General features: G+C 47.4%; 7 protein-coding genes, 1 non-coding gene and 2 pseudogenes across 9 annotated transcripts in view; 4 read left to right on the forward strand and 6 right to left on the reverse strand.

The window, feature by feature from the left end:
* Positions 1–3,225: 3,225 nt before the first annotated feature.
* On the reverse strand, positions 3,226–22,511 carry Insrr (insulin receptor related receptor). The gene is made up of 22 exons (XM_032898133.1): positions 22,031–22,511; positions 18,459–19,010; positions 16,650–16,953; positions 16,426–16,568; positions 16,095–16,239; positions 15,034–15,248; positions 14,699–14,825; positions 10,445–10,683; positions 9,818–9,985; positions 9,534–9,729; positions 9,333–9,374; positions 9,034–9,254; positions 8,691–8,827; positions 8,448–8,610; positions 8,221–8,326; positions 7,636–7,688; positions 6,664–6,893; positions 6,181–6,291; positions 5,916–6,075; positions 5,531–5,660; positions 5,257–5,391; positions 3,226–4,162 (listed from the first exon to the last, which is right to left on the reverse strand). Exons 1-22 carry the CDS (start codon positions 22,113–22,115, stop codon positions 3,922–3,924), a joined length of 3,903 nt encoding a protein of 1,300 aa, XP_032754024.1. The 5' UTR covers positions 22,116–22,511; the 3' UTR covers positions 3,226–3,921.
* Positions 22,512–24,225: 1,714 nt separating this feature from the next.
* On the forward strand, positions 24,226–40,987 carry Ntrk1 (neurotrophic receptor tyrosine kinase 1). Its single transcript, XM_032898134.1, has 17 exons — positions 24,226–24,437; positions 27,367–27,441; positions 27,665–27,736; positions 29,430–29,498; positions 30,262–30,413; positions 30,555–30,697; positions 33,001–33,133; positions 35,214–35,543; positions 35,913–35,930; positions 36,088–36,143; positions 36,395–36,497; positions 36,904–37,050; positions 37,374–37,504; positions 37,646–37,818; positions 38,916–39,156; positions 39,436–39,594; positions 40,635–40,987. The coding sequence occupies exons 1-17, from the start codon at positions 24,226–24,228 to the stop codon at positions 40,818–40,820; spliced, it is 2,400 nt and encodes a 799-aa protein (XP_032754025.1). The 3' UTR covers positions 40,821–40,987.
* A 16,152-nt stretch (positions 40,988–57,139) lies between these two features.
* Pear1 (platelet endothelial aggregation receptor 1) lies at positions 57,140–69,464 on the forward strand. The gene is made up of 23 exons (XM_032898135.1): positions 57,140–57,211; positions 59,348–59,509; positions 60,055–60,159; positions 60,447–60,547; positions 61,139–61,231; positions 61,398–61,641; positions 62,461–62,581; positions 62,768–62,904; positions 62,989–63,201; positions 63,486–63,660; positions 63,742–63,862; positions 64,944–65,107; positions 65,198–65,300; positions 65,383–65,529; positions 65,700–65,825; positions 66,793–66,921; positions 67,027–67,155; positions 67,300–67,512; positions 67,670–67,758; positions 67,841–67,964; positions 68,109–68,183; positions 68,270–68,515; positions 69,040–69,464. Exons 2-23 carry the CDS (start codon positions 59,415–59,417, stop codon positions 69,189–69,191), a joined length of 3,102 nt encoding a protein of 1,033 aa, XP_032754026.1. The 5' UTR covers positions 57,140–57,211; positions 59,348–59,414; the 3' UTR covers positions 69,192–69,464.
* Positions 69,465–70,212: 748 nt separating this feature from the next.
* On the forward strand, positions 70,213–80,936 carry Lrrc71 (leucine rich repeat containing 71). Of its 2 annotated transcripts, none has more exons than XM_032898136.1 (15): positions 70,213–71,126; positions 73,306–73,455; positions 73,538–73,666; positions 73,784–73,859; positions 74,011–74,088; positions 76,472–76,540; positions 76,767–76,926; positions 77,000–77,083; positions 77,156–77,245; positions 78,005–78,154; positions 78,344–78,437; positions 78,818–78,906; positions 79,956–80,070; positions 80,423–80,544; positions 80,732–80,936. In XM_032898136.1, the coding sequence occupies exons 1-15, from the start codon at positions 70,967–70,969 to the stop codon at positions 80,840–80,842; spliced, it is 1,677 nt and encodes a 558-aa protein (XP_032754027.1). In that variant the 5' UTR covers positions 70,213–70,966; the 3' UTR covers positions 80,843–80,936. The 2 variants fall into 2 exon arrangements, with proteins under 2 accessions (XP_032754027.1, XP_032754028.1); XM_032898137.1 differs by having other exon boundaries at positions 79,959–80,070.
* A 955-nt stretch (positions 80,937–81,891) lies between these two features.
* Arhgef11 (Rho guanine nucleotide exchange factor 11) lies at positions 81,892–203,339 on the reverse strand. Its single transcript, XM_032898138.1, has 43 exons — positions 202,103–203,339; positions 139,574–139,606; positions 138,362–138,376; positions 137,950–138,041; positions 137,005–137,103; positions 135,253–135,302; positions 134,538–134,595; positions 133,513–133,691; positions 132,534–132,605; positions 122,612–122,731; positions 120,791–120,836; positions 120,178–120,254; positions 119,380–119,517; positions 113,682–113,756; positions 113,363–113,464; positions 112,198–112,296; positions 110,356–110,398; positions 106,763–106,859; positions 106,528–106,650; positions 103,953–103,976; positions 102,795–102,939; positions 102,434–102,533; positions 101,726–101,755; positions 97,613–97,739; positions 94,434–94,613; positions 94,306–94,353; positions 93,957–94,144; positions 93,591–93,737; positions 92,881–92,960; positions 92,606–92,731; positions 92,022–92,139; positions 91,343–91,521; positions 90,710–90,785; positions 90,290–90,457; positions 89,521–89,611; positions 88,716–88,841; positions 88,195–88,256; positions 87,121–87,333; positions 86,499–86,855; positions 85,480–85,599; positions 84,497–84,723; positions 83,972–84,161; positions 81,892–82,902 (listed from the first exon to the last, which is right to left on the reverse strand). Exons 1-43 carry the CDS (start codon positions 202,132–202,134, stop codon positions 82,844–82,846), a joined length of 4,731 nt encoding a protein of 1,576 aa, XP_032754029.1. The 5' UTR covers positions 202,135–203,339; the 3' UTR covers positions 81,892–82,843.
* Positions 203,340–226,808: 23,469 nt separating this feature from the next.
* LOC116897542 lies at positions 226,809–226,935 on the forward strand. Its single transcript, XR_004387556.1, has one exon. It is a non-coding gene; the product is annotated as a small nucleolar RNA SNORA17 (small nucleolar RNA).
* An 8,150-nt stretch (positions 226,936–235,085) lies between these two features.
* On the reverse strand, positions 235,086–236,393 carry LOC116895804 (annotated as a pseudogene).
* Positions 236,394–245,967: 9,574 nt separating this feature from the next.
* On the reverse strand, positions 245,968–247,158 carry LOC116895429 (annotated as a pseudogene).
* A 12,176-nt stretch (positions 247,159–259,334) lies between these two features.
* On the reverse strand, positions 259,335–270,905 carry LOC116895430 (ETS translocation variant 3-like protein). The gene is made up of 6 exons (XM_032896707.1): positions 270,851–270,905; positions 265,048–265,146; positions 264,731–264,968; positions 264,333–264,522; positions 263,841–263,922; positions 259,335–259,387 (listed from the first exon to the last, which is right to left on the reverse strand). The coding sequence occupies exons 1-6, from the start codon at positions 270,903–270,905 to the stop codon at positions 259,335–259,337; spliced, it is 717 nt and encodes a 238-aa protein (XP_032752598.1).
* Positions 270,906–283,274: 12,369 nt separating this feature from the next.
* The window catches only part of LOC116896721 (ETS translocation variant 3), a 14,312-nt gene continuing 12,770 nt past the window's right edge, over positions 283,275–284,816 (reverse strand). The window contains exon 5 of the mRNA XM_032898140.1: positions 283,275–284,816. This exon is cut by the window's right edge and continues 3,162 nt beyond it. The gene's annotated coding sequence lies outside the window, so the exon portion shown is untranslated.

The raw sequence follows: 284,816 nt of genomic DNA on the forward strand, positions 1-284,816 counted from the left end.
TGTGGTTCTGAGTGGATCACAGTGAGAAGAATTTGGATGGAAGCTTCAAGGAGTATAATGTCTATTCATACATGTGAGGAGAGGTTTGTGAGGAGAGGCCCGTTCATACATGTGAGGAGAGACCCATCATACATGTGAGGAGAGACTGAGCAGAGGCCATGGAAGGGATGGGAAAGGAGACTAGATCCTACCCGCCACTATAGACAGAAGATGATTCCCACAGCCTTGGGGACCCTCTTCCCCACTTACATGTGACCCCCAAAGATGCTCTAAACAGAGAGGCTATCAGCCCCCTGCCGGGAATCCCTAGCAAGTGTCTGCTTTGCTCTGTTCCCGCCTTGTCTTTTCCTCCCCAGCTGGAAGATGTCACATCACTACTCCTGAATCCAAGAAATCTACCTCTCCCACATCGCAGGAAGAAAAATGTCCTTGGAGAAAGGGTCTGAGAGACCTCACAGTCCACAGTACGAAAGTGAGTAGAGAGAGCAGAACGGGTCCAGCAGCCCTACTGCCGTCCATGTTAGTCTCTGGCGACTGTTTATTTAAAAACAAACTCTCTGCTTTTCACTTGGTAGATGACGGCTAGTCTTTTAAGAATAAAGAAAATGCAGGGGGACAGGAGGAGGATTAATTAATTGAAGGTCCTATCATGCAGCCAATATTCGCACTCACAGGTGCTCCCTGAGTGTGCACCTAGAAACGCAGAAAACTGATTTTGCAGCTCACTGTGGCCGCCTTTCATGCCTCTCTGTGCGCTTCTGCAGTGTCTCTTCAAATGATGCCACAGTTAACGAATGGTGACAGTGGTGCCTCAGAGCTTACAGAGCATGTGTCATCACGGTCTCATTGCAGGCGTGGGCTTCCCACCCTGTAAAATCTCCACAGCGCTGCCTCAGCCCGGCTGCTTCCACAGCAGTTGATGCCCTCTCGGACTGATGTTTGGAGGTTGAAACCTACACCAGCCTCCCTTCCTGTCTGACCCCATGAGTGGTCAGCTCAGCAGTTTCATTTCCCAAGTGACCCCTGTGTGTCCTCAGCTCTGCCTTTTCCTCATTCCTTTCTGGACCTTTATTCATAGCTTCTGGATTTGAAAAAAAAAACATTGTATTTAAATTGCACACACATGTATGTGTACGTGTGTGTGTGTGTGTGTGTGTGTGTGTGTGTGTGTGTGTGTGTGTGTGTGTGTGTGCGCGTAGGTACCTACAGAAGCCAGAAGAAGTTGGATCCCCTGGCACTAGAATTATAGATGGTTATGAGCTGCCTGATGTGAGTGCTGGGAATTGAACTTGGGTCCTCTGGAAGAACCACCTCTCCAGTGCAGCCCCAAGCTCCTTGATTTCTTCTCACGCTAGTCTCTCAACCACCCCTCTTCTCTTTCTGCCTTCAAGTCTAACTGACCTTCCTCTGCTCTAGTTTGAGGACACGGATCTAACACACCCTGAGAGGGCAGGCCTGGATGGGCCCTGGCTTTCTTAGGAAGGAATCTGTTGTTTCTGGAAACAGTAAACAGAAAATCTCATGTTCTTGCTAATGGGCAGCACAGAAGGACAGACCCACACTGAGACATATCCTAATGACCTTCTAGCTTGCTTCCTTAAACACTCTGGGTTCCTCAGGAACCTTATCCTGCCTGTATCGGGCAGGCTTACTTCTCCTTCCACGAGGTTCACTACTCTGAGGACAACTCAAGCAGCTCTTCTGCTTCCTTGGGTCCCTGGGTTTAGTCCCTGGAGGACTCTAGTCACGGCCAGCACACTTGCAGCCAGATTGGGGACCCATGACAAGGCCACAGGGATGATGTAGAGGGGTGATTAAGCATGTCATCATGCCAGATGCTCTGTCATCCCCACCAGGTCTGCTACCTTTTGGTTGGCCAGTGGCTGGCCACTTATTTGTGAGTTGTCTGAATTTGGAAACTAGTAGAGAGGGCCAAGAAGTTGCATTTTTATTCTCTTTAGAGTCCTTTACTCCTCTTTCTCTGGTAGATGTCTATCCTTTACTCCAAAGCCAACCTATCAGATCTGTTGTCTCTGGAAAAAAAGAAAAGACTTTTCCCTCCTGAATAACTGGAAAATCCCCTCTGCAATCCAATCATCAGCTTTCTTCCTATCTTATTAAATCCGATACTTTTCAGGACACGGATGGCAACATAACTCTGAGGTGGAACCCAAAATCGCAGAGAAGCATCCGTTTTTCAACTCTCAAACCCTTCCTGTAGCTCCCCCCACTTCCAATTTGCCATGGCATCCTGAGCATGTGATGTCCAGCACAAGAGGTTGGGAGCTGGGTGGGAGGGGCTAATCCTAATACTGTGACGACGACGTATCTATGTGTTGTGTGAGTGAGCAGGTTCCAGGTCCAGGCTATTTACTTGGACTGGAGCTCACCAAACCCTCTCTCCCATAGCTGCAGTTCTGGTAGCAACCATTAGGGGTCAGTGTTGTATTAGTCACAATGACAGGCAAGGCTTGGGAGACAGCGCCCTGCAGCCGACCTAGAGTCCGGGAAACAGGATCGCTGATGGCTTCACACAGCTCAGCGCCTGCCCCAAATCAGGTTCTGTTCTGATGGTTCTGTGGCTCCCCCAGCTGCCGCAGGACTGTGCAATGTGCAAGCCTGCTCAGTGGATGGTGGTGCGTCTGCGTCGTCAGCGTCAGCCTGGGTGCAGGGTGCTAAGCAGCTTTGAGGCCCTGGTTTTGACATAAAAGCCTGGACTACGCAATGGCAGAGCCCTTCAAAGGCATGTGAGACAGAAGTGGAGATCCTGGCCTACCAGAATAACCACACTGATCCTGACACAGACCCTGCTCTGGCACGTGTCTCTGCCTTGGCTAGGGCACTAGTAGGAATAGGGCCCCTCCTCCACTCCATGTTCTGGCCACTCGAAGTCTGTCCTGTGGTTTGCTGGAAGGTAATGCCTGTCCATTGGTCAGCTTCAGCAACGGACAAGATACAGATGAGGGATGGAGGACGGGTGGTTCTGTTGAAAGGACAGATATAGAGGACCCCTGTGGGCTTCAGCCACTTCCGGCCATGGGTGCCATTATGACAAGACTACTCTGTGTCACTGTTTGGCAATCCTGGCTGCTGGGGTCCTTATGAAGGCAAAGTTTCATAGTAGGTTTTTTTTTTCTTCTTCTTGTATTGTTGCCTTAGGAAAGAGAGAGAGAGTCTATCCAGTGTCAACACTGTGTAGATAGAGAGATAATGGGTGGCCTGGGACCAGATACAAACAGACCTCGGTATTTATTGAGTCTTCTCCAGTCTTCCCGGGAGAGGCTGTGTGGGAGAAGGGAGAGGGGGAGAGGGGGAGACAAGGCTCTTGCAACCCTAGCGTTCAGGGCTAGCAATCCAGGGGACAACTGGAGAAGGGGAAACTGCACATCAAGGGATGCCCTTGAGGCAAAGGAGGAGCACCAAGCTTGAGGTCCCTGGGTAGAGCAGGGGGAGAGAAGTGAGGGCCATGTGTGGGACCCACTTGCTCAGGGTCCTGGTATGTGGGGCAGAGGGGAGGAGCCTACCACAGGGAAAGAAGGAATTTTCTGTGGACATTTGTGTCCAGGCCCCAATGGGAGTAGAAAGATCTCCAGGCCTGCCTCTCATTCGCTTTCAAGCTGTTGACACCTGAAGTTGAAGGGGACGTGTCTCTGGACCCTGACCCGGTGGCAGTGCTTCTCTCTGAGGGCAGGACACTCCTGCCCTGTGAGTCCCTCCCACAGGCTGTCTCTGTGAGTTTGTGAGGCTATCGTCTGTGAGTTCAGATGCCTCCCTTTCTGGCACCTGCTCTCTGCTAGCGCTGAGCTAATTCTTGACCCGTCTTAGGGGGATTCGGGGTGAGAGGGGAACAGCTGGCCATGAAGGTTGGGTTCTGCCTTCCCTGCCCATGGGAGGCCAGTCAGGTTGGGAAAGGTTGACCCTTCAGTGTCCTGGGTCCCCATTTGGGGGACCATAGTCTGAAGCTCCATTTAAGGTTGGTGGGGAGTCAGGCTCTGCCTCAGTAGGCAGCAAGGAGGCCTGGCCCCGCTGACACTCGGGGCTGTAGTAGAAGGAACAGAGTCGGAAAGAGGGACGAAGTTCATCCTGTATGCGATCCAGGATGTGGACGAAAGTCGGGCGCAGGCGTGGAGTATGCTGCCAGCAGCGTCTCATCAGCTCCTGTCTGGTGGGGTGAGGCAGGGTTAAAGGGATGCCAGGCAGACCCTGCCTCCCACAGTACTGTATCAGTCGGTGGAAGGAAGGAGGGGTCAGAGGGGAAAAATGAGGAAAGTAGGTAAGGTAAGAACTGGGAGTAGCTCAGCTGTGGGGGCAGTGCATGCATTTAATCTAAGAATTCAGGAGGCAGACGCAGGTAGATCTCTGTGAGTTCGAGACCAGCCTGGTCTACAGAGTCAGTTATAGAACAGCCAGGGCTACACAGAGAAACCTTGTCTCAAACCATCCCCCACCAACCAAAACCAAAGAGACAAACAATTGGGAGTCAGTGATGTAGATGCTTTGGAGAAGTAAGGTCAGAACCAAGGGTAGTGAGCACAGTGCAGGGATGGAGGAGGGTGGTGAGCACAGGCAGGGTGGTGAGCACAGTGCAGGGATGGAGGAGGGTAGTGAGCACAGTGCAGGGATGGAGGAGGGTGGTGAGCACAGTGCAGGGATGGAGGAGCGTGGTGAGCACAGTGCAGGGATGGAGGAGGGTGGTGAGCACAGTGCAGGGATGGAGGAGGGTAGTGAGCACAGTGCAGGGATGGAGGAGGGTAGTGAGCACAGTGCAGGGATGGAGGAGGGTGGTGAGCACAGTGCAGGGATGGAGGAGGGTAGTGAGCACAGTGCAGGGATGGAGGAGGGTGGTGAGCACAGTGCAGGGATGGAGGAGGGTGGTGAGCAGTGCAGGGGATGGAGGAGGCGTGGTGAACAGTGCAGGGATGGAGGAGGGTGGTGAGCACAGTGCAGGGATGGAGGAGGGTGGTGAGCACAGTGCAGGGATGGAGGAGGGTGGTGAGCACAGTGCAGGGATGGAGGAGGGTGGTGAGCACAGTGCAGGGATGGAGGAGGGTGGTGAGCACAGTGCAGGGATGGAGGAGGGTGGTGAGCACAGTGCAGGGATGGAGGAGGGTGGTGAGCACAGTGCAGGGATGGAGGAGGGTAGTGAGCACAGTGCAGGGATGGAGGAGGGTGGTGAGCACAGTGCAGGGATGGAGGAGGGTGGTGAGCACAGTGCAGGGATGGAGGAGGGAAGGGCAGACAGTTAAGATGACTCACAGCTGAATTGGACAATCCTCTTGCTCCTCTAGAACTCCACCGTCCATGACAAACTTCAGCACCTGCTCATTTGATAGGCCCTGGTACGGTTGTTCAGCTAGGGTCACAATCTCCCAGAGCACCACACCGAAGGACCTGGAGCACAGGGAGAATGGCTTGAATCCAACACCCTTTAGGCTGCTGGACACCCCTCGTGAGGACACGTTCCAGGCCCTCCCAGATGCTGCTGCACATCCCTGCAGCCCTGCAGCCCTCTGCTCCCGCCAGGCCCTACCAGACGTCTGAGTGAGTGGTGAAGATTCCGTCTTTGAGGGACTCAGGGGCCATCCAGCGCACAGGCAGTAGCCCCTTTCCACCCTTGCGGTAATAGTCTGTCTCGTACACATCCCGAGTCATTCCGAAGTCTGGAAAGTAAGAGTTTCAGGGCACGCGAGTCACAAGTTAGTTCCCCTGGGAGACAGTCCTCAAGCCTTTCTACCTCCAGTCTCTAAGCACTCTGGAATGTGTGAGCTCGAAGGATCTCAGAGGTCATCCCTTCTCTTAGACACGGAGACAGAGCTATGGGGGCTTGAGGACCTGCCTGCCAAGCCTGTGAGACAGCTGGCTTAGGGAGACTCTCTGCCTTCTGACTTCCCTCATCCACCCAGTACCCACTGTACCACCAATTTTGACGGTAAAATCCTGAGACACCATGCAGTTGCGGGCTGCCAGGTCCCGGTGCACAAACTTCTTGGCAGCAAGGTAGGCCATGCCATCTGCAATCTCACCAGCCATCTGAATCATGTCACTGAGTGCTGGCTGTGGGAGGCCAGGGTTGTTCTACAGGCAAGAGAGGGGCTGGTGAAGGATTGCCCCACACCCACACTGTGCCCAACTCTTCTCAACTCCCCAGCCCCAGATGGCTCAGTTCTTTCTCGGTCCAACCTCTGCCTCAGGTCTCAGAGATCGGAGATGGCTCTTGAGGTCTCCACGGGTCATTAACTCCATGATGACCAGAGTTGGCTGGCCCTGAGACACCACACCCAGGAGACGAACCTGGAGTGACAAAGATCTCTGTTGTAGTCCTTCCCATCTCTTTGATGGTGACAAAACCTCAGCCTGCCGTGATTATAACCTGACTCAGATGCCCACTCTGACCCTCACTTGAGTGTAATCCTGACCTATCAGCTCCTCTGAGCTTAACTCTTAACCCTGATCATATCTGATTATCACCATAATCATGACTTGGTCCATCTCTGACCTTGATTCCAATCAAGACCCTAATAACTCTCTGGACACCCAGTGCTGCACCCTGATTATGACTGTCTCAGCTCTCGACACGACTCCGTTCCTATCAGGATTTTAACAACAGTCCCAGTCCTGACCTGCATGATGCCCTGACCTCATTTCAGACCCTTTCCCGCTTACCACATGGTGACACTTGAAGGCCTTCATGACAGATGCTTCCTTGAGGAACTCAACGCGTTCCCGAGCGCTGGCCAGCTCATTAACTGTCTTCAGGGCTACAGGCGTAGACTCCTCTCCAGCCTCAAGTCCTCGTGCCAGTCCCTCATATACCATCCCAAAAGAGCCTTGGCCCAGCTCGCGGATGATGGCTATCTGCTCCCGAGGGACCTCCCACTCGTCGGGGACATACACTGGGAAGGGGTGCATGTTGGGAGGCAGGGGTGCATCTCTCCGTCCTGCCTTCATCTACCTCTTGACTTTCTTTTTTCTTTCTTAAAGCCATTATCCAACTTTAATGTGAAAAACAGACTACTTTTCTAAAGATCCCACATCCCTTAAGATTTTGGTAACTATAGGTTCACATAAAGGCAGGACAAAGGCGTCTATGTCAGTTTTATGCTGGCTTTCTTGGTACAGAAAACAGTGAACTGTTAGTTTCAACTTAGGGCAGTACTTCTTTGTTTGTGTGTGTGTGTGTGTGTGTGTGTGTGTGTGTGTGTGTGTGTGTGGTGTACGTAGGTGTGCAGGTGCACCTGTTGAGTTATTCCACAGATACAGAATCCCCCGTGGAACTGGAAGGGCCATGTTTTGACTTGGCTGGGGCGTGTGGGCAGCAAGCTCTGAGGGACCCTTGCCCGTGCTGGGGTTGCAGGAATACACGAGATGTCAAGTGTTTATGTAGATGCTGGGTATCCAGACGCAGGCACTCATGCCAGCTCCCTAGCTGTCACCCCCAGACTGTCAGATTAGGGTGCTGTTTCTTCACCAAAGGCTACAGTGTCATTTCAGGTGTGCTTTATACAGACAAGGACTCCCTTTGACTTCTCGTCCGAAGGGCTCTGTTCCCAAGGCCACCTTCTCCAAGAAGGTTCTCTGGAGCTTTGCTCTGTGCTCCCACTTCCCTTCCCACACCACCTGTGCCCCTGGACTTACTGTGGGATGCACTAAAATACTCCGGGTTCACGGATGTGTACAGCGTGCTGTTTCTGCAACAGGAGGTAATGGGTCAAGGGGGAAAATGAACCCTCAGGATGACATTGACCACAATTGTCCTGGTCAGTGTGCCCTCTGGGGAGACCCAAGCTGCTCGTGATACTAGTCTTGGGATCAAATGGGCTGGCCACAGGTAAAGCCAGGGGTGGAAAGAGGGGTCCTCTCTCTGTGGGCCTTCTTGTGGGCCAGGTCTATGTGTTGACATCTGTCCAAGCATATACTAGGGCTCCCATCTTCCTCTTGTCACAGCAGAACCCACTTGCTTGAGCTAAGGGTGTGGGAACCAATAGTCCCCCCCATGTCCACACCAAGGAGTTTCTCAGGATACAAGACATTTCCAGGTTGAGAAAGATGAGTGGTCACCCTAGCTAAGAGGTATGTTCCTCCATGCCTTTCAGGGAAAGAGTTACTGTCTTTAAGGAAGTCCTTTCTGTCGTCTATTACCCTATTACCCTCTGACTGTGCTGTTTCTATGAGGAGGCTAAGGGAGAGAATGGGGCAGAAATAGGTGGGACTTGTCACTACCTCTTTTTGCTGTAGAAGAAACCAAGGGCAGCAAGCATCACGAGCAGCATGAAGCCGACAGGGGTGACAGTGAGGAGGATGCGCAGTCCCCCAGTATCTTCTTCCTCTGGTGGTGGAGGGTGGGGAGAATTAACCGGTCAGGATGGAAGCTGCTTCTTGGGCAACACAGGAGAATGGGCGGGGCTGATGCTGAACGGAGACCGGATTGGGAAGCAAGTCTGCCTCACCTGGACCGGTGATGTAGAAGGCAACACCGTCAGTCCAGGAGCCATTGCCAGCCAATGAGGTGGCCCGAACTTTAGCAGAGTAGTTTCCAGGAGGCAGCAGAGCCAGGTGGACCCCACCAACTTTGGCATATCGAAGACGGGACACACAAAGCACTGTGGCCTCCTGCGGGCAGCACAGACCGCAGGCTGGGAAGCGGGTGGGGGTGCAGGCCCAGGGTGGGATAGGGGTAGCTGGCTACCTACCTCTCCAAGGCGGCGGTACTTGATTTCATACTTGAGGATGAGCCCATTGGGGTCAGGTGGCTCAAGCCAATGCAAGATGACACTGCTCTTGCCAACCGCCTTCCAGGCCACTTTCCCTGGGATGCCATCGGCCTCTCCTGTAGGAGGGGGCATCTGGCAAATGGGCCACAAGCAATTCCTCTTGTTCATGTTCAAACCCAGACTAAACTGGGCCCAACTGGGAACTTTGGAGTGGTTCCACAATCGCGGGAACCGGGAAGGGTGAACAGAGCAAGGCTCTGAGACTAGTGGGAGGACAAGCCTGCTGGTTACAGAGCGCTGACTGGCGCGAGGGGGCACCTACTATGTGGCATGGTGCGTGCAAAGACGAAGGTGGCAGCGCTGCAGCCCACAGTGTGTGCGGCGTGGTTGCAGGCATGGATGTCAATCCTGTATTCTGTGAAGTGTCGCAAGCCGCTCAATACTGCTCGCTCCCGGGGAACCTTGTCCTCTTGAATCTCAAAATCCGAGTTGTTTTTCCCTTGTCTGAGAAGCCCAGCTTCCCGGCGGTGCCTCTCGGAATCCCTGGAAATGGGATGAGTCGGAGACGTAAAGTCTGTTCTCAGAGCCCCTCCCGCCATCCCCACACCTGTCCCAGCTCACCTTTGGGGGTTCTTGTTGATGGATGTCACTTTCCATGGGGCCCTGGGGAGGCCGGGGGAACCGTCTCAGCTTCCGCCATCGCTTCTCCCCGCCTCCGAACCCACCCACACCAAGGCCAGGCCCACACCATAATAGGCCCCTCCCACTAAGTCCCACCCTCTACAAGGTACCGCCCCCAATCCCTCCCAAAACTGGTCGCACTTGGGGATGGTGATGGCATGGTGTAGGAAGTTTTCAAACTTTTTCTGGAAGGTGACTTCTTGTGCCTCCAGTGCAGGCAGGGCCTGACCAGGAGGCGAGTGTTGGCAAGGACAGCAGCCTTGCTCCGGCTCAGCCTCCAGCGCCGGGTCTTCACGGTCGAAGCGTGTGTCGTGGCTGCTGGTGGGCAGCCGCAGACCTGTGGCCACGGTGCAGAGGAGAGAAGTCAGAGCAGTGGTCCACCCGCCACTCCCCAGTGCCTCCGGCCTGAGGCGCCCCCTGCGCACCGCGGTGGCAGTAGTCATTGATGTAGAGGTCACCGTCCTCTGCTAGCCGCTGCCACAACACCAGGTAATATGTGATGTTTCCATTGCGCTGGACCGGCGGCTTCCAGCGCACCAGGAGGTGTGAAGAGGAATTGGAGGTGGAGATGACGTCCTGGGGTACTGTGGGTGCTATGATTGTGAAAGGGGTGCCACTCAGGGATGGGGGATGGGACCTTTCAACAATGAGGTCTCTCTTCTTACCTTCCTCCCTCTCTCTCTTTCTCTCTCCCTCCCTCCCTCCCCATCCCTCTCTTTCCCCCTCCCATCCCGCTCCCTCCTTCCCTTCCTCCTTCCCTCTCTCTCTGAACCCACTCTCTTTTTCCAAAGTCCAGAACCCAACCCTGGGGAGACTGTTTATTATAAAGAAGCTCAACATTCCGTAATCTAAATCCTTCACAGGACTCTGAGTTCACTCAGCTATCACAAGTCCAACCCTAGCCTCCCCCGAGGCTCAGCAAACGTCCCAATTCTCTGTAGTGTGAAAGGAGCCCTGTCCTCAGGGTGCTCCAGCCTCTCTGTGTCTGGTACCTGCGAGCTTCTGTCTTCTTCACTAGGATTTAGGCATCCCATTCTAGAGCCTGAGCTCACCTGCAGGTAATGTTCGTAGGTAGACAATGGGGCTCTGGGCTCCCTGATGGGGGCTGTCCTCAGCGGTGGTCAGTGTGATGGCTCGCACAAACACAGCATACTGTGTCCAGGGCTTTAGGGGGGCTAGGGTCACCCCGGGCTCCTGGGTGCGGCTGAGGGGTAGTTCCACATCCAACAGATTCCAGCTCTGAGTTCCACAGGCGTCTGGACCCACGTGTTCTGTGGCATTCTGGAATGGGCTGAATACCCCATTCCCAGTGCTGAGGGATCTCCAAGCTCTAGTACACCCACCAGACAGGCACACGCACACATGTGCAAGCACACACACACACACACACACACACACACACACACACACACACACACACACCAGCCCGACGACTCAGGACTCTCATAGCCATTTCCCAACTATGTATGTGAGCACAGCTGTAATTCCAGCCATTTCACCCACACTATATGGCTTATGATCTTGGCCACACATCACAAATTGTAGTGAAACATCCCTTGTCCTTAGTAGGAATTATTGAGCTTTTGTTCTCATGAAAGGAGCCACGAAAAGTTTGAATTATTTTTAAAATAACCTAGAACACGGTTATGAAGGCAAACTAGCAGATCATTCTCGTCTGTACTGAGGTGACCTGGCGCCAGGACTAGGAGAGCACTCTCTTGCCAAGGACAGCATGATCTAGTTTGGTTTTGCTTTATTCTGTTTTAGAGAGTATTTCTAAGTAGCCCAGTCTAGTCTGGAACCTGTCCTCTTTCTGCTTTGACCTCCTGAGGGTTTGCTGGGATCATGGCCTACACTACCACACCCAGTGAGCAGAGTGTTTTACACGAGGTCCCTGCGTGGGCTTTGTAAATCTATGAACCTCCCAGATTATAGGTGTAGTTCTGCATGTGCTTGCGTTTCTAGAAACACCTTTCTAGAAGTCGGCTCCTAGCTTTCATGTCATCCTGGAACTCTCTATGTGGACCAGGATGGCCTCAAACTCAGAGATCCCGCTGCCTCTGCCTCTAAGTACTTGGATTAAAGGTGCGTGCAACTGGCTAGCTCTCAAGTCTTAAAAGTAGATCTCCAGAGGCCAAGATCCACCAAATCAAGGGAATAATAAAGCAGACTTTTGGGGTTAGGCCAGAGGCAGGTCTTGAAGAGATACCATGGCTTTAAGGATATAAGGAGGGCTGGCTCCTGAGCAAAGAAAGGACCAAATGGAAGATGTCAACCAGCAGGTTTAGGGCATTACATCTGTATTCATGATATCTGTTTCTTTGATGGGAGGGAGAGAGGTGGAATTATGCTGAGCCACAGACTGAAAAGTGTGTGTGTACGTGTGCATGTGTGTGCATGTGTGTGTGCATATGTGTACTTGCCTGTGTGTGTGTACATGTGCTTGCCCATGTATGTGTATGTGTGCGTGTGTGTCTATGTGTGCTTGCCCATGTGTGTATGTGCATGTATGGGTGTGTGTATATATGTGTGTGTGCTTTTGTGTATGCATTTGTGTGTATATATGTGTGTATGTGTGCATGTGTGTGCATGTATATGTGTGTGTGCATATATGTACTTGCCTGTGTGTGTATGTGTGCTTGCACATGTATGTGTATGTGATGTATGGGTGTGTGTATATATGTGTGTGTGCTTTTGTGTATGCATTTGTGTGTATATATGTGCATGTGTGTGTGCATGCATGTGTATGTATGCATGTGTGTACATATGTGTGCATGTGTGATGGTGCATATGTAGGGATGTTCTCACGGGTGCTGGTGTGTGTGGAGACCAGAGGTTGGTGTTGACATTCTTTCTTCAATCATTCACTACTTTATATTTTGAGATAGGGTCCCTCACTGAACCTGGTGCTTTCTCTTTCTGTGAACCCCCAGGATCTTTCTGTCTGTCCTCCAGTGCTGGTGTGACAAACAGATGCACACTGCCACACCTGGCTTTTATGTAAGTGCTGGGGATCTGAGTTCAAGGTCCTCACGCTTGTGCAGTGAGCCCCACTTTACCCACTGAGCCATCTCCCCAGCCCCATGGACAGAACGGAGCCAGGTGGAGTGAGATGAGGAGAGGACTGAGGACCTGTTCTTGCTGGAACTCAGAAGTGGGATGGTCCAGGAGCTGGAATGAGGGTTGCAGAGTAGGTGCTGTGAGGGAAGATGCCTTGTGAGGTATGACACACGAGTAGGTCTGGGTCAGAGCCAGACGTGGGCCAGGATTCTCAGTGTCCGCCCCTGAGGGAACACACAACAGCCATTCTATAAAGCAGATGCTGGGGAGGGGCCTCCTGGAGAACCCTAGGATTCTTTCCCTTAGCACCTAGACACAGCTGCGTATAGTCGTGTGCATTGTGAACTGCATGCATGAACATAGGTGGGTGGGTAGCCACTCACACTGCTGCCCATGTCTGTAACTCCTTGAAGTGTGGCCCATGAGCCGTCAGCTTCAACATCAGTTAGGGGCTTGGTAGAAATTCAGGTTCATAGACCTTGCCTGACCTTAACCAACTCAGACTATCAGGGTAAGGCCCAGGAATCTGTATTTAACACACTCCCCATCTCTCTATACTGGGCATTCTCCTGCCATTGAGACCTATAAGATCCCAGGCCAGTTGAGCACCCTGTTTTTGTGGGTTCCATACTTGTTTCCAGCCAGACCCTGAGACAGTGCTGCAGTAATTCCTCTCAGTTCCACTTGGCAGGAAGTGCCTCCAACATGAGTGGCTCATACCCTGTTTACCAAGGACAGCTCGTCTTACCCCCACAGCTGTCCAAAGTCCATTTCTCACCAGGCAGTGGTACTTCCTGCCTTTAATCCCAGCACTTGGGAGGCGAAGGCTGGTGGATCCATGGGTTCAAGGCCATCCTGGCCTACAGAGTGGGTTCTAGGACAGCCAGGACTACACAGAGAAACCTGTCTCAAAAAACTAAAATGACCAAACAAACAAAAAATCCCTATCTCTCTTATCAGGAAGTCTCTTGGTCTTGTTCTCACTCTTTCTGTGGTTCTGGGGACGGAACTTGGGGCTCTCACATGCTAGGCAAGCATCCCACCACTGAGCTACACACAGACAGCCCTTCTACTTCTGCTTTGAGATAGGGTCTTATTGGGCTAACCACAAGGTCTTGGATTTAGGAGTCTCTTGTCTTAGCTTCCTTTATGCTTTTCATAGGATTGTGCTAAAAGGCTTGACTGGAAGATCTGTGGTTGAATCTTAACTTGTTTTGGGAGAAGTCCTTCTTGTGGCATCCCTCCTGATAAGGTCAATCAACTCTCTCCAAAGAATTAGCCCTTCTGGCCTGGAGTGTAGCTCAGTTGGTAAAGTATTTGGCTGACAGGCATAACGCCCCAGTTTGATCCTCGACACCACATAAACAGGGTGTGGTGTGCACCTCTGTAATCCCAACACTCAGGAGTTAGAAGCAGGAGGATGAGTTCAGAGTTTGAGGCCAACCGGACCCAATTAAAAAGAAAGGGCTGTGTGGTGATGGTCCATGTCTTTAATCCCAGCACTGGGACGCAGAGGCAGGAGAATCTCTGTAAGTTTGAGGCCAGTTTGACCTATAAAGAATTCCAGGACAGCTAGAACTACATAATGAGATACTTTCTGAGAGAGAGAGAGAGAGAGAGAGAGAGAGAGAGAGAGAGAGAGAGAGAGAGAGAATCCCCCACTCCTTTCCTCAGGCTTTAATGAAATGCTGGTAAAGATACTCATAAAAGTGGCCAAATTAGTGGGTACTTCCCAAACCACCGCTGGGGCTAGAGCATGTGGTCAGCAGAGAACGCTAGCACAGTGAATTGAAGCTTAATTAGCCTAGCTCTCCTAGCAGAATGATCTCCTGGGCTCTCAGAAACTCTTGTCGCCCTCCTCATTTCATTTGATGATGGGAAACTGAGGCCCAGACCACCAAACAAGGTGAGACAGATCCAGGCTGCATGTGACTCGGGGTCCTAGCTTACTGGCTCTCCCTAGGCCAGCTGGACCACGCTCTCACCTCCCTTGGTCTTGAAAATAGTTGGAGGCTGCTTAGCACAAAGCCTGGAATGCCAGCATTCTTGGAGGATGGGGTTGAGGCAGGAGAATCTTTGAGAGCCAGAGGCTAGTTTACATGGTAAGAATCCCCCAACACACACACACACACACACACACACACACACGGTGGGGGGGGGAAGGAGGAGGGGGGGGTGAGGGAGAGGAGGAAAGGAAGGGAAGGAAGGAAACTAGGGTCCTCTATCTGGGACCACTTTCTACTCACGACTCCTTGTAATAGACGATGAAGCTGAGCAGGTCACGGGCCTCCAGTGGCTCATAGCGCTCCCAGCGCAGGAGGATGCGGTCCTCCTCGGTCAGGTTGAACACAAAGCGCAGAGTGCGAGTCTGGCCTGAGTGGCGCAAAAGAAAAGCATCTGCCTCAGGCTCATGCTGACGCTGACGCTGACGCTGACGCTGACCCCCGCCCCACGACTGCTCTCCCCTTTGGTTGATCCCCTCCGTATTTTAGTGTTCCTGTGTGTGTGTGTGTGTGTGTGTGTGTGTGTGTGTGTGTGTGTGTGCGTGTGTGTGCACACTTAGGGTCCGGTGGGGCCTTACAGGCAGCACGATCTCCATTGGTCCGGGGGTTGATTTCAGCCTTGCTTTGCCGGCCTCTGGTTCCGGTCACCTCTTCCAGTTGGTATATGTGCTCCAGGCAGAGGCGTGGGTTGAAGGCGAAGTATATTTTGCCCACGGGAATGGTGAGCCCTGCGGCCACCCAAGACCCCAACTGTTGCAGGTTCTGGTTGTCTAACACGTAGAGAGTGTAGTTCCTGGAGAAAGCCGGGTGCCTTGCTGTGCAAAGTGACAGGGGTTCCAGCAGCCAGGGGCTGGCTCATAGGTTCCCCTGCAGAGGGTGCACTGGGCATAGGCACAATCTGCAGCTCACTCACATTCATGAGGGGGCTCAGAGATACCCCTCTGTGTCACTGACCAGAGGGGGCTCAGGGACCCCCTTTGTGCCACTGACTAGCAGTGTGACATCTTGATATTCACCCACCCTCTCTCTGCCGTCCTTGCCTGTGTGTAGTGGGGCCAGAAGTTTGTCTGCCTCTTCTCTCTTTCATCTCACTTTAACTGCGAGGGACTGTGAGGGCTGCGAGGGACTGTGAGGGCTGTGGGGGACATATATGCTATGCCTGACCAGCTTGTGAGTACCCCTAGGGGGTCATGATAATATGCCAGGAGACAGAAGAAGAAGCCACAGGGAACCACTTGACTGATGACAATTTCACCTCTTTTTATTTTGGAAAACACTGGCTACTTTGTGAGCAGACCTCTTTTGCTAGTTGGTAGGAGCAGTTTTACATGTAAGCAGGTTCGCTCTGCCCTGAGCTGTCAGGCGATACAATCTTGACCTATCCCTTATGGAACTCTTATTGCCTGCACTGAGTTCTAGTCACCATTTATCACACTTTGCATACAACGGCCTAGGTAACAACCACAGTCCTAGAACACACGCTTCATTTTACAGATGGAAAACCTCAGGACCAGAGAACTCAAGCAACCTCTTCGAATTCACACAGCTAGCAAACTAATTTCCAAGTTTTCTCGTTACCATTATTTCAAGAATGTTGGGGGAAAGAAGTGGCTGGTCAGCCTGATTTCTAACCCCTTACCCATCCACCATGGAATCTCCCCGGATTAGTTTGAGGTTCTTGAAAAATCCCAGGGTCACGAGTGCAAAAGAGTGCTTGATTTTGAGGAAGCCGGTGATGGTCTCCACCAGCCCCAGGTTGCGTTGAAGCTCTGGCTCCAGATTGTCTGGGGATGAGAAAGATAGGACTGGAGCAGGCCAGGGAAGGTGATGGGTCCACAGGGAAGGGAGCTGAAGGGACAAACGAGGTAGGAACGGAGGGATGAGGGGGAACCATGCAAGGGATTTGGCTGGGGAGGGAGGGTGTGGCCACGGAGGGCGTGGCCAAGGGCGTGGCCAGGAAGAGTACTGACAGCCTTGGCGAAGGTTGAGGATGAGGCTCCCCTCCACATGGGTGCAGCCCACCAGGTCCTGTGTGGCTTGGACAGAGTCGATGGTCTTTGTCCCAACCTTGCACTCTTTGGGGCACAGGCCCTCACACTTATGGCAGAAAATGCTGGCAGGACAAGTGGACAGTTTAAGCCTTGGACCCATGAGACTGCTCGCATCTTCGGACCACCCCAAGGGTATCCCTCACCTGCTGCCATTACGGGTGAAGCCTGGAGGGCACTGAGCTAGGCAGCTGCCCTCGTAGATGCCAAAGGCGGTGGCATGTCCAGGAACCTCTCGCAGATGGCCACAGAGCTCCGCAGTGACACAGCGCCAAGACTCATACTGGTAGGTGCCGGGAGGGCAGGCTGGGAGGCAGACTCCTTGGAAGTAGAGGTGACGGCAAGCTACGCAGGCTCGAGGGTCTTCAGGCTGACTGCAGCCCCCGAGACATTCACTGTGGCAGCACTCACCACCTACTGTGCAGGCCAGCCCACGGGGGCAGGGACACACTGTGGGCAGAGGACATTAGAACTTACCTGCCCCTCAGCAACCCCTCAGCGATGTCCCTTTCCAATCCTGGTACACCCCCCATCTTGAGGTCACACTTTCAGCACCAGACATCTCTCACTCAGATTACTCTACTGACTGTTTCTTTGCACCTCTCTCTGTGCTCTGCACTCCACAGTGCCTCTGTGAGAGTTCAGAACTCAAGCTGTGCTGGGCTGCATGCTTTTAACCCCAGCATTTGGGAAGCAGAAGCTGGTGGATCTCTATGAGTTTGGTTGGGGCTAGCCTGGTCTACATAGGGGGTTCTAGTCTAGTCTAGACTATACAAAGAGAGACTCTGAGAGAGAGAGAGAGAGAGAGAGAGAGAGAGAGAGAGAGAGAGAGAGAGAGAGAGAGAGAGAGAGAGAGAGAGAGAGAGGGGGAGACACGTCTCAGAACTCAGGATGGAGCAGCGACCTTATCCATCAGGGTTACTGCTCTGCAGCCTGCTGTCCTGTCTAGGCTGCCCAGTGGTGGCTTGGTATGGTGCCAGGGGGAGCCAGCTGTCCACTCCTGATCAGCTAGGCCAGGGCAAGGTAGGTCCAGCCAGGGCCTGTTGACATGGTACACAAATTAGGAGGACATGCAGCAGCTGTGTTTACAGCCAACAGGGAGGCAGCTCACTGCTGACACAGCAGGGATCTGGTTACTCTCCTGCCTGGAGTTGAGGCTAGAGGTGAGGGGTGCAGACCTGGAGCTATTTGAGGACGACTCGACTCTCGGACTAGGAAACCCCAAATCTGCTGCTGGCTTTTGGAAGGTCTCACTCCCCTCCCCACTTTCTACACTGCTTTCCTTCTGCCTCCATGGATGTGAGCAGACTTCCTAGGTCAGTTTGCCCTTGCCTGTTCTTCCTCTTCTTTTCTGTCCTTATCGTCCACCCCAGCTCCCTATTGCACTGCTACCAACCCAACCACCCTGGGGGCGAGACCACTTTTACTGATACCATGGCCCCAGCTCTGTTCTAACGCTGTGTGGGCTCCTACCCTCCCTACGCAGGCACAGAGATGTCAGTGAGCAGAGGTGAGCCCAGGCCACCTGGCTGCATCCTTGGCTGCTGCTCCGAAGACAGTTTCTCAGGCTGACATCTGTCCACTGCGTCTACCCTCTTCCCAAGCCCCCTCGGTACCTACTCTATGCCGCCTGATACCACATCAATTATTTAGTTTCTCTGAGCTTCAGTTTCCTTTCCTGGAAAATGGAACGATGAGGGTGTCTTTTTCCTTGGAAGGGTAAAGACTTAAAAACAAAGGCAGCAAGCCAGGCAAACTCAGCACTTAGGAGACAGAGACAGAGGAATTAGGTGTTCAAAGCCAACGTCGGCCACATGTCAAGTTTTAGGCCAGCCTAGACTACATTATTGTCTCAAATAAACAAATAACAAAATGTGGGACAGTGAAGTCCAGACCCGCCCTTCCCCCAGCCCTGCCTCCCTGTGGTGACAGCCATGTCCTATGTAAGTACCCACCTCTCTGACAGTGGCTGGAGGTCCAACACCTGTAGTCGGTGTGCCCACCGAAGGTGGTTCTTGCACAGGGCTCACCAGCAGCCCCCAGCACACCAGGGCACACGTCAGCACACTCCTCGCCCAGCTTGTTCCCAACAATGTGGTTGGCACCAGGTGCAGGCTGCAGCAGGCCCCAGTCAATGGTGGAGAGATGGCAAAGTTCCTGGTTCTTCTCCACACGAACGGCCCCACGCAGCACGGCCCCGAGCGACGGCAGCCCAATGTCCCTCAGGTGGGGCATCTCGAAGATTATGAGTGCATAGCCCAGGAATAGGCGCGCACCTCGGATCACAGCAAGGTTGGGGAAGAGGTCTCGAAGGCTCTCTAGGCCATAGACACGGAACAGCAGCAGGTAGTCAGTCACCTGGGTGAGGCGAGGAAAGCTGAGGCCTCGGAAGTCCTCTCCGGTGGCGGCAAACATGAGGAGGATCTGGAGGTGACCCTCCACCACACTGCAGTTCTCCAGCCGACGGAGCTCTGTCACCTCCGAGCGGATGTCAAGGCTGGGGCACACTGTAGGCACATGTGGACAGACAAATGAGTAGACCAAGAACCCTGTCCTAGCGGCTCTGGGGGGTGGGACACCATGCTGGCAAGAGGACACAGAATGGACAGTACCAAGCTGTGCTCTAATGAAGAGCTGTCTCCTCCCAACACGCCAGTCAGACTCCTGGTTCAGAGTCTTTGTGCATTCTATTCCTGTAAATAGAACACGTTCCCTTACATGGCTTCCTCGCCTCCTTCACCTCAGTGAAGACTTCTCCTGCTATTCTGCTTAAAACCATCTCCCCCTGCTCTTTTGTTGGGGGTCAGTGCTGGCTATACAAACACCATACCATTGAGCTACATCCCCAGCCCATGGTGTTTTGTGACAGGATCTTACCGTGTACCTGGGATTTTGTCTCCTGAGTCTGTGTGTACCACATCCTGTTTCCCTGTAACTCTCCACTATCTTGTATATAATTCGTTTATTTCCTTTGTTGATTGCAAGCCTCAGAAGGGCAGGGATTTTGGTTTAACTCACTGCTGTACCCTTGTTCTCACACAGTGCCTGACGCAAAGTCTGGTGCTTGGTAAGTGTTTGGTGAGAAAATGAGGGCAAACTGTGCCTGGGAGGCAGTGAGTACTGAGTACTGAGTACTTCTGCCTCTGCCCTCAGGGGCCCAGCCCAATGGTACCTAAATCATTTTTGCTTTTGCAGGGACATTCCATGGTTCCCCTCAGTTCACTCCTTCAGCCTGACTTTCTGGGGTGTAGACAAGCTGGTCTCCATCTCTCCAGTCTCAAACCTAGAAAGGCTCCTCTCCTTAGGTCTTTGGCCTGCAATCCTGTCTGTGTCCTGGCTCTAGCTGTCTGGCCATGCATCCCTTCCTCCTCAGGCATGAGTTCTCTTAAGTTAGCAGCAGGTCACAGGAATAGCTGTAGTGCGGCCCAGCGTGACGTCTCCACCCTCTCTCCAAGGTTCTGGCTGCTCTAAGTCAATTTAGCATCCCCCACACTATCCGGTTCAGGATTGGAACCTCTGTGTACTCGGGGAACTACAGGCATGCACATCTGGATCCTGAATCTCTCCTCTTTGGTTTGGGACCCAGTCCATTTGTCTTTCTTTGCCTTCAGGCTCTTTTCCCTACAGGGGCTGGATGCTTGGCCTCACTTCCTCCTAAGGACAGCTTGCAGGGTCTTCCTATAAGATGCAAGTCTAAAGGCTTCGGTGTAATGTTCTGGTCTACTCTCCTCATTTGGCCCCTCAGCCCCCTCTCTCTCTCTCTCTCTCTCTCTCTCTCTCTCTCTCTCTCTCTCTCTCACACACACACACACACACACACACACACACACACACACACACACACACACACACACACACACACACAAACACACACACACACACACACACACACACACACACACACACACACACACACACTGGTACCACACCCCATGTTCTTCCATACTGTCCCAGCCCAGTCCCTGCCCCAGCGCTTGTCAAAGCTGATTGGGATGGGGTGGGGGACAGGAAGACCTGGCTTCCTAGACCTCCTCTCTGTGGTCTATGCTTAACTGTCAGCTGTTGCCAGTGTGCACATTCACACGCCCACATGCTTGTGCACACACTAGGCAAGGCAGGTACACACACAAAAACAAGAAGAGAAGGAAAAACACTTCTGTTCCCTCCATGAAAGCCAATTAGGCTCTTTGAGGCAGGTGGGGGGGGTGTCCCTCAGGCGCCCACTTCCCATCATGCCTTAGCCTCTCCAGAGCTCCCCTAATGTGAGACATTGGAAAAACAAATCTAAGACCTTTGCAGATTAACCCCTGCTTTTCCTCAGGCCAAATTCCGTGGAGAGCTTCACTGGGAAACAACAGCTGGGCTCGTTGACCAAACAGTAACTCCCAGGGTGCCCATGCTTTATTCTGACAACTGTGCTCTGCCTAGCATCTGTTGTGCAGTGTCCTGGCACAGAAGGAACTGGGATAGGGCACTCAGGCAGATCACACGCATGCATTTCAACTCTTCTGTGACTGGCCCCTCTCAGGAGACACCTTACCCCGTCCATTTGTTGTTATATCCTTACAGGAAGGGGAGCCCTGCCTTGGTCCTGGAAGCCCCCACTTAGAAGAGCGTCCTAAGGCCCTTCATGTTCCCAGAGTGCTGGGTTCCCTCTGTATGGAGGACAAAAGCAGATTGAATGATGGAGTGATATGCTTAATATTTCCTCTTTGCTTCTTTGTCCCACGTAGCCCCTGGCAACCCTCTGAGGGCCACTTGGTCTGCATGGTCCCACTCCCACTCCCTAGATGCCTTTGGTGAGAAGTGCATGATCTGAGGAATAGTACTGAGGCACAGAGGAGAGGCAGTCCTCTCTCAGACAGTCCTCCTGCCCACAGTGGGTGGACCCCCCAGGGTGGGTGGGGGGACACAGATGAAAGCCTGGGGTGCTAGAGCTCAGAACTTGCCCTGGGTCTGCTTCTCCAGTCTGAGCCTTCTACACACAATAAGTCAAATTGCTTAACGGTGCCTGGTTTTCAGCTGTTGGTCCCGCCTGCCTCTTAATCATTCAGTGGCCCTAGAAACAACCTCTCGTTCTCAGTCTCATTTTGGTTTAAACTCAGATTTTACTGGGATCACGGTTTCACAAACAGCAATGAGTTAGAGAACATCTGTTCGTTCCATTTCTAACTCCTTAACCTCTCAGGGGCCTGAGGGGGGGGGAATAACAACCTCTGTTTAAAATAAAATAACAGTTCTATCTGGAGAAAAGTCCTGAGATCTAATCTTAGTCTTCACGTTCCAATAAAGACTAACCAGAAATCAGTCCTGGTGCTGCCCACCTTTAATCCCAGCTCTTGGGAGGCAGAGGCAGGTGGATCTCTATGTTCAGGGCTGTCGTCCTCTACAGATCGATTTTTAGGACAACCCAGGGCTACACAGAGAAATCCTGTCTTGAGACACCAAAACCAACCAACCAACCAACCAACCAAAGGCTAAGTTCTGGAGGGAGATGGGGGTTGGAAGGACGTTGCTGGGGACTCACCCTCCAGTGTGTCCAGGCAAGATCCCAAGGACAGCAGGCTCATAAGCAAGTATACTCCCCAGGGCCACAGTGCAGGCACTGCCATGACCTCAGCCCTGATTGTCTTCTAGGTATCCTCCAGGAAGAAAGGAGGATGCAGTCAGACCCAGGTTCCAGTGTGGAGGGGGTACACAAGAGCAAAGGGATTAGAAATCTCAAATAGAGACAGTGGGAGATAGAAAAGAATTTCAGATCAGAGGAAACAAAGCCTGTGACGGCAGCTGGAGACAGCTTCAGTGTGATCCAGAGAACAGAGATGCAGACAGGAGAGGGAGAGCCTCAGAGAGGCATCCAAAGGGAGAAATTGACCTAGGATTTTGAACGCAAAGATCCAGATTCGGGACAGTCAGGAGGGAAGGCAGAGTGGAAGCCCCGGGAGCGCCCCCGGGAGTGCCCCAGGGGGGCGGCAGCAGGGTCCGGAGACACGCAGGACTCCACCCTGAGACTCTCCGCGGACCTCCTGGGCTTTCAGACTTCTAGCCTCCGTCCGCCTCAGCTCGTGGGGCAGGAAGGCAGGGACATCGCCCAGCTCCCGCCCTTTCCAGAAACAGATTGGTTTACGCCACCCACCGACTTCTCTGTTCTCTCCGCCCCTCCCACCAAGTCAAGGGAAAATATTTAGCCTGTCAACTGAGGGAGGTGGGGGACAGATGTGTTGGGGAAATAAGGTTGGGGGCCAAGAACTGAGCTCCCGAACCCCTGCTCCTTGGTGCCCCCCTCTCTACAACACCCCCCCCGCCCCCGCTCGGAGGGAGCAGCTGGGCTCCCTGGCTTGATGTGTGTGTGTGTGTGTGTGTGTGTGTGTGTGTGTGTGTGTGTGTGTGTGTGTGTGTGTGTGGTTCTGGGGTCCAACAGGTGCTTTGACATCTGCAGGGTAACTTCCTGCAGCCTGGACAGGTCAGACTCCGCTGGTGAAACCTGAAGATCTCAGTGCTTCACCGCTCACAGCCCTTCCCAGCCTCCTGAGGCTACTTTGGACATAATTTCTTGGGCCGGGGATATGTCTCCGTCAAGTCTCTTGGTTTTGGCTCAAATCTCTAGGAGGTGAGTCGTCTCTGTGAGATTCCTCCTTCGTTTGGTTATTTTTAAGAACTCAGGATGCTTGGTGGGTCTCTGTATGTGTATTTGTTCAGAGGCACTTGGGGGACAGTTCATGCTCGGATGGTATCTCTTAAACGTGACACTTATACTTGCCGTCAAGAAGGCCATTGCGCAAGACTCGCCTTTTGGTGGCCTGGATGCTGGGTCTGAGACTTCCCAGGTTCACAAATACCAAGAACGGTTCCCAGCTCACACGTCCGAAGAACTAAGAGATCTATTAATTTCTCCGCACAGAAATCGATGCTCTTGTCAGGACGGCGATCGATGCCAGGCTTGGTCTGCCTGGCCAAACCCCGGCTCTGGGGCCGCAGCTGGCTGGCTAGGATTGGGAACTGACCCCAAGACCAGAGAGGCACAGTCAAGCAAGGCTCCGAACTGCTTTCCCCGGCCCTCGCCCTCGGAGCCCCAGGCCAATCGCAACGCCGCGGCGCGAGGGCTTCTAGCGCCACCCTGTGGGCTCTTGAGGACCGAGAGGTCTCCACTTTCCAATCTCCCTCCAGCTGTGTTCAAAGGACTCTTCTTTACCCCTGTTTTTCTCCCCAGATTCTGCGTCCAGCCTCAGCGAGGCCTCTCCCTTTCCTTACTAGGGTCTGGAGAGCGTACATCTAACTTATTCCAAGTGACGTGCACACTCTCTTAGGTAAAGTACACGGTGAGGCTGGCTGGGCTGACCCGGACTTCAACCTTTTTCTTGCTCAATCTCTCCTGGTCCCCGCAAATCTGAAAATGCAGCTGTTTTACGGTGAGAAATAAGGTATCGGCTTCCTAGCTCCCCCAGCCTCAGAAGACACATGTGAAGCAATCTGTGGCAGTCCCCCGCCCCAGGTCTCCTGCAGCCTCGAGGGACATTAGGAAGGCGAGCTGGCAATAGGGCCCCGAAAGGGGAGGGGGCACTGGGGGCATCGGCAGGCGGGGCGGGGCGGGGCTGTGGGTGCCGCCCTCTCCTGGTGGCTGGTCTTTAACACCGCCCCGCGCACGTGTCGCGCGAGGCCGGGCGGCGGCAGCCAGGAGCGCACGGACGGCCGCGCGGCCCGAGCTAGGCGGGCGCCGCCGCGATGCTGCGAGGCCAGCGGCATGGGCAGCTGGGTTGGCATCGCCCGGCCGCGGGGCTAGGCGGTCTGGTGACTTCGTTGATGCTGGCTTGTGCTTGCGCCGCATCCTGTCGTGAGACCTGCTGTCCCGTGGGCCCCTCGGGGTTGCGCTGCACCAGGGCAGGGACCCTGAATACCCTCCGCGGCCTGCGGGGCGCCGGGAACCTGACGGAGCTGTGAGTATGTGTGTCGGGGGGAGGGGCGCGGGGTCAGGAGGGCAGAACCCTTCCCCGAGGGCGCGCACTCACCTCTGGCTTGAGGGGCCAGGCTTGGCTGCTGTAGGAGACGGGCACGTGTAGCCTTTGGCTGTGCTGGGGCGGCTTCTGCCGCTGCCACCACCCTGGCAAAGCCGCGCAGTCACTGTCTGGATGTCGCCCAGGATTAAGGGTAGCTAACTGTGGTGCTGGTTTGGGGCAGAGCAAGACTGAAACTCGGTGGATCAGGTTTTGGTCTAGCGATCTAGGATAAGAACCTTTTTGTGGGGTTCAATCAAGAGCCCAAGTCCCTAAGTCCATGAAGGAGTGGTCAGCTGTGCAGAATTTGGCAGTGTGGCGGCACCTTTGCTATCTACTCTTTCTTAGGGGGGAACCAGCCCCCAACCTCTTCCTTGCCATGCCAGGGGGAATCCAGCTCTTCTCTGGATTTGCGATTGAGCTGGAGTTGGTGGGAGATGGTGAGGAACCAGCTTGGTGTCTGAACTCTTCTTTCCTCTCCACTGACCATAAGACTTCTTGATTTGGATGCGAGGAAAAGAAACCCCTTTGCCTCTCTCTCTGCTCGCCCATCTCTCCTTTCACCTTGTCTCCCTACTTGTGTCAGGGCCGTTTTTTCCAGGTCCAGAGCTGGGAGGAGGAACCTTCAGCTCTGCAGTACTTTGACAATGTGCAATAATCAGTTACAACATACTCAAGTATTTTGTAGCAGCTAGTGAAACCTTTGAGAGTATAATTGACCTGAAGGGACCCCCACATCACACAGTGATGGCTGGAAAATACTTGAGTATTCTGCTTGCTGGGCAGCTAGCAGCCTGCAGCTGATTGGCACCGAGTTACTCCGGCATCTTGTGGTAATTAACGGAGGTACTCAATCTCTCTCTAATGGCCCTAGGGAGACCAAGAACAGAGGAGATGGCCTTGTCTTGGCCTGGGTCTAGGCTCCTGCAGGTTGGGATGGGGCATGAAGTCTAGATGGTTGCTCCCAGGCCTGTCCATTCAAACCAGCGTCCAGCCTCCTGACTGTTTCCATCAAGGCTCTCATTCCCCCAGAGCCTTTCAATACTCCAAGGGAGTCCAGCCCAGGGACAGGAGTAGTGAGCAAGCCTGGGCTATAGAGGAAGAGGTTGGCAGGGTGGTGAATTGAGCTGTCCCCCCTGGGTGGGGCCTGATGCTCCCAACTCCTCCTGCACAGACTTCTCCCTCCTCCCTCACCCGCATAGCTAACAAGGAGCTAATGGACTCGAATAGACAGACAGATTATGAATCTGAACAAATGAGGCGGCATGAAGCACACTGCCTGACAGCTCGCACATACCCAGCTCTACAGATCCTCTCAGCAACTCCCTGGGTCTCTGTAGCTCGAAACCCTTGGGGGCAGAACAGGGATCTGGACTCCCTCAGTAGTTGGCTAGCAACAACTCCTTAGGCCTCCAGGGGGAGGGCACACACAGACCCATCCTATGGGGGACAAGGCCGGGATCGGAGAAGGACAGGGTCCCTTGGACTGACCTGCTCCTTGCTGCTCTTTTTAACTAAGGGGAAGCTCCTAAACAAGGGGGAGAGTTCTGAGAACGGTTAGTGAGTCAGGGGCCCCTAGCACACATGGGGATGGAGAGGAGAGAGGACATGTCATTACAGGGGCGTGAGTTCACAGGAACTCTTAGATGCCAGATCTACAAGATAGGACTGCGCCCTCAGCACCCCACCCCCGAGTGCCGCGTGCTCTCGCTCTGTCTCTCTGTCTGTTTTGCTTTCTTGCCTCCCTGGTTCTCATTCTCCCTACTCCTAAGTCCTTATCTCTGTCTCAGGGTCTCCCTCTCCTTATCTGTCTCTTTCCTGCCCGCCCCAGCCCACTGTCTTCTTGCCGTCAATCTCTTCTGAGTTTTTCCACTCTTTGTTTATCTGCCCTCCCTCTGCCACCCACCTCCTCCAGCCTTGCGTGTCTCGCACTGTGAGATCTCCATCTCTCTTCACCCACTCAGACTCCATCCACTTCACAATCCTCGCTCCCTTCCTGGGCCCCTCACAATTAAGGAGGGGCTGGGGTCGGGGGCAACAGCTCTATGCTCCTTGCTTGCTTTGGGAAAATGCTGGAGAGGAGAGAGTAGGGGTTACTGTGGGGAAGAACCAAAGGTTTTAAGGGGACAGAGAGTGGTGTGTGTGTGTGTGTGTGTGTGTGTGTGTGTGTGTGTGTGTGTGTGTGTTCATGTGATGGGTGTCGATGAACCCAGATGATGTCCACAGAGCAGGTATGTTTGGGAGCACACAGTAGTATGACAATTGGGGCATCCTTAGCACTGGATGGAGCAAGCGCCTCCGAGAGCCTTGTCCCTTGTGGAAGTGAGTCTTAGCACAGCCCCCTGTCATTGAGCATATATATGCTGGAGAAGTCTGCTAGAAAAATGGAGCCCAAGCTGAGAATGGCAGTGGGCACTGGCTAACATGTCTTCACACTGTATCTGTGTATGCATGGGAGACGTCTATGTGAGCTTCATTCATGTGTGTCCTCCAGTGAGGGTATTGAGGACACCCCTGAGTGTTTCTGTACACTTGCCTCTGTGTTGCAGGAGGCATGTGAGAGTCTGCATGTATGTAAAGGTGAGGGTGCATGTGTGCATGCATACACACGCATGACTCGTGAGTCATGTCAGCATGTGGGGGCATGTGCACGAATGGGTGTGCGAAGTGGGTCTGGGTGTGATTGGTGCATGTGCTCGAGCGAGGGAGGTGGGTTGGTTGTAGGCACAGGGCAACTCCATTGAGGTCCTGACCTCTGTTGACCCACCCCTCTCCCCTGTTGGCCCACCCCTCTCTCCTGTTGGTCCACCCCTCTCCCCTGGTGACCCATCCTTCTCCCCTGTTGGCCCACCCCTCTCCCCTCTCCCTGCAGCTATGTGGAAAACCAGCAGGATCTGCAACGCCTGGAGTTTGAGGACCTGCAGGGCCTGGGGGAGTTGAGAAGCCTGTGAGGACTAAGGGTAGACAGGGTGGGACTGGGCACGGGGTGGTGGGTGCCCATCCATATCGGGATCTGGAAAGACCTGAGAGTGGGAGAGGTCTGGGAGGCTAAGGGGTTTGAGGGGTCCAGGCAACTTTGGAAGGGACGGAGAGGGGTGCGCAGCTCCACAGGGATATCTGGCCTGGGTGGGCAGAATGTGGAGCTTAAATTCCTCTCATCCGTTCCCTAGAACCATCGTGAAGAGTGGCCTCCGCTTTGTGGCCCCTGATGCCTTCCATTTCACCCCTCGGCTCAGTCACCTGTGAGTGGCCAGGCTGGATCGGTGGGGGCGGGGCTGAGGAGGACCTCCAGACTTGGGCTCCAGAATGGGCTTTGTGCTCCCCAGGGAACTGTCCTAAGGAAGGTCCAGCCTAGTCTCCCTTCCTTATGGCATTTCTTTCTGCTTCCGGGTTCTGATTCTCATCCAATCAGGCTAGAATCTTTGTTGATTTGCTTCTATGTTCCATGCCTCAGAGATGCTTCTCACAGGCATCTGTCCAGGCTCTCTGCCTGGGGTCGATAGGGTGTGAGGGGTGGGAGCAAGACCTCTGTTTCTGGTCAGAATTTCTGTCTCCTCTCCTGGGAGGTGCGCTGTGGGGGGTGGTCCATAAACTTCGGAGGTGGTGTGTTCCGGTCACTACCCCTCCCCCTCCTCACTCCTGAGAGTTCTGGCTACCTGTTCTGTAGAGGACAGAGGACGTGGAGTGGGCAGAAGAGGGGCTTAGAGTCAGTCCCTGGTAGTCTGCCCCTGGGTTGCCTTTCCCAGCGTAGGGCTGGGTCCTTTAAACTCTCACTTGGGTCCAGGGAGTGAACAAGAATGATGTTCTGTTACCTACTGTGGTCCTGGCTTTAAAATGTCCACTTAGGGGTAGAGATGTGGCTCAGTTGGTAGAATACTTGCCTACTATCACGAAGCTCTGGGCTTGATCCCCGCGGCCACATCAACCAGGTGCGGTGCTACATACCTCTAATACTAGCACGGGAAGGTGGAGGCAGGAGGATCAGAAGTTCCATGGCATACTTAGCCATGTGTTTGGGTCTCAACAAAACACGACAACAACTTAAAAAGAATTTTAAAATGTGTACTGCGTGGCCGTTCATGTCTCTCAGGGCAGTGACTACTTGAAAGCAACCTGGTGACAGAGAAAATATGGTCCCCGTTTTATAGATGAAAATTCTGGGAATTACAACGTTTCTTGACTGAGGTCACATGACTGTACATGGCCGGACAGGTGCAACACTCAGCTCTGAGCTAACCAAGGTGGCGGTGTTGCAGGTGTTCGCAGGACTCCGCAGACCCCAGTCTTTATAAAGTCAAGGCTGGCTAGGCAGGGAGTGATTAGGGCATGGCCCTCAAGGGTCTAGCCACGGCAGTGTATGGTCCACACGAGGCACTGAGCTCTTGAAGCAGGTTCCTGGGGACCCAGGAACAGAGCCCTGGATGAGCTCCCTCTTCATTTTCACCTGGGGAACTATGTTCCTGGGTTTCAGCCTACGGAAATGCTCTCAGAGGAGCAGAAAGGAAGGGATGCCGACCTGAGGAAGTACTTTGACATCCCTGTCTGGCGGTTGGGTGGGGGAGGAGGTTGTGAGAGCCTTGGTCCTCCCCTCCTCCTTGGTGGGGAGCACAGATGGAGCCCCTTACCCCAGCTGTGGCCTCAGCACTTCGCCAGCTGGGGCCGAGGTGTGGGGGCAGGGCCACCGGCTGTTCCCTCGGAGCCCTCTCCCTGGGGTCAGGGAGGGGTTAACTGGGATTAACCCTTGTTGTCCCAAGGAGAAGTCTGTACACAGAAACACTTACCTGCCCACCCCATTCCCACAGTCCCACATGTCCTCAGGCATAGTGCGATGTTCAAGTTGACTTCATTGGGGATGGGGTAGCAGTCTCCTTTGGACTTCTGCCTCAGACTGGGTCAGAGTAAGGTCGCTGGCTCAGGGCATGTGTTCTCCCACAGGAATCTCTCCTCCAATGCGTTGGAGTCCCTCTCCTGGAAAACTGTGCAGGGCCTCTCCCTACAGGACTTGTGAGTGTGTGGGCAGGGGCAGGGGCAGGGGCAGGGGCAGGGCAAGGGACCAGTGTGTGCGATATGTGGCTGTGCATGTGTTTGTGGCCCCAGGACTATACGTCACTGCGTCTATGTGGAGCAGGGGAGGGGTGGGAGGTGGGGCATCTCTGGAAACTGTGTTGTGTCTGTGAGCTTGTCCTGGGGATTATGTGCCTGTCAGCCACTCCCCCCAACCCCTATCAAAGCAGAGCCTGCAGGACTATCCTGGGCTGGGCTGGGCAGGGCTGGGCTGAGCAGCCTATATGGATGAGTAACGTGTGTGTGTGTGTGTGTGTGTGTGTGTGTGTGTGTGTGTGTGTGTGTGTCCAGAGGTTCAGGGCAGGGTTGAATACACCGTGGCCATCTTGGTGCTTGAGGACAGTAGCGCCATTCCCAGTGCACACGCACTGGGAGGGAGATACACAGAATAGTCCACATGTGTGGGATGGGTACCTAAGGCCTGAGGGCCATGGTGACCTACCCTTCCTACCACCATGCTTGGCTTCTCCCTCTAGAGCTGGGGTAGAGGAATCCCATGCAACCCTCAGCTGGCATCTACAGCAGTCTGCCCTTACGTCTTTTAGTAACTAAAGTCTCATTACTGTGTTAGTTATGGTCCTGGTCCAAACCCCACCCCTTCTGCCTAGACCCCTTGGTAGCCAGCCATCTCCAGAGCAGCCTCCTGGCTACTTGGACCTGTCGCACCCTCTTTCCCTGACTCTTAGCACCCCTTACCCAACAGGACCCTGTCAGGGAACCCACTGCACTGTTCCTGTGCCCTATTGTGGCTCCAGCGCTGGGAGCAGGAGGATCTGTGTGGTGTGTATACACAAAAGCTTCAGGGCTCTGGGTCTGGAGACCAGTTCCTCCCACTGGGACACAACAACAGTTGTGGTAGGTACTGTTGTGTGTGTGGTGGGGGGAGCCTGGGGCTGCCTGGAGAGACCTGGGCAGCATTGGTAAGGGCTCATGAGTAGGGTGGGGCTCACCAGCCCACACTTAGATTCTAATGCCCCTCCATACCCTGGGTGGCAGGTGTACCCTCAGTGAAGATCCAGATGCCCAATGACTCCGCGGAAGTGGGGAATGACATTTTTCTGCAGTGCCAGGTGGAGGGGCAGGCCCTACAGCAGGCTGACTGGATCCTCACAGAGCTGGAAGGGACAGTCACCATGAAGGTGAGAAGCATTGTAGCCCCTCAAAGGGGACAAAGAACCAGACGGTAAGAGACAGCAAAAGTAATAAGGAGGACACAAGGAGAGGGGGAGGACAGAGATGGCTTAGATGTCAGGCTAGGAATAACAGCCAAGAGATTGCAGGTCTTCAGGCAGGTATATTGGACCCCCCAGACCCCCCAGACCTGAGACTCCATCTTTGAATTCATGGTTTCACGTGTGAGACCCAGAAGGGACCCAACAGACCCTTCTTTCCATATATTCTAACTTAGGAAACTGAGGCCTGGACACAGGACAGGATCTGTGTTCCACTCCCAGAGCCAATTGCAAGGGCTTTCAATGTCCCTGAATACTCAGGAAGCAGCATTCTCCTGGATATGAACACATTAGTAATGGGCAGCTGGCCCCGACCTCACTACTTATTTTAAAGACGTGTGCACTGGCACACACGTGCACTGGCACACACGTGCACTGGCACACACGTGCACTGGCACACACATGCACTGGCACACACGTGCACTGGCACGTGGAGGTCAGAGGGTAAGCTCAGATGTCCGCCCTCACCTTCCATTTTATTTCACTTTTTTGGTTCATGAGTTCCAGAGAGTTTCCCGCCTCTGTCTCCTGTCTCACTTATAAGATCACTGGTGTTATACGACCATGATGCCGAGCCCAGCTTTATGGGGGTTCTGGGGATCCAAACTCAGGCCTTCATTCTTTCATGGCAAATTACCAGTTGAGCCTTCACTTTCAGCCCTCACTAATTACTTCTTGGAATAACTTTCAGGGAAAACAAATCCCTATTTCTGCCTGCTTTTTTGTTTTCTTATTTGTAAACAGAGGTAGCCATGGTGGCTCTCTGACATCCTCCCTACCTCTAGGTGTTGTTTAGTCCCTATCTCTCTTACCTGAGCATCTTCCCAGGCCTTGCATCTGTCCTCAAGCTGGCCACAAGCAACTGACATTAGCTATAGTTGACTTTGGAGCTCCCCCACGCCCCCAAGACAGTGTTTCTCTGTGTAGCCTCCTGGCTCTCATGGAACTGGCTGCTGTCCCCTGCTACACCTCAGTTAGGGCGTGACTTTTCTATGGAAGTTTTCAGGAAATAGGTGTTAGTAATATGTCAATTCTCCAAAGAGATACCAGAAACTGGGACTTCCCAACGTTGGCTGAAGATGTTTCCACACGCAGACATTGGCTCTGTTCTGCTTATCCCTTCTCTATTACTCACAGGCAGCAAACTTGCACTCCGAGTGGGACTCTTGGCAGCCATGATGCCAGGGTCTTCCTCCCTTCCTTGCTCCAGAGGTCTCCAGCAATTGGAGTTGACTCTCCTTTTTTTTTTTTTTTTTTTTTTTTTTTTTTTTTTCGAGCTGGGGACCGAACCCAGGGCCTTGCGCCTCCTAGGTAAGCGCCTACCGCTGAGCTAAATCCCCAGCCGACTCTCCTTTTAAAGTGAGGCTCCCTAGACTGAACACCCTCATCTCGTAGGTCTATTTCCTAATTCCTGGATGGGCACAGCCCACTGTCAGAGTCAGGTAAAATTGTGAACGAGACCTCTGAAGTTGCTGGGTGGTGGTGGTGCAGGCCTCTGATCCCAGTGCTTGGGAGACAGAGGCGGGAGGACCTCTGAAGTCAAGGTCAGTTTGGTCCACAGAGCTAGGATGACATGGTGAGACTTAGTTTCTGGGAAATTCTGCCGCCTTCTTCAACTTAGAAACAGTTGCTGAACTCATCAAGATGAAGAATTCTTAAAAGGTCATATTTACACGTGGTGCAGCCATGGTTTCTTAGAGAGATATCTGAGCCGGTTTTAATCTACTGATGGTGATTCAGAATCAGCCATTTCATCTCTGAAGTCACTCACTGGCAACTTCTTCCTTTGCCAAAGAGAGTGATGCTATGGCTGAAGCTGCTTCTAGCTGCAGCCTGTTAACGTCCTTTGTTTCTGATCTTCCTGGGACTGAAACTGAGTTTGCCAGAACTACGTGAGCCAGGAATGAGTTGCCAAGGCCCTACTTGGTTGGCTGTGGATGAGCTGCGTGTGAATGTGGAGGTTGGCTCTCCGGCCCCTTGATGGCCACCTCTGCTTTAGACTGTTGAGACTGTTGGCTGGGCTTTAGATTTTCTCTGACCCAGAAGCTACTTTACAAACTGTGAAGGAGGCCATTCTCTGCCCGCCTTCCCTTCGCCTCCCCAGCCTTTCCATATAGAACCAAAGGGCTCCCAAACACATCCGCTGTATCCCCTGTCTCTTGCCTATGCCTGCTGAAGCCCTCCTGATGACTCTCTCTTCTCTGGTCCAGAAATCTGGAGATCTGCCATCCCTGGGGCTAACTCTGGTCAATGTCACCAGTGATCTCAACAAGAAGAATGTGACATGCTGGGCAGAGAATGATGTGGGCCGGGCTGAGGTCTCTGTCCAAGTCAGCGTCTCCTGTAAGCCCCCGTGACAGCCCCTGCACCCACCCCGACCCATCTCCTCTTCCCTGAAAAGAGAGGGGGTAGCTGGGATCATGAGTGGGCGTCTCTACAGCTGCTCCCTCCCAGCTGTTTCCAGATTCCCATGAAAACCTGATCCTGCTCTCGAAGTCCTGGAGGCTCCTCAAGGCCAGAGGGTTATAGATGGATTTCTTTCTGGCCCGTTGCCCAAGCTTGCTACCTGAGGCCCTCAGCACCAGCTGCAGCCTGGCCTCATTGCCTGTTTCTCTTTAAGGCTTTTGTCCTACCACGTTTTATTTATTTATTTCACTTAGGATGCTAGTCTAGGTGCGGGATAACCACTTTATAGTTGGTGAACTTCTCCCAGCTTGGGCTGACATTTGTGCAAACTGAACTTTGTGGGTAGAATGAACTCAGGGCTGGACTTTTAGCGAAGGGGGTTTACGTCAGTTCTGCATCCTGTTCTTAGACCAGCTTAGGTTTAATCAAGGGGGTATGACCATAGATAAGCATCCTAGTTGGGAAGGAGGGGAATTCCTCTCTTGAGTTCCTCTTTATGACTGTTGCCTAATTTCTCTGACTTTGCCAATGCGTTATCTTCAATCTGTGTTCCAGCACCCTTTCTTTCTTTCCTTCTTTCTTCCTTCCTTCCTTTCTTTCTTCCTTCCTTCCTTCCTTCCCTTCCTTCCTTCCTCCCTTCCTTTTGTTGTGAAATACACTAGTTATGCACATCAAGCACACACTGTTTGTTTATGTATTTATTTAGAGATGGGGTCTTGCAATGAAACCCATGCTGTTGATCCTCTATGCCTCAGCCTACACAATGCTAGGATTACAAAACTGTCACAGCTGGATAACTACATACTTTAAGGAAGAACGACCCTTGCCAGAGCCAGGCGTGGTGGTGCACGTCTCTAATCCCAACACTCTGGAGGCAGAGGCAGGTGGAGTTCAAGACCAGCCTGGTCTACATAGTGAGTTCCAAAACAGCCAGTGCTGCTACACAGAAAAACCCTATCTTAGAAAAAACGAAAGCAATCGAGCAAGCAAACAAACAGAAAAAGACTACGCTTGCCAGGGCTTTAGAAGACACCCTCCCTCAGTGCCAACTCCATCTCTTCCACCCTAATTTTTATGTTAAACACTTCCTTGCTAACATCCCTTTCCACAGGGGCGGGAAACTAACAGTTTTAAGCATTGATTGCTTTTGCAGGGGGCCCAGTTGGTTTCCCAGCACCCACACGGTGGCTCACAACCATCTGTAATTCAGTTCCAAGGACTCTGAGGCCCTCTTCTGGCCTCCAGGGTCACCAGGCACACATGAGTGCACATACATGCATGTAGGCAAAGCACTCATATACATGAAATAAACCTTAGAAATAGCACTTCTCTATATGTCTGTTTCCCTATTAATAAAATTTTGTTTGTTTTATGCATTGTAGAAATTAAAACTTTATGTATTATTTTTCTTTTATTTTTTTTTGTCAAAACTTTATGAAACACATCTGTGGCAACAAAGTAACTATAATTCCTTAATATACTACATAGACTTCATGGTATGAATGTTAGTGAGAATTCCCATGTAAATTGTATGTATTTATACACATAATTACACATACATACTGCTTTTTTTTTTTTTTCTTTTTTCTTTTTTTCGGGGCTGGGGACCGAACCCAGGACCTTGCGCTTCCTAGGCAAGTACTCTACCACTGAGCCAAATCCCCAACCCCCATACTGCTTTCTTTTATTGAGAGGCTTTTGATTTTTTGGGACTTTGACTGCCTCAAAACCATATTTCTTGCTTGTCTGTTTGTATGTTTGTTTCTATGCTGTGCTGGTACCCAGGACTGCCCAAGTAGTGTGGGTGTCATGCCAGGCACTAGGCCTGTACTGGGCTCCATGTGTAACCCTTAAGCATCAGATTTTGTCCATTTCTGCCATTTCTTCCAAATATGTCTCCTAGAGGACTTCCTAGGGTGTGTTGATTTGTTTTTCCTGACCTGTCCCCTGATTTGTTCCTCCCCTGGGTTCCTTCCCCCCCAGTTGCCCACTTCCCGTCACCTGCTTTCTCCCATAGTCCCAGCCAGTGTGCATCTGGGCAAAGCCGTGGAACAGCATCACTGGTGCATTCCCTTCTCCGTGGATGGGCAGCCAGCACCGTCCCTGCGCTGGTTCTTCAACGGCTCCGTGCTCAATGAGACCAGCTTCATCTTCACTCAGTTCTTGGAGTCAGCGCTGACCAATGAGACCATGCGGCATGGCTGCCTTCGCCTCAACCAGCCCACGCATGTCAACAATGGGAACTACACCCTGCTGGCTGCCAACCCCTATGGCCAGGCTGCTGCCTCCATCATGGCTGCCTTTATGGACAACCCTTTTGAGTTCAACCCTGAGGACCCCATCCCTGGTGTGAGAGCTACCCTGAACCCTGCCCTGCTCCTGGGAGGGCCTGGGTGGAGATCCAGCAATCCAGGGAGGTCTGGCCTCTGCCTGCCATGACTCTGGTTCCCAGAGCTGGAGAGCTTTGTCCTGGACAGGAGGGCTGGTGGCCAGCTCTGTGCTGTCCTTCTTTCCCCTCTCCCAAGCTGGGCCTGTTGAGGCCCTGGGCTGTTCCATCTGTCCAAGCTAAAGAGAGGGCTGTGCCCTCCAGGCAGCTACAGCTTCCTCTCTCTTGAGGCCCAGAAACCTATCTAATCCCATAAAGGAGCATCCTGGCGGGGAGGGCCTCCCTGCTCTCTCCCTCTCTGACTGCTTTCTCTCCTCCTTCCTGCCGCAGTCTCCTTCTCGCCAGTGGGTGAGTTACCTGGGCTAGAGGGCAGCTGTATTGTCTCAGAGCTGAAGGAAAGGGGACAGCTAGATGGGACCCTGAAGTGTGGCCAGGGTGGGGAGCTGCTGGAAGAGACATGGCAGTATGTGCCAAGGCCCACCCTCTGTGCCCCGTGTCCCCACAGACACTAACAGCACATCAAGAGACCCAGTGGAGAAGAAAGACGAAACACCTTTTGGGGTGAGTGTGGGGTATGGAAGCTGATGGGGGGGGTGAGTTGGGGTGGCCAGGCACAGCTCCTTTGCCTGTCGTTTGGAGGTAGAGCAGGACTATCAGTCTGTTGTGTCCTGAGCTCTGTCAGCTGATTTCCCAGCTAGCTGAGGTTGTTAGGGAAGCTGGGCAGGGCTGGGGACCTGGCTCTGGATTCCCCTGTAGGATGAGGTATGCAAAGCTCACAGTACAGAATCCTGTAGACCTGACCCTCCTTCTAGGTCTCTGTGGCTGTGGGCCTAGCCGTCTCCGCCGCCCTCTTCCTTTCTGCCCTCCTCCTAGTGCTCAACAAATGTGGACAGAGGAGCAAATTTGGGATCAACCGTGAGTTGGCAGAGGCGGTCTGTCTGTCGTCTGTCCGTCTATCCACCCATCCTGCTGGCCAGTTTTCTGCTGGCTCCTCCCATCTGTGCCCTGTGTTTGGGGAGGGTGTTTATGGGGCTCGGGCTGTGCATGCACTGGGCTGGACTGCTTTAGAGCCAGCAGCTATCCATGGGTGGGTGAGCTGTTGTCAACGCTCAGGTGGGTCTGGGGGCTCCATTCTGTCAGGAGCAGGGGAGTTACTTTGGTACCAGGAGCCAGATCAAGAGAGGCCCTGGTACTTCCCTCCCCTTGACTACCGTCTTACCGGGGCACTACTCTGCCTGAGTACTATTCAAGCTCGTCTGAGGAAGGATGGAGATGGCGCCTGGGCTCTATGATGCTCCATGTGGGTATGTCTCTTCCCCAGGCCCTGCTGTGCTGGCGCCAGAGGATGGGCTGGCCATGTCCCTACACTTCATGACACTGGGTGGCAGTTCTCTTTCCCCTACTGAGGGCAAAGGCTCCGGACTCCAGGGCCACATCATGGAGAACCCACAGTACTTCAGTGATACCTGTGAGGAACTGTTATAGTAGGCGAGCGGGTGTGAGTGCGTGTGTGTGTGTGTGTGTGTGTGTGTGTGTGCGTATGTGTGTGTGTATGTGTGTGTGTGTGTGTGTGTGTGTGTGTGTGTGTGTAGCCTGTGTGAAGCCCCTGACCCAGGCCTCTCCCCATCCTATCTCCAACTCTGTCCAGGGCCATATCTCCCACACTGTGGACTCTCTCTGGGCAGATGCTCCCACCCACCCACACCTCATTTCCTGTGTCTGCACTGCCCCTACCACTGCCCCATCCTGCCCACACCAGGGCTGCCTTCTGACTTTACAAGCCCCTCCCAGGTGTCCATCATATCAAGCGCCAGGACATCATTCTCAAGTGGGAGCTAGGGGAGGGAGCCTTTGGAAAGGTCTTTCTTGCTGAGTGCTACAACCTTCTGAATGATCAGGACAAGATGCTGGTGGCTGTCAAGGTGAGACTATGGTCCTGGTGGGGACTGCTGGCCTGTGTCCCTCACAGCACCATTGTGTCAGGATGGGGGGGGATATTTGAATGAATCAAGGTGAGGTGGGGTTGGGCTCCCCTCCAGTTCCACCTCCATCCCTACCCCCAGGCACTGAAGGAGACATCTGAGAATGCTCGTCAGGACTTCCAGCGTGAGGCAGAGCTGCTCACCATGCTACAGCACCAACACATCGTACGCTTCTTTGGAGTCTGCACGGAGGGTGGCCCATTGCTCATGGTCTTCGAGTACATGCGCCATGGGGACCTCAACCGTTTCCTCCGGTACAAGAACCCAGCCCCTGGCCCAGTACCTGAACCCCTCCCTGCATGAGCATCCTTGTTTGTCCGCCAGATGATCTGATTTCCCAGAAGCTCTAGGGAGTGAAGGTTCATGTACATTGTCTGTAGGACTCACCTACAAGAGGACCTGAGTAGGTCAGGCGAGCTAGCCTAAGGTGTGTGGAGATGGGTTGGCAGAGGAACCAGTCAAGGGGAGGCCATGGAGAGCTCTTCCCTTGTTTGTGAGGTCTTGCAGGCCTAGCCAGAGAGAGGTTGTTAGGTGGGTCCCAGGCTGGTGAAGAGCAGCTGGTGATGCCCCGTGGGGTACTGGGAGGAAAGGAGAGACTCTGAAAGGCTTTGGGCAGGGGGCTGGGCCTTCATGTTTTCAGCTTGCTCTGGTGACACATGGGACCTCCCTCCCGGCCATGTTCCCTGGTTTAGTCTCTGCTCTGGACTGGAGTCTTGGTTTAAATGTCCCTTCTTCCAGGAAGCCTTCTCTGTCTCCATCCCTTGCTGGTGTTCAACAGACACTTAGCAGATTGGAGAAGGCACTGCCAGCAAAGCAACCATCAGGACAAAGGCTGGGCAGGGGTGGCATGTGGGGAGTGGCACCAAATGATCAGGATGGCCTAGACTCGGGGGCTATGGGACTGGAAACCGTCAGAAAGGAACACTGTCCACGGACTAGCTGGACACTAAGGACAGAGTGAGGGGAGGGGACAGGAGATTCAACAAGGACTCAAGTTACAGGCCTGGAGCTGGAGAGGCTCCCTTCATGGGGCAGAGTGGGGACAGGGACTTAGCAAAGGCTGTGCTTAAGTGATATGGTGGCAATGGGGACTGGGGTAGCTGGACGCTGGAGCTGAGTTCCTCCAAGGACTATGGACTTAGTATCCTTGGGGATGAGGTTGGCTGTGGAGAAAGGCAAGCCTGTTTTCTCCCTTACCCTTCTCTCCACACAACTGCCTCCTCCTTTCCTCCATTTTTGCCCCTAGTCTCTTCCTTCCTCACACCCATTTCTAAGCATCCCTCTGCAGCTCCCAAGGCTCCACCCACCCAGCTTCTCCCTCTCAGCTTCTCTCTATCTCCGTCTTTCTCAGGTCCCACGGACCTGACGCAAAACTGCTGGCTGGCGGAGAGGATGTGGCTCCTGGTCCTTTGGGCCTTGGGCAGCTTCTGGCTGTGGCTAGCCAGGTGGCTGCTGGTATGGTGTACCTAGCCAGTCTGCACTTTGTGCACCGGGACCTGGCCACACGCAACTGTCTGGTGGGTCAGGGACTAGTGGTCAAGATCGGAGACTTCGGCATGAGCAGGGACATCTACAGCACAGACTACTACCGCGTAAGGGTCCCTAGACCCTCCCCCAGCATCCGTACCCAGCCTCGCTCAGAGTTTGTCAGACCCTGCACTGGCGAGCTTGCCCTCCTCTGCCTCTAGCCGTGTGAGCTCTGGGTTCTGGTCTCTGGTCACCCATCCCTTCCAGCACCTCAGCCCTGGGTGGGAAACTATTTTCTCTACTGGTCCCTCAGTCCAGGCCCTGCCATACCTTCTGTCAATTTAAGCGGGTGGGAATGGCTTTGTGATTGCCCCCAGAGGAGGTGATATGGTGTATCTCTGCAGGTGGGAGGTCGGACCATGCTGCCCATCCGCTGGATGCCTCCGGAGAGCATCCTCTACCGCAAGTTCAGCACGGAGAGTGATGTGTGGAGCTTCGGGGTGGTGCTCTGGGAGATCTTCACCTATGGAAAGCAACCCTGGTACCAGCTCTCCAACACTGAGGTCAGCCCTGCCTTCAGCCCCCTTTCTCTTCTCCTCTCCTGGTCCTTCTCTTGCTCAGTGTCCCAAACCCAAGCTCAGCTGGCTCCTGGGGGGTCCTTAGAGGTCATTGTGGATAGAGTCCAGGCCATGCCTTGTGTGTCTTAGAGGTCATGGCGGGCATTTACAGGGCAGAGGAGAGAGGGTGGGAAAGAGAGACAGCAGGAAGACTGGAGGTTAGCTGGAGAAGGACAGCCCTGCCTTCCCCTGGTCTCTGGCTAGCCACAGTTAGAGCAGACCCCAGGTGTTTTGTCTCCTCAGCAGCTCCCCCAAGCCTCCTCCTTGGCGCACAGCTGTCAGTTTCCATTTCTCCTTCTAATGCAGTCTGTTCCCCCGAGGCTGATGGGGTGGGGGAGAGGGTTATAGATTTTAATTTTCTCAAGCACTGAGAGAAGGAATGGAATTAGTGCTGCCCATAATCTAAGTCCTCTAATGGGGACGGGGAGAAGGGGAAGAGAGGCACCAGGCGCCTTCTCCAAGCATCTCCCTGTCACCGGCTCTTTGTCAGATCTCCCCTGTAGCCGCCCCAGCAGCACTTCCTGGAGTCTATTGCTGCAGTTTCTTTTCAGCTATCTCCCCCACAGAGTGGTGCCCACAAAAGGGAGAGGCAAGGGTTGCCCCTGCTTTAAACCAAAACAGCCCCCCCCCCGCCCACACACACCGAAGGCTATGGCTGTTGTCCCACACTGTTCTCTTCTGAAGCTGGGAGGTGGAGGCTGAGGCCAAGGGTGAAGGCCTAGGCAACGTCATGCCCTCACCCTTCTCCTACCCGGCAAGTCCTCACTGGCTGTAACACTAGCCTTCTGGAGGCAATCCGAGAGTCAGGCAGCAATTATTCCTACATTTCAGAGTGGAGCAGGAAAGAGCCTCAGAGTTTGAAGGGCACCATACAGTTCCGTCAGTCAGTCCGTCAGTCAGTCCGGGAAGGGGGTGCCCTGTGGGAGAGCCGGTAACCTTCCTGTTCTGAAACCCTCAGTTCACTCTGTCTCCTGCGCGCGGCACAGGCGATCGAGTGCATCACGCAGGGCCGGGAGCTGGAGCGGCCGCGCGCCTGCCCTCCTGATGTCTACGCCATCATGCGCGGCTGCTGGCAGCGTGAACCGCAACAACGCCTCAGCATGAAGGATGTGCACGCGCGGCTGCAGGCCTTGGCACAGGCGCCACCGAGTTACCTGGACGTTCTGGGCTAGGAGCCGACTCTGGATGTCAGGCTACCCTGGGCTCCCTCAGCGCCCAGCAGCTATCACACTCAAGTCTCACCCTCAGCATGTGGAGGGGACCAGCAGGCGGGGAGCAGAGGGTGGCCTTGCTTCATGGCCAGCATCCATCATAATAGCAATTATATTTATTATCCCTGGCTGTGACTCTTGCCCATTCTTGGCGAGAAGGGGCTCGACAGAGAGTGTGCTCTCTGGGTCTCTGGACTCGGTTCCCATTCGGGTCCCTCTGGGTTGCCTCTCTGCTCAATGCAGCTGTCCCCACTTCATCTTCACCCCTCACCTGGTGGTGACAGCCTGTCCACACCCTCACTGTCTGTATTTGGTCTTCACAAAGGCCGATGCTGGGGAAAGGGAATAGGGCCCCGGGGACGGCAGCCGCTGGGGTTGGGGGTAGACAGAGCAATCACACATTAGAACAAACGATCAAGACAGAGACACTGGTGTGTGTGTGTGTGTGTGTGTGTGTGTGTGTGTGTGTGTGTGTGTGTGTGTGTGTGTACACAGCAAGGATCGAAGGAACAGACCTGGTAGTACACACCTTTAACCCCAGCTACAGGAGTCTGAGTGCAGCAGGAGAATCTCACATTCAAGGGTCTACCTGGGCTGTGGAATCAGTTCAAAGCCAGCCCGGGAAACTTAAGGAAACCTTGTCTCAAAACAAGTTCGAAGAAGACTCAGACCTAGCCCGGCAGTAGAGCCCTTGCTTGGTGTGTGTAGGGGCCTGGGTTCAATCCTCAATACTGTGGGGTGGGGATGAGCGTGGAACTGAAGATGAAGGATCAGCACCCTGTTCCTACCCCTCTGTTTCCCTTCTTTACCTGAAGCTTTGAGATTATCACTTGGAGGTGGGGCTTGGGCACTGTGACTTTCTGAGGCTAGAATTCTGGTGCTGTCCTGTGCTACTCACAGGACAGATGGGTTCTACTTACCTTTCTTTGTGACCCTAACTAAAAGGCCTGAGGCATCTGTTACATTAATATCCCTCAACTCCACCACATCAGGGGAGTAGAGCCAGGCCTCCTGGCCCCAGTGGAGGCTTCCACCCTGGGGCGGGAGCAGTAGCATTTCAGCCTTCACTTCCCATCACCTGCTGGGCTCCTGCAATTTCACATGCTCACTCACACAGCTCCTGGGGAAATGATGGCTGTCTCCTGTCCTTGGGTGCCCAGTTCCCTGCCCTGTCCCTGTGATTCAATCTGTTCTTATCACCCTGGACCGAGCCCTGCAGTATGTCTGCCTCTTGTCCAGGCTGGTTCCAGCTAATGGAGGGCTAGCCCAAGGCGGCAGGCTGATTGATGGGGGGTCTGGTCCCCAGGGGCCTCGTTGGCAGGCTCTCTGTTCCTTTCCTTGGGATGATGGGCAGTGCTCTTCACTGAAGAAGGGGGACAGAGTGGAGGCATCAGATTTGGCAGGTGAGGCCATGGACAAGAGCTACAGATACTGAAGCTAAGAGACTTCAGAGGGAGGTGAGGTGCAAAGACAGGGAGATGAGACACAGGGAGATGAATCGTGGTTAGTAGCACACAGGCAGGGGAGGGCGGCAGTTGCCAGAGTCCTAAGAGCCCAGGACCCCTGCAGGCTCTGCCTGCCCCTTCCTCTCAGTGTCTCTGTCTTTTGATCCTCTTACATGCGAGGGCTGGGTATAGCAGATTTGAAGGCCTTGCTGGGGGTACACGGCTCTGCTCTGAGGTTTGCTGCACTGAGCATGACTGGGCAGGGCTTGGAGGCCAGATAGCAGAAGAGACCCGGAAAGTCTATGAGGGCATTTCTAGTGTTGATTACGGAACATGGGAGACTCCTGAACCAACCTGGAGGGTTACCACAGACGCCCAAGAGGCACAGAGCTCTGGGAATGAGGCCTGGGAGCCTTCCCGAAGTGGACAGCAGAGAAGAGGAGCACCAGGCCTTCAGGCAACATGACTTGAAGCTTTGCACAGGGGCAAGAAGGGACTGAACCTTCTGTCAGCGAGTGGCCGCCCCTCATGGATGGAGATTCAGACACTGGTCCACATCGCCCTGGCCTACCCCATGTAGCCAGCCTAGATGAAGGCATGTGCATGTGATCACACACAAGCAGCACTCTTTGCCATTGTTGCTGGGTCCCATTGCCATTAACTATGTCCTTGTCCCACTGTGGCCCCTGCCCCCTCTCTGTTAATTACCTCCTGGCTGTGCCAAGTCCATTAGCTGCCCTCAGTCCCAGGGGCTGAACACCAGTTGAGATGGATAGCTATAAGGAGATGGGTGGAATGGGACCTTGGGGACTTTGAGGGGCTTGAGACAGACAGCAACCTGGGGCCATAGGGTAGTATTATCTCTCCTAGTACTCTCCCTTCTCAGACAAGGGCTGTGTTGACTGGAAGAGAGGCTCTGAGAGGCTGGGGTGCTGTGGAACACTGAGCAGAACTATCCCCGCCCCACCCCCACCCCCAGTCAGGAGAAGAGGAGGAAGTGGTGTGGTCAACACAGTGGACTCCTTAGGGCTCCAGCCCTGGGCCAGGTCTCTAAAGAACTTGACATTCTCCTGCTCCCTCAGAGCTGGATTCTCAGGAGGCTAGAATAGCTGGAAGATGCCAGGACTCTGCTGTCCTGCAGACAGTCTCTAGGGCTCTCTGGGAGGATGTCCCCTCTTGCCTGTGCCCCTCAGGCTGAGGACAGGCACTGGGGGTATAAGTAACAAACAGCTAGAGGGAGCTTGCTGTGTTCCTTCCTATATGGGCCTTGGACTGGCTACCCGGTGTTGGTAGAAGCAGGGCAGTCACTGGGAACCTGGGTTCTAGCCTCCTGTCCTGCTGATGTGCCGGGCTTCCCAGGCACCTCCAGCAGGGTATGAACTGGCTGCTTGCTCTGTATTTTCCCAGATAGCCCATTTCCTCCCAGCTGCGAAAAATGGACAGTTTTGCCAGTAGTTGGGGCAGAAGGCTCCAGCTGGGAGAGACAGATAAGTCAGGGTCATAGCTGCAGGAACAAACCAGTTGAGGCTAGGAGGGAAAGAGCCAGCAGCCAGGACTCAGCAGGGTAGAGCCCCAGAGACAGTCTGCTTTTCTTTGCCTGGAATCCGGTCCCTGGAACCGGGGCTTTGGTAGCCACCTCCCACAAGGCTGAGGCTCTCTTCATCTCTGCCGCCTTCTGTGCCCTGGTAGGTAAACTAGACACTGACATGTAGTTCTGCCAATTACCAGTGCTGTCGCTCAGCATCTCCGTACCTTAGTGCCTTCTGCAAAATGGGAAAGGGTAACAATAATAGCAGAACCCTACAGGGATGCTGGGAACTGAGACTCACATGTAAAGCTCTCCTGGTGGTGTCTGCCCTTCAGCCAGTGCCCTGTAGCAACATACTGTTCTTTGTTCTTTTCTCTCCTTCCTTCCTTCCTTCCTTCCTTCCTTCCTTCCTTCCTTCCTTCCTTCCTCCCTTTCTTTCTTTTGTTGATTTTTGTTTTGTTTTTTCAAGACAGTGTTTACTCTGTGTAACCCTGGCTATCCTGTCCTGAAACTCGCTCTGTAGACCAGGTCAGCCTCGAACTCAGAGATCCGCCTACCTCTGCCTCCCGGGTGCTGAGATTAACACTGTGCACCGCTATGCACAGCTGAGACATACTGTTCTTATATTTTTGGTTGTGAGCCTCGCCTTTTACGGCTGAGCCATCTCTCCAGCCCGAGACAGGCTGTTCTTATGTTAGTGTTCTTTCCTCCCTATTTTTCTTCTCTCTTCCTTCCTCTCGCTAGCCTGTCTCAGGCCTTGGGTACCCAGTGGGGACCCTGCTAGTCTTCAGGATGGTAATCTAACCCGTCCTGAGTATGAGTAGGTATCCTGGGGACTGCAATGTTTGAGAAGAGATTCTTTGATCCCAGACCCCTCTTCCTGAGGTTGCTTCAGAGTGGAATGTGTGAGGTACAGAGAGGCTCTGGGACTGGGGCTCTAAAGTCCCCCATTGGTAGAAGGAGGGCAGGGTTGAGCCCCAGCCCCAGGTGTCTCCTTAGCCCCACCCTTTGAACTCTTAGGCTCTCCCAGCAGGACTTCCTCTCCTGACTTATCTTTTTGGGTAGCCTAGGAAAGAGGGTAGGAACCTTGGCCCTCTGTTGCTGTGTTATGGACCCTGACTGACTGCTCTGACAGTTAATAGTGATGTGGACATAGAAACTGTACGTCTAAGACTTCCATGTCTTCCCCTGTAGCCTGCTGTTCCAAATGTCAGGAAGCTCTTCTTGCACTCCTCCTTCGTGCCTCTCACTTGGATTTGAAGGGGTTACTCAGCTCCAGGCCTGCCCACTGCAGGTCTCAGCTGCCTGGGGCCTGTGGTCAGGGCTAATGCAAGCGAGAAGGGGAAGACAAGAGGGATAAAGTTATTAGTGTCTTCATCTTTGAGGGATATTGATTGCTGGGTCTCCAGGCCCATTTGGTCTTATAATGGGGTACATGGAGGTGTTGGGAGGGGCACAGAAAGATCCCACAAAGCCCCTACCCCTTCTTCTGGAATGGCAGCCACACAAGGTCTGGTCATCGGCTGACACAAGAGACACGATTTGTGAGTGAGAGTCCCAGGGAGATGAGGGATGGAAACGCTGAGGGAGCCCAGGTCTTGGTGCCCCGACACTGGACTATTTTTGTGAGCACGTCTATAGCTGCTGGACAGATATAAGGGGAGGAGGAGGGGAGCCCAGCCTGTCCGAAGCCCTCACCTGCCCCCAGAGCTATTAAGCAGGCTGTTCCCACGTCACAGGAATTTTGACCTTGTGTGTCCAGTTTCCTGTTTGCATGGGACGTCCTATGAGCTGGCTGGTGCAGTCCTGTTTCTCCACCTGGAGCTTTGCACATTCCTGTCTTCATCTTGAGATGGATGTGGGCCACGGGGGCTTAAGTATCAGGTCCACCTTCTCCAGGCAGGCCCCTCTGTGAATGTCTTCTCCAGGCTGAGAGAGGAGGTATGGAGGGCCAGGGTGGGATGGTGGACACAGAAGCTAACTTTCCCCCCCACTCCTTAAGGGGGGCCTGATGCCCCCCTGCTTGGGGACTCGGAAGCTCATGACTCAGCCCCAGAGGAGCTGGCTTCCCCTCTTCTGGGGTGGGAGAGGAGGTAATTAATGAGGAAAGGCTGGACAGTGAGTGTTCAGGGCTAATGTTGGTATTAATCAGGAGCTGGTTCCCAGTCCCCAGCGAGAGATCAGGTTCAGCTGGGCCAATATGTATGTGTGTGTGTGTGTGTGTGTGTGTGTGTGTGTGTGTGTGTACACGTGTGTGTGCATGTGTGTGTGTGTGTGTGTGTGTGTGAGCGTGTGTGTGTGTGTGTGAGTTGTAGGGCAGCAGGAACTCCTGACTCTTTCTTCAGCTTCCTGTTCTCTCCACAGTTCTCTCCAGTTAGGTCTCCTACTCCCATGCCTTGTCACGATTTTCCTGAAATTCCCTCCCGGTGTATCCTGGAGCCTCCTGTTGAGGAAGTGGCGGATCTCTCCTCAAGTCCAACTCTGTCTCTAGATGTAGGTGGAGGTGAAGCAGGCCACTCCTCCTTCCATGGCCCCTCACCAGCCCCTCCTTCAGACAGGCACATTAGGTGACTCCCAGGCTGCCTGTCCAGCTAATTGCCTTTCAGCCTTCCCCTCCTCATGAGGGTGCCCCCCACAAGCTCCATTAGCCCCCCTTCCCCTGATAGCCCCTAAATCAGCCCCAATTATTCATGCAGGGGGTGTGCCAGGCTGAGCTGTGATTACAGCTAGAGTGGAGGGCTGAAGACGAAGGTCTGAGTGCTAGACAAGCTGGCAGGAGGCAGAAGCAGAGGGGGGACAGGAGGGGCTGGAGCCCATGAGCACAGCAGAACAGTGACCATCTTGGGCACAGGAACCTGGAGATCTAAAGTGTGCACAGGGTGGACATTTGGGGGTCCTGGTGTGTGGACATCAGGAGGATGAGGGGAATCCATTGGCATTCTTCTGCAAGGGCCAAGTGTAGTCTGCTCATTCTCAGTTGTAGCCATTATGAGGAGTTGACTGGAAGAGAGAGTGAGCAAGCAGCGTACAAGCTCGCACATCCCTCCTGAGCCCCAGCCCCTGCTCCTTGTAAGGCCAGGCTGGTCAGTGCCTACTGGGCAAGCTGGATATCCCAGGTCCTCTCCTCCATTCTTGTGTTTGCTGTCACCTCTCTGGGGCTCTGGGAACACAGAGCTGTGTGCTGGGAAGGTTGACATCCATCCCTGGGAGCTGAGAAGAATGAGAGGACCTGGTCTCCACACACAGCTTCATCTCTGAGCTTGGTCAGGGAGCCTCCTCTGGGAGCTGTGATGTTCTGAGCAACCTTCCTGAAAGGCAGAAGCCTCTAGGACTTCTTGTAAGACCATTCCCACTGAGGGTGGGGATGGGGCTTCCAGCCCTGGCTTCTCAGAGCTTTCCTGAGCCCCTGTGGATCAGCACAGCAGCTTCTTTCCCAGGCTCCCAGGTTTCTCTTCTCCCTACAGCCTATCAACGCAGTAATATTCCTTCTATGGATCATGTCCTGCCTCTGGGCAAGCGATCCCAATGGCTTCTTATCCCATACAGAGTAAAATCCAGCAGCGTTAGTGTGACCTAAGAGGTTCCTGTAAGACTTGGCTCTGACACCCCGTCTTTAATATCTACCACCACCACCACCATTACATACCATAAGCTACTCTGTGTAAGGGGTTATCATTGTTGTGTGTGTGTATAGGTGGTATGTGTGTGTGTGTGTGTGCATGTGTAGTGTAAAATGACTTATATAGAATGAATTTTATATAACAAAGTATATAGAACATAATGAATTTTTTTTCTATTTTTCGGAGCTGGGGACCGAACCCAGGGCCTTGTACTTGCTAGGCAAGCACTCTACCACTGAGCTAAATCCCCAGCCCCGAACATAATAAATTTTATATAATATTTTATTCTGCATATATTAATATATTCACTTATATGATTAATTTTAATCATCTTCACCCTACTCCCCTCCCTCATCTCCCTTTCTCTCCTACTGTCACTCTTTTTCCTGAAGGAAGCCGTTCCTCTTGACTGTCATATTTTCCTGTGCATGGCCCACTGCATTTAGTTAATTATTTGCCTGAGTGTGGATGGGAAGTTACTCAGTGAGGCAGGGGTAGCTTATCAACGTCTACACCACAGGCAATAATGATACTTCTCCTTCAGTGAGTGTTCATTGTCTGCTATCCCCTTAGGAGGACTGGGACCCTAGGATACATTGAGTTCATGTGTGTAGTAGTAGCATGTCATGTCTAGCAGACATCTTTTTGCTGTGGATTCTTTTTGCCCTCCTTCTGCAGTGGTTCCCCAGCCTTGCAGGGGATGTTGTAGCTGTCCCAGTTGGACCGATGCTTCACCATCACTAATTCTCTGCAGTTTGGCTGGTTATGTGTTTCTACTTCACCCCTGCCTGCTGCTATACGAAGCTTCCCTGGACCACTCTCTGGGAATCCTGGGTATGGAGCTGGCCAGTGTTTATTCTCCTGGATGATATTAAATAAAGCTTGCTTTAATTGGTGGGGAGGAGGAGGAGGGGGGCCAGTAGCTTCTCTGATGAAGGCTGGAGGAATTACTAATATTGTAAGTGGGTATTTAGCGGGCAGTCTGTGTGACTGTTTAGCAAAACAGTAGAAGAAACTTCATTTCTAGGGCCCAAGTTTAAACTTTCTTAGCAGGAATGGGATGGGGACCTTAGGGCAGAATGCAGTCCCAGAAAACGAGCATGGAGCACGAGTGGGGCCATGTGCATGTCTCACTTTCTCTCTGCACCTTGGTCTCCCTCTTTGGTCATTTAAATGAGAAGATTAAGGTAATTTTCAAGGCTTCAAACATGATGGAGCACAGGTCTTACGCCATCTGACCTTGAGCTGTGCGTTTACTGCCCCCTGCTGGATATTTAGTGGTACCAAAATCCAACTTGATGTTTCTTTCCCTGAAACATTGTTGCCATCCGCTGCACTTGAGCTCAACACAGCTTTCCATCAGAATAACTGTTAAATAGAATTGCCTGTCTCTCAGCTGGATCATAATATTATATAATTATATATTAGCAAATATTATACACAATATTAGTAAATATTATACACAAACGACTTGGAACCACAATACCCAAGAATCAGTAACTGTCAGGATACAGCAATCCTGTTCTTGAATAGCCCACTGCTGTCACCTGCTGTAGTAGAGAACACCCAGTGGCCCAGAAACTTTATGGCAAGGGAAGGAAGATGGGCATATGTGAGTACATACTCTATGGTGACATTTATACAGAAATTCTAGGGAAAAAAGCTACAGAAAGCAAATAAAAACTTTCATGGGATTTGGGTTAGGGGTGAGAATGGAATCTGGGTCATCATTGTAATGTAAAGCAGGTAAACGAGGGGGGTAGATGAATGTTTAAAATACTATATTTATGTTGCGAAGGGCGGGATATGTACTGCTGTGGATGATACTGCTGTGGGTGTAGACGACAAGTGTGGGGAGTTGATTCTCACCCTCTATCATGTGGGTCCCTGGGATCAAACTTAGGTTTGGTGACAAGTGCGTTTACTTACCACTCTCCAAAACCCTCCCTCAGCCATCACTCCATCCCGAGAGAGGGACATTTTTATTGGGGTGAACACCTTTGTCTAAACCAATGACACACCATGCTAAGTGGAGTAAGCTAGATGTGGAAGGTCAAACCCCTAACGGAGGTATAGCCTGACTTCAGAATGGTTAGCAAAGCCAGGGGGTGCGCCAGAGTTTCAGTTTGGGGTGAGGAGAAAGCTCTGGAAACTGATAGTAGCAACAGTATTGTATATGTGAAGTACTTAATGCCACTGAACTGAATTCCTAACATTTGTTGAAAGGATGAATTTTATATTGCGTATATTTTGTCACGATGAAGTTTTGGAACAATATTCATCAAACCAAGTAGGCTTACTTTTATCATATGTCAACCACTCTTAAATAAAGGTGTCCCTGCTGTTTAGAATTCAATCTAGGGCGTACAGCCTAAGCCACATGCCCCCCAGGCACGTCTTTTTTGTTCTGAGCCCTGACTGTGGTAGGTCGCTGAGTGCTTCGGAGCAAGCTGACAGACAACTTCTCGGTTTTGGCTCTGGCTTCTTTACAACAGCATCATGCTTCAACCCATGCAAAGCTCCCAATGATCTGATCGCGCAGGCAGGGTGCCCCTCCCCTGAAGGCCGCCAGGGGGCGCCGCCGGGCAGGAAAGAGGGGCGTCGGGTGGACCGCGACGCCGGGAGCCGGGGCTGGTCCAGAGCCTGTCAGGTTGGGCGGCTCTCCCGGTCCACTTCACAGACAGGCGTGCGGAGTGCTGACCCCACCCGGCCGGGCTCCAGCCTCCCCGCGCGGACTTCCTGCCTGGGCGCGGGCGGAGGCCCACCCCCTTCCTGCCGGCGCAGCGGACTCCGTCGGGCAGTGGGACCCGTCGGTGCACACGCCGCTCCCCTCCGAACTGCGAGCTCCGAGGCAGGTGAGTGACCCGCCCTGGGCTCTGGAGCCCGAGACCGCCGAGGGGGTGGGGTGGGTGAAACCTGCGGAGCAGAAAAGGGGAGATGGGGGCCCGGAGGTGTGTGTGTGTGTGTGTGTGTGTGTGTGTGTGTGTGTGTGTGTGTGTGTGTGTGTGTGTCGCGGTCCGTCTAAGTGTAGAGAAGAGAAGAGAAGGAAGAAAGGAGGCAGAGAGTTAGGAGGTTAGGGGAGAGGGGGGGAAGAGAAATCTAAGTAGAGAGAGCCGCCTAAGTGAAAAGAGAGGAGAGAAAGGAGAGAGCGAGAGGGAGAGAGAGGGAGATCGATCTAAGTAGAAAAGAAAGCTGCTGCGTAGCTCTGAGGATTAGGAGCTAGAACTGGGACTGGGACGGCCTGGGAAAGTGTTCTCTTCCCCAGGGGAAGGCAGTCTGCAAGTCTCCAGGATTCCAGAGTGCTGTTGAGTTGTAGAACCTTGGTGGTACTGAAGCCCTGAAAACTAACCCTAAACCTTGTCTTCCCTCCGCCGCCTCCCCGCCCCCTGTTTCTTCTTTCTGGAGGGACTAACAAAACGCAGTTGCCTGTCTGTCTCCTCCTGAGGGACAGACTGAGGGAAAGCATGTCTCCCGGATAAAGACCCCGTTCAGTGTTCGTTGGGTTGCTCCTCTATCCCTGCCCAGGGAAGGGACTGGATTTGCCTGTCCTTTCCCATCTTGTAGGAGAGAGGTCAGCTGCAGGCACCTATAGTCTCTGAGGTTTTTTGTTTTTGTTTTTCCTGGATGATGCCGGCCCATGGCCAGGCAGATGGTGTGGGCCCTCGACCCCAGGAACCCAAACTCAGTCCAGCAAGGCCTCCCTCACCTGGCATTCCTATTTCCAGCCGCTAGCCATGGACTCGTGACAACGTGTTTTGGATTTTTAGTGGAGCCTGCTGCCCCAGCTGGGGACAGTGACCCCTGCTCCCCGGAGATTGGAACAGCATGTGCTGATTGAGGTTCCCAGGCTCAGCCAGGCTCAGCTTTAGGCAGGGCCGGATAAGGGGTCAGTTCTCAACCCCTGCCTATGCTAGGCGTAGGGGGTTGGAGGCTGTTCCCCAAACCCAACTCCACCCCATAGTACAGTTCCTTACCTGTGTCTATGTGTGCACGGGTGAGATGGGTGTGGACTGGCCTCCCACCCACCAGCCCACCCTTTGCTGCTCTTCCAAAGCCTGCCATCTTATCCCCGCCACCTCTGTTGTTTGCCTTTTTCTTCTCAGTGAAGGGTGAAGTGAGAGGGTTGACTTCTGCTTCTCCACTTCACTCCAACATGCCCTATCAGAGGTTCCCAGAAGAGGAAACCCTCCCCAGGCAGCCTGCTCCACCAGCGAGAAACCTAGAGAAAGATAGTTGTCGCAGCCACTGTCTAGGGCTCTACAACCTCTTAGCTTCTCTGAGGAAACGCCAGCTTGGTACAGGACGGTGACTCCTGGTGCCTGCCCTGTAGAGGGGCAGGAGCTAGCAGAAGGGCAGGAGGAGAGAGGATGGACAGACATAAACACAGACTCAGGCCAATGCAATACACACAGACTTGGCAAAACAAGGCCTGGGGATATAGAGATTGAGAACAAAGATTCTAGGTGGGGGAGAAGCCATGGGGGTGGCAGGAAAGGCACACAGAGTCTGCACTGAGGCCTGGTCTGCACCCCTGCTATGCTCTAGTAGCTTGTGTGAAGAAAGGCAAATTACCCATCTAGGACATTTCTTCATCTCTGAAATAGCGTAAGTGCTAAGAGGACGAAAAGGCTAGCCCTCATGTATTTCCCTAATGTACGCACCTTTAGTCTGAGAGAAGCAGCCTGCAAGCAGAACCCTGAGTGTGGGCACCTCTCCCTTCCTGTGGTTGCCTCCAACCACAGAGGGGCATCTGGGACTCAGTCTCTGTGTTTGGAAGGATTTGTGGGCTGTGGTGGGCACTGTCCCAGGCTCCAAGGTGCAGGATGAGGACTCACATCTGGTCTACACCTGCTAAGTGACTTGGAGCCTTGCACGGCTCTGCTTTCATCCCACTCACCAGTGGGAACATGGAGGTCAGTCCTGAGGGACTCCCGACCCAGGCCAGCTTGGCAGAGCCATCTTTCAGTTTGTGCTACTAGTCTTTCTGCATTCCACCTTTTTCTTCCTTCCTTTCCTCCTCCTCCTCTTCTTCCTCTTCCTCCTCCCTATTATTAGATTTATTTCATGTATATAAATACACTGTAGCTGTCCTCAGACACACCAGAAGAGGGCACTGGATCCCATTACAGCTGGTTGTGAGCCACCATGTGGTTGCTGGGAATTGAACTCAGGACCTCTGGAAGAGCAGTCAGTGCTCTTAACCGCTGAGCCAACTCTCCGGCCCAGTCTTTTTACCAGTCTCACTGTGCTGCGTCCAGGGCTCTGAGAGGTCTCATGGGGAGAGGAAGAAAGGTTGCAGCACTCTATACTCCGTTAAGGGTGTCCACCTATCCCTGCCACACAACTGCTGTGGGTGCTGGCTGGCGCTGGGCACCGGGTGTGTGGCGAAGGGTCTTGCCCATGGTGGCAGACAGTTGTTGATAAGCATTATGGCCAGGCAGGGTACAGCTCAGTGGTGTAGCACTTTCCAGGCATGCTGAAGTCCAGGGCTTCACTTCCAGCACCACCAAGCAAGCCAACACCAGTGAAAGAGCCCAGTGTGGCCCAGGGCTGGTCTGGGAGGAGACCTTGGTCTACGCCAGTGTTGGCGAGTGTTGCACAGGATGAGACTGAGAGTCCAGGCTGGTGAGTGTAGCTGCCACAGAAGGCTGCCCCTCAGCACTCCCCTAGGCAGCAGTGTTCTGCTGTCGGACCTGGAGTTGCCTAGGTTAGCTCTGCTTGTTTCCAGAGGAGGCAGACTTTGACTGGGTCATTTCCCTGTGTCAGAGGTGAGCGTCCCACTTGGAGCCAGCTTCTGTGTGGAGCAGGGAAAATCGCCATAGCTCCTTTGGGCCATTGGGGCCCATGACTGTTTAAGCCTAGAGGGCAGGGAGAGAAGGTGAGGCTTAAGCAGAGGCAGCTACACAGTGAGAGGCGTGTGGGGCCCTTGGCTTCAGCGGGTGTCACAGGACTGATATAGTGGCCTTTTCTGTAGTGGGCGTCCACAGAAGGTAATAGAAGCCGGCAGTAGCCAGAGCGAGATTGGACTATGTGAATTTTTTTTTTTCCCTTGAGACAGCAGCTCACTCTGTAAGTAGCCCAGGCTGTTCTGGAATAATTTATCCTCCTATTTCAGTCCCCTGAGTGTTGAGATTAAAGGTAAAAGTCACCTTGCCCTGCCAGGATTGTACTCTCTGAAGGTAATCTCTGGGTGGGGGTAAGGAAGGCAGGCCAGTGAGGTAGCTACTCTCCAGGCTTGTCCCAGTCTGGTGGCCAGACAAAGCCCTTGGCCAACACATTTAACAAAGACCCGCCTGCCCGCTTAGGGAAAAGGGCCACCTCTCCCCAGGTGGCAGTTAGGGCTGGAGCTGGGGCGGAGACTGGCTTAGATTGTGAGTCAGAACCCCTGCTAGTTCTTTATTTCCTGATGAGTAAACAAGGCCTTTGGTAGACCCTCTGGCCTCCGTTTCCTGAGCCAGCAGCGGGCCAGCCTCTCACCCCTGCTCTGCTCCTGCTGCCCCAGCCTCTAGTCTGCCTCTCTCAGGCTTCCGGCCCCTCCATCCGGCAGACATGCCTGGCGTGCCAGAGCCTGACTTGGCTGGGCATAGGAGGGGCCGTGTTTGAGTGTGCTCATGGAGATTGTGTAGTGTGAGGTGCTACTGGGCGGTCAAGGCTGGCAGGGGGGCGCTTCTGTGGGGAGAATGTGGCGGTCTGGGCTGGGGTCTCACTCCTGGCTGGGAAGGACTGTGTGAGCCAGTCTCAGCGGTAAAGGCAGCCCAGGAAAGGACAAAGAGAGACAGAAACTAAAAAGCCCACCTCAGAACCGAGCTAAGCTGCACATCTCTGTGTGTGTTCATACGTCCACCCCTCGTTGGGAGGCAGAAGACATTGTGTGGGGAACGTGCAGCTCAAGTGTATGTGACAGCCTTCACGGGAATAGGAGACTTACTGACCAGAAAGATCAGCGATGAAGGGGGAAAGTCGGAGGTGCCGCATGTATAAACAGTCCAGTCAGGGGAGACTGAGAGGGGATGGAGGCCCAGAGGGCTCAAGGGACATGACCAAAGCCACACAGCTAGCTTTGACAGGGTCAGGACTAGACACTCTGGACACAGGCTGGGGGAGTGTCAGGGAGTTGGAGTTGGTACCGCAGGTGAGGGAGGACAGAGAACTCACAGATCCTGCTCAGTGACCGGCCCCAGTGTGAAGATGCACCTGGCATGCAGCCCACCATTCTGGGGATCAGGTTCTGGCTTCTCCCAGTTCCACTTCCTTTCTCCCCCGTCAGCATTTTCAACTCTGTTTATTCCCGGATCATCATCGTGGGGGTTCTTCAGGGGGAGAGAGAGACAGAGGAGAGAGAGAGAGAGAGAGAGAGAGAGGAGAGAGAGAGGAGAGGGAGAGAGAGAGAGAGAGAGAGAGAGAGGAGGGGAGGGGAGGGGAGGGAGGGAGGAGGGGAGAGAGAGAGAGAGAGAGAGAGAGAGAGAGAGAGAGAGAGAGAGAGAGAGAAAACAACTCCAGTTTTTCCTGGAATGAATGCAGGGGAATGCAGGAGGTCCTGTGGACGTTGGGTACAGCTAATGTGGATGTGTTACAGATTGGCCCCAAGCGCCTCACAACATTTAATCTGCCAGTAGTCTCGTGGTGGCCTCTGTAGAGTGCAAGGGCTATCCCGTGCTACACCACTTCTGGGTGGGGTGGGGGTGAGGGTGGGGGCTGGAATAAGCAGTCTGAGGTCCCGAGTCTTCCTTCCATCCCTCCCTCCCATTGCTGTTTGCTGGATAAGGACCATCTATCATCCACCAGCTCCCAGAGGCCTAGACTCACATCCTTCTCCCAGAGGCTGGGGTGCAGTCAGGCAGAGGGGGGCTCCTGGAAAGGGAACAGATCTGGGCCCTGTGGGACTTGGAGGCTGAGAGGCAGGAATGTAGCTTGCAGCCTTGCAGGCAGGAAATGGAGCCCGGTCTGGCCAAGAGCCCAGCAATTTGCATGTGGAGGTGGGAGAGAAGAGTTGTTCGTTTTGACTGCCTTCCGTGCCGTTCCCACGCCTCTGATCGTGTTCTGAGGCAGCCTCAGTCCAGTCTCTGGCCAGCTCCCTGCTCCTATAACTAAGGCTGTAAAGAAAGATACAAGCCCCTGGGTTCCTGTTCCCCCTCCAGAGCAGAACTATCTGGAGGCCTCTGCGGCTGCTGGCTTTGGGTTCCTCTTTTAACACCATGGCTATGGGCCTTGGGCAGGTTCCTGTGCTTACTGAGTCTGCTTCCTCATCTGTGGACTGGATGGTTGAGCACCTTCTGAGATGGGTGGGTGGGGGGTGCTGAGGGCCGATGGAAGCTTTCGATGAAGTGGCCTGTGGGAGTCACTCACTCCCTTCTCAGAATAATACAGGGTCACATTTTGACTGGTTGTGAAGGAAAGCCCTTTGGGGTTTACATCAAACCAGAAGCTTGGGAGATGGGAGTCAGGCAGAAGGGGCTCAAGAGGGGTCTCCTAGGGCAGCGAGCTGGGACTAAGGACTAAGCCCCGTGACGGGTGTATAATCATAGAGGCTGGTTGCTACTGGGACTGGAGTGGAGCTGCAGGGCAAGGGACAGGTGTCAGGGCCCCAGCCCCACAGAGGGAAGCCGGCTTGGGGGGCTTTGGGGTCCTCGCCAGGCCTGTGTTTATTTTTCAGGCTGGGAATGGCCAGGTAAAATCCTCTGCTCCTTGCTAGGACTCCCCTCCTAGCTCCCCTTCCTATTGTCCACCCACAGGTCTCCACTGACCCCATCTTGGCTTCTAGCCCTGGACAGAGCAACAGAAGACTCCTCCACAATGCAGCCCCACCCTGAAGGCGGTTGGAAGGAGGGAAGGTAACCTTTCTCCAGCCAGCTACCCTCTTAGCAGAGTTGCAGTTAGCAATTTCCCATAATACTGCACCACCCCTGTTCTGTGCGGGGCCATCCTGAGCCCCCAGCTGAGCTGTTTTCTCTAGTGGCCATAGGGGGAGATGGGCAACACTTGCTGATGCTTCTGGCCGGGGCGGTAAGGGCAGTTGAAACAGTGAAGGACTTCACACAGCCACAGCTCAAGCCACCTCTGCCCTAATTCGGTCTTCTCTTCCGGCGATGGGCTCCACCCACCACAGCGTGCTATGGCTTAGGAGCAGACAGGGCAGGGGCCGCTCATTGCCCACCATGGGTGACTCCGTAGATGAGCTGTATCCCAACTGGAGCCCAGGAATTTGGAAGAACGGACTGCAGGAAAGACCCAGAGTAGGGCAGAAGAAATGTGGAGAGCCCTGGGTGCCTTCCATGGCCCTGGCTGTGGAACACCCTTGGGAGAGCTAAGACCAGTTAGAGCCAACCCTGTTGGTGGCCAGTGAGTAGCATAAGGTTGGAGGAGACAGTTTGGGAACCTTGAGAAAGGAACTGACTTTGTAGGGGTAGGGACAGTGTCTGGTTATACACTCGATGGGTCAGGTTGTGGGTACCTCTGACTATGGTGTGGCTCCCTGGACCCCCAACCTCCCAAGGCCACAGTGCCTGCTCAGTAGCCAGATGAGACCCCTTCACACTGGGGCAGAGTGGTGACAGTGCGGGGAGCTCCCCACAACCATTCCCTATGTAGGCCTGGCTGGCCTCAGCCTCAGATATCTGCCTGCCTCTGCTGAATGCTGGGTCTACAGGCTTGTGCTGCCACCTTGACCCAGCTGAGTTCCTCCTTTTTAGGATCTAGGTCCTGAGCACTGGAATCCCCAGAACAGCATCTGGCTTCCCAGACCCATGCTGGCCACCACTGGTGAGTCACTTGGTTGACAGAAGAGCGAAGTCTGAGAAGTCCAGAGCCAGCCGGGGGTCCTAGGGGAGGGGCCGGGTGCTGTGGCTCTGGTCAGTGAGGGAGTTGGGGAGAGGTTCACTCTGGGAGGCAGTGACATGGAGTGGAGAGGACCAAGGGGGAAATTCAAGTGTTGGGGTTAAAGGTAGGGGGCTGTACCACAGCAGGGAGTTGGGGTTCAGTTAGGATGTCTGTGTTAATCTGAGAAGGCGCCCTGTCAGAGCTGAGAGAATCACGATCTGCCAGAGTATGTGGGTGGGTGGGGGGGCGGGGTGGGGCTGCAACAAGCATTCCAGAGATACTCAGGAGTGTAAGGGGCTAGCAAGTGCGACCTCTCGGAAAAATTACAAGCAGATGTGAGCATCTCTGGAGAGTCGAGCGAGAAGCCTGGGCAAGTCTAAGAAACTCCAAGCAGAAAACAGGAACACAGAGGCGAAGGGGTGGCCTCTAGCCCTTAGCTTTTTCTGAGCCTTGGAGTTCAGAAAAAAACTCATTTCATCCAGGGGCCTGACCCTCGCCCCACCCGATGAATGAGGCCTGGGTGTGGAGCTGGTGAGGGGCCAGTTTCCTAGAGTTGTGAGAGAAACATGGAAATGGCCCCCTTGGAGCACAGCAGTGGCTGTGTGGGTCATTCAGCTGCGGCCCCACATATGTAGTGCCCCATAGCAGGAACCTTCTGCACTTCATCAGAGTCGCTTTGGCTCATGTCTACCTGCATACAGCAATGAACGCTTGCTCTCAGTGGCTTCTGATCCGGAACTGTCCATTGGAGAGTTCTTTTGAACTGAGCCCATGCTGGCTTCTCTTAGAACCTCCTTCATTGGTCCCACATTCACACTGTGGTGTCCTGAATATTTGCTAGGCTACTGGGTGCTCAGGGGACAAGAGAAGTTGATACGTAGTGTTAGGAGACTCTGAAGAGAGATGAACGTGGTGCCTGTGGTGTGTGTGTGTGTGTGTGTGTGTGTGTGTGTGTGTGTGTGTGTGTGTGAGAGAGAGAGAGAGAGATGGAGAGAGAGACAGAACTCTGGAAGGTGTCAGGGAGGGCCAGACAGAAAGGAAGGTGGCACTCAAGCTGGGACTGAGGGCCTCTTCTGGGGAAGAACTCTAGGGGAATAATGTTCTGGGGAAAGCTGTTCTGGGTCAGTGTGTTAGGGGAAACTAAGCTGAAACCTGGTGACACTGTTCTGGGGGAGCTGGGCACTCTTCTGGGGGGAGCTGGAGCACTCTTCTGGGGAAGCTGGGCACTGTTCTGGGGGAGCTGGAACTGTTCTGGAGCACTGTTCTGGGGGAGAGCTGGGGGGCTGGAGCACTGTTCTGGGGGGAGCAAGCTGGAGAACTGTGTTCTGGGGGAGCAGCTGGGCACTGTTCTGGGGAGCTGGAGCACTGTTGTTCTGGGGGAGCTGGAGCACTGTTCTGGGGGAGCTGGAGCACTGTTCTGGGGAAGCTGGAGCACTGTTCTGGGGAAGCTGGAGCACTGTTCTGGGGGAGCTGGAGCACTGTTCTGGGGGAGCTGGAGCACTGTTCTGGGGAAGCACTGTTCTGGGGAAGCTGGAGCACTGTTCTGGGGGAGCTGGAGGGAAGCTGGAGCACTGTTCTGGGGAAGCTGGAGCACTGTTCTGGGGAAGCTGGAGCACTGTTCTGGGGGAGCTGGAGCACTGTTCTGGGGGAGCTGGAGCACTGTTCTGGGGGAGCTGGAGCACTGTTCTGGGGAAGCTGGAGCACTGTTCTGGGGGAGCTGGAGCACTGTTCTGGGGAAGCTGGAGCACTGTTCTGGGGAAGCTGGAGCACTGTTCTGGGGAAGCTGGAGCACTGTTCTGGGGGAGCTGGAGCTGTTCTGGGGAGCTGGAGCACTGTTCTGGGGAAGCTGGAGCACTGTTCTGGGGTAGCTGGAGCACTGTTCTGGGGGAGCTGGAGCACTGTTCTGGGGAAGCTGGAGCACTGTTCTGGGGTAACTGGAGCACTGTTCTGGGGGAGCTGGAGGACTCCCATGCTGAGGCCCTGGCTGCCCTGTACACCCCTCACATCTTGGTGTGACCAGAGGACTATGGAGGCAATGGGCTGGTTTCTCCAGCAAGCTTCCTGCTTGGATCTTTGCAGATGTGTCCTTCCGGCTGCTGGCTGCAGTGCTGTTCTGTTGTTGGGTGCCCTGTGGCAGGCTTGTGCAATGCCACTCTGTCCCCTCCTCCTCCTGGCCCTAGGCCTGCGTCTGGCTGGAACACTCAACTCCAATGATCCCAATGTCTGTACCTTCTGGGAAAGGTGAGAAGGGCCCAAGCTTGATGCTCATCCCACAGGAGTGGCTCCTCCTGGGAATCTGTTTCTGGTCTCTGTGCACCCTCGGTGGTGTTTGATCTTCCCCACCTCTGCCCTTGTCTCATCTCTGTCCTGTCTGTGATACCCATCGCTCCCTGTCTTTGTCCCCGGGTTCCTGTGAGTGAGAGGGAGCCATTCATTGTAGGTGAAGCAGAGGGGCTGGCTGCGGGAAGGTAGGGACAGGACAGGAAAACAGAGCCCTGGGCAGAAGCTAGCCAAAAGTGCTTCAATCACTACCAGCAGGGTCCAGACAAGTTCAAAGTTTCCACACTGGGAGGGATACATGTGTGTGTAAGGCTTTGGCTCTTAGGAAAAGAAATAGCTCTGGTAGGAGGAGTCCTAGAACATTCCAGTTCTAGAAGCCTCTACACAAGATGTATCCAGTAGGAGGAAGACCAAGTACTGGGGTACTGATCTCCACGTGGTAAAGCCTGGCCATGGCTTTCTGCTGCACATCTCAGGCTGTCCTTGCCCCTGACCTGTTCCCACAGCTTCACCACGACCACTAAGGAGTCCCACCTTCGCCCCTTCAGCCTGCCCCCAGCCGAGTCCTGCGACAGGCCCTGGGAAGACCCCCACACCTGTGCTCAGCCTACGTGAGTGCTTTATCCTTCTGTGGGTCAGGAGCTGGTGAGGTCCCAGTCTCTCTTAGAACCTTTGGCGCTCAGAGGACATTCTGTGGTGTTCACCTGTTCACAGTGGGCGCCCATGTGGCCTGCTAAGGTGTGTCTGGTTCACTGTACATGTGTGTGGCTGGTGTGGGGCAGGGAGGGGATACTGAACCTCTGACCTCCTCTTGTGCCTCACTGAGGTGTGAGGGGGTGTCCAGGGCAGCCAGGGCCTCAGCTCAGAGCACTGACGACCACCTCCTGGGTTGTCACAGGGTTGTCTACAGGACTGTGTACCGTCAGGTGGTGAAGATGGACTCCCGCCCACGCCTGCAGTGCTGTGGGGGTTACTACGAGAGCAGTGGAGCCTGTGTCCGTGAGTCCTGAGTTGGGCTGGGGTAGGAATGGCATGGGAGGAGCCCACCCATCTGAGTTTTCCCCTGCCCTAGTAAGGGGTGCTGTGGTGGGGTGCTTCTGTCTACTCCTTCGGTTCCTCTTTGGCCAGTAGCTGCTGCTGGGGTTGGGGTGAAAGGGCTGAGGAGGGGCTGGAAATGGAGGCTGGGCTTTCTGTTGTGCAGTCTCTTGTCCCCTAGCATATTGTGAGCCTATCTTCAGATGCGACCCTGCCTGTCCTCACCTTTCATCAGCTATGACTGGGCTCCAGTCCCCGCAGGCTCAGCTTCCTGGCCCGACTCCACCCTCACCTCAGCCCCGAACCTTTCTGACCGTATTACCGTCCAGCTACCATTTGAGAATCCCTGCCCCCATTTTCCAAGATGTTTAGAAATGTTCACAGAAATGGGTCAGGTAGTCTAGACCCTGACTTGCTCCCCAAGTCTTCATCTCAGACAGAGCTGGTGTTTGGGGAGCTGCAGGCCTGGGTACAGGAGGAAATGGATCTGACTTCACAGATTAAAGGTGGGAAGGTAGGTGGAGCTATTTTCTCATTCATTTTGTCTCTGGCCAGCACTCTGTGCCCAGGAGTGTGTCCACGGTCGCTGTGTGGCTCCTAATCGGTGCCAGTGTGCACCAGGCTGGCGGGGTGACGACTGTTCCAGTGGTAAGTTGCTAGTGACTCCGGGATGGTTTCTATGGGAGTTCATTGCTGCTAGCTGCCTTTTCTGGGGACGTGGTAGAGGAGGTGGGTGTGTGGGTTGTGAGACTGGGCCTACCTGGGGGCTAGAGAGGGTCTAAGTCCCTAGTGACTCCCATTTTCTGTTCTGCAGAGTGTGCTCCTGGAATGTGGGGACCACAGTGTGACAGGCTCTGCCACTGTGGCAACAGCAGTTCCTGTGATCCCAGGAGTGGGGTGTGTTTTTGCCCCTCTGGCCTGCAGCCCCCCGACTGCCTTCAGCCCTGCCCCGACGGCCACTATGGTCCTGCCTGCCAGTTTGATTGCCATTGCTATGGGGCATCCTGTGACCCCCGGGATGGAGCCTGCTTCTGCCCCCCAGGGAGAACAGGACCCAGGTGTGTGGGGAGGTGTGGACATAGGACTATACGTGAGGAAATGATGACGCTGAGGAACTGGGATCGTAGTTCAGCTCTGATGGGTACCAGCCAAGCAGCCTTGAGCAGCCATCAATTCCTTGTGAACGATTCCCCGAACAACTGCCACTATCATAGCATTAGAAAGCATGTGTGTGTGTGTGTGTGTGTGTGTGTGAATGAGAGAGACAGACAGACAGACAGACACAGACACAGAGAGACTGACACAGACATAGATTCAGAGACAGACCGACACAGACAGACACACAGAGAGACAGAGACACAGAGAGACACCGAAAAACAGACACAGAGAGATAGAGATACAGAAACAGAGACAGAGGCAGAGACACATGGACACAGAATTAGACAGACACAGAGACAGAGAGAGACAGGCAGAGACACAGACAGACAGACAGACACACACACACACAGAGAGAGAGAGAGAGAGAGAGAGAGAGAGAGAGAGAGAGAGAGAGAGAGGCTGAGATGCAGACCTAGGCAGGATCCAGGGCCACATGCAGAGAGGCCTGGTTTGGTTGAGGTCTCCAGGTGGAGCAGCTGTCGCAGGAGCAGATATCAAGAGGGGACCATGTGAGCAGGGAGATGTGTAGGCTCCTGTGTGCTGGAGGAGGAGCAGACCTGTCACACACAATTGCTCTCCCTACCAGCTGATGCTGGGGTGTCCTTGCCAGTTACCTGCCCCAGAGACCTCTCCTGTGCAGGGGGTCACTCTTGGGGAACAAAGGGGGTCCCCTGAAGTTTCTTCCTCATGACACTCTTGCCTCACCCCCTATTCCACAGCTGTAATGTGCCCTGTTCACAGGGCACTGATGGCTTCCTCTGCCCCAGAACTTACCCTTGCCAAAATGGAGGTGTTCCTCAGGGCTCTCAAGGCTCCTGCAGCTGCCCACCGGGCTGGATGGTATGAAGGGTGGGGCCTGTGTGCATGGGGTTGGGATTCCCAAGAGAACTCTGAGGGTGGCTCTCCATAGGGCTATAGGCCAGTGCTTTCTTGGGACAGGCACTCAGGACCCTGGAGAGGTCTGAGCGCCCGCGAGCCTGTGGTCATGAGAAGGGGGTTAAGTGACTTTTCACCTTCTCCCCCCAGGGTGTCATCTGTTCCCTGCCATGCCCAGAGGGTTTCCACGGACCCAACTGTACTCAGGAATGTCGTTGCCACAATGGTGGCCTTTGTGACAGGTTTACTGGGCAGTGCCACTGTGCTCCTGGCTATATCGGGGATCGGTGAGTGTGTGGCCCTAGGGAGTTGGAGTGGACCCGGAGGTGGTGGCACTGAGTTTATACAGCTGTACATAACCCGGGACCCAGGTGCCGTGAAGAGTGCCCTGTGGGCCGCTTCGGTCAAGACTGTGCTGAGACCTGTGACTGTGCTCCTGGCGCTCGTTGCTTTCCTGCCAATGGTGCGTGTCTGTGCGAACATGGCTTCACAGGCGACCGCTGCACTGAGCGACTCTGTCCAGATGGCCGCTATGGTCTGAGCTGCCAAGATCCCTGCACCTGCGACCCAGAACACAGTCTCAGGTGGGCTGTGGAGAACACGGATACAGGAGACCGGTTTTTGGTCTGGAGCCCCCAGAAAAAACAGTAGGGTGTAGCTAAGAGGGGCACCTGACGTCACAGAAAAATTGAGAAGGGGTCTAGAGAAGGGGCACGAGTGGCCTGAGCATTCCTCCTTGCCCAGCCTGGCTCTCTAGAGGATCTCCCTAAACTCCTGGCTCACTACTCAGCTCTGGGGAGAGAGGTTTGTTTTTTTGTTTTTGTTTGCAGTCTGGCTTAGACTCCCTTGTCCCCTTCTGCGCCCACAGCTGCCACCCAATGCACGGCGAGTGCTCCTGCCAGCCAGGTTGGGCGGGCCTCCACTGCAACGAGAGCTGCCCTCAGGACACGCACGGACCCGGCTGCCAGGAGCACTGCCTCTGTCTGCACGGCGGTGTTTGCCTAGCCGACAGCGGCCTCTGCCGGTGCGCACCCGGCTACACGGTGAGGCTCTGCCCCACAGCAGGAAAGGAGTTGAGTAGGTGGGCTCCGAGCAGCCCCTCATTCTGCGCTTCCTGCTTTCAGGGACCTCACTGCGCTAACCTTTGTCCACCTAACACTTATGGGATCAACTGTTCCTCCCGCTGCTCCTGTGAAAATGCCATTGCCTGCTCTCCCGTCGACGGCACGTGCATCTGCAAGGAAGGTAATGGACTAGGGAGGGGCAGACTCGGTGCGGTGCTGAGAGCAGAGGTTGGGGTGGGAATGAGGAGAGCACACACAGGGCTGAGCTTATTAGAACGGATTCTGGGAACAGATCCCGGCTAGTTTCTGCTAGAAAACTTCCTTGTCCTCTCTCATTGGTCCCTGATCTGGCTTCCCCCACCCTGTTTTTGTTTTGTTTTGTTTGTATTGAGACAGAGTCCCGCTGTATAGCCCAGGATAGACTCAAAATCTGAGCACCCGTTGTATTTCAGCCCTCTGGAGTGCTGGTATCACACAGAACACCTTTCCTTCCCTTCCTTCCTTCCTTTCTTCTTTCTTTCTTTCTTTTTTTTTTTTAAAGAATTATTTGTTTTATGTATACAAGAACACTGTAGCCATCTTTAGACACACCAGAAGAGGGCATCAGATCCCATTACAGATGGTTGGTTGTGAGCCACCATGTGGTTGCTGGGATTTGAACTCAGGACCTCTGGAAGAGCAGTCAGTGCTCTTAACCGCTGAGCCATCTCTCCAGCCCCGAGAACACCTTTCACTACAAATGTCATACTTGTCCCTAAGAGGTGCAGACCAGAAGTCTCCGTGGTGAGCATCTCTCACCCTCAGTTCTATGGAATCATACCATGCCCGTGACAGGGAGGGCTCCCAAGGCCCACCCTACGGCATGATGGCAGCCCTTAAGCTGGGTTCAGATCCAGTGGTATCAGATTTAACCAAGCCTCAAGTCTTCAGCCCCCGTTTCTTCCTGTTATCCCACACATGACCTGGTGGGGCCACCATTATGAGCTTGGGTGGTAGGAGAGACAGAGGAGGCCCAGGCAGGATGGGGGAAACAGAGGCAGCTCAGGTGGGGTAGAAGACACTGGAGACTCAGGTGGGCTGGCGGAGGCGGCCAGGTTGGGTAGAAGCCATAGGAGGCCAAAGCAATTGAACAGTCAGGGGGAATCTGAATTCAGCCACTGAGCGTGTTCAGCATCTAGAGTCCGTGTGCTCTTCTCATGCCCCGCTCACAGCGTAAAGCTGGCACACCCAGTACCCAGCGGATACCTGCTCGCCCTCTCTAGGTTGGCAGCGTGGTAACTGCTCTGTGCCCTGTCCCCCTGGCACCTGGGGCTTCAGTTGCAATGCCAGTTGCCAGTGTGCCCACGAGGGAGTCTGCAGCCCCCAAACTGGAGCCTGTACTTGCACCCCTGGGTGGCGTGGGGTTCACTGCCAACTTCCGTGCCCGGTAAGTGATCACTGCCCGCTTGCCTGGGGGAGGGGAGGGCAAGCATCCCTCAGCTGACTAGCCTCCCCCCCCCTCCTTTCGCTTTCCAAGAAGGGACAGTTTGGTGAAGGTTGTGCCAGTGTCTGTGACTGTGACCACTCCGATGGCTGTGACCCTGTTCATGGACACTGCCGATGTCAGGCTGGCTGGATGGGTGAGCATTCTGGGTTGTCTAGGTCCCAGGTCTGCTGTGGAGTTGTACTCCACAGGAGATGACCCTTGGTTGTCTCCTACAGGCACACGTTGCCACCTGCCTTGCCCAGAGGGCTTTTGGGGAGCCAACTGCAGCAATGCCTGTACCTGCAAGAATGGTGGCACTTGTGTCCCTGAGAACGGCAACTGTGTGTGCGCACCAGGGTTCCGAGGCCCCTCCTGCCAGAGGCGTGAGGCTCACTAGACCCCAGCCCCTCCTGTTAGCAGTTCAGACTTGGGAGCCCCCTTCCACCCTGCGGGTTTGGCCCAACTCTCATCTCCAGGATAGTTATTCCAGTGGGAAGTGGGTAGGGAGGGCCTGGTCAAGGGTCCCCCAGTCACCATGTGTCCCTTTCCACAGCCTGCCCGCCCGGTCGCTATGGCAAACGCTGCGTGCCCTGCAAGTGCAACAACCATTCTTCCTGCCACCCATCGGATGGGACCTGCTCCTGCCTGGCAGGCTGGACAGGCCCTGACTGCTCTGAATGTGAGTAGCATTTGTGTGGGGCAGTGTGCCTGCTGCTTGGGTTCCTGCACTCTGGCACCTCTCCTGGCCCTGGGCAGAAAGCCTCTCTCTCTCTGTCACCTGTACCATAGGGAAGAGCCTGCTGTCCCCTTTAGGCTGGGTACCAGTGTTAGTGGGCAGATGTGGCAGTGAGCAAGTCAGAGGGAAAGATCGCCTTTAGCATGGGGAGCCTGGAAAGAGCTGGGCGTTTTTGGAACAGCAAACCCCCAAAGTTCCCTCTTGGAGATATTTTCTCTTCCTTTTTAAAGCATTCTAAGCTATTAGTCTTTGGAAATTTCATACACATATACCACGGGTCTTGATTAAATCCCACTTTCCCTCATGCCCCCCAAAATGTCTTCCTCCCACCCACATGTCCACTCCTTTTCATAACCTACTGAGTCCAGCCTGTTTGCTGGGCTGTGGCCTGGAACGTGGGTCCTCCTACTCAGCGCGGCAGCCTCCTAACTTTCTCACGCTATCTTTATTACGTGTCATCTCCTGCTGACTCTAGGATAAGAAAGAAGTGGCTGGCCTTAGGCAGCAGGTTAAGCTTGCTTCAAAGGGAGTGGGAAGCTACGGCCCAGAGAGAGCTAACTGTGCCTCCAGGAGGCAGGGCATAAAGGAAGTGATCTTGTCCAAGGGTTTTGTTTTGTTTTGCATAGGAAAAAAAAAAAAAAAAAAAAAAAAAAGACAAGGCCAGCGCTAAGCCCTCCAGGGGCAGTAGGGAAGCCTCCAATTCCCCTGCACTGGGTACATTATTTTGTTAAAGTCAAGTGCAGATGTCAAGTGGGTCGTGTGGGTTAGCTGGCTGGAGATGAACATTAGAGTCATCAGTGTGGAAATGCCCCTCGGAGCCTTCGTATCCCCAAGAGGCGGCCAGGCTGAAGACTCAGAGATACTGAGGGGGATGGCCAGGCCTTGCCTGACAGCCCCTTGTCTCCTGTAGCATGTCCCCGAGGCCACTGGGGACTCAAATGCTCCCAACCCTGCCAGTGTCATCATGGTGGAACCTGCCATCCCCAGGATGGGAGCTGTGTCTGCACCCCAGGCTGGACTGGACCCAACTGCTCGGAAGGTACCAGTAGAACACTAACTCCGATGTCTACCACAGCCCTTATCTAAGAGGAGACTGCAGTTTGCTGGCTCCATGACCCCTGCTTGCCTTCTTGACTGTCTTTAGGCTGCCCATCAAGAATGTTTGGTGTCAACTGCTCCCAGCTATGTCAGTGTGATCCTGGAGAGATGTGCCACTCAGAGACTGGGGCTTGCGTCTGTCCCCCAGGACACAGTGGTGTGCACTGCAAAGTGGGTGAGTTCTTAGACCCTTTGGCCCTCGTTTTCTCCTAGGCTCTGGGACCCAGGGCCCTTGTACCATCTCTGTCTTCCTTAAAATGCACTCAACTTCACTAGAAGAACAAAGGTGCCCGTCTCAGTGCCTACTCCCATCTCACAGGCAGCCAGGAGTCCTTCACCATAATGCCCACCTATCCTGTGATCCATAACTCACTGGGTGCCGTGATTGGCATTGCAGTGCTGGGGACCCTTGTGGTGGCCCTGGTAGCACTGTTCATTGGCTACCGACACTGGCAAAAGGGCAAGGAACATGAGCACTTGGCAGTGGCTTACAGCACTGGGCGACTGGATGGCTCCGATTACGTCATGCCAGGTGAGCTGGCGTGAGGCTTAAGTGACTGCTGAGTACTGCTGAGTATGCCCCCCGTGGGATGTGGGGTGGAAGAATGGAGGGAACAGGGAGGGTAAACTGCTGTTGCCCCAGCCTCGTCCTGTCTCTGAGCTACCTGGCACCTGTGTTTGTCCTGCAGATGTCTCTCCGAGCTACAGTCACTACTATTCCAACCCTAGCTACCACACACTGTCTCAGTGTTCTCCTAACCCTCCACCCCCTAACAAGGTCAGTGCATTGGGAGGGGGGTGCTCTGTGGGTGACATGTACCTCTCAGGAGAGCCTCACCGTGGCTTGTGCTCCCCAATAGACTCCAGGCAGTCAGCTGTTTGTCAGCTCCCAGGCATCTGAGCGGCCAAACAGAGCCCATGGGCGAGATAACCACGCCACACTGCCCGCTGACTGGAAGCACCGACGGGAGTCCCATGACAGAGGTAGGTGCTTGGAGGCCGAGGCTGAGGTAAATGTGAGCAGCCTCATCTGCTGGATCATCTCGGTGGGGTTGGGGTTGGGGGAGAGCCTGATTCCAGAGGAGGCTTGGGCAGGTCTGACTTCTACTTCTACTTCGCTTTCCTCAGGCACCAGCCACCTGGACCGAAGGTATAGCTGTAGCTATGGCCACAGGAATGGCCCGGGGCCATTCTGTCATAAAGGTATGAATACAGAGACAGGGAGGGAAAGGAAGTTAGGTCAAGGAGCCAGGACCTCCAAGGAGCCTGATTTTCTTCCTGATCCTTAGGTCCCATCTCTGAAGAAGGACTAGGGGCAAGCGTTATGTCCCTGAGCAGTGAGAACCCCTATGCGACCATCCGAGACCTGCCCGGCCTGCCTGGGGAACCCCGAGAAAGCAGCTATGTGGAGATGAAAGGCCCTCCATCAGTGTCTCCCCCCAGGCAGCCTCTTCATCTCCGGGACAGGCAGCAGCAGCAACTGCAGTCTCAGAGAGACAGCGGCACCTATGAGCAGCCCACTCCCTTGAGCCATAGTGAGCACCCCATTCCCCCAGCAGGGGCTACAGGGCCCTGGAACACGGGGAGAAGGAAGGGAGAAGGGGAGGGGAGAGAAGCAAAGAGTGGTGTGATACGGCAAGACCGAGGCCTTTGGATGGTTTGGTCTCAAAACAGGCATGACATTGGGAGAATTGCCCTCCTTCTTTGAGTCTGTTCCGCCTTTGAAGGTTGAGTATTTGAGATGGTGCTTGAATAGGAGGGGAGGGAGAGGGAGAGAGACAGAGGGGGGAGAGAGAGAGAGAGAGAGAGAGAGAGAGAGAGAGAGAGAGAGAGAGACCCAGAAAAGTAGAGACCGAGTTGGGAGACAGTGTCTTCATATCGTTTGAGGTGGACAGGTAGGGTAGTTGAGCAGAGGGCCTGGCTCAGTCATACATCATCCTGGTGCCTGGCCCAGCCAACCCACACGCACTGTCATTCACTTCTCTGTGAGTAGGAAGCAGCGAGAGTGGGAGGAGCCACGGGAGGTTGAGTCACCTCATCCTGTCCTCTCTGTCCTCAGATGAAGAGTCTGTGGGTTCCATGCCCCCTCTTCCTCCGGGCCTGCCACCCGGCCACTATGACTCGCCCAAAAACAGCCACATCCCTGGACACTATGACTTGCCTCCAGTACGGCATCCTCCATCACCTCCATCCCGGCGCCAGGACCGCTGAGGAGCCAGCATGGTGTGGGAGAGTGCCTGTGAACCCTGCCAGGAGCAGGGCCTGGACCAGCAGGCCATGAACACACATACTTGGTGAAATGAACGGAGACTGAGGATGGCTCTGCTTCCACCGAGGGAGACACTAGTTGGCAAAGTGTCTAACCTCCCTTTTCCAGCCCATTGCTCAAGTCCCCCAGGCTGTGGACATGAGCTGGTGGGCAGAATGTTGTTGTTGAAGTCTGATTTTAGATCGATTTTTTAAAAATATGTGTTGGGTACCTTTTCTGTGTGTATGCCCAGGCAGGCTGTGTGTGTCTCTAGTTAGACAGGGTGCCAGCTACAGGTTCTGCCTTCTGCACTTTGCAGTTTAACTAGTAGCTTCCAGGCTTAACTAGTTAAAAACTCCAACAGCAGGCCCTAACTACCTGCCTACCCTTCCCTCAGTAATCCTCCATGTCACTGCTCAGAGGATTGCTCCCCACCTCTGGTGTTTGTCTTCCTGGTACGCCTTGGACTATGTACAGTCACACTTTCTATGCCTCGAAGGCCCTGAAGCCTAACTTTCCCGTCTGGCTTGACTCTTTCCCAGAAGGAGGCCATCTACCTCCCTTCTTCCTGCTCCAGGAGTTAGCACATCTAAGTTCAGCCTTCCTTAGTTATCTGTTGAGTCGGGCTCGTCCTTCACATATCCCACAGAGCACCCACCCCACATAGTCTCCTTCATAGCTACTCTCTTCTCCAGGCTCCTGCAGAAGGCAGGAGTGGAGCCAGGCAAACAATGGGTTTGTCTCATTTTGTTTTGTTTTTGAGACACTGTCTCACGATGTAGTTCTGGCTGGCCTGGAACTCAGAGGTCGGCCTACCTCTGCCTCTTGAGTGCTGGGTTAAAGGCGTGGGTCACAGCTCAAGCTGCACTCCATTGTGGTGTCCACGTTACTAGATCAGCCTACCTCTGCCTCCCCCTAGTGGAGAGGCTGATCACCAGCTCTCTGAACGCAGGACTCCCGTGTTTATGCTCGCTCACTGATCACCAGCTCTCTGAACGCAGGACTCCCGTGTTTATGCTCGCTCACTCTTGGTTTCCCATGGCACACGGTAGTCACTCAATAAATGTTCCTCTAAAAGCTGAGTGGCTGAATGAAAACACCAGCAACACCGTGTCCCCAGTGTCCCTTAGTTTGGAGGTCTCTTCAGAGGTAGCATCTCTGTAGGGAGCGGCATCAGTGCTGGAAATACCGGGATCCATGTGGCGCTGCTGAATGAGGTGCCAGGCTAGAGGAAGCCAAGCAACTCCAAGAGGCCCAGGATGGCGAAATGATAAATAAAGATGGGACCTCCTAGATCAAATCAGCAAAGCCTCCAGTCCTCCAGGTAGCTGAGTAGAGGAGAACTCAGCATAGCCCGAACCCTGACCACTTGGGCTCTTCACAAGGCGCTCTCCTCCGTCCTCTCCCCCCAACCCCCTGCGAGCACAGACCGCACAGACCGTTAGGGGCCTACCCCACACTGCCCTAGAATCCACACATCTATGCCCTACCCGGAACCCTTCTCTGTTTACACAGACCCCTAACCGTGCCTAGCCACGCCCACTGGCCCTGGCAGGGGCTGAGTCTGGGGCCTTCACGTGCACTCTCTGCCGGTTGCTCCGGCCACAGCCCCACCCAATCAGGCTCGGTTGCCCTGGAGAGGGCAGTCGCAAGAGTCGCTTGGCTGACTGGAGATCCTCAGAGGGAGCCCACAGAGTTTCATTTTGCCTCTCACTCGGAGGGGTCCAAAACCACCGCTATGTCAAGTGAGCCAAGCGCTACAGGGGCCTCACCCAGGACACCGCGTCCTGGGACCCAAAAGTCATCTGGTGCAGTAACCAAGAAGGGGGATCGGGCTGCGAAAGATAAGGCAGCAAGTGTCCTGCCCCCGGTGGGTGAGGAAGAGTCAAAAAATCCTGGTATGCTGGCCTGGCAGGGTTGGGTTAATTGGACTTGGCTTTTACTTTTCTTTTCCTTTTTAAATTAAAACTGGTCTGCAACTTGCTCTGTAGACTAGGCTGACCCAGAGCTCAGAGGTCTCCCTATCTCCTCCGAGATCAAATGTTGTTGATCACCACATCCCATCTCCTCAGGGGTTGGTCTTAAAGAGTACACATTGCCCCGGGACGCTGACGTGCACTGTAAGATGTGATAAGATAGGCCGAAGAAGGCTGGGGCAGTGGTGAGAAGATAGGGCTGTGCTGCGGGAAGGTTTATGAACATAGTTCTATGGATATTCATTTAGACAACAGTTACCTTTGAGTATTTGCCCCGTGGCCATAGTTACAGTTCCGCGCTGGCACGTTTAAAGAAAGTTATTAAAGTCGGATACACAGGACCATGGCTTTTCATGTTGCAATGATGGAACCCAATTTGAACCAATTAAACACACAAGGGAATATATCGAAAGGCATCTTGATAAAAAATTCGATGCTCTTGTTATTAAAGAGGTAAGGACCCTGTTTTCCCTGGAATGGAAATAAAACACACTGGGAAAAGATGCTGCTGGCCTACCTTTGTGAGGTGCCATTTCTCTGTCAGTGTTAGTGTGCAGCGACAGGCAGGGTATGAGGAACTGGAGCATCTTTCATAAGGAGGACAAGCTGGGTTCGGTCCCCAGCTCCGGAGGAAAAAATAAAAGAGAGAGAGAAGGAAGCACTGACTGTGCGCAGAGCAGACGGGAAACAGAAGAGCAGCAGAAATGGGAGCGTGACTCTGAGTAGCCCAGTCCAGGGGCTGTGGTAGTTGGCACAGGATGGTGAAGGTGCCACAAGGTGTGTTAGGCTCCTGGGAGGTAGAAATTGGTGAAGGGTGAGGGGGATGGAGAGGAACCCGGCATGACTGAGTCCCAGGTTTGTAGTCTGGGATGCTAACTGGGTAGGGATACACTCATGGGAAGAAAGCTGGGAGGAACATGCAGGGGCGAGCCTTCAGGAGAAGCCTCAGGACCGAAGAGTGGCAGGGTGAACGCTTTGGGAACCAGGAACTGCCAGGGTGCTAGAAAGTTAGGCCTGAGACCAAAATGGGTCACAACTCTGCCTGAAGAGACTCAAAGTAGAAGGCTCCAGCAAGGATAGTTCGAGCGGCTTTGGCAGATGTAGGGAGGAGAACTCAAGCGACTACTGTACAGGGACCCTAGATAAGGGCAACACGGGGGTCATAGAAACCCTTACAGTTATCATTGTATGTCCTGCCAGGGGCAGACGTGGCTGACAGGTATGCAGATTAGAGTAGTTTCTCAAACTGTGCTTGGGGCCATTATGCATTGGTCTGAGGACAGGACCAAATTCCTTTGAGACTGTCTGGTAGGGAATAAAGCTAGGAGAGCTTTGGCATGGGCCCAGGAGGGTGTTTGTTTAACAGACTCCTCATGAATGTTAAAGTTTGAGGGGCTCTGCGTTTGAGAGGTGGGCGGTGCTAAGAAGGGTGGAGGGTGCATCCAGTTGAGAAGAGGCAGCCTGAACATGCGTAGGGCTGTGCAGGGACCACCCACCGCCCACGGGTTTCCTTCTAAGTTAAATGAGGAGATCGGGCTAACTGGCTGACTGTTTCCCATGTGTCTGAAATCCCACTGATAGCTGGCCACAGGGGCCAAGTGCCTCTTACCTTTTCCCCAAGGAGTTCTCCCTTTCTGTGTCATACGGCCTCTTGGTGACCTGGGGCTAGGCTCCCTTATTGCACAGATTTATTGTAGAAGGCCAAGCACAAGTGACACTGGGGTGCTGTTGTGGGGCTTTGGCAGGAACTCCCCATTTCCCAGAGCCCTTCCTGGGCTACCATAGTAAGAACTGAAAAGCAGGGGTCCCTTGGGAGGGGGGTGTCAGACACCAGCTTTGCATCTTATTACAGAGTCTCAGGGTGGTAGGTGGTGGGCATGGTTGATTTAATAGAATTTATCAAGACAACGAGAATCTCCGAAACCTTTACAAACGTGTCAGCAACCCAGCTAGGTAGATGTAGGACCCTTTCTGTGAGCTCTTGCTTTCCTTTAGTGTTTTCGGCTTTGGTCTTAGCAAAGCAGCTTCCACTTGGGGCTGCTGTGAGCATGGAGGTTACCGCTGCGCTGCAGGCGGGGCCCACTTTACTGCTGCCCCGCAGAGGAGTACCAGTGCACTGGGGTCCTGGAGACGGACTTCGCCGAGCTCTGCGCACGGTCAGGATACACGGACTTTCCCAAAGTTGTCACCCGGCCACGGCCCCAACAGAGCTTTGTCCCTTCCGCCTCCATGTCAGAAAAGCCCGTCCAAGGTGAGTCACAGCCCACCCAACCTACTCACGGGGCGGGGCACGCTGGAGCTGCAGGCCCTCTCCCGTTTCTCACGTCTTCTAGATGACCAGAGGCTGTCGGCATCCTGCAGCCAGAACAGCCTAGAGAGCAAGTATGTGTTTTTTCGGCCCACCATCCAAGTGGAGCTGGAGCAGGAGGACAGCAAGGCAGTGAAAGAGATCTACATTCGAGGTGATGATCTCCGCCCCCGCCCCCCGCAGCTCATTACCCCAGAGCATCACCGCCCCCTACTGGCTCACAGCAGTTCATACCAGGCTCCTTCAGGGTCTGAGATGACTCTCTCCTCAGGTTGGAAAATTGAAGAACGGATTCTGGGTATTTTCTCCAAATGTCTGCCCCCCCTCAGCCAGCTGCAGGCCATCAAGTGAGAGGCATTGTGGGAGGTCAGCCTCTGGCTGGCTTGAAAAGAGACAGCAGCGGGCTCTGCTGGGGAGGGTGGAGGGTGCGTTGGGGGAACTGTGGGAAGGGGCTCCCTGGGGGGCATGGCGTCCAGCTGTTTCTGTTTCTAATACCAGCTTGTGGAAGGTGGGACTGACTGAAAAGACCCTGACCGCTTTCATCGCCCTTTTGCCTCTTTGTTCACCCACACTCAGGTCAGTTGTGGTCAGGCCCCAGTGTCTAAGTGGCCTGGCTAGGGTGTGTGACGGGAAGCAGTTGCCTACAGAGTTAGACCGAGGCTGGGAATGGGGCTCAGCCCAAGTCTGTTGGGTGGCAGGATTCCCACCGGAGAAGCACGTGGCATCCATAGAGCTCTTTGAGGTCTCATCCTTTCTTCTCATCAGCCCCTCCCTCTCCTCAGAGATTATGGCCCTTGCTCCATGTCCTGATGGAGCCAGCAGCGAGAGGAGGGCCCAGGAACAGACACTGCTTTGCGGCAGTGTGGGAATGTGGACTTGGAGGAGTGCTGCCCATCACATGGGTCTGTGGTGCAGGAAGACCTGGAAGGCCGTCTGTAGGGGGTGGTGCTAAGCTCGCTGCGTAGGAATCACAGGGATGGGTGGGGACAGAGGTAGGTTTAGGGTAGCTGACTACAGCACTGCAGCCGGGCAGTGGTGCCCTACACCTTTAATCCTAGCACTTAAGAGGCAAAGCAGGAGGATCCCTGAGTTTGAGCCCAGCCTGGTCTACAAAATGAGTTCTAGGACAGTCACCACTAGGGTTACAAAGAGAAAACCTATCCTGTAAAACACACACACACACACACACACACACACACACACACACACACACACACACACACAAAACAAACAATACCAACCAACCAACCAAACAAACAAACAGAAAGCAGGCAGTAACCAGTTACAGTTTGCTGTACAAAGGACAAAGCCAACTTAGCTGTCTGCCCCCTTTCAGGTTCCCACAGGACCCTAGAGTCAATTCCTGTTTCACACTAAGTACCTCTCAGTGCTCTACGTGAGGGTTTTCTTCCTGTGAACCCGATGCATGTTCCCTGAGGGCAGCGGCTTGTGTCTTTGGGGGTGGGGGAGTAGAAGCAAAGGGTCGAGCAGAAAAAGAACCTTGAGAATTCATTATGTAAGAATAAGCCAAGCAGTGTACGATGACTTACATGAATTGTTTATATGAAACAAGGCAGCCCAAACAGCCACAGTTACATACCATGGGAAATATTTGAATAGAGAAATTTCTACCCATTGGTTCCATTTTCTTAGGACTGGGAGAGAAGTTATTACCATGTAGAGGTCATGACTTTTTTTTTTTTTTTTTGGCTGCTGTGTAACAAAGTAACCAAAGACTGTAGTAGCTTAAAACAATCAAGAGAATGGAGTAAGACAACATATGTGAGCCTAAAAGTGTAGTGCAGAAAAGGCCAAGGCCGAGGCATTTGAGGCTAGAGTAAGATCCTGTCTCAAAACCAAACAAATCAACTAACCATCCCCTTGGGAGTTTCTCTGAAGTACTCTGAAACAGAGTAGCTGGGCTCCTTTGACTCAGGCTTGAGGCTGCAGGAAAGCTCGGCTTGGGACTGTGGCCCTCTCAGGGGAAGCTGAGGAAGGGACTCTGCTTCTCATCTGGCTTATGTGACTGACTGTGGGCCTTCTCATTACCTGGCTGAGTGTCTGAGAGCACCCAGGGAGGAAACCAGTCCTTGTAACTTAAACTCAGAAATGACATCCGATCATTTTGCCATATTCTGTTCATTGAGAGTGTTACTGGTACACACACTTTAAGGAAGGCCGAGGCAGGCAGATCTGTGAGCTTAATGCCTGGTCTAGGACAGAGAAAACCAAACCGAAACACCACCACACAAACAAATGTCACCAGTTCTAGCTACCCCATTGGACAGAACTACCTGGCATGGCCTGGGTACCTAGAAGTAGGACTCAGTCAAGGCTGTCTTAGAGACTACCAAATCACTGGTCATGCTTCTGGAATTTCAACCTGGGGAATTGTCATAGATTTCTTTCTTTTCTTTCTTTTTTTTTTGTTAAAGATTTATTTATTTATTATATACAAGTACACTGTAGCTGTCTTCAGACACACCAGAAGAGGGCATCAGATTTCATTACAGATGGTTGTAAGCCACCATGTAGTTGCTGGGATTTGAACTCAGGACCTCTGGAAGAGCTGTCAGTGCTCTTAACCACTGAGCCATATCTCCAGCCCTTTTTTTTTTTTAAATATTATGTCTTTTTAAAAGAGATTTATTTGTTTTGTGTATGTGAGTACACTGTCACTCTCTTCAGACACCAGAAGAGGGCATTGGATCCCATTACAGATGGTTGTGAGCCACCATGTGGTTGCTGGGAGTTGAACTCAGGACCTCTGGAAGAGCAGTCAGTGCTCTTAACTAACAAGCCATCTCTCCAGCCCCCATAGATTTATTTCTTATATTGGCGGATATCCTTAGGTTCCATTTCCCAGATGTTCCCCAAATGTCCACCCTTCACTCTATTTCCCTCCCACTTGTGTGGCCTCAGTGGTGTTTCCAAGGCCTCAGATCCCTCTCCTTCTCAGGAAGGTATCTCTGGAGGGGAACCCCATACCAGAGCAGTCCTTTAACAAGCTAATGGGACTGGACAGCACGTGAGTCTCCTTGACTTCACTTTTCCTTCTTGGCTTGTCCCCCCTTCTAAGTTACTTTTAGCCCTGACCTTTCTTTATCCTAGGCACCTCTAATTCTTGCCCCTCCACCTATTAGTTAGAACCCCTCACTTCCCCAAGAGGCCCTGAGCCCCAGGAACACCGGTTCTCCCTCTCCTTCTCCCCTTCCACCCTCCCCCTCCCCCCTCCTTTTCCCTCTCTCCTCCAGGATCGTTCACTTGTCTCTGAGGAACAACAACATCAACGACCACGGGGCACATCTCCTGGGCCAGGCACTGTCCACACTGCACAGCAGCAACCGGACCCTTGTTTCACTGAACCTGGCATTCAACCACATCGGGGATGAGGGAGCCGGCTACATTGCGGATGTGCGTGTGGTGGGATGCTTCCTGTGTGGGGGTGCCAGCTTGTCCTTGGCTTACAAATTACTCTGTTCTCCAGGGCCTGAGGCTGAACCGCTCTCTCCTCTGGCTGTCCCTAGCGCACAACCACATTCAAGACAAGGGAGCCCTGAAGCTGGCCGAGGTGGGTTGTCAGGCTGGGCGGGGTAGGGGATCTGACGCAGGTGTCTGACGCAGGAAGCTGGCCTTGCCTCAGGTCCTGCGCCCCTTTGAGCTGACCCACAGGGAGGTAGTGGAGCGGCGCCGCCTGCTGCTGGTGAAAGGAACGCAGGAGCGGTCTCGATCGGTGAGAAGCTGCCTGGTTCCAGGACAGCTGTGTTTGTTTTCCAGGTCGACTGCTTTTCTGCCCAGCACTCTTAAATTCCCTGAATCCTCTTGCCCCTCTGGATTCTCCAGGCCTATGGTCTGCCAAACCCAACTTGGGATTCTAACTATACAGCTACTCCGACAATTAGAGTGTAGTTAAAAGCAATGATGCTGTTCAGACCACCTGGTTTGAAATCCTCCCGGCCATATTAACAGTTTCTTTCTGATCTTGAACTCATTGCTTAAACCCAGAGCTGCACTTTCCGTAACTAAGCAGGGTAGCTGTTACTTTCTTCACAGAATTGAGATGATTAAATGAGTTACTATATATAAAACACATTTGGAATACTGCCTGGCACTTACCTCAACAAAATCTGCTGGCTGGGCATGTTATGAATCTTGTCAGTTAGGAGGCAGATGAAACAGTTGTTCAAGGACAGCCTGAGCTAAAGTGAGACCCTGGCTCGATAAAACCAAGGTCTGAAGATATACAATAGTACAGTGCTCACAAAACACAATCGAGGTCCTGGATCTGATCCCCAGTATTGCAATAAATAAATGAATAAATAAATTTAAAGTCAAATTCAAAGTGGGCTATTTCCCTGTCCTGTGAGAGCCTGGGCCTTCAGCTCATTCTCTGCCATTTCTGGGCTCTGTCTGGAACTGATGGATAGGCAAGGGGGTGGGGAGGGGCGAGGCTCTGGTTACTTCCTCCACACCCTCCTGTTTGTGAGTGCAGCCTTCCTCCTCCCGACACGGGGACTCCAAAACAGACCGAGATAAGTCTCAGAATCTGGGGATCAGCAACGTTACTTTGGTGGACAAGGCAGAAAAGATGCAGTCAATGAAAGCCCCTCGGACCATAGGCAAGAAAAAGGAGAAGTCAGGGGTAGGCATGCGGTGATGGGGAGCCTTGAGGCTTGAATGGGCAGGGCAGGAGTTTCCAAGGTGTATACAGGGAGGGGGGGGGAGGGCAAGTGGACTTGGCCTTTGAAGGAGTCTCTCAGGCCAAACCTTCATCTATTCTCCCTCTGGGAGGCAGCTTACTCACGATTATGTCTTCTTGCATGGGGCACAGGAAGTTGTAAAGAAGGAAGAGAAGTTGGGACCTGGGCAGTCACCCACACAAGGAACCCCTAAGAAAGAAGATGCCCCAAAGGCAGGCAAGGGGAGTAAGTGTGGGCACCCCTCTACGGGAACCTTCCCCGCACTTGGAGGAAGAGCTATGGGCAGGGTGCGGGACCTGGTTTGGGCCTGACTTCATCTGCCAGGAGCTGTTCTTTCAAGACTCTCCCCCGGCCTTGTTTACAATGAGTGATGCTCCCCTTGGCCTACACACTGTGGCTCACTACTTTATCTTGTAGGACTAGACCTCCATGGCTGTCCTGAGAAAAGGAAGCTCTCAGCTGGATGGGAGCTCATTGTAGATGTCCCTATGGTTCCCCCCGAATCTCAGAGTTTGGGGAATCTGCCTTGCCAAGCCCCTTTCTCTGGAGAGTTTGGGTGGTGTCGGGGTCTGCTCTGTGCATTCTGGCTCCTCTTCTGGTCCCAGAGGTGACCATTCCTGAGCAGAAGATAAGCAAGGGCAAAGCGATGAAGACGGGGGCCAAAGAGAAGCGCAGCATCCTCCTGGAGTCAGAAGTAAGTGGCCCTCAGGTGTGCCCCAGCTCTCACACTGCTGAGGACACACACACACACACACACACACACACACCCACACACACCCACAGTGTGCTAGCTAACCTGCACTTCCTGTGGAGGTGACACTCAGAATGCCCTACTTCTCTTCCCATGTGGCAGGACCTTTTACTCCCTTGTCTAGGGGGACCTGCTGCCCAAGTGAGGCTGTACTCTAAGGCCCTCAGCTCACCACCAGCCCTCCAATACCTGGCATCTGCACAGGGACAGGTTGCTTTTGCCCTTTAGACATTCCCCAAGACACTTTTAGTCACTGCACTGCTCCACATAGACCCTCCTTCAGACCCTTTCCTGCTGCTGGATCTCCCCTTTCAGAGTCTGTCTTTAGGAAGTCTGGGCCACCTACATCCTGTCTTCCAATCCCTTCTCCTACATCTGAGTGGTTCTCCATGAGGAGACTCCACGACCCTGTCACATGCTCCTGGAATTCAAAGTCCTGCCCTTTCTTTCCTGGCACCCAAGCCAAGTTCTGGCAGAAGAGCAAGTTAGATGGGAGGAGGATGGCTTTTTAATTCCCACGCCAGTCTGCCTTTGTCTTGAGCAGACTGTCCCTCATCAGGACATTAGTTTTCAGACTACTCTCTTTATGGAAGAGTTACAGATCTTTATTAAAAACCTCAGTCCCGTGTGGACCCAAGGCTCCAGAGCCCTTGGACCTGCCACATTCCTTGCTTGGGGAACCCACCCTCTCTGTCTAAGTGAACAACTTCACTCTTCACTCCCAGGCTGCCTTTTAACGTCTGCACTCCCATAGTCCTCTGCTCTCAGGGCCCCTTCCACATCACATTTATGTTTACTTCTCTGGCTCCCCCACACCAAGGAACTTTTTGAGGGTATGGGCTTATTTATTTTTGTTTCTCCAGCACCTAGGACAGAGCCTGAATTATAACTAGCATTCAAAACCTGTATGTTGAATGAATGGATGAATGAATGAATGAATGGCCTGTTGACCAGCTCCCCTCTCCTCTGCTGCAATAAGTATTCTGCTTTAGCAGCTGGTTGTTGAAGCTACAGAGATGGTTAACCCTCTCCTGGAGCCCGTGGAACACCGAGATGGGAAGGTCTTCTTGCCTGGGAACAAGGTCCTCTTGCACCTCAACCTCCTCCGTATGTTTGCAAGCCTTGCCTATCCTTGCCATGGGACTACCTGGGCTCTGTGCCGTTCCAGCTCCATGGGATGGACTCAATTCTCCAATAGTGGAGCACCATGTTGCCAGACCCATGGGGCTGGGGTGGGGGCTGGGGCTGGAGGAGGAAGCGCTGGGTCAGGGAGGTGATCCAGGGCAGTGGTGACAAGGGTAAGATAGCTAGGTGGGGAAGAGGCATCAGGAGGGTAAAGGGAAGTGAAGGAGAAAGGGTAGTGGGTAGAGGGCTAGTACAGTCCTGCCTGCTGAATTTGGAAGCAGAGGGAGCCAGGCTGCCAGTGACATCAGATGCCACTATCTGTGCTTCCTCTTAGGAAACCAAATCACAGAGGTGGGGCTGGAAGGCTTCCTCACCGCTGTGCAATACCAGGTTCAGGTCTCCAAGTCCAAGACTTCACCCAAGGCCCCCCTGGGTCTGCTGTGGCTGTCCTTGGCAGTAAGTCTGTAGCCCACTTCCAGGTCTCATTGCCCTGATTCTTGGTGTCAATGCAGTAACCCAAGTTTCCTGCAGTTAGCAATGCTGTGACTGCCTTCCCCTGTTCAACAACCCTAAAACTGTCCAGAGCATTGCTTTTTCCCTGGAGTTAAATCTTCATTCCTATTAACTTTTTTTTCTCTTTCAGAAAAACTGCTTTGACCCACAGTGTCCAACACACATCATGATTCAAGAACTGATGTTGCCAAGGGACCCTGTGAAGGCCAAGGTCAGGGAGGAGGAGGCCACAGCTACCTAGGCCTCCTACAGGCAGCCGCTGTCTCCTTGGGAAAGTATCCTGGACCAGTAACATAGTCTCTTGCTGTGCTGTTCTTTGACAATCACTCCAGAACTGTGTGGAACATTTGGGTTCTTGAGTCTGTTCATATTCCCTAGCTAGACATGGCTCCATTGGGGGATGAGCTGAGCTCCTGGCTAGGGCCATTGCTCCGAGAGTCCCAGTAGCATCCCCCAGGCCATGTCAGTGTGCACACAGCCTTACAATGATGGGGGTTAGTTAACATAATTGACGGAGGGAGCAGGCTTTGAACTAGGACCCATTCCCCAGCATTCTCTGATACTTATCTCCATGTGTCTGTCTGGTTTTCAAGAGGTCAGGGCTCTGCTTTCAAAGAAGAAGGCACTCTGGAGAGGGTATGGTATGGTATCCAATTTGCAGAGCAAAGGCCAAACATTAAACATGGCATGCCAGGAACTAGAAATCATGGACATCCAGAGTAGGGCTGGCTGCCTCTGCTAAGAATTCTGGAGAGCCCATGCCAGCCTACAGGGAATCTCCAGCCAAGGTAAAGGGGACATCTCCCTCATCTCTAGCCCTCTGCCACCTCCACCTTCCAGAGCTCCATCTTCTGCACTGGCTGGTGAGTGGCTCCAGAGACCTCTCTGATTGCTCTAAGTCTAAGTCACTGTGTCAGGGTGCACCATGGCCATCCATGGCTTTCTCAGCTATGTACCAGGTCCTCTAAAGCTGGCTTCAGACCCACACTTGCTCAGCTGTCATTTCTGACCTGTGGGAAGGAGGGAGGAGGGCAGTGTGGTGACCATCCCTTTCATGTTTTGCGGCTGACAATAGGTACAGCAGCCATGTTCCTTTGTGTGAAGTAACCACGATGTCCTTTTCTGGGCCAGAGTAAGTTGCCCAACCTTTGGTGAGAGGGTCTACACATCTGGACTTTGGGACAGGTGAGACCTGGTGCAGGATTGTGCAGCATGGGCTCTTGTTGCCCTTTACCCATTCTTGGCAGCCTCACCCTCTGTCAGTCTAAGAATCATACAACCACAATAGAAGAATATTTAACTTTTCTTTAAAAAAATCTTAACCATGAAAGGAAGAAAATAAGAGTATACATTATTTTAACAGCAAAACAGTCATTTCCATATCTGTATTTTATATATTATATATATTTATATATATGTATATATACACCTAGCACAGTGTGTATGTTCATCGTGGGGAGTGGCGTGAGGACAGGGTGATGAGCCAATGGTGCTGTGGCCCCTGGGGAAGGAAGAGCCCTGACTTAACTCAGGGACTCCAGCAATCCACTCCACATCTCTCTTGGGGTCTGTTTTGAGATCCGTACCTGCTGTATTTGTTTCTATGGGGCAGGTGGGGAAGGGCTGGGGAACCCTGCAGGGACGTCTCCTGACAACAAGAAGGGAGAAGTGGCCAAGGCTTCAGAGGCGGGCCCTGGAGCTTGACAGAGCTGGAGTCTGGGAGACCTCCCTGCCAGTGGGACATAAACAATCATGGCCCTGAGCTGGGCTGCTGCCTGGCTCTCTCTAACTGGTTGAACATGCCAGGGACAGAAAAAAAAGGCTGTTATTTACAATTGCAAAGATACACATACAATAGACATTTATAGGAAACTAAAGGGACAAAGAGGAGAGCCAGGCACCTAGCTGTCTCAGGGCCTAGGAAGAAGGGGAGGAAAAAAGTGCAATCACACATAAGCCTCCTCCTTTGACATGCACACCTGAGGGCACTGTGCACACAGCACACCCCACACTGGCTATGTGGCTATGCAGGGTGGAGGCCTTTCTGTTGTGGTCAACATGCTCAGGAGACAAAAGCCATGGAGACTTGGGCTAACAGAGGAAGAGACACTGAACTGGACTGTCTGGTGGAAACAGACCAGGCAACACGAGGGATTCCCTGGCCCCGTGGCATCTTTCAAGGGGAGGCTTGGGCCTCCCAGGGTTGTGCTCTGAGGCAGGCCAGACTCTGGTTGTCTGGATGCTATGGTCCTGGTGACACAGCTGTGTCAGTGGCACTGTCTTCCAGGGCGATGTCGGAGCCTGTGGGAAGATGGCGAGGGTGAGAAGCTGGCTACATTTGAGATGTCCTTTTTCATGTCCCTGGATGACTTCAGCACCAGCTGTCTGTGACAAAGCTTTCTCCTCTACAAACTTTATTACACTTTTTCCACTTATACGAAATAGAATGTGTGTGGAAGCCAGAGAACTTGCTAGAGTCAGTTCTCTCTTTCCATATGTACATCCGGGGACTCGAACTCAGATGGTTAGGCTTGGTGACCATCATGTCAGTCCAAGCCTTGTTTCTTTTGAGGCTGCATTTCTTTCTGGCCCCCCAAACCAAGACAGGTTAGGCCTTTTAACTTTCTGAATCTGGTCATTGCAGTGGCCTTGCCCTCACGTTCCAGATCTGAACCACTAAGAACCTGCAGCAGAGGAAGACCAAGGCTCTCCTGGCGCATTACTTTCTCAAATCAACATAAAAAGAGGGTTCTGGGGGGCTGGAGAGATGGCTCAGTGATTAAGAATACTTTCTACTCTTCCAGAGGACCCAGGTTCAATTCCCATCACCCACATGGCAACTTACAAACACCTGTAACTCTAGTTCCAGTCCTCTTTAGGCACTGCATGTATGTGGTATATAGACTTATATGCAGGCCAGGGGTTCTGTATTACTAGTCCCTATTTGGGGGGAGCCTCTGTGCAGCTTGCCTTAAAAGATCACTTTCTGGGGCTAGAGAGAGTTCAAGGGATAGGCAGAACACCTAGAAACAGGAGACAGGAGAACATCAAGAAACTGGTGGGTCAGCCAGCCTGGCTTACCCAGCGGTGAACAAAGACCTTGCCTCAGACCAACCCCTGCTCCTCCTGGCCTGAAACTAGGCTGACCTCGAACTCACAGAAATTCAGCTGTCTCTGTTTCCTGAGTGCTAGGATTAAAGGTACAAACCACTATGCCTGGCAAATATTTCTTTGTGAAGCTGAGGGGATGGGCTCACTCCATCTCAGGGGGGGTCATGGGAACATGCACGCCTCACTACTTGCTTACATGACTCACGGGTCATGGCATCCCTCAGGGTGGCACACGCTCACAGGGAGTGACTTCACTCACCTTCTTCAGGACAGGACCCCTGCTCCTGACCATTTTGGGAATCAGAGGCCAGGGCTTCCTTGGCTGGAGGAGAGAGGGAGTAGTCTGTCCATCTGGCTGCCTCTGTGTGAAAACTTCCCACAGGTGTGGTTCCGCCCGATGACTCTCCTCCGAGGGACTTGAGCAGCTCTCTGTGGGCCAGCTCCATGTCCTAGAAAGGTTGTAGGGAGTGTCTGAATTCCAGTGCTAAGGTTCAGAGGGTGTGGTAGGGTAGGCAGGGTAGCCTAGGACTCCAGTTGAAGATATCTAGATATATATATGCTTCCTGAGTTGGGATGCAGCTTAGTGGTTTATCTAGCATGTGGGAGGCCCGGGTCTCAGAGAGAAAAGTGTGTGTGTGTGTGTGTGTGTGTGTGTGTCTGTGTGTGTGTGTGTGTGTGTGTGTGTGTGTGTGTGTGTGTGTGTGTGTGTGTGTGTGTGTGTGTGTGTGTGTGTGTGTCCCTGCTGAGTGGTGCAGGGCTCCCTGGCTGACACCATGTTCCTCACCTTCAGTCTGTGAAGCTTGCTGGTGAGCTGCTCGATGGTACGGAAGATCACATCCACATCCCTGTGGACCAGGCTGGAACACTGACCCCCACGGCCTCCCCTGTAGTGCTGAGGCTCTGTTGGCCATGCAGGAAGGCTGTGACACTGGGAGGGACTTGGGGGTGTCCCAGTAGGCTCAGTGCTGGAGTCCAGAGGTCCTGCTGGCATGCTGACATAGAAACAGTTCCCTGCCCCAATGGCAAGAGAGAGAAATCAGACAAGCAGAGACTCTCGAGTACTTCTCCCATGTCCCCAGTGTGCCCTGTGACAGAAAAGGCCAAGGGGACTTCTACAGACAACCTAGTGTATACAGGGCCATGTTGCCTACCAGACTCCCAGAGCCCCCTTTCTCTTAGATGGCAACTGTTCTCAGTTTGGCCACCAGCCAGGGGAAGATGCTCAGCGATGAGAATGAAGGGAGGAAGGGGCAAGGTTTCAGGCCCCTCTGGAAGGCAGCAGGCAACAGTACTTCAAGTACCTCAGTTCACACCTACTGATGCATGTTGACACTGCCCTACATGTCACCAACTCCTAGAAACATCACCTGATCAGGGGAGGTCAGAGATAGCCGGCAGCAATATGTAACGGGTCACTGGAAGTCCCACCATAGGAACATGAGGGAGCCTGCAAAGCCATGCAAACTTTCCCCCACCATAGGGCTGGGAAGCAGTTGCTCAGGTTAAGTACACTGGAGTGAGGGCGCTGGCCAGACCTCCTGAGCATAGGCTGCTTAAGCTCTGAATTGACTTCTACAGGTCCCAGTGAGTGGTTTCTTAAAGCTGTCTCCGGGCTAATGTGGTACTACTTCCTACCCATGTCAGACAGCTCAGGGAACACACACAATGTTTTGGGTAATGGAACTCTGACAGCAAGGGCCCAATACTATCCCACTGGACCCCTGCTCCCGCCTGGCCTGGCCTTGGCTCCAAGGAGAAGTTGATTACCCGTAGCCTGTGCTCCGCCTTCCACTTCAGATAGCTCAGATTCTGACTGGCCACTGTCAGGGATAGCATTGCTGCCCGCCACCTTGGCTGCACCGACACCACCACCAGGGAGTAGAGAGACTGAGAGACAAGGCAAGGGAGAAAGAGGGAGACAAAGCATGAAGGGAGGGAGAAACAAGTGGACATGGCAGGGGAGAACAAAGTGAAGGAAGGAAAGCACAAAGTGAGCATAAGATCACACATGGCTCTGTCCTGGGAGCTGCAGATAACTTTCCACCAAGTCACCTTGGAAGACTGGAAGCAGGTCAGTTCCCAGAAGCCCAGGAGAGGCAGCCTTTGGCCAACAGAACAGGGCAGCGTCACGAGGCACTGATAGCAGTCATTGCCAGTTAGCCCCTCAGCCCCAGTGGTAAGGCCTGGCTTCACTCTTCTGACCACACTCCTCAGGCGAGCACTCCCTCCACCACAGCTTGTGCTGTAGGATCTGCTGCACCCTGCCCTTAGCCCTGCTGGTCTACTCAAACCTGGCTGGGGTAGCCACAGAGCTGCCCACAGTAGTACCTCCAACTTGGGGCATCTTCTCTACCGCTCTCTGCACTTGCTCCCAGACTATCCCTATTTCCGAAGGACCTCCCAGCTTTGCTTAAGCCCCTCTGTGCACAGCCCAAGTCTCTTGGGAAGAGTTACACTTTATTTATTTTTAAAAGATAATCAGTGAAGAATAGCAAAAAAACTTGTATTTGGGAAGTTGATCTGTGCTTGGCTGAGGTAGGAAATGTCCTCTGTTACAGAAGGAAAACGAAGAATGCTTTGAAATTTGTCTAAGACACACAGACATTGAGTAGCAAGCCAGGCCTTTGAACCTTGCTTGTCTGACTTGATCAATACTATCTTCTCCCAAGTCCCAGTGCCAGTTGGCTCACACAGTATCCCAGAGGAAGATGTGCAGCGTGTCTGCCTGGAACACACCTCTACTCCAGCAGAGGTCTGAACACGATGGACGCACAAACATACTTTACCTTTTCTCACAACCTTGTAACTTCCTGCTGGTTCTGTGCTTGAAGCCTCTGCAGCTGGATTCCTATCCAGCTCAGGAGAGTCCCAGATGCCAGAATTTCTGGTCCTTGGCGGCAGGTGTGCCAGAGAACTGAGAGCAACATCCTCGCCCTCTGGCTGGCTGCCCTCTGGCCTCGGAAGCTGGGTGTTGTCACTTATAGTGGGAGCTTGCCCTGGGGATCCTGGGTCCCAGGGGTGAGAGGTGATGCTGACGACAGAAGGGGTGGGTGTGAGGTCATCCTCAGGCTCGACAGCAGCCTGAGTCTTCACAGTGTGACCAGGCAGCAGGCTCCACAGGATCAAGTGACGCAAGTTCTCCACTGTAGGAAGACAGAGGTCTCCTTAGGGAAGGACTGCACAGAGGCTACTAAAGGAAGGCTCAGGGAGAAGAGGGGTATCATCGCTCCTGCACCAACAGAGTCTGCTGCAGTCTAAGGGTGGAGCTGGTGGGATCTGACTGACCAGCTGGCATTTCGGTTTTCCTCCAGCATATCTAATAAGAATCTCTGAGCAGGTAGAAGGTGAGACTCATACTGTCTATGCCACTGGGACACCAGGGCCAATGACTGTCTTTGAAGCACTCACCATCTTCCAGGGCAGCATCAGCAAGTCCCTCCATGAGCAGAGGGCCTGTGAGGGCCAGAAGGACAGGGTCCCTTGTCCTGATGCCTCTGTTTTCTCCATCCAGGGAGGGGGGAGCTCGAGGCAAGGTCCTCAAGTCCTCTTCATCCTCTTCCTGGGCAGGCTCCTCTTGTGCTATCAGCTGCTTGTCTTGAACTCTCTGCTCAGGCCCGGGGCCTGTTTTGAATGAGTGTTAGGGCATGGCGGAGGAGATGTAAGAGGTGAGCCCATGCCTGGCTGCAGACCCAGGACTTGGGAGCACTAGTTGATAAGCTCTATGGGAATTCATGAAGCACCTCATGAAGCAGACCCCTGACACACACTGGTAGACGAAGACTTGTGCCTGGGGGTGGAACCTAAGGTCTTAGTGGAGGGACACAGGGAATAAAAATAAACTGGGAAATTAGCATTTGTTAGAAGGTGGTGAGTATTATGGGAAAAAAAGATAACCCAGAGTGTGAGCATTAGAAGTGCTGGCTATACTGTTAATTGACATAACAAAAATAACAGAGCAGCCACTGAACAAAGCTATGGAGGACCTGTGGGACTCAGAGGAAAACGGTCTAAGTGGAAGGAAGTGGAAGGAAACAGAAGAGTGACGTATGCAGGGAACTGTACATTTTTCTCCAAACTCAAGATCCTAATTTACCAAAACAAAACAAAAATAATAACGAAAACAAAAAAGCCCCAGACAATGTCAAAGGGAAGTTACCTGCCAACTGAGCTGCTACATCCCACCCCAGTAATCACATCTTAAGCCTGAACTCCTTGAGCACCCAATACTTCTTACTCTCTGACAGCAATCTCTGGCTGAAGCAGGCAGGGCCTTCTCTGCTAACCCTGTTACTACAGAGGCAGTGGAGTTGCTCAAGCTGTCAGTCTCTCCCCGACTCCCCTCTTCCGATTCTCTTCTACGCATTTTATCACAGGCCTCATACCTCTGGCCCTGATAGACACCTGTCACCCGATACCTCAATCTGACCCTATCTATGAGAAATGGACTATGCTGGTTTCCCACAAGATGGAGAGAGGCCTTACCTTCAGGTAGCTTCTTGGGTTCTCTTTCAGTGTGATATACTTCTGAGTCATTTATTTCTACCCTGAGGGAAGAAACCCATTGAAGGTTAGAGCAGACCTCTGGCAATTCTAGCTTTGCCAGCCTGGTCAGGATGTCATGAGTCCCAGTCTGGCCCCTCCTATCTTTCACAGGCTATAAAGGAGCAGGGGGCTAGGCAAAGGTGCTGGGCCTCACCACCTGACTGGGCTGTGCAGGCTGGCAACGCAGAGGATGAACGCTGGCCTCGCTTTTCTAGCTGGAGTCTATACCTCAGCCCTACTTTAGAGGCAGTCTCCATTGTATCCAAGTGAGAGGTTGGGGAGGGCAGGGAGGACAGAAGGCAGGTAGCAGAGGCATGTTCCTCTATTTGCCAGAGCTACTGTTTCCTAATGGCATTTCCCTGAGGAGGCTGTCTACCCTAGGGAGGAAAGGCTGAGGAGAATCAGGAAACAGGCAGTGGTATGGGGGGCACTGCTGGGAGCTGGAAGGCTCAGCACCACACCTGCTGGAGGTGGAGCCCTGGTAGGCCGGCTCCTGGGATCCTGGTGGTGAGGGATGGATGGGGATTGGGGCAGCTCCAGGGTGCTTGGTGGCATTCTGCACGGCCTCTTCTAAGAGCTCCATCCATCTGTTGCTCGGCAGAAACACAGAACTAGTGATGAGAACATGGCCAGGCATACCTGTGTCCTCTGTGGACCCCACTGCCAAAAACCTTTCTGCATCCTGTCTCAAGAAACCTATTCTAGGCAGGTCTCCGTCTCCATCAACGTTTCTCGCTGGCTGTTCCCCTGGGTTTATATGACTCATACCTACCAATTACTAGATATTAACACTTTGTTAAGCCTATACTAAGCTGTACTCTATATACCAATACATTAGTGTAATATATGCTAACATAGACTTTATATACTATGTACTAAGTTATATACTCTGTATACAGCTCCTCCTCAAATAAGACCATACGGATGAAAATCCCACTGGGAAGAAACTGTCTGACTTAACCGGTCTCTGCCCACTATGTTGGGTCACCTCTGGCAGTCGATGTTGAGAACATGGGGTAGACAGACAGCCTGGGAAGAGACAGGGTCTGAGTCATACATGGACTTGGTATGCTTGTCCCAGGGTCTGGTTATGTCCTGGGGTGGTGGCCTCTGCTGCTCTGTGCCTATGTTGCTTCCTAGTTCTCTTTCCAGCCTTCCATCCAGGTACTGCTTTGGGCCCAGCCCCGGCCTCACTGCTCAAATCCTTCCACACACTCCTCTGGCTCCCAGGGGACTGAAGTTACATGGGACCCCACAACTTCTCACATATTCTTGTCTGATGACGTCAATGCAACCAGCTCATAGATCTGGGGAGGGCCCAGCTCGGAGGTGCAGATGATGAAGAAGGCTCGCTTGTCTGGGGAAAGAAAGGAAGGAAGCCAGAAAGTCTACACTGGGCACAGCAGACATAGTCCCTAACCTGAAGAAAACACCATGAGATAGAGCTGGGCCATTAGAATCAATTAGGACTCACCAACAAAAGATGTGGGCAATTTTGGGTTCCCCCAGGGACATCTGTCAGGGTCATTTTTCTCTCTTGCTCTACTACTGAGGGCTGATGTGCACACAGTGCTTAGGGTTTGGCAAATCTTTTCATGTCTACCCCATCCTTCTGAGCTGCTTGGGGAGGTCAGGTGTCATAGATGAGGGTGATCCCGGAGTGTGGGACCCTACCCTTTCTTGTCATATCACACTTTGCACTGTCAGCTCAGATCCCTGGACTTGGCTCTGTGCTTTAGGTGTACTGAAGCTCTACTCTGTTTCAGGCACTCTGGCGACAGGACTTGTCCTGTTCCTTACGTCTATGCCAATTCCTCTTTGATATCCTCAGGCCTCACCAGTGTACCCATCAGTGTCCTTCAACCCCGCTTTAGCTTGTGGATCTCCATCTTAGTCCATTATCTACCCCTTAGCCTGCCCGTCCTGGACCAAAGCTTCCTGCTTAGACTGGGTCAAGACAGGAACACAGGAGGAAACACAGGAGGATATTAAGCCTCTATCAGCCAGGCTTGCTGGCTCATCTCCTCATGAGTACCTGTAGCCACGGAGCGGATGAGCACAGCATTGAGCTTCAGCACAGGGCTGAACGTCTGCTTGCTGTCGGAGGAGCCCACGGCTGTCTTGCTGTGGCACTTTAGCAGCAGCCGCTCCTCTTGTCTCTGCAGCAGTACCACCAGGTCCTCGAGTAGAAGCACCTGGAGGTCTGGGAATTAAGACAATCCCTGAGCTCACTCACCCTCATCAGCACGAGGGGCCCAGAAGCTAGATGCCCGCGCCCAGGTCTCCGAGGAATACAGTGACGCCAGCTCTATATTCTCCCCGCCCACGCTGTGCTCTAGGAGCCCGATGTTGACATTCTAGTTGCATTGTATGTCTCCTCCGCTTCCCACTACCCTGCCAGAGCAGCACACTTACCACAGGTCCCCTCCCATTTTCAGTCCTGGCACATACATACCCAGGGTCTTGTCTTTGCTGATCCTCCAGGTCAGAGGCCCCTCGTGGATCATCTTCCTTGTTGTAAGATCCAGGCTCTGTTAAGAAGACACCACCACTCCATTCACTCAACAAGTGTTTAAGAAACCACTGTGCATGGACATTAGGCTAAGGTGCTGGGAATGAGTGAGCAGGAAACGACTGTTACCTCTGAGCTCTTGCAAGGGACGGAGAGAAGTAAAAGGTGCTGTGAAGCCCTGTGTGTGTCCTGTGATGTTCTGGGGGATTTACCAATGGCTTTGACTTAGGTTTCCCACTTGGCCCACTGCATCATCTAAGCTCCCAAGGAGACGTGCTGCCTTTCCTGTCTCCCTCTTCAGCTTCAGTCCCTCTATATGATTTCCACCTTTACTTCATTCTCAGTTCTGTTTTTTTCCAAAGTCAGAGTTCTCCACCATCTAGTGTTTACTTAGTGAGGCTGTCTGTTCTTGTCCATCTAGGGATGGTGACAGTAATAGGGTGTGTCTCCCAGGGCATGGTGACAAGCCATCTTTCTCACCTCTAAGACTCACTGGGCCCTGACTTGAGTTCTGTTCCTAAGGGGACACAAGAAGGATGCATGTGGGGCTTCAGTGCTGCAGTCTCCACCTCCTACCTTGAACTCTGCTGCCAAGGGGTTGCTGGCCCGCTCTAGGGCAGTGGCATCCAGGCGTTTCTGGTACCCCTCTAATCGGTGGCGGTTCTCTGTCTGCTTTACTGCTTCATTCACAAACTTGAGAATCTCCCGGCACTGGTCCCGGGCACGGCAGAGCTTCTCATGCTCAGAGGTGCCACCTGCCAAATAGAAGGATGTGTGTGGTTGGTGCCTCTGCAACGCAAAGTGCACCCTCTACTGTTATTCTGGTTTAGCAAATCTGCTTATTTACTGTTACTGTGTGTGTGTGTGGACGCATGCCACAGTGTGTGCGTGTGGAGGTCAGAGGACAACCTGGTTCTCCCTTTCCACTCTACTCATCTTGCTAGTCCCCTGGATGTGACACTTGAACACTGCAGAGGCATCTAGCAGAGGTATGAATGAGTGCTAACACTCAGCAAAGCCCTCGGAGGAACTCACATTTACCCAGGTGAGCCAGCCTGTGGGTCTATACTTCCTGATTTGTATAAAGCCCCACAAGCCAGCAGTGGCCTTGTAGCATTTTGTGTTTCTAAATCACATTTACAATCATTCTGAGACTCACTGTACCAGGATGAGGAAGAAGACACTGAAGATCACAAAACTGTGACAAAGTAAGGAACTTTGCTGCCGCAAGGCACAGACCCCCGCCCTGCCCTACCCTCTGTGTGCTTGATGATGTTCTCTAGCAGCAGTGGGTACTTGGTGAGCCGTTGCATTTCAGAGACGATGAGGTCTCGGAGCTGCAGACGCCGGCACTGAGGGTGGCTCTCAGCCTCCTGAAGAGCAAGAAGCAGACAGAGGAAGAAGTGCTACCATGGTTGGGAGTTACCTTCAGGGCTCAGGGTTAAGATGGCTGTGAAAATGCCACATGGGCCCTAACCCTAGATGGGCCCCCTAGAAATAGTGGCAGTTTTTTCTTCAACATTTAGGGAGGGGTTGACGTGCTAGGAAGAGATGGTCAAAACAGAAGGGCAGTTTCATTCCAATTCTAGAGAACAGTACACACTAGCTCTATAGGCAAGACAGACCTTTTGCCTGCAATGCTGAGTAATTGTCAACCAAAGGCACCTCTGCCCTGGAGGTAACAATTTACAGTATGTGGTGTTGGGTAATGTAGGTGGGTGGGGCACAGCTAGGTGCTATCCTCAGTAGAGAAGAGATGAGGCTAGGGTCCAGAAGAGGAGGTTAGATCTTTGGTGAGCATGACAGCGATGAGGGAGGGTCAAGACACGCCCAGGATACCTGCATGAAGAGCTGGAACCGACTCTCCTTACGTTGCTTAGTCCTGATTAGCTCTAGGGCTACTGACTGATAGGAACAGAATTGTGCAGCTACTTGCTGAAGTTCTTCTCGGGCAGGACCATCAAACTGAAGAGGCAGAATGGATATGGTCTGGGTATCACACTCCTGCGAGGGAGCAGCAGCCCCTCCCTTTAACTACCCCCTCCCCTGTGAAATTCCTTAGTCTTGGGGTAGGTAAAGAGAGCTCACTTCCTCCAGTTTCCTCATTGCCATACCCGAGCCAGCATGAGGTCACTGATGTCTCTGATGATGGGGCCCTCCTCCCGGAGCTTCTTCATGGCTTCACACCAGGAATCTGTGGAAGGAGGAATGCAAGGGTTGAGCGACACTGCTAGATACTTTATTACTAGGAGGAAAGGCATTTTTGACAGAAGTCCATGGAAGAGTCTGGAAACCTTTATTCTGGGGGTTCTGGAGGATTAGTTTCAGGCTATCCATCAGCTTCTCCCAGCAGGAATAGCAGGGTATGCTGGCTAGTCTTATGCCAACCAAACATACAAACTAGAGTCATCTGAAAGAGGGAGTCTTAATTGAGAAAATGCCTCCATAAGATCTGGCTATAGGACATCTTCTTATTAGTGACTGACAGGGAAGGGCCCAGCTCACTGTGGGAAGTTCCATCCCTGGACTGGTGGTTCTAGGTTCTATAAGAAAGCAGGCTGAGCAAGCCATGGGGAGCGAGTCAGTCACAGTGGCCCTCTACAGTCTCTGCATCAACTCCTCCTGCCTCCAGGCTCGAAGATGAACAGTTTTATAGAAGAGTAAGACAAATCCTTTCCTCTGAAACTTGCTTTAGATCATAGTGTTTCACCACAGCGGTAGAAACCCTATTTACTCAGGGGGATCTAGGTAGGGATGGGACAGGTTCAAACTAGAACACAGTCAAAGGTGGCATAAGGAGTCTGGAGAGAGGCAGGCTCCTTACTGTGAATCTCTATGAGCTCAGGCAGGTTAGGGAAGAGCCGCGCCAGCTCTTCCCGAGGCATTAGGTTCTCCTTTTTCATGCGCTGGTAGAAGATGAGGTCCAGGACTCGGAGTGTGCGCAGGTGAGATGCTTCTGTCACAAAAAGCTCTGAGCAGGGGTTGTGACAGGGAGAGGCAGGGGAAAAAGTAAATCAGCAAGTGTCTAGAGTCACTATCTGGTCCCCACACCACACTACTTTTCGAAGAAGTAGAGTGTCGATTTTTCTACCCTCAGGCTAAGGTCAGAATGAGGTGACCTTGGGAAATCTCTACCACCCCCACCCCCACAAGCATGAGAGGAGATGAGGGGAACAAGGCAGGTTCTCACCATTGATGACCTCTTGCCGGTCAATTTCCCTCTGGGTCAGGTTGGCCACCACATCCTTGCCTACTGTATGCTGCCAGTTTTGGACCTCTGGCTCTGGCTCCAGGTCAGACAATTGGCCCAGATCATCCTCCAGGAGGTGGGGAAGGATGACATCTGTACAGAACCCCAGATTGGGGGACTCAATGCTCCTGTGGAAAACGGAGAGCTTAGCTTCACTTGTAGGTAACTTACACTCAAGATTGTCCATCACTTTCCTACCCAACCCTGGCCAGCCCTAGGTGTGGGAAGAGGGCAGAACACAGATGTGCCAGAGGTACCAAACAGAGGCACTACAGTGCTCATCACTCACCTGCGGCCCATTTTGGGGGTGAAGGGAGGGGTTGGGTTCTCAAGAGACCTGAGGAGAAAATGCCAACTCTTAATACATAGTCACCACACTGAATAGCAGTGGGTGTGGCCACTGGACGCTACGCTTACCTGGTGGAAAGGCTGGAGGCAGAGGACGAGGCTGACTGGTGAAGGCGGGCAGCCTCTGCAGCAGCATCCATGTCAACATCACTTCGAGACCGGGGCACGTTCTCTGCTTTCCGGGATCGCTTCATCTCTTCCCGGCCCTTGAGGCTCTCAGAGCGGCCCAGTCGAATCTCTGAGCGCGAACTGTCAGGGAGGGACAGGAAACTCTGAAATCTGACTTGTGGCTAGCTTTTACCTGTTACCCCACTTGAAGGGCACCTCAATACCAGAGTTTAAACATGAGGGTCCAGAAGCCAGACAACAACAAGCCATTCTGGCTGCTCTACAGACCCTTTGCTCTCCCCAGTGAGCTATTGGATAGTTTCCCCTCTTTACCTCGAGCTATCAGAAAGGTGAAGACAGAGAATCAGCTTTGTGTTGTGTCCAGACGTCTAAGACACCATGATCCTTTCAGAAGACCCGTGGATAACACAGGCCTTCATCAGGAACTACAAGGTTCATCCAACCTCTCTGCTCTGGAGGCCATCCCATGGCTAGAACACCTTGCCTGTTCTGGACCAGCTACTCTCTTCTCTGACTCTGAGGTGGATCCTTTCTTGACAAGATCCTCTTTGAGGGTGGTATAGTTACAGATTTCATACCTTGCTCTACAATTTCCAGGCTGTCAGAAGACTTTATCTGTTGTACTATTCTCACCCTCTAGCTGTGATGTAGATTTCTTCTCTTCCTAAGCTGCAATTTCCATACCAGGGAAGAATGGCTGGGAAGGACGCTTCCAGGGCCTGGTTACAGACAGGCAGGGGTTCAACCCTGGCTGTCCCTGGGGCTTGGTGAGAAGCTGACAGCTGAGAACTGCTTTCTGTTGAGTCTTGCAGTGCATCAGTCTCAACACAGCTGGCACCTCTGACCCTTAGATGCCCCTGGATGCCGTCAGGCCCGGCTGGGCTGGCCCTTTGTGGACATTATTACCATTATTACTAAGCTATATCCTGTTCTGTGTCTGGAAACATAGAGGGCCTTGAGATGTCTGGAGAGCTCTCAATGCTGAAGCTGGCTACAGAAGCGGAGAGCCCAGTACCTTGAATCTTCATTTATATTCTCTAAACAGCCAGAGGTTCAACAGGGAGCTCATCTCCCAAGGGCTTGAATTTGTCCTCAGGGTTTGCAAACATTTTGACAACCGATGCCCCACTGAACTTACCCCTCAGAAATCTACAGGAACAATTCCAACCCAGGTCAACTGCACTGTTTGTGTGTCCTCAGCCAGCAATGCAAACCTCTTTCAGTAGGGCTAGCGGCTGCAAAGCTTTGTACCTTCCTGGAAGAACCCTGGGGCACTCACTACCTGCTGAGCCTCTAAACTATTCTCCCAAGATTGCCAAGGAGTTTACAATAAAATCCAAAGGCTTCTGCTTACAATAGTTTTAGGATTTTGGTGACTGCCTTAGGTAGAACAAATTTATCCAACAAGGCAAAGGGTACAAGTCTGTAAGTGGATTCAAATATTTTCTCAAGGTATTGACAATCTCTCCAAAACTTAAAATATATGACATATTTAAATTATCACACCTGTCACAGCAAATTAAATGATTCATTGTCTAACTTACCTAAAATATTAGGTAATTGAAACCAACAGTACAACTCTTAATCTTTGTCAAATTCTTGGGGGCTGGAGAGATGGCTCAGCTATTAGAGTTCTGACTGCTCTTCCAGAGGTCCTGAGTTGAATTCCCAGCAACCACATGGTGGCTCACAACCATCTATATTGGGATCCCATTCCCTCTTCTGGTATGTAGGTTTTTATGCAGATATAGCACTCATATATAAAATAAACAAATAAAATCATAATCTTTGTCAAATCCTTTGACATGCACTAAGTTTATGAAGGCCTAATATAAAACAGAAAGAAGAACGTCTCACTTAGTGTTGACAGTTATTTCAAAGGCAGAATGGTTAGAATATCTACACTGCTACCTGCAGACTTGCCTCTGCCAACTGCTATTCCTCAATGGCTTTCAGACTTGATTTTATAATAGGATTATCTTCACATACAAAGGCTGCAGTACGGTATCTCAAGGATGATTAGGAGTCTATACGGATATTTCTGACTACAGGAAATCTTTATTTAAAGCTGGCTATAGCCAGGACTCCACTGTTATTATGCCAGTCAGGAGCACATAAATCTTACAGTATGTGTTAAAACCAGACAGACATCCTGTTTAGCACTGATACCTGATGGAGATGCAGAAAATAAGACAGCACAATCCTCACCCTGTCTCACCTTTTCTGAGACAGGGTCTTACTTTGTAGCCTAGGCTGGCACTGAGCCCTCAGTGCTAAGATTACAGACAGGTGTCACCACATCTGCCTTTTTTTCCCCCTAAGGGAAGAACAATCTGTCTTGAGCCAACTGACACTGTGGTCTGCTGAAATAGATGACTTATTCCCAGGCACTTGGTTGTTTTTGAAAGTGTCTGCAGAAACCACTTTCTAAGCATTTCTACAATTTATTATTATTTTCAGAGACAAGATCTCTATCTGTAGACCAGGCTGGCCTAGAACTCACAGAGATCTACTTGTCTCTGCTTCCTTAGTGCTAGGATTAAAGGCCTGTCCATCACACTTACCCAGCTTAAGTTTTCTTTTTAAAAAAAATATTATTTATTTCATGTATATGAGTATACTGTAGCTGTCTTCAGACACACCAGAAGAGGACATAAGATCCCATTACAGATGGTTATGAGCCACCATGTGGTTCCTGAGTCAGTGCTCTTAACCTCTGAGCCATCTCACCAGCCCAGCTTAAGTTTTCTTAAGAGGAAAAGACTTAATTTAGCCTTTCCAGGCCTTTTATTTTCCAAGACTTCCCTCTGTTCTCTCTAAAGTCCCTTATCCACATCACCCAGTGCTTTCTGATTAGTTGTTAGGTCGTACAATCTAACTCTACTCTGGGAAGGAATTACTTGGTAGTTACAGGATCAACCTCAAGGCTGTCTCCATGGTCTTCCACTGATCTCATCCCAACACTGTCATGGTTTCTGCAGCTACTCAGGGTGGGCAGGCCCTATGGTGGGACCTCACAGTCTAGTGGAGAGGAGCAAGGCAGCTGGAATTATCCCTGATGAAGCCTGCCCATGCCCCATGTCTTGGGCAGCTGGTGGGCCCCATCCAGCTACAGCTACCTGTCACTCTCCAGCAGGTCCTCAGGAAAGCTTCCTGTTGAGAGTCGTTGTGTCCCCGGCTCTGGGACATCATACTGATGGCTGTTCTCAAAGTGCTGAATGATGTTCCTCACATTGCCTGGCTTAACTGCAGGCAAAAAGAAAATGAAGGGTACTATGCTTTCTGTTCCAGGGCCCTTACTCCCCTGTAGCCCAGAAGACAGAGCAATGAACAAGCACAGATGAGAACAGCATGGGACCAGAAGACAGGCACATGACCTAGTCCTCACTCTTCTCTGATTGCGCTGCGTGGTCCTAGGCGGACACTCTTCCTTTCTTAAGTATCCTTTTTTCTCATGTACAAAACAAGAGTGTTTGGAACTTTTACATTCTACTTGAAAAAAAAAAAAAAAAAAAAAACAAAAACTTTTTTTAAAAAAAAAAAAAAAAAAAAAAAATTAACAGTAAAAAAAAAAAAAAAAAAAAAAAAAAAAAAAAAAAGAAAGCCAGGAAGACCAAACCACATCTACACGGAATCTGTCCATATTGCAAACCTTAGGTCCTTTTCAAATTTCTATCACTTTCAGAACTCACCTCCCAATCTCCACCCACAACTCTCCACCCCATTCCTTTTGCCAGCTTTGAACTCCACTACTAAAGAACTGGTGAGAGGTGATCTCTTAGAACAGAGTGACACACTACTCTCTGGTATTTAAACTCTAGCTCTTGCCCCAAGCTAGTCTTAAGGAGCTAGTCTTGTTTCAATAACAGCAAGAGATAGATAGGGAGGAGAAACCTAGACATAATACTTAAGAACCCCACAAAGTGGGCCTCAGACCCAAGCCCAGTTTCTGGGAGCCAGAGGGGAGATGAGGAGCTCATCTTTAAGTCAGAACTGAGGTTAGAGCAGGGCTTAGGTAGAGGGCAGAGGAGGCAGCAGAGGCACCCAGGGACCTGATGTTAATAACAAGACAGGCCTCCTGGTCGCAAAAATCTGACTTTCACAGGAAAACTTCCAAGCCTGAGAGAAGGAAAAGCATTTGCCTTTCTCTCCATGTCTACAACTCTATCCTTGAGACAGATGGTCAGGGTGCACTTGTGTGAAGTAAGCGGCTGGGTGAGTGTTTATAGGGCTGTTAATGTCACTTGTGTTTGGAATTCAGGACCCTTCCTAGGCTGAACGTGCAGCTGGCTTGGAGATTACTATAGACTCGTGGTCTACTGTGCATCCACAATGGACTTGTCTGCATGGTTATGCAAGAATCCAGGAATATTCATTCTATAACTGACAGCAGGAGGCAGAGTCTACTATTGGGCTGCCAGAAAAACAGCTAGGTATGCCCTATATAGGATGTGGCTGTGGCAAAAAGCAGATGTAGCCCTGAGATCTGGTGTGGCTGGATAACTCAGAGTAACAAGGGGGAACAGAAAGGAGCAGACTTTTGATCCCTGCAGTTTCACTGTGGACTTTCCTCCCTGTTCTCTACTCTCTGACTGATGATGGAACTAAGTACAGGTGAGTTACGTGGGTCCGGGTGACAGCTCAGTGATGTGCTTGATGCACCAATGTGATGACCAGAGTTGGATCCTTCACATTCACATAAAAAACCAGGTGTGGTGACAAGCACCTAATTCCAGTCCCCAGAAAGATGGGGACAGCAAGCCTAACAGACTGGTGAGCCCCAGTTCCTAATAAGAGATTACCATAAAAAACAAGGTGGCTGTCTCATGAGGACTGACACTCAAGGTCGACCTTGACTTCTACAGTCCCACGACATATAGGTGAGTCCAAGTGAGCCTTCCCAGCAGCAGATGCTTGGCCTTCAGATGTAGACATACACTCATCTGATGTCCTGGACACTTTAGAAGCCCAAATCAAATCAAGCAATCAGAGTGATAAAGTGTGAATCAAGGAGCATGTGGATGGGCCTGGGGCTGGAGAGGCTCACTGGGGTAAGAGTGTGTACTGCTCCTCCAGAGGAACAGAGCTCAGTTGCCCGTAGCCCAGTCATACAGCTCACGGCTGCCTGCATCTTCAGTGGATCCAAGTCCACAGCCCTCTGAGCACCTGCCTTCATGTGCAAATACCCACACAGTCAGAAACAATAATAATAATAAAAAAAGAGAAGATGTGGACCCTTGGTATCTTTTATCTTGCTCTGCTGGGTTCAGCAACCTTACCCCACCGTGTACGTTCTTGTTCCCTTGCAAGCTCCTCAAGCGAAGCTTCTTACAGTCCGTTCTTGCCTCACCCTTTCCTTTGCACGGCAGATGAGAAGCAGATTTTGGCAGATATGGGCCTGGAGCTGGAACTGCAGCTCAGTGGTGGCTTGGTTCCAATGATGGGCCTGAATTTCTAGGCTATTCTTTTGTTAAATTTTTCTTTCATTAAATTTTTCTTCCAAGCATTATTTTTATGGCTGAGGATAGCATGGGATGTCAGTAACTTAAAATAATTCCAAGGCACTATTTTAAATTGCCATTTTTACATAAAATGAATTATAGCAGTGGAATTTCCTGACTGTATTCTGTTGCTCTCTTTTGCCATGTTCAAATTACTGTAGAACTTAGAAAACAGTAATCAATTTTTTGTACCTTCTTTTTTGTAGTGAGGCTGACCTTGATTTCCTAATCCTCCTATTTCAACTTCCCAAGTTCTAGGGTTATAGGAATATGCCACCATGCACAATTTGAGTTGTTTAATTGTATACACACGAACCTCACTGATGGAAATAAACTTGCTTGTTTCTATGATGCTTTGATGTTGGCTAAATTGCTTATGGGTTAATGTATATAATCTATTATTATTTCTGTTGTGCTGGCAGTCAAAGTCAGGACTTTACATATGCTAATCATGTACTCTACTGAGCCATCTCCATAGGTCTATATCAATTATTGTTTTTGAAGTGTGTGTGTGTGAGAGAGAGAGAGAGAGAAAGAGAGAGAGAGAAAGAAAGAGAGAGAAGACTAGAAGACCATAGCTGTCTTTTTGTTCCTTTCAACTTATTTATTTAATGTGTGTGTGCTTTGCCTGAATGGATATCTGTGCACCACTTTTGTGCCTGGTGCCAGAGAGGACCTCAGATCCCCTGGAACTGCAATTACAGATGGCTGCAAACTACCGTGTGGATTGTGAATCAGAACTGGGTTCTTTGGAAGAGCAGCCAGCACTCTTAGCCACTGAGCTTCTTCCAGGACCTGGCTTTCTATGAGGATCAAGCTCTGATGTTTTTGTGGCAAGTACTTTACTGATTTAAGTATGTAAGCCAGCCTGGCTTCCAACCTAATGTCCTCCTGTACTATACTGAAGGGCCTAAGCAGGAATAGGGATATAAATAAAAGAAGTTATTTGCAACTTGAAATTCAATTAAAGAAAAAAAAAACCTTAAACTGATTATTACTTCATTGAATGAAAAGCTGACTGTTCTTCTCTCTCCCTGTATCACACACTGAAGTCTAGTAGGGTTTGCTTCATATACATGGCCTCCCAAAAGCTTGCACACTGATGGCTAGGTCACAGCTGATGGTGTGACTGGGAGGTGTTAGGTCTACTTAGAAGGAGGTTACAAGGGCAGATGGGTCCTTGAAAAGGAGCCCTGGACCTCTCAGTAGCTTCTCTTCTTGTTTCATGAGTTACAGATTTCCTCTCCACATGCCACACTGTCCTGCCATACCACAAAGCTATAGGCCAAGTGACGATGAACTGAGACTTCTGAAACCACTAGCTCCAATAGACACTTCCTCTCTTTAGGTTGTCTCTAACATTTTGTTACAGTGACAAGAGACTACACTCGGAACAGTAAAGGCTAGGGCCACAGGAAAGCTGTCGCCAAGAAGGCTGGTCTCTGTCAGAACCTCAAGGAAGGCCCGCCTCAGGGAAGGGAGTTCCCATCCTTCAGAAACCAGGTAAGGTAACAAGGTCTGGCAGCTAACACAGTGCAGAAGAGGGACCCCAGCAGTCTGTGTTACAGAGAAGCAGTAACAGAAAGGAGGAATCCTTAAGAGAGATGGAGGGAAGAAAAGGAAGAAGCAAGTCGGGACCAGATAGGACCAGATGGGAAAGAACAGCAAGATTCCGGAGGTGGAAAATCAATTCTAATGAGAAGATAAAACCGAAGAAAATTGTCCTTTTACCTTCCACAGGGGACAAGGGAATATGAAATGCTAAAAGAAAAACAAACAAAAACAAAAGTAAACCATGAAAAGTCAGTTAACGTTGCAAGAGTCAAATAAAAATCCTATCAAGCTGGAAAACGAGAAGGTGGTGACAAAACCAAAGTAGACGCAGAAGTCCCTTCCCCCACCCAAGTGTCACCAAGGTCTATGAAGGCGACTCCCACTGAAGCTCAGGACTGAACTACTGACAGTTTCTAGACACGTGACACAGCTGGTGGGAAGGCTCATTAGCACTTTTGTTACCATCGTGTTATGGAGCTTGTCCCTATCCCTGCCAGTTCTACTTAACGGTCATTTAAAACCCTCAGCAAGGATCCAAACACAAAACCACAGGTGTGTGCATAAATTCCAGGGATGAAGATGAAACTAAGACCACAGGGCAGTCTTTCCAAGCCATAAGTTCTTCCACAGAACTATTCAGTAGCTACAGCTGTTTCTGAAGTTCCAGGCTAACACCCCTTGGCTCTGAAAAATTAGCCTTCCCTCAATGAAATTGGCTAGATGTGGCAGGGGGAGAGAGCAGCAGTTCTAAGAGCAAGCTACAGTCTCCAGAGTTTAGGCCTTGGCTCCCAGAAACACAGGAAGCCCCTCTACTTCCTGGGAAGGTGAAGGGGCTCAATTCTCTACCAAAGAATGGCCAAGGCTTTTGTTTTCTAAAATACTCACTGCTCTGAGAAGAGCTCTTGGGCTTCCCAATATATCTGAGGATGGGGTTTCGCTTCTTGTCCTCCAAGGCATCCTTTTCTTTCTTGGAATTGCTGCTCTGCTGAGATAGGAGACATTAGTTTGGAGGTGGTTCCAACACTCAGACACGAGACTGCTAATCACCCTTGCCCTGTCCTAAGACTGGCCCTAAACAAATCATTGGAGAGGTGACTCAGGTTTTTATTCTAATGAACATGTTTCACCTGTGGTCAGGTTTGGAGAAAAGAGGGGGATGTAGCTGGAAGGCTGTGAAATGGCTTCCTGGTCTGCCTCAGCACAGAGCCCTGCTCCAGGACAGCTGTGCTGTGGGCAGTTCTGTTACCTTCTTGGTCTTAGGGAAGAAGGGCAGCCACTTGTCCTTGTCAGGGGCAGACTGGGTCTTTTCTGCCGTGCAGGAGGGTCGAGACTCCCGAAGACGGATCCCAGCGTGGCTCATATAGGTATTAACAGCAAAGTCCATGGGGGCACTGTAAAACAGGAGCGTTGTGAACCAGAAAGCTCAAGTCATGTTTCGTAACAGAAGGCTGAGGGAGCAAAACCCTGAGGACAGTCTCCGTACAGGCATCCCACGGAGAAGAAAAGGGGTGGTTAGGAGCTAAAATATTCAAAGTGATGAATGGATGATCAAATGCAACTGCAGTCAGGAGCTGGCCAAAGCTCTCCATTGCTCCCACAGAAATCTAGACAGTGTTCTCTCCCCATGAAGGGATGATGGTCAGTGGATGGAACACAAAGTCCTGAAACACAAGGCCTGGAGGATGGGCTAAGTCAACATCCTCAGACACACATACGAGGGTTTAAAGTAGGCCTGCAGCTTTCACCTTCCCCCATCTCTGAGAACAAGGAGAAAAAGAGAGCAAAGGCTATCGAGGTGTTTCTGATTGCTACAAATGAAACTATCCAGAGCTGTGTGCTTAAACTATATTTGGCCTGAAATCCAGTAGACACACTATCTGCTTCTACTTTGGCTTCATGGCCCGTCTCTTCCCTTACAAAGCATGTACAGGCAGGGAATGCAGACCCTTTTAAGCTGATAAGAAGTAATAAGGTCAATATGTAGAAATTACATTAAAAAAATCACCAAGAAAGGAGGTGTTTTCTTTCTGCTGTCACAGACTGATTCTAACACTACCATTCTTAGGGAGATGAAATCTTTCCACAGGGAAAGAGGTCAGGAGGGAAACTCGGGGTACTGTGGGTAGATACATAGCGGGCCTGAGAAGTCAGGAGGTGAGGGCTAGCCTGTCAACACCAAGGAGTAGAGCCATCTACCAGGCAGTGGTCCCTAGGCATCAAGGATCTGGACCTCCGAAGTCCCACGTGTTATGGTCAGTCATCTGGGAGCTACACTTGCACAGACTCATGTTCTATAGCGTTACAGCTTTCTTACAGGTAGCAGAAATGAGAAACACAGAAGAGCTCAGCCCTACTTCTTCCCACCTTGACTGCTGAAAATGTACCACACCATGGATTTGCTCACCTCCGATCTTCCTCATATTTGGACCTGTAATGAAAGAACAGATGACTTGGACCTGAGGCAAAGGCTGGAGGAAGAGGAGGGATGGTAGGGGATACGAGGTCAGATTCAAAACGTTCTGGAGTCTTGTAGCCCAGGAGGTGAGAAGTTTTTATTTCCTCAAAGATTCAACTAGCACAATGATGATCGTGACAATAATGTTTTTCTAGCACAACAGCACACGTGGCAAATTTAGTCTCTGTTCTCTGTTTCAAAGCATGAAGTTATCAGGAGAAAAAAATAAAACCTGGAGCCTGACCAAAGAAATTTCTTGTAAAGAGGCAAAGGTAGCAGCAACTAATGTTTGGGTCTTACCACGGGCCAGACATTTTCATAAGCTGTTTACATAATAAGCCCACTGAATTTTCAAAATACCCAGAAGAAGGCTCCCATCTTGTAAGTACAAACTATCATTACTTGAAAATTATTGTAAGTTGGGTTCATAGACTCTCCGAACAGGCTCAGTCAGGTATGACCTCCATCCCAGAACCAGTTAATGGCACCTTACTACTGAGGGTCAGGAGGCCGCCGCTGTAAAGACCATGCTTTCTGTGCGGCCTCCTTTCAGGTCCAGATGTCCTAGTCTTTTCTCCTTATTATTCATTAGTTCTGCAGATTAAACCCAGGGTCTTATACATGTTAGGCATGCACTCGGATATCCTCTGCCTTTATCATTTTTTAATCCTTGTCCTACTGAGTTTGGTTTTGAACTCAGTAGCCCAAGAAAATCTTGACTTTTGCCTCAGTCTCAAGGTGGCTGAGTCTGTAGGTCTCTTCCACTAGGCTCAGCTATTTTTAACTTTTTAGTGAAATGGAACCTAGGGCCTCCTGCTTGCTAGGCAACTGCTTCACTACTGAGATGTAACCCAAGCCCCCCCTAGTCCAGATCTGTCACCAAATGACAGATTCATACATGTAGCTGTCTCTTCACATCTGTAGTTTAATATCCCAAAGAGACCTTAAACTTAACATGTCCAAAAGTGTTGCCCATGTTACCCACTTCACCTAGAGTGACTGACAGTCTTTTTAGTGGCTTATATAAGGAACTCTTGTGATCTCTTCTTTGACTTTGACACTCAAGTTTTAAGAATTCTCTTCAGGATTCTATTGCTCAACTCCACTAGGAGCTGACCTCTATTCACAACTTCCATGGCTATTGTTTTACCATCATTGGTGGGGATTCCTATGGAGGAACCTTCTAAGTGAACTTCTTGGCTGTCCCATCTCTTGCAACTCCAACAGCTCCTTGCTTGCTAAGTGAAGAGCAAACTCCTCCTCATATTGTATTGTCTCTCCCATGACCAGGCTCTCACTTCCTCTGCACTCCGCTCTTCTGCACTGCTCCCTGCTCATTACTGTTCTTTAAATGCTGAGCACATTCTTCTAGGCTTCTGTCTGCCCTGGCTGTTCTGTCTGCAGTGTCTTTTCCAGATGTCACGTTTAATTCAGTCAATGTCTTCAACTGATTAAGTACTATTTTTTCCAGGTAGCTCACCTGGACTGGCCTATTTAAATCTGCAACCCACTGACTGTGGCACTTCTGAACGTCCCCATCCTGTCTACCCTCCTCCAGTGCTTGTTTTACCAGTCTACTTAATTCCTGTCTATTGCTGTCTCTTCTCATCACTGCAAATACCCACAAAGGATATAACCACTTGTCCACTAGATGCCTTCTACAGTGGAGACATATTTTATGTTTGTTAAACTGAAAGATTCATGATATTGACACTACCAAAGACACCCAGGCTAACTTCTGTCATCTAGTTTGTGAGATCCAGAGAGGCAGAACAGATTAATAAGGTCACTACTCAGTAAGAGGAAATACTGGGAAGAAAAACTGTCTAGGCTTAGAAGTTCAGTCATCAACCCTGCCCTGGGATTTAAATCATGGACAACATATGCTTTAGAAAATGGGACTTAGGGACTGGGGAGGGAATGGGGTTAAGACCACTGGCTGTTCTTCTGAGTTTGATTCTAGCTGTGGGGCTGGGGGGAGGGATTCCATGCCCTCTTTTGGCCTTTGTGGGCATTGCAGGCACACAAAGCACTGACTTACAGGCAGAAAAAACACTCATATACATAAAGTCAAAGACAAACAAACAAAAGAAGCAGAAGTGCTGGAGAAGCACAGCAAGAGTCGCTGCTCTGAAGCTCCCAGGAAGGTGCTCCAGTTTTCTGTTGTACCTGTGCAAAAATGGCTGCTTTCTTTAAGTTAGTTCTGACATCTCCTCAAGATGCTCCATCCCCTGCAGGGGTGCAGCCTCACTGAGTGTCAGCCATTCATAAAGAGGCAGGGAAGGAGAAAGATCATGAAAGGGAAGCAGAAAGCTCACAGTACTCTTGGACAGTCATAACTACCAGAAAGCAAATGGTCAGCAGCTCTAGGCTTCAGAGTGGGGCCCTCAGCATAAGAAATGCAACAGGATCTCCTATCTTTAGGTGAGACGATGCATGAAGTAGAAGAGGGCAGAAAACAGTCTTAAAAGGTCTGCCAACCTGTCTGGTAAGTTCAGAGGTAGGAGTTAAATTGAAAACTCACAAGATATCTCCAAGGGCAGCCAGCTGCTTCTCAGCCATTTGGCGTTCTCGAAGAGGGTCCCCATCCAGGCCTAGCAGGTCATTTTCACCATAGAGGCTGCCCAGGCCCAGAGTGCGCTTGGATCTACACCAGAGAAACAATGAGGAACAAGTGACATACTGAGCAGGTCTGCATCCAGAAAGAGGAAATCAGATGCACCTCCAGAGGTGCAGCGAGAACAAGGGACTCTTCAAACCTGTAGTCGCTGATCTGCTCCTGGATTTCCAGCATGACTGCCTCCTGAGCCTCACAGAGCACACTGCGAGGGTCCTCATTGTTCCGCAGGCGTAGGTCTGTAGTGGGAGACCAGGGAAGGCAGAATAAAAAGGTGTTGAGGAGGGGGAGGGAGAGGAGGGGGAAGGGAAGGGGGAGGGGGAGGAGAAGATAATTTCTGCTAAGCACCTCAAGTGGTTTTTTCATCCTGTGAAGCTTGGTAGAAAAATTGGCTTTTGGCCTATTAGCCTGAAGCAGGTGAGGCCTGCATGCCTTCCAGGCAATGTGTTTTTTTCTTGTTTAATTAAAAACATGCTTCACGTGTGCATGTGCCATGGTGTGCATGTGGAAGTCAAAGGACAACTCTGTGGAGCTGCTTCTCCTCTCCCCACCTTGTGGGTTCCATAAACTGAACTCAGGTTGTCAGGCCTAAGGCCGAATCATTCTTCTGTTCCTATTAAAGTAAAGGATATAATTATTCTCTAGATATCTAATGCTCCATGAGGAAATATTGAAGCCCTTTCTCACTGGATATATGCTTAAATGTCTGCTGATGTCAACATGCAGGCTTCTTGTATACTTATTCCTTCTACTACCTTGACACCACTTCAGAGAGCCAGATCACCCTATTAAAAAATGGGATACAGAGCTAAACAAAACATTCTCAGTTGAGGATTATCGAATGGCCAAAAAGCACCTAAAGAAATGTTCAACATCCTTAGTCATCAGGAAATGCAAATCAAAAACAACCCTGAGATTCCACCTCACACCAGTCAGAATGGCTAAGATAAAAACTCAGGGGTTGGGGATTTAGCTCAGTGGTAGAGCGCTGTTTAGCAAGCACAAGGCCCTGGTTGGTCCTCAGCTCCGGGAAAAAAAAAAAAAAAACAAAAAACAAACAAACAAACAAAAAAAAAACCCAGAAAAACAAAAAAACTCAGGTTACAGCAGATGCTGGCGAGGATGTGGAGAAAGAGGAACACTCCTCCACTGTTTATGGAATTGCAAACTGGTACAACCACTCTGGAAATCAGTCTGGAGGTTCCTCAGAAAATTGGACATTGAACTACCTGAGGACCCAGCTATCCCTCTCTTGGGCATATACCCAAAAGATGCTCCAACATACAACAAAGACACATGCTCCACTATGTTCATAGCAGTCTTATTTATAATAGCCAGAAGCTGGAAAGAACCCAGATGCCCTACAACAGAGGAATGGATTTAAAAAATGTGGTACATCTACACAATGGAGTACTACTCAGCTATCAAAAACAATGACTTCATGAAATTCATAAGCAAATGGAATGAACTAGAAAATATCATCCTGAGTGAGATTACTCAATCACAGAAAAACACACTTGGTATGCATTCACCGATAAGTGGATATTAGCCAAAAAGCTCAAATTACCCAAGATGTAATCTACAGACCACAGGAAGCTCAAGAAGAAGGATGACCAAAATGCAGATGCTCCCACTCCTTCTTAAAAGGGGGAAAATATTCATAGGATGGGATATGGAAGCAAAGTTTAGAGCAGTGACTCAAGGAATGGCCATTCAGAGCATGACACACATGTGGCCCATATATGTACAGCCACCAAAACTAGATTGATGAAGCTAAAAAATGCACACGGAAAGGGACTGGATTTAGATTTCTCCTGAGAGACACATCCAGAGCATGTCCAATACAGAGGTCAATGCTAGCAGCAAACCACCGAACTGAGAATAGCATCCCCTTGGGGGGAATTAGAGGAAATACTGAAAGAGTTGAAGGAGCTTGCAACCCCATAAAAACAACAATGCCAACCAACCAGAGCTTCCAGGGACTAAACCACTACCGAAAGACTATACATGGACTGACCCAGGGCTCCAACTGCATATGTAGCAGAGAATAGCCTTGTTGGGGCACCAGTGGAAGGGAAAGCCCTTGGTCTTGCCAAGGTTGGACCCCCAGTGCAGGGGAATATGGGGGAGGACAATAAGGGGGATGAATAGGGGGAATACTCGTATGGGGGAGGGGGAGAGGAGGGAATGGGGGCTTATGGACAGGAAACTGGGAAGGGGAATAACCTTTGAAATGTAAGTAAGGAAATATAAAAAATTAAAAAAAAGAAAAATATAATACAATGATTTACCCAAATCTTAGGCATTATTAGACATCGTTCTTAAAATATTTCTGCCTCTGTTTTCAAATTAATTATAACCTGGGGGAAATCTACCCTGAATTCAATATAAATAAACTTTTATAAATAAAAGAGCTGGGGCTGGAGAGATGGCTCAGAGGTTAAGAGCATTGCTTTCCCAGAGGTCCTGAATTCAATTCCCAGCAACTACATGGTGGCTCACAACCATCTGTCATAGGATCGGACACCCTCTTCTGGTGTGCATGAAGACAGCTACAATGTATACATAAAATAAACCTTTAAAAAAATTAATAAAAGAGCCATAACTATTGTCTTGTCAAAACAAACAAACAAACAAACAAACAAAGAAACTAAACAGAAACCTTCATGGAACCAAGATGTGTATTTCCTGTTCTGTCATCTAGCACCACACAGGGTGGGCCAAGGCCTTGGAAACAGCAACTTCATTCTCCTTCCCTCCCTCTCCCTCCTTCCCTTTCTTTCTCTCACTTCCTTTCTCCCTCCCTCCCTCTTTCTCTCTGAGACAGGGTATCACTATGTAGCTCTGGTTGCCCCGGAACTTACTATGTAAGTAATGCATGCAGTAGAAGTACCGTGCATGGTATCTCACTGTAGTTTTGAGCAAGCTGCTTTGCGTGTACATGTAATTTGTCCTCCCTGTGTCTTTGCCATTGTTTCTTTTCAAATGTAGTTCTAGCTTATAAAACACCCATGCCCAGCTTCTTAACGTTGTTTTTGTTTGTTTGTTTGTCTGTTTTTTGTTTTTGAGTGTATCCTCTACTGGCTTGCTATGTAGCTAAGGACAATCCTGAACTCTGATCTGTCTTTACTTCCTGAATGCTGGGATTACAGAGGTGTGTCACTACACTTGGCTTATGGGTACTGGGATTCAAACCCAGGGCTTACTCTGGAACTGGGAGGAACAGCATCATCACCTGTTCCCTGGTCCTCACTGACTCTTTAGTAAACAAAAACCCAACCCCCTAGAACCAACCAACTGAAAAGTCCTCTCGAGTCAAGAGACCAGAGATTCTTGGTTGACTTGGTAGGTGGGTTGGAGTAAGGTTTGGTCTCTAATTTTACAAGTTGCCCACAGCAATCTGTCCTTGCTTAGAAATCCTTGGTTAAGTCTAATTTCCTCTTCTTCAAGTAAGCCTACAAAATGCCCAGGGGTCCCATGGAGGGTTGGCAGAAATGAACTCAGGTTTCCTAACTGCTCCAGTATCTTCCTGTGACAAGGCAGAGTGAGCTCTTAGGTCGTATCTATTCAGAACCGTTCCTAAGTTTCAAGTGTTTTGGACTAATCATCTATAGACTCTGCTCCCATTACATGACAGCTGCCAGGGTCAGGGACTTTGGCTCTGCCTCAGGTGTTTCCTGAGAGTTCAGTACAAGAGGGCACTAGAAAAGGCAACCTGACTCACGGGCAACTTACCAATTTCAGCCTGCAACATCTCAGGGATCTTCACTCTGAGAGGCTGTAACACAGAAAGTGGGGGTAAAAGTGAGGCCATGTGCACCGAGAGGATCGGAGTGTGAGAGGATTGGAGTGTGAGGTGCCCAGGGACTTTGGGAAATGGCATGTGAGTTTACAAGGCAAGTGGATACTACATTCTGAGGGTGGCCACAGTTTTTTTACTCTGATGCATGGAATATAGAATGGCATGTTCCAAAACAGAACCAGTGTTAAATTAGCTGCTAGACTCTCCCTTGCCTCCGAGTCATCCCGAGAGGATAGATAACCTTTGTTATCGGGTGAATCGCTGCTCGTCCCTTTGCTACCAGTGGAAACTGGATATATGTCATCCAGTCCTGCAGGATCTCTGGCACGTGTCCTTAAATCTCTTGCCATGGCTGGGTGATGGCAGAGAGTACACGGCAGCTCCAATATCCTTACTCAAGATCCACTGAAGGCAGTAAATGAAAAACACTGAGGAAAACCTAATTTCCCCCACTTCATTAGCCCTAGCAGTCGAGTGCGAGAAGAATAAAGTCATTTGGAATTAGTTTAGCTGATCAGATTGTAAAGTCATGATATGGAATGTCATCTGTAGGCAGATGTTCTGGCCAGCAGGATCCTGACGCATCCCTGGCTAAGTCTCAGAAACTCGCACTCTCCTGGCCTCATTGATCCAGATTATCAGATATTCTTGGGTCTGTTTCTTCATCCAGGGAAGGAAAGGCAGACAAGGTTTGGGGAGTAATTAGAATATCCATCTCGGGGGAGGGATGGGAGGGAACACCCATAAGGAAGGGGAGGGGGAGGGGGATGTTTGCCCGAAACCGGAAAGGGAATAACACTCGAAATGTATATAAGAAATACTCAAGTTAATAAAAAAAAAAAAAAAAAAAAGAATATCCATCTCAGTGGCTCACAACTGTCCTAATGCTGTGATCCTTTAATACTGTTCCTCACGTTGTGGTGACCAACCATAAATTATTTTGTAGCTACCTCATACCTGTAATCTCACTACTATTATGAATCATAATGTAAATATCTGTGTTTTTTGATGGTCTTAAGCAACCCCTATAAAATTAGACCCCTAAAGAGGTCTCGATTCACAGGTTGAGAGCCATTGCTCTATTTCTAAACATTCTGAAAAGAGGTAGTGTGTATTTTATATGTGGAACTAAAGAGACACACAAAGGATATAAAACTTTTAAACTAGAAAAAATATTTTCTTACTTTGTGTGTTTTGCCTATGTGTGTTATCTGTGCAATATGTGAGTGCCTGTCATAAACCCTGGAGCTGGAGTTGCAGATGGTTGTGAGCCATCATGTGGATGCTGGGAATCGAACCTGGGTCCTCTGGAAGAACAGCATGTGCTCTCAGGCACTGACCTGTCTCTACAGCTCTAGGGGAGACAAATCCTTGAGAGGCAGGAGCGGAATCTGAGAATCCTAAAAACTGACGACCTACCTATGAGAACGTGCCTCTCACAAAGACTATCCCCCATTCCTCTTCAGAAGAAACACGAGAAGCAGCATCTGGTGCAGAGCCCGGATTCCTACTTAATGGGTATAAAATCCCCATGATGCTGGCTGCTCCAGTGTCTGTCAGTCCACATAAGGACAGCAAAGCTGACAGGAGGAAGCTCCTCCAGGAGGAAGCAGCACTAAATTCAAGATGAGCGGGGACCGTCCTAGTGAACACATTTTTGAAATATTAAAAAAAAAAAAACCACCCTGTCTCTATTTAGCTTTAATTTTTTGTTTGGTTTTCCTCTGCTCGTGGTACAGACTATGGAATTGTAATCTAACTCATGATGGTCTTACCGCATTTTTCTCTAGGAAAATGTTCCAGATGTCTTTCCCCAGACTTCGGGAATCTTTGGGATTTGTCTGTTGATAAACTTCTGAACACAAATAAAAAAGCTACAATGACAGAGAAGCTGGGTTAGAGCAGTGAATCTTCCCCAGGGATGGCTTTACCATGGGGACATTTGGTAATGTGTAAAGACATTCTGACTGTCAAATTTACTAGGTGGTGGCTCCTACTGCCATCTAGGGATAGAGTCCAGTAAGTGGATAGATATCTCCAAATTAAGACAACCTCCCACAGAAGAATTCTCCTTCTGAAAAGCCAACAATACGGAGGCTGAAAACCCAACAGCAACCTCTGTCCCTCCCATGAGCACATTTCAGGTTGGCCACTCCTCTACTGTCTCCTTCCACACCCGACATTTCTTGGTGCTTCTTCACATGTTTATGTGTTATTCCTGAAGAGCTTTTATTTTGTTTCTCTTGTTGATGTGTGACTTTTCAGGAATGCTTCTGGGACATCAGCATTTGGGGCTAAACAAACAGGTATTCAATAAGTTTCCTTTGAGCAAATCAATGTTCCTTCTGGCCTGTAATTGTGATATTCGCAGATAGAAAAAACCAGGAACTCATTCCTTGGGCTTACTCTGAGAAACACAACCCTGACCCTCCTTCCCAATCATCCCGTGTTTCTATGCAGCTTGGAGGAGTGAGAGGGCGTGTAAGATAGTAGCTTTGTGCACCACGTTGGGGCAGTCAGGGTCTCATAAGGTAGCCCTGAACTCAGAGACCATCTGCCTTTGCCTCCAGAAGCTGGTAATCCTTCATGTATCACCTTAAATGGAAGATTCTTTAGTGCTTTGCCCTCCTCAAAGTTTTTATAGCAACACTGTAAATCTGCAAGGATGATTCTCTCAATTCCTGTCAGTCTGTATCTGCTTTCATTTAAAAACTCTGAAGACTTCCTTAACTAATGGAGAATGACAGTTTTCCTGGCCTAGATCTTCTTGCTATCCCTTGGACTGCAAGTATGGCTCTGGTCTGTCTCTGTCCTTGAGATGCTTGACTTTGTCTATGGTCTGACATTAAAAGCTTGATACATAGAGAGATAAGACATAGTGGTCAGAGATTCTCTGTTGAGTACAAGCAGGGCTCAAGCAGACTGACATTTCTGACTTACCAGGGGGCCAGGGTCTGCCTGAGAGAAGATGTAACGTAGAAAAACTACCAAGTAAGCTGGATGTGACTTCAGTTTTTCAAGATCTTGGAAGATGATGTCACTCTGGAAGGCAGAAAACTGAGAATGGCCAGGAGGCACAGAGACAGGAGACAGACAGCAAACTTTACTCCTAAGCTCTCTATCTTCCCGGCTCTGTTAGCTAAGCCTCCTTCCCCATAGGGTCCTTTCATAGCTGGTGCCAATCAAACTTCTTCCAGTCAAGGGCAATGTGGGTAAAGCAAGGGAGGAAAATTAAAGGAGTAAGCCAGAAAACTGTTACCTCATTGTTGAAATAACCTGGGTCATAATCTTCCTCTGGGCCAATAATCAGAGGCTTTGGGCTTTGATCTATACCCTGAAGGAAAGAATTAAAATACAGAGATGAAAGATTACAGAAGACATAGGTTCAACTTCTTCTACAACATGTTTAGCAGCCTAACTTTAAAAAGGCCACTTGGGTCTCACTAGCACCCTAAGGTAATGATTTCTGCTCCCAGAAAGACAACTGCTTCTGGTTGGACCCAGAAGACACAGAGCAGTTTAGTCACATGACACAGGAAGATGGGATATTGGAAAAAGTTCTCTTTTTGTTTGCAAAAGATGAGGAGTGAGTGTCCTTTAACAAAGTAAAAGCTGATAGCACCTTATGGACTACTGAGTTGGAGACCTGTGTTTTCCTAAACAGACCAAATCACCACTCTTCTTCCTAAAACTACACGACTACCACAATTCTGCTGGCTAGTGTGGGTAGCAAGGGTATGAACTAGTAACTGCTAGAGAGACCAGAGCAGCACATCTGCCTCTTCTTCAACGAGACAGCATGGGACTGACCTTCCCCAAACACCCATGGGCATTGTTTTCCTTGTCTGCTTAACAATCTATGGTAGATTCCCATTCCCTATCAGAACCCAGACTCTACCCTGTTTTATTTTTCTTTTCTCTTTCCATGGATTTTAATAAGATACTACTCCTAACTGACATACCAGTAATAATTTCCAGAAGACTTCATACTACATGAACTTTTTTGAGCTTTATTTAATTTTTTTAAAGATTTATTTATTTCATGTATGTGAGTACACTGTTGCTCTCTTCAGACACACCAGAAGAGGGCATCAGATCTCATTCCAGATGGTTGTGAGCCACCATGTGGTTGTGGGTATTGAACTCAGGACCTCTGGAAGAGCAGTCAGTGCCTTTACCCACTGAGCCATATCCAGCACCACTACATGAACTTTTCAAATGCTTTATAGGTCAGATTCTTCTAAAGGTTCCCTGAGATACCAAAGGTTTTTTATTTTATTTTTTCCCTGAGATAGTCTTACTATGAAGCCCTTGCTGTCCTGGAACCCACTATGTAGACCAGGTTGGCCTCAAACTCACAAGACCCACCTGCCTCTGCCTCTGAGTGCTGGGATTGTTGAAGGATTTCTGATGAGCACATTTCTCCCATTTTTAGTGGCTCTAAAACCAGCTTTACTTCTGGAACCACCTACTTTACTCACGCCCTGCCTCTACAGGCGCATCCCAATGCTTCTTCTTATCTTCTGCTTCTCAGGACACTTACCTCTAACCCAGGATGACTGAGAGATCCTGAAAGTATCAGCAAGTGAAAGAGGGAGGCCCTGAGCTGCTCACACATTCAAAGCCACAGTTAGGCTGGCAAGTGCTTCTCAGATACACGTCAAGGCCCTCAATCTTACAGCACCCAGTCTTTGAAGCCCATACTATCTAGATCCCATAGAATTTCTGGCAAAAACACTAAAAAGACTAGATTTTAGCTTGCCTGGGGAAATTTTTTTTAGAAATAAATTTATTTTTAAAATGTTTTTGTATAGGTATATATTGGATGCTGGGCATACTTTCTATACGTTTTCCCTTTCTAGTGCCTTATTCCCCCCCCCCCCCGTTGGTCCCTTTTGTCCCTGGGGACAGTCATTTCATGTACATAGTACATGTTTTTATATATCTATAGAAAGCCAAGCAATAGTAAATGGGTAAAAACACATACTATTTTTCTCTCTGAAATTGGCTTTATTCTAGTTACATCCATTTTTATGCAAATGGATAGTGAGACCCTGACTCAAAAAAACAAACCAAAAACTCTCACACTGGAGGACATTGGTATAATGAGTCCAGGGGTGTTATTTTCTGGTTCTTTATTCTGGCTAAATAATTCCATTGTGAATACACACCACATATTCTTTATCCTCTGTGGCTGAATACTAAGACTGGTTCCGTGACTCAGCTACTGTGAACTGTGCTGCTGTAAACAAGGATGTGCACATCTGTGATCCTGACCTGGAGCTCTTTGGGTAAATGCCCAGGAGTGCTATAGATGGTCATTGCTATACAGAAATTGTCTCTAAAATCAAACATTCTATGCTATTGGAAGTTCCTTACGACTCAGGAAGTAAACAACTCAGAAGCTTCAGGAAATCCCTGAGACTGGATGCGCCAGGCCACTCCCTCCCCAATCATAAAAACAGTAAGGACTGCTGAGAAATTTCTGGCTAAGTGAGCTCCCTGGAAGAGACTCTCTCCAACCTGTTGACAGTTGACTACGTTCCACAGTGCATTCTAGATTTCCAGCTGTCATGACCTGTCACCCATGCTAGGGTTAGCTTTTGGTGATGCCTCTAGCTGAGTATTTCTGCTCCTGTAACCAACTCCTACCCATACTCCTGTAAGTAACTCCAATCAAAATTCAAGTTCGCCGATTTGGACTTTGGTGATGTCATCATCAGATCTCTATCTGGGGTAAGTAGGTATTTGCTCAGGTTGCCCTAGAATAGTGTTACACAATAGTCATTTGAAAGACCTATTTTTAGTTTTTCAGAAATCTTCACATTGATTTTAATAGTAGTTAGGACTAGTTTATATTATTACCAGCAGTATATAAGGATTTTCTTTAATCTGCATCCTCACCAACTTATTGTGTGTTTTCTTACTGACTGTCATTCTGAATGGGGTAAGATGGGTCTCAGGATGGTACACTTCCCTTACGGCTAGTGAAGTCAAGTATCTTTTCATGTTTACTGATCATTGTGACCCATATATCTTGAGATCTGTTTCTTCATTAGCCCACTTACTGACTGGGTTTTTGGTTTCTTATTTTTGTTCCTTGTTTTTTGGAGAGAGGGTCTCTCTACATAGTTCTGGCATTCCTAGAACTAACTGTGTAAACCAGGCTGGCCTCAGACAGCTCCCACCTGCCTCTGCCTCCCAAGTACTGAGATTAAAGATGTGCTCCACCAGGCCTGGCTTCCAATATAAAATTTCTTTACTGAAAACAATTAATGAAATGTTATTAGATTCTACTTCATTACAGTAAACACTGTTCCCAATCTTTGCTGCTGCTATAATGCTTCACCAAAAGGCTTACGGTTTGAAAATAACACCCCTGGACTCATTATACCAATGTCCTCCAGTGTGAGAGTTTTTGGTTTGTTTTTTTGAGTCAGGGTCTCACTATGTAGACCAGGCTGGCCTCAAACTCATAGTGCTCCACCTGGCTTACCGTGAGAAATTTACCACTGGCGGAAGTCACTAAGATGACTTCAGGAGAGACACTGGTGAGGCTGGAATCATTTTATGTGGTGCTGAGACATGACATTAGATAGCAGTGAGTCAAGTCGTCAGAGAGGTCACTTCAGTTTCCATTTAATCCTTTGATCAATCAAATAAAGTTTCAGTCTGCTCTTAGTCTATCTTTACAAAGTCTTAGTACCTTTACAAAGGGAGATTTCACCTCAGACTTAATTACAAGCAGAGAAATATAGTTAGGCTGAGAATATGATACTACATAAAATTTACTCATAGATAATAAATTTAAATAGATAAATTTTATGTTTTCATTAATTCCTTTAGACTTTACTTTATGTGTATGTGTATGTGTATTTTGCCTGCATCCATGTTTATGCCCCAATGCATGCAGTGCCTGTGGTGCCAGAAGAGAGTGGTGAATTCTCTGGAACTGGAGTTACAGATGGTTGTTGTCCTGGCTAGTGTGTATGTCAACTTTACGCAAGCTAGACTCATTTGGAAGGAGGGAATCTTAATTGAGAAAAAATGCCTTCATAAGATCCAGTTGTAGGGCATTTTCTTAATTAGTGACTGCTGAGGGCGGGGCAACCTGCTGAGGGCAGTGCAATCCCGAGGCTGGTGGCACTGGGTTGTATAAGAAAGCGAGCAAGGCAGAAACCAGAACTTCTCCATTGCCTCTGCATCAGCTCCTGCCTTCAGGGACCTGCCCTACTTGAATTCTGTCCTGACTCCCTTGGACAATGAACTGTGATATCGCAGTATAAGCCAAATAAACCCTTCCCTCTCCAGGTTGCTTTTTGTCATAGTGTTCATCACAGCAGTAGAAGCCCTAAGACAACTGTGAGCTGTCATGCAGATGCTAGGAAGCCAACTTGGGTCTTCTGGAAGGACAGTGGATGGAGTTAGTCTTATGAGCTGTGTATTTAGAAGCTGAGTTCTTGCCCCTATCCAGACTGTAACCTGTACTTGGATATTAACCTATGTACTGCAAAGAATGCTCCCCATTAATCTTGGATTGGTCAACAGCTGATGCTTCTGACTGGGCAGAAAGGAAAGGAAGGTGGGACTGAGAACTGAGTGAGGGGGTCTTGAGAAAGACCACGAGGGGAAGGAGAGAAAAGCCAATGGGAAGAGGAGACTGCTGTTAGATGGATGAACCATTAGAGAAAGTGGACAGGTTGATAGAGCAGAATCAGCCTGAGAGACACCAGATTGGCAAGTGACTGGCATTTGTGAGGGTTGTAACAGGTGGAAGGATTAGAATGGCTCAAAACCTGCCTAGCACAGCGCCTATAGCTCATTAATAAATTGTATGTCTTGTGTCATTTTCTTGGAAACTTTTGGGCAAGAAGTGGGGGGAGTAAAAGAGATCATAATAACCCACCACAAAAATAATTAATTCAATAAACAGTCAGTGCTTTTGACTGCTGAACCATCTTTCTAGCCCTGAATTTTTATAGTACATGATACAGTCACATAGTTTGGAGGTGATAACCATTAGCTTCTCACATATTCATCCAGAGATAGCTCACGCAGGAGGCATCCTATTAACATAAATAGCAGCTTTCTTTCTCCACTGTTCGTGTCTTTCTAGATAAGGCTTTACAAAATCAAACACCCATGCTGCCTCATTCACACTTACCTTACATTCACGGTATGTGATACTGGTTTAAATTTGCAGCAGTGACAAATATCTTTTAAAATGAATTTAAGTTTATGAAACTAAAATGTGGATTTGGAAAGTAAAAATCAGTGTAGTGGTAAAATTTACAAACTCCTGTTGTTGTGAGCCAGTGTCTCGTTAGCCTCTGTCTGCACTGCTCCAGATAAGCCCACCCACAGCCCAGGTTCTTTGCAGGACTTGGTCTTGGGCCAAAATCTGTCTTCCTGAAATCTTCCCTGGACCTAGTTCTACCTCTGAGAGTGGGGCTTTCACATCACCTTTTGCGCTCTTTGGGCAGTACCCCAAAACCCAAGCATGGGCTTAGAAGGCAGCTTTGACAAGGAAAGATTCTGAGCATGCTGAACTTCTGTTTTCTATATTAGGAGGCTAGTAATAAGGCTTGTTTATTTGATACACAACATTTTCGTATATCTGCATCATTGTATCTTGCTCTTATTCATGTCCTTGCTAGGGAAGATAAGTATTCTGAATACCTAGACATTTAAAGATCACCGGCTTTTCCTTAACTTGTGTGATCTGTGGGAGGCATCTACTGATTCTTCACACAGAAGCTGACCTACTGGACTCCTTACCTTCCTTACCTCACTCTGTGCTTGGCCTTCTCAATTTGTTCTCTAGGTGACCATCACAAACCATGTGTTCTAAGAGCAGGGTTAGTCTGATTATTTAAGGTTACATACTGATGATTACCCTGGCCTAAATCCTAGTTGTGAAAGGAGAAAGGCAGACTGGGGTGGTTCATGTCTCTCACCTGGTGGTTGAGCGGGAGCAACGCTGCATCTGAGCCCTGTCGCCTGTGGTGCTGGGCCACCCTGGCCAGGATTACAGGGGAGGTTTGAGGGCTGTCTAGTCCAGGATCTGACAATACTGAGTTCCGATTCATCAATGACTAAGGGAAGAGAATTCTGTGAGAAGGAACCTCCCTCATCCAGACAACTCTCCGGGGTCAGCTTGCTTTATAAGGACAACAGTGCTAACACTCACCACACCCTTGATTATATATTATCACAGTTAACCTTTCAACAGTTCTCTGAGGGAACATCATCTCTTAACCTCCTTTTCACATAAAGAACCAGGCCTCAAGAAGGTCGTGAGACTTACTGATGGTCTAGGAAGTCTCAGTCACAGTTCACACACAATGGTCATTGCCAAGTGCATCACCTCTTATGTACCCCAACTATAGATTGCGGAGGCCCATACTATATTCCACCATTTTCTTGGTGAGCTTCTTTTTATAGATACCAATCATCTTGTCACCAATAGCTAGAAATAGTCAGAAAGGGTCTTGGTGGGCTTCACTAACACTGCCCCCCCTTTTTCACTCCATACTTTACACAGCAGAGCTGATTGACTGTGATAAAGCACAAGTCAGATAGGATGATCTGACATGGGGATGTATGTCAAAGCTGCCTGGATCTAGGACACAGTGTCTGAATCCCTAGAGCTGGAATTGTGGGGGAGGTACACAGACGATGGGCCAGGGCCTGCAGTGCCAAAGGGAACATTGAATGCATAGTTGTAAAAGGGCCTTGTGTCTGCTGGCACTCACCTCACTGATGGAGGGAAAGCGTTCTGTCCCAGAATCCAAGCCACTGTCTGCCTCCTGGGAGTCCACAGAGAGGCGGCCTGAGAAGAAACCAGGTTAGACAGTTTAGAAAAGATCTCAGGTCCTGAAGAACACACTTTCTTGTGGGCACTAGGCAGGGATGGGAAGTTGCCATCCATCGTCCCTTCATTTGCCAGCTGCCCTGCAACTCTTTCATACCAAGACCCCCATTTTCTCCTGACACACTGGACTTTTACTATCCCCATATCCAGCTTTTGCCTACTTCTGCAACTGGGCACAGAACATGTCACTGCCTAAACTAAGTCTGTGTAACACCTTCAAGTTACCTTTTCTCTTCAGCGTATTCCTGACCCTTAGGTGGTCACCACCCCTTCATAAGAGTTTGTTGAACTCCTAAGTGTCACATGCTGTCAACAAGCTGCTGTCTGGACTTGTCATCTCAGCAGCTTCTGTTTCTGACTTAACTATTGCTTATTTTTACACACCCAACTGCCCTGTGTACTGGTATCTTTGTTCTCGTTACTCTAGAGTCTGCCTCACTGGGAGAGACTACCATAAAGTAGCCTCATATATACCAGGGGGTGACAGGACTTACCCTCACATGTTCTCTGACTGGTCTCACCACAGGGTGGAAGTATGTCCTAAAAGAGAAAAGACCAAAGGATGAGAAATTTTTTAGAGCCTCTCCCACTCCCATTGATTTTCCCAATCACAGCCATGTTTGCTTTTATAGCAAGTGGCCACCTCTGTTTTATTGCCTGGGAAATGCCCCACTTAAAGAGATGCTCTCTGAGAGTGTGTAGCCTGAGAAGGTGGGAAAGGAGCTTGACTATTATTGTAAAACTTAACAAAAATCTCCCTCACCTACCACCCTAGACTTCAAAGCATTTATTGCACTATTTCGGTTAGATACAGGGAAGGGCATTCTAACCATCAAGAAATAGAAAAGTCCTAAGGCTGCACCGAGGACAGATGTTAAACAGCTGTGTCTATGGGGAGCACTGGTATTGTCATGGAGCTGTGTCCTGGCCATTGCAGAAGGAACACTGACAGCATTTTACTGTGCATAAAGCATTTTCTTAACTGCATTCAATCTTTCAGCAACTCCGGTTAAGAGAGGCCATTCCCATGTTACAAATGGGGAGGCAGAAAGAAGCTCAGATGCTTAGTGACTGTTCTAAGCCACATGCTCAGTAAAAAAACAAACAACAGCAACAAAACCAAAACCAGGCTAGAGTCCACATGTCCCCATCTCAGCTCAGTCTCAGAATTTGTGTCATCACAGAGTGGCAGCAGCCACATACACATGCACAGAGCATGGTGAGGGGCATGCTTCAGTTCTGGCGACACCCTACCAGGTTGACTCTGCTGTGTCCTCCTCTATGAGAAATCAAAGAGAGGGCTCTTAGTGGTCAGGTTAGAGTTAGAAAGTTGAGGGGAACCAGAGCTGGAAATCAAAACTAGATGGTCTATGCCCACAATCTAAGCCATCCACTATATGAAAGCTCCTTCAGAGAGTGAATTTGTAAAGTTTATTTGCCTATGTTTTTACCAACTTCTGAACAGGACATTTAAAAAAGAATGTAAAATGTCTTAAATTTTTAAAAAGTTTTTATTTTTGTTTTTATTTGTGTTTTTGCATACATACATGAGTGAGAGTGTGTGTGTGTGTGTGTGTGTGTGTGTGTGTGTGTGTGTGTACCATGTGTGTACAGTGTCCATGGAGGCCAGAGGAGGGATTGGATCCCTTGGAAGTGGAGTTATAGATGGTTGTGAGCTATCATGTGGGTGCTGGGAAATGAACCTGTGTCCTCTAGAAGAGCAGTCAGTGCTCTCAACTGCTGACCCATCTTTCCAGCTCTGCCTCAAACAATTTCTATGGGTTTGGGGAAATACTCTTCTTAGATACTACAATTTCCTAATTTTAGATCTTTTTTACTTACTCAAAAGAACTGAGGCTTGATGGTTACAAGCAACACACTCACAGTAAAGTCCCTGATGAGGAGAATAAACAAACAACCTTCTCCTGTGTGGCATTTTCTACAAAGTGAATTTAGATCCTTCCCTACTGACTGAGATCCTTTACTGAAGCTGATGAAGGCACTCATGTTCCTTTGAGGAGATCCTCAGAGAAAAAGTAACCAGAGGAATGGCGAGTGAGGCCAGAGTAGGAGTATACACCCTGAGAAAACTATCAGAAAGGAAGAGTAAAGCAGACAATCTAATTTAGTGCATTTGTTTTTGCAAGGAGGGCATGAAACAGGCTTTGATGTCCTGTGGTATCTCTATTGTGTCCCAGGTAGGTACTGCAGTGGTGCTCAGCCTCATGGCCCAAGAGGCTTTCTGCCCTGCTCTCCTCCTTCTGTACTAGTCTGTCTGGTGGAGCTGCCCTGAAGCAACACCTACTACCACTCACCACTAAGCCACCAGTCTCCTGCTGGATCTTCAGCTGTAACTGAGTGACTCGCCGCCGGGCACCTTCCATTTGCTCTTCTAGCAGGCTGGCGGGGTTCCGACTATACACTTCATAGATACGCTGGGGAGGGGTGAGGAGGAGGAGGAGGAGGAGGAGGAGGATGGAAAGTGGAGGAGGAGGAGGATGGAAAGTGGAGGAGGAGGGGAAAAGGTAGAGGGGTGGTTAGTAGAGGATAGCTGACTTACCAGCAGTAAGAACAGTTGTTATCACAAAACAAGAAGGGAGAAGAGATTTCTGTCTGTTATGCTTGCTATTTTCACCATCATTTAGGATCAGAAAAAGGGGTGACTGATGAGAGACAGAATGTATGTAGCAGCTGAGAAAGGAAACAAACCAACCAACAAACCAAAAAAACCCCAGACGGCCTAGCTGCCTTACACTCACCTATATTTAAGGGCTGGATGAGGCTGCATGAGGTCTTCCGTAACTCACAGTCAAGTGTGAAATACTGAAGTGACTATCCAGATCACTACACAGATAATGTTAGGGCAAATGTAACATAGCGAAAATCTCAGATAAGGAGGGAAACGCTTAGAGAAGACTTGCTCATCATCAGAAGCTTCTGAAGAGCAGGCACCATCTACCTCTCCTAACGTATCTGCGGCATGCAGCAGAGTGAGAGCACAGGGTTGAGAAGACTGTCACTAGACCCTGGCCCCTCGACTTACTAGCTGGGTAGGCTTGGGCAAGCCTGAATACAGCTGTCAAGAATGGAGATGACAGTATGTGCATCATGAGACGACCCTAAGATTGGAATACAATTAGGTTACATGCTTGCCAGTTATTTGTTGAACTGTTTTTGTACAAAAGGAATCACTAGCAAACCTTACTAGTTAAATGGTGACGTGATGTTTACACATTCAGTGACTTCATCTGAAGCTTCCTGCTACCTGCCAACCTCATTAAAATTCCTTACATTTTACATTTATCTGTTCCACACCACTAGAGTCCAAACATTTGTCTCAGTAGATAATATCATCTGAGAACTTCTCCAGCATTCCTCCACTTCAAAACATCTCCATCTGTACTGGCTGGTTTTGTGTGTCAACTTGACACAAACTGGAGTTATCACTGAGAAAGGAGCTTCCCTTGAGTAAATGCCCTCATGAGACCCAGATGTAAGGCATTTTCTAATTGGTGATCAAGGGGGTAGGGCCAAGCCCATTGTGGGTGGTGCCATCCCTGGGCTGGTGGTCCCGGGCTCTATAAGAGAGCAAGCTGAGCAAGCCAGGGGATGCAAGCCAGTAAGTAACATCCCTCCATGGCCTCAGCATCAGCTCCTGCTTCCTGACCTGCTTGAGTTCCAGTCCTGACTTTCTTTGGTGATGAACAGCAATGTGAAGGTGTAAGCTGAATAAACCCTTTCCTCCTCAACTTGCTTCTCAGTCATGAGGTTTGTGCAGGAATAGAAACCCTGACTAAGACAATATATATCTTCCATTCCTATCTATCTGTCTATCTATCTTCCATTTGAAAATGGTTTGCTGCTGTGAATGTCCTATTTTATGACTCAGTGGATCAAATAATATCCAGTTTATGATGAATAGCTCAGGTCACAGGCCACTTGGAGTGGCACATTGTCAAACATTCGGTTTCTACTAAAGCCCAATAGCAGGCTAATATTAGTCAGGGTTCTCTAGAGTCACGGAAGTTATGGAATCTCTCTCTCTCTCTGTCTATCTCTGTCTGTCTGTCTCTCTGCCTGTCTCTCTCTGTCTCTGTCTCTCTGTCTCTCTCTCTCTGTCTCTCTCTCTCTCTCTGGGATTTATTGGAATGACTTACAGGCTTTAGTCCAGCTAATCCAACAATGGACAGCTGTGAAGGGAAAGTCCCAGAATCTAGTGGTTGCTCAGGCCCACAAGGCTGGATGTCTCAGCTGGTTTTCTGAATCTGTTGGAATCCTGAAGACCTAGGTTCCAATGCCAGTGAAGGAATGGATGTGCTAGCAAGGTGAGGGCAAGCAGGCAGGGAGGAAACCTTCCTGATTCCATGTCCTTATATAGGCTTCCAGCAGAAGATGTGGCCTAGATTAAAGGTGTGTCTTCCTGCCTCAAGATCTGGATCAGAGGTCTGTCTTCCTACCTCAAAGGTCAGGACTAGAAGTGGATTCACCATCTTCACACCAAGCAGCCCATCTCTCACTCGTGTCCTCTCCATATCTGGACTGTAGTGGTAACTGCAGCAGGAGAACTATTCCCTTTTCCACCCCTCGATTCCTGGACCTGTGGATCTTGGCTATGGGAGAAACTGTATTATATGTTGGACGCTGATTCAAAGCAAATATTGTCTTCTGGAGAACCCAGCCCTAGCCCTCCAGGCTGCTACCACCTAATTGATGCTGTAACTGTGTCTTCAAAAGGCCATTCCATCCTCTGTCAGGCCAGCTGCTTCAGGATGGTGGGGAACATGGTAAGACCATAAAGTCCATGGTCATGGGCCCACTGTCGCACTTCTCTGGCTGTGAAGTGAGTTCCTTGGTCAGAAGCAATACTGTGTGAAATATCATGATGCTGGATTATGTATTCTGTAAGTCCATGGATGGCAGTTTCGCCAGAAGCATTGCATGCAGGAAAGGAAAATCTATAACCAGGGTAAGTTTCTATTCCAGTGGAAGTGGTCCAATGTAGTCAACCTATAACCAGGTTGCTGGCTGGTCACCTTAGGGAATGGTGCCATATGTGGGGTTCAGTGATGGTCTCTGCTGTTGGCAGATCTGAAACTCAGCCATATTTGTAGCCAGATAACCGTGGTGAGTGGAAGTCCGTGTTGTCTAGTCCTTGCATAACCTCATCTCTGCAACCACGGCCACTTTGTTCATGGGCCCATTGGGCAATGACAGGAATGGATCAGGAATGAGGCTATCTATGGAACCAATCATACAATCTATTTGCTTACTGAACTCCTCTTCTGCTGAAGTCACCTTTTGATGAACATTTACACGAGACACTAGTACCTTCCCATCCTTTGCCCATCTGGAGAGATTTATCCACATGTTCTTCCCCAGATGTCTTTCTCACCAGCTTTGCAATCATGCTTTGCAAATCCCTGCCCATCCAGCCAATTCATCAGATACAGCCCATGAGTCAGCGAACAACTGCACATTGTACTGGGGGATATAAGCTAGAGTCACCAAAGAGAAAGGAAACCAAGTCGAGGAAATGCCGCTATGAGATCCAGTTAAAAGGAATTTTCTCAATTTATGATCAACGGGGGAGGTCCCAGCCCAGTTTAGGTGGTGCCATCTGAATAGTTGTTGGAAAGTTAGTTATGTCAAATGATGTTTTCCAGGGGAACACAGGTGAAAGGATGTCTTGCTAAAGCAAACACATGAAAGACTGTTTTCCTGAGGCAGACACAGGTGAAAGGATGTTTGGATACAGCAAACGCATGAAAGGACACGTGATGAAGGAGTGTAAAGATGACCTCACAGACAGCGGGAGATGAGCACTGAACTTTGTTTTGGTTTGCTCTGCTTTACTATTCTTCGTTAAAGACATGTATGCATTGGTTCACCTTGCATAGTGTTGTGAGCTCAACTTTTGGTAACACTGCCACTGAGAAAAACTCAAAGAACTGCTCTTGAGGTTCCCGCGGCAGCTTGCCACTTCAGCAGCCTCACCTCAGGCCGGTTGGTGAACCTGGCAGTTTCTTCAGGATTGAACTTCAGTTACTGGTTTGTGCCTAGTGTCTGTCGCCTAGAGGGCTCATCTGCAGCTGCTGAATTGTATTTGGTGTTTGCTACAGGATTGAATTGCTGTCAAAAAAGATCAAGTTTGCCCCTAAAGAACTATTGTTGAACAGGCCCACTTTCCCCATAGCCTAATAACTTTTCTCTTTTGCTACCTCTGCTGGGTGGTAGGCTAGAGATGTTGAACCCTTATTAAAAGTTTTAAAAAATTTATGCCTACAGCCATCCCTGGACTGCTGGTCCTGGGTTCTATAAGAAAGCAAGCTGAGCAAGCCATGGGGAAGCAAGTCAGTAAGCAGCACCCCCTCCATGGTCTCTATATCAGCTCCTGCCCTGTGTGAGTTCCTACCCTGACTTCCTTTGGTGATGAACAGCAATGTGGAAGTGTAAGCTGAATAAACCCTTTCCTCCCTAGCTTGCTTCTTGGCCATGGTGTTTTGTGCAGGAATAGGAACCTTGAGTAAGACGGCATCCATGTCTCTCTTCTTGTGACTCAGACATTGCATCTTTTATCACTCCAAACCACTCTAATCACTTTGAGTGTTCCTTAGGCATCAATCAGCTACCTTTAAAATCTTTTTCAAATGGTTCCTTCCTTTATCCTACCTAATTAAGAGCAAATTCCCACAATAAAATTATTTCTACCAATATAGATTGTTTTTTAAGCCCCATCACCTCAGCAGCTCCCCTTTAAAAGATCCAGTAGCAGCAAATGGTATGTACAGACACTGGATGCTGGCACAGTGCCTCAGACGCACACAAATCTTCAGTCCACTTTCAGGTTTCTCTCCTGTGTTGGTGCTGGCTGGCTTCAGCCAGACCCCAGCTTCGGTGATTATCTTGTTGCTGAGGATATCTGAATCTCCTTTCTCCAGAGCCATTTCCCAGCGGATAGAGAGACTACTTAGACGCCCCACAGGCGTGCTCAATTCAGACTCTAAGTCACCCTTCAATTCCATCCTGTGAGCCTTGACTCCACCCAGGGCACCCAGGCAGCCACTCAGAGCCATCCTTTACTCTCTCTCTTCTTAGCACACGGTTCAAGTTCCCCTGATGTGACCTCTGAGGCATTTCTGACCTGTTCTCTTTTCATTCTAACTTCTATTGTTCTTGTCAAGCCTGCCCTCATCTCATATACTAAGAACAGCCAGCACCAGGGTTTCTTTCTGTCAAGTGTGTGTGCCTCAGGGATGTATGTGCAGGAGCCTGAACAGGCCAAAGGGCCCATGGCGATGTGAAGATGGAGTTACAGGCAGCTCCAAGTGGGTGATGGGACCTGAGTCTGGGGCCTCTGCAGGAACAGCAGGCACTCTCAACCACTGAATCATCTCTCCAGCTCCCCAAACACTTCTTTCAAGAAGAGTGATTGGAAAATCCTTGATCGATTCCTTTAGGAGAAACTCCAAGATCTTTAAGTGACCCAAATCACTTGCCAACCACTGCCCTCTTTTGTCATTTCAATGTCTGGTCACAGACTGAACCCAATTCAATTATCACCTCAGGAAAGCACTGATAGAAAACTGCATGAATTACTCACTCTTTCAGGCTTCTATGGTGTCCAAGAATTATTTTAAAGTTTGCCACTGAGATATAATTCACATAATTTAAATGTATTTAAAGTATATAATAGAATTTTTTAGTATATTCACACCATTGTAATCATTCTCACTATCATATTCCAGCACATTCTCATTACTTCAATAAGAAAGTTGGTTCTTGTAAGCAATCACGGTCTACCTCTCTCACTTCCCAGCTTCTGGCAGCCTCCAGTCTACCAACCTCTTTGTCTTTGAGCATTTGCCTACTCTGTACATTCCACACAGACAGAACCACAACCTTTGTGGGCTTCTGTCTGGCTTCTTTCACTTAGAATGTCTTCAGGGTGCTTCCATTTATAGCATGCATCCATTCTTTTTTATGGCTAAATATCCTACTGTGTTGTACATAGACCACATTTTTCTTATCAGTTGACAGACTCTAGGTTATTTCCTTTTGGCTATTATAAAGACAGTTGCATGAATGTTCATGCACACATTTTTGTGTGAATATGAATTTTCAATTCTGCTTGGCATTTATGTCGGAGTGGATTTATCTGATTATACAGTACCTGTGTTTAACACCTGGAAGAACTGTCTAACATTTCCACAAGAGTGTACTCTTTTATATTCCCACTGTCAGTGATGCAAACAGTCCAAGAAGTAAATTTGCAGAAAAAACATAAAAAACATTCCTCAGGTTTGTCTACGGCCCTTCCCAGCATGCTACTCTGCATTGTTTTGGCTATAAAAACCCCAGTGGCTGTGAAGCAGTCCTTGTCTTCTCACATGCTTATTGGCTACATGGAGTTCTTTCATTTTGGGTTTTTTTTTAATTGCATTTTTTTATTTACATTTTAAATGTTATACCATTTTCTGGTTTCCCCTTGTTATTTCCTCCTCTCCACCTTCGCTTCTATGAAGGTACTCCCTCACCCACCCATCCACTTCCTCCCATCTCTCCACCCTGTTATTCCCCTACACTGGGGCATTGAGCCTTGACAGGGCCAAGGGCCTCTCCGCCCATTGATGCTCAACAAGGCCATCCTCTGCTACATATGCCGATGGAGCTATAGGTCCATCCCTGTGTTCTCTTGGGATTGTGGTTTAGTCCCTGGGAGCTCTGGGGTGGGGGTCTGGTTGGTTGATAGTGTGTTCTTCTTATGGGTTGCAAACCCCATCAGCTACTTCAGTCCTTTCTCTAACTCCTCCAATGGGGACCCCATTCTCAGTTCAATGGTTGGCTGTGAGCATCCACCTCAGTTAATTGTCAGGCTCTGGCACAGCCTCTCAGGAGAAAGCTATATCAGGCTCCTGTCAGCATGCACTTCTTGGCATCAGCAATACTGTCTGGGTTTGATGACTGTTTATGGGATGCATCCCCATGTGGGGCAGTCTCTGGATGGCCTTTCAGTCTCTACTCTACACTTTGTCTCCGTATTTCCTCCTGTGAGTATTTCTGTTCCCCCTTCTAATGTTTTTTTAGTAATTTTTTTAAACTACATAACCTAGGCTGGCCTCCAAACTGCAGTCCTGCCTCAGACTCCACATGTGAAACTACAGGTGCATGTCATCATGCTAGCGTGTGTCTTCTTTAAGAATTGTTCAAATTCTTGGCTAATTTTGTTTAGAATAAGAATAAATTTATGGGGGGCTGGGGACTTAGCTCAGTGGTAGAGCGCTTACCTAGGGAAGCGCAAGGCCCTGGGTTTGGTCCCCAGCTCAAAAAAAAAAAAAAAAAAAAAAAAAAAAAAAAAGAACCAAAAAAAAAAGAATAAATTTATGGGGCTGGAGAGATGTCTCTGGAGTTAAGAACATTGTTACTCTTCCAGAGAATCTGATAGCCTCTCCTGAGCTTTAGAGTACCTCCACATACACATTCTTAAAAAATATTTTAAAAAGCTGGGTGGTAGTGGTACATGATTCTAATCGGAAGGCAGAGGCAGGTGGATCTCTGAGTTCCAGGCTAGCTTGATCTACAGAGTGAGTTCCAGGACAGCCAGGGGTACACACACAAACCCTGGCTTAGAAAACCAAAACCAAAATAAATAAATAAATAAATAAATAAATAAAACCAAAACAAACAAAACAACCAAAGGGGGGGGGAACCCAAACAAACAAAAAACCCAACAAAGCTTATAATAAATATCCAATTCAAAAAAGTCAAATACTCTTTTGAATTAGTCAGCTTCTTACCTAAAGCGGTTTGTCTGTTTTGTTTTGGTTGTTGTTTGCTTGCTTCTAGTGCTTAGTATAAATTGAATCCCGAATCTAGGCAAGTGCTCTATTACTGAAAAAACGTTATAGCCTTTGCCATTTTTTTTTTTTTAATGAGTACACTGTAGCTGTCTTCAGACACACCAGAAGAGGGCATCGGATCCCATTACAGATGGTTGTGAGCCACCAAGTGGTTGCTGGGAATTGAACTCAGGACCTCTAGAAGAGTGGTCAGTGCTCTTAACCACAAAGCCATCTCTCCAGCCCCCTTGTCAAATTATTAACTGTGTTGTCTTTTTTTTTTTTTTTTTTTAATATTTTATTATTTTGTGGGTGTGGAGATTGTGCCTCATGTATGCCTGTGTACGTCGTGCATGCAGGGCCCACTGAAGTCAAGAGAGCAGTGGACACCTTGGAACTGGAGTTCGTTGTGAGCTGCCATGTAGGTGCTAGCAGCTGAACCTGGGTCTTCTGGAAAAGCAGCCGGTGCTGTTAACCACTTAGCCATCACTCCAGCCCCATTATTTGCCTTTTTACTTGTGAGGTGGAAGAGTTCTTTACGTATCCTGGTAGTTGGACCCTTAGCAGATATCTATCTGACTGTGAGGTATTTCTTTTCTTCTGTGAGCTGCCTTTTTATTATTTTATTTTATTCCTTCATACACATACATTTTAATTTTGATGATAGCTATCTTTTCAGGGGATTATTTGTACTTTTAGTAGCATAAAGAAACCAGCAGTTAATCCAGGGTTATGAAAATGTATACTCATGTCTCCTTGTAAAAGATTTGTGCTTTTCTCTGCTCATTAATTAGAATATCAAACACAACGTAAATGCTGTGTAGCTACAGTGCTGAGGAAATAATGACAAGAAACCATCTGTCCATATTCAGCTCAGATGCAGGTCCCTCTTCCCCATCTCCTGGAGTTTTATACTTTTGTTTGTTGAGACTTTATTAATCCATTCCTAAGTTTTGTTAATTACATGAGCTAAGGACACAAACTAACTTTTTGTACATACCCAGTTGACCCAGTACTATCTGTTAAAGAGACAAACGCTATTGAATTGTTAAGGTTTCTTTGTTGGAAATGAGTTGCCACAGATGTATAAACTTCATTACACAATTCTGAATTCTAGTCTACTGACCTATATATGCGGCATCATATAGGCACAGTGTCTTGGTGTCCAATGTGAATATACCAGTACCAATTTACAACACAGTAAGCATATCTTCATTTATCCCATCATGTCCTATGGCATTGGTATAACTCCTTAGGGGAAAGGGACATCTCTCAATAGTCTCTGTAGCCATTCTAACTTCTACCTCTAAGACCACCCTCACTCACTGCTCTACAGAATACTTAGCATGCCGCAAGAACACAGAGCTCGCTAAGTGTGTTCTCACAACTCCAAGCCTTGGACCTAAACTGTTTTCTTACTAACATTCCCCAAACTCAGGGTCACTCTATGTAGCCTTGGTTGGTCTGAAACTCACCACATAGACCAGGCAGGCCTTAAATTAACCAAGATCACTTGCTTCACTCTCCCAAGTCCTAGAATGAAGGTTATATGCTAGGGTTTTCTCCATTTCTTTTTGTCTGTTAAAGTTCCACTCCTTCAAACCCAACCAAAACACCATTTTTACTTACTGCAAAGTTTTTACATGCCACTGTAATTGTTCTTCCTTTACATTTTTTATTACAAACTCTTTGTTCTTCCTACTCCCCCCTTACTAGAATTTGAAATTTCCCCCATTAGATGTTAAGTACAGTGAAGGTAAGAACCACCTCATCTCCTTTTTGTAGACCACAGAAACTAAAGCAATGTTTTATATATTAAGAACTTACAGGATGACCTATTCCAGCCAAACTAATCTTCTTCTTGGTCTCTGTGCCCATCATAACACTTTCTGGCCTGGTAGTCTCTCTTGATCCTCTCTCTCTTCAGTCTAGACCAGCATTCTTCAACCCACCCTACCTCCCAAGTTACCGTTCATTCCCTTTGATTCATCTAGGAGCAATTCCAATGAACTGCATGTTCCTCAGTTCTACTAATTTCTCACTTTAGTCTGTTTCCTTATTTATTTATATTTCATCAGTCGTCCTCCTAATGTATGAACCATGGGACTCTGCTGTCCTATTCAACTTATTGGTCTGCTTTAACAAATTCTATTGTCCAAAGGCAACCCTTTAATGGTCTGGAGATAGCATTTTGTTTGCTGGGGACTGAAACAAGAGCCTCAAGCATGTGCTTTACCACTGGGCTATATACCAACAGCCCTAAGGTGTTATTATGCTTGGATATGGTCTACAAAATCAAGTTCCCAAAAATAAGAACTTAAGTTGTACACACTGGTAGATTGCTGTGATAAGGGATAATCTCATGAAGGCAATGCTAATCTGTCTTTAACAATGATCTTACCTGTAACTCTTTCTCCTCCTGTCTTAGCATATTCCTGAGGATTTGAGTGGCGTGCTTTTGGACTTCAGGATCCTAGGAATGAAATATAACAGTATAGTGAGACCTAGGGACTAGCTCAACAGCTTCTCTTCTATCTGCTCATTTCTGGGTGAGGAAAAATGTTGAGAACAGAATCTTAGTCATGAGTACACTCTGGATAATGTAGCACCTTGCTGGAATGCCATTAACATAAAATCTTAATTTGTTTAAACTTTACTACTGAGCTTCTGATATCCTGGCTGTAATCAGCTTTAATAGTGAACTGTTTTCTAACTTCTCCAAAGCACTGGTTCAATCTTCCATTCAATTTGGAAACCTGCTTCTTATCCATATCTGCATCTTGCCACCGTGAAGTCTTTACACAGGCTTTCCTACTCGGGGGCTCTTTTCTACCTGTTTTGTTCTTTCTGACTCATTCCTCTCCTGACTGTCCTCTGTACTGCACTCTTCCAGGGAGCCCTCTTGCTCTGGGAAGCAGTCTCCTCCTCTTTGACTTTCAAGCACACTCTTTCAACACCAACTGGCAACAGTCTCTAAGAGATGCTCCTGTCCATGCCTGGGTCCCAGGTAGGAAGAGTACTCCCAGACATCCTCTGTGAGTCTTCACAAAGTGAGGAAACACACTCAAGATACTACCTATAAAACCACGTATGCATGCATTCAGAGGAGTAGGACATAAGGCATGAAAATCCTTTTTTTTTTATTTCTCCGGGGCTGGGGACCGAACCCAGGACCTTGCACTTCCTAGGTAAGCGCTCTACCACTGAGCCAAATCCCCAACCCCATGAAAATCCTTTTACGTAGACTGCATTTTTAATTTTTTGGTGGTAGTCACATGTTTCTTTGTTCTGCTCACCACACCTCATTTAATTTAAGTTCCACTGAGGGAGACTGTCATAGAATCCCTAGAGTGATCAGCAGGCATCTGGAAGACTATTACCTGAAGAGGTTTGGGTCCAGTAATGTGCTGTGGAGGTGGCAAGGGTGGCGGGGGAGGTGGTGGAGGAATCATGGGGTTAACTCTGGGCGCTCCTGCCACAGATGGATTCTGCTGGAGCCCAGAGACACCGACGGAGGGAGGAGAAGAGCCTAGGAGGGTAAGCGCAGCATAGGCACCAGCTAAGAGGAAGGAAGAGAGACGAGGCATGTTGAGTGCCAGTGTTCTTAAGAAGAGTACTTAGTTAAGCACAAAGAAAATCATCTTTCTCCATTTATTAAGCCTCACAACCCTGAAGGTTAAAATCCCATTTTTAAAATTCTAGCCATTTGCTAATTTCTGTCCTCCTGCCCTGCACCAACCAAGTTCTCCTTTTTTCACATATAGACCCCAACCAAAATCTTAACCATAAATATCTCTGGAAACATTCCCCGTGAGTCATCTCACAGCCCCCCCTTCTCTCTTTTGCGAGGTAGTCTTTCAGTGTAGATGAGAATGTGTGGGTGCACTACCATGCTCAGCTTCCTTCTTGATCTCATTAAACTGAACCAACGTAAAGTGCAGCACACTGCCTGCCTGGACACAACAGGCACTTTAAACTCTAGCCTTCTACTCTCCCAAACTTCCCACGTTTGTCATTTACTTCCTCAGTACACCGCCTGTCTATCTGCACAGACTCCCTTGGTAAGGTGTTCCTGGCTAGAATTTCTTGCCTCTCTTCTGCCACCATAGGTAAAATGTGAACAAAACGGATGACAATTAAATGAGTGGTCGTAGTCGGATACGGTCAGGAGGGGCAAAGATGGTGTGCTCCAAAAGAAGATGAAGAGTGTCTAGGCATCACGCTATGCTTGGTTTACAGCCGTTTAAGTTGATCCCTCGCGTCAAGACTACAGATGAGGTTTCAGCTGCCTTCTCAGTGTCTATAAACGACACCTGAAGGGTCAGTAAACCTGCCAATTTGTCCCAGAGTAAACCAAATCTTCTATTTTTTTTTTTTTTTAGTTGTTATGCCCTAAGCAACTCACATTTGATAAGCTTTACCACCTCCAGGTGTGAGCTATTGGTCACCATGGTGCCGTTTACCTGTTCGAGGGACAAATAACATTGAGTATTAGTGGTGTAAACCTTTTTCCAAGTTGAAAATAGCATTTCCTTAGGCTACTTCCCAGTGCTTTTCAGTTACCTCTGGCTACTTGTTTACTCAAATTTACATTATCAGTTTGTTCCAAGCTGCCTTCTAAGTTTTCAGGGAAAAGACTCATGTCTCCATTCACTGACTTTTTCGGTTACACCTGTGTATATCAACTGGCCCCATGGGTTTCTTCCTTACTAGAGGGGTTAAATTCTCTGCTGCTAGGATATCTTTAATGTGGCCAGGGCTCCACTCTGCAAAGACAGACCTACATCCAGAAGACTGAAATGTCAACACTGTGGAAGACAAAGTAAGGTAAGAACCCAAGGGTTTGGGTCCTTAACTAGCCACAGCTGCTTCCTCTTAACCCTATTTTTTGTCTTTTGTGAAATAGGGATAAATAAAGCCTATTCCAGAACACTTCAAGGTCAGTGAATTTGAAGAGCGGAGAACACAGAAGCTGGCCATTTTCATCCCTCCTCCCTGCTATGGTACTATCCCAATCCAGTGGCTGCCTGGAGAAAGGAGATGAAGTAGGGATAGGCGACAGCGCTAGGCAGCTCCTGACTGCCACCACTGTAAGAAGGGGAGAGGTCACGCTTACTCACTTTGATGATCCGGTCACCCTCTTTTACACCAGCTTTCATGGCTGCGCCTCCTGTGGGGAAAAGAGCTGGTCAGCACAGCCCTACAGCCACCCCTAAAGGCCACCAGATCTATATACCACAGTCCCCCGTAGATCACCTGCTCTGAAATTTTATATCAGAACATCAAATCCTCGGTGGGCATTCAATTCTGCTCCAGCAACATGATGACTTTAATCTACAGTGGCCTGCAGAGGTCACATCTGCTGCTTTGCTCTTTCTTCACCGAGCTCAGAGAATAGAGTTCAGACAGCCAACTAATGGGGCACAGGGAGCACTGGCTCTGAGAAGAGTATGCTTTTGCTTTATTTGAATGTTTTAAGATCAGATAAGAGTTATTTCTTACTATCCCATGACACAATTTTACTGTATTAAATATAGTTAGTAAAGTAATAAGAGGAATTAGAGAAGGGATCCAAACAATAGCTTTCAAACTGGTGCTTTATAAGTCTTGAGAAGTTCATAAAGATAGTGTTCTGGGTTCTTATCATTAGAGATGATGATTTAACACTCTACTGAAAAGATTTTTAATCCATTGATAGTCTCTTCATTTGAGGTGGACCATATTAAGGCCTTCTGATGTCAGCTGACCAAGAGAGGAGATCAGAAGACCATGCTCTTGACCTTTTCAATTGCAGAGTTTTTGTTCACCATGTGGTTGTAAATAGCTTCCATTGTAATCTTTATACCCAAGAAGCACACCACCACCACAACAAAAAACAAGTTAATGAGAAGCATGAACATTATATCTTGTAAATTTGCTCCAAGATGATCATTAAATCTTGTAAGTTGTATTTATCTGCTAAACCCCTCACAAAGTACAGCTAGATGCTCCTAGTATATCAAGTCTACCTTTCATTTTAGCTTTCAATTTGGGAACTAATATTGTCCTCATCTAAAATGGCCGGAGAGATGTCTCAATGGTTAACAGCTCTTGCTACTTTTGCAGAGGCCCTGGGTTGGTGCCTAGAACCATTCAATGTTTTGGGCACCAACTGTAACTGCCTGTAACTCCAGTTCCAGGGAATCCCATGCCCTCTTCTTGCCTCTGTGGGCAGATTTTATTATTATTGTTGTTGTTTTTCAAGACTGTGTGTCCCTGTATAGCCCTGGTTGCTGTCCTGGAACTCACTTTGCAGACCAGGATGCCTCTGAACTCAGAGACTGTCCTGCTTCTGCTTCCCAAGTGCTGGGATTAAAGGTGTGTGCCCAAATACCCGGTGGTTTTATTTGTTTTGTTTTTTTCAAACAGGGTTTCACTATATAGCCTTGGCTACCCTGGAACTCAATATGTAGATGAGGCTGACCCTGAATACATAGAGAGATCCACCTGCTTCTGCCTCGAAAGTGCTGGGACTAAAAGTGTGTGCCACAATGCCCAGCTCACATTTAGTATTTTTAAATTACTAGTCATTAGAAGTAACCCGATGTTTATATATTCAGCAAAATAACTACTTTCTCTCTAATTTCAAGTTATTTGCCAGTAGATTTCCACACACAGCACATTTTTAAAAGAGTTATTTATTGTGTATGTATGTATGTGCATCACAATGTACTTTACCACTTAGCCTCTGTGATGGCTAATCTTGGTTGCAACCAAGAATTCTAGAATAACTCATTCGCCCTTCCCTTAGAGATCCCCTATTTAAACAGTCTCCAAGTCATGAAGCACTTTAAAGAACTGCCCACTCTTGACAGGTGGGTCATGACACTCACCAGGGCGCACGGACTGCACCAGTACAATGCGATCTCCACTAACTGTGAAGCCAAAGCCATGCTGGTCCTTTTGGATGATGACACAGCGCTGAACAAGACCTGCTGGGGGTGGGGACAGGAGTTTGGTCAGGCAGTCTCATTGGAAGGTCAGTATATCTAAGCCAGCCAATTGCTTTTTATAGATGCCTTCCAAGACTAGTCCGATTCCCCAGAGTCACCCTGTCCACATATACAGCATTATCAGAGACTGGTAAAAATGTAATCAACCCTGTAATCCATATGAGAGGTGATCCTTCTGTCTGTATGGATGAGACTGACTGAAGAAGGGGTAGAGTTAAGTCTAGCTGTGCTCCTCAGGACTAGTAGTAAAGATAAGCAGACCTCTGGGTTGACTGGAAACTTTACATTGTCATACCCAGTGACCACAGCAAATGGGACACTAAAGCTTGCTGACTGGTGTTAATAGCTGGATAAACCACGAAGGTGATTTAGGGTTGTTTCCTTGCCAAATACAGGGAGTGATAAATGTCAGGAGAAACCCTTTTATTCATGTCAATATTCATGCATAGTACATGCCAACTGTCTTTGCTGTGGATCTTCACTGGACACTGCACATACGTGACAGTTCTCTGCGATGACAGGGGCATGGGCCTAGAGTTACGACACAACTGTTCCAAGCCTCAATGCTGCCTCCAAGAAGTGTGAGGTTGGGCAAGTTTCTTAACGTTTCTCTCTACTTCAGTTTTCTACAAAATAAGTATATAAAACCTACTTCTTAGGTTGGCACAAGGAGGTAAATGCTATAAACCTCCTAATGTGTGCCATAAAACCCAATATACACATTACATGTTCTACATAAAGTTCAGGCGTTTTACACAACTGTACAGGAGTTTTCTATGGTGCACACACCAGTGTCTATGTGCTGATATGCCACCAGGTAGTTACCTGTTGTCTCAGAAGTGTCAGAGGGCTGGCGGTGGTGAGAAGGGGATGTGCGTTCAGGTGTAGAATCTCCCAGAGAAGACAGGCTACTTAACCTGAAGAAGGAGTAAAGGAAACACATTAGTGAGTTGAGCAGAGTGGGACCAGTAGAGCAGGCTCTGTTAAATGGGGCCCAGAGTCTTGAACAATGAAAGATAACCCACCCACCTTGTAACCTGGTCATCCCAATAGGAAATTAGTCATGTGTTCTATACTGCTGGCAATACCACCTATCTGGAATCCTGACTGGACAGGGCAAGTATGATCTCTTTAATACTCAGCAGGGTGTGAAGAAAAATACCCTTTGTAGAGTCAGACAACAAAGCGACAACAGCAGGAAGATTATACAAACATACATGTGCTTGCTGGGTCTTACCAGGATGCAATGGGGCTGATGGAACAGAACGGAGCAGCAGAGAAAAATGAATGCAAGAAAAACAAACAGCTAGTTAGTGTTAGGTGATGATTTGCAAAAGAGGAGACTGGAAGGACATGGTGGGCCAGACACATACAGAGGCCTCCATGAACACAGCAGAGCACTGATGACTTCACCTCTTTGTCTCTGAAAGTCTCACCTCTCCGAGATGGTGCCTGGACATTTAGTACTAACGAACTAGGGAATTGGCAACTTGAAACCTTGATCTTTAAATACCAGGAGCATGTCCATAGTTTGAGCTTCTGAAAAATCCATTTATCTTCTGGATACTACTGAAGAATAGGAATCTGCTCTGTTGGTGACCATACACTCCAACCTCACAATTAGCCCATCTCTACAGCTAGCCTCTGGCACACTGCTTAGAGATTGAGACCCTCAACCCTCTAAGCACATTTCACCAACCAACAGATTCCTTTCTTGATCTCTTCTTTAATTAGGGAAGATACAGGGACAGAAAACAAACCTAGAACACTGCTGTGGCCTGGCTTTTTAGAATGTGCACAGGTTCACAGCTCCAGAATCAGGAGCTGCTGCCTGCCCTCAGGAAGGGGCGGTCCCCATCTAAGAGGAAGCTTATGCAGAGAATTACTGTGCCCATGGCAGAATACCAGAAATGATGATCTCATATCTATAGAACAATGAAGAATTTGTCCTTAAAACCCTATGTATAAAGGATGATTTCTATGATGCTATTAAGGGAAAGGACAAAATTATGTGGACATTTAAAGCAGTAGGTAAACAGGAAATGATGTGCTTGCATATTTGTTATATATGTAAACATCGGCAATATCTTTGCAGAGTAGAAAAGTTCCTCTGAGGTGGAAAGGGGTTGACTAAAGAACAGGCACTGGGCTGAAGACCTCTCGTCATATTCTTTGTTGTACTTACTTCTGACCTGTGTGATGATATTAACTATTCCCAAGAGGCAGATGAAGTGGCCGACAACTGCAATCCTGGCCTTTGGGAGGCCATGGCAGGAAGACTGATGAGTTCAAGGTGGTCTTGAACTTTTTAGACTGGCCTGGGTTATACTGTGTCTCCAAACAAACTAATACTCCCTATTCTGAAACCAGTCAATATACCACCACCACCACCACCACCCCCCATTTAAAAATACGGGAATCTTTTCTCCCCCAAATGCATCCCTCTTACCTGGACAGGTGAGACTGCTTTTTACTGGCTGATCTTTGGGTCAGAGAGAGGAAGACATCAAAGAAGAAGATGTGGGACCCAGGAGAGAGTGATTCAGGACAGGAGGAAGAAAGAGAAAGAAAACAGAACAACATAAACCAGACAAGACACTGGAGATGGTTAGTTTAAAAGAAAAACCTGACAGACTGAGCAGGACTGGGAGCTGATTCAGTGGTGAGCTTATAATAATGCAAAGTCAGCAATTTACTATGTAAAATTACTCAGAGGTGCATCCTGTATCCAGCAGTAAGTGCTAACTAGATCATTAGCCATAATATTTAACATGAGGATAAGCTACTGCTTCCCTGAATTGCTCGATAGGCTCCAGTATCTCGCCTTTCTCCAACAGGGAATGTTATTGGACAGCATTGCTCAGACACTGCCAGGCAATAGGGATACAAGCAAGGGGATGAGGAAAACTTGGATTTTGGCCCAGACCCCACGGACTACCAGCCTCCTGTCAGAAATGGGTCTCTCAAAAAGGGCTTGTCAAGACTCTTTGGTTCCAGCTGCTCCACTGCTTTCTTCAGTGTACCCACAACATCCTCCATCCAATTCAAGCTGGGTCTAAATCCAGAGAATGTCCATCTTACCTTGCTCTTGACTCTGGAAGCAAACTGACTTTCCAGATCCCTACTGAAACTCAGAAGAGTCATTGAACTTGGAAACACTTTTATGTTTTGAGTGGCGGGGACTGAGTCTATGGCCTTGCACAGCATGACTCTATCACTGAGTCATGAATAGGGCTTCAAAACTGAACGCAAGTATACATTATCTAATAAAGAAGATAGTTGACCATGACCAGACATGACAGGTTCCACTAAAACCAAAATAAAAACAAAACAAACAAATAAACAAACCATAGGCCAGGGCAGGTATGATGGAGAACAGACTGTCAGGTGTTAGGTGTTCCCTTCCACCCTGCTTTATTTTACTTTAAACAGAAGGACTTTGGCCTGGTAAACAGGATGCTATTGACTAAACAGAGACCTAAAGGTGGGTTTCTGCCTACCAAGAACTTCCCTTAAATTACCAGGAACCTCCCTTAATCCTACCCCCAAAGGTCAACTACTTCAGACAGGGCATCTAGTTCCTGTGACAGATCAAAGACCCCACCTAGCTGGATGTCACATAAAATCCACTTGCTTTTTTGCAATTTTTTTCTTCTCTCTGTCCCTTAGAAATAACCTTGGTAGTCTGATCCCCAACAAACCTTTCTTTCTACCCATGGAACAGTCTGATTTGGTGGTTCACTGTGTCCTTGCATATGCCATGTAAATACAGCTGCATTTTTTTTTTTAATTAAGAGCTTAAAAAAGGAAAAAGAAGGAAGGAGGAGGAAGAAATGTCTATATTAGGCAAGTCTGGTAAACGGAAAGACCAGCCAAACTTTAGGTCATTTTAGTTTCAAGTCTAAGCATACATTTGGAAGGAAGACTTTAGTAGGTTAAAATATGAAAGACCAGGGAGGAAGTGAAGGAGAGAATAAAGCAGTTTGACATGGTGGCCAGAAGGAAAAAAAGATTTTTTTTTCAGTTATTTTCTCCATTAAAATGTAGCAACAAAGCTCAGGTTCCATTTAATTTCAACTTCAAGAGTAGAAATTTCCCCTCAAATATGCATTCTCTGGAGTTTTCTGATACAAACTATCCAGCTAAAATAGGTCTTTAGAGCCTGCTCTAGTATAACAAATGCACTTCCTGTCTACAGGTTTGCTCTTCCCTCATCCCACTCTTAATCAAGAGGAAGTTTTCCTTGTCCAGAAATTTTAGTTGGACCTCCTATTTTGAACACTGGAACAAACTAACTACTAAGTATCACCACCAACTATGATCACATCATTTTACTGTCCCTCTGCCACATCATTCCCTCAGCCCTTCGAGAACCCATGCCAGACTCCCCAGCCTTTTACTACGTGTACAATTCGGTGTGTGACTGCCTTTCATCCGGTGAATTAAAACCTTTTCCAGTTCATTCCTGACCTTTCTCTCTACTACCAGATCCCAAAGAATGCTGTGCTCACTTCTGTCTCCAACTTAACTCTACTCCTTTTAAAAGATATTGCCTAATTGCTTATACCCCTTCCCTCTCTATCAAGTTACCCTGCTCCATATTTGATTTTGAATAATTTCAAACAGCATGAAAGCTGAAGGAGCTGAAGGGAGAGTGAAACTCTTCCTCAGCAATTCTCAGATGCTTGCACTACGATTTGTAACAGTAGCAAGATTAGTTATGAAGTAGCAATGAAATAGTTTTATGGTGGTGGTGGTGGGGTCACCACAACATGAGGAGCTGAAGGGTTGCAGCACTAGTAAGGCTGACAACCACTGCTTTCAATTCATCTATGTCACATATATGCTCTGTCTGTCTCCCCCTCCTTTCACCTCTCCTCTCCTACTTTTTTTGTTTGTTTGTTTGACAGAGGGTTTCTCTTTTGCAGACCAGGCTGGCCTTGAACTTCGGATCCACCTGCTTCTGTCTCTCAAATGCTGGAATTAAAGGCATGTGCCACCACCACCCAGCTTCTTTATTTTTATTTATTAATATTTACATTTACTTACCTGGGGGTGTTCAGGTGGAGGTCAAAGACAACTTGTGGTACATGTGTGCACGAAAGTACCTGCATCAGTGCATACCCAGGATGAGCAGGGGTTAGGGGACAGAGGCTGATATGAAGTATCTGCTGCTGCTCTCTGCCTTGCTTTTGGAGAAAGGATCTATACAGAGTCCGGATCTTAGCAATTTGACAGAGCTGATGAGCAGCAAGTCCTCTGTAAGCCAGAACTGGAATTAAAGGTACCCTGGTTTTCCTACCCAAGGGCACTGGTGATACCAACTCAGGTCTTCATGCTTGCACAGCAACTTACTAGAGAGTCCCCTCCCCAGCCCATATTTGCTTCTTTTTCTACATATACACCTCTTCTCATTTAAAAATTGTACAGACATCATGACATTTTACCTCTAACTACTTTAGTGTATACCCACCCTGAGACTCTTCTATATGAATGGTGTCATCACAAAGTCTGATAAGTTAACTTTGATAGAATATATCTAATATGCATTAGTATTCAAACTTTCCCAACTGTCTTATCAATGTTCTTTACAGCCATTCCTTAACTACTTCAATCCAGGATTTAGCTAAAGCCTTAACATACATAATACATACAAACATACATATATACAAACATACATACATACATACATACATTCTCTCTCTCTCAAATACATATATAAACATATACACTCTCCCTCCTCTCTACCTACTGAGCCCTCTGCCCATGTGATCTCTTATAACAATGATGTATCATGTATGTGTTTGTTTGTACAAGCATGTGGAGGTCAGAGGGCAATATTAGGTGTTTTCCTCATTTTTTTTAAAATAGGGTTTCTCACTGAAATTGGAACTCAACAATTCAACTAGGCTGTTTGGCCAATGAACTCGAATGTTTCTGCTTTCCTAGAGCTGGGATCCATAGCTTTTTACATGGGTGCTGTGGATCTGAACTAGGGTTTTTTCATATTTGTACAGAAAGCACTTTACTGACTGAGCCATCTCCCCACCTCCACAGAATATTTTGAAGAGTCTAAGCCAATAGTCTTGTTGAATGAATGGCCCACAACTGGTAAATGCCTGATGTCTCCTAGTGATTAAAATCAGGTTAAATGTTTTTATTTGCTTGGGGCAGAATTTCACTCTGTATCCCCAACTGTTTTGAAACATTGTAAGTGATGTTGTATAGCTTGCCCTACAGTGGTAGTGTGAGATTTCTCAAAGGTAAAACAAAACAAAACAAAACAAAAAACTATTCTATTTGAAATCTGCTATGTTTGGAGAATTCTGTTCTTAAACAACCACTTACCCAAGTGTTTATATCTGTTACTATTAGTTTTACTTTTAGAAAACTTTTTTATTTATGTGTGTTGTCCATGCTTCTGCCGAGTGTGAAGGTGACTGTGGAAGCCAAAAGAGGGCATGAGACTCCCTAGAGCTTGAGTAAGAGGTGGTTGTGAGCGGTCTGATGTATCTACTACTGCTCCTTCTCTGAGAAAACTGCCCTCACTGTCTTTTAAGCTGCTAACAAGCAATCACAACCTTTGTTTCTTCCCCTAAAGTCATACGTTATAGTTCATTATCCTTTGTGTCCTTGGTGTCTTCTGCTCGCTAGCCTCTGCACGCTAGCCTCTGCACGCTAGCCCCTGCACGCTAGCCTCTGCTCGCTAGCCCCTGCATGCTAGCCCCTGCACGCTAGCCCCTGCACGCTAGCCTCTGCTCGCTAGCCTCTGCACGCTAGCCTCTGCACGCTAGCCTCTGCACGCTAGCCTCTGCACGCTAGCCTCTGCTCGCTAGCCTCTGCACGCTAGCCTCTGCACGCTAGCCTCTGCTCGCTAGCCTCTGCACGCTAGCCTCTGCTCGCTAGCCTCTGCATGCTAGCCTCTGCTCGCTAGCCTCTGCATGCTAGCCTCTAGGCTAGCCTCTGCTGCAGCCTCTGCTCGCTAGCCTCTGCACGCTAGCCTCTGCTCGCTAGCCTCTGCACGCTAGCCCACAGCTCTATCACTGAGCTGCACCTGAAATCTCCTCCTACCATAAAAAATGTTTAAAATGTTGCCCTTTCTTCTAGTGAGCAGTCTAGAGTGAGTGACTTGTTAAAAAGGTTCACTTGACCCAGAACTCCATCCCCTCTGCCCCCCACAAAAAAGAGGTTCACTCACATCTTCACTTTAAGAGCACCTGTGTAATTGCTGTTCAGGATGTCAAAGGTATATGCACTGAAAAGCCATCAAGTTCCAGCCCCAGGCAGGGTGTAGCCAGGAAAGCTCTCCTTTCTAATTTCATGAGGGTATCAGAGAAGAGGGAACTGGCTATCAGACAGCTGTGTGTGGAGGAAGCAGGCAGGACTAGTATGCTAAGGGTTGGTTAGTTTGTCAATACTGGAGCACAGATAGAACCACGTGATATGGTTTCAAAAACAGAGCTTTAGGAGCTGGAGGAGATGGCTCAAAGCACCCAGGCCCCCAATAACCATGTAAAAAGCTAAGTATGGCAATGCGTACCTATAATCCAGTGTCCAGAGGCAGGGCTGGGACAATCCAAGGCTCCCAGGCCAGCCAATCAGTGAGCCTATCTCAAAAATAAGGTGGACAACAGTAGACGGTGACACCAGACGTTTACCTGTGGCCTTCACATATGCATTCATGGGCACATACACCCCTCCACATACATACATTTCTTCCCATACAGCCAACAACATCTGGATCCCCCCACAGCTTTAATAGTTCAAACGCAATCTCAAATCCAAGTTCAGTCCTTTCCTGGCTGGGCAGTTCTCAGGCAAGTCACCTGGCCCCTCCAAATCTGATTCCCAGCAGCAGCAAGCAACACTACATCGAATGACAAGTGGCTTCACCAGCTTTCTTAAAGGCTATGAAAAAAAGACAAAATCACCTCTTCCAGCAACTCCTTGAAGCTAGAATGCTAAACCTGAGGCCAATGCTCTCAGCTGCAGACCAGCCCTGCACATGCTTTCTCCTCAGCAAGCAGCGCTGTGCAGGCCCATGCCAGAAATTCAAGTTTCTTCATCTCTAAACGAATCAACTGGCCCTACTGACTTGACTGCCCGGCATCTCAGGAATCCACCTCAACAGCAGGCCCTCTACAATGGCCTAAGGCACCTGTGACTTCCCCTTACAAGACCTGGCCTCCTTCCATTCACTTTCGCTTTAACTCCTGCAGGAGCTAGTGCTTGTTCCTCAGTTATCATTTAAAGACGTGAGTCACAACGTTCAACACCCTTTATCCTTCAGGGATTCCCTGCTTTTTGTTTTCTTGAGGCACTCAAGTCCCACTGTGTAGTTCTAGCTGTCCTGGAAACTCCTCATAGAGATCTGCCTGCGCTGCCTCCAGAGTGCTGTGATAAAAGGTATGTGCCACAAAGCTGGTCCAGCGGTTCCTGTTTTTGATTGAACTCTAAGTCTTGAACATGGTGTGTGTCTTTTACAAGTCCTTCCCTTTTGCCACCACCCCCACCCTCCCGCCACCAGTTTTTAACTCTGAGATCCACTCATTCTTCAGGGTTCAGCTTTGGATATACTCCAGGGAAGCCACACTGGATTTCCCTGAACCTTCCTTCTATGGTGCCAACCTAAACACTAACTAAATTGCTATTTGAGTGCTTTTAGATTACCATCTACTCTTCAACAACTATCATGTCTTATAGATCACGCAGTGGCTCCAGAACACATACTATAGAAAATATTTGTACTAGATAATACAGGAAACAGAATTTAGATATCAAGGTACCAAAAGCATGTCTGACTTTGAGTAAGCTTGTCCATGCATATAAATTAAAACTGAATTCACAATTTCATAGTTTTAATAAAGACTAACTGAAATAGAAAGACCTTTCATGGACTTACTCGCTTACTGGCCAAACTGTACCTGGTTCATACTACAATATGCTATAAAAATAAATACACATCAGATTCCAATAATTTAGTGTAAAAAATGGTCTCAATACCTCCCTCCCCCGACAAAGTTTATCTGTGTAACCCTGGCCATTCTGGAACTCATTCTGTAGACTATGCTGGCCCTGAACTCAGAGATCCACCTGCCTCTGCCTCCTGAATGCTGGGATTGAAGCACCACCACCAACATATTGAAATGACAGCATTTTGAAGGTTATGGGATACATGCATACCGTCAAAATTAATTTACTATAAAAATTTAACCACATAGTGGCTTCTATTTTGTGAGCTATGCTCTGCCCTTTTTGTAATCAGAGTCTCTAAGGGAAGGGAGCGTCACTCCTCCAGCCGACTTCCCTATGGCACCTGGCAGATATTTCTTGCCAAGAATCTTCTATCAAGCTACACTCCTGCCTGCAGCTGCACTCCATGTACACTATACTCCTGGGTTGATTGGTATTGAAGGTCAACTTCCACTCCCTGCACTCAAAACCTAATTGCCAAAACCATAAAACCAGGTAGGGTTTCTGCATCTACTCTCCTCTCCCTCTGTTCCCTAGACCCAATCCCCAGTCTCATCCCCAGCTCTGCAGCAGAGCACCTGTAGTAGCACACCTGTGGCAGCCTCCCCTGGCCCCAGGTCCCATCTCCTGAGGACTCCCCAGATCTTCACCTTCTAACTTCTTTCCTTCAACTAATTGCTTTGTCCCAGCACTTAACTCCAGCAGGCATCCCCTGCTAGGCTGCTCCTGTCAGGGCTATAAGTAGACCACACCTCTTCTCCAGATCCAAACCTCCCAGTCTCTTCCCCAGCTCTTTAACAGAAAATCTGATGTGGTTTTCCATTTCTCTCTGACCTCATTCATGGATAATAAAGATCTTCTCCAACCTTCCCTTTCCCCACTCACTCCAGTATCCCAGCCTCCAACACCAGAAGGCATTGCCCAAGACCATACCAGGTGAGCAGGCTAGGGAAACAGAGTAGCTAACTGAGACATTCACTGCTGCCTCCTCTCCTCCAAATCCAATTCACCAGTCAATCCATAGCTCAACAAGAGAACACCAGCTGCAGCCTTCTTTTCCCTCTGCCCACATCGCCTGCGAATCCCATAGACCTTCCACTCCTAACGTCCCTCTCCCCACATAGTGCTTTATCCCAGCCCCCAACTCCAGCAAGTACTCTCTGTTAACCCAGACCACTCCTGCCAAGGAAGCAGGTAGCCTGTCTGGATTTCCCCATCTCCTTCTGTTCCTCTAGATCCAATATACCAGTCTCATTCCCAGAGCTATTAGCAGACTTCTGTGGTGACCCCCTCTTCACCATCTCCCTGGTTCTAAGGAGATGAAGTAAGCAGATCCTGGTTGAACACTCTGCTGTGAACCCCCTTCAGACGTGTAGCCTATGCCCATTCCTAAGTGTCAGCTCCCAATACCCCAGAATCATATTTTACCAGGAAATCCTACTAGTCATGACTATTAGATCCAAAGAAAAATTTCTACCAGACAACACACATCTAGAGAGAAAACAGAAACCAAGGAACAAAACACCTACCTAACAAAGACAAATGCCGAAATCAGCATCTATAAGAATAATCATCCCAACCTCGGAAGCCTAGATGCCAGTGTAAAAACACAACCAATACCAACCAGGGCAGTATGTCTCCACTAGAGCCCAGTCAGTCTACCACAGCAGGCCAGAAAGAGTCCAACATAGGTAAAGCCTCCCCCCCTTGCCCCCGCCAAAAAAACCAAACAAACCAAACCCTCAGAACTGCCTATATGAAGATGGCAAGAGATCTTTAAAGAGGAAATGAATAAATCCCTTGAAGAAATCCAGGAAAGCACAAACACTGGAAGGAAATGAATGAAACCGTCCAAAACCTGAAAAGTGGAAACAGAAGCAATAAAGAAAACCCAAACTAAGGGGATTCTGGAGATGAAAATTTAGGAATTTGAACAGAACTACAGAGGCAAGACTCAACAACAGAATACAAGAGATGGAAGAGAGAATCTCAGGCACTGAAAATACACTACAAGTAATGGATATATCAGTCAAAAAATATAAAATTTAAAAAACTCTTGACACCAAACATTGAGAAAATCTGGGACACTGAAAAGACCAAACCTAAGAATAATAGGAATGGAATCCCAGCTCAAAGGCTCAGGGGTTTTTGTTTTGTTTTGTTTGTTTGTTTTTTTTAAGACAGTGTTTCACTGCATAGTCATGGCTGTTCTGGGACTCGATCTGTAGACCACGATAACCTCGAACTCAGAGATCCAATCTGTCTGCCTCTGCCTCCTGAATGCTGGTATTAAAGGCATTCTCCACCACTGCCTGGAAATGAAATATTTTCAACAAAATCATAGAAGAAAATGCCTATAAAAGGTACAAGAAACATACAGAACACCAAATAGATTGGACCAGAAAAGTCCCTTCAGCACATAATAATCAAGACATTAATTAACTAAACTAATAGAAGAATGAATATTGAAAGCTGCAAAGGAAAAAGACCAAGTATATAAAGATAGACCTATTAGAATTGTATCTGACTTCTCAATGTAGACTCTGAAAGCCAGAAGGGTCTGGACAGATGTGTTGTAGACTGCTGTAGATGTGTTGTAGACCACAGATGTCAGCCTGGACTACTATACTCAGCAAAACTTTCAATTATCCTAAGTGGAGAAATTAAGATATTCCATGATAAAGTAAAATTTAAACAACATCTACAAATCTAGTCCTACAGGAGGAAAAATCCTCTAGCCTAGGGATGTTAACTACACCCATGAAAACAGAGAATAAATAATTTCATATCAGTAAAATCAAAACGAAAATGAACCCACACAACACCACTACCACTGCCACCAATCAACAAAATAAGCAACAATGAGGAATCAACAATCATTGGTCATTGATAGCTTTCAATATTAATGGTCTCACTTTCTCAATAAAAAGACACAGGCTAACAGAATGGATGCAAAAACAGCATCTATCCTGCTCCACTAAAGAAACACACATCAACATCAAGGACAGACATTACCTAAGGGTAAAGGGTTGGGAAAAGATATTCTAAGGAAAAGAAACAAGCTGGTCTATCATTTTAATATCTAACAAAATAGACTCAAACCAAAATTAATCAAAAGTGAGGAAGGAACTACATATTCATCAAAGGAAAAATCCACCAAGGTGACATTTCAATCAATTCTTAACAACTATGCCCTAAATAAAAGGACATCTAAGTTTGTAAAAGAAACACTACTACAGCTTAAATCATATATTGACCCTTACACACTGGGTCATAGACTTCCAATAGTGGGAGACTTCAATACTCCACTTTCATCAGTGGACAGACAACTAAACAGAGAAATATTGGAGCTAACAGACATTATAAATCAAATGAATCTAACAGATAGCTACAGAACATTTCACCCAAACACAAAAGAATATACTTTCTTCTCTGAGCCTCATGAAACTTTCTCAAAAATTGACCACATATGTAGTCAAAGCAAGTTTAAACAGAAATAAGAAATTGAAATAAATCCCCATACCCTATCAGCCCACCATGGATTAAAGCTGGAGAACAACAACAGAAAGCAACCAAATGCATGAAAACTGAAAGACTTTCTATTGAAACTAGGTCAGAGCAGAACTAAGAAAGAAATGAAAGCTTTTCTGGAATTCAATGAAAAGGAATACACAACATACCCAAACTTGTGGAACACCATGAAAATAGTTCTAAGAGGCAAGTTCATAGGACTAAGTGTATGTGTGTGCATGTTTGTGTGTGTGCATACACACACACACACACACACACACACACACACACACACACACAAAACTGGAGAGCTCTTACATTGGCAACAGAAAGCTATAGAACAAAAAGAAGTAATCACACCCAAGAGTACTACTCAGCAAGAAATAATCTGAGGGCTGAATTCAATAGAACAGAAATAAAGAGAACAATAAAATCAATGAACAAGGAGTTGGTTCTTTGAGAAAAATCAACAAGATAGACAAACCCTTATCCAAACTAGCTAAAAGACAGACAGACAGACAGACAGACAGACAGACAGACAGGGGGAGAGGGAGGAGAGAGAGATTGATTGATTCTCCAAATGAACAAAATCAGAAATAAAAAGGGAGATATAACAATAGACATGAAGGAGATCCAGAGAATTTTAAGAACATACTTTAAAAACATGTACTCCACAAAACTGGAAAGTCTAAAAGAAATGGACAATTTTCTCAATAGGTACCTGTGATGGTTTATGCTTGTCCCAGGGAATGGCACTATTAGAAGGGTGTGACCCTGCTGGAGTAGGTGTGTCACTGTGGGTGTGGGCTTTAAGATCTAGTGCCCTTCAGATGAAGATCTCTCAGCTCCTCCTGCACCATGCCTGCCTAGACACTGCCATGTTCCTGCTTTGATGATAATGGACTGAACCTCTGAACCTGAAAGCCAGCCCCAATTAAATGTTGTCCTTGTAAGAGTTGCCTTGGTCATAACGTCTGTTCACAGCAGTAAAACCCTAACTAAGACAGTACCACTTACCAAACTTAAATAAGATCAGATAAGCAAAGTGACCTATATCCTCTAGTGAAATAAAAGCAATCATTAAAAGTCTTCCAACCAAGAAAAGCTCAGGGCCAGATAGATGGTTTTAGCCCAGAGATTTACCAGACTTTCAAAGAAGAATTAACACCAAAATTCCCCCAAATTATTCTACAAAATAAAAACAGGAGAAACATTACCTAATTCATTCTATGAGGCCACAGTCACCCAGTTACCCACACCACACAGACCCAACAAGAGCAAGAATTTCAGACCAATTTCCCTTATTAATACAGATACAAAAAATACTCAATACTTTCAAACTGAATCTTCAACAAGTGGTGCTTGGTGACCTGGGTGTCTGCATGTAGAAGAATGCAAATAAATCTATATGTATCACTATACAAAAACTCAAGTCTAAAACCCAACACACTAAGCCCAATAGAAGAGAAACTGGGGATAGTCTTGAACTCACTGGCATAGGAGTAGACTCCCTGATCAGAACACTGACATAACAGGCACCAAGAATAACAAGATTGACATCTTGAAATGGAAAAGCTTCTATAAGGCAAAGGGCAGCATCATTTGGACAAAGTGACAACCTGCAAAATGGGGGAGGGTTTTTATCAACACCTCATACAAAAGATATAAAGAAGTCAAGAAACTAGATATAGAAAACCCCAAATAATCCAATTAAAAATGGGGTACAGATCTAAATAGAAGCTTCTCAACAGAGGAAACAAATAGCCGAGGAGCACTTAAAGAAATGTTCAATACCCTTAGCTTGCTTTGAGACTCCGTCTCTCAGAACTGCTAGATTAATATAATCCTGATAGCTCATGTTGGTGAAGTTAGGAAATAGGGGGAACACTGTCACTGCTGGTAGGAGTGCAAACCTGTACACTATGGCAGGTCCTCAGAAAGGTAGGAGTTGATCTACTTCTAGATCCAGCTATAGCCCTCCTTGGACATACGCTCAAAAAACACTTCATCCTACCACAAGGACACCTGCTCAACCATGTTCAGTGCAGCTTTATTCATAGTAGCCAGAAACTGGAAACAACTTAGATGTCCCTCAACAGAAGAATGGATAAAGAAAATACGGTACATTTATACAATGGAGTATTATTCAACTGTTAAAAACAATGTGAAATTTGCAGGGCAAACGGATGGAATTAGAAAAAAGTAATCCTGAGTGAGGAAACCCAGACAGAGAAAGATGGTATGCACTCACTTATGTGTGGATAGGCAATCGACCTACAATCTGTGGACCAACCTGAGGTTAGGTATAGAGGAAAGGACTGGGTTGGGGGTGCGTGGGAGGGGTAGGACATAGGGATCTCTCTGGGAGGATGAAGTAGAATAGATTTTATGATGGACTGGGGGCAACTGAGGAGGGGAATGGAAGGACTGGGTAGGGAGGCAGGGGAGATAGGGCTGAGGAAGGAGATGCAGAGAGAGACATAGCTGGAATTGAGGGGTATTTGAGGGATGATATGGAAACCTAGTGTAGTGGGAACTAACTGAAGTATATGAAGGTAATCCTATGAGGTCTCCTAATAATGGGGGAATTGAGTCCTAACTGGCCACCCCTTGTCACTAAACAAGGCTCCCAGTACCAGGATTAGGCTGCATTCAATTGAGTTGTTGGCCAAGGGGATCCCATGGAAATCCCTAAACAACCCTAAGACAATGGGTTGTTCTCTGCAAATGGACAGCAGGGTCCCATTGCTGAGGACAACACCCACACAAATCATGAACACGGAGAAGTTGAGCTGGTGCCTACATGGAGCCTTTACCACTACGTTCTAGTGTCTTTGGTATGGGAAGGTAATCTGCAGGCTACCAAAACAGAAACATAAACAGCAATCCAGCTACAAAACCCTTGACCTACAATCTGCCCTGCCTTCAAGATATGCTAGGGCAATGGTGGCACAGAACTTGAAGGAGTAGCCAATGTCTGATTTGACTTAAGGCCCACTCCATGAGATGGAACCCATAACTGACACTGCTGGGTGTCTTAGTTAAGGTTTGACTACTGTGAACAGACACCATGAGCAAGGTAAATCTTATAAAGAACAATATTTCATTGGGGCTGGCTTACAGGTTCAGAGGTTAAGTCCATTATCATCAAGGTGGGAACATGGCAGCACACAGGCAGGCATGAGGCAAGAGGAGCTGAGAGTTCTACATCTTTATCTGTAGGCCACTAGAAGAAAACTGACTTTTCTGCACTGGGCAGAGCTTCAAAGCCTACCCCGACAGTGACACACTTCCTCCAACAAGGCCACAGCTCTAAACAGTGCCATTCCCTGGGCCAAGCATATTCAAACTACCACATTAGGTGACCAAGAACAGAAGATTAGACAGCCCAGAGACCTAGGGTAAAACTAAACACTACTGGTTAAAAATAAAGAAAAAAGGGCGGGGTTGGGGGTTTAGCTCAGCGGTAGAGCGCTTGCCTAAGCGAGCGCAAGGCCCTGGATTTGGTCCCCAGCTCCGAAAAAAAAAAAAAAGAAAAAAAAAAAAAAAAAAAAAAAAAGAAAAAAGGATCAATACAATAATTCCTAATGATATTCTGCTCAACTCATAGGTCAGTGCTTTACTCAGTCATCATCAGAGAAGCTTCCTCCTGCAGCAGAACAGATACTGAGACTCACAGGAAGATATTATGTGGAGAGTCCTTGGTACATACTGCTCTAAATGGGATGTCTCTATCACACACACACACACACACACACACACACACACACACACACACACACACACACACACACACACACACACACACATCCTCACAGCCCAGGGAACTCAGAAGATGGAGGTAAGAAGAATGTAAAGCCAGAGGGGATGGAAGACCCAGGAGAATACGGCCCTCTAAACAAACTGAGCAAGGTTCAAATAACCAACAAAGACAGCAGCAAACACAGGGCCTACCTACATGGTAGACACCAGGTCCTCTTCATATATTATGGGACTGCTGAGCAGGTGAAAGGGTGGCTCTCTGATACTTTTGCCTGCTTTTGGGGCTCTTTTCCTTCTGTTGGGTTGTCTTGTCATGTGGTGGTTTTATTGTATGGCATCATATTTTGTTTTGTTGTGTTTGGCTGTTATCTCTTAGAAGCCTGCTTTCTTCCAAAATGGGAGACAGAATAGGGTGGGGGGAGAGATATGTAGTTGGATTGGTATGAAAGGATGATGGATCTGGGAGGGCTTGGGGAGGAGTGGATATGATTAGAACGCATTGTACTTGTAAAGAAAAAAATAAAGCTATGATATAACTGAAAACAAAGAAAAATTAAGGAGCATATACAGAGGGAAGAAAGAACCTGCACATTTCTAGTATGAGTTGAAACTAAAGCAGTCAATATGGTGGGCCAAATATGGATGCTTTAGTTGGTAAGAGTTGAACTATCCTCTGGGCCATCTATTTTTCTTCTGAAACACTCTAAAAGTATGTAACTCAGCAAAACTTAGAGCTATTTGCTCATCCATGTTTCTCAAAGAATTATTCAGAATACTCAATTTATGGATACAGCCGAATAAAGGAAAAATGTCATCTTAAAAAAAAAAAAAACGAAATCAGGATTACTCTGGGGTATGCACACATATCTTCACTCTCAATCCAACACTACACCAGTCTTCCTGCTTTTATTAGCAGAAACTCACACTTTTCTTACTTTTTCTTTTTAATTAGCATACAATGGACTGCAGAGACAGCTCAACAGTCAATATTTAAGAGAAGGCTGCTTTTCCAGAGGACCCAGGTTTGACTTCCATCACCTACAGCTCACAACTGTCTGTAACTCCAGTTCCAGGAGCTGACACCGTCTTTTGGCTTCTGTGGGCATCACACGCACACGCACACGCACACACACGCACATGAATAGTGATATCTAATACCTGTGAGTTTTTACTTTATGTGTATTAGTGTTTGTGTGTGTGTGTGTGTGTGTGTGTGAGAGAGAGAGAGAGAGAGAGAGAGAGAGAGAGAGAGAGAGAGAGAGAGAGAGAGGAGAAGAGGTTGAAGTCAATTTCCTCAATTGTTCCCCACCTAATGTACAATGAGACATTAGGTTCCTTTCCCTGGAACCCAGAACTTGCTGATTTGGTGAGTCTAGTTAGCCATCTTCTTCCATGGATTCACTGTTTTCTGCCACTTGTACTCTGTGATTTTAGGAAGGCTTCCACATCTAGCTGACACTCATGAAGAACTGTAGCCTTCTTCCTTGTGCTTTACCCACTGAACCATCTCCCTAGCTCCTTCCATGTCTTCTACTTCATGTTACATATTCCTCATATAAAGCTCATTGTCTAAGCCATGTGTGGGAATTCAAATTACGGTCAAGGAGAAATGTGGTGGCCTGTGGAGTTAGACCGTATGGGTTTGCATCCTAGTTTAATATTTGATTATCTGTGACTTAAGGCAAACAATTTACTTTCTGTATACTTTTCCTTCAAGGAAAAAAAAAACTATCATACTAATTAGCCATCATGCAGTGCTCTTTTTAAAACTGGCATAGCCAGTTCCCAGGATCCAGGAGGCAGAGGCAGGTCGATCTTGAGAGTCTGATGCCAGACTTGTCTGCAGTGAGCTTCAGACCATCTAGGGCTACATACACAGTGATATGCATTAAGTATCTAGCTGATATATGGCATACAGCAATACTTTATAAAAGGCTATTATTCTTGTTATAGGGCCTGAAGACCAACATAATTAGTCTGCTGCTACCAAAGCAATTATAACCTGTCTTGCAAAGCAAAATACATGAATTATCCAACACAGATGTGCCCATCTTACAGATATCTGAAGTAGATGGTTCACTACTGTCCATCATATTTATTTATTTATTTATTTATTTATTTATTTATTTATTTTTGGAGCTGAGGACCGAACCCAGGGCCTTGCACTTGCTAGGCAAGCGCTTTACCACTGAGCTAAATCCCCAACCCTTGTCCATCATATTTAATCCGCATTAATTTGATTTTTGTTGTGTGTCCTCCAGCAAACGACTGCCTCTGATTAAAAGAATGGTATCTCAAGATTGTATCTGGAGATGAGGAGACTGGGACGTGACATCATAATCAAACCAAGTTTCAGAAGATCTAAAATCTGCCTGGGGCAACTGAGGCAGACAGAGCCCAAGGGGAGGAAACCACTGAGACTGCAACAGGAGAGAGGAAAAAACCCTGAAAGCAAGCGGTAGGGCTCAGTGACAGCTAGGTTCTAGACCAATGCTGCCTCTCTTTTTGTATGCCCTTGAAAAGGTAGCAGAAAATGATAAATAATAATAAATATGAAGTAGGTACTCTTATTTACAATAACATGGTAAGGTGACCCTGCTGCGTTCTTCTCCTGATGAAGAAAATTTGATTGAGAAGAACTATTCTTTGACAGGAGGGCATGAACTCAATCCACCCTTTCTCTGTGTTCCTGTTTGTCACCCCTTTGGTGAGAGGCTGAGATAGATCATTATGGGTCCTTTCTTGTGCTAATACTGCATGATTCTTCATCCCTCCTGGATTTCCCAATTTAACCACATATCTGGGTAGGATATTGACAGAAGGCCAATCATGCAAAAATGCAATCAGTTTCTCTAGCAGGCAGCCACTTGCAGCTCTCATGGCAGAAATTCTATCGGCAAGAGAACCACTCTGGTTCCCTCTGATTTTCACCATCCCTTCAGGCTGACTGCACTGAAACATGGCACTATTTGTACATCAAATTTACCAAGCCTAAAATTCTACCAGCAACAAACTCAGATTGTCCATTCCTGATTGTAGGTGGAACAGGTGGGCTGCAAATCAAGAGAACTCTCCAGTAGTCTTGTCATCTAGGCCTTTCATGTCTGCAGAGCTAGTCAGTCCACATAAAGAGGAAATCAGCTGCTGCCTTCTATTGGGGGAGATCCAATGCCATTTTGTGGGAAGAGGAGGGAACTGTAGAACAGCTTCTGTTCCTTCCATATGATGACACATATACATATATGCACATGCATGCACACACATGCTCTTTTCTATTAAACCAGATTTTATTTTGAGAGGAACAATGAAAAGAGTATTAAGATAAAAATGACTGGTTCAGGGAGGTGGTTTTATAATACCTTCCATAGATTAACATGAATCATAAGCATTTGCCCCAGAGCATGCAATTTGACTAAGTTTATTAACGGGTAGAAGAGAGGTTTAAATACGGTGTAGTATGGGTCTGAGAATTTGGAGTACAGTCTTAGTTCTAAAGTGTGGTTCAAATGTGGGGTGTGCCGGGGAATAATGGATAGAAGAAGAAATGAATGAGCCACATAGACTCTTCTTTCCCAGGGACCAGAACACACACTGATTTTATCCAGGCACAATCACATGATTTTCTTTTACCAGGGCCCACTCAGAGAATGGAAATAACATTACTTCAGTGTTCTGAAATCTCAGATCTCGAACTCAGGCTTGTTTTTTCTGTATTCAAATTCAAATTATGCCCATTCAGAGCACATACTTGTGATCTCAGCATACAGGAAGCAGAAGTAGGAAGATCTTGAGTTTGAAGCCAGCCAGGTGAAATCCCACCTTAAAAAACTGAGGGATGGGGGGGGGATGGGGCTCTGTGGTAGAGAGCTTGCCTAGCATGCACGGGTCCTAAGTTCCATACCCGGTACTGCAGAATTTAAAGAATTCTGCTATCCTTTGCTAAGGACCAGGTAACAAGCAGGCTGAGGAGCAACTCTGAGATCTCTGAGAAGATAAAGTACTTGGCTGAGATTCTGGGCTGCTGAGACCTGCAGTTGGTACTTGAATTCAGGTCTCAGGTGCAAATCCAGAAGTGCACTTCTTCTGTCTCAGGCACCCTATTACATCTGTCAACTTCTCTGAGGTCGAAATAACTATGACACTGCATCATTAGGAAGACAGATGGTGGAATCCACTCAAGGGTTTGGTACAGGGCACATAATATATGCCCAGAATATGCCAACTCTTACCACACCTCATTACCATGAAAAACGAGAACTTAAGTTGCTGACTTAGTATAATATTTCCCACCTATTATTATTTAGGGACATCCCTATACAATGACAGTGAGGGAGGAACTGGCATATGAATCCCCTGCTCGAGGTAAGGGACAGAGTTTGGTCTAACTTTTCAGCATCTGCCTTTCACCAAAACTAGCTATCTGCTGCCTATCTGAATCTTTCAAAAACATCTAGAATTTCAGAACATGTAACTCTTACTCAGTTCCAAAGGAAGGTCTATGTCCCACAACTACATTGATTTTTGCCCCTTCTGAACTTTAGGGATTCGTCCTGCTCCCAGCCAAGGATGGGTGCTGGGGCAAGCTCTTCCAAGTGGAAAATTCAACTCCATCCCAGGCGGAAACCCCAAACCTCTGCTGTTCTAGCAGATTTCCAGGACGTGCTGGCTCCCAGAAACCACAATTACAGGCAAGCTAAAGCAGAGGAGTAATTAGACCATACCCTCAGCTCAGCAGTTCTCCCTCCAGGGCTGACTCCGTCTCTCTCTTTCCCACTCCCCACTAGCCCAAACCCCATTCAACTACTGCACTGTGAGAGATGCAAGGACATTTCCATTTGCTTCTCTTCTAACCATTACCCACTTCCAGGAAACTGGAAAAAAAAGGGTAGGGTGAGAAAATAAAGAGCCCAACTCACAGATACAGATAATGCTGGTGGTGAGGACAGTGAAAGACTGACAGACAAACACCCGTGGGGTCCTTCCCTTTGCCTGCATCTCATACCTCACAAAGCTAGCTTTGGAAAGGAGTCTCCTGAGGAGTCTTCCTCCTTCTAAATGTGAAAAGGAATCTTATGAATTAGACGTGTGAAATTACAAAGAGAAACCTGGAGGCTGGAGGACTGCTCAGCAGTTAAGAGCATCAGCTGCTCTTGCAGAAAACCCATGTTTGGTTTCTAGCATGTACATGGTGGCTCACAACTGCCTGTAACTCCAGTTCCAGGGGACCCAATATCCATCACACACACACATACACACACACACACACACACACACACACACACACACACGCAAATAAAAAGATAAATCTGAAGAGAAAAAAAGAAAAGAAGAAAGCAGCCTCCAATTCTCCAGAATGGGAGAAGTCTTGAAAACGGGAGGTGCTAAACATGACTTCTTGAAGGTCAAAGGCATCGAGGATTCTAAGTTTTATCTTAAGATGGTAGAGGGGTCCGGAAGGAGTTAGCTCTTTTCTTTTCTAAACCGCACCTAACTTGGTTCAGGCTTTCATTTCTAAACACGTTGCTCTTGTCTGTGGAAAGGTAGGACTGGTGTGCCCTTCTCTCAGACTTCAGCACAGCCTGCCTCTCTGTTCAGGGTTTCCACCTCTTTCTTGGTGAGGTAGATAGATTTGCTAATGTTTAGTTTTATGCCTGTCTCAAACAAATCATTTCAACAGAGTATTCTTCCTTTCACTGTTCCTCATGTTCTCAGGGCTCTACAGTTTCCACTGAGGCCTGCTTGATAATGCTAAAGGCCTTCAGTAAGTCTCAGAACACTGGATCACCCCAGGGACTCTTGGAGGTGATCTTAAAGTTAATGGTACAAAAAATATGGATGGGTGGAGTTCCAAGTGGGAAACGGACTTACAAATCCTAAAGAGTTTTTGAAGTAGGAGGTTGTTAGGATAGTTTCTAGAGCTGTAGATGACAGATGATGGAGGAAAGTTCCAGAAGTTCATTACAGACCCAATTTCACCAAAACCTGACCTAAAACAAGTCAACTCCAGAAAGCTTTCTTTGATTTAGACTAATCCTCTAGGCTGGTGTCTTAGTTTGGGTTTTACTGCTGTGAACAGACACCATGTCCAAGGCAACTCTTATAAGGACAACATTAAATTGGGGCTGGCTTACAGGCTCAGAGGTTCAGTCCATTATCATCAAGGCAGAAGCATGGTAGCACCCAGGCAGGCATGGTGCAGGCAGAGCTGAGAGTTCTACATCTTCATCTGAAGGCTGCTAGTGAAGACTGACTTCCAGGCAGCTAGGATGAGGGTCATAAGCCCACACCCACAGTGACACACCTACTCCAACAAGGCCACACCTCCTAATAGTGCCACTCCCTGGGCCAGCATATACAAACCATCACAGCTAGCTTATCTTAGTTGTTATAAAGACACCATTGCTTACTTTCTTACAAGTTCAAGAGGAAAAACATAATATACAGTTATTTTATCCACTGATTGTAAGTTAGATTTTACATATCTAGCATAACCATACCTGGGAGTTGTTCTAAAAAGCTCTATGTTGTATTAAGGAACAATTGCTTTGATATTTATTTTCCAAACCTTCTTAATATACTTCCACATCTCTGGTTTTCCCCAGTAGATGATCAGTTCTTTGAAGAGAAAAAATATGTCTTTACACTTAAATTTTTTTTTTTTATTTTTAAGGGTTTGTTTTTTTTCCAAAGATGTATTTATATGAGTACACTGTAGCTGTCTTCAGACACACCAGAAGAGAGCATCAGATCCCATTACAGATGGTTGTGAGCCACCATGTGGTTGCTGGGAATTAAACTCAGGACCTCTGGAAGAGCAGTCAGTGCTCTTAACCGCTGAGCCATCTCTCCAGCTCACCTTTTTACTTTTAAAGTGTCTCTGCATTTTCTCCTTTTCTGCTGGCCAGCTGGATGAAGAAGTGGTAGTTTAGCATAATATGCAGGACTCTATGCACACTGCATTGTTCAGTACAATGTTTGGTAAGACAAATGATAACGGGTAACTGTGAGAGTCACAAATCTAAGAGATCAGACAGCTAGAGAGTGAAAGAGTGAGCGAGCGAGAGACAGAGAGAGATTCAAAATTGAACCACACAATCACACAATCTTATGGACTAGGCATCTAAGGGCTGGTTAATTAGATGTTTGCAAGCATCCTTCCAACCCTGAAATGGGTTCTAATCTGAAGACTGAGAAGGAAGGAGCTAGGATGCCTCTCATTAAAAGCACTGCAGTAACAGGACAGAACTGGGCAGAATTTTGTGTCTTTCTAGGTCTTGGAAAGAAAAGATACTGAGAATGATCCTATGGGCAAAGACTGGGACTTAAGACTGTCCTGGAAACAGCAGGCTCATCCCAGACAGGTAGTGTGAAGACAGCAGCATTCTGACATATAAGTTTCATCACCTGCTGTACTTCCTTCCTGGGATCACACTGAGCCTCTAGTGATCCGACTGGTATGGAACGTCATCCCATAATCTAGTAAGTGTGAATGTGCCATGGGCATGAGTTCAAGGTCACAGGCTCTCGAAAGGCCGGGATGGCCAAGATTAGCAGCCATTTATCTCCTAAGAGACACGGGCAGAAGGTTAGACTGTCTCCCCAGCAGGTTCTGAATGTGCAGGCAGCTGCGTCAAGGGAGGCTGCTGAGATGCCAAATATGATTTACTCTGAAGAAACGGACAGAACTCTTCACCTGTGTAACTCTTGTTCTCCACATACATTAGAAGGTACAGGATGGAGAAAGAAGAAAAATACAGGGAGAAGGGACAAGGGAGACATGAAATACGGTGTGATGAGAACAAGGCAAGAGGAAGAGTGGAAAGCAGAGAAGAAAGCAGAGGTCAGAATCAGGTGGAAAGTTACACAGAAAGATATGAGGCAAGGTAGGACAACAGACAGGGGCAACGAAGCACCTAGGGGGTGGGGGGAAGGGCACACGGAGCTAGTTAAATCCCATCCCACCTCAGGGGCTGGTACAGACTCCAAGCCAGCCAGACTTGCTCAGTTCTGGCAGCAGTGGTGCTAAAATAAAACATCTTATTTCAGACTGTGTTTTACAAAAAGGCTGCAAAATTGTTAATTAGAACAGAGTGTCTGTCACAAAACAGGATAGGGTGCAGAGGAGGGCGGGTGTGCGTAGAAGTGGGGAGTTGGCATCTAAAAACAAGAAGCAGGTTTGCCTTATGTGAGATTCTGAATTAAGGCGCTGTCCCTAGTAGCATCTCAGCTTCCAATCTAGCTGCATAGAAGTCAATACTTGCTCTTGTCCTTTAACTGATACACTACTTAAAGTAACCGTTTCTTTGGTCACCTACCTAAATTGTAAGCTCTACATTCCTAATATTTCCCACTTTATCTCCTTAGCTATTATTACCTCATATATTTTAAATTAATTTCTAATTTAATTAAAAAAATGGTAACCTCAAAGCGGGCGAACACATTTGTTCATTTGTTCATTTCGCTCACTGTCTCTCTGTGTTAGCAATAGTTCCTGGAGCACAGCAAATGCTCAAAGAATATCTAATAAATGAAAGAATAAGTATTTCTATTCGAATCCAATCTTACTAAGTTCTGTGACTACAGAGAATGGAAGGAGAACAATACAAATCCCTTTACACATATAAATGTTAAGAGCTACAGAGAATTTCACGGCATCATTTCTCGTAAGAACAAAATGTGGAACAGAACCTTTGCTACGTACTGAGTGATTGTGGCTACACAATTGGATGGACCCTCCAAATGCTGAAGGCCTAAGCTCCAATATGATGGAATTTGTTGTGGAACAGTTTCCCCTGAGAATAAAAACAATCCTACAGAAAGCTCTGTAAGAAAGAAGGTAAACAATTCAAAATAGCTTCTGGCAGTCCCTGAAACTGACAAGATTCACTAGGCCCTTTGCTTCCAGAGTAAGCAATAAAAACTAAGAGTCCCCTTAGAAGGATAGAAGCCAAGCTGCAAAGACTTGCAAACAAAATGAGCTATAAAAAAGACTGAGAGGAAAAAAGCAGAAATGAAGATTTTAGACTAGACCAGCTGCCTGCAAGAAGCAGAAACCAGCACAGCTGCCAATAAGGGGGTTTAGACCAACTGAGGCACCAGGAAAGATCTCTGCAACTTACTGAGCTGCCTGCAGGGTTGTACATTGTGGTCTGGATTTGTAAGCTACCACCATCACTTCTGCTCTTGTAAGCAACCCCTCACCCATATTCCTATATGAAACCTCAATAAACTCTTGGCTCACACAGTTGGACTCTGGTGGGACCTGTACTCTGGTCTGGTATAGGTTCCGGATGTGGGGTGAGTAGGTAGTATGTGCTGCACCTCCCCAGGAAAAGTCTTGTCACACCACAAGCCTTTAGGAGATGATTAGGCATTCACGGTGGGCTCAATGCTCACTGAAGAAGAGATTCCAGGGAGCCTGCTGTTTCTTTTCACAAGTACAGTGTAGGGAAAGAATGCATGAGCACAGGTGAGAAGACAACTGTAAGTCAGTTGCGGCTTATCAGAACTCAGCCATATGCTCGCCCCGACCTCAGACTCCCAGCCTCCAGAGCGGAGAAAAGTCAGTGTGTTGATTACTTAACTTACCCAGTCTTTGGTATTTTATAGGAGCCTGTAGTAGTACTGATTGCTTCTGGGTAGAGATTAGGTTGCCCTCTGGGAGCTTCTGTTAAGCATAGCATTCTGTTCTATAGATTACATCACCTGAGGTGGGAGCCTAGCTCCTTCCTGTCTGTGGAGACAGCGCCTGCCACCATGACTTCCCTACCCTGATGAACTACACCCTCAAATTGTGAGTCAAAAGTCAACCCTTTCTTCCAGAAGTTGCTTTGTCAGGGTATTTTGTCATAACAACAGGAAGAGTAACCAAGACAGAGTCGAGCTCACTAGGGGAGCCTTTAAATAAAATGTTAGGGGTCCCATAGTGGCAGAGTGAGAACTATAGGTAGCCAGTTGGCTCATCCAGAGTCTGAAGATAATGACATTAGGAGAAGCTGGGGAAACAGCAGCTCATCTCAGATTTCACCCTGCTCAATTCCCCAGAACTTCTCACCTTCTGCTTCTCCTGAGCCCTGCTTCATTTCTTCTTTTACAGGACAGGCAGACAGACAAAAACCAAGGTATGGTTTTGCTTCCAAAGGCTGTTTTAACTAGCTATTTTAAAACTATTATTATTTTGTGTATGTATATGATGTATATGTGTTTGAGTGCATGTGTGTAGTCACTCTCACCATCCATCTCTACATGGTCCAGGGATCAAAATCAGGTTGCTTTACCTGCTGAGCTATCTCACCAGCCCTTCACAGTTACTGCTGACCCTCCAGGCTGATGTCAGGATTAAGAGTCACAGACTGGTATTAAGTCCATAAGAAGTTGAAAGTCAGACTCTAGTAAAAGAGTATCTATAAATAGTAAGACTGGATTGGAGACAATTTAGTGCCAAGACTCTTGTATATCATTAGACATTTAAAATCATAACTTTCAAGTGACCTCCATCTTTATGAAAAATCTGCATATCAAGTATGAAACAATTTATACTTAATATGCCTCCTAAGTAAATCAGAGATTTTTGTATTTTTGATCACATTTTGAGCCAGGGTTTTTCTCTGTAGCCCAGATTGACCTTGAAGTCTTCATTGTTCTAAGTCAGCACCTGAATGATGGGATCTATGTGTCTGTCACAATGCTTGGTTCACTATCGCAATCACATTCACCTTTGCCAATGGTTAACAAGTGTCTACTGGTACAAAGAAATGCTTTAGATATCTAGGACATACCTTAAGGTATAAACACATCCTTGGGAGACTTAAGATCTGAAGAAGCTTAGAGACAGACAAAACAAACTTAATTCTGTGCAATGTACAAAATGTAGAAAGTTACATCCAAATCCACAATTTTACACAGGATATGTTGAACACCAGTTATTCAAAAGTAAAGCACATTACAGAGAGATCGCCTAAGGGTCAGCTGTGTTGAACCAGGCTCCTTAGGACACCCTTTGTCTTATCAGTGTCCTACTGCTGTGAAGAGACACCATGACCAAAGCAATTTATAAAAGAAAGCATTTAATTGGGGGCTTGTTTACAGTTTCAGAGGGTGACCCACGATCATTGTGGTGGGGAGCAAGGTGGCAGACAGGCACGCAGGCATGGCACAGGGGCAGTGATAGCCGATCTACAAGTAGGAGTCAGAGACTGGCCTGGCCTGAGTTTTTACAATCTTAAAGCTTACCCCCAGTAGTGCAGAATTGTTTTGAGGGGACTTTACTACGCCTCTTTTGTTATTATCTACTGGGGTGACTACCTCCCTATGGCCTGTTTAGCTTCTGAGTAAATGACGTAAGACACCAATTTTATTAATGAGCTGTTGGCACTATGCTGGGCAGGCTCTGAGCTATTCTAACCAGATGATGTTGCTAAAACCCATATAAGTGCCTGTTACTTGCCAATCTGTCCTGTCTGGGCTGTTTCTGTCGTAGTGGTCTATCCTCAGGCGAACCTCTCTTGGCCATGTGCTTATTATGGTCTGTCTGCCTAATGGCTACCTCCTTCTTCTCCCCTGTTTTTCTTCTTTCTCTCTCATGGTCTTGAGTTGAGATCCCCAATCCAATATCTCTTAGCAACCCAGTGACACATACCTCCTCCAACAAGCCACACTTCCTAATTCTTCTTAAACAGTCCACCAACAGGAGACCAAAAATTCAAATATATGCACCTTTGTAGGCCACTGTCATTCAAAATGCCACACAGAATTATCTTAAATTTTTCTCTTCTAAAAAGTAAAATAAAATTAAGACAACTGTATTCATGATGAAATTACCAAAGAATTTCCCCCCTTCTACCTTTTAAAACTTGAGTCGGAATCATGATTTGCTTTAAATAATCAAGGGTTGGAGAGATGACTCAGAGGTTAGGAGCATTGGGTGCTTTTCCAGAAGACTCAAGTTTGGTTCCTAGGACCCACCACCAATGGCAGCTTACAACTCCAGTTTCAGGGCTCTGACTTCTCTGGCCTCCTAGGATACCTGCTACACTCATGTGTACATACTCACATGCACACATACACATTGATGCACAATTTAAAGTAGTTTTAAAATCTAAAAAAGAAAAAAAACCAATACAGATTAATTGTCTTGTCTAAGCAAACTGGTAGAAATCCTCTGCAAAATATAAAGTTAGTTTAGCTGGCTGGAAAGTCTGATAAACATCAAGTTTCCAGTTGCAACTGTGGTTCTGGACCATGCCATTCTTTTATTAGCCCCACTTCAAATTCACTACGCACTGGCTAGACCTCCATGTGAACTTGTTGCCCAGAACACTCGTCAATTTCAATCTCACTCTTTGTCCACAACAAAGGGAGACTATCCTAGTTTTCTTTCTATTGCTGTGGCAAAACCCATAGTCAAAAGTCACTTGGGGAGGAAAGGGCTTGTTTGGCTTAGACTTTCTGATCACTGTCCATTATCGAGAGAAGCAAAGGTAGGAACTTAAGCAAAGCAGGAACCTGAAGGCAGGCACTAAAGAAAAGGGCAAAGAGCAGTGGTTTTCAACCTCCTAATGCTGTGACTTTCATGTTGTAGTGACCCTTAACCATAAAATTTTTGTTGCTACTTCAAAACTGCAATTTTCTACTGTTATGAATTGTAATGTAAATATCAGATATGCAGGAGGTCTTATATATGACTCCTGTGAAAGGGTTGGTGGGCTTTCCAAAGGGATGGTGACCCACAGGTTGAGAAACACTGGCATAGAGGAATGCAGCTATGGACTAGCTTTCTTATAGGACCCAGAACCACCTGCCCAGGGGTTGGGCCCTCTCACTAAGCAAGAGAATGCCCACAGACTTACCTACAGGCCAATCTAATGTTCTCAACTGAGGGTCTTTCTTGTCAGAGAACTCTAGATTGTGTCAAGTTGAAAAAAACTAGCACAGACATCTTCAGTCAATAGGCTTAACAGGGACAGACTATCTTACTCCTAGCATCTTGTCGTAACCAAGGTAAGAAAGTCTTGTCCGTTCTAGCTGACTTGGGGTAGTTCTAGGATCACTAAACAATATAAAGAAACAAAAACATCCAAATTGAAAAGAAGTAAACCCCCTCCTTCACAGATGACTTGATCATGTGCACAAACATCTTAAGGAATCCACACAAAAAAATTAAACAACAAAACAATGTAAAGATACAAGATCACCAAACAAAAGTGTATATTCTATACATAACAATAAACAACATAAAAGTGAAATTGAGAAAGTAATCTTGGCACATGTCTTTAATCCCAGTACCTAGGAAGCAGGGGGAGGCAGATCTCCAGGAGCCTGAAGGCAGCCTGGTCTACATAGAGTTCCAGTCCTGCTAGGGCTACATAGTAAAACCTTGTCTCAAACAAACAAATGATTCCATGGTAATAGTAAAAAGACTAAAGCATATAGGAATAAATTGAGAAAATATGTACAAAATCTGTACCCCGAAATTCACAAAACAATAAAAACAAACAAACAAACAAACAAACAAACAAAAAAACAGCAGAAAGACGTGCTCAGAGGGAAGGAGATTGTGAGTATGAAAGTGCGGTACTAACTGGGCTACAAACTCAACAAATCCTTTATCAGGATCCCAGATTTTCATCACTTGTTTCTGGCATAGAATGTTACTGATAAAATTCTCATGAAAATGAATAGCTAACATAAAAAGGGCAAAATTTGAGTACTCACACTTCCTAATTTCAAAATCTATTATACCTTTGTGTTCTTGAGTTATTCAAAAGTTTCTTAGATATGAGAAGTATAAGTCACAAAAGAAAAATTAAACTTCATCAAAATTAACTAATTTTTGTTTCAAATCATACCATCAAGAAATTGAAGACAATACACATGACAGAAAATACTTTCAAATAACATATGTAATAAAGAATTTATAACCAGAAGGTGTAAATACTCTTAGCAACAATAAAAAAGCACACACATAGTGCATGCATGTTTATAAATACTTTTAAAAGAAAAATTTGTTATTAGTTCTCTATGACTTTCCAGGGAAATGAAGACAATGACGAGCCTCTACCTACTAGGTTACCCAGAACGAGAATACATCGGGTAAAAGACAAAACCGAACATTCAGAAGGTGCTGGTGGAAACAAGCAGCTTCTCAAAAAGATAAAGAGAGGCACTGTCTGGCTCAGCAGTCACCTCCCAAGGCTCAGACCCTATATCCACCTGAAATATACATGAATGTTTCCAACAGCCAAGCTTTATAAAAGCCTCGATGAAGAAACAATTTAAAGAAACTGCCTGCCTAGAGATGAACAAGTAATGTCACATTAACTGGCAGTTAAAAAGCACACAAAGAAATGACAGAAGCTGCAACATAGATGAAGCTTCAAAACACCAAGCTAGGCAAGAGAAGTGCACATGGTTCCATGTCTGTGAAATACTCAGAGTGGCTTGGCAGGTAGGACTTAACCAAAGGAGCAGTATAGGTAAGACGATGAGGTCTCCATCTGTGGCACTGAAAGAATTCTGAAACTTAGCAGTGGTAATGGCAAACTGTGACCATTCTCATACACCCCTTAAGCATCAAATCTAACTGAGTGAACTTTATGATGTGTGAAATGTATCTCAGTAAGGCTACGTAAGGTCTTTCCTGGCACTCACAAAAGACTCTCCTACAACTTCCTCACATTTCGCACACAGGCCAGCTGCAGGCCTACCTCTCTGTCCAGGTATTAATGTGTCATCTATGTTGACCCTAGATAAAAAGAGAACTTAGCACACAGCATTGTTAGGTATTAAATAACATTTGGAACAATGTTATTTATTTTGATACAAAGTCATCATCATCATCATCATCATCACCACCATCTTTACAACTTTTAGGTCATATATTTAACACAGTTGAATGCATGAAGAAGTGTTACAAGATTATGAAGGGAAAGGCAGATGAGACAGAAGTCAGATTCCCCTTCCTTGGTACTGTCCTCTAGTCTTTAGGTAACGGTGCCACTCCTCATATATACTTCACAGGCACATGGTGACATGTAGCCATCTATCCATGGATATCAATAACAGACTACCTTCTTGGACTGAGGTTGGCCAAGGCTGCTCATTTACGGAGACCTGTTTTGTTTTGTTCTTGTAAGGCTGAATTATATTTCCTTCCCATTACTGTACTGAGGTCTATTCCTAATCCTCCCTCCCCCTCCATATCTAAATCTCAAAAGCCTTTTCTAGCAAGTGAAACTATTTCAAAATATAAATATTATAATACTAATGATACAAATGTTTACATTTGACCCTCTTCTCATTCTGTTTAAAAAAAAAATCTGTAGATCTTGTAATCCATTTTGAATTCCTTAATTATACTTTCTTTTAACTCCTATGGTTTTCATTTCTAGTACTTACTGTGCATCTATATTTGGATCTTGACAATGTCCACAAAGCCACTTTAAAAAACACAGATTTGCCTTTCCTAGAGTGACTTCCCTGTAAGAACACACTTCCCAGACGTGGAAGCAGGAAAAGCAATGCTGATACAGAGCCCCAATTCCTATGCCACGAACATGAGATGCCCTGGACACTTCTAATCCCCATGACCTTCAGCCTTACTAACTGGCATCTTGAGACTTGGCCACTCCACTTTCAGCCTAGAGACAGAAAGTAAGGATGGCAGGAGGATGTTCCTCCACCGGAGGCAATACTACAATTATCTGAGTTCAGATGAGTGAAAACCATTCTAATAAACATATCCTGAATCAAACAAACACACAAGTGCACAGATTCAACGTCCCTTCCATACATATTTAGTCTGGCTTGCTGGCAACTCCACCACATCCTTTCTTGTTTCCTCCCAGGTTACAATTGATTCTTAATTTCTTATTTGCAGGCATTCGGATTCTTTTGCATGTCCAATTTTCTCACTGAATCCGTCCAACTGAGGAGCCCATCTGTGGGCTATACTGTCACTTCTGGACAGTTACACTCAGCTAGGAAAAAAAAAATCACACCACTGCACACTTTGCAGCAGGCAGTTTCAAGGTCAGCATCATGGTCAGGCTTTTAGAGTCCATGGTCAAGTTTTATAAGCCTTGGCTAATGCTTCTATTACTACAAAACTGGATGTCTTTCAACTACCATTTTTATGGCACTAATAAATATAGGCACTCTTATTTTACCCAAATACTGGAGCCTTTATACATTTTTTTCAACTTCCTACCTCTACCTCAAGTCTCTCACACTACATTCACACTCATCTAGTCTCCTTAGTACGAGTTCATCACCCTCTCTGGGCTCTACCTACTCAGGCCACAGATTCAACCAAATCCTTTTTAACCTGAGGGAAAACTATTTCCCTAACTCAAGTCAGTCCCTCTAGCTATTCCCAGCCAATCTCCTGGCTGGCTTCTCATCCAGACTTCTGGAAAGTGCGGTGCACACTTAGCATCTGTTTTTCCATCTTCTCCTGACTCCTCCAAGTGGTGTCAATTTGGCTTCTGATCAAATTAATCTCTGAAAAATTTGAAGGCTTTTATTTTCCAGATCTTGTTTAGCTGGACCTCTCACTTCACTGGACAATGCTGATGTCTTCTTCCTGGTGTTTTTGTTCTCATGTGGTCTTAGAAGACAGGCTGTTCTTGCTTTAGCCAACCATACAATACTTTTCAGTGCTAAGATTCTCTCAAGTTTCAGATTCCTCTACAGAGCTTCCTGGGGGGCATGCAATAGATACTTAAATCCAATGCACTGAAAAGGCCATTTCTCACTCTCCATCTCTGTCTCCCTTTTCGTCTTTCACATGTCCACTCAGTTAAGTAATTAATTCTGCCAGTACAGTAATAGCATTTCTACTTATTTCTGTGTCATTCTGGGAATCCCAGAGACTGCATGGTATAGTAATCAAGAGCCAAGATTCCAAGGGTCGTTCCTGGCTGGTCTTTTCTTAAGTTGACACAAACTAGAGTTATCTGGGAAGATGAACCTCATCTGAAGAAAATGCCTCCATCAGATTTCCTATAGGCAAATCTGCAGTGCATTTTCTCAATTAACGATTGATGTGGGTGGTGCCTCCCCTGGGCACTTGGTCCTGAGTTAAAAGAAAGCAGGTTGAACAAGCCAGGAAACAGCGCTCCTCCATGGCTTCTGCTTCAGTTCTTGCCCTGACTTCTTTCACTGATGAACAGTGAAACTGTAGGATGAAATAAATAAACCCATTCTTTCCCCAGTTGCTTTTGGTCATGGAGTTTTAGCCCAGCAATAGAAACCCAAGACGGGGCAAACTGAAATCTGAAATCAAGTTCTACTACCTACCAACCTCATGGCCTCGGGGAAGGTGCCATGTTTAACTACCGTAGGCCGTACAGTCCCTTTTAGGGCTGCTAGGATGAAAGGAGCTGCTCTGTGCTCTGAAGTGAATGACCTTATCCAGCCTGCAAGCCCAGCACCACAAACACAGACCTGACTATGGAGAAACAGACAGCGTCCATAGCTAAAAAGACAGAACACTGCTAAAAAAGACTTTCTTCAAACTGATTTCCAAGTGTTATAGCTTCAACATTTTTTGTTGTTTTTGTTTTTTGAGGCAGTTTCTCTCTGTGTAGCCTTGGCTGTCCTGGAACTTGCTTTGTAGATCAGGCTATTCTCAAACTCATACATAGACATCTGCCTGCCTTTGTCTTCTGGGTGCTGGGATTAAAGGTGTGGCGCCACCATGCCCAGCACATCAACATATTTTATTTACTTTTTTGGAAAGAAAATGACAATCTGATTCTAAAATTTATATGAAAATGAAAACAAGGTAGAATAGCCCAATCAATTCTGAAGGCAGAACAAAGTTGGAAATATTTTGTTACTTGTTTTCAAGGTGTATGTTAAAGTTACAACAATCATAAAAGCTTGTAACCGGAGCTTGCCAATGGGACATAGTAGACAGACTAAGTGTATCTGATGGCTATTTCTGCATTGGTCTCAATGCAGTTCAATGACAAAGAAGAATCTTCCAACAAGTGTACACCACACAGACAACAGACCTTGGCTGCTCTCACACTGTTCAAAGTTACTAAAACCACGTTACGGTTAAAAGACAGAAACACAAAATACCTAGAAGAAAACAGGAGAAAATCTTAAAACTTCAAAGTTGTGCAGCTTAAATACCTAAAGTACAAACTTTTAATAAAAAGAAAAAAACTGATATACTGGATTTCATCAGAATTAAGAACTTTTGCTCTTCAAATATCATTGTACAATGCGCAAATTTAATGACATACTTTGAAAGACAAAATGAAGAATAGCAGGAATCAGCAGCAAAGACACGACAAGCTACAATCCAGGGAGAACAGAGCAAAGACACCCAGTGCAGTAACTGGGTCAATACTGCAATAGATCCAGTTTTAAAAATTGACAAGATGGCTAAGAAGTAAAGGCATTTGTCTTAAAACTTGGAAACTTGAGTTGGGTCCTCAGAACCAACATGGTGATAAAGGACAGACTCTAACAATTGTCCCCTGACATCCACATATGTACACATCACACAAAATAAATGTTAAAGAGACCTTGTTCAGGCCAGGAGTGGTGGTACACACCCTTTATCCCAGCATTGGGAGATAGAGTCAGGTAGATTTCTGTGTGTTTGAAGCCATCCTGGTCTACACAGAGTTCTAGGACAGCCAAGGCTACACAGTAAGATCTTTTCTTGAAAATAAAAAATAAAATAAAATCCTTTTAAAGTGGTCAAAAGATGTGAACATATGAAGAAAGATGAAGGAACAAACATTGCTGTGAAGGCTGACTTAGTTGTCAACTTGACAGACCTAGGAAGAGGAAGCTTCAACTGAGGAGCCGCCTCTATCAGGTTGGCCCGTGGGCTATCTGTGGACATCGTGATTGCTAATTGATGGAAGAGGGTCTAGCGCACTCACTATGTACAGTGCTGTGCCATCCCGAGGCAGCTGTCCTGGGCCATGCAGGAAAGCTGGCTGAGCAGAGGACATAAGCCAGTAAGTAGCACTGCTCTGTGGTTTCTACTTCAGTTTCTACCTCCGCGTCCCTTGATGATGGTCTATAATCTCTAAGTTAAACCTTTCCCTTCCCAAGTTGGTTTTAGTCTGTTTAATCACAGCAACAAAAAGAAAACCAGGGCAAGAGCAAATAGACTTATACAGATGTTCACCTACGTCACTCACCACAATAAAGTACAACTGCACAGCTACTGACCAGACCAGCTGCGTTATATGCATACCTAGGACACGATAGAGCCGTTTTCCTAAAACTAAAAAGCAAAACACATGCCTACACAAAGATCTTCACACGAGAGTTCATAAAAGGCTTATAGCAGCACAAATACACAAAAATTATCTACAAAATGGAATACTAAACAACCAACGTAGAGGAACCCACTACTGAGACACATGACAGCACAGACTAACTCCAAAATGACTGTGTTAGGTGAAGGAAGTCATTGGTGAAAGGGTGCATGATGCTGGTTTCTAGAAGAGGCACCAGGAAACTTTTGAGAGGAATGTTGGTTATATTCTTTATGATGATGTTCTTTATGGAGATAGTGTCATATATGTACACATAAATAAAATGCATCAAAATAGATTCTATAAACATGCATATCAAATATACTGTATATACAAATATACCTTAATAAAGCTATTAAAAGAAAAAACAGCACTATAGCACTCAATCAGTACTAGACACTATAAATTTTACTCTTCAAATAGAGATGTAGAAACACATTATTTTTTGCTGGCAGTAAAAGTCCATTTCAGAATGCTGTTAAATTATAAAATGAGGCAATTCCATTTGAATTTAAAATGGAAGAAAATTAGTAAGTACATATACTCTTGCATTTTATGTTTGAACATGCATATGGTTTACTTGATTAATGCATAAGCAAGTTCCAAATATACATAACGAAGGAGAGGCAACACAAATAATCAGGACTGATAATTTTTTAAATGTGTTTTTATTGCCTTTGTTATAATTAGTATGTGGCTTATAGAAGATATCCTCTCAGGGATCTAACACTAAGATGAATGTTTACTAATTAAATTTGTGTGTGTGTGTGTGTGTGTGTGTGTGTGTGTGTGTGTGTGTGTGTGTCAGGACAACTTTTGGGTGTTGGTGCTCTCCTTCCAACATCAGGATTGGCGGCAGGTGCCTTTACTCATGTTGCCATCTCACTGGTCTATGAAGTACATTTTAAAAACTGTATACTAGGAGCTAGAGAGATGGCTCAGCAATTATGAACACTGGGTGCTCTTCCAGAGGACCAGAGTTTGAATCCTAGCACCCACATGGCAGCTTACAACTGTTTATAACTCCATTTCTAGGGGGACACCCTTTTCTGGCCTCCATAGGCCCTAGGCACATAAACATACATCAGGCAAAATACCCAAAGACACAAAAACAGTTAAAACCCAATATGATACAGGAGCTCAGGAATAAAATGGCAGGGATAAATTACAATGCTGAAATTGATGAAGCAATGTGTTACATGTATACACTGAAAATTCAAGGGAATGAATGCATGTGTATTCCAACAACATGGACATGGCTAAATGTTTGTCCTGCACTCTCTATTCTCTCTTGCAAGTTGCCATAGGAACTTTCTGGTCACCTAAGAGATTGAATCTCAATGTGAAATGTGTAACAGTCTGACCATACATACATCAGAAAAGGTGGAGAAAGCAAAAGATTTTAATCTTGAGATTCTTTCAGTAAACTCTGCAATTATAGTCTTTGGTAAAGCAGTTGCTATGGTGACAGAGGAGGGGGAGGGGATAAATACACAGTGCCAGGTAAAGAGTTGTTAAAGAGAAAGGCAATGAGATGTGAAGCAAGAGGAATGAATGCATGTACAGGCACCACCAATGCTGAGCACCAGAAAGGAAAGTGGAGTTATACATCTACTTTGCCTGCTAATGATCATGACTCAAAACAGAGACATTGAAGAGCACATGAATAACGGTCAAAATGCCTGGACTTGTGATGAGAGGGTTAAAAAGACCCTTTCCCTCTCTCTGAGTTTCCAGTCCAGGATGGTATTGATAGTGATTTGTTTTTAAAGGAAGCAGGCTGCATGTGGTAATGCAGGCCTTTAGTTCCAGCACTAGGGAGATAGAAGCAGATGAATCTCTTGTTAGTTCAAGGCAGGTCTAGGCTACATAGTGGGACCGTGTCTCAAATAGCCCAAAGGAATGAAAGTCAATGGTGAATTATTTATGTTAAGAGGGGAAAGTCTTCATTCTTGCTTCAGTTTTGATATTATGTGGTCGCAGGCAAACTGTCTAGTTTATGCTTCAATTTTTCTGGAGGACTATAATCACAGGATTGTTCTAAGGACCAAATAAGTGCAAAAATCCTCATTAAAACACTAGCAAATTGAATCTAGCAGCATGGGAAATGAATGCAATGCCATGGCCAAGTGGGATTTATCTCAAGAATGGGAGGCTGGTTTAACATATGACAATCAGTTGGTGCCGGAGTAATGTGGTAGTGGGATCAGAAGAAAATTTCCTCTTCCTAACGGGATGGTCTATACCAATCTCAAGGCAGCATCACACATCATGATAAAAAGAGGAAAACTCTAAGATTAGGAATAAAAATGAGCGATGGTAACCATCACCCTGTTTACTCCACACTTTAGGGAAGAATCTAATCAGGCAACAAGGCAAGAAGATACAATGAAAACCATCCAGACTAAAAAGAAGAAAAGATTTGACTCTGCACAGGTGACATAATCTTGCATTTAGAAAACCCAAGGAGGAGGAGGAGGAGGAGGAGGAGGAGGAGGAGGAGGAGAAGGAGGAGGAGGAGGAGGAAGGAGAAAGAGCAGGAAGAAGAGGGGAGGAGGAAGAAGAAGAGGAAGAGGAGAAAGGAAGAAGAAGAACAGGAAGAAGAGGGGGAGGAGGAAAAGGAAGAGGAGGAGGGAGAGGAGGAGGAGGAGAAGAAGAAGAAAGAAACCCTATAAACTAATAAGCTCAGCAGAGTTGCAGGATACAATATCAACAGCCAGTTAACACTGACCGTTGTCGCTCTGTCAATCTGTCACTCTACAATCCATCATGATATATCAAAACTCTTAGAAAACCTCTTTTCTTTAAGGATTAAAAAAAAAAAAAAAAAAAAAGCAAACGTATTTGACAAAACTTGTCCAGGACCTAAGAGCTGTACACTCTAGAATACAGCTCAGATGAGGACAGAGTAACCAGAAAGATGTCAGGAGGTTCAATATAGTCCACAACTTTATGCATAATCTCACTTTAAAACTCAACATGTAAATACAAATGAATAACCCAGACAATCTTTAAAAAATACCCAAATCTAGAAAACTTGTATTTACTAACTTTAAAATCCATTATGTTCCAATGTGATTCTGGCAAAAATGACATACGCATATCTCAACTGGTTTAAATTAAAACTTAGAAATAAACTCAAATTTATGGGTTCAGTGATTTTTCTCTTTCTTCTTCTCTCCTCCCCCAAAACAAAAACAAAAACCAAACAAACAAACAGCAGGGTCTCACTAGTAGCTCAGGCTGTCCTGGAACTCACTACACAGAGCGAGTTGGTTTCCAATTAATAGAGATATAGTGGCCTCTGCAGAGGGATTAAAGGTGTGGACCATCATGGCCAGTTCAGTAATTTTTAGTTGTGTTTTTTTTTTTTTTTTAAAGATATTTTATTTTCTGTTTTTGTTTTTTTTTTTTTTTTTTTTTTGTTTTTTGTCTTTTGAGCTGGGGACCCAACCCAGGGCCTTGTGCTTGCTAGGCAAGTGCTCTACCGCTGAGCTAAATCCCCAACCCCGATATTTTATTTTCTAACTTATGTGTACATATGCTTTGGTGTGTGCATGAGTGAGTGAAAGTGTGTGGTGTCCAGCAGAGGTCACAGAATTCCTGGAGCTGGAGTTACAAGCAGTTGTCAGCCGCCTGATGTGGGTGCTGGGAACTGAGCTTAGGTCCTCTAGAAGAGCAGCACACACGCTTCACTTCTGAGCCTCTGTCTAGCCCCAAGGGTCCACAGATTTTCAACAAGGCTGCTAAGATGATTCAGTGGAGAAAGAAAGAAAGTCCTTCTCACCAAATAATGTGAGAACAGCCAAGACATTCATATACGAAGGTATGAGACTAGAGTCCTACTGCCTCCTGTGTACAAAACTCACACCAAGTGATCCACAGACTCTTAAGTGCTTGTCCTGGCTTCTTTCTTTTAATCTGTGAAGGGGGAACTTCAATTGAGAAAATGCCTCCAACCACACTGGCCTGTAGTAAGTTTGAGGGACATTTTCTTGATTAATGACTGATGTGAGAGGGCCCAACCCACTGTGGGTGATATTACTGCTGGGCAGGTGGCCCTGTGCTACAGAAAAAGAGCAGGCTGAACAAGCCACGAGGAGCAAGCCAGTAAGTAGTGTTCCTCTATGGTTCCTGCTTCAGCTCCTGCTCTGATCTCCCTCAAGAAGGACATCTGAGTGTAAGGTGAAATAAACTCTCCCTCCCCAAGTTTCTTTTGGTCATGGTCTTTATTACAGCAATGCAAACAAAACTAGAAGAGAGCTAAAACTATAAAACTTCTAGAAGAAATATTGCAAGTTGGGCCATGGCTTTAGATCTGACATCAAAAGCACAACAACAATACTAACTTTTACAACTCAACAATAAAAGGATACACAATTCAAATGAAGAATGGGCAGAGAGCTAAGTATTGATATATGGTGGAATCCCAGCATCCTGGAAGCAGAGGCTGAAGAATAGCACAAGTTTGAGACCAGCTTGGTCAAAGCCAGCTAGGTACTCACAGTAAGATTTGGTCTCAAAATAAAAACAAAAGGCAAATGATTTGGAAAAAAAAAAAAAGAAGGCCAATAAGCACATGAAAAGATACTCAACACCATTAACAGACGTCCAGGCATACATGGATGACTGCATGAAAAAAGCCTTCAGACAGGTGCTGGGGAATCGATGCCCCTAGACTGCTGATAGAACATAAGCTCGTACAACTACTTTTTTAAAAAACCATACTTGGTATTTTTATTGGACTTTTACAATTTACATTTCAAATGTTATTCCCTTTCCCAGTTTCCCCTCCAGAAACTGGCTATCCCATCTCCCCTCCCCCTGCTTCTATAAGGGTGGCCCCCACCTACCTGTCCTGACATTCCTCTACACTGGAACATGGAGCCTTGACAGCACCAAGGACCTCTCCTCCCATTGATGCCTCACAAGGCCATCCTCTGCTATATATGTGGCTGGAGCCACAGGTCCATCTCTGTGTTCTCTTGGGAGGTGGGTTAGTCCCTGGGAGCTCTGGAGGTCTGGATGGTTGATACTGTTGTTATTCTTATGGCGTTGCAAACCCCTTCAGCTCCTTTAGGCCTTCCTCTAACTCCTCCATTCTTAGTTCAATGGCTGGCTGTGAGCATCTGCCTCTGCATTTGTCAGGCTCTGGCAGATCCTCTCAGGAGACAGCTATATCAGGCTCCTGTCAGCATGCACTTCTTGGCATTCACAATATTGTCTGGGTTTGGTGGCTGTGTATGGGATGGATCCCCAGGTGGGGCAGTCTCTGGATGGCCTTCCCTTTAGTCTCTGCTCCAGACTTTGTCTCCATATTTCCTCCTGTGAGTATATTTGTTCCCCCTCTAAGAAGGACTGAAGCATCCACACTTTGGTCTTCCTTCTTCTTGAGCTTCGTGAGGTCTGTGAATTGTATTCTAATTGTATTCTAAGCTTAGGTATTCTAAGCTTTGGGGCTAATATCCACTTATCAGTGAATGTCTACTACATGTTTCTTTTGTGATTGGGTTACTTCACTCAGGATGATATTTTCTAGTTCCATCCACCTGCCTGCAAATTTCATGAAATCATTATTTTTAATAGCTGAGTAGTACTCCATTGTGTATATGTAACACATTTTCTGTAGCCAATCCTCTGTTGAAGGACATCTGGGCTCTGTCCAGCTTCTGGCTACTGTAATTAAGGCTGCTATGAACACAGTGAAACATGTGTCCTTGTTATATGTTGGAGCATCTTTAGGGTATATGCCCAGGAGTGGTATAGATATTTTGGAGGAGGGGTGTATGTGTTGTGTATTTGAGAGCACATTTGGGTGAAGTCCTGAGGTTAACTTCAGGTCTTCTTGGGTTGCACACTACCTTCTGTGTTGGGGCAGGGTCTCTCATGGAACCTTGAGCTCACTATCTCACTGGCTCCAAACTTTTAATCTCCATGTTTCACAAGTGAGGCAGCTGCTGTGCCCTCCCAGCTTTTACATGGGTTCTGGGGATTTGAGTTCCAGTCCTCACACTTGTACATTAGTACTTTACTTGCGGAACTCTCTCTCCAATCCTGAAAAACAGTACCTCAGAAGGCTAAATATAGAACTACCATATGATACAGCAATTTCCATCAAAGGTATATACCCAAGAGAGATAAAAACATAACTCCAAAACCAGTGCCTAAACACTCAGAGCAGCATCACTTACAACGTGTGCTTCCCAAATGTGCATCAACCGGCAAACGCGTGAAAACAGAAGGCAGTACTACAGATATGACAGCATATTGACTGGCAAGGCAAAGGGTGAAGCGTGCTATAAACAATGGACCTTCAAAACACCATGCTAAATGATATACTGTGTGATTCTTTTTATGTGAAATGCCTGAACAGGTAAATCACAGAAACAAAAGGAAGATTAGTGGTTGGGTCTGTGTACATGTATGGTGGGGTGACTGCTAATAGCTAACAGATTTTTTTTGGAGATGATGACATGTTTGCAACTAGGTAACAATGAGAGCTGCACACCCAAGGGTGAACTTCATCGTGTGATCGTAGCTCACTAAAGCCATTTTCATGAAAAGAACCTATGTTTAAAAAAAGAAAAACAAACAAACAAACAAAAAAAAAACCCACCCAGCTCTAAAACTGCAAAGTGCTGCACAAACATACGGGATTATTATAACTCAAAATAAATGGCTGCGGGCTCTGACGTCATGAAGGTTAAATGAAGTAGCAATTAAACCAGCCAATTTAGTGATCCTCAAAAAAAGTGTCGCAGATACGGGAGGTTGTAGCTGTCTTTGGCTATTTTGTGGGTTCTTTTTTTCTATTCTTCCTCATCCCTTTTCTTCTACCCTTTCAACCCCCCAATACTAGATAGGAGAGGAAAAAGGATGGAGGAGAAAGGAAAGAGATTCCTGAATAAAGTCAGGGGTTGGAAAGTGGGCAGCGTCAGCGTAATCATTAGACTGCTTCCTGCTGATTGGGGCGTTGAATTCTTTGGGACAAGTTTGATCTTCAGCAGAAGATCTAAATTCTTCTTCTTGTTTCTTCTTTGCACATGACTACTTAACAAACTGTGACCAACAGCAACCAATAACAACTCACTCCACCTTGTGGGGCCCTAGCATTTACAAACTCACTGAAAAGTCCCCAGCATTCCAACAGTCAGCTGCTGTGCACAATCTGAAGCACCCCACATTCCACACCTGGGGTTAAAACAAAGACACAGAATATGTGTGTGTGTGTGTGTGTGTGTAAGAATTATCATTACAGGAGATGCTCAGCCTGCTAAGTAGTTTACATTTTAATTTAGATACTTCATCTTTGACCAACAATATTGACGGTTAAATGCACAGGAGAAGGAAACAAAAACTGACTCCTTTCTGTGTCTGTGGCATAGTTAAATAGATTCTTAGTTCAGTGATTCAGCTCATGACCCTTGTCTAGCCCTAGTAAGAGAGAGATTTTGAGATGTGTCAAAGGTCACTCTTCTGGCATCCCGCATGACAACTCTTTCCATATTTTTTGACCCCATACCTTGGCTTAAGCATGTAATTATCAGTATTTAATCCCTACAACCTCCCTCAAGTACAGTCCCAGCACAGCAACTTTAACAATAAACATTTCTATTTGAAGCCATTAACTGCCAAGTATGACTTCAAAGTCAAATAAAGGAGAGGAGGCTCTTTATCTTTACCAAACTTCTCGGTGAACATCCCTGGTGAGGGCCAAGGCCTATAACCTGCCCACCTGGAAAGCACTGCATTCTTCTGGGCGCTAAGGCTTCTGCTTCCCAGTCAGTCAAGATCGCTTACCTCCATTACCTTCTCCACGGCAGGCAGAAGAGCAAGGAAGACGTAACAGGGCCAGCGCAGACGCCAGTGCAGATGCTGGGTCTTACACATGGTACAGAAGGCTGGTCCAGGGAAAGGGGCCACTGACTACAGCAGGGCTCATGCCACCAGCAGGCGTTATCTCATTCCTCCCTCCTCAGCACCTCTTTCTTACATCTTTCTGACAAGAGTTCGAGCCTTAGAGTTGGTAATCTTCCTGCCCTAGAAAGTTAATTCACTTTCTAACCACATTGCTTCATATAGAAAGTTCCGGGGTTGGGGATTTAGCTCAGCGGTAGGCGCTTGTCTAGCAAACAAGGCCCTGGGTTGGGTCCCCAGCTCGAAAAAAAAAAAAAAAAAAAAAAAAAAAGAAAAAAAAAAAAAAAAAAAAAAGAAAGTAAGTTCCCCAAGAGACAGAGGACAGACTAGGTGACCACACAGAATGAAGCTCCCCAATTAATCACCAGGATGGAGGGAAGGCAGTCCATTCAAGGGGGGACAGGCTTGTATCAAAAGAGAGGCTACTCTAAAAGAGTTGCCAAAAACAGTGCTTTGGGTAGCTAAGGAGAGGAGGAAATTGAAACCAAGGGCACCGGGAGAGCTCTTCCTCATAAGAAGGCAGTGACAATGAAGTACAGTAGTAGATGGAGATTGCTTTGAACAATAAAGGGGCCACACGGTAAATGTACTGCAATGATTATGAAGTGGGGTCTTACTCTGCCTGGGTTACATCCTGGTTCTGGCAACAGCACCTAATAAAAGGTACCAAGTGTCCGCACTCTACACCAATCATCCAATCACTGGGACAGAAAACTAAATGAACCAGACCCTCCAAGAAGAAACCCCACAGGTGGGAGCTCCAGTCTAGAGGCAGAGCCATCAATCATAGAGACATCAGTTTTGTACTTAGTACTCTGCTCAGCTCAAGACAATATAATGTTCCAAGCCACACAATCTTTGATGTAAGTATCAGAGCAGCATGGACAAGACCACGGGAAGAAACAAAGCTCAGAGTCTCAGATCCTTACAGAGGAGTGCATGCTAGACCTGTGGGGGAAAGAGGCTCTTCACTCACGGCTACAAAGAGATTCCTGAGACAGTCCTTTGGAGACTCTTCCGAGTTCTGCGTAAGAACACCACCAAACTGGTTCACCAAGGAGAACCAGACCTTCCCCTGACTCCTTAGAGCCTGGTCACTAAGTTCGCTCTATGTAGATTCAAGCTTTAGTGCTTCTACACCCCAGCTTAATGAGAACTTAATAAGAACGTCAGCTGGCTATGGGGCTCATGCTTGTAGTCATGGGACTTGGGTCTGAGGAGGGAAGACTACTTAAAGGTGGAGGTCAGCCTTGGCTACTTAGTGACTTTTTGGATGGCTTGGGCTACACAGTGAGACCTATTTCAAAAAACCAACCAACAAATAAAACATGTATCAGAAAGATTGTTAAAACCCTTTCAGAAATCAGCAAGTACTAGGCAAATAGATCTCCCTCTACCGGCAGACATCTTTATGGGAGAATGCCATTTGGGAGAACAAAGGTGTGTGATACATAGACTTCCTCAACATGCAGGACTGATTGCACTAGGGTAAGGGATCTATGGAAACTTTTAACCAAGACAAAGTAGTCAACACTGAAGTTCCTGGAAAAGACAACCAGATGTTTCAGCATTTACTTCAGGCAGCTGTCTGTTAGCACTTGAACACAGAGCCCGGGGCTTGAAAAATGGCTCAGCATTTAAGATTACTAACTGTCCTTGCAGAGAACTGGGGTTCACTCACAGCACCCACATGGCTGAAAACAACTGCTTGTAATTCCAGTTTCATAGGATCCAATGCCCTCTGCTGACCTCTGCTGGCACTAGGAACTCAAATGGTGCATAGACAGACGTGCAGGTAAAACACTATACACATAAAATAAATTTTTAACAAAAAAGAAAAAAGAATCAAGGTGAGTAAATTCAGTAAGACTTCACCAGTGAATATCTATCTATCTATCTATCTATCTATCTATCTATCTATCTATCTATCTATCTATCTATCTATCTAATTTTTATGTGCATTGTTCTTTTGCCTACCTGTATGTCTGTGTGAGGATGTTAGATCTTAGAGTTAGAGACAATTGTGAGCTGCCATATGGGTGACAGACCTCTGGAAGAGCAGTCAGTCCTCTTAACTGCTGAGTCATCTCTCCAGCCCCCACTAGTGATTTTTCTTCTAAATCCTGAACTAGTATTTGAAGGAGAGGAGGGACAAAAAATAAATTATTGATGAAAGAGTGAAATGACTGTCTAGAGTCTTGCCATCCACAACAAGAAGCTGAATTTCAGCCTTAAAGTGGTACCTGTATCACCCCTCCAAGGAACATGGGGAGGAGGGGAAGGAAAGGATGTCAGAGTCGGATGATATGGAGGAGCTCTGTAAAACACTCTGGACACAGCATGGCTTTGCACTCATGAACCCACATGTGCTGGCTGCCTGCCCAGGACCCACACAAGATTAAGCCCATCAGAATTCCATTATGGATGGAGGATAGGATCAGAAAGTCGAATTCCTCCTTGAGCAAGTAACAGTTGCTGGGGGGAAGACAAGTCACTTTCTTCAGTGGTGTAAGCGAGAGGGTCACAATAAACCAAACAACAACAACAAAGACGTGAAAGTAGGAGGGGGTTTAGAGGAAGTAGAAAGGGGATCAGCTAGGATAAGAAGGGGAGAAGTGACCAAAATACATCACCTACATATTCCTAACTGTCAAAGAACTAAACTTTCCTTTTTCTTTTACTTACCTATCTACCCACCTATCTACTTACCTATGTACTTACCTACCTAACAACTTATATTCCATTTCTTTTTGTTTTGGTTTTTTTTTTTTTAAATAGATTTACTTATTATATATGAGTACACTGTAGCTGTCTTCAGACACACCAGAAGAGGGCATCAGATTTCATTACAGATGGCTGTGAGCCACCATGTGGTTGCTGGGATTTGAACTCAGGACCTCTGGAAGAGCAGTCAGTGCTCTTAACCTCTGAGCCCTCTCTCCAGTCCTATATTCCATTTCTTCCCCAGTTCTGAGCAGACCTTTGTAACTCCTTCAACTAGCAGATTCCTGAGGCTCTGCAAACGTTCTGGGAGTGCTTGCTCAGAAAAACCTCAAGTCACAATGAAGTCTAGCACCAAGACAGGCAATGTAGCGATTTTACAGAGGGTGTGCTCTATCCCAACATGACTTGAGCGTAGCGGTGACGCCCACTGAGAGCAACTGCTCAGCACAGTCCAATCAACCCTGAGAAAAATAAGCAAAATGAATGAGTAATATCAAACAAAGTTCCTGTTGGGCAGTTGGTTAAACAGCAATAGATACGGTGAACAACATCCAAAGCTCCACCATCCAGGGAGCAGATTCCAGTTGCAGACTATCAGATGAGGTAAGGATGGTATAATAAAACCCAACAGCTATTGCATTCTTAATGTCAGGTGTTTTACTAAGTGCTGTATCACTTCATCTCATTTTCTAAAGAGAAAAAAACAGGCTTTAAAGGGTTAAATAAGGAGAAATATAGGTCTACTCGACACAAAATTCATACTCCCAACAGACAGTACTGCAACAAGATACTGAGTACAAACCCCAAACAATGACCCAATACCAGGCATAATACTACTAGAGCTGCTGGAGCGAGTATGGTGGTGCATGCCCATAATAAAATACTTGGAAGGTGGAGAGAGGAGAGTCAAGAGTTCAAGACTAGCTTCAGATACTCAGTTATATGAGACTAAGTCTCAAAACAAAAGAAACAATAGCAACAACAAAACCTATTCTGTGATTAAATCCAGCTTTTACACTTTCAAGCTCAGTGAGGACAGGAAGGATGGTTTAGAAGATAAATGCATTTGCCGAAGCCTGATGGCCTGAGTCTGGTTCTTGGGACCCACATGAGAGAGAGAACAGACTGTCTTCTGACTACACCTGCTCCCCCATACACAGACACACAGATAAATAAATGTTCTAAAATGGCAAGGAAACAAAGGCCGATAAAAGTTAAAAAGTTAAAGGACTTAGCTTAAAATTGTTTCATTGATTGAGGCTTCTACACACACACACACACACACACACACACACACACACACACACACACACACACACACACACACAGAGAGAGAGAGACAACTGAACATGGGACCTCATGTATGCTATGGTAGCAAACATTCTACCATAGATAGCGCTATATCCCCAGCCTTAAAACTGTTTCTACTCCTTAACAATAAAAAGATAAATAATCCAAATAGATAATAAACAAAGAATCCAAATAAACATACCAATAAAGGAAATACGATTCTACCCATATGAAATATCCACAGTAGGGTTCTTATAGAACACATCCACCAGCCCAGGGATGGCACCATCCACTTTGGACTGGTCCCTCCTCACTGATCACTAACTGAGAAAATGCCTCATAGCTGATCACAGAGACATTTCCTCAACTGCAACTCTTTCCTCTCTGAGGACTCTAGCTTGTGCTAGAATGCCACCACGGAAGGCAGTGTGGAGATATCTCTAAAGCTAAAGTGGAACTACCAACCACAGCAACCTAGCTATCTCACTCTTGAGGATGCACCCAAAGGACTCCTCACACAGCCAGAGACGTACAACCACATGCATTACTGCTCTAATCACAACAGCTGGAGAATGGAGTCAGACCAGAGGTCCATCACCTAATGACCGATAATGAAAATGGGGTACATATATAAAATAGGATTTTATTCAGAGGCAAAGGGTAAATGAAATTATGGATTTTTTTTTACAGGAAAAATGGATGGAACCTGAAAAATTATACTAAGTCAGGTCACCCAGGCCCTGCAAGGCAACTGTCATGTGTTTTGCATATGTAGACCCTAGCTTCAAATCTTTAGATTTGTATGTTTAATTTGGATTATCAGTAGAGGTCAGGAGAGAAGGAGGTGTACGGGGTGGGGAATCCTTGAGGAGTGGGGGAACAGAAGAACATGTAATATGGAATGAGAAGGAGGGTAAAGGAGGAATTGGATGAAGAGATAGAAGTGAGAGGGCAGGGGGTGGGCTAATCAAAACTAAAACCTGACATAAATCCACTACTTTATGAGCTAATTAGAAAGTGGCAGAACATGCTGCACACGTGGATAATGCTTCTCCTAAAAAGACAAAGGTGAGAGAACGAGAATCCCTTGCCAGTCGTGCGTCCCTCCCTACAGCACCCCTCCCCTGCAGTCTATCAACACTGTTCTTGGTTGACCACGACAGCTACGCGGTAAGACCTTACACTTGGAGACATGGAGAAATCAACCCAGAATTGATCTGAAAACCTCCTCCTTGCTTACTAGCTCTCACAGTGCTGGAAGGTTCCAGTCAGGCTGTTTCAAGGAGAAATGCCATTACCAAGAAATGATATTACCAAGAAGTGGGTCTTGAATGCTACAACACAAGATGTACCCACTAGTGCAATAGTGACAGGAAGCTCATGAGGACAACCAACTATTTTCTGTGCTTACTCCACCCATGAGAGGGAATTCATGTCTAGTACATGAACCTGGTCAAAAGCCCATGGCTTGGGAAGTCACAGACCCTAGTGTGGAATCCAACAATGTTGGTTTTATAAATGGACATGTCAAACTGCCTTCTAAATACTTATGTTTATAGATAGGGCTGCTTTCAACCTTGGTCAGAAGCTTCTTTTAGCAGCCAGCAACAGTAAACGCAGAGACTCATGACTGGGCAAACTGCTGAGAATAAATGACTGTTAGATGTCACTGAACAGGACATCTGCATCATCCCTCCCCACCAAAAGCTCAGGAAATACTGCAAAAGATGTGGCACAAAGAATGTAATGTTGTCTTCTGGATATAACATGGCTGCTGCACTCATAAACTTCCTGCAGCTATAGTTACCTGCACAAAGCCTGCATACAACAAGTCAACATTTCATCTGCAGTATTAACTGGACACAGTGGGTTATAAAAATAAGCGGGGAGGGGAACACTCTGGAAGAGGTGTCCAGAGGGGATGGGGAGGGGGTCCTAGCCGTGGATAGGATCAACATATACTGTATATACTTTTGAAATTGTCAAAGAATAAGAAGAAGATATTTTTTAATGTTATCCACTTTCAGCAATATTTTACTAACCATTCACTTACTACACAGTCTTACTATAATGTACTATGTATGAGGACAAGCTGCAAGCAGATAAAGACGCCACACTGCTTGAAGTAGAGTGCCAAGCCACTTCTGAGATTTTATTTTCAACCTCACTGAAACTTCCTATGCCCCAGAATACTATTCATTCCCCATCATTAACCAACTGAAAGACAAAAAGCAGAGTCCCCCTCTTCCTGGGTGGCGAACTCAAACCTCAGCTTGTAAGGCAAGGGGATTTTAGCTGGAAGACATAGAGCAACTCAGGAGCCTTGATTCCAAGAGGCCATCTTTACTACTGTCCAACAATACTCAAGTCTGGTTCCTTCACAAGATTTACAATTACTTGCTACCTAAGCCTTGCTAAGAGTGTAGGAAAACAATACTAGTTCTCACAAGGCTTGCTAAGCACTGAATTAAAAAGAAAAAAGAATCCCCAACTATCAGTTTTTAGTTCATGGACATTAGGCAAGTTGTTAAGGCTTTCTAAGCCTCCTTTTCTATCTATAAAGCAGGGCTGAGAGGCAGTGTGATAGCTCAGCACACAAAGGCCTTTTCTGACAAGCCTGATAAGAGTTTAACCCCCAAAACCTATATGGTAGTAGAGAAAATGGACTACTAGTGGTCCTCTGACAATGTCTTGTTCCATGGCATGCACACCTCTCTTCCTTACACACAAGAAAAATAAGCAAACATGAAACATAAAATAAAACAGGGCTGGGAATCTGCAGTGCCCAAGCTTAGCCAGCAATCGACTGATGGGAGACAGAGGAGCACTTGAGAGTACCACACCAGTATTTGGCCTTAAAGCCTCCATCTTTGAAGTATTTTCTCCCTGGTGATGACTGTCCTTCCCTACTTGTCTCTTATGTTTCCTTTATTCCATCACATCTTTCCTGCCTTTCCTGTAACAGTTATGAATCCAGATCTTTGCATTTGAGCTGGTAATTCTTTGCTTGCTTGTTGACACTCTCGCTTCCAACAGAATGTCTAGGTTAATCTACCCCCAGCACCCAAAACACTAACTACCAGTTGGGAGTTGGTCTTGAGCACTGTGTATTCAAATGCTGATTTCTATGCCCAGACATCTGTTTGTAGTCTGGAGGTTGGCACGGCCAAGTTTCTCAGGTCTCAATATTATGTAAAAATTGTTTTCATGATCTCTAATTGCTTAATAAAGAGCTGATAAGCTTATGGCTGGGCAGAAGAGGACAGAGGAGGCAGGACTTCAGAGCCCAGTGAGGAGTCCCAACAGACTAGAGAGGAGAGAGAAGAGAGAGATAAGAGGGCAGCCATGGGGACACAACGTGGATCAGAGCGAGCCAGGGCAAGACCAGATGGCAAGTAATGGGACATGTGGTTGGGCAGTAGGCAGCCTGGTTGGGTTAGACTGGCTCAGAACCTGCCCAGCCTAGTGCTTGCAGCCTTTAGTAAGAATAAGACCTCCATGTCAATTATTTGGGAGCTAAAATGGGCTAGAGCAGGTGTACAAACACTCCCCAGTTATTTGGGAGCAATGCAGGTATAGAAAACCAACTTTGGGGTGAGAACTTACACAGAAATCCAAACTTAGAGAGAACTAGGCTTAGAGCCTGAAAAGTTCTGGGTAAAGGGTTGAGGAAAAATGTTTTCTTAGCAACTGTAGTTTCTTAGGCAGGTCTGGTGCTTACAGTTCCTTTAACAGACCTCTCTTCCATAGCAAGTGGAAATTCAGGCCTGGGAGCCAGGTGGACAGGGATGGCAGATTGCAAGCAAGCAGCGGCCAACCCAGGTTGGCATGTGGGCCTAGGCAAACTATCAGAATGCATGCCAGTTTAAGGCCAATGTCAGGGGGAAGGCAGAACTGTCTCTCCTGTGAACGAAAGACAGAGGCTGGGCCAGTCACAGTGAGAAAGGTCTGAGCTGAGCTGCAGGGGGAAGTGCAGAACACACAGAAGAAATACAAGTGCAGCCAAACTTCTGATCAGGCAAAAATATTTAAAATTATGCTTAAACTCAGAAGAAAGTAAACTGAATATAGAAAGGCATAGGGAGAAATACTAAATAAAGTCTCCAAAGAAAGGAGAGAAAAACACCAGTCTCCATAGAAAGAGAGAGATTAAAAAAGAAAATATTTTCCATATTAAGAAATGGAAAACACTGCAGAAGGCATCTGGATCCCACTTGGTTTTCTTACAATTAATTACCAGCATAGAAATAGTTATACATTCAGTAGTGACTGCCATTTTACAGATCCTCTTTAAGAAAGATGACAATAGAACAGACAGACAAGGAGTGGACTGAAAGGTGGAATGGCAAGCTACAGGCAACAGAAGAGAGATTAGAGGATTTTAAAAATCAAAATAAAGAGTTTTCTCAAATTAATTCAGGGGAAAATTGAACAATTTCAAATTCAGATGCTAGAGAAAATTTAATTGAATCTTTAGACTTTGAAAATGCTAATAATATACACAAAAAGGCTGTTAGATGTTTAAAGGCCAGATCTACCCTTACTTATGAATGGATTAAAACTACTACAGATATTGAATCAAATGCTTATGATTTTCAGTTATGATTGAAAAGGCAACTGCAAAAGGGCTGAGAACTCAGAATGTCCAATGCTTTGGCTGTGAAAGACCAGGTCATTTCCTAAAAACCTGTGAGCAAACAGGCTCTACGGATAATATTTCTGTGATGACAATCCAGGGAAAAAGTTCCCTGGGATATGTAAAGCATATCAAAAGAGCAGGGCTTATGAATGTAGATCGTCCAGAGCTATGTGAGGCAGTTCCTTACTGTCAGAACGCTGTCACAGTAAACATCACAGACTTTCCTGTCAGCCGAGAAAAAACTGTTCTAGAGAGCAACTAGGAAATTAAAGCCTGATAGGAAAAGCAACACTGCTCAAAATTTAAGTAAACATTTGATAGAGAGAGGAGCTCCAATAAATCCAACTAAAAATCCTAAACATAGTAAAATATAGATAATCGGAGGTCATAATTAAGGTATTTATAAATAATATTAAACTTTAAAAAAAATGGTAGGGGCTGGGGATTTAGCTCAGTGGTAGAGCACTTACCTAGGAAGCGCAAGGCCCTGGGTTCGGTCCCCAGCTCCGAAAAAAAGAACAACAACAACAACAACAACAACAAAAAAAAGTAGACCCAGGAGCAGATGCTACCATACTCTCACCAAAATCTTGGCCTCCAGATTGACTTCTTTAAGAGGTAGATATTCATTTTCAAGGGGTTAAAACTGTACCCCAGATAAAACAAAATATAAAGTGTCTTAAATACATAGGGCCTGAAGGTTAAATAGAAAAAATAAAGCCACATATGGCTGATATAGCCATAAATTTATAGAGAAGAGATCTTTTGCAGCAATTGAAAGCACGGATTAATACACCTCCAACTTCAAGGGCAAGCCATAAAATAGAAGATATTCCTGATATCAAAGACAGTTACAGACTGTCCAAACTGTCCATAAGCCAGACACAACAAAAATTGGCTCTCAAAATTTATAGGGTGGTCCACTGCTAATAGAATAATTACTAGCTTATTAAATGAGATGGCTACTACGAAGATAGCTCATAGAAATAATCTCTGACTGATAAAAAAACTAAACAAAGGTTAACTGAGAATACAGAAATAAAAAATTTACTCATAAAACAAATGGGGATACGGGATCTCCCATAGACAGATAAAATACACTGGATTTCAAGGACTGATAAATAGATTAGCATATATATGTTATAACTTCAGAATGGAAGGAAATGTTACACTGGGGAAGAGGTTTTTTTGTATTTGTTTCAACAGGATAAGAAAAGCTAAGGATTCCTTCAAAATGAATAACAATCAGATCTGACGGGGATGGGGAAAGAGACCCCTGAAGATCCTGACTGCAGACATGAAAGAGATCAGGAAGACTGAAAACACAGGTAACATGAACTGCTGATCCCGCTACATGGGAACAGCTCTGAGACCGGCTGAGACAGGAAAATGTCTCCAGCCAGGACTGAGCAGTCAGTAACCTTGTTGATTACAGAATCCCTAAGACTCATCATACCATCCTTTTAAATGGATAAAACCTGATATTACAGTTTGGTTATACAGTCCAAACTAACTTACAGAACAATAAACAAAGCTGCTCAAACAGAGAGCAAAGAATCATGGTCAGCTGATTACGCACACTGTACATTCCATACATAAGCTAATGCAGAAATGTATATTACCTATGAAAGTTTATAGATTTACAACACCAATGAAGTTAAAGGGGCCCTGACAAGACTCAAGGGCATACTAATTTCAGCATCCTGCTTGATCCCGCATCAGACTGCCTCAATGCTGTTTCCTCAAAAACCTGCACCTGGGACAATTTCAAAATAGCAAGAACATCCAGCATCTCAAGACTGTTCCAACCGACTTCATTTGAGCCCTGTATTTTCACAGCACATAGAGACTGGACAACAAATGTTACAGCTAGCTTTCTTAAGACTGGTCAATTATCTTTGGGCCCACAAAGAAAATGATGCTCCTACAGGAGGTGGGACATCCAAGCCCAGTGAGGGGTACCAAAGAGACTAGAGAAGGAGAGAAGTAAGAAAGGAGGAGAAAAAGGTGTGGGGAGACCATGTGGAGGGACCAGGAGGATTATGAGAGGGCAGCCATGACGAAGCATGTGGATCAGAGCGAGCCAGGGCAAGACCAGATGGCAAGTAACGGGACATGTGGCTGGGCAGTAGGCAGCCTGGTTGGGTTAGACTAGCTCAGAACCTGCCCAGCCTAGTGCTTGCAGCCTTTAGTAAGAATAAAGTCTTTGTGTCAATTATGTGGAAGCTAAAATGGGCTAGAGTAGGCATACAAACACCCTGCACTTATTTGGGAGCATAGGGGGCATAGAAAACCCCCTACAATACTATTACACCTAATTATATATATGCCATGTCTTGGTCTTTTCTTAATCAATATCCCAGGCCTCAAGTTCAGGTCTAGTTTAAAGATGTGTTTCCAGACAAGCAGAGGAATAGCTCTTAGCCTAAGGCTAGAGTGAGCAAAGAAAACTTGGATTTGGCTTCTGATTCCTTAAGTAACTGAATGAACTGTTAGGAAAACCCCTGACCCAGGAATTGCCAGGCCTTGCATATCTACCATTACCTCAGACTCAGTCACTGGTCTAGAGAACCTAGAACCCACTTCATGGAGTGTTCCCAGGACAAAATGAGAGACAAAGATCAGGTGCTCCGGCAACCTTGTGTGGTCTGTGGGCCCCACCTCAAGAGAAGTGCCCAAGGCTGTAGAACAGAACCTCAAAGCATTAGTGGAGAAGACTGGTTGTGATGTGGGCTACTACAGAGTAGAGAACAACAGGTCACTCCAGGCAGCATGTTCAGGAGGAATCTTAACATTCTGAGAACTCGTACCAACATTTTAAGAGAAAACAACAACATTCCAAAGATCCTTCCTATTGAATGATCCAGATTGGGAGAAATTTATTCTCTGATTTAACCCCAAACTGAAATTAATGAAGAGCTCTTCCAGAGGAAGATGTTCTTTGCCTGGATTTTCTTTTTCTTTCTCCTTCCTGGCTATCATTTTGTGTCTCAGTCTGAAGGTCTCTTCCTCCAGGATGTCTGTAAACCTAAATGTATCCTTCCCACACATTCCAAATGGCTATCAGGAGTAAGTTTCGGTACTATCTCACATGTCTCCTCTCAACAAAATCATCTGTTCCTTGACACCACAATAGGTATCTTACCCATGTTAAATCCATGTGCTTGCATGACATATGAAGATTTGTTACACCAATGTTTTCTGAGGGACAACATGAATGAATTCTCCTAATACTGAAACCTTGTTCCCGAGAAGACACTGAAACCTAAGTGGTGTTTTCCTTTGTCTATGGGGCTCTGAAAAGAGGATCTGCAGTTCCTGCTTCATACAAGGTCCCATTCACACGGCTATTCACTACACTCTCTTCAGTTACCACCTCCCAGAACAACAGTGGCCTTTTTCTGCAGCCATAGCCTCTTGGAGCGAAGCTTCTAAGGGCCCTGCTCTGTGGAGTGAATGGGTAGGCAGGAAACAGCAGGTACATCCTGCCTGTAGACCCCTGTGGGCAAAGGCGGCCTAGAGAGTAAGCTGCTAGTGGGGAAATCCCTAAAACTTGAATAAGGCAACAACTCCAACAAGGTGGGCCTGTCTCTACAATAACTACTAAGTACCCAAGAACAGACAGCCATCATGGACAAGAATTCTTGGTCTCAGCTCCTGGTGGCAGTGTTCATGTACATGGGTGTTTTGCCTGCATGTCTATCTGTGTACCACATACATGCCTGGTGCCAGTAGAGGCCAGAAGGGGGCACTGGATGCTCCGGAACTGGTCACAGACAGTTGTTATGTGCTGGGAATTGAGCCTAGGTCCTGTGGAAGAGCACTCAATGCTCTTGACTGCTGAGCCATCTCTCCAGCCCATCTCGCAGCAGTGCTTAGACCATTTTCTTGAAATCCTTGTAGGAAATCAGCAATATCAAGAGTTCAAGTCATATTTGTTATGTATAAAATTACCTAATATAATAAGAACTGGGAACTAGAAGACTACCGAGAAAGGCAGAGAAGACACACTATTTTGAGCCTTGACTGACAGGACAGGATGTGATACCAAGAGGATGTGCACCTCTTAGTTTTTTTAAATCGAAGTCTTCTGCATGTTACAGGCTATGTGTAAACTTTTATATAAGCTCTGATGCTAGTCTACTGCTGCTTTATTCATTATAGCAAAGAATTAGAATATATATACACACTGACTACTCAGCCGCAAGGAATAATGAAGTTAAAAAATTGCAGGAAAATGGGTGGACTTAGGATGTATAATTAAGTGAGGTCACATAATCTCAAAAAGAAAAAAAATCACATGTTCTCTTTTATATGTGGGATCTAGACAATAATATGTATGTGAGCAAATGTGCTTGTGTGTGCAGTTTAACATGAAGAACAGAGAACGAGGAGAGCTCAGTAGGAGGTGAGGAATGCAGGTAAGGATGCGGTGTGACAGAGGACGTGCAGCTAATTGTTTCTCTAGTTCTGTTGAGGAGCTGTTGTTGTTGTTGTTCTGATAGTAGATAAGTGCATTTATTTAACAGGAACAATAAATTTCTTATTAATAAGAAAATAATAAATTTAGTTAAGAAGCCTCATAGTTTCTGTTTTGAATGCCAATTCTAACTGTATACAGGTTAAGCTGTAAATTCTCAGTCTGGCTAATTTTGGTGTGTAATATTTTTATCTGCTTTGCAAGTTTTTTAAAGTTTATTTTAAAATGAGCTTTTATATAAATTCTTTTGCACAAATAAAGAATCATAGAATCAAACTGCTATATGTATGTGAAGAAGGAGTACTACAGATGTATGGTGGAATTTGATGGTATTAATCAGTAAAGAAAGAAAAGACTAATGATGTTGGAGGAGATAGAACATTTGATACAAACGTGTCAAAATGAATGTTGTGGGCTCAGAAAGCAGTGCACTCTACCTTATTATGGTAGGGAATAGCAATACTACCATAATTAGCAAGCTATAGTCTGAAAGGGAGAAGGAAGCCATGAATTCAAAGCTAGACAGTTAGTCCTACAAAAATGCAGGTTTCAAAAAACAAAAACAAACAAACAAACAAAACAGACTGTGCCTTGGACTGAGATCTAAAGACACCTAAGTAATCTATCTTCCTTCCTTCCTTGTCTTGGGACATGGAACTCACTGTATTGACAACTCTGGCATTAAACTCTCAAAGATCCACTAATTGAGCCCAAGTTCTGGGTTTAAGGGTGTACACCACCATGCTAGCTAGCTAGCTGAGTTTCAACCACTCCTGGTTTTGTACACTATGATCTCAGAGCCATTATGGTCAGTTCTCAATAGAGACTCAACAGAGAACTATGGGTAGCCCAAGCATGGATCTTCCAGTGACAAGTGAGGTCAAATTTAGGCCAATCTGGGTCCTTGGCAAAACAATTTCCTTGACAACACTTACCACTGTGCTATAAAATTCACAAAATGCTTTTACAAAAATCATCCTGATTATAGCTTGTTAGTGGCTGAGTGGGGCTCATGTAACAACCTTCACCTTGAAGTCCTCTATCTTCTGTATCCAACGACTAGCACAACCTCTACATCCCTTAAATAGGGTCTGATATTTAGGAACAGAATATGAATGATTAACCAGAATCTATAAAAAACACACTAATCTTCTCAAAGCATGACCCAATTTTCTAAGAGATTACCCCTAAACAAACCATCCTTCCCCTCTGTCTAAAAGCCTGCAGCGGAGGACTATTTGATAGAAGTAGCCCAACCCAAGAGTCTTAGCAAAATAAATCTGTTCAAAGTCTGTGCTCCGAACTGCTGGGTACCAGTGAGGCAAGTGACTTTTTATGACGCTTCTATTCTATCAATAGCACTGTCCCTTTCCTAGTCAACTAGTCTCACAGGCAGGGATCACATTAAATTCAGCTCTAACAGACCTCATCAACTGTCCTCCATAATGCTGCCTGCACCCAGCCTCTTCTTCATCGTCACTGTCACCAACCATCCTGGTACAAAACTCATGTCTAGCAAAGATTGCTACAAGAACTTCTGATAGCCTTCCCACATTTAAACTCTCCCAATTTACACATCAACACAAGGATTTGCTCTTTACCCACCATTTTTTAAGTCTTGAATTACACTTAATTGTGTGCATGCACACACATGGCTGACATAGCACACATGTGGGGGCCAGAGACCATGAATTGGCTCCTTTCACCATGTGGGTTCCAGAAACTGAGCTCAGGTTGTCAGGCTTGATGGCAAGCAAGCCTTAATCCACTGAAACATCACACTGACTTTAAATATTGTTGTTTTTTTAAAAAATCACTCTGTAATAAATCTCAGTGGACTCCCCCATAAAGTCTGAACTAACCTCCACCTTGTACACATTGTTAATTTTTCTTTGTTCCAGAGACCTGTAAGCACACCATTTCTAGACCGTGTCCATTCCAGAAGCTCTGCTCATCTTCCCTTTGCCCCACATGGCTTCCTCTCCCTTCCACCTGAAAACTGCTCCTCTCCTGCCTGTTTACAGTTTTTTCTTTAGGTTATTTATTTTATGTACCTGAGTGTTTTACTTGCATGCATGTCTGTGAACCATGTGCATGACCAGTGCCCACGGAAGTCAGAAGAGCGTGTCAGATTCCTTGGAACTGGAGTTATTTATTAGTGGCTGTGAGCGATCATGTGGGTGCTGGTAATCAAGCCAGGGTCAAGGCTCAGAACCCCTGAGCCATCTTTTCAGCCTCTCCCCTGCCAGTTTTTATCAGTATCATTCTTGCCCCCTTCAAATCCGTCTAACCTGAGTGTCTTCTGAACCTAAAGACATCTTCTAGATCTATTGTCTCCAATTCTATCGGGGCCATGGTTCTTTCACATTCCCACATCCCTGGATCTCAAATGTCCTTTCCCTTTTCATCAGGTACTCTGCTCCCTTTGACTTTTCATGACTTTCCAGGGAGACCTAAGAATTATTCCTGAACCAAAAAGTCCTGGTTCCCTGAAAAATGACATTGTTTCCAGAGACTCTAGGGACATAATATCTTTAAGGATCAAATCTTTGAGACTGACTAGCTCAACGAGCTCATTTTTCCAGCTAAGAAAATGAAAACCCAGAGCAGGCAGACATTGCTCCATGTAGCTGGGAGCAAAGCTGGCCCCAGCACCTATATTTGCTAACTCAAGAATCTGGAATTTTTCCTACAAACACCAATGTGACTGACAATCTTTCAGTTTTTTGAGACTGAATCATCAACTTCTTTCATCCTCTTTGACCAATGGGGCAAGGGAGTGGCCAGGAAAATATTTACGTGTATAAGCTGGAGTCTTTCCCCAGCGCAGTAATTAAAAGAAGGGGGGGGGGCTGGAGAAATGGCTTAATGGTTAGAAGCACTTGCTGATTTACAGAGGACCAGAGTTCCATCCCCACCATCCACATGGTGGTTCGCAACCATCTGTCATTCCAGTTCCAAAGGATCCAACGCCCTCTTCTGGCCTCTGATGGCACTGCACACACATGGTACACACATACATGCAGATACAACACCCATGTACATAATATAAAAATAAACTTTAAAAAGGAGAAGTGATCAAAATATATTGCCTGAAATTTTCTAAAATGAAAAATTGAAATAGACATCCACTGAATTAAAAAAAAGAAAAACAAAACCAACCAACTAGTCAACCAACCAAACAAACAAACAAACAAAACCAGAAGATATACAGCACCTACAGGTAAGTTTTTAAGCTACATGATAATTTTTTTAAAATAATAAACCAGTAAAAATATTTTTGATAGTAATGCTACTATGATAATGTGAAGTAGAGTCAGTATAAATGAAAACAACTCATGTCATCTAACAGATTTTTGGAGTTAACACCCCCTTTAAAAACACATACACGTCTTAGATCTTTAAAGCAGCCAGGGACACTATCCAGACTGCAGTTTCCAGACCTTGTTCCACAGAGGCTATTAGCTTCCAGAGCTCCCTTATCCATGTGTTCATTTAGGGACTACCCATATAGTTCCCACTATGTTTTTGGTTTCTGATTAATATTATTTTTATTTTTTGTTTAAGCTCCTAAAATGGAGGGCAGTTTCTCTGCCTGATAGTACTTTGACCAGGGAAAAAGTATTAGATTGCTCTATCAGAACATTTTTGATTATCAAAATTAAGCTTAGCCTGCTCCTGCCTCGTAATACTGACTCATGGCCAAATGCTTCATCTGCAAACCCACCGTCGTCTCCATCTCACACTCCAGATGAAGACAAGGGTGTGCTGTGGGGAAGACAGCACTCCAGGTCCTTATTCTTGCTTCTCTAGGTCTTTATTGCTGTGCTGGGAGACTCTCTTCTAAAGTAAATAGAAACTAAATTAAATATCTGGAGCTCGTTGGTCCCAGAGTTCACAGACCTCTCAGTGGTAGAGACCCCTGACAGTAACAGTTTTAGGGTCTGTATTTCTTCTGAAAGTTCCTTCTACGAGAAACGGCCTGGGATCTTTCCTGGGGATTCTAGTGTACTTGCCTAGCATGCCGGAAGCCCTGGGTTTTACTTCCATCCCTGCAAAAAAAAAAGGCAGTGGGGAGAGCAAAACCCACAACAAATTCTAACTGCACCCCACAGAATGACATCTAATTAGCCAAAGTAGAACTCTCTCCCATTCATCTGAATTCCAGGGGAGGAGGCTGGGGAGCAGTCACTAGGTAAAGAGCTAGCCCTGAAAGCATGAAGACCTGAGTCTGGATTCCTGGAGTTCACTGGCCAGCTAGCAAGCTCCAGGTTCAGTGAGAGACCTTGTCTTAAAAAGTTAGATGGAATGTGATTGAAAAAGATGCCTCATATTAACCTCTGAACTCCACATATATGTGTGCATACAATCACACAGAGACAGACAGACAGACACAGACACTCACACAGACACACACACACTGATATACACACACACAGACACACACACACAGACACAGACACACACACACACACACACACACATACACAGACACACACACGCACACGCACACGCACACGCACAGTGATCTTCCTCAGTTGTTTCCCAAGTGCTGGGATTAGAGGATGGGCCACCACACCCTCCTATGAGTATTGCTTTTTTTCTTTTTGAGACAGAGTCTGTAGCTCAGGCTGGCCTAAACTCCCTATGAAGCCAAGAAGGAACTTAGATTTCCGATCCTCCTGTCTCTATTTCTGCAGTGCTAGGATTATAGGAATAAAGTGCTGGTGACTGAACCTAGTTCTTCCTGCAGTCCAGCAAGCATTCTACCAACTAGGCTATACTCCCAACCCAGCATTGTTTTCTGTTTTCCTCACCTTGTATACTTCTGCAGCAGCAGCAGCAGCAACAACAACAACAACAACAACAACAACAACAACAACAACATATTCATTCTTAATTTCTCAAAATAACAGAACTTTCTGATACTCCTTAACTTTTAAAATGGTTATTGTTGTTTTGAGACAGGTCTCAGTACGTAGCCCTGGCTGGCCTCAGGCTTGATTTGTACACCATGTTGGCTTTGAACTTCCAGAGATCCATCTGTCTCTCCTTTCCCAGTGCTGAGACTAAAGGTGTGCTCCACCACACCAGCTTTAACTTGCTTTATATTATTCAATTCACGAAGTAGTGCACAAAGCTAAATCAAATCCATGAGTTTACTACGTAGAATGTAGTTTCACAACTTAAAAAGCAATTTGGAATGTCTTCTCTCATCTGGTTTGTGCCTTTCAACAGCCCTGGAAGGAGATATAATAAGCAAATTTCAAATAGCAAAACCAGAATCGTGTGAACGGGAGCTTAAAACTCCTGTGGCACTGCTATTCTACATGGGAGAGAAGGGAGAAGACCAAGAATTCTTAGCAGAAATGTATTTTTTCTGGTTTGGTCTTCACATGAGCTACCATTGTGCAGAGAAAAGCCATTCTGTAGATACAAATTCACACCCTATCCAGCCCCAAGAATATTTACCCTGAGGCATAATCTCTATTTACAATACCAAACACATTTTCAGAAAACATTGAAATTCAGATGAAGGGCCAAAAAGATATTATGAAGAAAAACTCTGAGGGCAGGGGTAGCCACATCGTATCTCGTCTTTCACTAATGACTGGTGATCATGAAGAGAGAAGTCATCTAAAAACACTCCATGACTTCCATAGACCAGATAATGACTTCCATTACCCAACAGGAGAAAACTGAGGTAAAGAACTGCCAAGTAGGTAGCCCAGTCTTTATTTAAGCCACACTCAGTCTCTAGATATATGATCCTCCATCCTGTAACACCAAAGAAGCGTTTGCTAAAGTTTACCCTGGATTAACTATATGGCCAAGTCACTGAAACAACTTGCAGTTGAATTCACACTTTTTGGTATGTTCACTTGCCCCAGCACAAATCACAAGTATTTATGGAGCACTGACTATGCACCAGGCACTAAACTTAGCAGAAAGGACAAAAACAAGCAAACCAACAGCCCCTGTTTTCAGAGCCGACTGTGCCACTTCTGTGGCCTTTTGGGGTGCTGTAGACAGGGTGTAACTCAGGTTTCAAACTCGTAATCCTTCCTGCCTCAGCTCCCAAGTACTGGGGCTACAAGCACGCACCACAGCGCCTACTGCCCACTTAGATCTTGTGCTCGCAGAAAGAGACGAGTTCTTTTCTAAAACACTTCTACCATCGTATACAATACATTGGCAAACTAAGAGAACAGAATTCCTGACACCATAATTTGAAACATTTCCTTCTAATCTGTTACTCCAGCATGGCATCAGACTAAGTTATCACGCCAGGGGAGGAAGCAAGATTGTGAGTCCCAGATACATGGCAAGTTGGGAAGCCAGCGGGAGGTGACAAAAAAAGTGAATTATTTATATTCATAAGGCACAGCGACTGCGACATCAAGTTCAGCAGTGTACTTTGATTCTATTGCAAGATCAGGGAAGCCAGCAAGAGAAAGCCAGAAGGGGACCTCAGTTCCAGGACTGACCCGCTCACTGGGGCAGAGTCAGGCAGGGTAAAGCAAGGAAGACTTTCCCTGGGAATAACACAGTGCTTTAACTCCAGAGATTACAGGTACAAAGTACAGGGGAACACTTGACAACTGCCTCACCCAACTGCCAGAGAGAGCAAAATGGTGCCGTACCCATTCTAAACGGTAAGTCTATAAACCTCTGCAGACAGGATAGGCAACAAAAAGGGCCAGGGATTCAGAATCAGAAGACTCAGATTTTAGACTAGATCCTGACACTCCTCAGAACACTGGGCAAACCGGGAATCCACTCAGTCTCCTCATCTGCAGAATATGAGCAGTGACTTGTCTACCTCACAGATACATCAAGAAGGTCAAACAAGGAGTGTCCTAATGAGAGCACCTGGGACTCTGTATCTGTGAAGTCATGCAAGCGCCTAGATGAACACCTCATGCTAACCCAGAAGCCCTCACTGCCTCCTCCTCACACCCCTCAATACCCAGTTCCCATCTGCTCACACACCTGAATTGACAGAAAGTCTTCACCGCCCCAAATCTTAATTTGAGTATACTAATCCCCCAGGTCTAAGGGGAGGGAGAAGGGCGGACTTGCAAACCCTTCACCTCCTTACTCTGACAGCTTCAGTTATCCTTTCCCAGGGGCAAATTACAAGAGACCACAATGGAAACGGGAAGGGAGATGGCAGCTAGCCACACTGCCTCTGTGGTTGCCTGCCTGCTCTTCCCAACTGCAGGCCAGTTCTCCCACACACAGACTACTAAACAGATCTAACTGGGACCCTGAGACAACACAGAGGTGGTGTTTGGGAGATATTATGTTTTAGGCTGCACTCCACAGTCAAAAGGAAATTACTATTAGCATGAATAGCCAGAGGTTAACCGACCCAGAGAGAGCAACTGCTGACTTACAGAGATATTCCTTCCTACCTCGCAAACACTACTTTTCCATTTGACTGTTAGTTTCCAACCACCTTACCTAGCTATCCAGTTAGGATGTATAGAATATCCACAAAACACACCCTTGTGGACAATTTTTAAGGAGGAAGGGTTGAAGAGGGGAAGGGGAAGAAACAGCAAGGCAGATACCGACCAAAGTTGTACCACCAATCCTTTGGAGGAGAGAACAACCACACTGCAATGCTACCAGTAAGAGGGAAGGCAGATCAGGCTCACAGGGGAGGGGCATCATGGGCTTCCAGCTGATTTCAAGGGCCTAAGAGGCAGAACAACTCCTTCCGGCTTCAAGCAGAGGGAAGGCCTGTTTTGCAGAGTCAAGCTTATTAAGAACAGCTTGGAAAATTAAACCTAGAGCATCAGCCTGTTGGTAGGTCTCAATTTAAACTCTAAACCTGAAGAAATTCTAATGTGGCTAGACATTTTCAACCACTCGTGATACTGGTGACACTGGCAGGGTGTTTCTGTCCCAACATTTCAGGCCAGAACATCTTCCTCATTTTAATTGGGAACCACCCTACCACCGTGCCCACCATTCCTTAACAATCAGCCTGATAGGCTCACAACCCTGTCCGCCATCTCCCTTCCCTCCCCAGATATCTCAAGCTAGTCTCCACTCACCACTGTGGGTTCACATAATCAGGCTTGGTCCAGCCTTGGAATCCCTAGTCTAGCAAGTTGGGGACTCAGAGTCAGCCTTACGCCTGGTGTAGGGCAAAAGCCACTGCATGCATTACCCCCTCCTCTCCATCTTGATTGCTTACTGGTTATAAATGACACAGAATTATGGGATATATTTTGAACATGGACACACGGAGGGCGCATAAACATATATACTGACAGTCCTCATAGACCACAACCTATCCCACAGCCCAGCCAATCAAACACAACACCTCCCTCCAAGTCTATTTAATAAGTGTTGAAAAAATCCCAAATTATTTAAACATACCTGTCTATACTATGGGGCAATCGTATGCTCATGGTTTCTCCGTGTCTCCACAGTTCTGGAATCCTGTCGTTTCTTTGGGCGTCTTGATCAGGCCTGAGTCCCTTGCAATTTTGAAGGAAGGTGAGAGGAAGGCCTCCCAAGTTGAAGACTGAACCCTTGTTTCCTCCAGCTGTCAGGACCTTGGTAACTGCAGTGCTAGTCTGCTTCTATCAGTTAACATGGTCTCCTTCCGTAACCCTTTACCCTCCCCTCCCCTTGTCTTAAAAAAGAAAGAAGAAAATGGAAAGTAAAAAAAAAAAGGAAAAACTATGACCTTCTTAGAAACCAAAATGTTAACCACAAATCTCTTCAAGGTTAGCCCTACGGGCTAAAAAAACGAACCACAGAAAGAATCTGACTTCAAAATATCAGTCTTTGCTGCAGACAGATAAAAACCATCCTTTCAATCCAGTTTTCCCAGCTGTCCTTCTGTTGACAGGGAAGCTTTAAGCTCCAAAGGTTGAAAAATCTCTGATTTCCAAATGCTTAAAATGCCAACAGTAGAATTATTCCAGGGAAGGAAAAACAAAACAAAACAAAAAGGCTGAACAAATCCGAAATGGCACTTGGGGGAAAAAATCTTCCAGATGATTTGCACAGTTAAAATAAATAAAACCATACAGCAGTATGCACACAACACAAAGTCCAGTGCGGCCCCGGGAAGCAAAATTTGTGGAATTCTTAAAAATCAAAACAAAATAACAATCTTCTACAGTAAAGGTTTTGAATTCTGAAACGGCCAGTTGTGCAGAGACAGAGAGACACACAAAAATCACAAAACACCTGAAGCGCAATGCTTTCTACCTTCAAAACGGTAGCATTGGCCAAACCCCAGGAAATCTTAAACCTTCTTTTCCTTTTCGACCTGCAGGTTCCTCCACCTAGTCCAGTCCCGTGCTCAGCTACAGCCTCAGATCGGCCTTTTTCTCAGACAATTTCCTCAGTCAGCTCTGTGTGCTCCTGCACGTCCAGGCTCGGAAAGTCTCTCTCGCCGCAGCGCCCTGGAGCGGAGGTCCCGTTTCTCCTCGCCCGCCGATCCTGCCCGGCGACCCGCTCCTACTATTGTTGCGGCTCGGCTAGGGCCAGGGCGCCCTCCACAGCGGCGCGGAGAGCCCGGGCCGCGGCCTCGGCCTCCGTGCCCGCCCGCCCGCCACAGCCTCCCCGCTCGGCCGCTCCCGGCGTCCGCGTCGCGGCCGCTGCGCTTCCGGCCCCGCCCCCGCGCGCGCTCGCTCGGGCCAAGCCCGCGGCCGCCCGCCCGCCCCTGCCCCGCCCCGCCCCGCCCCCCAGCCGACTCCGCTCGCCCGGGCTGGCCGCTGGCTCCTCCTTGGCGCCGCCCGCCCTCTCCACAGCCTCGCGCGCCCCCGGCCCCGCGCGCTGCGGCCTAGCTGCTCCCGGTGCTTCTGTCCCAGAGGCTCGACCTTTGTTTCCGCAGTGTCCGCGGGCCGCGCCTCGGTGTCCTCCTCTGCCCGTTTTCACTCATTTGTCGCGCTCCTTTCCAAGTTACCAGGAACCCTCCTAGCTGTGCCTCGGCCCCTCTGAGCACCCACTGACTGACTCTGCCCTCGCGGCTGTGCTCGAATTAGCTCGGGTATCTTGTATGGCTCTGCCTTTTAATTTCTATGCAAAATCTTTTCCAGGGCAATGTTGTTTTGATGACACACACCCCCTTTGTGAAATCACGGTTTCCAAATCTCTTCCTGTAACTGTCGGTAGTCAGAAGTAAAGATTGAAGTAAAAAAGGAGACAGAGGAGGAATTGTAGTTTTGCTTGGGTAAGCTATGCAGGCACTGGTGCGTTTCCAAGTATTCTCTTTCTGCCTGCCCTGGTCTGGCCTACCTGAGCCCATTCAGGTTCTGAACTTGCCACCTGTGTTAGCAAGAGGGAAAATAAACTGATTAAGCAACTATTTAGGACCTACTAAAATCAGATTTCCCTACTTCTTTTCCAGTACAGGTTGATGAATGCACTCTGCTATAGTGAGTGTGTGTGTGTGTGTGTGTGTGTGTGTGTGTGTGTGTGTGTGTGTGTGTGTGACTTTCTGGTGAGACACATCTGTTCACATCAGATAGGGCACCAACAGTTTTACTGAAGCCTGTTCTTGAGAGTTAGTGGATTTATTGGGGTTGCTTCTAGGAACATGAGCCCCTAAAGGCAGCTGCACCAGCAAAAACCCATCCCAGCATGGGTAAGGACAGTGGACTACTGACCTCCACCACCGGAGCTGTTGGACTTGATATTGCTTCTGTAACCCTGGGGAGGGGCATTGGGACTCTTCGTTGTTTCAGAAACTTCTTGAAGTTTCTGAGTGCTTACCTTCTGAATCTTAATAACTGTTAACTGTTGTGCTCTTCCACAGGTGTGCTTGTGGAAACCAGAGGACAACTGTGAGTGGCATTCTTCCTCAGGTGCCAAACAACCTCACCCCTTCCTTGGAGTCTGGTCTCTCAACAGCCTCAGCTTGCTGAGGAGGCCAAGAATGGCTGGTGAGTAAGTGCCATCCTTTAACCCTTTCAGCATTGTGAATACAAGTTCACAGCAACCAAAGCTCAGCCCCTTTTGTGTGGTCTAGGGGTTTGTTGTGTAGCAGTTGCCACTCAATTTGGAGAAAATCCTTTAAGACATAGGATATGAAAAGGGAGGTGAAACATATATATATATATATATTTAGGCAAGATGTTCAAAGGAGAGGTAAAACATTCAATCCTGCAGAGAAGCTCCTTAAGACAGGAAGTAAAAACTAAAATATGGCTTTAGAAAGTTCCTGAAACTGACTAGATTCACTAGACACCTCCCTCTCCAAGTATATATAATCGATAAGAACTATTTAGCATCATTCTCAGACAATCTAACTTTAAGACCAACTAAGCAGCCTGGAAGAGGCACAGAAGACTGAGCCATCTACCTAGAAAGAACACGCCTGTTAGCTGCTGCAGAGTCTGTGGTGTGCTCCAGGTTTCCAGCTTTTGTGGATGTGCTTTGGTGATGCCACTGTCTCTAAGTCATTTCTGTTCCTATAAGAAAGTCCCTACCCACATTTCTGTAAGCCACCCTAATAAGCCTCATGGGTTCACCAAGTTGGACTGTGGTGGTGTCCATACTGTGCTGTGCTCTTGGTCCCTTTCTGAAGTGGGTAGATACTTGGTTACATCTTCTCAGGAAATGTCTGTCACACAATAGGGTTGAATGCAGGTTCTTGTACTTGCAAGGCATGGTTTTTTGTTGTTGTTGGTGGTGGTGGTTTTTGTTTACTTTCTTTTCTTTTTTTTAACCAACTGAGTCTTATCTCCAGGTGCTTGTTTCTTTGTTTTGAGATAGCATTTTCACAAAGCATCTCAGGATGCCCTCAATCTCTGAGCAGTCATATGTGGGATTTATTAGTATGGCTTACAGACTGTGGTCCAACAATAGCTGTCTACCAATGGAAGGAAGGGCCAAGATAAGAATCCAGTAGCCATTCAGTCCATAAGGCTGGATGTCTCGGTTGGTCTTCACTATACAACAGATTCCTGAAGAAGTAAGCTTTAATGCCCGTGGAGAAGTGGATTTGCCAGCAAGAGTGAGAGCAGGCAGAAAGAGAGAGAGAGAGAGAGAGAGAGAGAGAGAGAGAGAGAGAGAGAGCGCTTTATACAGGCTGCCACTAGAAGGTGTGGCCCAGATTAAAGGTGCATCCTCCCACTTCCAAAGATCCAGATTAAAAGTGGGTCTTCCCATTTCAAGTGACTTCATTAAGAAAAAAAAAAATCTCTCAGGCTGGGCATGGTAGCATGCTTCTTTAATCTTAGCATTCAGGAGGCAGAGGCAGATGGATCTCTGCAAGTCTGAGGCCAGGTCTACAAAACTAGTACTAGGACAGCCAGAGCTACACAGAGAAATCCTGTCTCAAAACCACAAACCAACATAAAGCAAAAAAAAAAACAAAAAAAAAGAAGGAGAAGGAAGAGGAGGAGGAGAAGGAGGAAGAGGAAGAGGAGGAGGAGGAAGAAGAGGAAGAAGAGGAGGAGGAGGAGGAGGAAGAGGAGGAGGAGGAAGAGGAGGAGGAGGAGGAGGAGAAGAATATCCCTCACAGATGTATCAGGCTACTTGGGTTTTAGTTAATTCCAGATGTAGTCAGGTTGATAACCAAGAACAGCCATCACACTTTCACTCCTTGTCAACTTGACACACAATCATATCTCCTTAAGTCATGCTTAATTTCTAAATGAAAACAATAACTAGGTCATAACTACATATAACATGATAAAAACTATCCCTTATATGATTAATTACAAATGCATTATGTATTTAAACCGTAATTACCCCAGTGTGATATAACTATTCCTCATACAATCACAAACATATTATAAATTTTAGAGTACATGGTATTATCTCTTTTAGTATCTCAAAGTTAAATGTTATAAACACAGATACTCTCTTCATTGATAATGCATCACGTGATAAAGAAATCGAGGAAAGAAAACACAAATATATGTACAAACACATGCTTCACAAAACATGAGAGAAATATTTATGTCAATTATAATCCTTGTTTCTGCATCTGGTCATGTGATCTTATCTGGTGTCTATAACTACCTTCCTCTACTGCCCATTCTGTATTTTCTCCACTCTCGCAAGCACCTAAGTAGGCCTTGGCTCGTTTCTGGGAGGAGAGACCCATACCTTCATTCCTGAAGGGTCTGTGGTCTTTGTCATCCTGCCTGGATTAGGTTGTTGTAATTTCCCATTGACTTTAATCACCAGACGTGGTAGCACCAAAGGGCCTCCTAAGGAACTCCTGCAATGCAGACATAATCTTTCTTATCTCTATTGCAGAGAAGCAATCCAATTTTCCCTTGGTAATCTGGATCAATCACCCCTGCTAACCCTGTTATTCCTTTCTTAGCATGTTGGCTTAATGGTACCTGAAGCCCAAAATGTTAAGCGGGGAGGTCTGAGCTTCCAGTTCAATAATGTTTGTTGTGGCTCCTGGAAGGAACACTCCTTCCTCTGGAATCAAAACGTCTAGGCCAACAGAAATTAAAGTCATGGGAACAGGAAGCAAAAATCCTAGAGGGTTAGTAAGGTGTAATAGTGAGTGACAGTATTCCCTTTTCTACCCCTTGTCTCCTGGACCTGTAGATCCTAGCTATGGGAGAAACCAAACCATATATTAGATATATATTCAAATATCATATATATTCAAAGTATATACCTTCTTCTGGCAAACTCTGCAGATAATGAAGAATTAATTTCCTCAGTCAAAGGCAGGAAAAGCAGTATTTCAGGGTTTGGGGTGAGAGTAAATTTTCTGCTGAGGGTGGAGAGACTACTTCCTCAGGTGAGATAAACTCTTGAGAATCTGAGAGTTCTAAGTTCTCAGCTTCAATTTAGTCCTCCCATACGTCTCCATTCCAAGTTACAGAATTCCCTCCCCCCCTTTTTAAGACTTATTTATTTATGCTATATAAGTACACTGTAGCTGTCCTCAGACACACCCGAAAAGGGTATCAGATCTTATTACAGATGGTTGTGAGCTACCATATGGTTGCTGGGAATTGAACTCAGGACCTCTGGAAGAGCAGTCAGTGCTCTTAACTGCTGAGCCATCTCTCCAACCCAAGGATCCCATTCTTTACCAGTTAATGCCCTTACTTTAATCACTGATACCTTCTAAAGCTAAGAATTAATTTTTTCCCCCGTAATTCAGCCAACCTAATAAGAGCTACAGTTTGATTTTCTGAAACTTGAGCTCTGTGGGTGCTGGAGAGGTGACTGTCTTCCAGGGCACATTTAGAAGCTTTCAGATGAAGGAGAAAGTTGCTAGACGGACTGCATTGATGTCTATGGGTCCTGCTGCCACAGGGAGCCATATAGTTATGAGTGACCTGTGATGCCCCCTGAGGCCGTGGTAATGTCTAGGTGCCTGCTGTCGCCCAGGGCCATGGCTAGATCTGTTACTCTCCACATCTGTTACTGCTGGATGCTGTGCGGAAGTCCGAGGTCTGGGCTGCAGCCTGAGGCCATGTTGATGTCTATGGTCTGAGCTGCAGCTGGGATTGTACTGCTGCTGGTGGCCTGCACTACCACCCGAGGCCAGGAAGACATCCAGGTCAGCGCTACCTCCAAGGGCCATATCTCAGTCCAAGCTGCTGACAAGGCCGATGTTGATGTCCATGGCCAGCCCATGTTACCAGTGAAGGTCACACAGATGTCCATGGTCTTGCTGCAGCCGCCAGTTGCCATGCCTGGGTCTTGGTGCAGCTGGGTTGGATCTGTATTGATGTACATGGCTCATGTTAATCACTGAAGACCATGCTGGTGTCAATGACCTGGGCCTCTGCCTGAACTCATGTTGATATTCCTGGGCCTTGCTGTGCTGGGGGACACCTGAGGCCATAGTGATGTCTGGGCCTGGGCTGCTGCTGAGGGCCTTGTCTGGCTGCCTGGTCCTTCTGCAGCTGGGAGTCCTTTTTGTGGTGTGTGCTGTCACCCAAGACCACGTGGAGGCCATGATCTGTGCCCCTGCTGGGAAGAGTAAGAGAGCTACTTTTGTGATATCAGTGACTGCAGATGCATAGCTGAGAGGGAGAAACATGGAAGGCTTTCGTGACAACACCCTGCAAAGTAACAGCTTAGACAAGAAGCTGCTGAAGAGAACACTTTCTAAAGTATGATGGGGAAGCTGAAGTGTAGGTCTCCACAATTGGTGGCCTCTGGGGAGGGTGCGGGAGGGGAAGGACCCAGTTCTATTTAGGGGCAAGCCACTGAGAGTTTGATCATACTCCGGTGAGTGTAAACACATAGGACTTTTTTTTTTTAGTCTGTTTTTTGTTTAATCTTTATTTTTTGGGGGGTGGTCTCAAAGGTAGTGGGGCTGGACATAGAAGGACTGGGAAGTGAGTGTGATTGGGATATGTGATGTATGTGTCCCAGAGAATCAATAAAATGTTATGTTAGAAAGAAAAGACAGACAGGCAGACAGACAGGAAGGAAGGAAGGAAGGGAGGGAGGGAGGGAGGGAGGGAGGGAGGGAGGGAAGCTAGCAAGCTTTAGACTACTTCTCTGCATCTGGCGCCGGTCAGTTTTATCACTGAGCTCATCGTGGTCCTTCACTGTGTTCTGAGATGCTGGAAGTTAGTTAATTTAATCATGGGGCTCATTCTTTTTCTTTGTCAATTAATCCCAAGATGCCAGGAACAACGGAGCAGCAGAATCATTTTCTTTGTTTTTCCACAATTTGTCAAAAGTTTTATATATTAGACTCACCAAGGTCCTTGGGAAATATTCATACTATGGGCTTTCAGTACTCCCAGGCTGACAGGAGAGGCTTCAGTAGCTGTAGGTGTTGACAGATCGGGAAGCCTATTCCAGATACTTTAAAACTTCATCCTTCTACTCCTGTTGCTCTAGAACCACTTCTGGTACCAAAATCTGTATTAGTCAGGGTTCTCTAGAGAAATAGAACTTATATAATGTATATGTATTATATATGTGTATGTATGCATTCTCACATATATTAAATATATTTTAATGAACAAATATACATATGTATACATGTCTCTCTATACACACATAATGCATATATCATATATTATATAGGTTCTGTCCTTATATAAATCATATATCAGTCATGTATCTGGGATTTATAGAATATTTATTATAGGCTGTGGTGCAGCTACTCCAACAATAGCCACCTACCAAGGAAGGTCAAGACAAGAATCTTATAGGTGCTCAGTCCATGAGGCTGGGTGTCTCAGATCATCATCGGTATATTCCAGAATCCTGAAGAAGTAGGCTCTACTGCCATTCATGACTGAATGGACTTGCCATCAAGAACAAGAACAAGCAGGCAAAGAACAAGCTTCCTTTCCCATCCTTTGTATAGGCTGCCAGCAGAAGGTGAGACTGAGATTACAGGTGAATCTTCCCACTTCAAATGATTTAATTTAATATAAAAAAACTCACAAATGTACCCAGCTCCTTGGGTTTTAGTTAATGCCAGATCTCATTGGCTTTATATCAATTTGATGCAAGCATGAGTTGTTTGGGACAGAAGAACTCTGAAGTGAAAAATGTTTCCACAAAACTGGCCTGTAGGCAAGTCTGATGGACATTTTCTTAATTAGTGATTTACATGGAAGCACACAGCGTATTATCGGTGTTGTCAACCGTAGGCTGGTACTCCTGGGAGCTCTACGGAAGCAGTCTAAGCAAGCTATGAGGAGCAAGCCAGTAAGCAGCATTCTTCTATATCCTCTACGTAAGTTCCTGCCCTGACCTCCCTGGATGATGATCCAAAAGCTATAAAATGAAATAAAGCTCTTCCTCAACAAATTGCTTTTGCTCATGGTAGTTTAGCACAGCTATAGAAACCCCAAGACACGGGGACTATGGGCATAGCCTCCCATGCCTATGGGATCAAAAGTGTCCTTCAAAGGCCGTGTGTATCCAAGCTTGGTCCTCTGCTTGGGGAGGTAGGCTTGGTGGGAGATCTTTAGGTCATTAGAGCTGTGACTTCAAAGGGAATTTTTATTCGAGTTTTTAAAGCCAAGCATTGGGCCCTGGTTTTCGTAGCAAGCTAGGCTCAATTCCCCATCCTGAGCTAGGCTCAATCCCCAAACTGCGATGGTTAATGTTTGACTAGATATACAGTGACACAGAAAACAAGCCTCTAGGCATACCTGTGAAGGATTGTCTAGATTAGGTTAGCCTCTGAGCACACCAGCAAAGGATTAGGTTAATTAAGGCGGGAAGACACACCTTAACTGTGATCTGTAAGCATTCCATGGGCTGGGATCCTGGACTGCATAAGGAGAAAGAGCCAAGGGTTCTTTCCCAGCATCCATTGCGCTCTGCTTCCTGGCTGCTTACACAACCTGAGCAGACACCTCCTGCTCCTGCTGTCCGTGCCTTCCCTACCATGTGGACTTCATGCTCAAACTGTGAGCCAAAATCAATGCTTCCTTCAGTTACTTTTGTCAGGTAATTTGTCACAGCAATAAGACAAGTGACACATGTCCAGAAAAGGCCACTTAACCAGACAGGCAGTAGTGGAGAGCAGAGAAAAGGACTATTTTGTGTGGCCACGTTGGGAAGAACAAAGAGGTCCAATCTTTCCCCTAGTCCATCGTTGGAGTCCAGACATGGGGTTGAAAGAGAAGACAGGAGGTTAAGCAAGCGGGTCTAGTTGTGGTGTAGTCCAGCCTGTCCCCGACCCATCAGCACCCTAGCTCCAGATTCTCCTGTATGGTGTACTGACAACTTGTCAGAAAGTGTAAACCATCTTTCTGGGAGACGAGTTCCTTCTCTGGTTGGTACCAGGATTTCGCCTTCTTTTCTCTAGCATGAAGCTCCTGGGGAAATTCTGGTTTCCTGGGGTCTGTTGTCTGATAGAAGAAGGGGAAGGCCTTCTAAATATTCTAAAGTATCTCTTTAGAATACCTCCAGTCCATGTCTTACAGTTTTCTTCTCTTCTTTGGCCTCTGGCCATAGGTGAGTAGTTTGGCTCTGCCAAATCCTTATGATATGATTTGCTTCCTCACTACTGTCCCAGAGCGTGAGCCTATTGATGGTGGACCTCCACGGCTGCAAGCCCAAAGGAACTGTTTTTTTTTTTTTTTCTTGGTTCTTTTTTTTTCGGAGCTGGGGACCGAACCCAGGGCCTTGCGCTTGCTAGGCAAGCGCTCTACCACTGAGCTAAATCCCCAACCCCTGTTTTGTTTTTTTTTTTAAAGTATTTTATTTACTTACATTGTCCCCCTTCCCGGTCCCCACTTCCACAGTCCCTCATCCCATTCCTCCTCCCCCTTGCCTCTGAGAGGGTCTCCTTCCCCCTCGCCCCCAGACCTTCCCCTTCCCTGGGGCCTCAAGTCTCTCAAGGAGGAGAGGGCATCCTCTCCCACTGAGGCCAGACCAGGCAGAACTCTGCTCTGTTTGTGCCAGGAACCTTGGACTGGCCCCTGTATGCTCCTGGTTGTTGCTCAGTCTCTGGGGTCGAGGTTAGTTGTGACTGCTGGTCTTCCTCCAACGTGGCCACACAAAATCAAAGTCACCCTCCCCTTCAGCTTCTTCAATCCTTCCCCTAATTCAACCATAGGGGTGTCTGACTTCAGTCCAATGATTGGGTATAAGTATCTGTGTCTGTCTCAGTCAGCTGCTTATTGGGCCTCTCAGACAACAGCTATGCCAGGCTCCTGTCTGTAAGCACATCATAGCCTCAGTAATAGTGTCAGGCCTTGATGACTCCCCCGACGCCCCCATGAGATGGATCCCAAGTTGGGCTAGTCATTGGACTGCCTTTCCTTCAGTCTCATCACCATTTCTGTCCCTGCACTTCTTTTAGACAGGAACAATTCTGGGTCAGAAATTTTGACCGTGGGTTAGTTAACCTAATCCCTCCACTTGAGGTCCTGTCTATCTACTGGAGATTGGAGTCTCCAATGTTGGGCATTTTAGCTAAGGTCACTATTGAGTTCTGAGAATCTCTTACCTCCTGGGTCTCTAGTATTTTCTAGAGCGCCCCACCTCCCATCCCCCCAAGGCAGCTTATTTCCATTCATTCTCCTGGCCCTTTAGGCTTCTCTCCTGTCACCACCCCACCCATCCCTGGTTCTTTTCCCCTCCTCCTCCCCTCTCCCATACAGCTCCCTCCCTCCCTTTACCTCCCATGATTATTTTCTTCCCCCTCGAAGTTGGATTGAAGCATCCTCACTTGGGTCTTTCTGCTTGTTACTCTTCTTAAGGTCTGTGGACTGTATCCTAGGTATTCTGTACTCTTTGGTTAATATCCACTTATCAGTGAGTACATACTACGCATGTCCTTTTGGATCTGAGTTACCTCACTCAGGATATTTTCTACTTTCATCCATTTGCATGCAAAATTCATAATGTTCTTGTTTTTTAATGACTGAATAGTATTCAATTATGTAAATTAACCACATTTTCTGAATCCAGTCTTTGGTTGAGGGCATCTGGGTTGTTTCCAGCTTCTGACTATTACAAATAAGGCTGCTATGAACATAGTGGAGCACATATCCTTGTGGCATGGTAGGGCATCTTTTGGGTATAAGCCCAAGAGTGGAATAGCTGGATCTTCAGGTAGAACTATTTCCAATTTCTGAGGAATTCCAAATTGATTTCTAGAGTGGTTGTACCAGTTTGCAATCCCGCCAGCAATGGAGTTTTCCTCTTTCTCCACATCCTTTCCAGCATGTGCTATCACTTGAGTTTTTGATCTTAGCCATTCTGATTGGTGTGAGGGTCATTTTGATTTAAATTTCTCTGATGACTAAGGACTTTGAACATTTTTTTTAAGTGCTTCTTGGCTTCTGTTGTGAACTCTCTGTTTAGGTCAGTACCCTATTTTTAAATTGGGTAACTTTTTTTTTCTGGAGGTTAACTTCTTGAGTTCTTTATATATTTTAGTTAATAGCTCTCTATCAGATGTAGGATTAGGAAAGGTTTATTCCCAATCTGTAAGTTGCCGATTTGTCCTATTGATGGTGTCTTTTGTCTTACAGAAGCTTTTCAGTTTTGTGAGGCCCCATTTATCAATTGTTGATCTTAGAGCTTGAGCCATTGATGTTCTGGTCAGGTAATTTCCCCCTGTGCCAATAAATTTGGGGCTCTTTCCTACTTTCTCTATTAGATTCAGTGAATCTGGTTTTACATTGAGGTCCTTGATCCACTTGGACTTGAGCTTTGTGCAAGATGATAAATACAAATCTATTTTTATTCTTCTACATACCAACTGCCAGTTAGACCAGCACCATTTGTTGAAGATGTTTTATTTTTCCACTGTATGTTTTTAGCTTTTTTGCCAAAGATCAAGTGTCCATAGGTGTGTGGGTTTACTTTTGAATCTTTGATTCTATTCCATTGACCAATCTTTCTGTCTCTGTACCAAGACCATGTAGGGTTTTCTTTTTGTTTATTTGTTTGTTTTGTTTTTTTTCAATCAGGATTGCTTTGTAGTACAGATTGAGGTCAGAGATGGTGATTCCTCCAGGGGTTCTTTTACTGTTCAGAATTGTTTTGGCTATCCTAGGTTTTATGTTTTTATGAAGCTGAGAATTGCTCTGTCGAGGTCTGTAAAATATTGTGTTGGAATTTTTATGGGAATTGTATTGAATCTGTTGATTGCTTTTCAGCATCTAATGAGATGATCATGTGACTTTTTTCCTTGAGTTTGTTTATATAGTATATTACATTGATGGATTTTCATACATTGAACTGCATTCCTGAGATGAAGCCTACTTGATCATGATGAATGATGGTTTTGATGTGTTCTTGGATTTGGTTTGTGAGAATTTTATCGAGTATTTTTGCATCGATATTCATAAGTGAAATTGGCTTCTTAATAAGTGAAATTCTCTTTCTTTGTTGTATCTTTGTGTGGCTTAGGTATCAGAATGATTATGGCTTCATAGAATGAGTTATGTAGTGTTTCTTTTGTTTCTAGTTTGTGAAATAGTTTGAAGAGTGTTGGTATTAGCTGTTCTTTGAAGGTCTGGTAGAATTCTGCCCTAAAACCATCCATCTGGCCCTGGGCTTTTTTTAGTTTGGAGGTCTTTAATGACTATTTCTATTTTCTAAGGGGTTATGAGACTGTTTGCCTGATCATGATTTAACTTTGGTATCTTAGTTAGGGTTTTACTGCTATCAATAGACACCATGACCAATGTAAGTCTTATAAAGGACAACATTTAATTGGGGCTGGCTTATATGGTTCAGAGTCCATTACCATAAAGGCAGCACCCAGGCAGGCATGGTACAGCTGGAGCTGAGAGTTCTGCATCTTCATCTGAAAGCTTCTAGCAGAATATTGGCTTCCAGTATTCTGGCAGCTAGGACTAGGGTATTAAAAGCCCATGCCCATAATGACACACCTACTCCAACAAAGCCACACCTCCAAATAGTACTATGCCATGGTCCACACATATATAGACCATCACATTCCACTCCTGGCCCCCATAGGCTTGTTCAAGCACACGAGTCTATGGGGCCATACCTAGCCATAGCATGATTAAAAAAAAGTATATTTTACACCAACTTCCAAAGTTCCCAGAATCTGTAGCAGTCTTAACAATGTTAAAAGTCCAAAGTTCAAAGTCTCCTCTGAGATTCATCCAATCACTTAACTGTAATCCCTCAAATAAGACAGAAAACCAGCAGGGCAAAATTCAAACTCTGCATCTCCATGTATGATGTCAAAGCAGTCTTTAGCTCTCCAATTCCTTTTTCACTTTTGTTGACTGCAACAAACTTCTTTCTCCTGGGTTGGTTTCACTTCCTGTTAGGAGCTTTCCTCAGTAGATAGCCCATGGCTCTGGCACCTCAAACATCTTGGGGTCTCCAAGGCAACTTCAATGTTACAGCTTTTTGTTTCTATGTCTGGGATGCACACATGAACTTCTGGGCTCCTCCAAAGGTCTGGCATCACTTCTCCAGCTCTGCCCTCTGTAGCATTCTAAGCTCAGGTTGATCCACTCCACTGCCACTGCTGTTCTTGGTGATCATCCCATGGTACTTGTATCTCCAATAGTCTGGGGTCTTTCGCTGCAACTAGGCTTCACTAATAGTCTCTAATAGGCTTTCTTTACGGTGCCAAGCCTCAACTCCTTTGCATGACACCTTCAGTCCTGGGCCATCAACTGCAGCTGAGGGTGCACCTTCACCAATGGCCTTCTATGACCTCTCACAGTGCCAGGCCTCAGCTGCTCTTTATGACCCCTTCATGTCTTCAAAACCAGTACCACCTGGGTGACTCTTACACATTACCAAGTACAGCTGCAGCATGAGGTACAACCTTGGCTATCTCTGGAACTCAACTTCTTTGTGCTCTCAGAAAACACTTCCTAGAAGATTCCCTTCAGTGATGCTGGTCTTTTCTTACTAATCACCATTAATTCTGAGTTCCAGCTAACCAGCATCAATTGTCCCAGTAGTTCTTCTATTCTTGACTCTAAAGCCAGAGCCACATGGCCAAAGCTGTCAAGTTCTGCTGCTTGCTGGAGCTGTAACATGGCCTCCTTGTTCTATTACATTATCTCTAGCTTTCTGTTTTCCAACTCCTGCCTAAGCTTGGCTGTCCTGGAACTTGCTCTTTAGACTGACTTTGAACTCAGAAATCTGCATGCCTGCCTCCTAAGCACTGGGATTAAAGGTGTGGTCCACCAAGCCTGAATTTAAGCTTTTCTTCATCTAGAACTTGCTCTGACCGAGGCTTGTCTTGAACTCAGAAATCTGCTTATGAATTTCATAAAGTCATTGTTTTTGATAGCTGAGTAATATTCCATTGTGTAGATGTACCACATTTTCTGTATCCATTCCTCTCTTGAAGGGCATCTGGATTCTTTCCAGCTTCTGGCTATTATAAATAAGGCTGCTATGAACATAGTGGAGCATGTGTCTTTGTTATATGTTGGGGCATCTTTTGGGTATATGCCCAAGAGAGGTATAGCTAGGTCCTCAGATAGTTCAATGTCTGGAACTGGAAAATATCATCCTGAGTGAGATAACCCAATCACAGAAAAACACACATGGTATGCACTCATTGATAAGTGGCTATTAGCCCAAATGCTTGAATTGCCCTAGATGCACAGAACACATGAAACTCAAGAGGGATGACCAAAATGCAAATGCTTCACTCCTTCTTTAAAAGGGGAACAAGAATACCCTTGGCAGGGAATAGGGAGGCAAAGTTTAAAACAGAGGCAGAAGGAACACCCATTAAGAGCCTGCCCCACATGTGGCCCATACATATACAGCCACCCAATTAGATAAGATGGATGAAGCAAAGAAGTGCAGGCTGACAGGAGCCGGATGTAGATCGCTCCTGAGAGACACAACCAGAATCCAGCAAATACATAGGCAAATGCCAGCAGCAAGCCACTGAACTGAGAATGGGACCCCCGTTGAAGGAATCAGAGAAAGGACTGGAAGAGCTTGAAGGGGCTCGAGACCCCATATGAACAACAATGCCAAGCAACCAGAGCTTCCAGGGACTAAGCCACTACCCAAAGACTATACATGGACTGATCCTGGGCTCCAACCTCATAGGTAGCAATGAATATCCTAGTAAGATCACCAGTGGAAGGGGAAGCCCCAGTGAACAAGATTGTTGGGGGAAGGGCAGTAATGGGGGAAGGATGGGGAGGGGAACAACCGTATAGAAGGGGAGGGGAGGGGTTAGGAGGATGTTGGCCTGGAAACCGGGAAAGGGAATAACAATCGAAACGTAAATAAGAAATACTCAAGTTAATAAAGATTAAAAAAAAAAAAAAGAAATCTGCTTGGTTTATCTCCTGGGATTAAAGGTGTGTACCATCATGACTGGATCTAAATCTAGCTGGGTAGGATCTTGCCCCAGAGTCCCAATCCCTTAACCTGCTATCTCCTAGAATATAGGATTCAGTTCCGTTTCACTTCCTGGTGTCCCTTTAATACTTGAACCATATATTTTATATTTTTCCTTTTTCAGCTTGCTATGCTTGTTCAAAATGTTCTTCATGAGATTTAACCAGAGAACAAAGTCTATGATGGGCATTTCTGAGACTTCCTTTGTCAATGCAATTAATCTGAGTCTCTTTGCCTTAGCCTCAGACCGACTCTTCAGACAAGGGCCAAAAGAAGTCACATTATTCACCAAAATACCACAAAACAGTCTCTAGGCCTCATTGAAATTCTCCACTGAAACCTCTTGGGCCAGGTTTGAGCAATTCAAATCACTCTCAGTAACAATGTCTTCCATATTCCTACTAGGACAGCCCATTAAGCCCTATTTAAAGCATTCCAAATCCAAAGTCCTAAAATCTACATTCTTCCAAAGCATGGTCAAGTCTATCACAGCAAGACTGCCCCACTTCCTGGTACCAACTTCTGTCTTAGTTAGGGTTTTATTGCTGTGAACAGACATCATGACCAATTCAACTCTTATAAAGACAACATTTAATTGGGGCTGGCTTATAGGTAGATTCAGAGGTTTAGTCGAAGATAGGAACATGGCAGCATCCAGGCAGGCATGGTGCAGGAAGAGCTGAGAGTTCTATATCTTCATCTGAAGGCTGCTAGAATACTGGCTTCCAGATAGTAGTGATGAGGGTCTTAAAGCCCATAGTGACACACTTATGCCAACAAGGCCACACCTCCAAATAGTGCCACTTCCTGGGCCATGAATATATAAACCATCACGTTTGGTATGTATTATCTATCTGTCTAGAAAATCATCCATTTCATCTAGATTCTCCAGTTTTGTAGAGTATAGGCTTTTGTAGTAGGATCTGATGATATTTTTGAATTTTCTCAGTTTCTGTTGTTATGTCTCCCTTTTCATTTCTGACTTTGTTAATTTGGATACTGTCTCTGTGCCTTTTAGTTTGGCTAAAGGTTTATCTATCTTGTTAATTTTCTCAAAGAATCAACTCTTGGTTTTGTTGATTCTTTGTATGATGTTCTCTTTGTTTCTAACTGGTTGATTTCAGCTCTGAGTTTGACTATTTCCTGCCATCTACTCCTCTTGAGTATGTTTGCTTTTTTCTGTTCTAGAGCTTTCAGGTGTGCTGTTAAGTTGCTTGTGTGAGATTTCTCCAATATCTTTATGAAGGCACTTAGTGCTGTGAATTTTCCTCTTAACATTGCTTTCATTTTGCCTCTTAAGTTTGGGTGTGATGTGTCTTCATTTTTGTTAAATTCTATAAAGTTTTTGATTTTCTTCTTTATTTCTTCCCTGACAAGGTTATCATTGAGAAGAGAGTTGTTCAGCTTCCATGAGTATGGGGGTTTCTGTTGTTGTTGTTATTGAAGTCCAGCCTTAGTCAGTGGTGCTCTGATAGGATACATGTGATTACTTCAATCTTTTTGTGTCTGTTGAGTCTTGCTTTGTGTGGTCAATTATATGGTCAACTTTGGAGAAGGTACCATGAGGTGATGATAAGAAAGTATATTGTCTTGTTTGGGGGTGAAATGTTCAGTTTATATCTGTTAAATACATTTGGTTTATAACTTCTGTTAGTTCCCTATGTCTCTGTTTAGTTTCTGGTTCAATGACCTGTCCATCAGTGAGAGTGGGATGTTGAAGTCCCCCACTATTAATGTGGTTCAGTGTGTGTTCTGAGCTTTGATAAAGTGTCTTTTACAAATGCGGGTGCCCTTGCATTTGGGGCATAGATGTTCAGAATTGAGACTTCCTCTTGATAGATTTTTTTCCTTTAATGAATATGACATATCCTTCCTTATCTTGTTTGATAACTTTTGGTTGAAAGTCGATTTTATTGGGTATTAGAATGGCAACTCCAACTTGTTCTTGGGACCATTTCCTTGGAAAACTTTTTTTCTAGCCTTTTACTCTGAGGTAGTGTCTGCCTTTGTCACTGAGGTGTATTTTTCGCATGCAGCATAATGCTGGATCCTGTTTATGTATTCAGTCTGTTAGCCTGTATCTTTTTATTGGGGAATTGAGACCATTGATGTTGAGAGATATTCAAGAGAGATGATTGTTAGTTCCTCTTATGTTTGTTGCTGGAGGTGGTATTATGTGTGTATGTTTCTCTTCTTTTGGGTTTGTTATGAAATGTTCAATTTTTTGTGTTTTCTTGGGTGTAGTTACCCTCCTTATGTTGGAGAATTTCATTCCAGTATCCTCTGTTTGGCTGGATTAGTATGTTTAAATTCGGTTTTGTCATGGAATATCTAGGTTTCTCTATTTGTGGTGATTGAGAGTTTTGCTGGATATAGTATCCTGAGCTGGTATTTGTGTTCTCTTGGGGTCTACATGACATCTGTCAAGGATCTTCTGGCTTTTAGAGTCTCTGTTGAAAAGTCTGGTCTAAGTCTGATAGGCCTGTCTTTATATGTTAGTTGGTCTTTTTCCTTTACTACTTTTAATATTCTTTCCTTGTTCTATGCATTTAGTGTGTGTTTCATTATGTGACTAGAGGATTTTCTTTTCTGGTCCAATCTACTTGGTGTTCTGTAGGCTTCTTCCATCTCTTTATGTTAGGGAAGTTTTCTTCTATGATTTTATTTAAGATATTTTCTGGCCCCTGGGATTCTTCACCCTCTTCTATTTTTATTATTTTTAGGTTTGATCTTTTCATTTCATCCTGAATTTTCAGCACATTTTGGATTAGGAGCTTCGTTTGCTTTGTATTTTCTTTAACCGATGTGTCAGTATTTTCTATGGTATCTTCTGTACCTGAGATTCTCTCTTGAATCTCTTGCATTCTGTTGGTGATGCATCAGAAGCTCCTGATCTCTTTCCTAGGTTTAACATCTCCAGGCTTGCTTCCATTTGTGTTTTCTTTATTGTTTCTACTTCTATTTTTAAATCCTGGACTGTTTTGTTCAATTCCTTCACCTCCTTGATTGTATTTTCTGGTATTTCTTTAAGGTATTCATTTGTTTCTTCTTTAAGAGTTTCTACCCATTTGCCTGTGTTTTCTTGTTTTTCTTTAAGGGAGTTACTTACATCCTCCTTAAAGTCCTCTATTATCTACATGAGATGGGATTTTAAATCATTATCTTGCTTTTCAGGTGTGTTAGGGTATCCAGGGCTTGCTGTAGTGAGAGAACTGGGTTCTGATGATGCTGAATTATATTGGGTTCCATCACTTATAATCTTGTGCTTGTCTCTGCCCATCTGGTTATCTCTGGTGTTAACTGGCCTGGGTGTCTCTGACTGGAGCTGGCTTCCTTGGAGACATGTGGAGTTCTGTGACATGGGTTAGAGCCAGTCTCCTTGGAAGCAGGCCGTGCTGTCTCTGGTTAGGGTGGGCTTCCTGTGTCTCTGGTTAGAGCAGGCCTCCTGTGTCCCTGGGAGACAGTCAGGCTGTAGGGTGTGGGAGGTTATTGGACTGCTGATCTGGCCCCGGGTAGACTGGGTGAAATGCACTGTTTTATCTTTGTAAATTGATAACTTCGAGCATTTGTTCTTGTGCTGATGAACACAACAGCGTGAGCTGCTTTCATCCCTACCAGACTGAACTCAGGAGGTGGATGGAGCACAGAGTCTACATCATTGTCTTCTGTTCCCATGCTGCCTGCAAAAAAGATGCTCTCACATGAGAGGTGACAGACCAGTAGTCATCATAACATTAAAATGTATTTCTTGGTATATAACAACTTATTTTTTAATGTTTACTTATATGGAGCTGAAGAGATGACTGAGAGATTAAGATCACTTACTTACTGCCCTTTAGGAGGACCCACTTTCAGTTTTCAAGTGGCTTATAGCCAGCCGCCTGTAACTCCAGTTCCAGGGTATCTGATGCCTCTGGCCTCTGCAGGCACCTGCACTCATGTGCATATACCCTCATGAAGACACACACAGCTTCATATAACTTTAAAACGCTTATCTAATTGTTTCTTTAAATACTTTCTAAAGCATGCCCTTGTTATGAAAGACTTAAACATTTTTTTTTTTTTGAGAGAGAACCTCACTGTGTAGCCCAAGGTAGCCTCGAACTCACCATTCCCTGTTTCAGTCACCCTAGTGTGATGAATCACATTTTTAAACTCATCTTTTTACACTGAAGAGATGGCCCAGTAATAAGAGAGTTTTCCCTGCTATCATGAGGATGGTTCTTGAATCTCAGTACCCATGCAACAAACTGGGCATTCCTGCAAATCCTGCAATCCCAGCTCCGAGGAAGATAGAAGCACAAGACTCTCTGGGTTTGCAGGCTTCCAGCCTGGCAAAGAAGGCAGATTCACAGAGAGGACCTGCCTCAAAAGGAATGGACATAGAGTGACAGAGGAAGATACTCAACACCTTATTCTGGTGCGTTTAAGGAGGCTTGCTCTCAGGAGCATGGGTGAGAGGTTATTTACAGGAGCATGGGCACCTTACTCATGGCTATGCCACTGAAGAAAATGTTCCTCAACCAGGCAATGGTGCTGCACATCTTCAGTGCCAGCATTTGGGAGGCAGAAGTAGGCAGATCTCTATGAGTTTAAGGCCAGAGCAAGTTCCAGGACAGCCAGGGCTACACACAGAAACCCTGTCTCCAAAAACAAAAAGAAAAGAAAAAAAAGGAAGGAAGGAAAGAGGGAAGAAAGAAAGAGAGAGAAAGAAAGAAAGGAAGAAAGAAAGAAAATGTTCCTTCTTTTCCAGCAACCATTTACTGCTTAAAAATCCTCAGGAAAGGGTGAAGAAAGGAAGAAAGAAAGGAGGAAAGAAAGAAAATGGTCTGCCATACTACCAGTACTGGATCCTCACCAGGACTCCTCTTGGATATTCTGTTGTCATGGAGATTTTGCAGCTTAGAGTCTGAAGGACCAGCTGCTTCACATGCTCCAGCCGTTCATAGATGGGGTATATGTTGGGGTGAGCCAATTCAATGCCCTGGATCCAGGCCTGGGTGGTAGTTGGGTTGGTCAGCCTAACAGCTCTCTCACCCACAACACCATGGTGAGCTCTTCAGCACTTCCCCAGCTAGCTTACCCAGTGCCAGCTGGCAAGGGGCAAGACCAGCTCTCCTACTCTACTGCCATCATGCTGTTGGGACTGGCTCACCCTTGCCTTTGCTACCAGTGCCAGCTCTACTGTATGGCCAGCTCAGAAGGGTCTGCCCTCCCAAGTGCCCCAGCTCTATATAGCCCTTAGACATCAACAACCCAAGCAGCAACCCAGACCTGGAAAGTCCACATGGCCTTTGATATGAGCCACAGATATTGACATAGACCCCTGCAGCATGGCCATGGACCTAGCCATGGCCCTCAGTAGCAGCACGGGCTGGGACTTCACCATGGACTCTGGTGACAGACTTCTTACACCAGGCTATTCTTCACTCTCACCTCTCCAGTTCTGCCTCTTCATGGTGCTCAAACTGTCCCACTTCTCTTTCTCTCCCCATTAAAAAATAACTTAAAAGCTTTTCTTTGTTGTTATTGCCATGTGTGATTGGTGTACATACCAGGGTGTGCAAGTGGATGTCAGATGAGAACCTGTGGAGTTGGTTCTCTCCATTCACCTTTTTGTGCGTCCTCAGAATCAAACTCAGGTCATCAGACTTGTGAAAAGTGCCTGTACTGCTGAGCCCTCTCATGAGCTCCCAATAATTCAATCTCTAGAAAAGCAGTGGCTTTCTCAGTCAACCACACATTGTCAAGTCACTTTGAAGAGGCAGATTAAACACACACACACACACACACACACACACACACACACACACATTGCTGTGGTTAGTTTGGTTTTTGAAAATAAGTATTGGGTCCCATGTTCTTTAAATTGAGTCTCTCTCTCTCTCTCTCTCTCTCTCTCTCTCTCTCTCTCTCTCTCTCTCTCTCTCTGTGTGTGTGTGTGTGTGTGTGCCCTGAAGCCAAAGGGTTAAGGTCCCCCCTGGAGTTACAGGCAGCTGTGAGCTGGTGGAACTGGATCCTGGGAACTAAACTCGAGTCCTCAAGAATAACAGTGTGAGCTCCTAACCACTGAGCCATCTCTCCAACCTCACGATCCTATGTTCTCGACAGTCATTTCTTATAAAAGATGGGAATAACAGATATCCCCTGTTTTCACTAGCGAGTGTTAGGCCTTTCCCAGGAGATTGTCTATAAAAGAAAGATGTCTGTGTTCATTCCCCAATGGCATTACAGAAAACTGTAACAAACATCAATTTGTAATAATTACCAGTTTTGTTTTTGTCCATAATCCATGAAGGGAACACATGTTAACTGTAATGTTACCTGCAGTTTCTGGAGATTCCTCACATAATGGGTATGCTAGGCCATTAGTATTGGAGAGCTTGGAGAGCTTTAATAATTACCTCTCTATAGTAGTGCTGCTCTGAATACATTCTTGAATATGTTCTCCAGATTCACCATGGTGTCTCCTCACATGCTCCCCTTTGAAGACTATGGGGATGGCTTTCTCAGGAAGCCCTTCCATGAAATTGTTTGTTTAAGTGAACATAAAACCACAGTTTAGAAAACAAAAGAAAATTTCCCCAGTGTAAACTGAGGCGTTGGAATCAGGAAGCAGCCAGTGGTCAGAGGAGAACTAGACCATACTTCATGGGACTGAGTTTGAGGTCCAACATTCCTTTCCATCATTGCTCCCTGCCGTCTTCAGGCTGTGCTGATCTTATATGACTGGGTATGGTTTCTTTTTCCCATGGCACAGTGACTAGCATGATTTCTCTTAATTGCCCATAGTTTGTGCCTCTGTCCTTGGTATCTCCTGAATTAGTTCCCTCAGAGGTGTGTTCTCCCATCCCTGTCAGGGATTTCAGAGCATTCATCTGGAAAAGACTGCTCACCAGCTCGTGCTGGAGAGACAGCTGTGGTTGTCTGCAAGGCACGAGGACTGCAGCATCTCTTTGCCCTTCATTTCTCCGATCCTGATACTTTCCTGTCTGTTGTTACCTTAGAAACCACCTTTCTGTCATCACACCAGTAGAAGCTGAGATAGACTGAATAGCAGAGAAGGCTCTAAGATAGATAGTAAAGGGAAAATGTGTGAAAGAAAACTAGCTTCAGATTGAAGGCCCATATTTTGGGGAGCTGGGTGCATGTGTGATTTTCTGTCCTTGTCTGGACTAGTTTCCAGGATCAGATGTGAGAAACAAAAAAGGTGAGATGCCAAGAAGGAAATAAATAATTTAACTGCCTGAAACATGTTTTAAACACTGAAAGGTGGGTTGGCAAGGTGCCTCAGAGAGTAAAAGGCACTTAGTGTACAAGCCTGAATTCCATTCGTAGAACCCTGTGGACTGAGAGGACTGATGCCTGGTTTTCCTCAGCAACCCCCCATGCACACACACACACACACACATACACACACATACACACACACACACACACACACATATCACACCACACTCATATAGTAAATTAAGAATGTAGTGAAAGAAAAAAAGGAAAAAAAAAGAAAAAGGAAAAAAGAATGTAGTGAAAATAAGAATGATGAAAAGAATTATTGAATCAATCCCACAATTACAGAATCAATTACACAAATGTAAAATACAGAATTTGATGTTTTGAAACACGCGTGTAGGAAGCTGTCAGCACAGTGAAGGGAATTATTATCTTGAAAAGCTAACTTTAGTGGTGGTGGATATGGGAAAGGGGGAAGTAAGGGAGAGACTTCAAGGAGGGGAGGGAAAGGAAACTGCTGTTGGGATGTTATGTATGAGAGAATAAGAAAAAGAAAGGAAAAGCTGACTTTTGTTCCTTCTAATCCTTCATCCCAACCCTTCTCTTTGATTCTTTTCCTATTTCTAGCCCCCCTGCAATTTTGCTTCTATAGATTTCTTTACATTGTTTAGAATATACCTAACCAAGATCAGAATATGTGTGTGTGTGCGTGTGCGTGCGTGTGATATATATATATGTGTGTGCACGTGTGATATATGTGTGTGTGCATGTATGTGTGTGATATATATATATATATGTGTGTGTGTGCGTATGTGTGTGTGACATGCATAATTATTTTATTTTCAGATTCATCTATGTCATCTAGCTCTGTGTATATAATAGGACATTTACTTTATAGTTACTGGCATTTACAGATTTAAATTTCTGATTGTTTACTGCTAGTATGTAGAAACAGAGTTAGTTGCATTCTGTATACTCATCTTTAATCTTTCAGTTTTATGAACTTCCTTCTTGCTTCTAGGATTCTGTAGTTGAATTAGATGGTCTATGCAAAAGATGATGCTGTCTGAGAATAAAGATCATGATGAGCTGGGTTTGATCCCTGGAACCTACATAGTGGAAGGAGAGAGTCCTGTAGGCTGTTCTCTCTGACCTGCACCCAGATACATATGCCACAGAATAAATAAATAGGGGCTGGAGAGAAGGCTCTGAGGGGAGGAGCGCTTGCTGCTCCTACAGAGGCTCTGAGTTTGGCTCCAAGCACCATATTGAGCAGTTCCTAACCGTCTGTAACTCCTGCTCTAGGGGATCTGTTGCCTCTGGCTGCCACAGGTTCGTGCACTTGTGCACACTCACGCACAGGCTTTATGCTTGGTGGTGTGAATGAAAATGGCCCCCATAGATTCATAGTGAGTGGCATTCTTTGAAAGGATCAGGACATGTGGCTTGTTGGAGGAAGTGCACTGCAGTGGGTGGACCTAGAAGTTTCCGTAACTCAAGCCAGGCCCAAATGCTCTCTCTGTCTTCCCGCTGCCTGTAAATCTGGATGTAGGACTCTCAGCTCCTTCCCCAGCACCACGTCTGCCTGTGTGCCACCGTGCTTCCCACCATGATGAGAACGGACTAAATTTCAGAACCTGTAAATGCCCCAGTTAAATGCCTTCCTTTATAAGAGTTGCTGTCCTGGTGTCTCTTCACAGTAATGGAAATCCTAAGACACACACATACAATAATTAAAAATAATAAAAAATAATCTTAAAAATAAATATTAACATAAAACAGGAAATGAGGTTTTTAAAAAAGTCATTCAAATAGAGTTATTTTGGCAGAAAATTTATATATATACATATATATGTATATATAATTTTATTTGAGTTATCTGGGTTCTTTTCTTTGTATTTATTTATTTATTTGGTTTATTTTGTTTTGTTTGAGACACAGTTTCTTTGTAAAGCCTTGACTGTCCTAGAACTCACTCTGAGGACCAGGCTGGCCTCAAACTCACAGAGATCTGCCTGCCTCTGCCTTCCATGTGCTGGGACTAAAGGCCCACCACCACTCAGCGTATCTGTTATAGTTTTGAGTAATTAAAAAATATGTTCCTGCCCCTAGAAGCATTGCAGGTGTGGCCGCTGTGTCACATGTGTGTCAGTAGGTGGCAGAGGAGAGGCCATGTCTATGCTCAGTGTTCTGGTCTGTGAACATCTGAATGATTTGTAGCCTACATTTCCTACAGAGAGAGAGAGAGAGAGAGAGAGAGAGAGAGAGAGAGAGAGAGAGAGAGAGAGAGAGGGGAGAGAGAGAGAGAAAGAGAGAGAGGACCTGATCAGGGAGCTATCCTGTGATGACCACCAGTCCACCAGTCAGGTGCTGTGCAGCCCCAGATAGGCTCCCAGGCTACAACTGAGGCAGAAACAAGAAGAACCTTGCCTGGGACCTCTGACCCTGTACAAGAGTGAGTCTGAGGCAGAAGACCCTCAAATAGTACCACTCAGGCAGGCCTCAGCAAGGAGCGAGCTGAGATGACCAGCAGACTGGCACCATGAGCCCAGATAGGAAGTTATTTTGAGATGATTACCTCCCCAGCACCTTATAGGCCTTAGGGAGCTGACCATGTCCAAGATGACCCCTGCCTGGTGCCATAATGCATGAGCAAGGTATAGCACCCCTAACACCATTCCTGAGAAAACCCCAGACACTCAAAGACCCTGGCACCACCAAGAGGAGCCAGTAAGTGGTGGAGAAATGGAAGAGAAAGAGAAACAGAAGGATGTGGGCACAATGAAGAGACAAGGATCTGGAGACTTAATGGTAGTAAGGACCAGCCTGATGTGAGTGGCCAGTGATGCGACCTGGGACCATGGTGGGGTCCTAGCCTGTGCTGTCACTGGGAACCACGTCTGGGTCCTTGGCCCTGAAGCAGTAGGGATCTGTTACCATCAATGACCAGGCTGATGTCCCTGGCCTGGGGTTGGGTGGCTCCCAGGGACATGCTGATATCTGAGGGCTGTAAAGAACTGGCCTTGCCCCTCATCACAGGAAAGATGGCCCTGGGGATGTAAGAGTAGGAGAGCTGACCCCACCCCTAGCCAGCTGCAGTACTCGGGAGAGTGGGCCCACACACTGCAGGAATTGTAGGCGTGCCAATCCAGAGAATATGAGTGTGGGAGAACTGGCCCTGCCACTTGTCTCCCATGTGGTGACATGAACAAGGGAGAGATACCCTCTTCCCGCTTTCCCCCCTCACCACTTGTGGCAGGTTGGAGAGCAGGAGAGCTGTCCTTGCCCCTCACTGGCTGCAGCACTTGGGATATTGAACCCCTGCACCTCTCCAGGGCAGCACAGGAGGGCTGGCCCTGCCTCTTGTTTCTGTGTGGTGGTGCAGTTGATTCTTCCCACCTATGGCAAGCAGGAGAGCTAGCCTGGGGTCATGAGAGTGGGAGAACTAGCCATGTTTGTCTACAACACTTGGGAGAGTAGGCCCTGTAACTCACCCGGGCAGCAAGGTAGAGCTGGCTCTGGTTGTGAGAGTTGCTAGTGAACTGGCCCCAAGGGTGTAAGAATGGGAGAGCTGGTGGACTGACCAGTTCAAATACCTCTCAGGCCCAGACCCAGGGCTTTGAATTAGTCCACCCCAACATCTACCCCACTGATGAACTGCTGGGGTATATGGAGGAGCTGATCCTACAAATCCAAAACTCCAAGACCCGGGACAACAACAGGCTATCTGAGAAGAGTCCTGTGAGGTTTCAGTATTGATAGAGTAGCAGAAGCCAGACCAATGAATGAGTCACTGCAACGAATGTTTGCAAGCAAAGATACGTGGACAAGAGGGTATGCTTTCAGGTACACTGTGACACATGACAGCTTCCACAATGAGATTTTTTTCCTCTGGGGGTTGGGAGGAAGGTGTGAGGGTGCAGGGCAGATACAAAGGGAGAGGAAGATGAGTGAGATTAGGGTGCATGATGTGAAATTCACAAAGAACCAATAAAAATTTAAAAAAAAATTGTTAGTGTCAGGTAGTGTTGGTGTATGCCTTTAATGCCAGCATTTGGTGGGCAGAGGCAGGCAAATTTCTGAGTTCAAAGACAGTCTGGTCTATAGAACAAGTTCCAGGACAGACAGGTCTACACAGAGAACCCCTGTTTTGAAAAACAAACAAAAATATTATTATTTTGTATGCATGTATATATGTGCAACATGTGTGTGCCTGGTGCCCATGGAAACCTGAAGAAAGTAGATCCCCTGAGACTGGATTTACGGATGTTGTAAGCCACCATGTGGGCGCTGGGAACTCAACCTGGGTCCTCTGCAAGAACAATGGTGTCTTAACTGCTGAACATTCTCTCAGCCCCTTGAATACATTTCTGATCAGTTCAGTCTTTGCAAGAATGTGTCCATTACATCTTCTCTTGTTTATGCTGTTCTTTTATTTATGTTTTAATATATATGAATACCATGTTTCTTCCTTTATCCTTGTTATTTGTTGTTTATCCGACTATAGTTTTATACATTTTATTGATATTCTCAAATAATCAGCTCTTGTTTCATTGATTTTTCTTCTGTATTGTTTTTGTTTCATTGTTTCTTGTTTCCTTTTAATATAATTAGCTTTTCTTTTCCTAGCTTCATAAGGTTGAACTAAGGTTCTTCTTCTTTCTTTTCTTTTTTTTTAAAAAAGATTTATTTATTATATATGAATACACTGTAGCTGTCTTCAGACACACCAGAAGAGGGCATCAGATATCAGATCTCATTACAGATGGTTGTGAGCCACCATGTGGTTGTTGGGATTTGAACTCAGGACTTCTGGAAGAGCAGTCAGTGCTCTTAACAGCTGAGCCATCTCCCCAGCACAATTCTTCTTTCTTAAGTAACATTTTCATGTTTAATGGCACAGCAATTAAGAGATGTGTTACTCTCCCAGGGTACCCAAATTTGGCTCCTAGCACCCACATCAGGCACCTCACAACCACTGCAGCTCTTGGGGATACAAAACTCTCTTCTGGCTTCCATGGGTACCTGTATACATGTGCGTGTACACACACACACACACACACACACACACACACACACACACATACACACACACACACAAAATTTAAAAAAATAATAAAACAGCATTTTCATATTATGAAGCTCTCTTTAATATTAATTTTACTTTTATTGCACAGGCTTTGAAATGTTTCTGTTTCCATTTTCATTCCATTAAAAACCATGGATTATTTAAAAGCAACTTACTTATTTTCCAAATATTCGGAGATTTTTCTGGAGATAATTGTTGTTAGTTGCTAAGGTAAATACACTGTGGTTAGAGAATACTCGTTGACTGGTTTGACTCCATTTTAAAAATCTTATTTTATATTATTGAATGGTTTTTTTTTTTTTTGTAAATGTCCCATGTTTCTGCTTTTGGGCAAAGTGATCACTAAATGTCAGCTGGGACAGTTTAGTTGACAGCACTACTCAGTTCTTGCTTTTGTGTTGTCTTTAAGTTGCATTTACTGCTTTCCTCTCCTGCTCTATGGGGAAGAGATGGAAAAGGGGGAAACTTGAATCTTTCAAGCGCACTTACGGATTTGTCTGCTCTCTGTTCTCCCCATTTCTCTTCATGTAACTTTTGCCATTAAATGTCCAATAGTTAGACTTACTTGTCCTGAGACTTGATGTTTGAGGGTGAGGGGACACCAAAGGGGGCCCTTACCTACTCAGAGAAGGGGAGGGGCATGCGGGCAAGGGTTGTGGGAGGGGGTGACTGGGAAGGGAGCAGTGAGAGGATGTAAAGTGAATAAGTAAAACAAACGAAAAGAAAAAATCAAAAACCCAAACAAAAAGCAAAACAAAGCAAAAGAATTATTTGTCCTTTTGACGAATTGGCCCCTTATCACTTTGAAGTGATCCTCACCATCCCAGATGACATTCTTGCCTCTGAAATACATTTTATCTGACACTAGCAGAACCACTCTTGCTTTCTATAGTACTTTCTCTAGTGCTCTGCAGAGGGCTAGCATGGCGAATCTTTTCCTAACCTTTCACTTTTACAAAAAATTGTTTCTTTATATTTAATGTAAGTTTTAAGTAGGCACATGTATTTGCTCCCACTGTTATCTGACAGTTACATTCCTTTTAAATATATTTATTTTTATGACTTTTAATTATGCATATATGGATATGTGTGGATATGTGCACATAAATGGAGTTTCCCAGAGAGGCCACAGGGATTGGATCTCCCTAGAGCTGAGTTACAGGCAGTTGTGAGCCATGTGTTGTGATTGTTGGAAACTAAACTTGGGTCCTCTGAGAGTAGTTTGTAGTATTCGCTCCTAAGTACTGAGCCATCTCTCCAGCCTTAAGCTCTGCCTTTTATTAACTTGTTAACATATGTGGTGGTTTGACTAAGAATGGTCTCCATAGACTCATGTGTTTGAATGCTTGGCCCACAGGGAGTGGCTCTACTAGGAGGTGTGGCCTTGTTGGAGTCGGTGTCATCCTGTTGGAGGAAGTTGTGTCACTGTGGGGATGGGCTTTGACCTCATATAGGCTCAAGCTATGCCCAGTGGCACACAGTGTCCTGCTGCCTGCCGTTCAAGATGTAGAACTCTTGGCTCCTCCAGAACCACATCTGCCTGCATGCTGCTGTCATGCTGATAATGGAGTAAGCCAGTCCCAATTAAATGTTTTCTTTTACAAGAGTTGCTGTGGTCACTGTGTCTCCTGGCAGCAATGGAAACCCAAACTAAGACAACACATTTACGATCAACGTGATTACTGATGTCATCTGAGTTAGTACCTACGCGTTTCCTACCTGTTTCTTCTTATCCCATTTGTTCTTTCTTCCTCTCTTCTTCCTTCCATCTTAGGTGTGAACCAATTGAGATCTCTGTTTTTATTTGTGGCAGTTGGGGTTGATTCTAAGATTCATGTGTTAAGCAAGCACTCTACACCAGAACTGTATCTAAACCCACCCTAAATATTATTTATTGTGTTAAGATATATACTGTGTTTGTAGCATAGAATTTACAGCCTGCTTGCTGTTGTCGTCACAGCTCAGTGGTTAAGTGCGTTCAACACTGTGCAGCTGCCATGCCATCCGAACTCCAGAGTGTGCTCATTATTACGGCAGGGCCTGTGCCTACTCAACAGTCACCTCATTCCTCATTTCTCGATGCCTCTAATGTTTGTGCCCATTAATTTTTGTATTCTAGATACTGCATATAAATGAAGTCAGACAATATTTGTTCTTTCATGGCTGGCTTATTTTGCTTAGCATAATATTTTCATATTTGGATCATGTTATAGCATATATTAGCATACCATTCCAATCATGAACACAGCACATGACAGTAAATAATGGAAAATCAATCAAGAAGGGGCCAATGAGACGGTTTAGCAGGCAAAGGCACCTCCTGCAAAGAACAGTCACCAAGACTCACTTGGTGGAAGAAGAGACCAAATACCACAGATTGTCCTCCGACCTCCACACGAGTGCTGTGGATGTGCATACCACACACATACACGCGCACATGCACTCACAGCATAAATAGATGAAACGTTAAAAATCCCATTCCCATTTCTGTCTATTGTGAGTATATACTACATTTTGTTTATCTGTTCATCTGTTTTATCTATTATAAACAATCTGCTAGTCACATATGTGTATAAGTGTGTGTACAAGTGAGTCCTTGCTGTCAGTTCTATTGGACAAGTCCAGGTGTAGGGTCACTGGATCACACTGCAGTCCTATTTAGTTTTTAAAAGTGTATGATGCTCAGTTAGAGCAATAGTATTATTCAAATGATTGTTTTCCTGAGCATACTTTTAAAATGTATGTCTTTTGTGTATCATGTGTACTTGTTTTTTTAAATAAATGTTTTCAGAAATTTCTTTTAAAAGATGTATGATGCTAGTAACCAAACCCAGGCCTCATACATGCCTGGCATGTATGTGCTGCAAAGCTGCACTCTGGTTTTGTGGGTGAGTGTTTGAAGAACCAGTCAGATCCACAACGGATGCAGCATCTCAGCCATCATGAGTACACAAGGCTCTGCATTGCCATGTCCTTTCTAAAATCTCTTTCCTGTTATTCAGTCGCTGTCATCTCCAGTAAGTAGCACCTTGCTGGCCATCTGTGTGGCTTGTTGGGGAAATATCCATCCAAGTGTTTTGTCTAGTTTGAGTCTGATTTTTTAAAATGCTTCTTCCTCATGTGCCCCTCCCACTTCCTCCTTATTTTTCTTTCTCCACAATAGGCTGGCCTAGAACTCATAACCTTCCCATCTTAGCCTCTAAGTGCTGGAATTTCTGGTATGTACCGTTTCTGATTTACAGTCTGGATATATTAATATTGTCAGTTAATGAATTTGAACTATTACTTAATCCTGTGTAGTATCTTTTCACTCTTTTCATAGTGCCTTTTAACACTTGAATTTCTATTAAGTTCAATTTATTTTTTGTGGCTGTACTTTTAGTATCATATTTAAAATAACTATATTACTAAATTCAAATTCATAAAGATTTTCTCATTTTCTAAGATTTTAAGATAGGTGTTCTGCCTGCACATATACCCTGGTACCATGTGTGTGCCTGGTGCCCACAGAAGTGACAAGAAGGTTTTGGATCCTTTGGAACTGTAGTTACAGACAATTGGGATCCATTGTATGTGTGCTAGGAATCAAACCTTAGTCCTCTGGTGCTCTCAACTACTGAGCCATCTCTCCAGCCTCCTAAGAATTTAAATTTAGTTGAATCATTTTGAGATTTTTTGGCATATTGTATAAGAGATATAAATATACAATTCTGAATATGAACATCATGATTCCCAATCACTGTTTGTAAAAACATTGTCTTCCCCCTATACAGTGGCCTTGTTATCATTGTTGAACATTGATAACCTTGTTTATTGAGAAGATTTGTTTTGGCTTCTCTATTTTACTGTGTTGGTTTGTATGTCTGTTTATCCTTATGGTAGAACCACACACACTATTTGATTACTGTTACTTTGTAATAAGTTTTGAAATTTAAATACTTCAACCTTATTCTTAAAATTTTTTTCACATTTAAATTTTACCTGCATGCACATATGTGCCAATGGAGGCCAGATGAGAATGGTGGATCCACTGGAACTGGAGTTACAGATTGTCCTTAGCTGTCATGTGACTACTATGAACAAAGACTGCATCCTCTTTGTTGTGTGACGAATCTTTTCCTGGGGAAATGCAATACACATATCTACTCACCCCAGATAGGAAACTCAAGACAGACCACAGAATGGATATCACCAAAATCCAACTTGGTGAACCAATGAGTTTTATTGGAGTTACTTATAGGACAATGGGTAGGGGTTTACTTAAAGGAGCAGAAATAGCTCAAAGACAGGCATTAACAAAGCCCACCCCCCAGCATGGGTGACAGTTCACAAAAGCTAGGAACCTGGAGCACACTGCACAGACTTCAGGCAGCTCAACAGGTTCCAGAGAGTCCCTTCCAGGTGCCTTAGTTAGGCAAAACTTCTTCCAGTCAGATAGGATGATTCCTGCTTCTTGCAGATTTAGAGTCTTTGCTGCTCTACTCTGCTTTGCAGTTCTGAAAGGGATTTTCAGCTTTTATTGCCTACTTTAGCAGGGAGGGGCTTAGCGAATCTGGTCAGTTTCAGGGACTTCCTGAAGCTAGTTTGAGTAGTTTACCTTCCTGTTTAAGGAGCTTCCCTGCAGGAGTGAATGTTTAAATCTCTAAGGAAAATGCTACACAACACTCCGTAAGAGTGGCAAGTGTTTTTTTTTTAACCTGAGTGGGTTCGGTCCCCAGCTCCGAAATATATTGACCCCCCTTTCATGTTTCTTATACCTTTGTTTCAGGATTTGTGCATCTGGAGTTGGGTTATTGATTTAACTTTTGTTTTTTGGAGCTGGGGACCGAACCCAGGGCCTTGCAAAAGCGCTCTACCACTGAGCTAAATCCCCAACCCCAAACCTAAAGATTTTAAATGGAAATATAAACTAGGATGAACATGAGAAATGTTTCTCTTTGCATCAGGGATCTAGCACCTTGAGTTCTCCAGAAAAGTGCATACCCCCAGTGTGTTCACTGCGGTGTGCTGAAAGATCCACTCACCACACTTAAACTGCTCAACTCAGATAACACCACTCTTAAGTATATTACCAAAAATGTTAACTGAGAAAAGCAGAAGAAAATAGTTTTAGTTTACTCAATATTACATGCTAGAAGAAAAGTTTGCATGAGAAACACCGAAGAGGTAATTTTTTAATCCAAATTTTACAAACTCATGGTGCAAAGTGGGTCCCCCAGCTTCCTCTAGAGTTATAAACTGCTCTTGACTGTTTATTGGCTGCCTGTGAAATTTTCTGATTGAAATAACTCAAATGTTCCTACAATACTCATCATATCCACCCATGCTGTTTTGACCGCTGGAGCTGGCCCCGTAACAGCCACTCATTGACTGGCTCTCCAGGCCACTGTAAGTTGCCTGGGCAGCTGACACACCCATGCCCTGCATCACCTGGCTGCTATAGACCCCATTGCTAGCTCCTGTTGTTGAATTCAGGAAGAGTTGTATGTATCTGTGCTGCATTTGGCCCTGTCCTTGGACATGGCTGCCACTGCTTCTTCATGAGTAACAAACTCAATGCATCAGCTTCTCCGGTCACTCTTCCATCAGGACCAATCTCAGTATGAACCCTCACAGGGTTGAGTGGAGAGAGGAGAAGTTGTAAATGTAGGGCAGCCCTCTCATGTGGACGCAGTGGCCGGTGGCACTCTGCACTGTGAACTCAGCTGTCTCCGTATCTGTGGTCATACATTCCTGAGAGATAAGAGCTGAGGTCTCTGCCAAACTGGTCAGTGGTGAAGCCATAGCCATCACTGAGGCCACTGTGTTCTTCATAGCCCCCAGAGCCTGCACTATGGCACCAGACCTCATCCTATCCAGGCCTGCCTGTCTCACAATGCCAACGTACCTCCGGGCTGTGCCAGGCCTGTCATAAGGCCCAGGCCTCTGCACAGACATAAACTTCAGAGGTGGATCTGAGTGTGACCTAACTTCCTCCTGACTGCTCTTGAACACTTCAATATACCTGTGCCCTATTCTCTCCTTGTGCTTCCCTAAAGCTTTCTCGGCTAACTCTTGTGAGGCAAACTGAACGAAGGCCTCCCCTGTAATCTTGCCTTCTGGGTCCACAGGTAGTGTGATCCCATTTGGCACAATTTCCAACCCTGAGAAGAACTGAATGGCTTCTTCCTTTGTGCATCCACATGGGAGTCCCTGAAGGCTCACAAAGCCATCATTGGCACTGTAGGCACTGTTTGAACCACTGAGCTTCAACACCAAATCCATCCCGGTTCTGTGTAACTTGAACACCTCAATATACCCGTGTCCCATGCTTTCCCTGTCTTCTTTCAGAGCCAATTTTACATCTTCTTCTGACTCAAGTTCAACAAAAGCCTCACCACTCTGCCTGCCTTCTCTAGTATAAATGAAATGAACACCTGCGACCCCATCATGAATTGTGCAGTCGGAGAGGAAGTTTTGTACGTCCGCAATTGAGCAGGACCAGGGTAGGCCACGGAGTTTGACCACATAGCCTTCACCTCCCTCAGGGCCCAGCATCATGGACACTTGACAGGGCTGATGTCACACAAGCTTGGACAATTTTTTGTAGCTTAAAGAACCACCACAGATGCCTTCCCAACTCCACCTGATGCCTTAAAAACGCAGAGGGCTCCGGGGAAAGTCCAGCTGCATCTTCTTTTGTTCTCAACCTCCAGGAAGATGAGGCGCAGTCCTCCTTCCATGACGGAGCCGACGGAGCCGACGGAGCCGGAAGGATGCAAGACGGTGGTGGGGCGGAGCCTCAGGCAGCGGACATCCGGGCCGACTTTTCCTCTTCTAATCATTAAAAAGACCTACCCCATTATTATTTCAATTTGTGACTCTGATAAATAATAAACATTTGTTTTTGTAATGATACTATCAGTATGCCAAAAATTTAGCAGCGGTTTCTTAAATTACCAAATGTTCTGTGTTCAAATTTCTAATCTTATAAATGCCATTTGCTTTTTAAAAAAAATAATGATTTTAAACTGCAGCCATATAGATCTAACTGCCTATAGATTATAACTTGATATTTAAAGGTGAGCTGATAGCACAAACTTCATTTGGTAAGTGAAAGCAGAAAGACAAGAAGCTTGGAGCCAGTCTCAAGTACATACTGAAGCTACCTTAAACCCTGTCTCAACGAAGAGGAACGAGGAGGAAAAGGATAATAAGGAAGAAAGAGAAGGAGAAGAGGGGGAGGGAGGAGGAGGAGGAGGAGGAGGAGGAGGAAGAGGAGGAGGAGGAGGAGGAGGAGGAGGAGGAGGAGGAAAGAAAGAGCAGTTTAATTGCTTAGTTATTTTTATGTGTATAGATGTGATCTTGCACCTCATGTGTGCTTGGTATCTAGAGAGACCAACAGAGGGCATCAGATCCCCTGAGACTGCAGTTACAGACAGTGGCGAGCTGCCATGTGTGTGTGTGTGTGTGTGTGTGTGTGTGTGTGTGTGTGTGTGTGCGTGGTAATTGAGCTGGAGTTCTCTGCAGGAGCAGAATATGCTCTTAACCGTGGAGCCGTCTTTTCAGTCGGTGGCATAATCTTTAAAAGCATACTGCGGGGTTGGGGATTTAGCTCAGTGGTAGAGCACTTGCCTAGGAAGCGCAAGGCCCTGGGTTCGGTCCCCAGCTCCGAAAAAAAGAACCAAAAAAAAAAAAAAAAAGCATACTGCTTTTAATTTAATATTTTTCTTATTGTGATGTCACAGTGTTATAGTATGTGGGTGTGTGCATACGGCAATGTGCATGCAGGGGTCAGAGCAGAGGAAACTTGTGGAGTCATTGCCCTCTTCCCACCTTTGCATAAGTTTCAGAGACAGACTCAGCTGAGACAGTCTGGCTTGTGCCATCTTACCAGCCTCTCAGATGAGTTGTTAACTTCAAATTACTTCTCTATAAAACACAGAAGGTAATATGGCTCCTATTATAGTGCTGCTATGAGGTGCAACAAGCTTGGCTATGAGCGAAGTTAAAATGACTCCCATCACAGAAGCGTCTTCCAGTCTCCTAGCTTTCAAGAGGTAATATATTATTTCTAAAAATTATTTTCACTACTTTATATTCTGAGTGTCTGGTTTGCATGTCTGCATGTACACCATGTGAATGCCTGGTGTTTACAGAGGCCAGAAACAGGCATGCGATCTGGAGTCATGGACAGTTGCGAGCGAGCGAGCCACAATGTGAGTGGTAGGAATAAAACCCCGGTCCTCTGGAAGAGCAGCCAGTGTCATTAACTGCTGAGCCATCTCTCCAGCCCCAGAAGCGATACATCACCTTGACTGAATTCTGCAAATCAGAGAATCTTGAAAAGTAGTCATTTAGAAGATCTTTGGTTTTCTTTATTTTATCACTTCTTTCTGATTGATGGTACTGTCCGAGGTGCTGAAAGTGCTCAGTAACTTTGTGGTTCGTTTTGTTTTGCTATGAGATAGAGCCTCTCTATGTAGGCCTAACTGTCCTGTAACTTGCTATGTAAATCAGGCTGGCCTGGAACTCACAGAGATTCACCTGACTCTGCCTCCCAAGTGCCGGGATTAAAGGCTTTTGCCACCATGCCCCATTCCAGTAACTATTTTATCTCTGACTAGAATCAATCCAGTTAGAGGATTTTGGGATTAACTGGGATTAGTTATTTTTAAAAAATATTTTAATTTATTTTTGACAAAGCCATACTCCTCCAATATCCCCTCTTTTCTCCGTCAAGCACCTTCTTCACCACAAGTCTCCTTCCTACTGTTGTGACTTTTTAAAATGGCCCACTGAGTTTAGTTATGGCTTATTGTATGAGCATGGATATTATTTAATGGAGCTTGGAAACATATCAGTTTCTATAGCCCAGAACATTATGGCTTCTGAACTGTCAACCATAACTGCCAATAATTGCCTGCCAATAACTCCTTAACTAGGGGTGGGGCCTCATGAGCCCTTACTCAGTCATGATAAGGATGTTGAAGGCCCAGTCCTGTGCAGGTCTGCTGCAAGTATGACAAGTGCTGTAAATGCAACAGCCACATGGGATCTAGAAGACAATGTCTCTTAGCATCCCTCCTCTAGCTTCTGGCTTTTGCATTTTTTTATGCCCCATCTCCCTCAACATTTCCTGGGCTTCCATGGTGATATGGTTGTCCTATAGAGCTGAGGGCAGCATTGATTTATGGTTGTAAACATAAATAGTTAGAAGGTGGTTCGATGACATACCTATTTAACAAAGTAACATGTTCCTCTCTAGGGCTATGGCCTCTCCAGCCATGGGCCTTCGACCAGGCTTTCAGTATGAGACATAAATCCCTTCTATGAAGTAGGCATAGAATCCAATTTGAGGACTATGTCATGATCCCAGGAGGTACTATCCAGGCTTCCAGAGGAGGCAAGCAACTAACCAACCCATACAGTCCTGACACCCATGAACCACAGCGATGACCAGCATGGCACAGTTACAGTAAGGTGCAGTAGTGGCACATGCCTTGGTGGAAACCAACAGGTCTCCAGTAGGAAATGAGACCTGCTCACTAAGACAGCAATCATGCCTAGACAGAATCTGGCCAATTACACATGACTAGAGAAGTCGTGGATCTTGGAGGAGAGTCTGAAACCATTACTTTTTTTTAACTCAGCACAGTCCCTGACTACATTATAAATATTTATCCTTACACCCACAGATAAGTGAAGTCCTCACCTCCCACCGAGGAAGTGTCACATTGCAAGAGATGGAGACAATTACAGAAAACCAAGACCAATCAAAATACAGAGTTTTAGAATCCGGTTTCAGTGGACACATCTACAAAACATCCCCATACCTAAGGCTTAAGGAACAGCATAGGAGAGGTGTCTGCATGGAAAAGAAGCAAGTGATACAGAAAGAAATACTAAAACTGTACAGCTCGGAGAGAAAAGGACACAGGCAAGCTAAATGCCTCCATAAGATGGGTCCGCAGATAAGTCTGAAAGGCATTTTCTTGATTAATGATGCAGAAGGATCCTGAGCAGTGTCATCCCTGGGTAGGTAGGTGGTCCTGGGGTAGATAAGAATGTTAGTTGAGCAAAACATGATAAGCAAGCCAGTCAGCTGTGCTCACCCCTGGCTTCTGCCTCCCAGTTTCTGCCTTGAGTTTCAGGTCCTGATTTCTCTCAGCAATGAGTGCGACCAGAGATTTGTAAAGATGAAATGTACCCTTTCCTCCTCAGGTTGCTTTTGGTCATGGTTTATTGTTGCAGTAATGGAAATCCTGAGACAGACGTGTGCCTGAGTGACAGACATGTGCCTGAGTGACAGACGTGTGCCTGAGTGGTCTGCAGAAGCAACAGGGGCTCTTCACCACTGAGCCATCTTTCCAGCTCTTTGTAGTGTTTTTAAAATGTAATCTAACTATGACTCTTCCTATCAGAGCTGCATTACTAGTCTCTCAAATGTTATGCTGCTAGACATGTTTAATTTGGTCCAGTCAATGGTGGTGCACATCTTTAATCCCAGCACTCAGGAGGCAGAGGCAGGGGCATCTCTGAGTTTGAGGCCAGCCTGGTCTTCAGACTGAGATCCAGGACAGCCAGTGCTGTATAGAGAAACCCTGTCTCAGAACATAAAATAAAACAAAACCAAAAACCAAACAAAACACAAGAAAGAAATGTTTTAACTTTCATTCTGGCTTCTTCAGTTACTCGCTGGTCACTCTCAAACACTTGCATAGTTTCCGTGGCTTTTCTTTTTATTGCTTTTATTCTACTAAGATCTTATAAGATATAAGAAATCACTTTGATTCTTTTATATCTGTTGGGAATTCTTTGTGACCTTCACTGTGGTCTATTTTAGAGGGGATTTCACCGACCTTTAACAATCATATGCATTCTGTATCTGTTGGATGGAATGTTTAACAGACACCTGTTAGTCCGTTTTCTCTGTGGTGTAGTTGTTGATGTTTTGTTTGTGTGACCTATCTGCAGAGGAGAGTGGACTACTTATTATATAGTTACTTGTCTTATTTATCTGACAAAATAGCCAATAAAAGCAATTAAGGAAGGAAGGAAGGAAGGGAAGGAGGCAGGGAGGAGCTTGTTTTGGTCACAGTTCCAGGGGATATAATCGCTCATGGCAGGGATGCTGTGACATCAGCAGCAAGAGCTGGCTGGTCACATTATGAATGTCTGTGCTCTCTTTTATTCAGCGAAGGGCCCTAGCCTCTGAAATGCTGTTACCTACACTCTCCATATGGAAATGTATTAGTTTGTAAGCCAATTTAAAAAATAAAAACGAAAATGAAAAAGAAACCATGTATACAAACACACATTGCACATGGCAGTTCATGGGTGTCTCCAGCATTTGCAGAGACTTCTTGTTTGCATTATTACGTTGGGAAGCCTTAACTATGAGAGGAGCAAGAAGTCGGGATCCTCCTCAAGCATGGAACCCCGAAAGGAAGTTCTTCCCAAACCATTCGTGTTTTTGTTTATAATTCTAAAAACAAAAATAAATAAAACATAAGACTTCCCAAGAATAAGAAAATTCATAAAGTAGACACATGTTAGAAAGAAAATTAAAATATGTAAAAGGATTTGTGTGTGTTTGTGTGTAAGAATATAGTGTTTGTTGTGTATGCACACACATCCATTTGCCTATGTGTATGTGCCTGTGTGTATGTGTGTGCATGTATGTGCCTGTGTGTGCATGCATGCATATTCTTGTGTTACATACATGGGCTCATGCAGATGCATAAGCATTCATGCAGAGGCCATAGCAGGATTTTGGATTTCTTCCTGTATTTCTCTTTTTCATTGCTTTGAGACCAGGTCTTTAACTGACCTGGCAACTTTATTGGGGTTACAGGTATGTGCAGCCAAGTCTGGCTATCTATCTATCTATCTATCTATCTATCTATCTATCTATCTATCTATCTATCTATCTTCTATCTATCATGAAACAAGGTCTTTTCTGTGCATCCCTAGCTGTCCTGGAACTCACTCTGTAAACCAGGCTAGTCTTGAACTCAGAGATCCACCTGCTTCTGCCTCCTGAGTTCTGGAATTGAAGGTGTGTGCCCCCACCTAGTTCTGCTTTAAAAAACCATGATGTTTTATTTTTTGAATTATAACATGTCATTCCCCTCCCTTTCCTCCTCTTATGTGCCCTTCCCTTTTTCTCACTCAAATTCACAGTCTCTTTTTATTTAATTGTGAATGCACACATCTATGCACATATATTCCTAAATATATAATAAATACAACTTAGCCCTTACAATGTTTCTTTATACATATATGTTTTCAGGGGCAGCCATTTGGTATTTGATAACCAGTAGGTGTTCTTTTCCCTGGGGAAGGTTATTTCTCCCATTCTCAACATTCTTTAGTTCCCTGTAGTCCTTTGTTTAGGGCTAGGGCCCATGAGCTTTAGCATGTTGGTGTGGTCCTTGCTTATAACTCGTTCAGGCAGCCATATTGGTGAGGCTTCATGGTTATACCTTCTGTCACATTTCTAGGAGACACAATCTCACAGCAAACTTACTGGCTTTCTGACTTTTACAGTCTTTCTGCTCTGTCTTTTACAGTGACCCCTGAAGCTTACATACAGGAGCTTCATTATAGATATATCAACTGGGATCCACATAGTCCCCCTGCATTTTGATTGGTTGTGGTTTTCTTTGAAATGGTCTCAATCTGCCGAAGAGGGGGAGTTTCTTTGATAGGCGAGCACTGCACTTATCTGTGGCTATAAGTATTTAGAATGTAGTAAGGATTATGCTGGTTTAGCAAAGTGGTGGTCGGAGGTTCTCCAAGATCCATGGCTTCTCTATCCCCAGATAGTAGGCTAGGTTTCTAGTACCAGGCACGGTTTACCTCTTAAAGAGCATCTCTGAAGTCCAATTAAGGAAAGTGGTTCTTACCGACATGGCAAGGTACACATGCCATTTGCACCCTTAGGGTTATCCTGCCATGTTTCATGTTGTTTTAGTTCATAGGCACCATAGCTTGGTGGGCTGTTTGCTTCCTTCCCGTGGAAGCTTGCATGGCACCTACTGGTGCTGTGAAAGCTCATCCTCGGGGAGAGGCTTCTAGGGCAGATCCAGCTCGGGTCCTCTGGGTCCTGTGTAAAAGTGCATGGTGTCTTCAGCAGCAGGGACTTATCTCTTACCTCTGGGTGGCAACCAAGGCAACAGAAATAGTCCACAATGTTCTGGGAGTGTCTCGGACAACCCTAAGCGACCTATCAAAAGGAAGCTTCTCATGCCTGGCTTTGTTAAGTAGTTTATGGCTTTTACAGGGAGTGCTATCAGATAGGAAAATTTTCACTTAAACAATAAATGTATGTATACATAGATGTATATGTTATTTTAGGTAGATAGATAATATGATTCTTTATGTCTTTCCCACACATCTTTACCGTTAGTTTTCTCTCCTTATTCTGTGTTAATCTCCCCTTTTCTCCCTCACTAAAGCCTTCCCCCACTTTCTCCATTAAATCACTTGTACCTTGATATTCTTTCTAATACTCTCTCCTGGCATGGCCTCCTTTACTGCCCTGGTTTCCGCAGTTACTACAGGCTATCTAGTTACATCCAAAAACTTGGAGTTAGGAACTGAAGGTGAGAGATGTAATGGCTGTCTCTCAGGGTGCGGGACCCCTCCCTCCCTCAATATGAACATTTCTAGTTTCATCCAGTTGCCCGAACAATTCGTGATGTCATTTTTCTTTGAATAGTACCCCATTGTGTGCATGGATCACGCCTCGCTGTCTGAGTGTCATTTGAAGGACATTCAGGCTGTTTCCCTTTCCCAGCTGTGTGGGCAGAAGGACGATGGCCACGGCTAAGCAAGCATCTACAGCCTGTAACACGGATATTGGCCGTCTGAGTTCAGGTCTTCCACCTTATGGACAAGTCACTCTTCCTGACTGAGCTATCTTTCCAGTTTCCACAAAAGATTTTTTAAATGCCAATAAGACAAGATTAAGAAAAGAACCTATTAGAATTATAGGGGATAGGAAAAGGGGAGCAACATGGGAGACAGGGGAGAAAGAAAAGAGTTCGCCTAATATGAAAAATGTACATACACAGTGTCACACATATAAAAGAATAAATAAATATATAAATCTTGAAAAAATATGAAACAATACTACTTAATGTATACAAGAGAGCTGGGAATATTCCTCAGAGCAGGGAGAGCGTGGTTACTTAGCATGTGCAAGGCTCTGGGTTCAATCTCAAGAACCAAAAATAAACAAGTAAATAGAAGACATAATAGAAAAAAAAAGGCAAAACATGGTGGGAGGAAAGTGAAAGAGATAAAGAGAAAGGAGAGAGAAAAGAGACAGCAAGGAAAGAAGGGTGGCGTGGGAATAAAGAAGTAGAGGGTTTTTTTTGTTTTGTTTTGTTTTTTCTTGGCTTCTTTCAGGACCTTGATGCTTTCTGCCAGGTCTATGCTCTGCACATATGCATGGATGTGTGGGTGGGTGGCTGGCTTCTTGGCTTCATGGCTGTGTGGCTGCATGTGTGTGTGTGTGTGTGTGTGTGTGTGTGTGTGTGTACGTGTGTACGTGTGTGAGTTTTTGTCTCGCCCATGACTGAGGCTTCTGTGGAGCCTTATTTGGACAATTGCCTGTCAGAGCTGCCTTCATTGTAGCACCTTCGCGTCTTTGCAGACTGGAAGGCTCTGTTGGCTACACTTCGCTTTTCAGCATTTAGTCCGGGTGTATTCTCCTAGCACTAACCATTTTGCACCCCTGGGATGGTTATTCTGGATAGATTGTCTCTGAAGTTAGACAGTCAGAATGCCCATCTGCTTTCTAAACTAACTACTTGTTAGGATTCTGATGAAGGGAGCAGCTATTGACACCAAGTAGAGTTCTAGGACTTCAGAGTCCTCAGACTGCAGGGGAGCTCGGAGCATGTACATAACTCAGAGGACAATCTCATCGCTGACCTCAGCTCATGGCTGCCAACCTTCAGAATTGTTTGCAATAATGAGGCGCAAGAATGAGGCCACCTTTTCTCCTTTTCTGCCCATCTCACTGGGCTTTCTTCACTTTTTTTTTTAAAGGAATACAAAACTATTTATTGACCACTGTTCTCCATTATTTACAATAAAGTAAATATACAATTGGATGACATTCTGACACTACAGAGTTACTTTTCTGGCTCATTGGACCAGAACGCAAATACTGAGAAGATTGATCTTACCTAAGTAAGGAACGAGTCAGGGTGAAAGAAAAGCATGCAGGGCACTAATTGATATTAGCAAATTTTGTTCACTTGCTTAGTCAGCAGGTCTTAAATCACCAACATCAGCTCCAACCATGATTCTATTTCCACATCAAACAGATTCCATGAATCATAACCTTTTAGTACAGATTTTAACTTTCTACAAAGGAATGGTTCACCAGAGGAAACTTTACACAGACCGGCTGACCTGGACCTGCCTCTGTAGACCAGGGGCCTCTTAAATCAGAGCTCCACCTGCCTCTGGAGTGCTGGGATTAAAGGTGTCCACCACCACACTTGGCCAAGCCTTGTAATTTAATTACACTACTACTTTGTCTAATTCCGTTTTCTGAAGGGGGAGTTGGTATGGACAACATTCTGTAAATAAACTCCTGGATCAACTTGATAATACATCAGTTCTGATGGGGTTGGTTTTAAACTATCCAAAAAATTACAGGCTCTGCTTAATCTGAAAGTTTATAGTTTCAGGAAAACGTTCACAATGATGGAATCTCATCAACTTCTGTTTTTATCCTCAGTTCTTTTGAGTATTAAAAACAAGACAAAACGAACAAGTTATGTGTTTTATGCATACACCACATGCAAACAAACAAACAAACAAACAAAAAACCAGAATGGTCCTTCTGTGTCCCAGTTAAAAGTAAGTTCTGACCTGAGAATGACTGTAAGCTCTCCCCAGCGTTTAAGAAAAGCTGCTCTTCAAAGCTGAGGAAGCACAACATGGTGTGGTTAGAGGAAGCAATTACAGGAAGCTCTCACTCGCTCAAAGGAGTCAGTGCCTTTTGATCAAAACAAAAACCCAAAAATATCCCAACTACTCTCAATACTTTCGAAACCAGCATATCAAACTTGATTTTCATTTAGAATGCTATTTTTCCACACTAGTAATTCAAAACATATATATACACACATATATAATACATGCATATACATATATATGCAAATAACTATTGTGCTTCATCTTCGAGGCAAGAATGCCGAGCCAGCCTCTCCTCACAGACGGCAATGACAATCTGAGGACACTTCATAGTCCCCTCCTTTGCCAGTACCAAGTCAGCCTCCTCTGAGTCCTTCTGTGAGAAGCATTCATTCTCCACTGCTGTCTGTGGCACCCATTTATTCGTTCAGGATCAAGACCTCTGGCAAAGCCTCTGGGTTTATTAATAGCATCTCCTTTCTTCTTCGATTGGCTCTCATCAGACTCACCGTAGATAAAGATTCCCTTTTCCTACCATCTTTTTCTTTACCAGACTTTTGAGAATTAAGAAATGCTTCAATTAATTCTGGGCAATCTAAATTTTCTTCTGGTTCCCAAGTATTATCAGCATTGTGAACCCCTTCTGAAGAAATAAAGCTTCACAGATATGAGGGGGAAAAAAGTTATAAAAACAAGGTTTTGAGAAATAACATCTGGTGGTCAGGATGCCTATGACAAACTTGTGACCTTTCTGAGAGATACATCTGACGTCAGGATGCCCAGTGATATGAAATAAGTTTTTGGTGATCAAGATTCTGACTAAGCTAATTAAGACAAAACAAAGAAAAACAACTGTTCTCGGAAAGACCCCCTACCCCTCCCTGTGGTAAATTCCAAGAACAACGGCAAGATGTCATCCTGACCACCCAGTTCACCCCCCTTCTAAGGGCGTGCCAACTTAGCCCTTTCCCGGTGATTCTTCAAGGCCAGGTGTAGGGCTGGACGAGGAAAGTGACGAATTGAGCCAAGAACAGCCCCTTGAGCAGGCCAGCCAATACCTGACCAGATCCTTTGTCCTGTGTACCACCAATGAGAATAGGCCAGCTAACTCTGTTGCTGAAGTCTGCCCTCTGTAACGAATGAAAGTTGTGTGCTTTTTGGGTTTGGGGTTGCCTTTCCTTGTGTGGATGAGCAACCCCACTTATGTGGATTAAAAACCTTATACCCTCATGCTATTGCAGCGGTCACTTTGTCTATCTGTGCCCTGTGGGTGGCGCTCCTGAGGTAGGGCCACTATGGGGTCTTACAACACTTCCACTTCAGGAAATGCTCCACCTTCCCATTCACTACATGACGGCCCAGTACTTTTTCTACCACAGATTCTTCAGGCTCTGCCTCTTCAACTTTTTTTTTTACTCTTTCCATTCTGTTTCTTTCCCATTTTTTTGGAGGCCACTTTAAAAACTTAATCAGAGACTTGAAGAATTCACCACTAGATGCTCAGGGTTGGGGATTCTGTAGTCTCCTTTCTTCACTCTCTAGTTTGTCAGCATACACTTCCCGACTCCCACCTCACCGCTCCCCCTTCACTGCTTTCCGGGCTGTCTGTCATCTAGGAGCTGTGGCAGACTGAGTTCGTGCTCCCTGCCTTGTGACTGTTCTGTCAGACCCATGGTTGCTCAGTACCCAGCTGAGCTGGGAGAACTCTTCACTACTGACTAAATCTGCTGGAGAAGCCACTGTCTCAGCGAGCTCTATGGCTGGATTTGAGGCGGGGGAGAGCAGTTGTCCTGTGCATAGGCCCGCAGCTCCCTTTTATCAGGACCACGTGGCTTACTTTCAGGTGAGCTTCTTTTTCCCATGTCCCTGTTAGGGGTCATGCTGCCGGGGCTGTGCTCACTTGGCACACTTCTCAGTGCACCTGTCTTCTGCGTCTCTGTGCCTTCCCCCTGCACTTCCTGTCACTCCTTGTGGCTCTCTGAAGTTCTTCTCTTTTTCTTTTGGCTACAATCTATTTCTCCTTATCCTAATTCGTCTCCTCCGCCAAGCCACACAGAAGCAGATTCTAACCTTTCTGTGGCATGCAGCCTCTCCATTCGTCAGGGTAACGTATCTGATATAACGAACAAACTCTAAAGTCCTGATGAGGCCACTAGGTACGGTCTTGGGAACTTCCTATAATCACACTAGCAGATGGCAGGCAGGAAGGTTTAAGGTCTCTCTGGTGCATATGGATACATCCCAACCTCCTGCTCACAGAGACACCATGTGGCCTGTCAGTGTCCTTAACACCAACAGCACAGTTGGTGTGCCTCCTTCCTCGTGCGTTCCAGTCCTGTAGGAAACCATTTTCTTGTCTTTTTGTTCATGCATGTTTAAATTCTATGTCCCACGAATAATTGAGATTATTCCAAATTTATCATCTGTCGCCATTTCCTCTTCCTTTGCCCTTCCCCTTCTCCTTCTTCTCCAAGTCTTTCTGGAAGGTCTGGAAAGTTTAGGCAGTGAGGCCTAGCTGCAGGAAGTAGGTCACTGGAGGCGTGTTTGGTTTCTATCTCTTCCTTACTCTCACAGGTTCCTACCTGCCAGAGCCTTCTCTATATAAACCCTTCACACTATGGTTTTGATGAAGCAACCAGGGCCTAAACCTTCTGAGACTATGACCCTGATTTGTTTACAGTAGAAATCTTGTCGCAATAATGAGAAAGTTAGCAAATATTGTGGGAACAGGGCCAAGGATGGGGGCGTGAGAGGCAATGGAGTCACAGGACAATCCTGGGAATCAGACTGGAAACCAGCATCAGAGTGCAGATCTGAGTTTATTGTACGACGCATAAGCTTACCTACAGTGTTTGAGCCAATCCCACCCCCCTAAATCCTCGGCCAATCATATCTTGTCACACCATCACTATGCTCCAATGAAAACCCTGCCTGATGACATCCTTCAGAAGTGGCACTGTCACCTGTTAGGACTTCTGTGAAGACAGTGGAAGCAGCCACCATCCTGGCCTCAGTTCCTTTTGCCATCTCACTGGTGTTCTGGGAGCCATGTTAGACCTAATGCTGTGTACATTAGAGTACAGATGGTTACTCTTCAAGTAGTAGCAGGAGCCCGAGGCACTTCCTCTCCATCCCACCTTTTCCTTCACAATGTTGATTACCACACCCCCCCCTCCGACAAAATATGACTATAAAGTTCTAGAGTATTATCTGGCATTTATTTAGCACTTGATAAAAATGATTAAGAGTTCATGAGTGTAGTCTGTATGTGTGTTGCTCATTGCGCAGTTTGTACCGGCTCAGGGCAGCGTCTGTTCACACTGGCTCAGGGCAGCGTCTGTTCACACCGGTTCAGGGCAGCGTCCGTTCACACCGGCTCAGGGCAGCGTCCGTTCACACCGGCTCAGGGCAGCGTCCGTTCACACCGGCTCAGGGCAGCGTCCGTTCACACCGGCTCAGGGCAGCGTCTGTTCACACCAGGGCAGCGTCTGGCTCAGGGCAGCGTCTGTTCACACTGGCTCAGGGCAGCGTCTGTTCACACTGGCTCAGGGCAGCGTCTGTTCACACTGGCTCAGGGCAGCATTTACTCACATGTCTTCCCAGTTCTACATTTGCCATGGTCAGGTAGCTGGTCACTGATTGTAATGGGGGAATTTACTTCTTGGCAACTGGCAAATGCTTTAAATCAGAATTAAAATGTTCTTTTTGGAGAATAGGATCCGATTTTTTTTTCAATCTAGAACAGTGCCTGGCACTTAGGAGGAATTTATTAAATACTTGTTGAATGAATACGCCTATAGTTCTGAGCACTGCTTAACATGATTCTTAAACTCTTTTCATCCATGACTTGAACTGGTAGGGGCTCCTTGCAAAAATCTTTTTTTTAAAAAAAGTATTTATTTATTTATTATATATAAGAACACTGTAGCTATTTTCAGACACACCAGGAGAGGGCATTGGATCACATTACAGATGGCTGTGAGCCACCATGTGGTTGCTGGGATTTGAACTCAGGACCTCTGGAAGAGCAGCCAGTGCTCTTAACCACTGAGCCATCTCTCCAGCTCCCTCCTTGCAAAATTCTTAACCTCTGGAGCCTCTGACTGTGGACAGTGCTCAAGCATTGCCAGTCTCCAAAAGCAAACTTTAAAACTCCTTCCTCTAAATCCCTGTCTCTTGGAGATATCGAAAAAGGGGATGAAGAGTGAGAAGCAAAAGCAGCATCAGATGTGACGCACACTGACTGGGATCGTCAAGTTCTCAGGGTCAGCATCTGGGGTCTGTGTTGGCTTGCTCCTTAGATTTACAGCCTTGAGGTGTTTGTGAGCTTGCTAGGCTTTGGGAATGAAGATCTCAGTCCCCGTGTGCGTGCTAGACCAAGGAGGAGCACCTGACGGCAGGTGTTCAAGGTCAAGGGTGAGAACCTCTGCATTAGAAGCAGGTGTGAGGCGTTCTGGTTGTCACTTCCCTTCATACATACGGTGGAGGGAGGTGGGTACGGAAGAAAGAATGTTTATGACACATTCGTCTTCATAATTAAACCTACCAAGACACATTCAGTGTCTGCAGAAAACCAGGCTCAGAGGATAGACTGATGACATCACATAACTGAGCAAAGCTCTAAAGGGAGAGGGTGAAAAAGAGGGTGTATCCTGTCATCTTGTCAGAGGGATGAGCAGTAACCCAAAGCACAGAGGCATGGGCGGTTGGGACACGCCACAATGTTGAGTGGTGGTGAGATGTACTTCAGTCTCTGGGATGCATGTGTGGGTACAGCATGAGCCCTTGAACCTTGTGTTGGGTGAAGTTTGGACTTGAAAGAAGCTCATGAGCCAGATGCAGAGGCAACAATGCCTCAGCACTTGGGGGGGGCCAGGAGGCAGAGGCACAGGTGGGAGGCAGAGGCAGAGGCGGAGGGCGGGGGTGGGGCGGGGCGGGGGGGGGGGCGGAGGGGGGAGGTGGAGGGGAGGCGGAGGCGGAGGCGGAGGCGGAGGCGGAGGCAGAGGCAGAGGCAGAGGCAGAGGCAGAGGCAGTAGAGGCCGAGGGGGGCCGGGGGACAGAGGCGCAGGTGGAGGCAGAGGCAGAGGCAGGGGCAGGGGCAGGGGCAGGGGCAGGAGCAGGGGCAGGGGCAGGGGCAGAGGTGCAGGTGGAGGCAGAGGCAGAGGCAGAGGCAGAGGTGCAGGTGGAGGCAGAGGCAGAGGCAGAGGCAGAGGCAGAGGCAGACCAGATTTTTGTGAGTTTGAAGTCAGAGGTTGGCATAGAATTCCAGGCTAGCTACAGCCATGGCTGTAATGAGATGGCATCTCAAAAGAGAAGGAGCATGGAAAGAGAAGTGAAGTGGAAACTCCTAGTTTCTTTGAAAAGTTAGTCATATCAAATGAAAATTTGCCCAGGGAAGCAGGTGAAAGGATGTCTTGCTAAAGCAAACACGTGAAAGACTGTTTTCCTGAGGCAGATGAAAGGATGTTTGAATATAGCAGACACGTGAAAGGACACTTGATGAAGGAGTATGAGTGTGACCCCACAGACAGTGCTCGTCTCCCACTGTGCATTGGTTTGGTTTGCTCTGTCCCGCTATTCTTCGCTAAAGACACGAATGTATTTGTTTACCTTATATATCGTGACTGAGAAAAACTGCCGTTGAGAAAAACTTGCCCAAGAACTGCTCTCAAGGCTCCATGGCCTCACCTCAAGCTGATTTGGGAGCCTTCAGGATTGAACCACAGCTGCTGGTTCGTGCCTGGTGTCTGTCCAGAGGACCGGTCTGCAGCTGCTGAGTTGTATTTGGTGCTCGCTACGGGACTGAACTGCTGCCAAGGAAGACCAAGCTCACCCCCAAAGAACTACTGCTGAGCAGGCCCACTCCCCCACATCCTAATAACTTTTTTCCTCCACTGCCTCTGCTGGGTGGTGGGCTAGAGGAGAGGTTGAACCCTTATTAAAAGTAGGTTGCAAAAAAATTTATGCTTACAGAGAAGAAATTTCTTTGGAGGGCTAACATTTGTGTCCCATTTTTAATAAGATATATAAAAAAAAATGCACAAGTAAATCATGTCCTGGGTCATCCGGATGCTACTTTCTCACTCAATACAAGTGATGCCAGGGACTGGGTTTGACATACGTGACGAGTTAGATAGCACCTAGTACCGTGGCTTCAGTGATCTCTGCTGATGAGAAGGGGTGAGAGGAGCTTGGCGTGTGAGTGCCTCCTGAGTGCTGGGAGGGGTGCACCACCACGTCCAGCCTCGGACTGGCGTTCTACTTACTATTTTAACGAAGACGTTTATTTTAATTTTATGTGTACATGTTTTGCCTGCATGTACACCACATGTCCGTACTGCCTGTGGAGGTCAGAATAAGACATTGAATCCCTCTGAAACTGGAGTTATGGATGGTGGTGAACTGCCGTGTGTGTGCTGGGACCCAAACCTGGGACCTCTCTAAGAGCAGCAGATCCGTTTCTCCAGCCCTCGGATGAGTGTTTTAAACAGATGTACTAGTTCTTTAGAATAGAGTCTGGAAAGGCACAAGGTAGGCTAAGAGGCTGAAGGCGGATGAAGGTATGCCGATGGAGAGCTGTCCAGATGAGAACAGATTTGAGTGGCATTGAGGAGGTGAAACCCATAGGACGAGAACTGCCTGGTGCAGCAGCTGAGCGGGAAGAAAACACAGGTCGACACCTTGGATTCTGCTTGGGTGTAGATGGACCAGTCACATCATTAACTAAAGCATTAGGTAGGAGGGGAGGTAAGGAAGGGAGCCCTAGATGTGAGGCCACGTGGGAAATGTAGGCAGAGATGCTCAGGAGTGGCTGGGCCCGAGATCCTGATGCTTGAGCCACGTGGACCTGGAAAGAGTCAGTGTTCATATTGTGAATAAGACAAGAAGAGACATGGCGAGCTTCTGGGAAGCAGGTGTAGGATACAGAGCTGTAGGCAGCCCTCTCCAGAGCACTGAAGGCCAAGGTGCAAGAGGAGCCCAAATGAGGAGGAACAGCCTAAAGAAAGAGAGCTGGGAAGGGTCCCGGTGGCGATGGCTTGTCAGTGACGTCACATGCAGCCTAGAGCTTTAAGACAGGAGTCGAAATGTACCTCATCGGATTTACTGCTGCCTGGAAGCATGGCTCCACCTACCTCCCCAAGCCTCCAGAGTAATCCTGACTCCTTTCAACTACATGCTTAGAGTGACTCCGTCACTGAACTGGAGTCAACGTAGGCGTTTTTGCCTAACTGATCATCCTTACTGTTATCTATGGGGCGGATGCTGTTGATGGTCTGGGAGCAGTGTACCTGGGCTCTGGGGGAAAAGACTGGAGAAGGTGTGCTTGCTAGTTTATGTCAATTTGGCGCAAACAAGACTTATCTGAAAAGAGGGAACCTCAACTGGAAAAAAAAAGCCTCCATAAGACCCGGCTGTAGGTCATTTTCTTAGTGATTGATGGGGGCGGGGCACAGCCCATTGTGGGTGGGGCTGTCCCCAGGCTGGTGGTCCTGTGTTTATATGAAAGCAGGCTGAGCAAGCCAGTAAGCAGCACCCTCCACGGCCTCTGCATCAGTCTCTGTCCTCCAGGTTCCTGTCCTGCTTGAGTTCCTGCCCTCACTGCTTTTGATGATGAACTATTATGTGGAAATATGAATAAAATAAACTAGTTTGTCTACAAGTTGCTTTTGGGTATTTCATCTGGGCAATAGTAAGTAACCCTAAATAGGACACCCAGCTACACAGCGACACCCCTCCCGTTGTATTATGCACTATTAAGCCTGTTAAAATCACTGTTAACATCAATGTCAGTTTCTTGTAAGCACCCGTGTTGTTCATTTTGCAGTAAATAAGCAGACACCTGTGGGACAGGGCTATTTGATGTCTTAATCAGCAGCGGGTGGATTTTCAGCAGCTTCAGTGAACTCTGGATGACCCTGCACCCTTTTCACACAGGCCAGAGGGGGAGCACTTCCTTTAGTGGCCTGACAGAGGGACTGCTGTGAGGGGTGCGAAAGAGGAAGGGCAATGATTGGTGCAAATACAAAGCACCATTTGTAACCGACTGTGATTGGTGCTGTGTAAACTGGCTGCTCAGCTCTGTGAGACAATCCCGGCTGCCTCTGCTGCCGCTCCCTGCACTGTTGCAACATGAGCAGGCAGACAGGCGAAGAAGCTGCTGAACTGTACAAGAGCAGCCGGGGCGGGGAGATGGTGGAGAGACGGCAGAGCCTGGGAGAAGGCTCAAGGAATCTTGACTTTCTAGGACTATGCAAGAGCTAGACCCCTTCTAGAGCAAAGGACCTAGCGTTCTATAGCCTACAGGGCAGTACTGCCAACTGTTGACCTTCTTTGCTGTCAAATGAGAGACATACAAAGACTAGTGCTTGACGAGTTTCTCTTTTATGCCTGTGACTTCTTTCCAGATGGAGGGAAAGGTCTTGGGCTGCTGGTGAGTACACTGGAGGCCTCTGCTCTGCAGTTGGCACACTGGAGCAACATGCCTGGGCAGACTGTAAAGAGACTGCTTGGGTCTGCACCCAACCTCTGCCACCTGGCAGGAATCTGCTTGAGCAGGTTTCCTTTCTCCGTACTTGTCCTTACCTGCACAGTGGGATGATAACAGAGTCTGCCTCCCGAAACCCTTGCATTGGTTGGAAGGATATACAGGAAGCACTTAGGATGCCGCTGGTATCTTACTGGTCTGTTGCTAGGAAGAGACACCATGACCAAGGCAACTCTTATAAAGGAAAGCATTTGACTGGGTGGCTTGCCTACAGTTTCAGAGGGTAAGTCCATGTTCATCATGGTGGGAGGTGTGGTGGCCACCACAGTGACACATCTCCTCTGACAAGTATACACTTATTCCAACAAGGCCACACCTTCTAACTGTCCCCCTCCCAAGCAATTCATCAACTGGGGACTCAGCATGCAGATATATGAGCCTACAGGGAGGGGGGTATTTTCATTCATACCATCATAGTAAGTGGTGTGTAAATGCAGTTTTAGAAAACATAGCTCCTTCTGGAAGTCAGTTGAGTGACATGTGTCTGAAGCCATTGCAGTGTCACAATTTTTCACTCAATAATTTTATCCTGTCCCTAGCCTCCTGACAGCAGTGCATACAGGTAAGCACAGTAGAAGTCATGTATGCATATATGTATGCATAGTAGAAGTCATGGATGCATATAAGTAAGCACAGTAGGAATCATGGATGATACATATATGTAAACACAGTAGAAGTCATGGCTGATACATATATGTTAAGCACAGTAGAAGTCATGGAATGGTGGCACAAACTTGTAATCCCAGCCCTTGTGTGGCAGAAACTGGTGGATTACAACTAGCCTAGATTACACAGCAAGCTCCTGGCCAGCCAGGACTACATAGTGAGACTCTGTCTCAATAATAAAGAAAATCTGAAACCAAGCAAGTAACCAACCAAAGAAACAAATTCACAATAAGCATTTAATTCCTGTCTGTTGGATTGTATTTACTTGTGTGTGTGTGTGTGTGTGTGTGTGTGTGTGTGTGTGTGTGTATACACAGCTGTGTGAATGTAGTGAGATCAGAGTATATGTACCTGAAAGATTCATATGACACCATGACTCACATGTTTGCGGTGAATCAGTGTAAATAAACGTACTGCGTGTGCCCGTTGCTGCAAGGCTGCTCACGTGAGGCATAGCAGTTCAATGGTAGATAGTGCCCAAATTTTGAAAATGATTATAACTGATTTTTATTCTCTGGTAGATACGCTTCTTATCATTTTAGCTCATACCCCTACTTAGAACAAAGTACCAGGGCAGTGTATGCCACTGCCAGCAGCCTTGTGCACTGTCTATTTGCTTGATAGCATCATACTGCCATTCACCATGATTGATCTCTGCCATCTGCTTTCATGCAAGACATTCAGTGACACTTCTGAATGGACAGAACTCCCTAACAGTATAAGTATATCTGACCTAAAGTGGCACATGAAGGTAGCTTCCTTAGGGAATGAAAGGAAGAGGGTGGGGATTATTCACACGGCCGTCAATTCAGGGGAGCGAACACGGGCTATTGTTTCTAAGCATCTGTGGTGGTTTGGATAGGAATGGCTCCCATACACTCTTATGTTTGAGTACTTGGCCCATAAGAAGTGACAGTATTAGAAGGAGTGGCCTTGTTGGAGTGGGTGTGGCCTTGTCGGAGGACATGTGTTACTGTGGAGGTGGGCTTTGAGGTCTCATATCCTAAAGTTAGGCCTAGTGTGGCAGTCTCCTGCTACCTATGATCAAGACGCAGCTCCTTCCCCAGCACCATGTCTGCCTGTACTCTGCCATGTTTCCTGCTGTAACCATAATGGACTAAACCTCTGAAAGTCGGCCCCAGTTAAATGTTTTCCTTTATAAGAGTTGACATACTCATGATTTCTCTGAGTATGAGTTCTCATGAGTTCTCTGAGGCAGCCTCCAAGCCTGTGCTTAGCTGAGTATTCTAGTGCAAAGACTCCTTCCACATCACAAGCCCCGTAGCACTGTTCCAAGGACACCAAATTTATGCAGCACCAAACTGGCAAAGTGATCCTGGGAAAGAAAGTGCTTACTCACGGGGCCACATGAAAAAGCCTACACGGGAGACGCTTCTAAAAAGTCCCTCTCCACACATAGCAGACTCTCAAACTAACGGATTTTAAACTCTCCAGCTAAGTGACTATGGTGACTAATGACTAAGAAATTTATATTCCTAATCTTGCTCCTCGTCCCTGTGATTCGAAACAACCCCTTTTCTCTGGGATCTCAGAGGTCTCTTCTGGCAGCCCAGGAGTTAGACTGTCTCATTTCTCAAGACCTGCTGCGTCTCCCAGGGTTTCTGGTGCCACAGAGGAAGGCCCAGGAGCAGAGTGGTTGCTGAGCATGCTTTGCAGTCCTGCTCCTAAGAAACACGGAGTGCTCACTGTGCCTTCCCCACAGGAGGTCGAAGGTCACAGGGTGACAACGTGCGTGGAATCTGGGGTAGGTGGCTGACATGATTATATTAAAAACGGACAACCTCCACTGCCTGTGTTGTCGTGATTAGGCAATTGGTCGTTTGATGGACGACAACTATATTTAAAGGGGCTTGACAAGGGAGAGCGCTGCATCTGCATCTGCATCCGCATGCACATCCGCATTTTGCAGTTCACTTCCTCATCTCAGAGGCTCCAAGTTGGAGTCATTCCTGTACCAACAGACTTTGTACACAAGTCCTGAGCTTTGAGCTCAGAGTACCGACTCTAGCCACCAGAGGGCACTCTTGCAACGTGAAGACCAACAGCTCTCTGGGAAGCTACTTCCATATTTGACAGAAGACCTGGTTTTCCTGAACTTAGTAGCTGTCCACCCCCAACCCAGGGCAGTCTCTCCCCTTTCCCCAGGGGACATTTAGCACTGTCTGGAGGCATTTTGGGTTACTGCAGTCGAACTGACGCAGGTGCTGGTGGTACTATCTGCTGGGTACGGAGTCCATGTTCTGATAAGTATTCAGGACTGTACAGGGCAGCTCTCAGTAACAACGAATTACTTAGTGGGAAAAAAATGCCTGTGGTGGCACAATCTCTTCGCTGAGATCTGTGGCCTACAGCACAAAGTGCCACCTGGAAGCAAACCCTTACAGTGGGCTTTACCTAGCCGTTGGGGAAGTCGTAGAATGTAGACCCTTAAAGCATTTTTCATCACTGAAACACGGGGACCACAGTGACCACACACCACTGGGGAGGACGTGGGGCCAGGTAGAGAACACATCCTGTCTTTTAACGGAGAAAGCCCTGTCCTCAGGGCTAGTCACGGAACAGGACACAAGCCTGGTGGGTGTTCCAACCACTTCTTGGTGCTGCACAGCACTGCTTTGTCTCCTAACCTGGGCAGGGCAATAGGAAAGCTCTGTGCTGGGCCTCACCTGCTGAGGATGAGGCATGGCCTTGGGAGGAGTGAGAGGTAGGGTGGTGGTGCTGTTTTGTTTTTGCATTGGGCTGAGGGAGGGAGACAGAGACCCTTTCTCCTGACCTAGGCCCAGCTTGGGACCGTCTTGGCCTTCCGGTGAAGGAGGGTATGTCATGCCCTCTGCCGTTCTTCTTACCTGTTCTAGTTGATTGACAATGTATGGTCACGAGGCCTAGTGAGGCTGCAGGAAGTAAATGTGAGAGAGGCTCCAAGAGGAACTTGGAATGGACAGTAGAACCCCTCTGGGCCTTCCCAGATCATGAGCTGTTCCACCAAAAGGGTAGAAGACAGACCCACGCCATGTAATTGAGAGCCTAGAGGCAGGAGAGCCGCATGGCTCAGTGACTTTGGTTGTGCTGTGTCTCTTCCCCATTGACTCATCTGTGGGTAAACAGAGACGCTCTTTCTTATGTGTTCCCTTTGTTCTCTGGCACCAGCCCTGCTGCCCATCCTCAGGAACCCAAAGGCAGAGGACATTTAGCACCAGCTTCCTTTCCCACTCGGACCATTAGAATTTTGCCCAGAGGTCCTCTGCGGGAGTCTTAAGGTCTTTGGCACCCCCCCCACTCTCTCTGCTGTTCTTTCTTTGGGACGGGCTTCCCTCACCACTGCCCCTCTCTCTGGTGTGACACTAGGAGCTTCGCTGGGTGATTCCGGTCCCACTCGAAGCCTCAGGCCCTCCTCTGCGTTTCCCAGCAGGACTCCTGTGTTGCATTTGGCACCACCACTGATCGGAACAGAGAAGGAACTCAGCCAAGACCAGGGTGCACCGGAGAAAGGCTGTGGGGCCAAGGGCATTTTTATTATTCTTATTCAGTTAGCAGTGGAGTATTACACAGATGCAAGAACCAACCCCTCCCGCTCTCCGCACCTGCCTGGAGCTTGGGGTCATGGAGGCAGAATCAAGAACTTTCTTGGGACAGAGGTTCCTAGTGGCTGAGCTGACAGAGGGCAGAGAAATATGTGAAGGTGTGGGAAGGGTCCAGGAAACCTTAGCCAGGGTGGGGAATGAGCGGAGAGGGAGAAAGAGACCTAAAACTCAAGCCAAAAGCCCCTTCATTCCCTCTTGGGGGTAGGCATGAGACAATTTTAGTGATAGAAACCCTTAATCTCATTTCTTTCCAAAAAAATTAAAAAATTTAGTTAACAATGTCTCCTTTATCTGATAGCAATTTGGTAGTAGGGGAGGAGCACCACCTCCGTTTCCTCACGCCCACATTTGCCCCTCCTTGGTTCAGCTTCACCCTTTGGGTCCTCCAGTGATACAAAAGTGGGGGCAGGATTTAACGGGGATCCGAAGGTCACATGGCTCTCATGTTCTCTGGATTGGGGGGCATAGGGATTCCTTTTCCAAGTTTGAGTCCCCGAGTCTCTAAGGAGAGTCCCTCATTGGAATCCAGGTGCCTGCTTGGCCCTGGGCCAGGATTTACTACCAATTCCCAGGGCCTGAGGAACTTCAGGGGCTTCAGTGCCCTGTCTCAGCCTGGCCAGAAGGTGTAGCCCTGGAAAATGCCAGGCACCTGGCATCCACATGGGGCTGGGGAGCCGAGGACCAGGCTTTAAGGACTCCAAAAGTGGCTGCTCTGGGGAAAGAGGAGGCAAGATGGGCCCTGAGAGGTGGGCCCAGTTACAGCAGAGGCAGGGCACAGAAGCAAAGGAAGCAAAGCTGGGCAGATCACCTTGGTGGTTCCAGAAACAGCAGCAAGGGCTCTGCCAACCTGGGCCCAGGACAGAGCCAAAGCCTAGAGACAGAGAGAGAAATGGTCAAGAGGGCACCACTCCCCAAGACGCTCTGCTGCCCTTTCCCTCTCCTTCTGTGGTGATGGTGTGGCTCAGGGAGCGGCACCATTGGGAAGTAAGGCATTTTGGAGTAGGTGTGGGGGTGGGCAATGAGACCCTCCTCCTAAACACATGGGAGCCAGTCTTCTCCTCACTGCCTTCAGATGAAGATGTAGAACTCTCAGCTCCTCCTGCACCATGCCTGCTTGGATGCTGCCATGATCCTGCCTTGATGACCATGGACTTTGATACTATAAGCCAGCCCCAGTGAAATTTTGTCCTTATGAATTGCCTTGTGTCTGTTCACAGCAGTAAAACCCTAACTAAGACACCTCCCCTCCCACTGCTCCTTCTTCTTCCCTTCCCTCTCCTCTCTTGCTTCCCCCTTCTCCCTCCCCCTTCCCCTCCCTTCCATTCCCTTTTCCTCTGACCGAATCTCACAGAGCTAGGCTGGCTTGGATTTGTTCTGCAGCTGAAGATGACCTTTAATTCCTGATTATCCTGACCCCCACCTCCGGAGTGCTGGAGTCCCAGACCTTGGGTTTCCTGCATTTTAGGTAAGTATTCTCCCGATGAGGCTGGGGTGGGGGATGGAGTGTGTGTGGGGGTCATCTGTCTACCTCTTTTTGCTCATTTGGTTCATACTTCTCCTGGATGGAATTTCCTGAGACTCTGAGAGCCTTGTGGGAGCGCTTGCTCCTGCTGTCCTCTCCCACCTTTCCTGGGACGCAAGGCTCTGTTAGAAATCATAGTTAGGGATGTATTCTTCCCTGAATATAGTCCAGATTTAATAGATTAAGTCCACAGTAAAAATGTGTTGAGAGACTGAATGAATGTTCTGTGTTCTAACCCAGTGATTCTACCCTTTATTCTTTCTAATCCTGCTCGAAGGCTCCAGACTTTATTTAACTGGATAAAGAATTGGTTGTGGGACAGGTGCTTGTCATCTAATTATGAAGGCCTCTGTCTCCTGGTCCATAAAGTCCTCTCTCCTGGTTAAGGTCAAAGGCATCTGCTAAGAGTATGTGTAATAAGGGGCCCATTGGAGTTCATGACTATGAGCCTGGGGCTGACCGTGTGTGAGAACCCCAGTCCTCTTCTGTCTGATGCTGGTCCCATAATTCCCTTGCCTCCTTCCGTTCCATCCACACTCACCTTCTTCCCCTCCCACCTGCCAGGCCCCTACAGGGGTTGCCCAGGCTGGAGTTCCTGGAAATAGCTAGACAGAGCTCCACAAAATGTTTTCCTGTTTCAGCGAGCCTGCCTAAAGTGTTCCTCTTTCAGCAAGGTCACATCAATTTGCTAAGAGACTAGTGGGGTCACATGGGTGTGATATAGTGAATAAAACCTGGGAAAACAGATCAGGTATTAATTAATATAGACGTTCATTAGCTAGGAATATTTCTCAAGTCAGATTTGTGAGGGACTAAAATAGTCAGAATGTTCTCCATGAGAAAACACGTGGACTCCTTCTGCCACCATATTCTCTCTCTGTGGGCCAGTGTCATTCTCCTTAGACCCTTAGATGAGGTAAGGGCTGTTGTCCTACAGAAAGGCTGTGAGCCCAGGAGCTCCTGGGGTCAAGGTTGTGTCCATACTGTAGCCTAATGGGCATGAGGAGGAGATATTTGGAGTCTCCCCCATTTCCTGAACCTGGTTGAGTGTCCAACAGCAACTCCCTCTCCTGGTACTGCATGACCTGAGTGAGGGTAGAGGGAAAGCACGAAGTGGAACTCCAGTCGAGAAGCATGACAAGTGACTGCTACCAGCCCTCTGCTGACCTAAAACCTTTACACCCTTCAGGACCCAAGCACAGGGAGGGAATGTGTATATTCGTGAAGGAAAGGAAAGCAGCCCGCTCCAAAGGGATAAGCTTGCTATCCTCAGCACTCTGGTGCTAGAAGAGAAGGGGCTTGGAGAAACAGAGAAGCCCTCCATGTGCTTGGTAGCTCTAGGATACCAGACTGATGGCCCAACCACGCCGCATCCATGGCCTGCCCCATGCCCTACACTGTGGTGGGTAAACGTGGGTAGTCCCTATCTTCAAAACTGCCTGAAGTGGAGGGGCATGGACCTCTGCAGAAGACACTTGGGTTGGATCTTTCCACAGAAATCCTGACCTAGTTGCTCTGAGAGTCACTGGTGTCTATCAGTGACTGCCTTCTCCTTTTACCCCATCATGAAGTACCACCGATAGCTTGCTCCCAGTCCCTCTTTCTGTTCCAGGCTTTTGACCTCCTGGTCTGTTTCCTTCCTGCAAACTCAGCTGAGCCTGTGTGCACTTTGGAAGTTGGCTCCAAGTCATTTGCTAAGTAAGTCTTCCCTGCTGTCTCTATCACCCTCAGTGTCTGCCCCCTTTGCGCCAAGCAGCAGTCACACAGCGTATCCATCAGTAGTGCCTTTAGCCTCTTGACTAAAAGCCTCAGAAAGGCAGCATTGCTCACATCTCAGCTTCAGCAGCATTGGCTGCTCTTCCAGAGGACCCGGGTTCAATTCCCAGCACCCACATGGCAGCTCACACCTGCCTGCAACTCCAGTTCCAGAGGGATCCCTCACACAGACACACATGCAGGCAAAACAACAATACACATAAAATTAAAAAAAATTACTATTTAAAAGTTGTATTTAAAAAAAAAACAGTAAAACTTTCTTCCTTAAAATCACGGTGTTTCAGGGCTGGAGAGATGGCTCAGCGGTTAAGAGCACTGACTGCTCTTCCAGAGGTCCTGAGTTCAATTCCCAGCAACCACATGGTGGCTCACAACCAGCTGTAATGGGATCTGATGCCCTCTTCTGGTGTGTGTGAAGACAGCTACAGTATATTTATCTATACATTAAATAAATAATATTAGAAAATTATGGTGTTTCCTTTGGGGTCAAGGCACAGTAAACACAAGAGGACACATTAAACAGGAGGTGATTGATTAAACATCTGATGAAAGAAGAAAGAACATGAACTTTGTCTGCCCACCTCTTTTCAGCTGAGATCTCTTCTTCACCCCATTGTCCTAGAGTCTTCTTCTTAGATTGTTTAAAAACAAACAAACAAACAAACAACAACCCCCCCCAACCAAACCAAACTACAACAACCCTCCCAACGGAAGCTTGAGAGATGACTCAGTGGTTAAGTGACTGTTCTTCCAGAAGCACTGAGTTCTATTCCCAGCACCCCTGTCAGAGGGCTCACAACTGTCTATAATTTGAGCTCCAGGGTGTTCAATGCCTCTGGCCTTTTGAGGGCATCTTCACTCGAATGCACATACCCGTATGCAGACACACACCCCTACACATAATTTAAAATAATAAAAAAGCCTTCCAATAAGAGAATGACTTCTTCCGGAGTCCCTGCCACACACAGCCTGCATACAGATGCTCGCTGGCTCATGACAGGGTTATGTGCTGATAAACGAGGTGTGGGTTAAAAATAACCCAGATCAAGAGCGTGTGGGGTGTATATAACGTACGGAATGAGTCAGTTCAGCCGCGCAGCGTGCGTGCTGTGGAGTGCGTGCTGTGGAGTGCTGACTGTTTACTGCCCTGCTGTGTAGGTGACTGGAGAGGCGGCTCCCTGCACCTCCTATTCATAGCCAGTGGAAAGGGCAAACTTCAAACTTCTAGATATGATATCTGTCACGGAATGCATACCGCCTCGACATTGTATCATAAGGTCTAGAAACCTTCAGTCAGATCGTTTTCAGTCTGGAACCTTTTGTAGTTTATAAAGTGAAATAGAAAGCAGGGGCGTGGCTCAGTAGGTAGAGTGCTCCATGAGCTTATAAAGGCCCTGGGTTCTGTTTCCCGCACCAACAAAAACAAATAAATGAAACGAAAACCTGATCACCTCTTCCCCCTGAACTCTCCATTCTTCAAATTATTTCTGAGGCCTTTTGGACCCGGTGAGCTGCTGGCCTGGCAGACTGTCTCCCACGCCGCCTTTGCTTTCCCACTCACCCTACCAATACGCCTCCCAGATTCGCACAGCTCCCACTTTTCCCTTTGCGCGGCATCTTTTTTTTTTTTTTTCCTGGAGCTGGGGACCGAACCCAGTGCCTACCACTGAGCTAAATCCCCAACCCTGCGCGGCATCTTTGCACTTCTCTTCTCCCAGGGATCCCAGAGCGCTCTTCTGTGCCCTCCCAGCACCCGTAGTGACGGCAGCCCTCCCATCTCTACTTCCTACCAGCCTCTGCTTCTTACTCAGCCTATCTTTCCTGTTTGCGCCCCATGCCCAGTAAACAGCTAGACTCGCTAAACACTGCCTGAATGAAGATCTCTGTCTCATGCCTTCTTCGGCATATGTTTAGCCAGGCAGGCCCTGGGAGGCTCCCCATCTCTGTTTGAGATCCCCACCAATTCTGTGCTCAACACTCACTGCTGAAGCTGCTGCTGTCCTTGTCCCCAGAGGCCTCTGGTGGCTGCCGTGGGGTTCTCTCTCGAGCTGGCTGAGTTCCTGTGGCCCGTGTGCACAGCATGCTACTCGGGGGCTAAGAAGGGAGGAGAAGGAAAGCTTGGGTGGGACAGGCTCTCTCTGGTGTGTAGTCTTGTAAGTCATAGCAGGGCTATCACCCAGTTGTTAATATGATGAAATAGTCCCTTACCGATCCTCAAGCAACCGGTGGCTGCTGTGGGTTGCCCACTGTCTCGGTCTCCTTGGACCCTCCCCTGCACCATTTTAGCCTTCCCTCTGGACCCACCACTAAAAGATAATACCTAGCACAGAAATCATCCTTCCTCACAGGTGGGTGTGGATCACAAAGAACAGATCCCAGAGCTCTCAGGGACTAGAATATGGAAGGCTAGAATACCAGGAGGGCTCTAAGGTAGTGGCCAGGGGCCTCCAGGACTGAAGACTACAGGTCCTGTCAGAGTTCTGCGAACAGGGACTCATGCCTACCTCACTCTGCTCAGCCACAGGCACCAAGGCTGTCTGACAAAGGGCAGGGGGCCTCAACAGCAGGCAAGGGGTGGAGGGTGTCCACACTTTCCATGGAGGACAGTCGGCTACAATGAGCTTGCTAAAGTTGAACTTGTAGGTAAACCTCTTGCCTTTGGTCTTGTGCAGGATCCTCTTGTTGTAGTAATACCTAGAGAATTGAGAGTTGCCTCTGTGAGGAAGGGAGAGACTGGAAGGCTTCTCCATTAGTCTGGAAGTTGCTGGAGGGCACCAGCCATCTTCCCACAGTGAGGGCGTTACCCAAGCCCTGCAAGAGTGGCAAGCAGCCTGGAGTGCCAGGAACCACAGCCCTTTTCCTTGAGCTCTGCCTCTCCCGTTGCTGGCCACTGTCTTCTCACCTGAGGGCCCGGCTCAGCTTGTCGTAGTTCATCTGTGGTTTGCACTTCCTGCGGCCCCAGAGGCGAGCCACTTCGTCTGGATCCTTGATGACAAACTCCCCGTACTCTCCCTGCTGCCAGGCGATGACATGGCGGAACTCTTCCTTCTGCAGCAGTTCCAGGATGAAGTGCCACAGCTGGATCTGCCGGGAGCCTGGCGACGACTCGGCTTTGTAGGCCCAATCCGGGAAGGCCAGACCTGTGGGGGGGGGGCAGTGTGAGCATCACCTGCTGTCCTCAGGCCCTGCCCAAGTCAGCTTCAAGGCAGGGAGGCCTACCTGAGATCCAGTAGTTGACAGGGGCAGCCCGGATGCCTTCCGAGAAGCAGTTGCAGTACATGGTGGGTGGTAGGAGAGGGTCGAGTTTGGACTGAAGGCCTGGGGAAAGTAAGAGAAAAGGGAAAAGATGGAGGTGAGGAAGGAAGAAAGGAAGGAGGGAAAGAAGGAAGGAAGGAAGGAAGGGAGGGAGAGAGGGAGGGATGGAGGGAGGGGTTCAGGACAGAAAAGAGAAGCTAAGGCAAGAATTCTTGTATATACAGACCAGCTTCTGTGCAGACCTCCTTACTGCTCAAAGACTGCCCCAGGGCAGTGGCTTGGGTCTAAGCCCAAGGCAAATGGTCCTCCATTCTAACCCCACATGGAGTCAGACAGAGGGACAAACTGTCCATAGGGCTCAGCAGGATTTTGTTTTTAAGAAGAGAAGAGGGAAGGATCCCCCTCCCCCCTAAACTTTGAGTACAGAAGCAGTGGCATAAATACACCCTGGTAACGGTTTCTGTTGTTTTAGACAGGTTCTCGTGTAGTCAATGCTGAATCTCGATCACTATTTAGCTGAGGCTGACCTTGAACCCCTGATCCTGCTACCTCTACCTCCTGAGTGTTGGGATTGCTGGCCAACTTGGTGGCCCATTCTAGTAACTTCACAACAATTTCACGTCGGAGAAAGGTTTCCACCGAAGCCCAAATGCTGGGTGCATAGCGTCAGTCAGCTGTACCCAGCTGGGCCACATCCCTTTCTAGAGCAGTAAAAGTTGTGTGTTCTCAGCATGGCCATGCAGACCCAGCTCTGAGGGCTTCTCGGGTTTTCTGGAGATGGCAGCCACCATGGACGAGGCCAGCCAGGTCCTAAGAGTGACTGACTCACACATCATACATCGTCTTGGTGGGTAGCACCTCCTGGAAAAAAAGAGTCTAGATCTTGATTTTGGGGCCATCAAGATATCCCAAAGAGGCCAGGTTGGCTGAAGATGAGCCCAGAGGGGCCAAAGACAGTATGAAACCTCCATGAATTTGTGTGACGTATTTTGTGCACTGAGATGCTAATCCCACATAGTTCCCCTTTCAGCCTATCTGTTGTTCAAGCCATCACTCAGTAGTGTCACTTTTTGACAGCTGTGCTCTCCCTCAGAGCACAGGAACCCTGCTGTCTTGTTTAGTGCTAGCCCTTTGGATTACATCCCGGCATTATGCCTTGTATTCGTAGGTGCCTGGTAAGCTATGGGCAAGTAGCAAGGGTCTTGTAGTTCTCAGGGGCGGGGTGATGGGGAGCAGAGGAAGGTTTTCGAGCTATTCCAGTAAGACAGGCCTGCCTGAGGTGGAATGAGGGAGGGGAGGAGGCATTGAAGCAAACCTGGGTTAGAGAGAGGGTGCTGGCCTCTACTGCCTCTAGTCGATGTGAAGAGGACAAGATGAATGAGAGGGCAGAGGGAGGGCCATGGAGAAGGATGTGGAACCTGCTCTTGGGGTGGCTCAGGTGGTGCTACTTTTGGCTCTGGGACTCCCAAGCTGGTGAGTTCAGAATGAAGAAGGCATTATTCTCAACTAGACCATAGTAGGTCTCTGGGACACATAGACATTGGACAGACATTGGTATATAGCAACCTCCTGTCATTCCAAAGGAGACTTAAGAGAGGAGGGAGGGAGAAAGGGCAGGAGAGGGGCAGGCAGAGAGGAAGAGAGAGAGATTTAACAAGACCCTTCAGCATAGCTGCATAGTTGTAGTCACAAATCTTCCTTTCTGAGTTTCCCTGGGACTTTCAAGCATGTTGTGTGTGGCAGTGTTTCTTGACTTTAATGAGAATTACAATCATCTCAAGTCTTCAAAATGTGGATACTGATCACACGGGCTGGTGGGACCTGTGATAGTACATGTCTGACATGCCCTGAGGTGTTGTGGCCTTGCATCCCTGGGTGGTGGATTGAGTGTCAGAAACCTCTAGAACATAGTAGGTCTTAGAGGCCACTCTGAGCCCCAGCAGTCATGGCGCTTCCCCAAGGCCTTTCTACAAGTTAAAGACTGGAAAGCAAGACCTCAGAGCAAGGCTCCTAAGATTCTAGTTGGGTATGGGCTAAAAGCCTAGAGTGTCCTGCACACAGGAGACATAGGCAGGGAGATCTTCGCACGTGGAGGCTAGCTTTGGCTACACAGAGTTCCAGGACCTGAGTTACACAGTAAGACCTTGGTTTTTAAAAATGAAGGATAAGGAGGAGGAAGAGGAAAATAAGGGAATCCAGAGCCTTGGACATGTAGGGTTAGTGACATGAATGTGCTCTGGAACTAGGCACATGTAGGGTCACGAGGGGGGATGACAGAGGGAGGGAGGGAGAGAAACAGAGAGGGAGGGAGACAGAAAGAGGGAGGGAGACAGAGAGAGGGAGGGAGACAGAGAGAGGGGGAGAGGAGAGAGAGGGAGAGAGAGAGAGAGAGAGAGAGAGAGAGAGAGAGAGAGAGATTGATTTGCATGATCCAACCATGGAGATAGGCAGGTTGCTGACACCTCCTCTCCTACCTGAGCAAAGGCTAAACAGTTTTAGGGCATGGCTGATCCCAACACTTGGAAAGCAGAGGCAGAAGGAACAAGAGCACAAAGGCCAAACTCAGCTACATAGCAAATTTGAGGCCTCCTTGACAAACAAAACAAAAGACAGCCCAAAACACAACAAAAGCAAATGACCCCCAAACCTAAACATGAAACCAGAGTGGTAGGGGGTGAGGGGTGACTCTCCCACTCTTTATGCAGTAGCTTCCTCCCAATACGGGCATGTTTGCGAGTTGCTCATGAGTCCTCCAGAAGCTTGCCAGTTCTGGTGTGGAAAGCCTTAGCTCCAGGAAGTCTAGCCAAGGGTCTCCTGTAAATTCCTCCTTTCCTGCCTGCGGCCCCAAGCTGTCAGTGGAAGAACCCCAGAGAAGAGTAGCTTTCGGCTCCACTGCTAATCATATCAACTGTCTTTGTCACTTAACCCTAATCCCTTGTGTGTCACTTTAAAAAATAAATCTTTAAAAATGTATTCGTGTGTGTGTGTGTGTGTGTGTGTGTGTGTGTGTGCGCATGCCGCGTGCATGGGTGTTTGTACGAGTGCCATGGCATGCGTGTGGCAGTCAGAGTACAACTTTGTGGAATCTGTTCTCTTCTTTCCCTTTTAAATGGTTTCAGGGATGTAACTCAGGTCACCAGGCTTGCTCTGCAAGCCCTTTATCTGCTGTCATCTAGCTGATCCCTTGTGTCACCTTAATCTACACACTGGTGTAGGACTTCCCTGGCTGGGAGCATCTTACTCTGTCTTTTCATGACCTGTTCCCTGGGCCCCGGCTCTGGCTCTTGTGGGCTGTAGGCAGCATGTACAGAGATCGGGTGCATTCTGTTTACTGGCTGCGAACAGCCCTGCAGCGCCCATGGTGAGATTACTACAGTGGCTTACAGGATGAATACTGGGAACCGTAAGTCAGAAAGGATCATGGCCCAGTCTGGCATGATCGTCGTTGCTCTGCAGAGCATTTTGCATTTCTGGAAAGGCTACTGCAGCAAGCCGTTGTTCTTACCATCGCCATCTGTCTGATTACTAATAATGTTAGTCCCCTTGGCCCGTATAAGCGTTCATTACAACACAAGTAGGTTCTAGGTCATTATTTAATAGAAGCAATAGAGATAACGAGGAGAACAACAGGGAAGGAGGCTTCGGCTGGGCGTGCCGCCAAAGCAAACCTTCCAAGCTGCTTCACCCCTTCACTGTCGCAGGGGGTGTGAACTTGGGGCTGTCACCAGCTCAGGATGAGGTGCCTCTCCTGTTATGTTCCTTCACTAATTCCTCACAATGGCCTTCTGAGGTTGGGATTGGCTACACTTTGTAAGCTGAGGAAACAGAGGCTCAAAGGATTAAGAGACTTGCTCAAGATCTTACCAAGTGGTGGAGCTGGATGGGAACAGGTCTGTCTGACTCCAGGCACTGAACTGTAATTGGTCAACCAGGGCAGAAGAGTTGAAACTCTAAGGAGAGAGGCAAGGCTGACAGGAGGCCCTGGCCCCAAAGGAAACCAAGCCTGGGATGTGGGCTCCTTGCCAGACAAAATTTCAACAGTAGCACTAGAGAGCCAGAGGCCAGCCAACCTAATAGGCAAGCATGAGAAAGACAGAAGCACACAGAGATAGACACACATAGAGGTACACACAGACACACACAGACACATTCACATAGACACACACAGACACATTCACATAGATACACACAGACACATTCACATAGATTCACACAGATACAAACAGACAGATACACACAGAGACATCCACAGGTACACATGCAGAAACACAGATATACACATACAGGATATACACAGATACACACAGGAGCATATACATATGGGCATACACACAGATACACATGGATACATACACACAGACATGTATGCATATACACACACAGACACACTTGAAAGAGACACATACATATAAACACACAGACACATGGATGCATATACACAGACACATATGCATTTTCACACACAGACACACATGGACACAGATGCACATACATACACACAGACACATACAGAGACATCCACAGACACTCATGCAGAAACACAGATATACACATATAGAAAACAGGAGCAAATACATACTGGCATATACACAGACACACATGGACACAGACACACATTGATACATACACACAGACCCATGTATATACACACAGACACACTTAACAGAGACATATACACATAAACAAACAGACACACATGGATGCAAACACACAGACACATATACATAGATAAACACACATGGACACTTACAGTGAAAGTAATTTTTGTAGTGCTAGATAGGGTAGCTCACACTTGTAGAGACAGGATGCTTGCCCCTAGTTCAAGGTCAGCCTGAGCTACAAAGAGTTGGGGGGGGGCAGCAAAGGTGCCATAGGCAGGCCCTGCCTCAAACAAAATAAATCAATAAAAAAGTTATGAAAAAGAAAGTCATGCTGTCATTGGGACCTTTGATGCCAGGGACCAAGTAACCAGATCGACTGGACAAACTGAGCTTTTCAGTGCCCCACTGAAGCAGCGGCAGGTAGAATTGTTGATGTGCAGAGAAGCGAGAGGCAGAGAGACACATGCCTGAAAGAGCCAGGCAGAGAGCTAGATCCTGGACAGCGAGACCAGACTGTGACCAGGGGCTAAAAGGAAGAGAACCTAGAGGAGATGACAGTGACAGCCACAGTGACAGCGGGAGAGACTCAGAGGCAGAATAGGCTGTCCCTCCTTCCCTCCCCAGTCTGATTGGAAACTTCCCATCTCTCCCCTGGCTCTTAGGTGGGGATGGCTGGCTCGGAGGCTGCTGCTGCCATTAGCTAAGGCTGCAAAAGGGGCCAGGACTTGGGTGGTGCAGCTGAGGATCCTGGCGGAACAGCCAGCTTCCTTTTGCCTCTGCTCAAGTCCTTCTTCCCTCCCCTTCTTCCCTGCCCTGGCATCCCTCCCTCTCTTGGGGATTGCAACTTTGGGGAGAGCCTCCCTCAGCTCCTTCCTCATGGGTCTTAGATCTCCACCCAGCCTCTGGTGGTAGCCCCACCCCTGTGACCCAAGGTTTAAGAACTCCAAACACTTGATGTTGATTCCCATAGGGTTGATAGGAATGGCCGTTGAAGGTTAGGAAAAATCTTGCTCTCAGGGATGCTTAGGCGAATGAGCCATGGAGGTGGTTGTCACAGGCTTTAGCCTGGGGCCCTGTCCCTCTTCCAACCTTCTTGGCTAGGGTTCGCCCTCCCCCTTCCCCTCCCCTCCATCCAGCTCTACTTCCCACCTGTGGCCTCCTCTTACTGGGTTGTTTCCTGTGCTTCCTCCTCAGCTCTCTGTGTGGCCTTTGGAGATCCATTCTCTCTTCCGGGATGGCTGGTCTCTCTGGGTCTCAGTTTCACTGCCCATCACCCAGCCCTGTTCTGTGATGGCTCGCCTTGCCACTTTTGCCTCTTGTCCTTTTCTGTTTCTCTCTACCCTGGGCTGCTCCCTTTCCACAACTGCCTCCAGCACTCGCTCTCTTCCCACAGCGCTGGTCTCATTCATCATACTCTTATCTAACCTTCCTTAGGGGATCTTCCTGAACACCCCCACCCTGGCCCTTAGACTACCCATCAGGAACAAGAAATCCCAGGCGGCGGCACTAAGGGGCAGCAGGGCAAGGCCGGCAGGAGATGAAAGTTCCAGCTCACTACTGCCCTAGGGTAGGGTGTTAGAGCAGCCGGAAAACCAGGGCAACAGCAGAGGCATCCGGCACCCGGACATCCGGCACCCAGGCATCCGGGCATCCAGGCATCCGGGCATCCGGGTGTCCAGGCATCCGGCATCCGAGCTTCCAGGCATCCCTAAAAACCCAACCCCATGTCTATATGCAGCCCAGACCTTCAGGGTAGACCTGAGTCTACACTTCCCATCAAGTCTGTCTCAGCTGATTCTGTGTTTGAGTCTCTATGCTGAGGAGGCCCCACTGTCCTTGGGCAAAGCCAGAGAGATCAAGCATCCGCACCCCCAGCCTCAGGCTTGGGGAGAACTTGGGACTTTCTCTCAGCATCTTGCCTGCTTCTCTAGCCTGCATCTGTGCTCACTACCATAAGGGCTCTCATACCTCAGCATTCTTGGCCCTAGTTCTTTGGGAAAGGGTTCGGGGGTCTGAGGAAGGAAGAGGGGCAGGTGAACGGAGCAGGATCCTCTTGTTCCCCAGAGGTACGAATCTCTTCAGTTCATCCAGCCAGGCTCAGAAGGTAGCACAGCTTTTCTGTCCTGTCTCTACCCACTCTGCGATACTCCCCAACTCAGCTGTCCCAATTTGTTCCTCTGTCAGCCTCAACAACTGTCCTTTTACTCCAGATTGTTCCACCCGCTCTGGGCAACAATGGGCCTGGGCAGAGGGCATGGCTCCTGGGGACCCGACGTTGGCTGAGATCTTGGTTATTTTCTTACCATTCACCCCAAAGTCTGGTCTGTTTCAGAGAGTAGACACTGGCCCCCACCTTCAGAGAACAGCCCCCTGCTACACTGGACCAGTGTCTCTGTGACATCCTCCCACAGATGCCGGGTGCTCTCTGCCGCGAGGGGCACAACTCCAGCCCTGAGCCATTCCTCTGGATTGAGATAATAAGCCTTGCCACACCTGTGGGCTTCAGCTCCTTGCATCCCCCTTCCCAACTGTTCCCAAACTGGCTCCATATCCGGGTGCACAGAGGAGCCCCCGTCTCAGACCTGCTAGGGTGGCTTACCTCCTTGTACCGTCAGTTCTGCGCGCAGTCCCGTTCCTTCTGGCTCGCTCCTTGCCCTTGCTCATCATGCGTTAGGGTTACTTAAAATGAGAGCGAGATCTCCAAGCTCCCAGGGGAGTCGATGTGGTTTGCAGACAGTGCCATTAACCCTTTGAGGGCCAGCGGCATGGCCAGATGCCTCCTTATCTGGGCACCTCACACACATGTACACTTTGCAACAGAGTAGGGCCTCTTCCTATTGGGTGGCTGACTCCTGAAGCACCTGTTAGGTAGACTTCCTCTTTTCCTATTCTTCCGAAGGTTACTGACCCACTGGGACGTCTTGTGAGCTGTTTGGCCATCCATTCTTTCAGCCCCTCTTCTGTATAAGCTTTCTGTGGAGACTGGAGTTCAGATCGAAAAACTGACCTCATACCTTTCAGCTTTAAACGCGACTCCCACCTTTGCTTAAGCTGCCCGCTCACTCATTCACTAATGCCAGATTGTCACAATCTGTAACCTTACTTTTTTGACTCAAATAAAATGATAGTTGATATATATATATATATATATATATATATATATATATTTTTTTTTTTTTACCGGAGACATGGCTAGGCAAATTCCTCCACCATTGAGTCCTATCTCCCATCTGATAGTTATTCAAGGTCATTTTTCTAAAAATTTAAAGATACTTAATATGTTTATTCTCTTATGGTTCTAGAGGTTTTTTTTGTTTTTTGTTTTTTTTAATTTTAGTCTTTATTAATTTGGCTTGAAGTTAGACAACAGGAAGAACTTCCAACTAAGGATTAAGCCAGCTAGGAGACAGTGACCACAGGGGCATCAGACAGCTCAACAAGGAACAAGATAAGGGCTAGAATTCCCAGGACATCCTGGGGAGGAGATGGGAGCTTAGCTGAGATGCCTAAGGAAGAGGATCTCAGGTTGACACCTGGGAACCGAGCCACCCTGGAGCCTGTCAGGGCTGTGTTCAGCTTTCCAGCCCGAAGCAGGGAGAAGGCTGATGGATGTCGTTGGGGATCAGTATGCTTTTCCTGTCTTCACCGACTCTGGGAGGCCACGGCCCCACTCCTGAGCCTACCGCCTCTGGAGCTGATGGGAGATGGGACAGAGGGCGTGGAATTACATTCTGAGCTTGTTTTCTGGTTAAATCAACCGAAGCTAACGTGATGGACAGGTGGGAGAGAGGGGCTGATTGATGGAAGGCAAGAGCTCGGGCCTCAGCAAGGGAGGGAGGGGGGCCCTGGTGGAGGCCAGAGTCACATAGGAAGGGCAACAGAGCACAGTGGTGGGCGAAGGGAGACACACGGTGTCCTCCTGTCTGTCTTAGGTGCTGGGTCCTCATTAGGTGCTGGCCTGCCCCTTGCTTACCCATGCTCTTTCACTTGAGGGCACTATGCCTCCTGTCCACCACGAACACCCATAGACAGGAGGCTTCTCCGCAGGCTACTGCTACCATAGGACACAAGTCGAGGCCAGGGTGAGAGCTGGAGGGACCGGCTGCTTCTACGTATTTCCATCTCGTCTCCTCTGCTGCTTGTTTACCACCCCAGCATAGTCTTCCTCTCCTCTTCCCGGACACTGGACAAGGCAGTCCTCCTTGCTGCCAGCCTCCAGCTTCTCTGTCTTCCTGTCCCATCCATGTCACTATATGCAGACTAGTGTGGGAACGGAGCTAGCAGCCAGGCACTGGGCTTGCAGGTTGCTTCTCAGCTAGCCAGCTAGTTCCTACACAAAACAGAAGCAAAGTGGGTGGAGTCCTGGGGTAATGGGTCCCGGTCACTGAGCAGGACACCAGGAGGTACCTATACCCCTCCTGCACCCACCCACCTACCCAACTCCTCACACAGCCTCCAGTTACTTCATTTTTTTTTTTTAAGTTCTGGAGACAGGACCTCATTCTAGCTGAGTATGGCCCTTTCTGGCCTTAAATTTATGGCAATGCCCCTGCCTCAGCATCCAGGTGAGATTTCAAGTGTGCACCATCATGCCAGCTTAGTTGGGGTTTTTAAGATGGTTTAAAATACTGAGTGTGGTGATTTATGCCTGTGATCCTGGCACTGTGGAAAGCTGAGGCGGGAGGATCACAAGTTCAAGGCTAAGGTGGCCTGCAGAATGAGTTTTGATTCCAGCCTGTACAACTTATCAAGATCCTGTCTGTAAATAAAAAGTAAAAATAAGATTGGGGAGGAGCCGTGTGGGCAAGGGTTGGCCTAGCATATGGAAAGCCCTGGGTTCATTCCCTAGAACCATAGAGAAAAACAAAACCTCCAAACAGAGTGAGCTAGGTCTGGCGGCCCACACCTGTTATGCCAGCCTTGAGACATGATGGTTAGAAGATCAGGAGTTCAAGGTCAGCCAAGGCTACATATTGAGTTTGAGGCTAGCTGAGGCTACAGGAGAACCTGACTGAAAAAAAGAAAACCAATGAACCTACCAACCAAAACGTCAAGTTCTTCTCCAAGAATATCCATGGCGACAGCTCTTCTAACCTGTCTGCGCACTTCTCTCAGCTGCCCGTTTGGCGATACAATAACAGGCCTGTGCTGATTGCAGGGGTGTTGTAGAAGCCTGCCTTTGCTGGGGGCAAGAGACAGTCCTTTCGGTTTGAGGTTGGATGGGTCAGGACTGGGCGCAGAGGGATGAGGTAGATGGGAGGGGTGCTTCCTTTCAGCCATGCTGGCTCCAAGGCTTGGAATTCACATAATGCAGGTACACTGGAGGGACAGTCCTCTCACCTCTATGGGGCATGGGGCTCCAGGACTTCCTCACTTTTGCCTTGATGTGGGGTTGGGGGAGGCATTGTGGGCGTTTGACTTGGAGGTAAGCCCTGCATGGGCTCAGGCCTTGGGCAAGGTATCTCCATGTCTTGGGAGTCAGGGTGCAGGCCACATTTCCCTTCCTGGAGCAATAGAAAGGAGGCAAGACTGCTCTCTCCAGCCTGGTGCAGTGAAGTTTTGAGGACCCATTGGGGTTCCTGGGAGGCTTGTCTGGCCAGTGCAGTCATCACAGCAGACACACTTAGAAGGACATCTGGCCAGCTGTTGGAGAAAGAGAGAAGGATGAGACAAGGGTGTGGCCTCAATGGATTCAGAAAGGAAGAGGGGCTCTTGATGAAGAATGGTGGCTAGAGATGGCCAAGGGAAGGAAGGGGGTACAGAGAGGGGAGGGAGATGCTGGGGCCAGGGAGGTGGGCAAGAGGGTGAGGGGAGCTGGTGCTGCCAGCCAGTGGTGTCCTGGGGACTGGAGACCCTTCAAGTCCCATTAGCAGCAATAGAAGGTGACATGTGGGATCGATTCCAATCGAGGCAACAGACTCCCAGTAATAAGCCTATTTCATTCACACTTTTCGCCCCCACTGCTGCTGAGAGAGGAAGGCTCTTGCCACTGTCGCAGAGGCTGCTGTGGCCCAGCCCTGCGGGCTGTTGGAGAATCCCGTGTGCCTGCCCAGGCTCCTGCCTTCCCAGTGGGAACAGGGACAGACCTGGAGTGTGTGGACTGGCTCCCCCGGGGCACAGGTGGAAGCCTCTTTGTGTCCCTGTGTCAGTAGGAGGGCTGGGTCCAGTGTGGGTGTCTGAATTCTGCTGTCTGCCTCAGTAGGTCTAGTCAGCCTGAGCTTGACAAGCCCTAGTGAAAAGAGTGTGCATTCTTCTGTGGCTGTCTGCCTGGGGCTGTATTTGTGTACGTGGGTGTCTGTGTCAGCTTTTGTGTTTCCAGCATCTGTGTGCCTATCTGTCCACGAATGCCTGTCACACGTGGGTGTGTGAGCCCCACATAAGCTTCGAGCGTGAGGTCTGGGTTTCGGTGGCAGCGTGCTTTGTCTCAGAGACTGTGGGTGTTGGTGTATCTGTATCCGGCCTGTCTTTGTCTCTTGGGCACTGGGGAAATGCTGCTGGAATCCCGGCACTCACAGGAAAACCCTGCCCCAATCTGGTCAGTCAGGCAGCATTCTGAGGGGCACACAACCATCCTGCTCTCCCAAGTGCTGCCCAGATACAGGATTTTCAGAAACCAGTCAGACAGTCTCAGAAAAGTCCAGGCCTAGACTCGGAAGCTAGTGAATAGAAGTGCAGGTAGTGGAGAAGGAAAGACAGGAGAGAGACTGAGAAGAGGGGCAGCAGAAAGGTCAAGGTGTTTGGACAGAGGGAGAACTAGAAAGGCCACCAGGGCAGTAGTAGTAGGAGTTTCCCTTGGGCACAGAGGGAGGAAGCTAAGGAAAGTGGGGAGGGTTGTCCCTACTCTGGAATACTGTAGAGGATGGCTGTGCTGGGTCCTTTGGGGGACAGTGTCAGAGTGTGAGGATGCTTACCTGGAAGTCTGCAGATACAGGGTCCCTCCTGCACATCTCGCCTGATACTGTTCTGGCCAGGGTGAAGGGGTGGAGGTCGGTCAGTTCACTTTCTGGTGTTTGTCTTCTAGCCCTTCCCTGTCTCTGCCTGGTGGTTCCCTTCCTCAAAGGAAGCAGGTCAGGGCCTGGAGGTCCTGAGTGAGGGACAGGGGGATGGGGGAAGCAGAGATTCTGAGGGGTGGTAGTGCTGCTTCATGATCTAGGAGTGTCTGGGCAAATGTACTATGCTGCTCTGGACCTCCAGCTCCCCCGGTACCTGGCATGCTGAGGAGGGTCTTCAGGAGCAGGGCCAGGGCTTTGTCTCACTCTCCAGAACTTTGGTTTATGGCGGGGTAGGGAAGGGGTATCAGAGCTCAGCATATAAGACCAGGCTAGCCTTGAATTTGTGTTCTGTGCCTGCTGAGAGACTGTGATCTTGCAGCCCTGCAGCCTGCTTTGCCAGCTTTGGATGCTGAGGTGAGGGCAGGAAAGAGGTCTTAATTCTCTCTACTCTTTACTCCTGTCTGCTCTAGAAGTTTGCTGCACTGGGCCTCACTGGGGAGCACCCCAGAGGAGGATCACAAGGGAGCACTACACCCCAGGGAGCACACCCAGGGGAGGACCCCAAGGGAGCATCCCAGGGGAGCATCACAAGGGAGCACCCCAGGGGAGCATCACAAGGGAGCACCCCAGGGGAGCACAAAGGAGACTGCAGAAGCCTTGGGAAGGCTAGATGACCTCCTCAGACAGGAGCTTCCAGTCTCTGCTGTCCATCACTAATGTAGTGCCTGATGACGTGTTTTTCAGAACCCAAGGCCTTAGCAGAACCTCCAAGATTTAAGCTGCCTGGAGGCAGCAGCACCAGCATCCACTTCCTAAACTGAGTTCTCAGGCAGAGTTTGAATGGGGCGTTGAGGGTGGCCCACTGCTGACACTTTTGAGAGCACATGGCGGCAGCTGTTCCTGGGCCCTGTGCTCCTGGAGGCAGTGCCTGTGTTTTAGGCAGGAATGCTTGGATGACAAGACAGAGAGGGGGCTGGTGGTGGGACATGGTTCCCTTGGTCCCTCCAGCCTTCTCCCAGGTGCACATGACATGTGGCGTCAGGTTCTCTTTGGCCATTGCCATCGGGGCTATGCTTTCAGATGGCAGAGAACTGACTCTTGCGAGGTACCACTCCCTTTGGGCCTTGTCTTTATTTTTGTGTGTGTAGAGTTCTGCCTAAAGAAGGCTCCAGGCTCTTTCCTCAGAGTGGGCAGGGGAGGGAGAGGTTTGTGGGAGGGTAGGGCTGTTGTTCTCAAGAGCTCCCTGGGAACCTGTGACTCTTTCCTCACAGGGGGCGGGGGGTGGGGATCTTAGACTGGGGATACAGTGCTGAGAATTTGAGGTCTGGGAGATTACGCTCCTGGGTTCTGTGAGGGGAGGCAAGGAAAAGAGGGATGAGGGTGGGAAGAAAGGATGAACATGTGATTTAGGATGCCCTGAAAGAGCAGCGAGACCGGTGAAGGCAAGACTGTGGTTTAGAGGTAGGATGTCCAGAGCCCGTGATAGGCATAACTGGGGTACCCCAGGGATGCAGTTACGAGAGCAGCATGATGGGATAGAAAGAGGGCAGCTGAGGCCCTAGGTCTCTGGAATTTGGGGGTCATTCATGGGCTATTTTTCCTGGACCCCTGTGAACCTGATGTGGGCCCTGGGTAGGCATTTCTACTGCCTGTAGCCAGGGAGAATTTCCTGGAAGAGAATTCAGAGGCTCCAAGAGGCTCCGAGCACAGCTGGTTCATCCCTTTCCACCTCATTCCCTGCTTCTGCCCATACACTAACCTGAAGACAAACCAAGCTCCCATTTCTGTGGTAAGTAACCCTGCGTCAGCTTGACAAGAAAAACAAGAGAGAAGAGGGAGCCAGAGAATGTGGAGCCCAAATGAGACGCGAGATAAAGCAATTACATGATCAATACCGGTGAAATTGAGTAATCCAGCCGATCAATACCATGGGCTCGGGCGCTCCTGCTCCCAGCTCACCTCCATCTTCTCCCGTCCCTCTTAGAGATTCATCTGTCAGTCCACCTCCCACCCCAGCCTTTGCATTTGGGCTCCAAAGCCTCCTGGGTCAGCTGCTACCTGTTTGCAGCTTTCCTCCCAGTGAGCCCTGCTCTCAACCTCTTTCCCTTCTCCTCCATGCCTCCAACCTTGTTACACTCGTGGCTACAGCCTGGGTAGTGAGAACGAGTTTCGCTGCACCTCTTAGTCAATCCTCCAAGCAGGACCGTGCAAAGCCCCGCCCACATGCTAGCGCTGGCTGAACTGGACTCTGAGGGCACCCAGGGAGCTAGCAGGAGGCCCTGGGCCTCACCCATCCAAAGGTACTTGTAGGGGCTGCAGTGCAGGTGCCACCACTGAAGGTCACTTGCCCGTCTGGGGGCTTCCAGTGTGTAGGCGGGCGCTTGAGCGCTGTGGTTTTTGAGAACTCTTGACTGGGAACAGCCTAAGCACTTCTCTGCCTAAGCACTGGAAAGTATATGGCAACCTGAAGAGTTGAAAGTTCAAGGGTGTGTGTGTGTGTGTGTGTGTGTGTGTGTGTGTGCACATAGAATGTGTGTTAGTGCAAAGAAAGGCTATGGAGCTGTGGAGGTAGGCAGGCCTGGAATAGGAGCCAATGCCCTGCCCCTCCACATTTACCTGCTCGTCTCTACTGCTAGACCGGAAGTGCCTGGGCTGGTAGACTAAATGGATGGCCACTGTTACTTGTTTTTCACTGCATTCTGTTGGTTGTCTGCACTGTGTCCCCGCCCCTGCGTGTCGCACCCCCCCACCTCAAAGTGTGAGCCCTCTGAAAGCCAGCATAGGCACACCAGACTGACTGACAGACGCCAGTCAAAGTTGGCTTGCTGCTGGCTGACACCAAGGTTGGTGCAGACAGGTGTGAACAAATTTCCCATAGAGAAACATGAGATGTCTTTGAGGTAGTGCAATAGCTCACCCCTTCCCTGCCACTGTGTCAGTACAGCAAGGCAGTGCTGGGACTTGAAGTGCAGGCTCCCGGGTACTCGCTGTTGACCTCGGGCAGTTCCCTTAGCTTTCCTGCCCTTTGTTTTCTTCACCAACACAGTGGGGATAACAATCGCTCACTCTTGCAGCCAGAGATTCCAGATTAACCTTTGCCATGACCCTCTTGTTCTCCCTCCTGGGAGACAGGCCAGTGAGTTCCTGCCACATTGGCCTTCTGCTCCCAGGACCCGGGCTGTGAAGCTTGGCAATGTCCAGCAGTTGTGGCTGGAGGTGGAATAAGTAGGCTTAGTGAAGGGGGTGGGGGTAGATGCCTGCTGCTGCTTGTCCTTCACCTCTGTGGTTTGAGTGGCATCCCCGGGGATTTTGGTGCGCACCCCCTTGTTGACTGCTGGCCTAATCCCTGGAGACTGGAGCTGGGTGAGAAAGTTTGGGTGGGGCTTCTGCCCCCTTTTAACATGGGACCATCACTGTTCCCCCAGGGCAGGCAGGGGTGGTGTAGGTGGACTGCCTGCGCCTCTGCATTCTGGGGAGGCTTTGGTCTGTGCCTTCTTTCCTTCCCAGCCTCGGGACCAGAGGGAAACCCCCACAGTGCCGACTTTCCAGCAGCATTCTTGCTAAGGGCTCAACTCCAGACTGGGACATCCTGGACTGACACGTGAAGAAACTCAAGGCTGGCTTGCCCAGCACATTCTGATTGTCTGGTTCTTGGCGGATGGGGAGGGAGGAAGTGTCTTCAGTGGACAAATGTGAGAGTATGAGTTCTGGAGCCAAGAACAGCTCAGGCTCTAAGCATCACTGGCTCCAAAGTTCACTGAGACAGTGTACGCTTCGCGGTGTGTGTTTCACGGTGCGTTTTACTTCTCCGTCTGTGAAAAGGCTGGTGGGACCCACCTCCTCTTGAGCAATGTTAAACTGAAAATGCAAAGCCCCACAGAGGAAGGAATGGTGAGGCTGTTGAATGCTAAAAGCTCCCTCTGAGCATTACTTACCATCGAGGCACTACTGTGAACACAGGGAAATGGAGCCTCACGGAACTCCACACTGCCCGAGGTGTCTGAGCTGTTAGCTGTTAGAATCATGGGTGCAGGACTGAGTTAGGAGAGTCCCTGCTCCTAGGAGGGGAGGGACGAAGAGCAGAGGATTGGAGGACCCTGGGAGGTGGGGTGGAGTCCTGCACCTGTCCATGTTGCAGGACAAAAGGCAGGTACATGGAGGTGGTCCAGGAACACGAAGGTGGGGCAGGTACATGGGTGTGGACCAGAAAACCAGAGGAAGACAAAGCAAATGGCCAGTGCAGAATGGCAGGCCTCTAGGCAGGGAACACACTCAGTTCAAATTTTTTTCTTGCTAATGGTGTATATGAATAAATGAAAGCACAGGGGTGAGAAGTTGTCTCAGTCAATGAAGAGTATGCTGTGTGAGCAGGAGGACCTGGATTTGGACCCAGACCCATGTGACAATGCCTGCAATCCAGTACTGGGGAGGTGGAGACACGAGTTGCTGGCCTGATGACCTACTTGTCAACTGGTCCAGGGAGACCGATCTCAAAAAACTGAGTGACAGAAAAAATAAACCTGACACCCACTTACACATGTATACACACACACGTACACACACACACACACACACACACACACACACACACACACCACATAAGCGGGAAGATGGGGGTTAGCTATCAATCCAGCCACCATGTCTCACGGAAGATGGAAACAGGTGCAGGAAAGCCAGAAAACAAGGCAGAGAAGCAAATGAGGGCGGGGCCTAGTGGTGGGAGGCTACACTAGAATGGAGGCTACCAGGCTGCACTGTCTCACAGGGCCTTAACACACACATGCCTGTACCTTCTCTGCCTCATCTGTTTACCTTTAGAGTCCTACCTAAACTGGTGTCTCCTATTCCAACAGTGGAAAACATTAGTCCATCAAGCATTTATCACCAAGCATCTTTTGGTCACAGCATTAAGTGTTGGAGAAGGGGAGTCGGATGGTGCATGATCCTCATGTGCCTATGACTGGCCAGAGCTGAAAGTGCTGGAGAAGAAGACACTTGGCCAGAAGTGGGGCAAGAAGGTGCTTAGGCAGGGTGGGCCCGTGCAATGCAGCTGGCATCCAGGAGCTTTTCTGAAGCCCAGGGCTCCCCTCTGTAGCCTAGGGATGAATTCAGCTTCTAGTGAGGCTGTTGGAGGGCCGAGCCAGCACAGGTAGCCCTTAGAGAAAAGCCAGCATGCACTAAGTGCTTCTCTGGCTCTAGTGCTTAAGCATTGGGTCTGGGTCTGAGAGAGGACAGGTTCAGAGCTTCCAAATTATCCTGAAGACTGCGAGGGACTCCACCTAAGGCTCTTTGCTGGCTAACCTCCCAGGAAGGGGTGAAGGTCTCTCCCCTCTGCTCAGCTGCCTGCCTTTCTCTTCCCTCCCGCTCACCATTCCCCCCGCCTCTTCATTCAGAATTCCAGCAGAACATCAGAGCCTGCTACCAGGGACTCAGGTCTCTGTACACCTTTCAGCAGCAGGGGAGCGTCCTTCCCTGCCTCCTGTCCCTGCCCTAATGGACTATTTTCTCGAGCACATCACACTGGCAGGGCAGTTCCTCAGGCCTGATGCATTCTGTGACCCTCTCTGACTGACTCACAATAAACAGTAACACTCACCTCTGCCTCTCTTGAGGACCCTCTTGCCTTCTCAAGGACCCTTCATTGCCACTCACCATCACCATTTTGGGGGGGGTGGTGGTGGTTCTTTGTGTAGTCCAGGCTGACCTGGAACTCACTAAGTATACCAGGCTGTCCCGGAACTCACTAAGTATACCAGGCTGTCCCGGAACTCACTAAGTATACCAGGCTGTCCCGGAACTCACTAAGTATACCAGGCTGGCCCGGAACTCACTAAGTATACCAGGCTGTCCCGGAACTCACTAAGTATACCAGGCTGTCCCGGAACTCACTAAGTATACCAGGCTGGCCCAGAACTCACTAAGTATACCAGGCTGGCCCAGAACTCACTAAGTATACCAGACTGGCCCAGAACTAAGAGATTTGCCTGCCTCTGCTGGGATTAAAGGCTCACACCACCACCTGGCTGCAGAACGCTTTAAGCAAAACGTAACACAGTTTCTATCTCCAAAGGGCAAAATAAAGTTGCCTGTCTGTATCATTTTCCTTGATAGGCTATATGGCATTCAGTAATCAAAATTCCCTTCTCCAATTCTTGTCCCTGTTGGGGATTACTAAATTTCCCTAGCTCTGTCTTGCCATGCACTTAAAAAACCAATCGCAGACTCATATTTATTTTATAATCCACACATGTGGTCAATGGTTTGTTCCAATTGCCATTTACTCTTAAGCCCAGGTCATTTCTGCCACCCTACTGGAACCGGTAAGCCATTGGCAGCCCTGCTCTCCTCAGTCTGCAGCCCAGTCTGGCTGACATCTTCACACACACAGGCGACCGCATGGTTTAAAGGATCCTCATTACAGTCAGGATGCAGGCATTTCTCCCTCACTCCTGTTCCTGGGTTCACCCTTTATTCACTCACCCAAGGTAACGCCCACTGCCAAGAGGCACACCTCTCACTCTGCTGGCCCCTGCAGGCCTGCAGGCTTTGGTTCTGTGTGCAAGGAACAAAATCAATACTCGGCAAACGTGTGAGGACCCTTTGTTTTTAAATTTAACTTTAATTTTTTGAGGTAAAATACTTTTTTTTCTTTCGACTTCCATAACAAAATACAGAGCTATCAGATACCCCTGGAAAAAATATGTATATTATACATATATTTCTATAACATTACATCATATATATAATATATATGCAAAAAATTTGAAGACTTTAGAAAGCAGAACATCTAAAAGGCACTGCACAATGGTGTTCAGACTCCTTATATTTTATGTACATATACACATCTTATTCTGTTTACACAGATGCTAAGTGAAGTCATCTTCACATGTGAACGTCTCGTTCACAAATCCCTGCATCACAAGTTTATAATTCAAAGAATGCCTAAATATTTTGAAACAAATTAACGCATAACTTTTTCCGAGAAGGAACTAATTAGAACAGTTCTTTGAAGACTGAAGTTTTCTCTAAAGCCACATAAAAACATACGCCTCACTACTGTTCACACAAGAAAAAGCACAAACATAATTATGGAATAAATAAAAAACAAGGGACAAACAGCTAAATGACTATCCACTTGGCAGCGGAATATAACTTTTTTTTAATGCTTCTGGGAGTTTCTTGGCCTATGGGTCACTAGGGTTCCCTGCATTACTGAGCTGGGGCTAACGAAGTGCAGCCTGACATGGAGGGAAGACTCTACATGTCTCTATTTACTTCAGAAAAAAAAAAGAGCTCAGCAGTGCTGATGCCCTGAGAGTTTGCTACTCTTTACAGCTAAAAAAGCAAACTGTTTAAATAAACAAGCTCTTGATTAGTGAAATTTCAATAGATTTACACCTACAAACTTTTATACATTTGGCACAACAAAATTTAGAGGGGGAAAAACAACCCAGGGAGAGGAAGTAGGTCCAGCTTTAGTCCCCTTCACCTGTCTGCTGGACAATGGAGTGCTCACAGAAGGCAACTGCCTTGTTTCATACCAGGCTGGAGGCAGGAACTGCCAGGATGGGGCTGCGGAGAGAAGAGCATTCTCATTCCTTTGCCCCAGGAAGTATCAGTGATCACTACATTTCCTGGTCCACTTCCTGAGCAAGCCCAAGTTCTGCTCTGCAGACAGACCCTTCCCCAGGTCCAAACTCCAACTGTGTGCAGTTCCAATCAACCAAGAAATTACTGGTGGAATGGCAATCAAAGGAAACAAACAGCAAATAGTTTCATAAAAGTCCAAAAGCATTTTTCATGGAGTTCAATTTCAAGTGTAAAAGCAGTGGCTTTATTCAAATGGAAGCAGCATCTAGAATGAATTCCGGCACTTGGGTTCTAGGGGATTACAGGTATGCATCATGGATTTTCCTCCTCTCATTTTAAAGGCCCCATGTTTCTATTCCTGAGTTCACACTGATGCTCGCTGGCTGTCCCCACTAGCAGACAACCGGTGGCCAGCTGGCATCCCTGGTTGGATGGGCAATACCAACCAGAGAGCCCTCCTCTACCTGCTGGGCTTGCCTTCTGATTCTGAGGTCCATCAAGGTGCAGAGAAGGAAGCTGATCAGAACACAACCACCAAAGGCAGCAGGAG

The sequence above is a fragment of the Rattus rattus genome, chromosome 3 (genome assembly GCF_011064425.1).
Source record: "Rattus rattus isolate New Zealand chromosome 3, Rrattus_CSIRO_v1, whole genome shotgun sequence".
Classification (NCBI taxonomy): Eukaryota; Metazoa; Chordata; class Mammalia; order Rodentia; family Muridae; genus Rattus; species Rattus rattus.

Bases quoted from the DNA above. Each gene is read 5' to 3' on its own strand.
- Lrrc71 (XM_032898136.1), top strand. From the start codon at position 70,967: ATGTCAAGTGAGCCAAGCGCTACAGGGGCCTCACCCAGGACACCGCGT. The intron at 76,541-76,766 runs GTGAGTCTCCTT...TCTCTCCTCCAG, and splicing joins CTAATGGGACTGGACAGCAC to GATCGTTCACTTGTCTCTGA. The intron at 80,545-80,731 runs GTAAGTCTGTAG...TTTCTCTTTCAG, and splicing joins TGCTGTGGCTGTCCTTGGCA to AAAAACTGCTTTGACCCACA.
- Insrr (XM_032898133.1), bottom strand. From the start codon at position 22,115: ATGGCAGTGCCTGCACTGTGGCCCTGGGGAGTATACTTGCTTATGAGC. The intron at 16,240-16,425 runs GTCAGTACTCTT...TCTCATCCCCAG, and splicing joins CCTCAACCTTCGCCAAGGCT to ACAATCTGGAGCCAGAGCTT. The intron at 6,894-7,635 runs GTAAGTCCAGGG...ACCCCTTCCCAG, and splicing joins GTATTTTAGTGCATCCCACA to TGTATGTCCCCGACGAGTGG.
- Pear1 (XM_032898135.1), top strand. From the start codon at position 59,415: ATGCCACTCTGTCCCCTCCTCCTCCTGGCCCTAGGCCTGCGTCTGGCT. The intron at 59,510-60,054 runs GTGAGAAGGGCC...CTGTTCCCACAG, and splicing joins GTCTGTACCTTCTGGGAAAG to CTTCACCACGACCACTAAGG. The intron at 61,642-62,460 runs GTGTGTGGGGAG...CCTATTCCACAG, and splicing joins CCAGGGAGAACAGGACCCAG to CTGTAATGTGCCCTGTTCAC.
- LOC116895430 (XM_032896707.1), bottom strand. From the start codon at position 270,905: ATGGATCTCCAAAGGCCACACAGAGAGCTGAGGAGGAAGCACAGGAAA. The intron at 264,523-264,730 runs GTGAGAAGACAG...TCAATTCTCTAG, and splicing joins AAGCTGAGCCGGGCCCTCAG to GTATTACTACAACAAGAGGA. The intron at 263,923-264,332 runs GTAGGCATGAGT...CTCCCTTCTTAG, and splicing joins CTGTGGCTGAGCAGAGTGAG to CCCCCGAGTAGCATGCTGTG.
- Arhgef11 (XM_032898138.1), bottom strand. From the start codon at position 202,134: ATGAGCATACGATTGCCCCATAGTATAGACAG. The intron at 133,692-134,537 runs GTGAGTTGCTTA...CCTTCCTCTTAG, and splicing joins GGTGGTAAAGCTTATCAAAT to CTGGTGCCTATGCTGCGCTT. The intron at 91,522-92,021 runs GTAGGGCAGGGC...TCTATTTGGCAG, and splicing joins CATCATCAAGCACACAGAGG to GTGGCACCTCTGAGCATGAG.
- Ntrk1 (XM_032898134.1), top strand. From the start codon at position 24,226: ATGCTGCGAGGCCAGCGGCATGGGCAGCTGGGTTGGCATCGCCCGGCC. The intron at 37,819-38,915 runs GTACAAGAACCC...CGTCTTTCTCAG, and splicing joins GACCTCAACCGTTTCCTCCG to GTCCCACGGACCTGACGCAA. The intron at 39,157-39,435 runs GTAAGGGTCCCT...GTATCTCTGCAG, and splicing joins ACAGCACAGACTACTACCGC to GTGGGAGGTCGGACCATGCT.